The sequence below is a fragment of the Barbus barbus genome (assembly GCF_936440315.1).
Source record: "Barbus barbus genome assembly, chromosome: 20".
Lineage (NCBI taxonomy): Eukaryota > Metazoa > Chordata > Actinopteri > Cypriniformes > Cyprinidae > Barbus > Barbus barbus.
In genome coordinates, this window is record NC_136748.1 from 13,074,008 (window position 1) to 13,287,911 (window position 213,904).

Here is a 213,904-nt window from a genome sequence, read left to right on the forward strand (position 1 = left end):
TACAAATAAAAAAACATGATTATTCGCATCCAAAATAAAAGTTGTTGTTTATATAATATATGTGTGTGTAGTGTGTATATTTATTATGTACACACTTATATTATATAAACAAAAACTTTATTTTGGATGCAAATAATCGTGATTAATTGTTGCCCAGCACTAAAATAAATAAATAAATAAATAACCATGGGTCATACTATTAGATGAAATCATTTTATCTTTCGGTTTTTGACCTGGACATTTCTTAAAGGTTTTCATTTAAAAATTGCAGCAGTAATATCATCATCACTTTAATATACAGTCAAACTCAAACACGGTCTCCGCATAACCAGAGATGATGGACTGGATAGGGGATTGTGAAGGCTGGTTTAAGTGGGTTGTTGGAGAGCACGTATATTACCCCGGTCCCAATTTCGAGCAGCACCGCTCATATATTCCGGGAGGTAAATGAGCAAGGCTGTGTGGTTACAGAGATTGAAATACATTCATTAACTTTTCCCTTTTTGCTAATATAAGCCTTTTAACGCCACGCATCCCTGAAATTTACATTTAAATTAAATTGACTAGGGGCCAGATGAGGAGACACCCCAGACACGGCCCCTGGGGTGACTGTTATTTGCTGATCTCCTCTCCTCGTTGGTCAGTCTCCGCTGCATGTCCCCCTCCCCAACCCATCCCTCGCTTTTTTACGACATCGACTTATGCCTTTAGGACAGGCTTTCAAAAATTCCTGTCAAGAACTTGAGAAGCCTTAAGCTGAGAGATGTGTTCGCTGACAGCTCGTGAAAGAAAACTACATGTCTGGAAATGGAGCGGATGACACTGTGACACAGGGGCGCATATGTAGAGGTGAGTGGCTCGTTGGAGGGTTGTCGGGGGCAGGAGGGATCAACCCGAAAGGTCACATCTTCATTACTGTCACTCGCTCGCATGCGCACACCTACACAAGCTCTCCAGTCCTAATTCCACAGGACAGAACTGAAGGTTAACTTCAATGAGAATCGATAACCCATTTATGCTAATGTCAGCGTAATGTGCTTTTCCAGCGAGTATGACATAACCGAGGTTGCGCTCGAGTATTGGACGGCCTGCCTCACCAAACAGCTCTAGCAAACCTAACCTTCTCCAGATTCATTTTTCATCTTAGAATGTTTCAGTTTGGTGTCTTTCCACTACGGTTTCATTGTAATTGGATTTCAGACGAATTACAGCCAGCGAGACAAACATCCATCGCTGGACATAGTTCTGACCGCAAAAAAGTGAGCTTTAGGTTAATCAGAATTCATTTCACCATTGATTTGTCTGAGCAACAGAAGATAAAAGGGGGAAGGGCTTTAGATGGAGCCGGGGGCTGTCTTCCCACATCTTCACACTAACAATAAACCATTTTCATACTGTACACGCTTTGACACAGTGATAGTAATTTTAATCAAGCCACAAGGAAAATGCACAGCAACTACATAACCAGTGAAAATGCTCAGATAAATGCCTCACCATGCAATCCACTGGCATTTAACTTAAAAAATCCTTTTGAGTTTTATATTTCTGTTTCTTGAGAATTAAAGATTTGATAGAAAACCAGTGCCCAAATCACACTGAACGGAAAATATCAAATGGTATTTTCTGATTCATAAACTTATCTGGTTTTACTCAAACCTTGACTTTATTATGGCTATGGATTTTTTATTTATCTTTTTATTTCTTTTTAACAGTACAGAACACATGGATTTATTTCTTTTTTCATATTTTTATTTAATTTTATTAACCATAATAACACTGATCCTCACAGAGATCCCCATTTCCAGTTGACAAACTGATTCTGTGTATGACTGATCATATGGCTACATGGGCAGGCGGATCAATCAAGACATCCAGTTCATTAATATTCCACATCTCCAACGACCTGCTCACCTCTAACGCCTCCCAACCAGACAATACTGTGTGACCTGGGCGTCCTTTAAAATGATCAGCAGGGGACAGCTAAAAGGCTCCATAATCCAATAAATAGAATAAAGGCTCATTATTCAATTCTCAACAATTAAGTGTGTCTATTCTTTGTAATCAAGCGCTGAGTAAATGTTTCTCATATGAGGCCCACCTCTCACCTCCACCCAGAGCGCACTCATGCAAATGCACAATTAAAACAAGCCATTACCCTTCCAGAATGCAAAACTGTCATCCTATTATCATGACTAATTGAGGCTTTATAACATAGTGTTGAGGTCTGTTTAGACAGTGACTCTTGTCACTACAGAACAAAATAAAACTATTAGGCGTGCAACTGTGCAAAATGGCGACTGGTGTTATATAAGGAAGTACCGAGAGAAGATACATTTTGTTATTGGGACAAGAGCAATATATGATCCATAGATAAAAAGGCTTTGTGAATACATTGCAACATTACATTCACAGAATTACGGATGCTACTATGGTGAAGGCTTAACTGATATAACTTTTTTTTTTCTCTTTACAAGATTTGTTTACTGAAATACTGTTTACACAGAAGGTTCACACATCACTGAATTGTGCTGTGCTCACCATCACACTCCCTTCAGGCTCATTTTTGCAGACACACTGATATGAACAATATAATTAGCCAGTAGATGGCAGCAGCGTGCTGATGAAAGGTGTTGGGCTGGAAGCTTATGACTCCAGAATACCTGTTCATGCCAGCCGGTTACATCTTCACTTATTAGTGCTGCTTTGGACAACATTTTGGCATATAGCAGTGGAAACGGTGCCACAATCATAAAACAAAAACTGCATGACCTAATTTTTAAATAATTTTTTTAGCATTATTTCACAGACTATATTGGTAAAACAATCAGTGCCAGATATAAACGAGATGATTAACCATCCTTGAATGATTCAAGTACATTAAGATTAATTAAGATCTCTGATAGTTTTATGTCAAATTAGTGGCATCCACATTTAAGCATGTATATCAACTCATCAGCATGTATATCAATCTCAATGTTGTTCCAAACCAGTATGAATTTCCTTCTTCTGTTGAAGATATTTTGAAGAATGTTGGTAATCAAACAGTTCTGACTTCAATCTTCTGTTCAAAATACCAAATAATTTCAGGTCGCATTGACGTCCATAGAATTTTGTGTCCAAATTTTGGAAGTCAATGGGTGAAACTATTTGGCAACCAACATTTTTCAAAAACATTCTTTTCTTTTCCACAGAAGAAAGAAATGCATACAGGTTTGTAATGACATGAGGCTAAATAACTGATGACAGGATTTTAATTTTAAAGGTGGACTATATCTTTAAGAAACATCTAGTGCTTCATAACAGGGATCAGACACCCATCTAAACCTGTTGAGCTCAAGATGCTTAATCTGACATTTAAACATTTATTTCAGTATCAAATATTTACTTCAATTACTTCAGTTAGCCGCTGGGTAACTATGGGACAGAACGTGTGCTGGGTTGAGCCATTTGACCCAGAATGCTGGGTTGTTTGTGGGTCAGGTTAACTCTGTTGCTGGGTTAAACATTACCTAAACATTACCTAAACAAAATGTGCAGAAATGCATCAACATATTGGTCCCCACCTGTTAATTACACAACACTTAGTCTTGAAACATAACTTACATTTTTACAAGTTGTAACATTTATGTTGACTTAAATAAATAACGTTTAAGTGTATTTTATGGAAATCAGCCAAACCATCAGGGTTTTCCTGTGAACTGGGTCTGGTAAAGGTTGCTCAAACAAAATATTTATTGTGTTACTGATTTAGGTTTCTTTCTGCTTACTGGCACTTCTTGGTTGTCTACCTAAATTTCATCCAACCAACATGGCATAATTTAAAGCCCCCAATATATATATATACAGTATTGTGCAAAGGTTTTAGGCCACTAGTGTTTTAGCGAGCTAAAAAAAAAAGGTTTTAAGTCAGTTATTTCGATCTTATGCTGTAATGTGTCTGTAGGAAATATCAGTTTTCATTTCCAAACATTTTGCCATTAATTGTAATAATCCAGTGAGATTTTTGTTTGCACAAAGAGTCTGAAAACAGCCAGTGCTCCACACAGAGATCTGATCTGATCATCATCCAGTCTGTCTGGAAGAAACAGAACAAACTCAGACAGACTAAATCTAGAAGAACTGTGGCAACTTCTCCAAAATGCTTCAAGACACCTCCCTGCAAAGCTAACTGAAAAACTCTACTCAAGAGCACCGATATATATTTGCACTGTAGAGCCTTGATATATATATATATATATATATATATATATATATATATATATATATATATATATATATATATATATATATAGGCTATATATATATTTATATGTGTGTGTGTGTGTATACACTGAAATATATATATCTATACACATATATTTATATATACAGGTGCTGGTCATAAAATTAGAATATCATGAAAAAGTTGATTTATTTCAGTAATACCATTCAAAAAGTGAAACTTGTATATTAGATTAATTCATTACACACAGACTGATATATTTCAAATGTTTATTTCCTTTAATTTTGATGATTATAACTGACAACTAATGAAAGTCCCAAATTCAGTATCTCAGAAAATTAGAATATCAATTAAGATCAAAGCAAAAATAAATGATTTTTAGAAATGTTGGCCAACTGAAAAGTATGAACATGAAAAGTATGAGCATGTACAGCACCCAATATTTAGTTGGGGCTCCTTTGGCCTGGATTACTGCAGCAATGCGGCGTGGCATGGAGTCGATCAGTCTGTGGCACTGCTCAGGTGTTATGAGAGCCCATGTTGCTCTGATAGTGGCCTCCAGCTCTTCTGAATTGTTGGGTCTGGCGTATTGCATCTTCCTCTTCACAATACCCCATAGGTTTTCTATGAGGTTAAGGTCAGGCGAGTTTGCTGGCCAATCAAGAACAGGGATACCATGGTCCTTAAACCAGGTACTGGTAGCTTTGACAGTGTGTGCAGGTGCCAAGTCCTGTTGGAAAATGAAATCTGCATCTCCATAAAGTTGGTCAGCAGCAGGAAGCATGAAGTGCTCTAAAACTTCCTGGTAGACGGCTGCGTTGACCTTGGACTTCAGAAAACACAATGGACCAACACCAGCAGATGACATGGCACCCCAAACCACCAATGACTGTGGAAACTTTACACTGGACCTCAAGCAACGTGGGTTATGTGTCTCTCCTCTCTTCCTCCAGACTCTGGGACCTTGATTTCCAAAGGAAATGCAAAATTTACTTTCATCAGAGAACATAACTTTGGACCACTCAGCAGCAGTCCAGTCAAGACGCTTCAGATGCTGTCTCTTGTTCAAGAGTGGCTTGACACAAGGAATGCGACAGCTAAAACCCATGTCTTGCATACGTCTGTGCGTGGTGGTTCTTGAAGCACTGACTCCAGCTGCAGTCCACTCTTTGTGAATCTCCCCCACATTTTTGAATGGGTTTTGTTTCACAATCCTCTCCAGGGTGCGGTTATCCCTATTGCTTGTACACTTTTTTCTACCACATCTTGTCCTTCCCTTCGCCTCTCTATTAATGTGCTTGGACACAGAGCTCTGTGAACAGCCAGCCTCTTTAGCAATGACCTTTTGTGTCTTGCCCTCCTTGTGCAAGGTGTCAATGGTCGTCTTTTGGACAACTGTCAAGTCAGCAGTCTTCCCCATGATTGTGTAGCCTACAGAACTAGACTGAGAGACCATTTAAAGGCTTTTGCAGGTGTTTTGATTTAATTAGCTGATTAGAGTGTGGCACCAGGGGTCTTCAATACTGAACATTTTCACAACATTCAAATTTTCTGAGATACTGAATTTGGGACTTTCATTAGCTGTCAGTTATAATCATCAAAATTAAAGGAAATAAACATTTGAAATATATCAGTGTAAATAAGAGATTCATTGTGCAGTGTAAGGAGCTTCGTTGATTATAATGGAGTTTTTATCAGAATTTTTGATTATTGATTTGAAGGTGCTCCTAAATTTTTGACCATGCTCCTAAATTTTCACAAGCGCTCCTAAAAAGAAAAGTAAGCGTAGAGCCCTATATATATATATATATATATATATATATATATATATATATAATTTATTTATTTTTTCTTCATCTTCTTCCTACCTGGTTTTTGTGCTAAGTTAGGATAACCAGCTTCATGTTTAAAATAGGCAAACTTGTGCCACATATACCAGACTGACACACACATACACACACCCCTTATTTTTCACGCTTTACATGTTACCCTTGGGAGATATCATTAGGAAAAATGGTGTTAGCTTTCACTGTTATGCTGATGATACTCAGCTCTATATTTCTTCGCGACCCGATGAAACTTACCAATTTGTAAAACTAACAGAATGTATAGTTGATATCAAAAACTGGATGGCTAGCAATTTCTTACTGCTAAATTCTGAAAAAACAGAGGTATTAATTATCGGACCAAAAACTTTTGCATGTAATAACCTAGATCACTGTCTAATACTTGATGGCTGCTTTGTAAATTTTTCGTCATCAGTTAGGAACCTAGGCATATTTTTTGATAGCAATCTTTCCTTCGAAAAACATGTTTCTAGAATTTGTAAAACTGCATTTTTCCATCTTAAAAATATATCTATGCTAATATTAGTCTGTTTCTTTCTTATTCCGAGGTCACCGTAGCCACCCGGATCCAGTCCGTATCTAGATCAGATGGTGGATCAGCACCTAGAGATGACCTCTACAGCCAGGACAACTAGATGAGCCCCAGAGACTGATCCCCAGTGAAGACCTTGTCTCCTAGACGGCCATCGGGACAAGACCACAGGAACCAGATAAGTCCTTTGCACAATCTGACTCTGCTTTAGCCTAGATTTAAACTGCTGATTTTGTCTGGCCAGAGGAGAATGACACTATTTCTACAAACTATTTCCCCGTCTAAATACTGTAAAGCTGATATAAAGCCACCCAGCTTTATATCAAGCCGATGTAAAGCTGCTTTGACACAATTTGCATTGTTAAAAGCGCTATACAAATAATATTGACTTGACACACACACATACACATATATATATTTATGTATTTTTCGGCAAATACAGCAGTGTGCTGAATGGAGAAACTGAGAAGTTTATAAACAGATGGCATGGAAGAGAGCAGGTCCTACAACAAAGAAATTCTTCTTAAGGTATGCTCCAAATTTACCATTTACCATTGAGATCTGACTAACTGTGTGTCAATATGTGTCCCCTCTTTATCTCTCTTTGCTTTTTTCTGTCCCTCTTTTAGGATAAACTTGAGGTCCTGTGAGTTCTTAGAGGTTCTAAAGTGTTTTTATGCATTTGTTGATGTCAGTGTTTCAATAATAAATTCAAATAAATTCTCATATTTTTTACAATATGGTGTTATTCTTACTTGGGGGTATTGACGGGGGAACTGCACATGTGTTTGTGTGTGTGTGTGTGTGTGTGTGTGTGTGATATTTGTGAAAACAACATTGTTAAAAAAGACTGGAGAAAGTGTTTAATAAAACATTTTTTGTAGTTTTTAGAGAACCAATTAATTACATGAACAGTTCTTATCCATGTAGGCTATATAGCAATGTGTTGTTGTTATTAATTAAATAAATATTGGTTTGTATTTCACATACATTTCCATTTGGAATCCAGAGTCGGGTCAGTACCGGCTAATTGTATAATCTATGCTGGCGTGATTGTGGCCCGATGCGGCAGTGTAGGCTCAGTTTCGGCAGCCGGATTCGGGTCAGCGTACTTGGGCCGATTCTGGCGCGTCATTCACTCCCGTAATTCACAAGAGTCCGGCAACCGCATCTGGGCCGAGTTATTTCTTCCGGCTTGCCGGATTTGGGCCATTATCGGGCCGGATCATTTTGGCTAACTGGGAAACAAACCGGATGGGTCAAAAATAACCCAGGTGTTCAGTGGTGAAAGAACCCCTTGCAGTCCCAACATGAACAACCCAACTGTGTGTTTACAGTACCTCAAACAACCCAGAATTATGACCCAGCACAATTAACCCAACAATGTGTTTACAGAAATAACCCAGCACTTTTAAGAGTGTAGAAATACAAAGACTGTTCACTCCTATACTTATGAATGGGAGAAAGTGCAACGCGCAATATGGAGGAATAGTCCCACCTTCTAAATGAATGAGCCAAATTTCCCATAGAAACCTGACTAGACAAGCCAATGCACATGAGCAGTCTTAAGCACGTTATTATGACTCAGCATGTGCATTGGCTGGTCTAGCCTGAAAAATAAGCTTTTTAAACACTATTTGAGCATTAGAAACAACATTCATGGGGCAATTAATTTCAGATTTTTGTTGCTGATTTGACGTGTAATTTAATTGTAAATTCGAGCAGTTTTTGAGATTTCAGGTTTCCCCACATTCATTAAGATAGGTCTTGTATGAACTGCTCATAAGCGTTGCAAATATGGCCACCGAGTGAAGAGACTTTCCTCGAAATGGAGTTTGTTAAAATTATTTATTTTCATTTAAATTTTTTATGATTTAATTGTCAGCTTTTCATTAAACTCACAACCCCCTGCAGTTCCTTTATGAACCTTGTTTGAGAAACCTTGATGTAATATAATGTTTAATGCACGATCATGTTAGAAATTACAATGAATGGAATAAGTTTTCTTACTCTTTGCATTTTTTATATCATTATGGTACAAGATAATGCTATTTAAACCAATGTGATAAACGAGTTAAATCAAAAGTAATCTAAAAGTAATCCGAAAGAAATCTGATTATATTACCTAAAATGTGTAATGTAACAGATTACGTTAATGACTACAATTTTTGTCATGTAATCTGCAATCAGTAACGGATTACAATTTGTAAGTAATCTACCCAGCTCTGTTTCTATATATTTGTATTAGGGTTGTCGATTAAATTTTTTTATCTAATTAATTCCACAACGTGTCGATTAATTAATCTAATTAATTGCAAATTACATTTGGCTGTGAAAATACTCCCAAAAGATTATTTAATGCTATTTTTGTGTTAAATGAGAAAGTATTAAGTAGACATTATAAATAGTATCTTTAGAAATAAATATTTTATTTGATTCAACATAAACTTTATTTTTGTTAACAACTTTTTATTACATTTTCTTCCTGAAACAGCAGTACCAAACAAAAAAAAAACTGTGCAAATTCAGAACCCACCCCAACCCACAGTAAAATAATTTTCACATGAATTCCAGAAAAGATGATCAAACGCTGAATGACACAAATTTATAGTTTCCACACTAGATCCATGCAGACAAGAAATTGAGAGTTCCACCGAGACAATGTCCAACAAACACACAGTCCAGGTGCGTCCGTCCATTGTGTGAGGACGACTCCAACGGTTGACTAGCAATTTTTAAATATTTAAAGTCTTCCGCACCAATATTAGGACACCCTTGGTTTTAGTATCCAAAGAGTGAGATACCACTTTATAAAACTTATTATTACACCTGTGTATATCCTCCTCTTTCAAATGGGATTCTTGAACTAACACTATATCAATCTTTCTTCTTCGCAAAAAATCCTGAAAACCTGTATGTTTGTGAGGTCCATTTAGGCCATTAATATTACAACTCAGAATATTAAGGTCAGTCATAGGTATCAAACATAATTACTGCATAATAAGACAAAATACAAGTTTGAAAATAAAAACAGTTGAGTCTACCATTAAACCACCCCCCACCCTCCCCATTACCATTAAAAAAATATATACATTCCCATGAACTATGGCAGATCAAACCAAGAACAAACCTTGATCTGCCAGCAGCCCTTAATATGGTCCATGGCGTCAACAAAAACCTGCACATTACTGTAGCGCCGACATTTGGCCCCATAGTCACATATTGACTAGGTAGTATCTCTATTTAAAAAAAATATATATAATAAAATAAATACAAACCTGATTCCAAAAAAGTTGGGACACTGTACAAATTGTGAATAAAAACAGAATGCAATGATGTGGAAATTTCAAATTTCAATATTTTATTCAGAATACAACATAGATGACATATCAAATGTTTAAACTGAGAAAATGTATAATTTTAAGGGAAAAATAAGTTTATTTTAAATTTCATGGCATCAACACATCTCAAAAAAGTTGGAGACAAGGCCATGTTTACCACTGTGTGGCATCCCCTCTTCTTTTTATAACAGTCTGCAAACGTCTGGGGACTGAGGAGACAAGTTGCTCAAGTTTAGGAATAGGAATGTTGTCCCATTCTTGTCTAATACAGGCTTCTAGTTGCTCAACTGCCTTAGGTCTTCTTTGTCGCATCTTCCTCTTTATGATGCGCCAAATGTTTTCTATGGGTGAAAGATCTGGACTGCAGGCTGGCCATTTCAGTACCCAGATCCTCCTTCTACGCAGCCATGATGTTGTAATTGATGCAGTATGTGGTCTGGCATTGTCATGTTGGAAAATGCAAGGTCTTCCCTGAAAGAGACAATGTCTAGATGGGAGCATATGTTGCTCTAGAACTTGGATATACCTTTCAGCATTGATGGTGCCTTTTCAGATGTGTAAGCTGCCCATGCCACACGCACTCATGCAACCCCATACCATCAGAGATGCAGGCTTCTGAACTGAGTGCTGATAACAACTTGGGTTGTCCTTGTTCTCTTTAGTCCGGATGACATGGCGTCCCAATTTTCCAAAAAGAACTTCAAATTTTGATTCGTCTGACCACAGAACAGTTTTCCACTTTGCCACAGTCCATTTTAAATAAGCCTTGGCCCAGAGAAAATGCCTGCGCTTCTGGATCATGTTTAGATATGGCTTCTTTTTTGACCTATAGAGTTTTAGCCGGCAAGGGCAAATGGCACGGTGGATTGTGTTCACTGACAATGTTTTCTGGAAGTATTCCTGAGCCCATGTTGTGATTTCCATTACAGTAGCATTCCTGTATGTGATGCAGTGCCGTCTAAGGGCCCGAAGATCATGGGCATCCAGTATGGTTTTCCAGCCTTGACCCTTACGCACAGAGATTGTTCCAGATTCTCTGAATCTTTGGATGATATTATGCACTGTAGATGATGATAACTTCAAACTCTTTGCAATTTTTCTCTGAGAAACTCCTTTCTGATATTGCTCCACTATTTTTCGCCGCAGCATTTGGGGAATTGGTGATCCTCTTGCCATCTTGACTTCTGAGAGACACTGCCACTCTGAGAGGATCTTTTTATACCCAATCATGTTGCCAATTGACCTAATAAGTTGCAAATTGGTCCTCCAGCTGTTCCTTATATGTACATTTAACTTTTCCGGCCTATTGCTACCTGTCCCAACTTTTTTGGAATGTGTAACTCTCATGAAATCCAAAATGAGCCAATATTTGGCATGACATTTCAAAATGTCTCACTTTCAACATTTGATATGTTATCTATATTCTATTGTGAATAAAATATAAGTTTATGAGATTTGTAAATTATTGCATTCCTTTTTTATTCGTAATTTGTACAGTGTCCCAACTTTTTTGGAATCGGGTTTGTAAATATATAAATAAAAAAGGGAGAGAGAAGGAATACAACTACAAACATACTGCTTCTTCTGAGGAATATAGCATTTTAGGTTCACCTTGATTGAGAATGACCTTCAGCGTTGCAGGATACAGGAGAAAATTCTGGATGCCAGCGTCTCATCTCTTTCCTAATTGGCGCAAATGCACTTCTTTTTGCGGTGACCGGACAAAAATCTGGAAAGAAAGACAGCGTTGCTCCGTCTGAAGTTTTCACCGGGGCATGAAGTCTGGCGGCCCGCAGAATGAGCTCCATGTTCGTATTCTGCATCAGTTTAAAGATGGTTTAGCGCGATCTGAGGAGAGCCTTGTGTACACGCGATGAGCTCGCTCCACTTCAATCTCTTTGCCCGCCAGAGACGGGAGCCACGTCGGTAGTGATCTTTTCAAAAAGCCCATAGGTTTGTCATTTTCGGAACCTACAGGAAATCCAACCAGACGCAGATTACTGCGCCTATTGCGATCCTGTAAGTCCACAACCTGTTGCTGATTCATGATCTGCAACAACTTTCTTTTGTTCTCTCATCTCCCCTGTAAGAAGATCCAGTTTAGAGCATAGCGACTGAACAACTGACGTGAGAAGTGAACTCGTTCCGCATCGCCATCAACTCGGTTCTTAGAATGTCCTCAAAGTGTGTAACAGTGTTCGCCATCTTGTCCATCATATCGCTCGCAGTCGGTGGCTTGGATTTCTTTTTAATCGGAGAAGCTGACGGAGACAACTCCTGCTGTTTCCGATTGTATGCCATCAGTGAAAGTATTATTAATGAATAAAACTTCAAATAAAACGAGAAAAAAAGGGGCCAAACATACGGAGCTCTACTCAAGTGCGACTAGGTTCATGAGCACGTCACGTGACTCCCCCAAAAACTTTATTAAAACTTTCATTCAACATAAACCTTTAGGCTAACATAAACTATGGAACATAACAGAATATAATTGGTATTGGTAATCGGTAACAACGCTTGTGAGGTACAGGAACTGCTTGAGGAGTGAGAAAACATAAGTGAACAGGGTGACAGATCAGAGTAAGACCCATGTTGTGATCTGTGAGCTGTGAAAAGTACCTAACCTCACTAGTCTGATTGCTTGCTCTTATGTCCAGATGTACAGCTGCACCTCAATTTAAAGTGCAATATTCTTTTGCGGTCATGAGATATAGTTGGGTTACAAGTGCAGGTCTCATAACGCACGATGAGCCTCGGCCTGTGAAAACACCCCTCTGATCTTTATTATTGTATTACTGAGAAAGTGTGAGAGCAACCTGCTGTACTGAGGTAAGCACTGTAATTATGAACACTATAGCTCTGTGTGACTCCAATTATCCCTCAACATGTAATCTCTCTCCTTCCCTCCCTCTCACTCACTCACACAAGTTATGAGAGTCTCAGACTTATGTGAAGGATGAGCAAAGGGAGTGGGTGAAAGATAAGTAGATGAAGAAAATGTGCTGCTTGCCATGTAATTTGCCACAGTGTATTGCTAAAGAGTTCGGAGTGTTTTTAGCATGAAGATATGTGTTCTGGGGGGAGGGAGGGGGGGTTGTCAGGGTGTTACTAAGTTGTTCTAAGTTACTAAGTTGTTCTGGCTGCTGGGCATTGTTAAGGTGTTCTGAATGTTTTAGCATGTTGCTATGTGCTAGCTAGGGTGTTCTGGGCGGTTGCCAGTGTGTTACTAAGGTATTCTGAGTGTTCATTGCTATGTGGCTGCTAGGTGGTCTTGGTGGCTTCTGGGCATTGCTAAGCTATGTTGTTGCTAGGATTTTGTCAATTGTTTACAGGGCATCTCTATGGTGTTCTAAATTTTAGTGCTATTTGGGTAACATAGTGTTGTTAAAGGTGTTCTTAATGTTTTAGCATGTTGCTATGTAGTTGCCAGGGTGTTGCTAAGGAATTTACTCTGTGGTTGCCAGGGTGTTGCTATGGTGTTCACAGTGTTTTTCAAACATTGCTATCCAGTTGTTATGGTTTTGACAGTTGTTGCCAAGGCATTGCTAGTGTTCTGAGGTTTATGGCATTGCTATGCAGTTGCTAAGGTGTTATTGCCACAGTGTTGCTAAGGGGTTTTGAGAAAATATATGCAGGTGGTCGATAAGTGGTTGCTTACCAGCTCCAAAACACTGAGTCACAGCGGTCAAGCAGCTGCCAAGCATTTGAACTTTCCAGATTCTGTTCCAACATATTCTTCAAATTATCTAGTGTCCCTATAAATAAACATAAACAAAAGCAATCAATTTAAAAAATTTAGCAAATGCTTAGAATTGTTGTAAATGATTTAGCAAGTGTTCACGTCTTATCCATTTATGATTTGGTAGTAAAGTTCTCTAGATTAGCACACATGCTCTGTGTTTTCATATTTCAAAGATGGCAATATATTTCCATGAAGCACACACACACACACACACACACACACACAGAGACTCCATCTCCTTGGGGAGGATGTCCATCACATCTTCTTTGATCTTCAGTCTTCTGCAGGCTTACAGAACAGCAAAGGGACCCACAGTTGTTGCATTTGTAGCGAAGTGGCCAATTATGCTTCAAAGTAAAAAAGTCCCTGGCTCTTTTCCCTCTGCTCCGTGTTTTATCACATTCCCACTCTCTCATTCTCCTACTCAGGAACATGGAATGCAGACACACACCCGCTTGGCACGTTTTGGTCTTTTGATACCATCAAACATTAACAAGAAAGCTTGATAGCCCAGGTGTTTAAGTATTCTAGACAAGCCCAGTGAAGCTTCTTTCCTACTTCCTTTCGGGTTATTATTTCCTTCCTCTGTGCTTTTAACCAACCCTGCTCCGACACTCTGTGGCCAAGTTACATGGAATTTTTCCATACAAGTCAATATGCAGAAATCCAGGAAACATCCAAATGGAGACGGTACTCCAGAGGCCAAACTATATTTATCAGTTGATCAGAGGAGACAAATGAAAAAAGACAAGCTTTATTTTGCCCCCATTATTTGATGCTCGCAAATGGAGTGCTTCCCTCCCATTCTGTGCCTGTCACGGCGAAACAAAAAAGCTTTTTAGTTGGGAGGAATTATTTGATATAATGTGTGTTCTCCCAGTGAGACTCACAACTGATTTAACCTGGTTGCGAGTTGCCGTGGAGATGCGCGATGAGGGTGTGCGCAAGCGTGTGGTGTCGCTCTTGGTAGCTGATGGGAATAAACTGGAGAAATAAAGAACATTGAGTTTATAATGAATCTGTGCTGCACCTCCTCACAGCTTGTGCAAATGGAAGTAATGTCTCCAAACAGCCAAGGTGAAATTTGCCCTTGTTTGACATTGTTGCAATCATATAACATTACTGTAAAAGTGGGTGTATGTTTGTAGGGATGTGTAGGTTCATATTCTCAAACAAACCAAACTCAGACTGCTTAAACGGGAGAAAGTATATAGGTAACTTTGCATTCACACTGTCTCTGGTCTCAAAAGTGGATTCTATTTTAGTATTTTGGTACAGTATATTTTAGTTGTGAAGGCCTCATTTTTGTTTGCTTTAAAGGGCCTTTTGAAGCCTATAGTATACCAAAAACAAAAAATGAGCCTAGTGTGAAAGCAATTCAGGTATCACTTTCATTTCAGCATTTTTAGTTACCAAATCTAACCTCCACAGATTTCTTTGGATTTCATAATTTGTTACTAACCAAGGGTCCAAGATTATTTCAACCCGGTCACAATAGATTTGGAATTCATATACTTTGAATAGATAGGTATATGCATTTTTAATGTATGAATAATATTTGCATAGATAACATACAGTTTCAGTGTGCTTTATAATATATAACATTTATGATCATTATAATTGCAAAGAAAGAAAGAAAGAAAGAAACCATTTTGTTTCTCTTTCAAAAATGCCTTTCAAAACCTGCTACCCTCAAAATTCAGTAGCCTACGTTAAAAAAGACAAAGATAATATATTAATAATTACACAAAAATAAATACAGGAATAATGGCATAATGGTCTTTGCATGGATTGATTGCTACAAAAGAAGGAATCTAATAAAGACTAAAGTGAAATATTAATAAAAACATACCTTTGTCTGAACCATAAAAGAGGGAAATGTCAGCATAAATGTGTTGAAAAGAAAATTATGTATTTAAAAATAATAATAAAATATATTAATTTCAACACTGTAAAAAATTTACGTTTTGAAAAATTGTGGAAACTGACAAATAAATATTGGCTCAACAAATTGCTTCCCAATAATTGTCCCCAAACAAAAAAAAATGCATTGTAGTAATTTTAGCTGAAGCTCTGAAGTTAAAATTAAAAATATACATTCAGCGAACATATTAAATTGTGCTCAGCCAATCTATCGTGCAGAAGTGAAAAATCTGTGTTGGCCGAACAAGCTTTGCAGCAAAAACGCGTGTGCGCATGCGCCTGAGAGAAACCACTGCTGTAGTGAATTCATTCTTGTGCGAGAGAGTATAGCCGATGCTGAAGGGCGACAGAACATCATTTACAGACGGGGTTTTCAATCATTAATGTTATGGTGAGTATACTGAGTTTTGTATTAAGTCATGTTTCACGTACTACATTGTATTTTGCGGAATAACAGTGAATTCACGCCTTTACTGTTGGCGTTTATAACCTAGTTTAGCCCATACTGATCTCTCGGTAGGGATGTGCGATAAAGACTGTGATAATATTGTAATTTTTGTTTTAACGATGTGGGATTTGACATTATCATGTATATCGCAAAAAAACAAACAAAACACGCCCAATTTACAGAGTGCACGAATACATTATGTTACGTGATGAAGATTAGACTAGTGCGCGTGCGCGTTTACAGTGCGTTTTTTCACTGCATTATTCAGTCTTTAAAATGCATTTACACTGATCACATATGATATTGGGGCAGAAAATGTCATTTATGTAATTTCATAATCCGTATCACGCGAAGAGTGCCGTTTTCCCTCCAAAAAGCAGCATGATTACAATATGATTTTGATTTATACAACAGTTCAATAAACAAGAAGTTAATATTAAAAGGGACTTGCGTTTTAGACACAGTATTGCCTGTTTTTGCTCTATTTCGCCAACAAAAATCATTCCAAACGCAGCCACTGCACTGTTTTGAGTCTCTGAGCAACATGCTGTGTTTCGTTCCTGATCCTGAATGAATCAATCAACGTTTAAATGATTCGGTTCAATTGCAATGACTCACTTATTAACAATGACTTGCTGCTACCTACTGGCGGTTTTAATTACACATTTAAAGTATCTTTTCATTTTTAAAATTATTGTAAATATCAGTATTCAACGTTTTATGTTTAAAATATCAAAACATTGCATGTGTAACTGCTAGTTAAATGCATTAATGTTCTGCATTAAACAGTGTGTAAAAACAAAAACACACTTTTAGACAAAAATGGTTTTACAAAGCTAAAAATATCCATAAAAGGTAAAAATCTATTTAAACTTATTGGAAAAAATGTATTTCTTTCACTGCTGTGAACTGACCACACAGAATATGAAGAATATCAAAAAATGTATGAGTCAGCTGTCCACGGTAGTCTTTAATATACAACACAATAACACACTCAGCAAAATATTGTCTAATTATCATTATCGATAAAATCCCAGAAAAGATTTAGATAACATTGTCAATATCGCACACCACTATCTCTCAGTTACCTAAAGTTACTATTTATTGAACTAAATTATTTTTTATCTCACTTTATGATGAATATATGAAATATATGAAACACAAGGAATACGTTTCTGCTATAACTATTTGTTTGTTCCTATTAGTGTAACCCACCGTTGCTAGGCCTGAGCTCACGAGGGACCATTTGGTGTAGAAAAGGAACCACTACGAATTTCACTGTGAGTATTTAACAGTACTTTTTATTGGATATATGTTTATTCCATATTAGTGTCAAATACTATTAGCTCTTAGATGTAATTTGTGAGGAGTTGCATTATTGAGAGCTGCCATGAGACATGGCTCGGTGTAATATAGGCTGCTAATTCTAATGTAGACTTAGTATTGACATTGTTTTTTTAGTTTTTTGGGTTTGTTTTTTTTTACAGAGTACAGAGCCATTGGACAACTGAACACACAACTGTAATGAAAATGTGAATTCTTGAAATAGTAAACAGCAGCAGTTGCACTCCAAGGGCCCTGTCAAGTGTGCTGAATGTGTCCGTTGTCCTGGAAGAGGAGTTGGTGCTTGACAATTTAGGAGACTTTGTAAATGCATTTATTGTACTTTTTTGGATTATTGTATGCACTCATCCTGGAGTACAACAAGGATTTAAAAGGATAATTTACCCAAAAATGAAAATTCTGTCATTAATTACTTACCCTCATGTCGTTTCAAACCCGTAAGACCTTTGTTCATCTTCAGAAAACAAATTAAGATATTTTTGATGAAATCCGATGATTAAATTTTTGATGAAACGACGGTCTTATTGATGTGGAACGACATGAGGGTAATTAATGACAGAATTTTAACCTCAAAGTACCTCTTATGAGGTTTTTTTGGCAAACATTTGACATGTAAGATGCTGTTTCATGAGCTCAAAGTACCTCTTGTGAGAATGGTAGAGTTCATGTGAAATTACTCTAAACACTGGGTGAAGTAACCTCCCCATTACTTAAATTTGATGGTGTTTTTGACATTTTTAGTACGTGAATGTATTTGATGTTTAATGTTTAAATAGTTAAGATGCAGTTTCATGAGCTCAGAGTACCTTTTGTGAGAATGGTAATATTCAGTGACATTAACCTAAACACTGGTTGAAGTAACCTCAGATAAATTATTACTATTATTTATTAAATTATTATTGTTTTATGGTGTTTTCGACATTTTTTCATGTTTGTGAATGTATTATTGTATAAGGTGCAATTCATCAGCTTTGTGTATCTTATGAGAATTAAAATGCATGATTTTGTAAGGTATACTGTGTAGAAACTTTCAATGTATTTATAATTTTAAGGTATTTTCACAATATTGTTGTATATTTCATTAAAAGTATTCAAATGTGGCAGTTTAGTTTAGTGTCATCATTTAATAATGTTTCCTTTTCTTTTGGAACAACAGGGAATAAACAATTCAGTAAGGTTGCTTTAGCACTATTCATTTACCAATATACATTTTTAAATTAGGTAAAACAAAAAATGTATGCTACTACTATTTAAAATATTTAATTGTGTCACGAATCCGGTTTATGAACTTCTGTTCACTCACCACCAGAAGTTACACGCTCACCACATGGACTCTTGCACTACACTACTGTTGCACTTCCCCCCCGGACTACAGTTCCCATCATCCATTACACTGATGACACACACACACACACACTCACACAGAGCTGAAAGCACTGATTACACAGCTGATTCCTATCACATGCCTTACTTAAGCCATGGACTTCCTCATTCAGATCACCGAGTATTGTAAGCACATATCGCTACCCTAGCTGATAGCTACCTTACGGAGCCTATTGTAGTTTTCATAGTCTTGCCTGTTTTCATTCTAGCCTGTGTATCTTGGTTTAACCAATTGCCTTGCTGTTTCGGATTGTGTTTTCCCCTGCCTGGTGTTTTGTTCGCGTACCTGGATTATCTCTCTTTGCCTTGCCCTGTTGGATACTGTTCACCGATCGTAGACCCACGCTTGTCCTAGGAGCACACTTTGTCTTGTCTCATCTGTGTCTGTTTGCTGTGTTTGCAATGCTTGTTTCATGACCACGTCTTTTAATAAAGCTCTGCAGATGGATCCGCACGCCTCACGCTTCTCTCACTCTGTTACAAATTGGGCCAATAACTTGATTTGGTAGACTTCTTTTTTCCCAATTGGCTCAACATATTATTTCTCGTTGAGCCAATGTTAACAGACTGTTGCCACAATTTATAAAATTAAGTTAGGAGAACATTCAATTTGGCCAATTAAAAAATTTAGATGTAATCAGTCACTAGAAAATTTTGAGTTCGGAAGGTCTGAAATTTTTTACAGTGAATACCATTTCTGTAGAATTGAGGGTTTTTTTGTCTATAAAACATTAAAATCTATTGGTAATAAATAAAGACATGCAAACTGGCCACTTTTAAAGGCAAATACATTCAGATATGTTTTATTTTAAAGTAGAGACAAAGTTCTTCCTGTAAATTATATCAGCAGTATGTCATGAAGACATACATTGCAGACAAATGCCATTGTATCCTGAGAGTGACCCTACTGTTCTCAACTGTACAAATCACATTTACAAGTCTATTATTAGCCTACAGTATTAAGATATGGATTTTCTTTCTTTTTCCCTCATTCATCCATCCATCCACCCATTCATTCAACCGTTGAAATTCCCCAGGCTATTTTCCGCTGCATTGTTCCAGGTGTTCTCTCTTTTGGCGTCTATAGATGTAATGAGACTGGATCTGATTTGTTTCTTTTAAGCAACAATGTATCCACCTCTCCTCCCTAACCTATTATTCCCAACTGCATTCTCATGTCCTAATTTTCTTCCCCACAAACAGTCCCACCCATGCACACATTTAAAGACCCTTTCTTATCCGTCTGTGGACTCCACCCCTGTTTTGTTACGTTTGTCGCTCTCTGGTTTCTTTTTAACTTCTCTGCATCTCTATATTTCATCATCCTTACACCTTCCTTCCTCCCTCCCTCTCCCTCAATTTTCCTGTCCCTTTCCTTGTCCTTCACTTTATCTTCTCTCTTCTTTCATACCTGCTCTCTATTTCTCTCACTCTCGTCTCACATCAATCCCTCTTCACTAATCACCGTTGATGTGGAGTTAAATGTGGAAATGAGGTACATGCAACAGTAGGGGAAACTTACTCCATTTAAAGCTCGCCCAGCTGTCCCATCCATCACTCTCTCCGGCATCGCCTCTCATCTCTGCCCCGTCTGATTAATCATCACGGTCACATTACAGAGGCAGCGTTATGTGAAATGGGCCTGAGGAATTTTTAAAAGATTCAATTTAGAGTATCACTCCTCATCCGTTCCCAATAAATGCCAACGTGAGCATCATTATGGTGGCCTTGTTAATCAAGATATAGAGAGACGAAGGATGAATCGGAGAGGAGCTGCCCAATTTAATAGCGAAGATAATTTATGTCCAATCCTCCTGATAAGCTACCTGTACCCTGAAGGAGGGTGTTTTATTTGAATATATATATATATTTAGTCTCTTGCCAGGTAATTACAGCGTGCCGATATACAGCCATATCGCATGGCTACGAGTGTGATATTGCGTTTATACAACAGTTTGATGGCAGGAGTGTGTAAATACATAAGAAACAACAAATAAGTGTCTTTATGAACCCTCTTTTGTGCAGAAATACATCCACCACTGATTCAAATCTCAGTTTGACAGTTTAACAGCCCAAGCCTCCGTTAATAATTAGAAAACGTCACTTTAGAACTAGTAACGAAGGAACGTTGAGTTGCTTCATTGAAAACTTATTGCATTACTGTATTAAATGCTCATTGTATTATTATGTGTAGCAGAGTATTTTGAGAGAGCGACTGACTGAGCGAGTGTGATTACCGGCCTCTGATACAGCATTCATTCTTCAGCCCAATCATCATATCTCAACATATTCACTATTTACATTTTTTACATTTTTTTTTTTATTCATTTAGCTGACACTTTTATCCAAAGCGACTTACAATTGCTATATGCTATATATATATAACCCCTAGTTGCTCCAGAGGCGTGCGACCTCTGACATATATATATATATATATAGCATATATATGTCAGAGGTCGCACGCCTCTGGAGCAACTAGGGGTTAAGTGTCTTGCTCAGGGACACATTGGTGTCCCACAGTGGATTCGAACCCAGGTCTCTCACACCAAAGGCATGTGTCTTATCCACTGCGCCATCACCACCCCTAAACACTATAAAACATTATTCTTAATGTCCACTGAGGAAAGCGATATCTTTGTCGTACTATCCTTTCATCTGTTAAGGGTGATTTCGGATGACCGTACTGTTCAGTGCATTTATTGGCTGCGTCTTACATGGTGTTGTTGAAAGAAAAATAACTTCCTTGTTTACAGCCCTGTTTCAGTCTCTTTCAATATAAAAGTCTCTACTGCTGACTCACTCATAAAAATAGTCTCTGTTACAATGTAACTAAAATCACCAACACAAATACAATACAAATGTTTACCAATACAAAATGATATTATTAAATACTACTTAAATTTATACAAAACATTATTTATTGAATAATAATTTTAAATAAACAACAACAACAGCCATAATAAAAGTTGCTATAGCCAATTCAGTCAGAAGTACAAAGGCTAACCTGGTAATACCAAATTCTGGTACTTCACTTTGCTTCGTAGACAGAGTCGGGAAGGGCATAATTGACAAGCGTTTACTTTCTCGGGGGGGGGGGGCTTGTCTGAAGTTTAAAATCATTGGTGTACCCGTAAGCCAATCACATAATGTTTGGTTATGACGTATGTTATGCGCCGGCTTAGCCGCCTCGAACTTCCGTAAACACAGGTATGCGGCCAAAACAAAACCATCGAGCGAAATACCGGAGTGAAGGTGGCTGTGAACGACTTTCGCAGATTATGTAAAGTAAATCTGATAATAAATTAAACTTTTCCCAAAACCTGTTGGGAGTAGGGCCACACCATCACTTCCATTCAAAATGTGAACCAAACACTCTTCTTGTTCGGGCCTCAGTTGGCAAATGTCGGGAATATTCTCCACAACAGAGCAAATAGCATCCCATGTCTCCATGTCCGCTGTCGTTTTAGATTTACCTAACCTTAACTACAATCTTAAATTCGGCGCTTAGCGTCTACGTCACGGCTCTCAGCCCGCCCTCTTTTCGTTGGTTGGACGGCTGGTGCGGAGTCGGAGATAATCTGGGAGCTGGTTTGCTATATCAGACTGAGTACAGAAGCGAACTGAAATTGAGCGGAAGTACAAAGTCTGACGTAGTCAGGCTATACAAAGGCAGAGCTCTGAAAAAAACCTACAGCAATAAAGTTACATAAAATATAAAGTGGTGAAATTTTGCCCTCAGCCAAAACTATTTGCTCTGTAACAAATAATAGATTAAGACCAAAGACTGCCCGTTAGTTTTACCCGAAACAAATTATATCTCATGTTTAACCACTACAGAGACATCAGAGCCAGTGGTAAATTCCAGAAGACCTGGCTAAGGTGAGGCGCTCTTGGCGAGTTCATGAGAGCTGAAGTACCACTAACGCCCTGGAGCTCACATCTCCAAGAACGTTGTAGCAAATTTTCAAATAGATGTTATTTTTATAAACAAACTCCATATTTGAAGTTTAAACAAGTACATAAAACTCATAAACTACATTCTGTGACACAAAAACTGTATTACTTAAAATGACAGTGAATTTGGGCATCTGCCATAACACTCGCTGTGAAAATTCTGCAAGTGGAGGGATGCACTATATTAGTCAAAATATGCAGTACAAAACACTACACACTGTGCATAGTACCATCCCCCATATTCACTCAATCTCACTCAAATGTCCATTTCCAGTATGACGAAAGATTCGGAAGCAATGCCAGTGTTGATTTATAATATTTCCTTCTTGAGTCATGTATTTCATCAGACATATAACTCAAAACTGGATTAAAATGCATCAAAACCATATTTATTACATGACTCTCTGGAATAATTCTGCTTCATGTCTGGGTCCTGAATACCCTTTCTAGATTTAGTTCAAAAGTTCACCTGATAATCCAGTCTAAGTTTTGTAATTTTCATTTAAAACGTCCTCTGGTCAATATGGTGACTAATTCTTATTCTTTTCTTCTAAAACTGAAAATAAATTAAGTTGTAATAACACACTGTATACAAAAATATACTGCTTTATCATATAAAAAACACAATGTTCAATTTCTAGCACAGAAGGTGTTTTTTTTCAATTGGCAAGATGTTGTCAACGCACTGTACAAAACGAAGACAGGCCACCAAAAGCGGGATGTCTGGCGACACTAGTATTCCATTTGGAGATTTAGCTGGCTGAGACACTCCGTCTGTGCATGTGTTTGTGTGTGGTGTAATGGAGACAGAGGGAGAACGACAGCTTCATCATCTCCTCACAGTGTCTCTCTGTCCATATGTTCAGCAGCACTACCTCAGTTCACTACATCGGGAATGAGACGCTTGGAACAGCTGCTGAAATTGAGTGTGTGTGTGTTTGTGTCCTCATACATATGTCAACTCAGAAGAATTATTCATCAAAGTGAGAGCTCTTGCATGCTGAGTGTCAGCATTGGTTTGGTGATTGGATTTCGTCTCAACTTGGCAAAGAAGTTCCCCCCATGGAGGGGAGAGAGACACTTTCTTTGTCCTTTCTCTCTATCGGTTGGGGATGTGATGGATCATGGTGTTTGTGTCAGCTGAGTAAACAAGTGCATTTAACCTGCTTCATCAACATTGGACAAACCATGTCCAGCCCAGGCAACAACACAGACCACAAAGACAAAGAGATACTATAACAACACATTTTAAAAATCATGAAGCAAATGGTAATTGAATAGATAGGACAATTTTTGGCAGAAGCTATTAATTTATTTAAAAATGCATAAAAATGCATGTAAAATACATATATACAATTATATAGAATACACATCTTCTAGGATGAACATGTTTTTGATTTGTGAATTAATTTATTTGGATATTTTTTGGAGAGCATAAAGTCAGAAACGGTCTGATTTAACTGTGCTGATAATAATGACCTCATCAAAAGAAATAAATTCTTGATATTACATACACATACAAGTACATGTGTATATATATATATATATATATATATATATATATATTAGTGCTGTCAAACAATTAATCCCATCCAAAATAAAAGTTTTTGTTTATGCAATGTGTGTGTAATGTGTATATTTATTATGTATATATAAATACACATACAGAACATATTTTGAAAAAATGTACATGTATATATTTATATAATTTACATTATACTGTATATAAATATATTTCATATAGAAATATAATTTTTTTCTTAAATATACACATGCGTTGTGTGAGTGTATATACATAATAAATATACACAGTACACACACATATTATGTAAACAAAAACATTTATATTGGATGCAATAAATCGTTTGACAGCACTAATATATACATACACATATATAGTTACAGGCTGCCGGGGGAAGAAGCTTGAAGGAACACAAAGGAGGCAGATAGTCAAAACAGTATTTAATGAATCCACATGGGAGAACAGGAAAACACAACCTCTTAATGTGAGGTAGACAGGTCACAGGACAAAGAAAGTGAGGAAAGGCAGGGCTATAAGTGCTAAATCAAACGAGGGACTGAGTAAATTAACACGACACAGGTGAACAAAATGACATAATCTAGAAACTAAGTCACAGGGGAGCAGGCCAACTGAAAACACAATGAAAACTAGGAAACAAACCAAACATAACCCTAACATACATACATACAAACACACATATTAGATATGTCATGTGCTGTGACTCCCTAAAACTTAATATATATAAATTAATAATTCATGATATTTGTACAAATAAATAAATTTAATCATTCATTAAATAAAATAATAATAATTAACTTAAAATTTCAAATGATTGACTATAATTAAAGGTAAAAGGTTTAATGGTTTAATAAATAATTAAATCATTAAATTCAACATTTATTTGAAAACATTCATTGGTTCCTTTATCTAAAATGAGAAGCCAGCTGGATCAATCTGGAGTTAAGTGCCTTGCTCATGGACACAGCTCATATCTCGCTCCTTGCAGTGACCTTCTGATTACCAGCCTTAAGCCATAGCCACTGTGCCACATCACCAATATAATAAATCATCTGAAGCAGAATATTCACTATCAGTCTGTCACCCTTAAGCCTGCAAACGATCATTCCAAACGGAACACTGAAACAGGCAAAGTTCTGCACCGCACATTATCTGAAGAACATTTCACAAAGACATGCAGAAAGAGTCCTACAGAACTATCCCCAACTATAAATAAAGTGTATAAAAATGGGAAATCTGTGACCTTATTTATGTTCTGTTGGAGTGGATGTACTCTACTAGATCCATGCTAATCAAATGAAAGCATGTAATCTGGAAAAGGAGCGTACAGCTCTGTTAATTAGAGTTATAACCCCATTTTCTCTGTTCGTTTGCCCCAGCAGAAATGAACGGGCTCAAATCGAATGATTTTATCATGCAAAATGAAGCTTTTGTGCTTGTTGAACATCTTTGCCTAACATCACAGTTTAATTGGAAGGCATTGCGCCACATTACGCAGCACACAGTCTGCCACTGTGTACTGAGACTAGTTTAGAGTAGTTTAAAGGGGTCAAATTAGTTTTTTACAAATTATTTCATTTTTTCCCCTTGATGTTCTAACATTAGCCAAGGTTATCTTCACCATAAAATTGTAATTTAGTTTTGATATGACCATTTGTTAGCCTCTCTCTAAGCCTTCAGACTCATCTGGGTGGTTTGCCGTTTTGAATAAACACCATTTTTGCATGTGCTTTGCATCATATGTCATTGCTTCCTAGCAAAAGTGTGTTTAAGATCGATTAGTCACATTTTAGCTGTATCATTTTCAAATTTTCGTTTTGTAAAATGACAATAATAGTGAACAAAAAAGGTAACACTACAGTAAGATCCTATTATTAAGATATTTTTGATGAAATCTGAAAGCTTTCTGACCCTGCATAGACAGCAACACAACTGACACGTTCAAGGCCCAGTAAGGTAAGGACATTGTTTAAATACTATAGTCCATGTGATATCAGTGGTTCAATCTGAATTTTATGAAGCTACAAAAATACTTTTTGTGCACAGAGAAAACAAAAATAACAACTTTATTCATTCACGAGAGTACCACGACACATGCATATTTTTTTCATTGCTGTTTCATGTAAATTAATGCAGGTAACTAATATTAAGAAACAATTGTAAAGAAAATAGTAAAGCAAATTTAAAAATACTTTCTTTGTTGTGGGAAACAGTAAAAATCATGTACCGTAAGTAACAAGCTGTTTTTAAAATGGTCTTTTTGGACTTGAGAATTCTGGAAAGTACAATATCTTTCCAAGTACAAACTCTTCAGTTTTAAAAGATCAATAAAGCACACACAGAAACCACAGGGGGTCTGCCCTCATGCTGTAACAGGGTCCCCCAGTGGATACCGTGGGATCTTGGCACTGCAAAGTCAGCATCTCATCATAGCCTTCACCACAAGGGCAGACCGCTTTTCCTTTATCACTATTTCAAAAACCCTGTCACACAGGACCGCAGCCGCTGACATCTCTGCAACAGCAGCTCTCCATCCTGTCAGTCAGGGGCTATTATGGCTCCATGTTCGGCCGGAAAGATCTGGGCACTGACCCAAAAAACATCTTTATGAGTTGAGCCCAAAGAGTGAGTTTCAGCGTCCATAGTGGGCCAGCAGACTGTCAGAACACAAGCCTCATCAAAAATTCATCAGAATGAGGCCCTCTTGTCTCTGATCAGCAGGAGAAGAAGGGAGAAGAACAAGAAGCCCGTCCTTCCACGCATGATAGCAGAAATGAAACATGTCATCTCAAGCTCTTCAAGGGCATCTCCCATCATAACAATACTCGTGAATGGCCTTGTTTCACAATCTGCAAGGGAGGAATGTTCTGGACATCTTCTGTCTGCACGTCAGTGTTCAAGAAGCGATTTTAAAATGGCGATTTGCTAGAAAGCTAATCATAATTTAAAGTTAGGTTTAACTACATTCAAGAATTATACTGTATCACTACATATACTTACTATGTGGTTAGGGTTAGGATTGCATGTAATTATGCATAATTTATTGTTATTATAATAGTAAGGAAATGTAAGGACACCAGGTTACTGAATTTGTTTTATTAAGAAATTATTACTTTTCATATTCAGCATATTAAACTGATAGTAACTGACAGTAAATACATTTATAAAGTTACAAAAGATTTTATATTTCATATAAATACTGTTCTTTTGAATTTCTATACATCAAATAAAAAATAATTTAAAAAATCAATAGAAAAAGAATGCAAAACATTTCTACAAAAATATTAAGCAGCACAACTGTTAACATTGATAATAATGAGAAATGTTTCCTGAGCAGTAAATCAGCATATTAGAATCATGTGACACCGAAGACTGGAGTAATGATGCTAGAAATTCAACTTTGCCATCACAGGAATGAATTACATTTTAAAATATATTCAAATTGAAAACTGTTATTTTAAATTGTAATAATCCTTCACATTATTACAATTTTAGAAGAATAATGGTTATATAAATTAAACTAGCACATACACTGTAAAACATTTTGCTAGACATGCACACATCTAGTCAGCAATGTTCACTATTGTTTCTGTCCCCAGAAGTCACCAGCTTTCATTAAAAATTATTGACTTCAGGGTGTTTTTGTCACTGAAAAAGCTGCTTGTTAAAAAAAGTAGCTTGTTATTGTAAAAGCGACAGTATTTTGAGCTGAACTACTGTCACACTACTGAGGAATGTTGTTAAGTAGTGTCTCTACTTTTAGTTAGTTACTCCTCAACACTGCTTCACAGACAGGAAGCTCGCACAAATCCACATACACACTGAGCACCTCCTCAAAGCTCGTGTCAATCTTCAGAACCTTTTGGGGCGAACCTCTCTGTTCCTCTAAATTATTCAGATTGAAAGACTCCTTCAGCTTAGCTAAACTCTGCCTTGTGCCGAAAGAGAGTCTCCACACACACACACACACACACTGAACTTGTGCATGAACTCACAAGCATCATTATTGTCAGCACTGCCAATGACCCCTTTTACAGACACCGTCATCCTATATACAGCATCACTTTGAAACTCTAAGACCCACATGAATGTTTTATTACTTTCATAGCTCAGAAGACTTGATCGAGTTTTTCACTTAAAGGAGAAAAAATAAGGCTGTTAAACAATTTAACTATAAATTGTGCTGGTATTTTTATTTTTTGTAGTTAACATTCCTTAATTACATTCCTTTTTAAGGAAATAAAACAAGTAATTATAATTTTTGGTAGGAATATTATAAATATCAAAATAACAGTAGCTTATATTTGAATTGTATAAGTATAGCAGATAAAAAATTTGGGAAAAAATGAAATGTATAAATTGTTGTTTAAAATAAATCAGAATCAGAATCAGAATGAGCTTTATTGTCAGGTATGTTTACACATACGAGGAATTTGTTTTAGTGACAGTAGCTCCACAGTGCGACAGAATGACAGCAACAGGACAGGACACAGATAATAAAAAAAATAATAATAAAATAAAATAAATAATGTACAAATATACAAAAATGGACAATGTGCCAAATAGCACAAACACAATATACAAAATAGATAATTCAGTATGTACAGGTATGTTAGGTGCAAATTTGAAATGTAATAAGTATGTGTGTAAAATAAAAATAAAAATAAAAAAGTATGATAGTGTTGTGTGTTTCATGTTTATTGTTAAGAGTTCAAGTGTTCATGAGATGGAGTGCCTGAAGGAAGAAACTGTTCCTGTGTCTGGTCGTTCTGGTGCAGAGAGCTCTGTAGCGTCGACCAGACGGTAACAGTTCAAAGAGGGAGTGTGCTGATGTGAGGGGTCCAGAGTGATTTTACCAGCCCTTTTGCTCACTCTGGATAAGTACAGTTCTTGGAGAGTGGGGAGGGTTGTACCAATGATTCGCTCAGCAGTCCGGACTACCCTCTGTAGTCTTCTGAGCTCAGATTTGGTAACTGAGCTGAACCAGACAGTTATTGAAGTGCAGGGGATGGATTCAGTGATGGCAGAGTAGAACTGTTCCAGCAGCTCCTGTGGCAGGTTGAACTTCCTCAGCTGGCGAAGAAAGTACAACCTCTGCTGGGACTTTTTCACAATAGAGTCAATGTGAATGTCCCACTTTAGGTCCTGAGAGATGGTGGTGCCCAGGAATCTGAATGACTCCACTGAAGTCACAGTGCTGTTCGTGATGGTGAGTGGGGGGAGTGCAGGGGGGTTTCTCCTGAAGTCCATGATCATCTCCACAGTTTTGAGCGTGTTAAGCTCCAGGTTGTTAAGACTGCACCAGACAGCCAGCTCCTTAACCTCCTGTCTGTAAGCAGACTCATCACCGTCCTGAATGAGGCCAATCGGTGTGGTGTCGTCTGCAAATTTCAGGAGCTTGACAGAGGGGTCTTTAGATGTGCTGTTGTTCGTGTAGGGAGAAGAGCAGTGGGGAGAGAACGCAGCCCTGAGGAGCTCCAGTGCTGATGGTACGACTGCAGGATGTTTATTTTCCCAGCCTCAATAGCTGCTGCCTGTCTGTCAGGAAGCTGTTCATCAACTGACAGACGGAGGTGGGCACGGAGAGCTGGGTTAGTTTGGGCAGGAGGAGGTCTGGAATGATAGTGTTAAAGGCCGAGCTGAAGTCCACAAACAGGATCCTCACATAGGTCCCTGGTCTGTCCAGATATTGCAGTATGTAATGCAGTCCCATGTTGATTGCATCGTCCACAGACCTGTTTGCTCTGTAGGCAAACTGCAGGGGGTCCAGTTATATCCTTCAGACAAGCCAAAATCAGTTTTTCAAATGACTTCATGACCACAGATGTTAGAGCCATAGGTCTGTAGTCATTAAGTCCTGTTATCTTGGGTTTCTTTGGGATGGGGATGGTGGAGCGTTTGAAGCATGAGGGGACTTCACACAGCTCCAGTAATCTGTTGAAGATCTGTGTGAAGATGGGGGCCAGCTGGTCAGCACAGGATTTCAGACAGGCTGGTGTCACACCGTCTGGGCCTGGTGCCTTCCTTCTCTTGTTCTTTTTGTAGACCTGGCGCACGTCATCTTCTCTTATCTGCTGTTCAGGTGTGGGGGAGAGGGGGGTTGCGAGAGGTGGGAATGGTGTTTTTTCAAACCTACAATAGAACTCATTAAGATCGTCTGCCAGTTGTCGATTCTCCACAGTGCTGGGAGATGGTGTCTTGTAATCGGTGATGTCTTTCAGACCTTTCCACACTGAAACCGTGTCACTGGAAGAGAATTGAATCCTTAACTTATTGGAATCATTCCTCTTTGCCACTCTGATCTCCTTTTCCAGTGTGTATATGGCCTGTTTATACAAGACTCTGTCCCCATTCCTGTAAGCATCTTCTTTGGTCTGACGGAGCTGTCTGAGTTTTGCAGTGAACCACGGTTTGTCGTTGTTATAAGTTAGATGAGTCCTGGTAGGAATGCACATATCCTCACAGAAACTGATATAAGATGTTACAGTCTCTGTGAGCTCGTCCAGATCATCAGCAGCTTCAAAAACAGTCTAATCAGTAAGGTCGAGATGGGCTTGTAAAACCCGCTATGTCTCATTAGTCCATCTCTTTACAGTCCTTAATACAGGTTTAACAGATTTAAGTTTCTGCCTGTAGGTTGGAATAAGATGAACCAAACAGTGATCAGAGAGTCCTAAAGCTGCTCGTGGAACAGTGATATGCATCCTTTATTGTTGTGTAACAGTGGTCCATTATATTATTGTCTCTGGTGTGACATGTGATGTGCTGTCTGTATTTTGGCAGTTCACGTGAGAGATTTGTTTTATTAAAGTCCCTAAGAATGATTAAAACAGAGTCCAGGTGTTGTTGCTCACTTTCTGTGATCAGATCAGCGAGTTTCTGTAGAGCTGTGCTCACGTGCGCTTGCGGTGGAATGTAGACACTCACGAGAATGAACGAGCAGAACTCCCGCGGTGAATAGAACGGCTTCCAGTTAATGAAATGCTTTTTTAAACCTACTTTTCATCAAACAATCCTGAAGAAATGAATCATGGTTTACCAAAAAAAATACAGATTTCAACACTGGTAATAATAAGAAATGTTTCTTTAGCACCAAATCAGCATATTAAAATGATTTCTGAAGGATCATGTGACACACTGAAGACTGGAGTAATGATGCTAAAAATTCAGCTTTGCCATCACAGAAATAAATGACATTTGAAAATATATTGAAATAGAAAACAGTTATTTTAAATTAAAATAATATTTCCCAATATTACCGTTTTTATTGTATTTTTGATCTAATAAACACACTTACAATCAAACATTATCAAATTAACCCACCGAACACTTTTGAACAGAAGTGTATATTTACATGCAGAATATTTACAGAATATTTATAGTATTTACATGTATCCATTAGCTCACATATTATTTCATTGCTATCTAGACAGAGCTGTTGAGATACTAAAGAGTTTGCATTTTCCTGTGGGCATGTTTACTGGCTTATTCATTAACCTCTCTAACCTAGACCTGCACAAACACGCACACACAGCCAAGCCAGAATATCTATTGCTTATCAACCATTAATGAGTCGAGAAACCTGAGAAAAACACTTGATTTACTGTTCAAATCCTAGAAATCTTCATCAGGAGTCCAGAGTGACAGCACTGAGATGACACCTGCTGTGGTCCACAATAGCAGTACTCACTTGAATGGCTCTTAAAGGCACAGGGCACAGAATAGATACTCTCCAATGCTACAGCCGCTCATCCCAATAGCATTGTATACGCCTGTAGCTTGATGCCATCAAAACACTTAACATATTTTTGGCTGTAATATCCCTCAGTGGTTTCGAATTAGATTGATCGTGCTGTGACTTTTGGATCAATATTTAATGAAGCAAAAACAACTTGAACGCAGTTTATTTCTCTTCCATTCTTTTTCTGGAGAGGATACAAAAGGAGGAATGGGATGTTCTCGCAGGGGAGGAGAGTCAAAATGGTTTATACGCTGCGAAAGAATTCTTCAAAAAGAAATGGGAAATGAAATGATAATAAAACCCTCTCATTTAGCGCAGCTAACACCCCGCTGCCCATCGAGCCATTCACACACCTTCACACAGGATCTCTCGTTTTAACAGACTCATTATTCAGCTCTAACCAGGCAGCAGTTGCAGCAGCTGAACCAGAGAGGACCCTGGGAAATCAAGCTTTCAAGGGACTATTCCCTCTCCACAGCTCCATCATTCTCTGTCACATACAACTCATTCTCACTTTTCATCCAAGGACAAAGCTTTCGCACAGGTCTCAGATGCTTATTACAGTACACACACACAGGTGTGAATGGCTTCAGATGTGGCAGATAATTATTATACAAAATTAATATAACCTCGGGGAGAGGTAAAAAGAAAAAAACAAACTGGACTAAAATTAGGCAAAGCTGACAACACAAAAAGTTTATTGAGTGGAGCGGTGACAATATAGTGAAGAAGAAAAAGAAGTGTCATGGTGTAACATGTCAGATCTCAGCCACAAACGGCATTTCCACAGTCTGTCCTCTGACCATCTCATGCATATTTCACACAAGACGGGAAAGCTCTTACACAAACCACATGCTCCAATCAGACTGAAAGACTGCTACACAACCTCCAAGAGCCAGGGTGCAAGTTTTTAATCAGTCTGCCAGGAAACAAATCTCTGGAGAACACTGCCGGGTTTATGCTATCAGATCTTATAAAGAGTTTGAGGAAAAATCTCAACAAGCAAAACTATATATTCCACTTTGTTTTCTGTCTAATTATCAGTAAACAATCAGTACTAATTATAATGGACAAAGAAATTCTGATCATCACTGAAGTCCAGACATATTTCATTTTCTGCTAATTTTAATTTTAGTGCTTTCTGTACAATCTTTTGCCTCATATGACATTATATATGTTTTTATTTATAAAATTAGCATTTTCATATATTTTCACGTTTGTGTTATTTATTTCATGATGTGGTGCTAATTTATCTAAAATGTCTAATAGTTCTCATTTAAAGAAAAAATAAAAATAAAAACTTGGGGATTTTGTGCTTCAAATGGACACCAAGCTAGATTAAGTGCCAAGTGCCAATTTTGGTAACAGAGGAAAAAGAAAAATTATATATATATTCTTTATACTTTTATTTTTTATTTATTTATTTTTACTCATTTTTGCAGCCCTGTTAGTGTTATCAAACTAATATCTCTAGCATTTCCGTTGAAAATTTTTTTTTGGCTGATATAAATTTTTTTATGAGGCTTGTTTTTTGCAACCCTGTTACCAAAAATGTGTCTTTTTTTTTTTTTTTTTTTTTTTTTTTTATATACTTTAACAAATGTCATTTTACTTCACATATACTAAACACAAATTTCTATAATTTCTGAATTTTTATTTGAACTCTGATAACAGTCTAGTGAATGCAGGGCAAGAAGGTCAAGACCTCAAAGGTGGGACAGGCCAAAAGAACACCTTTTAACGTGTTTAAAAATATCAGTTTCTATCTATCTATCTATCTATCTATCTATCTATCTATCTATCTATCTATCTATCTATCTATCTATCTATCTATCTATCTATCTATCTATCTATCTATCTATCTATCTATCTATCTATATATCTATCTATCTATCTATCTATCTATCTATCTGCTAGCAGGGACACCACAGTATGAAAAGCATCAAATAATAATGTATAATAATTTTGTTTAAAGCCACTAACAGTAGATGTATTAGTGGGTCAGGTCTACTGAGGTTAAGTACTTTTCTCAAGGGCACAAGAGTGAAAGCGCAGAATAAACCCTTGCATGGATTTAACCTACACTCTTTCAAAAGATTATTAATCACTACAACACACCACCAGTCAAATCAGCCATTGTTTTTTGCTGCGCTTAGTGAGCCGACGTCATATATGCTCACCACACTAAATTCACTTCAACTAGTAAACACTGACCATCACTGACAAAAAATAAACAAGCAGAAGACCTGAATGCCTGTTCCAGTAGTATTTATGTATTGAGGAGTGTGGAATAATCCCCTCGGGATCCAATAAAGAACGTCTCACATCTCCTCCAGAGGTCTTCTCTTTCACCCATCATCCTTTCCAGCTTTGTTTACCTCTTTATCCAACTCATTCTTCTCCGCTGTCAAAAGCAGCACAGTTCCTCCATACACTTCTTCTTCCTCTGCTTTCACCACATATTTATTCAACTGTCAGAGAGTGAAACCTTAATTATAGCAGATGGCCTGCAGTCCCGGAGAGAGTAGCCACTCTTTCACACTCTCCTCTTCTCTCGTTCACCAACTGCTGGACAAGGTCATGGCCAGTGCTCAGCCTTTTATAGTATTGTAACTAGAGGAGAGCAGGGAGAATAATACAATTCTCTGGTTTTCACTAAAAGCTGAAACTGTGCCTCAAATATCTTTGACACATCATCTATTTTTGCATCAAATTAAATTGCTTAATGTTCAATAAATAAATACATTTAAAAACTATTTGAAATAAAACTATAAAGAATTAATTTTGATATGTAATGTAATAAATTAATAATAATAAAGTAATAAAATACTAATAAAGTAAAATGCGAATTTTTTTCCCTTCCTTTAACACTTTTTTTTCTATGAATTTTTCTGCGGACCCCCTATAGTGCCCACTTCACTTGAATACCCCTGAATTAAAGTGTCTCATGCTCAGAGGACTAAAGCAGCACTTCTAGGATGGTAAAATAGCTTATGAAGATGGAATATTGGTTGAACACTTGAATGAATGAAAAGAAAACATAGATCTATGCCTTGGCACATGCTGCCGCACACACACTAGCGTACACAGTCCATTTAATGACAGCACAAATGACAGACAATTACTTCTTTTCAATGCAGAATCCTCCAAAAAGCTTTTAAAGTAACGGATTCCATCTGCTGTCTGATGTGGTTCAGTGATTTCTCATTTACGAAGCTGACGAAGTCATTTGTCATTTCAAAGCATCCATATGATTCGCCGCCAGTTGGCTGAGAGAAAGCGTGAGGGGAAGTTTCACCATTTAAAAGCTGCTGGGGTCACTGACATCATTTCCAGAAACGTCAGAGAATCTCTAAACTGCTTCATATGTATAATGAAGGTCAGTTTAGGACTGGTTTAGAGAGAGTTTGTGTCAGAAAAAAGCATAGAAGCCTTTCATGTGTGGGCCTGTGAAACAAGTAGGCATTGCTGTACTGTTTTGAAGACTGAATTGTAATTACACAATACATGGCAATGATCACAAAGGTAGTAGTGAGTTTCTTCAACTTAGGGATATTTATGTTCCAGGGGTCGATATTTATTAAAACAGTTTTTTTGTTTGTTTTATAGGGATGCATGATATTATTGGAACAATATCAGAATCGGTCGATAAAGGCTCAAAATGTTAACATCGGCATCTGCCCTATATGAAAAATTATGCCGATATGCCTTGCCAAGCAGTGTGCTCATTCTTGAAGCGAACTTTTGCCTAAATGATGATTAGATTCTCTATTTTGGATCGGCACATTTGAGAATGCAAAAACAGAATGACGCGTCCAGTGTGCAATGATAAAAATTAAAGTAAAATACACAAATAACATTAACATTGTGTTTATGAATAAATAAAGCAGTAATTGATGTCATAAATCTAATTTTATACAGTATATAACATTTTATTCATTAATCTACTTGTTCAACCAGATTAAGAAAATTTCAATACAAGTTAGACATGAAACAAAAATTCAATTTTTTTTTACATTTTGCTTGAAGTTTGCTTTAGATTTAGTTTGCTAGTGATTTTTCCAATAGTTATTTTCAAAGCTTTCAATGTTCTCTCATTATAAAAATAACTTTGTTGTTTATTTTGTTCTAACAAGTAAGTTTTTGCTCAAAACTAACCAAACAAAAAATTGTTTATAATCTCTGCACAGGAGAGACTTGGTGCTGTTTCCAAACAAAAGGAAATATGTCGGAATCTGTACCGGGTATCGGACAAAATTAATTGAAAAATATTGGCATATTGGATATCGGCAACAATCCAATATCATGCATTCCTACTTTAATTTACACATTGTGCCTGTCACGTTGCACTCGGGGCAAGGAGCGAGGAGACACGGAGATATTCCACCACGGAGTTTTATTGAACTTCCAAACATATAACGTGGAGCTTGGGGAAAAACAAACACATATGACGTTCAATGCCGGACACAGGGGCAGGGAAACACAGGGCTTATAAACATGGAGAAATCAACAAGGAAGAACAGAAACAGGTGCGGGGCAATTACACACAGGGCTAGGGACTAATTAACTAATGAGCAGGGAACGAGGACAGGAACAGAAAGGCCAAATATGGACACGAGAGGCGGGGGAACACGAGACACAGACTGACAGTGCCAGTCTCAGATTTTTAACTTATCAAACTGGATTCACTATCTAACTATCTACACTATTTTTTTTTTTTAATAAATAAATGGTAACATCTAAATTAACTATTTTAATCAAGTAAAAATACTATTAAATATCATTGAATCAACCTAAATATATTAGTTTATATCAACAAAACTAATTTATATGAGATCAATCGGACGCTTTAATGTATGATTACAGGTTGCCTGTAATTTTTACTTTTTACAGTACATATTTAACTAAATCCATCCTGAAAGCTTGAAACACTAATAATCAACACAAAAAGTGCGATAAACATAAGCCCTTTCAATATTTGTGCAAAATTATTTTAATTATGACCTTTTTATTTTATGCCATTTACATATTTTCTACCAAACCAAAGTTTTGTTTTGTTTTATGTAGTTGTTTAGCAAGGAGGCAACAGTCAGTAAAGAGCGACAAGTAAAAAGTCAATTGAAAGAAGTAAATTGACGAATCAAACTTAATTTCTGTGGTAACTGACAGCATGTTACAGATGAGATGACAGAGCTTACCTTGTATTTAACCCCAGACGCTCCTTTAATCTGATTAGGTCAAGACCACACTACAAGACAGAGGGTCATTACCCTGCAAATGTTTAACATGTAAGTTTCTTGTTTCTTGATTGGGATTATGATTCTGAAATTCAGTTACCAGACATACTCACATTTAGCTACATGTCAACAGACAATATGGACAAAGAGTTTGCTACACTAACTAACTAAACAAATAAATAACGGCCCCAGTTTGACATTGTGGAAAGTAAAGCTTCTGACAGAAAATTTCTACATAAAAAACACTGACATATTACTATGATAAAAGTCAAGCCCACTTTTTAGTCTTAGTCCTTCAGGCCTAGAAAGGCTTACCTTAAGCACACATTGACATTCAGTAACTGAGTCGTGATTGATTTAGGAAGGAATTATACTGTACCCTCTTCCCTTCAAATCTCTGCTCTATAGTCCTGCATCTCGTGCGGAAAAGACAGATGGAGAGGGAGAGACGAGGAGCGGCTGTAAAAGTAAAGACGTTTAACGTGTGAAGAGATAAGAGCCATGCTGCAATTTCTCTGCGTGTCACGGCAGAGATGCAACCTCTTTATCACCCGAGCTATCAGATCAGCCCAGCTGCTAACAGCGCTAAAAGCCCAGGCATTAGTGGACCAGAAACACGCTGTTGCAGCCAACATGCAAACTAATGCCAACGAGAGAGAGATAGAGGGTGACGTGGGGGTCTTTGGCAGTTAATTGAGGCTGCAGGCAGACAGGATGCTAATCATTCTAGAAAACCTATTCTAGAGGAAATTCTTCAATTCCTGCTTCTACAAATTGTTGCCCTTCATTGGAGCACTTCATCTCCTGCCACCTTAAGAATTACAGCTGCTGTTTTGTAAATATCCAGTTCAGTTAAAGGGATAGTTTACCCAAAATTTAATCTTTGCCCATTTATTCACCGTCATGTCATTCCAAACCTGCTGTTCGTTCTTCTGTTAGACACAAAAATAGTTAATTGGCATAGTTAACTCTTATTGTTGGCATGTATTGATCTTACTGTGAACGATTCTTTTCATTTTTAATCAAAATATCATAATTGGATCTTTTGATTAAATGACTTCTCTTTGGTAACGTATAGGCCTACCAGATTTATCCAATCATTTATTTTGCGTAAACCAGTCCCTTTCCTCCAGTCGAATGCAAGCTCACATTCAGATCTGCCTCAGAAACAAGTTACCACGCTAAATACATATATTTTTCAACAAACTGCTTCATGTATATTACAATATGGAAGAAAAGATCTGTTGCCGTTTACCATAACTATAATGCCACAGAGGAATGATATCATTGGAATCATTTTCAGAGTGATTTTTTCCAGGTGATGAATGACAAAAAACCACAAAAAAAAAAAAAAAATTGTGGACTTGATTCGAAAAAGCTAAATGGCCGTAAAAAAAAGTAACGCGTGTTGTTCGTGGTCAAAAATGGAAATGAATGGGAAATACGCAAAAATGCGAAAATACAGAGATTTGTTTTGTGTGTACAATCTATAAATCATTCACGATGCAGAAAAAGAGTGCACAGCAATAAAGAGGTGACACTCTAAAATATCAAGAGTGCAAAATAGACACATTCCGCCCAGCCCCCTCAGACACAAATATATAAATCAGTGTGACTGTAACACAAAGCATGTTTCTGCAAATGCATGAAATAAAATCAATAATTCGGCCAAAAATGCCGTCAAAACACAGACACCAAGGAAGGGGTTACACACTAAAACATCAAGAGTACAAAACAGACACACACATTCAAACACACACTCACTCACACACACACAGACACAGACACACAAGTATACACACAAATGAACTGGTGTGGCTGTAACAATATGGCAAAATTGAGCTAGAAGACTCAAGTAAGAGGTTGAAATCAGATTGATTAATCTCTGATAAAGCATCCCTGTTCATTTTTTGATGTTATGTGTAACAAAATGCCTTTCTTTGTGTTTAGGTTTGACTGTTGTAAAATTAATGCAAAAACTAACCAAAATTCTTTCAAACCAAAATTTAAAAAAAAAAAAAAATTCTCTAAACCTTTACAAAAAGTGGTCTTTGAGAATGTCTAAATATATATCCATATCCACAACTTAATAAAAATAAGCCTTTATGCCTAAGAACCTCTAGAGTTTATAAGCTTTTTTATATAGAGCTATATAGGAATCTACATTTACATTTATTCATTTAGCTGACGCTTTTATCCAAAGTGACTTACAATTGCTATATATATCAGAGGTCGCACGCCTCTGGAGCAACTAGGGGTTAAGTGTCTTGCTCAGGGACACATTGGTGTCTCACAGTGGATTCGAACCCGGGTCTCTCACACCAAAGGCATGTGTCTTATCCACTGCGCCATCACCACCCCCTCTAGTGGCTAATCTAGTGGCTAAACCACAGAATTGCAGATGTTTTTCTTTTTTTACTCCGACCAGATGGACTTCAAAAATCGGATTTTAAAGGCATTGTCTCTATTTTAACATGAAATACTGCCATAATTGAAAAGCAATATCAAAATCTTAGAATTAAAAAAAATATATATTTTCAACGGGAAAATATTGATCATAATTATTGCATAAATATTAATTAGTACCATGAAATTATCTCAAAATACAAAATATAAAAAATGATGAAAAAAAGAATAATTACATTGATTTTACTGAAAATAAAAAAAAGTTACATTTTGGGTGTTCGGTCAGTTTTGACAGGGAACAATACAAGTGTGACCCCCAAATGAACAATACCAGAGGGTTTAGAGCTTGAGCATTTAAAGCAGCAGATAACATAACAGCAGCTTGCGCTTATAGTAAACGGATGCTAATATAGTTATAGTTACTTTAATAATAATTGTTCTTGGTGTAAACGGGCCTTTATGGAATTCAATTTCTCTCTGTTCCTCAAGCAAAATTATCACATGATTTCTATAATAATATGGGTCACTTTTATGAAACATTTAGGGAATTTTTGTACTTTTTGAAGTTTGAGAGCCCCGATTCATTATATGGAAAAGAGCAGCATTAACATTTTGCTAACTACCTTCTTTTGCTTCCACAGAAGAAAGAAAGACACTAACATGTTTGGACTAACATGAGGACAGGAAAACGCTGACAGGCTTGTAAATTATTCATGTCTAAGACATGTAATCTGCAAGACATGTTTACAGCAAGGCCCAATTTTATCTGTGCTGGAATCAGACCATAACACAGAGGAACCCAAGAGGCACCAGACAGATCCAGTCTTCTGATAGCAGTATTCTTCTGAGAGCCTCCAAGAACAACATGACATCCTGCTGGGAGACGGAGCTTATTTTCCTTTTTGTTATATTTTCGTAAGCGTATGCAGTTCATTGGTCAATTTAATAAATAATTGTAAATGGCAATTTCGTTCAAATACCGTTCAAAGTGCGCTTTGTTTAATTAATGAGAGCAGCGTGTGACCTGTGTGTTCAGGAACACCTCAGAGAAACGCACAGTCTGTTTAGGCCACCGCTGGGAACTGAACTCAGTTTCAGAGCTGTAATTTGGGCTATGACGCACACTCACACACACATACATCTAATTTGTTATTAATTGTTGACAGGACTGAAAATCTCATCTTTCCATGGTACTAAAATCACATATGGTGGCACATGTAAACCCACATTTGTTTTGTTAACACGGCGGTGACTTTTACTGTATTTAGCCTATATGGTGGTAACATTATCTACAGGTGCATCTCAGAAAATTATAATATGGTGAAAAAGTTCATTTTTTCTTGTAACTTGTTTCAAAAAGTGAAACTTTCATATATTTTAGATTCATTACATGCAAAATAAAGCACTTCAAAAAAAAATTTGTTTTAATTTTGATGATTAGAGCTTACAGCTCATGAAAGTCAAAAATCAGTATCTCAAAATATTAGAATATTTACATTTGAGTTTCAATTAATGACAATCCCTACAGTATAAATTCTGGGTATCTCTTGTTCTTTGAAACCACAATAATGGGGAAGACTGCTGACTTGTCAATGATCCAGAAGATGAACATTGACGCCCTCCACAAAGAGGGTAAGTCACAGAGGGTCATTACTGAAAGGTGTGGCTGTTTACAGAGTGCTGTATCAAAGCATATTAAATGCAAAGTTGACTGGAACGAAGAATTTGGGTAGGAAAAGGTGCACAAGCAACACCGATGACCGCAAGCTTGAGAATACTGTCAAGCAAAGCTGATTCAAACACTTGGGAGAGCTTCACAGGGAGTGGACTGAGTGCATCAAGTGCATCAAGAGTCACCACGCTCAGACGTCTTCAGGAAAAGGGCTACCAAGCCACTTCTGACACAGAAACAACGTCAGAAGGATCTTACCTGGACTAAGGAGAAAAAGAACTGGACTGTTGCTCAACGGTCCAAAGTCCTCTTTTCAGATAAAAGTACATTTTGCTTTTCATTTGGAAATCAAGGTCCCAGAGTCTGGAATAAGACTGGAGAGGCACAGAACCCAAGCTGCTTGAAGTCCAGTTTGAAGTTTCTGAAGTCAGTGATGATTTGTGGTGCCGTGACGTCTGCTGGTGTTGGTCCATTGTGTTTTATCAAGTCCGGTGTCAATGCAGCCGTCTACCAGATTTTGGAGCACTTTATGCTTCCAACTGCTGACAAGCTTTATGGAGATGCTGATTTCCTTTTCCAGCTGGACTTTAGAACCTGCCAACAGTGCCAAAACCACTTCCAAGTGCTTTGCTGACCATGATATTACTGTGCTTGATTGGCCAGCCAACATGCCTGACCTGAACCCCATATGGAATCTATGGTATATTTTCAAGAGAAAGATCAGAAACAGTCGATCCAACAATACAGACGAGCTGAAGGCTTAATAGTGCCTCAGCAGTGCCACAAGCTGATCGCTTCCATGCCATTCCTCACTGATGCTGGAGTTTGTGCTAAACGAGCCCTGACAAAGTATTGAGTGCATTAATGAACATTTTAAAGAACTTTTCTGTTTTGCAAATCCTTTTTTTTTATTAATCTTAGGAAATATTCTAATATTTTGAGATACTGATTTTTGATTTTCATGAGCTGTAAGCTCTAATCATCAAAATTAAAACAAAAAACTTTTGAAGTGTTTTACTTTACATGTAATGAATCTACAATATTTGAAATAAGTTACAAAAAAAAAAAAAAAAAAAAAAAAAAGAACTCTTTCACCATATTCTAATTTTCTGAGATGCACCTGTATACCTTAACCCTACACTGATATCATGTTTGTGACCCGGGATCACAAAACCAGCCATAAGTGGCCCAAATACATTTGTAGCAATAGCAACAATACATTGTATGGGTCAAAATGATAGATTTTTATTTTATGCAAAAAATCATTAGAATATTATGTCAAGATCATTAAGATATTTGGTAAATTTCTTACCGTAAATATATAAAAACTTCATTTTTGATTAGTAATATGCATTGCTACGAATTTCATTTGGAAACCTTCTCAATTATTTTTCTTTTGCACCCTCAGATTCCAGATTTTTAAATAGCCTTAATTCAGCTTTCAGATAATGAATAAATCTCAATTTAAAAAAACAAATCAACCCTTATGATGAAACGTTACGCTGCTGCAGGAGGAATGCTCAAAACACAGAATTGCATTCACAGTTAATGAAGAAAAACACAGGTGATAATCCACAATTGGAGCTGAGCAAACACACATAGAAACAAGGAGACCCAACAAACACAAACTGAACAGACTGGGGCTTATAAACACAGGATAATTACAAAACACAGGTGCAGGGAATTAATCAATGAAACTAAACAAGGACAGGAAGGTGACCAAATAAGGCAAAACAGGAACTGAAACACATGACTAAACTGGTCCAATCCTGACATATGACTGGTTTTGTTGTCCAGGGTCACATATTATAGTATATGCACTTCTAGGCCAGGGGTTTTCAAACAGTAAAAGTTCATTACCATTTTATTCTGCCTTCTAACATGAGTGGAAATTATTTTATTATACTGACAGATAAAATTTGTATTAATAGAAATGGAATATTTCCGTATTACACATATTTATAATATTACATGTTTTTAATGAGTTTTAGTAAAAAGCCACAAAAATGGCGACCACAGAAGGTTTGCTGTTATTTATTTATTACCTGAGTGTAGCGTGTAGCATTTGGGTCACGCAAAGACCACAGGGCTGGCAAGTGGATCTCTTAGCACAGCGAACACAGCGACGGGATCCAAAATAACTAGCTGGATGTCACACAGCTGTAGCCTGAAAAGTCGCGCAATGAAGAGCGGCTCTCGCATTGCATTTCGTGTAGACAACTGTCGCTTAATATGGGTCCGTTCACACGTCACAGATTTATGGACTGCGATAGTGACTCCTGTCAGTTATAAAGTTGGTGCGATTATAAAACACGGATGTGACTCTCGTTTACAGTATGAACGGTGTGTAAACACAACAGAGCTCTAAAACAGAACTGAAAAAGTATTCTGCTACTGTGAATATAGTCGAAATATAAAAATTGACATTTTTTTACGCCTAGGCCTATATAGCCTATCTTAAATTTTGTTAGCATTTTGGTGCCATTTTCTGAGGTGAAAAAGAGACTACTCAGTGGCTGATTGTCAATTGTCTTTAAAGAATAGCCAGCACACACAAAATTAAAATATAGACAGAAACCCAATTTGTCTAATCAAGTTTATTTGATCTGCTTACCAAAGAGACAATGCCCCCAAACATAAAACAATGAAAACTCCTTCATGATTAACTAAAATTTATACCATAATTATTCTTTCTCTTATTATCATCATCATCATCATCATCATCATCATCAATAATAATAATATTAGTATCATTATCTTCATATTAAGTGACATTTTCTTATCTGTTTTGTATTTTAAAATGTGATAACATGAAATGATCTCTTAAAAAACATGATGGACACATGGCTGTGGATAAGACACTAAGTGGAAAGGAGGGGAGGAGTGTAAATCTGCGTGGAAAGGCTGGTCCATAAGGCTCCAGAGTCAAAACTCGTCCCATAAAAGTGAGTCAATCGCCCTGATAGGCACCGTTTTCCAATCCGCACACACACACACACACACACACACACGCAAACACATGATAAATCTTACAATGAAAATAAAAACAACATAAGTCACATTCAAAAGCACAGTATGGCAGTGGAAATTAATAGCTTATGGGTGTGAAGAGGAGTGTCAGCTGGCGTAGCGATGGCATGAGAGAAACGAGTTGAGTGAGGCTAGAGTAAAGGATGCCATCATTGTGCACAAGGAGGTATAAGAGCATAGAAGGACGAGTTTGGAGTTGCAAAGTCACTTCTTCCAGTTGTGTTCTTAAATTAACATATTCAGTTCCCTTCATTACCCGGCGATTAATTAGAAAGTACCTACAGTACAGTGCCTTCCGTTTCTGTTGCCTTGAGTTCATCCTCTTTGTTTTTTTTCTTCCACAACCCTGATTGCCATTTCAGGGGGACTCAAAGTTCAAGCACCAGAGTTAGGAAGGTGTCCCAAAACCCTGTGAAGAACCCCTAGACAACACACACACAGACATACCTACACAAACACATTCATACACACTCACACACAAAGTGCATTCCCCATCTGGGTGGTCCAGGGTTTCCTCATTTCATAAACAAGAGTATTTGCGCTGTCTTTGTCTCAATCTACGGCTTTTTAAGAAGTTTGTCCGCTTCTGGGTACGTGGGATACTTCACTGTCTCAATCTTCTCTTTGACTTTATAGGAGGGGTAGAGGCCGGTGCGGCCTGTTTTTCGGTTGATTCCCTTGGAGTATCCATCCCAATGGTTGCCTGCAACACCAATCACATCTCCAGGCTCAAGCGGGATGTCGTCGCTATTGCGTGGTTGGTGCGGGTAGATAGCCATCTGGTTGTGGGCGTTCTGCCCACCGAAGTAGTAGATGTCATCGAGGGAATAGAAGAACGAGGAAGCGTCTGGGTGGAGAGTCTGCATGATCTCGTAGGCCACTCGACATACCTGGAAATGAAAACAAAGACACGTCCACAAGCTGCTTTCAAGCTGAAACTTCAGAGCAAAGTGGAGTTGAGAGGATATGCAGGTGCACCTGACAAAGATGAATGGACTTTACAATGGTTGAGCGCTACTCATGAAAAGCTGAAGTGAAGATTAAGGACTATTAGAACAAAGTAACCACAGACTGCTCATGAACATTCTAGAGCATACGGCACATAAAAATGTCAAGATTTCAGATTTCATTGCTTGGATCTGACTGGCTGGCCTTTCTGAGAGTTTTTAATCAGTCTGTCAAAATACAAAGTCTTGTTTTCAATGGATCAGGCTGCTATAATGATAGATTTAGAGGAGCCACTGGACAAAAAGTTGCCTTTCTAAAAGCTGGACACGCTACGATTGTTGATAAGTCTACAACAGGGGTAGCGAACCCTGCTCCTGGAGGGCTACCGTCCTGCAGAGTTCAGCTCCAAACCTAATAAAACACCAGAACGAGGTAATCAAAGTTTTCAGGGTTACTTGAAAATAACAGGCAGGATGGAGCAGGTTTTGAATTGAACGCTGCAGAAACGTAGTCCCTCCAGGAGCAAGGTTGGCTACCCCTGCTCTACAATATGACTTGAGTGAGATCTTGTTTAGAAGTTTTGGTACACTGTGACATCCACATATTTTATGTCAAAGTACGATATTGTAGCAAAAACTTTGGTCCCAATTGTCCTGTTGAAAAGAACTGCGACTTAGAAAATTGATCATAAAGGCAATTAGTCTTCTGCCAATGAATATGTCACACTAAACAATCAAATGTTGGTGATCTGTAATATACAAATATTATTTAATATAAATGATTTTGCCAGCCAAAATCGACAGCCAAAAACTGCACAGTGTGAAGTGGGCAATTTCTGGCAAGAATAAATGGGCCAGACTTTCAGCCGATAGTAAAAAGGTTGGATCTGCAAGACTACTGATTGCCAGACATCATGCCTGGCATGAAAACTTAAAATCACAAACCACAAAGTCTGTATTGTACCAGAGAGTACTTGTGAAGAATATTAGTCCATCCATAAAAAGCTAACGTTTAACAAAGTAGACTCTAGAAAAAAGACATGACCAAAAACCCTAAAGCAAATCCTCAAAACAATGTTTTAAAAATGTAACAAAAAGAATTTAAGGGTTGTCGAACAGTCAAGTCTTAACCCCATAGAAATGCTGTGGGAGGTTTGGGCACTTGCAAAATAAAAAAAAATAAAAAACCTCATGCCGGTGCAAAAAGGGACAAAAAGTTAGTGTAGGAGACAAACAGAACAAAAACTTCTACAAAAGTGGGTCAAACTGTACCTGTGAAGAGAAGGTGCACACTAAGTAGTTGGTCCTGGACAGGAAGTGGATATCCAGGATGACTCCTCTCAGAGAGTTTTCAGTGTAGCGGTTGTGCAGCCCAGCCGACCATGAAATAGAATTATCACTAATAAATTCATAATCAGGATACCTGTACACAAACAAAAAACAAAAATGGGTTAAAAGGTCCTCCATGCTGTCTAACTTAGGCATAATTTTAGGCAAGTTCATGATGTCAAGGCTTTTACAAACAGAGGGCAGCACTGAATGCATCATTTGCCAATAAAGGAATCCCAGGATGCACTACATGCTCAAATTTTCTTATAAGCTGGTGGAAGGAGAATGGAAAATGAACAAATTAATAAAAAATTGGTTTATTTAATTAAAATGTAACAATATCACCCAAAATGTGTGTGCTTTGTATTTATTTATTAGAGTATTGAGCTATTAGCATAGCACCATGCTAATGTCAGACTCTGAAATTAACTGACCGTTCACATCAAGTTCAAGTTCAAGTTGAGCTTTATTGTCATTCCGCTACATGTGGGGACATACAGTGGAACGAAATGTCGTGCCTCGCAGGACCACGGTGCTACATAAATACAGACGTACAACAATGAAGTAAAAAACACTTTAAACCTATAAAAAAACACTATGAACCTACACACCTATACACTATAAACCTATACACAACTAACCTACTTACAGATTTTAACCAATAGTATACTGTATATAAATATTTACCCTATACAAACTAAAAAAAATAGAAGATAAAAAATACAAACTATACGAATGCTTCACATAAATACTGTACATGTGCAAAGAGAAACATTTTGAGTCAAGCAGCTGGTTGGGGAACAATGCAGGATGATTTGTAGTGCATGAGCATGTAAACATACATATATTGCTGAGTCTTTTGTGGGATTGTGTACACGCAGCAGTGTGTGTAAAGTGTCTAGTGCACATAGAGGAGAGTGTGTTACTACAGGTGGTTTGTACAGGCCCACTCACCTGTGTGTAGCACACTTCGAATTGCACAAAAAAGTTCCATACAGTTTTTTTCTTTTGTGTGGTAAGGTTTGGGGTGGGGGGGGTGGTCCATGTTTCAGTTGGTAGGGGTTTGCATGGGGTTTCATAGGGGGTGGTTTGAGTTCAGGGCTCTCACAGCCTGGGGGAAAAAGCTGTTGAGCAGTCTGGCGGAGCGGGCTCTGATGCTCCGGTACCGTCTTCCTGATGGTAGGAGCTGGAAGGGACTGTGGGAGGGATGGGTGGAGTCCTTCAGGATGCTGTTGGTTTTGCTGGAGCATCGTGTAAGGAAGATGTCCAGGATGGAAGGGAGAGGGGCACAGATGATCTTTGCAGCTGTGTTCACTGTGCGCTGGAGGGTCTTGTGGTCAGCAGCACTGCAGTTCCCATACCAGACAGTGATGCAGCTGGTCAGCACTCTCTCAATAGTGCCCCTGTAGAATGTGGTGAGGATGGGTGGAGGGAGACTTGCTCTTTTCAGCCGGCGGAGAAAGTGTAGGCGCTGTTGTGCCTTTTTGGAGAGTGACATGGTGTTGGTGGTCCAGGTGAGATCCTCTGTGATGTGCACCCCCAGGAATTTAGTTTCTCCTGAAGTCTATCACAACCTCCTTTGTCTTCTCCACATTGAAGGACAGATTGTTAGTGCCACACCATTCAGCTAGCTGTGCCACTTCCTCTCTGTAGTGCGTTTCATCGTTGTTGCTGATGAGACCTACCACTGTTATGTCATCAGCAAACTTGATGATGTGGTTAGAGTTGAACTTGGCAGTGCAGTCGTGGGTCAGCAGCGTGAAGAGCAGCGGGCTGAGCACACAGCCTTGTGGGGCACCTGTGCTCAGTGTGGTAGTGCTCAAGGTGTTGTTGCCGACACGGACTGACTGAGGTCTTCCGGTTAGAAAGTCCAGGATCCAATTACAAAGGGAATTGTTAAGGCCCAGAAGGTTTAGTTTATTTATGAGCTGTTGTGGGATTATTGCGTTGAATGCCGAGCTGAAGTCAATGAACAGCATTCTAACATAGGAGTCTTTATTTTCTAGGTGGGTAAGAGCCAGGTGGAGGGTGGAGGAAATTGCATCATCCGTAGAGCGGTTTGGACGGTATGCAAACTGGAGCGGGTGGAGTGTTTTGGGGAGGCTGGTTTTGATGTTGTGCATGACTAACCTCTCAAAGCACTTCATCATGATTGGAGTCAGTGCTATGGGACGGTAGTCATTTAGACAGGACACAGGTGATTTCTTTGGTACTGGTATGATTGTTGTGGATTTGAGACGTGGGGATGACTGCCTGGCTCAGCGAGGTGTTGAAGATATCTGTAAGCACATCTGTCAGCTGTGCAGCACAGTCTCTCAGAACACGGCCAGGTATGTTGTCAGGACCCGCACCCTTGCGTGGGTTGATCCTAGATAGGGTCTTCCTTACGTCGGCTGGAGACAGACAGAGCGCCGTTGGGAGGTGTGGGCAGTTTTTGTGCAGGTGTGTCATTCTGCATTTCATAGATAAATAGAATAAAAGTGGTTGAGTGCATCGGGGAGGGATGTGTCATCATCCCAGGCCTGTGGCGGGGGCTTGTAGTCAGTGATGGTCTGAAAGGCTTGTCACAGGCTCTGTGTGTCTGTGAAGTGATTTTTGATTTTTTGAGCATATGACCATTTTGCATTTTTAATTTGGTATGTAAACCGCGACAATAACAATGGCCGTGAACTCCCGTGGCAGATAGAACTGTCGACAATTCACAAACATAAACTCCACCAGCGATGAACAGTGTTTTGATAATACCGCAGCATTGTTACACCAGTCTTTGTTGATATACACACATACCGCGGGTCTTACCAGATAGTGATGAATCTCTATCTGCTCGGTAGCTGGTTAGCACGTGCTGCTGAATGGCGGAGTCTGGGATGTTGTCGTTTAGCCATGTTTCGGTGAAAACAAACACACAACAATCCCTTGCCTCATGCTGTGTAGACCGACTGAGTTGAATCAAGTCCAGTTTGTTTTCCAGAGCGCTTCCATCCTCTCTCACACCGCTTGCGACGCTGCCTTGTGCGGGTAGCGTCAGTAGGCGAGGCCATGGTCTTGAGGTCCGGCTCCAGCAGTAAACAAAGGCCTCGTAGCTTCTCAGTAGCTGCCGACGAGAGTTGTTGTTTGTACGCGTTGCCGATATCCAAAAGGCTTTGGCGATCATATATGTGTTTTGGATTGATTTCCTTGCGAGTTAGCGGTAATTTTACACTATTTGAAGACGAACAGACAACATTAAAAGGCATAAAAGCACAGTCTTTGGGACCCGGAGCAGCCGCCATCTTGGATGAAGTCCAGAACAACACTTGTAAAAAATAACTACTGTATACAGATAACTATATTAGCATTCACACTAACACATGCGCGCACTGCAATTATGTCATCTGCCATTCTGAATGTTCAAGCTCTTTAAAGTCTGATTGGCTGATTGTCTGTTTTGTTGTTTATCAGCTAAAAAAAAAACATTCTGAAAGTGATTCCAATTATATTATTCCTCTGTCATTGTCACTGTTATAGCTGTGGTGTGGATTATTCTCAGAATTATAATAAATATGAAAACTTTTGTTACAGATATCATCCTTGGTGTGAACTAGAAAGTTGTTGCCTTGTTAAGCGTTTCATTTCAGTCACTTGATGATGTTCCATATTGGTTCAAACTTAGGGTATTTACGATTCTAAGATAGCGTCTTATTATTTTTGTCTAATATTTTCCAGTTAATTACCTACAGGTCCTTAAAAGAAGATGAATTCAACTCCTAAGCAACACAGCATGAGATATTAAGGCTTGTTTTCATAGACTGTATAAAGTGTACTCACTTAGACTTGGCCTCCTGCAGTAGAGAGGGGTCATCAGTGGCGAGGTAAACTCGTTTCTTGTCCACATGCATGCGCTGGGCCAGACTCTGGTAGTGGTCCTCAACATGCACCATGTACTCTTCTATGGGGTGGAATGCTGCCTCCGTCCCTACCTTATCTGTGCGGCGTACATGCACCCTGGAGAGAAGAGCAATACCTGGGTCAGCCTGATTGTGTGCGTCCAAGTGAGAAAGGGATTCAAGGTCGACAAATAACAGGAAAAAATACAGACCAGCAGAATAAAATTTCTTTCTATTTTTTTTTAAACAGATGTTTAAAGGTTTTGCGCTTTGGGCTGGCGATTTTCTGAAAATGCCAACCATTATGTGTCTATGTGTGAGTGTAAAGATGGGCGGCTGAATAAAGAGAAGGCAGAAAGTAAGAATGGTGTGTGTGTGAGAGAGATAGAGACAGAAAGATGTCTGTGAGTGGTTGCGCTCCCAGTAGAGAGCATAGTGGGTGTAAGTGGAGATTGATTGTTGGAGCAGTGGTGGTTTGTGTGAAAGGGTCTCCCTCCTCCTTTTCTCACCCTCCCTCCCCCTCTCTCTCACAAATAAATATATTCAAAACCTATCAGTGCCTGTGTTTCCTAAGCTTGAGGTTTACATCATACACTCTAAAAAATTATGGGTTATTTTTTTTTAACCCAAATGCTGGGTTCAGCCTGTTGGGTCATTTTATTGGGATGTTTTTTTTTTAAATATTTTTACCCAGGTGCTTTATTTAAAAAAATTTTAAACCCAAATGCTGGGTAGATTTTATATAACTAAGTTGCTGGGTAATTTTTTTTTTCTTCCCGACCGCTGGGCTAAGCCTGTCTCCAAAGAAACAACCCAGCTGCTGAGTTACAGTCAGAGCACGGGCTTTTTGAGTCCTTTACAGGAGACAGTGGTTCTCAGCGCTGCCAATTTGGTGCACTTCTTCAGCGAAATAAATGGTTTGTATACATTTTATTTAATTTTTAAAGTCTTTACTGTGCTGTCAATTGTATTATTTTATGCAATGCAACATAAGGATGAAATGTCAGTCAGCTGTGTCAGCAGTGGTAGTTTCGCATGATGGAAATGCTTTTGACGTTCACAGTTCCCCTGGCGAACAGCAGCCCATCATTGGCTCAGATTACGGTGACACACCAGGACACAAATTAGCACTATTTCGGTGAAAAGCGATTACAGAGAACGGTTAAATACGCTTAAATTAAATTAATCATCTTTTGATTATTGCTGTCGCCTCTAGTAATACTGTGTGTGATTTTTAATTTCCAGCCCATTTCAAGCCAGCAATATAATAATTTTTAAACAATAGTTGACTTAAATAAAACAACCCAGCATGCTGAGTAAAAACATTCAACCCAAGCAGCTGGGTCAAAATAACCCAGCGTGTGTTCTGTCCAATATTTATAGATTGCCAAATTACCCAAGTTGGGTTGTTTTTAACCCAGCATTTTTTAGAGTATAGCAGTAAACCCACACATTGACTTATTTCCATTAACTTCTATTGTATCAATACGGAACTTATGCCCATTTGTATCCCCTAAAACAAACAAACAAATAAATAATATAAAACTAAATTTAATATATAAATTAATTATTTAAAAATGTTAATAGATTTTTTTAAATTAAATAATATAGTAAGTAAGCATAGTATATTCTGTCTCAGAAAGCTCCACTAATAAAATACAGTGAAACATGTAGCAACTGAGTGGTTTTGATGGCCTCATGTGATGCTTTGATGTGTAATGTCCTCACCCTATAATGGGGTGCTTGAATCCCAGCTTGGCGGTGGCCTCTTGCATTTCGTTCAACAGCCAAGCCTGAGGGCGGATCAGGTACTTGACAAACTGAGACACCCACCACACAGATGGGTCTCCATGAAGCCTCTGAAGCCGGTCCGCAAGGTCTTCAGGGATGGCCAGGGGCAGATATGGGGGACGAGGGTGCAGGCTGTCCACGATGGGCAACTCGATAACCTGAACATCCCGATCGTTTGCTTCACCTACAGACAATGCACAAGACAATGAGCAGAAAAGATAAAGGAATGCACTGGAGAAATGAAATATTGCGGTATGGACTGTAAATTGGCCAAACATGCTTTTCCAATATGAGATTAATTTACAATTATCAAGTCAATAAAGCTTGATGGAGGAGCTTCTCCCACAGAATAGAGCGCGGGGGCTGAAAACACGAGAGCATGAGAGGAAAAAAAGACAGCCTTAGGCCAGAAACATAATACACGTAGGTATGAAAACCGATACAAATGCTTGGCGAATACATTAAAAGCAGGCGGCAATCTGTGCACACTTTACATTACATTAACGCCTTTGGCAGGCAGTTGTATCCAAAGTGACTTGCAGTGCTTTCAAGGTGTACATTTTGCCAGTGAATATACGCCATATTCTTCAAGCATGTTCTCGCATTAGTGTGGCGGCAACAAACCTCAAGGGGGTGAGATGATGGAGTTCCCTTCAAATATTTGTGCCATTACACTGGATGTGTTATTATGTGCGTAAATTCACATACAAGAGCATGTTTCGGGCCTTAGGGATGCACACTATACTGAAAGCCACAGTGGTGTTGGCCAATATGTGTGTTAGAGATGTGCAGATGAGCTCAAAAGTCACCCGAATCTGCTGCTTCAAATAAATTATCTGCCCGCCACCCACCCGCACCTATATTTTTCTCTCATTTAGATTCTAATTAGACTAATTCTTAGTTTTACATGATGATGATGCATGCATGGTTCATTTTTAACAGAAGATTCAGTGACGTGAGAGCTGATCTGCGCAACACTGTACACGTCTGCGGCACGTTACGGTTTTGACATGGCCACCGGAGCTGATCGTGACCACTCAGTCAGTGCTTGTGTTTATATTAGGTGCGCCGCCGCACATTTCTGAAGCGTCCCAGAATCTCGTGGTCTATCGAATACAGTTTCTTCGCTCGTGGTGTGATTTTGCACTGCGTGGCGGACGGAACAAAACGTCGCTCAACCCTCTTTGGGATGGCACAATAATGCATCGTTCACTTGCAGAACACAAGCTTCTAGAGGGCACATAGGTCTGAAGTACTGAATTTAGGTAAAGGGGTGCAGAGCCAGAGGTGGTTTTGTAGGCAAACATTAATGCTTTGAATTTTATGCTAGTTTTTAGGGTTAATTTTAGGGTTAGGTTTGGGTTAGGAGATAGAAAATATTGTGTGGCCAGTATAAAAGCAATAGAAGTCTATGGACAGTCACCACAATTCACAGAAACAAACGTGTGTGTGTGTGTGTTTTATTAAAATTAAATTGACATATATATGCACATTGCATTGGCGGAATGATGAATATATGCGCATTACGTTGGTGGTTGAAACACTCTAGATCCGGATTAAAAGGCACTAAATATTGAAAAATCCATATTGTTCAACCACAAGCATGAAGTAATGGAAAAAAACATTATCAGGGAAAAATGTCTTCAAAGAGACAGGTTTAAATTATGCCTTATGCAGCATTAAATGTTAAAAAGTATTTTTCACACAAAGAAGTGTTGGAGAAACTCCCTAGCCGTTCTTATATAACCTTGCTGTTAGGCTCTTTGCATGAGGATGAGGTTTTTCCAGCCCAGCACCCCTCATTGCACTGATAAACAAAATAACTCTCTCTCATCTTCATTAGAGCAGCAAGGGAATCTAAATTACATCTTGTCCTTGCATCCTGATGAATAAATTGAAGGGGGGGCTTCAGAGGAGGAGGCTTCTTTATTATTTTTAATTCATGCTATCTGTGCACGTTTACCGCTGAAGCGACACTGATTCATTTTAATGCTGCGCGTGTTTGGGTGTGCATGTTGCTGGGGGTATTTTCTCTAAACGCCAGTAGGATTATCCTGAAGGATTTGGTCTGCCCTTTGACCCCATGCGTGTCATAACTAGAGGCATTAACAGGGTTATGTTATGTACATTATTGAGAACCGTCTCTCGAAAGCTCCACTACAATTAGGCTGAATTCATTTGGGCACCGTCAGTATGTGTGTATATTATGAGAATCCAAGATGTTAATGCTAATGTGTGAAAACTGATGGCATGGCGTTAGCAATACCAAGGTCATGGGTTCAGTTCCCAGGGAATGTGAAAAGCAGTGAGCCCCGGCCCACTCCGAGCTCAGTCTTGAATATATTGTAAGTCGCTTAGGATAAAAGTGCCTGGCAAATGCATAAATGTAACATAATGAGTTGGAATAGCATGTTTAATAGAACTCGTTTGCTCAGTCTCCATCTCTGTCAATCTCGCTGGTCCATGGAGTGCAGAAACTCAGGCTTAAGGGCGAACTAAGAGAGATTGTGTCCTCTGGGAGGAAAGAGTGATGGGAAAGCGCTGCTTTGTTTTGAGGTCATTTCTTTCATGTTTTAAAGGCAGTCTCTCCTTCCCCTCCGCTTTGCTTTTAGAGCACAGCAGGTTCACTCCAGCTGTAGACAGATTCCTCTGAACACTGGGTTTAGCCTGTTAGACAGACTCTTACACTGGGCCAGTGCATATAAAAATGACCATTGGTGTGTTTCCCAAATGAACATTTTAAAAACGTTCATTATTAATAAATGTTTGTGAATCTGTTGTATGTATGAAAAACAATCAACTGACCATTTCTCAGATTGACATTATTAACAAAAAAATTATATGTACTTAGAAAAAAAAAGGAAAAATATTAAAGTTTATAAAATAAAAAGTGCATCCTTAATCTCAGCTCAAGAAAAAAACAGATGAAGTTTGAAAATTTAAAAATGGATATTCAGTTAACATTTAATAGTGCTATTAAATTCATGTTTTAAAGATGCATGAACATTAAAATATCTAGTATCAGCTACTACACTCACCTAAAGGATTATTAGGAACACCTGTTCAATTTCTCATTAATACAATTATCTAATCAACCAATCACATGGCAGTTGCTTCAATGCATTTAGGGGTGTGGTCCTGGTCAAGACAATCTCCTGAACTCCAAACTGAATGTCAGAATGGGAAAGAAAGGTGATTTAAGCAATTTTGAGCGTGGCATGGTTGTTGGTGCCAGACGGGCCGGTCTGAGTATTTCACAATCTGCTCAGTTACTGGGATTTTCACGCACAACCATTTCTAGGGTTTACAAAGAATGGTGTGAAAAGGGAAAAACATCCAGTATGCGGCAGTCCTGTGGGCGAAAATGCCTTGTTGATGCTAGAGGTCAGAGGAGAATGGGCCGACTGATTCAAGCTGATAGAAGAGAAACTTTGACTGAAATAACAACTCGTTACAACCGAGGTATGCAGCAAAGCATTTGTGAAGCCACAACACGCATAACCTTGAGGCGGATGGGCTACAACAGCAGAAGACCCCACCGGGTACCACTCATCTCCACTACAAATAGGAAAAAGAGGCTACAATTTGCACGAGCTCACCAAAATTGGACGGTTGAAGACTGAAAAAATGTTGCCTGGTCTGATGAGTCTCGATTTCTGTTGAGACATTCAGATGGTAGAGTCAGAATTTGGCGTAAACAGAATGAGAACATGGATCCATCATGCCTTGTTACCACTGTGCAGGCTGGCGGTGGTGGTGTAATGGTGTGGGGGATGTTTTCTTGGCACACTTTAGGCCCCTTAGTGCCAATTGGGCATCGTTTAAATACCACGGCCTACCTGAGCATTGTTTCTGACCATGTCCATCCCTTTATGACCACCATGTACCCATCCTCTGATGGCTACTTCCAGCAGGATAATGCACCATGTCACAAAGCTCGAATCATTTCAAATTGGTTTCTTGAACATGACAATGAGTTCACTGTACTAAAATGGCCCCCACAGTCACCAGATCTCAACCCAATAGAGCATCTTTGGGATGTGGTGGAACGGGAGCTTCATGCCCTGGATGTGCATCCCACAAATCTCCATCAACTGCAAGATGCTATCCTATCAATATGGGCCAACATTTCTAATGAATGCTTTCAGCACCTTGTTGAATCAATGCCACGTAGAATTAAGGCAGTTCTGAAGGCGAAAGGGGGTCAAACACAGTATTAGTATGGTGTTCCTAATAATCATTTAGGTGAGTGTATATCCAATGCAATTATATATACAGTATATTGTAGGATATCATAGACTGAATCAGACAATTTTTAAGATGCATGAGGACACTGAAACCTGAGAAGCTGAGATTCCAGAAAGAGAGGTTCCAAGAAACAGGATATCATAAATCTGTCCGGAGTCCTAGCTCCAACTAGCTGAAGCAACTCCTAACTTAGCAAAGCCTCTTTCATCAAACAGCTTACAACCTTGAGACAAACGAACACTTATTGATAATTCCAATTCAAGAAGGAGACTGTCAAATTTGTTGCAAATAATCAAGACTGAGGGTCAAAGAGATGGCCATCACGGGTTCCACGATTGTATTCACAAGCTTCCTTAGACTGACTTCTCCCCCACATAGAAGACAAACCAACATTCCTGTCTAAAGAACATTCCTTCGTTCTCCTTAGAACTATACAAAGACTTTATTTTCCATATGCACATAAAATCATCCTAAAAGGACATTTTTATGTTGTACCCACATATCATGTTTTAATCAAATAATATGTATGTCTTTTTAATCATTATTGAATAGCTCGAGCCTTAAAGATAAATATTGCATATTTAGTATGTATGAGCTCGAAAATCCATGATGTGAATGTTTCTTCCAATCAATTCTTTGTCAAAGGCATCATAGTCTTATTATGAAATCATGTTCAAAAAGGTATACTTGGCCAAAGCTTGTAAAATTCGGACCATGTGACTGATAACAGGCTGATTTATGAGGTGAAGAACACACCCTAGCTAAGCAAGGACAATACCTAATTGGTCAATACGTGCAGATGGGACGGTCCAGAAGCTGAGTTTAAAACCTCAGGACATCCCATTCTTTCTCTCTCTCTGTTACATCACTCTCTATCTCTCTGACTCTCGGACCCTTGTCCCTCTCACCGCGTGCGTGCCGCTCTTTGAGCATGCTCAGGCCTCATGTGCCATAATGAGAAGGAAAACAACTTAGTCTCATTACATCATTTTATTTTACTATTTTACGTTGGTTTTCTTTTCTTTCCGTGGAGTTTCGTGTGTTAATGTTAAAGCTTCGACTGCACTTCTTCAAACGTCCAGCAAGCCAACGCCCAAGAGACATCACTTCAAAGACTACTGAACTTCCAGCGAATCAGACACTTCGGGAAACCCCCCCTGTCTGCAACGAGGACACAACCCGTTACACAGGCAAAGCAAGCAACACACCTCCAGATTCTAACAGGTTCTAATTGGTGTATTTAATATAAATTTTAGCCTCATTGAGAAACTCAAAACGAGGGTTAAATAAGTGATTGATGGTTGTTCAGGTCTATTGCTGTAAACTTGGGATTTCACGTTTCATTCTCTTAAACTCATCCTTTCCTCACTCTCTCTCTTTCTGCAACGTGTGAATGTGTGAATGCTTGTGTTCATGTGTTAGATTAGTTTATGTCTTAGGTTTATATAAATAAAATCTGATTTATATTTTAAAAGAGAAGTATCTTGTGTTTTCTGCTCACAAGTTAATGCCTTAATCTGTCGATTTCGTTACTGTGCTATTAAATAGTGTTTTCACTATATTTTATATTTTAATATCCAGTGCAGAGTTTGTTATACGGCTCGTTCAGTGAATCGCCGTAACACTGATTCTGTTCGAATCCCTATAAAATCATAAATGATTCCCTTTGAGCTAAATTAAACTATTTGTTTAAATTACGTATTAATATTAATATTATAATGTAATTAACCCTACATTTTTTATTGGTGGAGGTTAATATTATATGTAATAACCTTACATATTGGTGGAGGATGCGGGCAGATTAATCTAAATTGTGAGCATAAACCAAGTATTTAATATTTTTCTATTGCCGCGGATGAGAGACGAGACTTGTGTGTGTGCGCGTGCGCGTGAGTGACGTCAGCTGCGCGCGCCCCGCTTGAATGAATGAGAGACGCGTCTGAGCAGAGACTAGTGTGTGTGTGCGTCAGCTGCGCGCGCCCCGCTTGAATGAATGAAGTCAGCAAAAGAGCTTCTCAGACTGCAGTAAGTGAACTTAAAGTTAACATCTGAGATCGTACAATAAGGTCGAAATTGAGCGTGTTCCTCTCTTTCTGTAATGCCTTTTATTTATAGTTGAAGTGATGTCCTGCGGGTTCCAGGTCAGTCAGTATTCTCCTGAATCTCAGTCTGTTAGCAGAACGAAGCTAAACTGCAGTGATTTAAACGGGAAATAAATCAGTGGATAAAGAATAGTTTTGAGCGTGTTCCTCAATCCTATTTATCAGAGCCATTATTATTCATAGTTTGATTAGCAGTGCGTGTTCCATTGTTAAATCATCTATGACTCCCTCAGTTAAACATTAGACAATAACGCTTGTCTGTTTGTGTAACGTTAACTGTTCACTAAGTGAAGTTAATCTCGCTCAACACTGCGTGTGTCCGGGAGATTTTAATGGGAGTTTTAAAAGCTTTATCAAGTAAAGTTTAACTTTGAACCAACAGCGAAGAAAACCTGTTGTGTTTATGCACGGCTTCTGATACAGTACTGTTTCCCCTGCAGCACCAAGCTGCTATTTTAATAAGTTTAACTCTGAACGAACTGAGAGTTTAAGCGCCACATCGCAGAACAACTAAAAGCGGTGTTGTTTATTTGTACAGTGTTGAAATGCGCTGACATTTCATGTAACATGCTTAACTGTACTGGCAAAGCAACGTTTGTTTTGGTTTCCACAGTTACGATCGTGACACGGAAGTCTTAACCTTCTTCCGGAGCAACTTTGTACTGCGCACGCGCAGCACATCGATGCTGATGTAAACAAACTCGATGCTGTTGCTAAGCTAACGAAACGGTTGTTTACCTGGTACAAGTCTATGCTAAAGATTAGCCTCAAAGGTTAGCAGTTAGCATTAACCTCCAGTGGTTTAATACAGTGTGTGTTTGGAAAGCTAAAGTGATTTAACCCTTTAAACACCTCTCAACTAATAGACTTGTTGGTCTTTCTATTTCTTATTTCTCTAAATTCTCACTTCTTACCACGTATTTGCATTTTACTAGAAAGGGAAATACTAGTTCACAATTATTAATTGTGCCAAATTCAAAAATTTAATTAAAACCTTAAATTTATTTTGAATCATTCAAATTTCCCTCAGATCATTTCATATGATCAATACTTCTATTATTCTCTTCTGGGCCTAATCATTTTAGATACAAATAAGTCTTGAACTTGGAAAGTTTAAGTAAACTTATTCTATCTAATTGATTTATTACCCATATTAATAGATTCTATTCAGACTTATACTCACTCATTACTTTATTGCGTTTTATTCCCTCGTTCTTCCTGTTGTGGCTATACACTTAGCCACTATTTTCTATTTTTATTTACTGATTTTCTCCTTTATTTAATTTCAATTTCACTTTGTCTCACCTGAGCCTTAATAGGAGACAGTGTTATCCCTCACTACGAGTTCAAATAAATTTAAGAGACAAATCTCTTGCACCCAAAATTTTATTTTTGTTGATTGGTTGTGGAGCAACTGACAACAACTCGTAGTCGGCATAACTGCTTGCTAGTGGACACCATCCACTCGATTTACTGTCTCTTTCTCTTCTCTCCTGTTCTCTCCTGCTTGCTTTCATCTTCACTTTTCACATTTGTGGGGACCTGTAAGAACCATCAATCAATTCTAAGTGAATGAGATACACAATCTTGTCAAAAGACTAATCATCTTTCCGAATTTGATTGTAATCGTTCTTCCTAACCTCCCTACATTAAAAACGCAATCAAAATTTTAACATCTCATACAACACTGAGATCAATTTTAATAGAGAAGTTTTGAGCAACCGTTGCCTTCGCAGCCTCCCTGGTGAGCGATCCAACTGTAAGGTGTACGTTGTCAATCCTGTCAGACTAAAAAGAGATATCAGAATTATTATTATATTCATCTGTCGAGAACAGAGATTTAATAATATTGTTTGCCTTCTTGATAACATTTAATTGAAATAAATTTTTAATAAATAATTTCTCATTTGAAAAAAAAAGGGAATTGTTTATTTTAATTGAATTTGCTTTTCACCTGTTTTCTCTCTTTCCCCTCTTCCTCATTAGAGTGACGAAGTCTTCACATCTTTAGTCTACCACCTAGACACTGCGACCAACACAGTCATCACCACCACACTACATTAGTGGTTCAAAATCACTGACACAACACGTAGTTGTCACCACACATAGGCTTTTACTCCACACAGATCTGTGTCAGTCTCTCTTCTCCCGAGCGTGCCAACATGCCGCAGACTGCAAACCCCTTTGCACAAGGGGAAGATGGGAACACTTGGCTGAGAGCCACGACAGACAGCCTCACCCCCAAGACCCTTGAACTGTTATTATTTCTAATAATAATCCTAATCCTGAGAAGATTCCTGACACAAGATTCAAGCCAGAACAACAACCACGAGGAGCTAGTCAAAATCTCCAGCTCTCTAAGCTATGCCTTCACAACCCAGCTGAAACTGAGTGACAAGCACGTCACCCACCTTCAAGAGGAGCTGACACATGCTCAACGCCGCATAGACAAGCTGGAAGTGAAAGTTCAAGATCATCTCAAAGCACCCAACGAAAGGGAGCAGGAATCAACGGAACAAGTTAAGGAGCTCCAAGCAGCCCTGACAGCAGCTCAGCTCGACCAACAACATGCAAAGGCTGCCCAGAAAGACCTGGTAAACAGACTCCAGTATGCTGAACAGCTCCTAGAGAAAGCCAAGCATGACATCAGCGACAAGAATGCTGAAATCAGTACCTTGAAAGACCACCTTGAAAGGTACATTTCTAAAATAGACAATCTGACCCAACAAATAGACGATACCAACAATCAGCTCTACATGGCCAGAAAAGAACTTAAACATGCTAATAAGCAGAAACAAGAGCCAAGGCGAGAGAAACAGCTCTCAGCCTCACCTCTGCTGAGCAGAGCAGAGTCCCACATCCAAGAACTGGTATACAGCGAAAGAAGCGAAGAGCCACAACCCAAAACCTCACCTGCCTTCGCCACAGAACTCTTTCCTGTCAACGAAAGTAAACCTCCCATCCAAGCAGACCTCGGAGCTGCACATGGGATGACCATCAAAGACCTCGACAAGCTGTCTAAAAACATCAGCAAGTTCGACCCGAACTCCACAGAGGGCCACACCATCCAGGCCCATCTTCAAGATATCGACTTCTATCTGGAAATGAGACCTCATGTGACTGACAGAGACAGGTTATACCTCCTTAGAGCCACATCCAGTTCTGAGGTACGAAACTTTCTAGATCGACAGCCCAGTCGAACGAAGTCAGACTACCAGCTACTTCGTGAAGTCCTGATTAAAGAGTTTACAGACTATGAATCTGAACATGGACTTTTGACTGCCTTAGAAACCAAACAAGGTCGACAAGAGGCTCCACAAGCTTACTACAACCGACTCCGACAAGCTTACTTCGGTGCACACAACGAACCTGACCTTGAAGAGGATGTGAACTTCAAAAGCCTCTTCCTAAGAAATCTGCACCCTGGAGTCAGCCACCATCTAGGCGTCATGGCCTGTCCAGGCTCCATGACCATCCAACAGTTGCGTGACCTAACACAGAAGGCCTACAACAAGCAGAAGATGGCCTCAAAGAAAGGTAACACAACCTCCACACTCTTGAACTCTGTCAACAAAGACTCAAGCTTTGCACTGGACGACACCCAGTTGCATCACGACACCAGAGTCCTCCATCAAGAGCACAGAGAACGTGACCCCCATGTCCACGACAGCTATCAGCCTAACCGCTGGAAAAATCCATGGGACCAGCCACGCTTCTCAAGAAACCACAACAACTGGAAACCTAACCAGACACCCAAAGGTAATCGCCTGACTCATCCAAGGGCGACTCGTGTGGGTAAGCGACAACGAAACCCACCTCAGCACCACTCAGACATGCACAGTGCTGAGTATGCACAAGAACAAGACAGCTTACCATCAGAAGACATGGAACAAGTCATGAAACAACTGAAAGAGTTCCTTCAAGATAAGCTGAACATGGATGACTACAAAATTGAGTCATGCTCGCTGTGACCAGCGACAGAACGGAAGGCCGGTGATCACATGGTACAACACCATATCAGAGATGACAAGCACCTGTTCAACAACCACCCAGAATGAACAAGTCTCTCACGGCCAACCAATGATGAAAACTGAGGTACCAGAGAACATCACCTCAGTCACCCATCACTCACTAGTAAACTGCTAAATGAACTAAAACTTCAAGAACCACATTCACGTCTGTGCAACAGCAACCACCAAAGCACAGAAGGTCAGAAAGTCTGCCACATCCAGAAGGCAGCACAAAAGGAATGCAACATAGGAGACGAAGTTTGCATCCCAGCTTCACACAGCCATGCCAAACTACCTCTGACTGTCTGCTTAAGAACTTCCTGCCTTGCTGGACTGACCCCCATTAGATCATGGACACGCCCTCATCCACGCCAAGGATGCAGAGAGCCAGTCTTCACTGACATACCAGAAAAGGGGGAAGGCAACACAGACTGAAACAGATCTGACCACACCTACACTACACCACTAACACACATAACATTACCTATACCCAGAGGTAACCACATCTACTGATAACACATTCCACAAACATATTCTTCTCACAAGTAGAATATACCAATTGGAGCATAACAAAGTTACATACACCACCATGAAGAAACATGCAGCTATCCTCACAATAGGTAGAACACCTGACACTAAGTTAAGGTACATTACTTCCTAGCTGCACATGACATCCTAGCTCAACATAAGTTGCAAACCACTCTAGGAAAACCCACAGCAGCTTTGTTTTGTTTTGTTCTTCTTTCACCTATACTTTTCCTTCCCCTCTTTCTTTAGTAGGTGAAACACCTAGACACCCTGCAAGGGTCAAAGGTCTGATATTAGGATTGACTCGTCACACCTAATATCCGCAAGCCACTCTAAACTGAATGGAAGCCAGAGAGCTCCATGCACGATAGGTCAATTCATTTTACCACAAATGATGCCACCAGAAACTAAAGGTGAACATTCATAAGTTAAGACAACTTAGAAGGAACAAACAAATTTAAATCACAAAACTTGATCGAAGAATCAAAGTATTAAACCGAATTAGAACAACAATTTCCAAATTGAATTGTTCAATTTACTAAACCATACTGACTAATTGAATATAACCGTCTGTACCTCAAATAACCTGAGGACCTGCACCAATACAGTAACTGTTATGGAGGTGTTGTCTTGTTGTTTGCTGTGTTCTTGTCTGCTTCTTCTGCCTTTGTGTTTCCAGCGCTCGACGACGTCTTCAACTAAACACCTCGCCGATCGAAAGGGGGAGATGTAGGATATCATAGACTGAATCAGACAATTTTTAAGATGCATGAGGACACTGAAACCTGAGAAGCTGAGATTCCAGAAAGAGAGGTTCCAAGAAACAGGATATCATAAATCTGTCCGGAGTCCTAGCTCCAACTAGCTGAAGCAACTCCTAACTTAGCAAAGCCTCTTTCATCAAACAGCTTACAACCTTGAGACAAACGAACACTTATTGATAATTCCAATTCAAGAAGGAGACTGTCAAATTTGTTGCAAATAATCAAGACTGAGGGTCAAAGAGATGGCCATCACGGGTTCCACGATTGTATTCACAAGCTTCCTTAGACTGACTTCTCCCCCACATAGAAGACAAACCAACATTCCTGTCTAAAGAACATTCCTTCGTTCTCCTTAGAACTATACAAAGACTTTATTTTCCATATGCACATAAAATCATCCTAAAAGGACATTTTTATGTTGTACCCACATATCATGTTTTAATCAAATAATATGTATGTCTTTTTAATCATTATTGAATAGCTCGAGCCTTAAAGATAAATATTGCATATTTAGTATGTATGAGCTCGAAAATCCATGATGTGAATGTTTCTTCCAATCAATTCTTTGTCAAAGGCATCATAGTCTTATTATGAAATCATGTTCAAAAAGGTATACTTGGCCAAAGCTTGTAAAATTCGGACCATGTGACTGATAACAGGCTGATTTATGAGGTGAAGAACACACCCTAGCTAAGCAAGGACAATACCTAATTGGTCAATACGTGCAGATGGGACGGTCCAGAAGCTGAGTTTAAAACCTCAGGACATCCCATTCTTTCTCTCTCTCTGTTACATCACTCTCTATCTCTCTGACTCTCGGACCCTTGTCCCTCTCACCGCGTGCGTGCCGCTCTTTGAGCATGCTCAGGCCTCATGTGCCATAATGAGAAGGAAAACAACTTAGTCTCATTACATCATTTTATTTTACTATTTTACGTTGGTTTTCTTTTCTTTCCGTGGAGTTTCGTGTGTTAATGTTAAAGCTTCGACTGCACTTCTTCAAACGTCCAGCAAGCCAACGCCCAAGAGACATCACTTCAAAGACTACTGAACTTCCAGCGAATCAGACACTTCGGGAAACCCCCCCTGTCTGCAACGAGGACACAACCCGTTACACAGGCAAAGCAAGCAACACACCTCCAGATTCTAACAGGTTCTAATTGGTGTATTTAATATAAATTTTAGCCTCATTGAGAAACTCAAAACGAGGGTTAAATAAGTGATTGATGGTTGTTCAGGTCTATTGCTGTAAACTTGGGATTTCACGTTTCATTCTCTTAAACTCATCCTTTCCTCACTCTCTCTCTTTCTGCAACGTGTGAATGTGTGAATGCTTGTGTTCATGTGTTAGATTAGTTTATGTCTTAGGTTTATATAAATAAAATCTGATTTATATTTTAAAAGAGAAGTATCTTGTGTTTTCTGCTCACAAGTTAATGCCTTAATCTGTCGATTTCGTTACTGTGCTATTAAATAGTGTTTTCACTATATTTTATATTTTAATATCCAGTGCAGAGTTTGTTATACGGCTCGTTCAGTGAATCGCCGTAACACTGATTCTGTTCGAATCCCTATAAAATCATAAATGATTCCCTTTGAGCTAAATTAAACTATTTGTTTAAATTACGTATTAATATTAATATTATAATGTAATTAACCCTACATTTTTTATTGGTGGAGGTTAATATTATATGTAATAACCTTACAATATATAAAAAAAAAAACTATAATATCGTCTCGGTTACGTACGTAACCCTCGTTGCCTGAAGGAGGGAACGGAGACGTAACGTCAGAGTAACTGACGTAATGGGATCTCGCCCGAGAGCCCAAACAAACAAAACAAAAAAGTTTTGTGTTAACAAAACAAGCCAATGACAGTTGGCGTGCTTGTTTCGCCACGCAAACACACATCAGTTTTTCGCTGAGGAGCTGAGACTGTGTGCCCCGGCTGTACAGCGGTGGCACAGCAACTATGGCGACTGGAAGTTATGTCTCCGTTCCCTCCTTCAGGGAACGAGGGTTACGTATGTAACCGAGACGTTCCCTTTCAGTCAGTCACGTTCGACGTAACGTCAGAGTGACTGACGCAATGGGATCCCTATGAAAAAGCCACTATTGCTGACCCCCTGCAGTGCTCTACAGAAGCTGACAAGTCCCCCCACACCAGTTGGGACGGAAGATACGACAGGGCTTAGGCAGACATGACAGCCACTGCTGTTCCGTACAGTGGGTATGGATAACACTGGGAAAACGTACTCCAAGTAGGGGAATGCTATGGAAGCCACATCCTGCGTAAAGGAGGTACCATGTGGAGATTACACATATGGATTGGCCAGGGGCAGTACTACATATGGAAGTCTCTGAAGTAGACTCAGCCAGCCTGGGGTGAGATAAATACACAGCAGAAGGTCTCTGCCAGGGAAAGACACAGGCTCACCGTGGAAGAATACACATCTGGGATCACCCGAAGGGGAATCACTACACACCTAGCCCAGCACAAGGGCTGACCTTGGGCAAACACACGAGTGCTGGACCTGGCGTCTGGCGCTCCGCCACGCCAGACTGCCGAGGGTGCGGGAAGAATTTTAACAGGGTTCGCCGCGGGGAACTGAACTGAGAAGCAATAAAAGCGCATGTATCCAGTCCGTAGAGGGGAATGGTGCAGCAAGCGTGATTGACACGAGCAAGTTCCAGTGTTACTGGCCATCAGTGTCTCGGGTTCGCCTGTCCCCGGAGGGGCTGCGACCGGCGGCGGGGTGATGACAGCAGCGGGCCGCTGGGGCAGAATGTGTCCGATGGCCTCCGTCCGCTTCTGTGCGACGGAGAACTGCTGGGCAAAGCTCTCCACCGCTTCGCCGAAGAGGGCTGTCTGTGAGATCGGGGAGTCCAGGAAGCAGTGCTTGTCGAACTCGCTCATATCTGCCAGGTCCAGCCATAGGTGGCGTTCCTGGACAACCAGAGTGGAAATCATCTGACAGAGGGACCGCGCTGTGACTTTTGTTGCCCGAAAGGCAAGGTCCGTCGCTGTGCACAGTTCCTGCATCAAACCTGGGTCAGAACTGCCCTCGTACAGCTGCTTCAATGCCTTGGCCTGATAGGTTTGCAGGAAGGTCATGGCATGCAGGGCAGAGGCGGCCTGTTCAGCAGCTCTGTAAGCCTCGGCCGTTGAAATGGACGAGAACCCACGAGCCCTGGACGGGAGGCATGGATTACCCTGCCAGGTGGCGGCATCCCACGGGCAAAGCTGCACCGCAATAGCGCGCTCAACTGGGGGGATTTCCACATACCCCTTAACCGCCCCGCCATCGAGGGCAGTGAGGACGGAAGAAGCACTAGCTCTGTTTTGGGCAGAAAAATGTGCCCTCCAAGAGCTAGTCACTTCCTCATGCACTTCCGGGAAGAATGGAACCTGAGGTGACTGCCGATGATCGGCCTGCGCCCCCAGGAACTAGTCGTCCAGCCTTGAGCATTCAGGAGAAGGAGGAGGCCTCCAGTTCAGCCCGACGCTCTCAGCGGCCCGGGAAAGCATAGCAGTCAGCCCTGGATCTGACTCGGCAACACCACTCTTCCTGATGGAGGCAGCGCAGCCGAATCGTCACCTCCAGAGCCTAGCTCATCCTCCGATGCAGCGATTGACATCCTGTCATCCGCTAGTGCTTCGGACGAGATGCTGAGCCCCGCCCTGTCCAAGGAACCAGCGAACTCGTCTGAAAACACCAGATTGTGCGATGTGCTGGAGGAATGAGAGGCCTGCGGAGACGCACTCGACGTGGAACCTCTCACCGTGATCCTCAGATCACACTGACCATGAGCCGAAGTAGCCCCCCGCTGCTGAAAGACGGAGGAACTAGAACGGGGCATGGCGAGGGGAATACCCCCTCGTTTGACGAGGAGGTATCTGGACCGCAACATCGCGATGGTCATTTTCCCGCAATGAGAACGCTGCTTCAACGTGCTGATAGCCCAATCACGAGACACAGTGTTCGTGACCGTCAGATGAAGCCAGGAAACGACCACATCCAGATACACACGAGCGGGAAGCCATCTTAAAAAGACGCCTGTCGCTCATGGAGCTCTTTTAGATATAGCTCTATTAGAAAAGGAAAAAGCGTTGAAGTGCTTAAGAGAGGTCGCAGCGCGCCCGCAGAATGAGAGCTGCAACACGCTCAGATGAAGCAGCAGCACTGGTCAGCAACATCCGCTGACACGCCGTCACACCAACACTCGTCAAAATGCTGTCTTGCAGACACTCTCGGAGATTCACAGAAGGCTCGGCTCCGAGGCAAAAAGCTGATGTGCGTTTGCATGCGCTCTCCTTTTATACCCGCGCTGCTGGGTTGTTTCGTTAACACTCGAAGGTGATTGGGCTCTCGGGCGAGATCCCATTACGTCAGTCACTATGACATTACGTCGAACTTGACTGACTGAAAGGGAACTGCTGATAACCAGTATACTGTGCATTCATAAATATAGTAGAGGCTTTGCAAAGAATCTGTTACTGAAGTATGAGAGAACGCAAACTTCTTCTGAATAAGTAATGAATGAAGAGATAATTCATAGCTAATTTACACATACTGTATTAAACCACAGTTCAAAAGTTTGGTGTCAGTAAGATTTTTTAAAATAAATTATTACTTTTATTTAGCAAGTTCACATTAAATTGATCAATAGTAACAGTATTTATATATTTTAAAAAATACAAAAAAAGCCTATTTTAAATAAATGCTGCTCTTTTGAACTTTCTATTCATCAAAGAATCCTAAAAAAACAAAAATTACAGTTTCCACAAAAATATAAAGCAATACAACTGTTTTCAATGTTAATAATAATATGAAATGTTTATTGAGCAACAAATCAGCATATTAGAATGATTTCTGAAGCATCACATGACACTGGAGTAATAACTGCTGAAAATTCAGCTTTGCCAACACAAGAATGAATTACATTTTAAAATATATTAAAAACAGAAATTGTAATACTATTTAAAAATAATCCCAAACTTTTGAAAGGAAGTGCAATTCTAAATGATAAAAACAGCCTGTTTAATTCTAAGGGTCAGAAAAAGGGGGATAGATTTGATAGTTTTGAGGGACATGTGTGTTACTGACCAGACCAGTGTCCAGTGGAGGCCCCCGTGCGGTCAGTGCAACTGTCGCTGACGGGTTTAAAAACAGTCTCCCATCCGCCGGTGGCGTAGCGCCAGTTCTGCGACTCCAGTATGAGGGTGCGTTGTGTGCCATAGGCAATCATGAAGCAGTAGACCACATGATGCAGCTGGCAGCCGTAACCACAACCTTTATTGATGTTACACACCAGCTTGCGAGCCTTGCTGCAGTCCTGAGGGTTCTGCAGATACAGATCAGTAGAGAGAGAGAGGACTGAAGAGCTTTCTACACATTCAGTGGACACTTTTGGACAAAGAAATCACATCTGAATTTCATTACATGAGTGGAAATACAGTTTGAGGCTGCTGTATATGGGATTTTTATAGTTCAGCAGGTTCCTTGATCTGCTCGATGTCAAAAACAGCACATGAATTTGCATTTGACAGCTCAAGTGTGACTTCTGTACCGTGCTGCTCATGGAGACATTTGTATTATAAATCTTTCTAGACCACCAGTAAGATAAAAACATGATAGAATACAAAAAAACAGAGAGAACCAGATTTGTCAAGGTTTTTGAAACTCTCCAATCATCTCACGCATGAAAATATTTTTAGTATGTGCTGGAGGAAATGATAAATTTGGCTCTGACACTAGAAGAATATAATGTCTGAATGATCTTGGCTGGATGAAAGAAGACGAAACAAACAGGATGGAAAATGGTCCCTCCATCTATCGCTGTTTCTCTTGTACTGAGACAATAGAGGCGAATGACTGGAGTAAAGAGAAAGAAAGGAGCAAGAAAGAGAGCACTGTAGATAAGAGATGGATGACAGCAGTGCAGTGAGACAGACAGAGGATTGTCATTTCTCATAAGGGACACATCTTCTTTGTGATCAACCTGTCTGTCTCTCACACACACAAAGTAAAATACACTCCATCACTTTAATCACACTCCAGCTCTCATTACTGCTCTAACCTGTCTCTCTGATGGAGAGCACTGACACAAAGCTATTAGTCAAAGTTAACATAGTACTAGTAGCACAAGTTTCCCCCTAGGCCAAATGAGTAGGTTATAATACAAAGCAGTGTTTCCCAATCTTTGTCTAACCCATCAGTAAGATCAAATACATCAACATCAAAAAATCAGAAATGCCTTTTAATACACTGGTTTTATGAATGAATGAATGAATGAATGATGCATTTATATAGCGCTTTATTGTGTATTGCTGTACACCCAAAGCGCTTTACAATCATGTGGGGGGGTCTCTCCTCAACCACCATAATTGAGATATAACACCATAATTGACACCATAATTATGTAGCATTATCATTAGGATTAATTAAATGGCAATAATGATTTTTCAACAATGATTCACATTTGATTACTTTTGAGACATTTAATGGGATATATATGAAAATATGAGTAAAGTATTAATGTAATTGGCCTCAACATTTTAATATGATAAAAAATTATAAATAGATTAAAAAAATCAATAAAATGATAAATAGATAAAAAAAATTCAGTGATGAAATCTAATATATATATATTTGAAAGTCTCTTAAGCTCACCAAGGATGCATTTATTTGATTAAAATTACAGTAAATAACAGTGATATTGTGAAATATGATTACAGTTTAATAGAATTAATATAGGATTATGTTTGAAATGTTTTCACATTCTAATGAAAAACACTGCTTGTATGATACATTTATTTTTTAGAAATTCTCAATTTAGAAAACAGAATAAGGGGCAACACAAACATTCTTCCATACTCTGTTTTGTGTTTCTATACTTATCCAGGACTGGAAATTACTCAAATCAAATTCCAAACTTTTCCATATTGTGTATGAATCCTGTCTCTTAACTTACAGACCCCAGACCCTGAAATGGTATATATGGATATATAACTGGAAAAAAAGGGAATTTTTTTATTTTAAATAAAAAGACAATTTAATTTAGATTATTTCATAACAATAGTTTATTACACACACACACACAAAAAATCATTTGCACAAGCCATTCAAATTCTAACTGCAGCTAAACCCATATTTCATGTTTTTTTGTGAATGAGGAGTGTCCATTCTGGCATTTATCTCATTTGGCTAGCTTCTACTGAATGACCTGAATGACAAATGAATTTCCACCTACTGTAGAGACTGGACATATGGCCTTGAGCTTTAAAGTAAATGATATTGAAAGCCGATTATTAACTAAGCCTATTAAATAAAAAGATAAGCCTATTTATTTTGTTCTCCTATTTTATAGCTGTATTTTATTACTTGCACTTGGTATTGCATACGTGCGACCCCTTTTTAGTTCATACCACTGCTTTATGAAACTTAAAGATAAATCTATCACAAATATGCAGTTACAAATATGTAGATTATAAGGTAAAAGCATCAGTTGTCTAAATCCACAATGTGCTGTTGACATTCCAAATGTAACTTCAGCATGTGACGGCGGTTGAAAGTCTTTCTGCAGGAGACGTTCAGGCTGCGGGTTAAACACACAGAATCAAGCTGAGCCCTGCTGATTACAGCCTGTGTGCTTGTGCGTGGCACTGCATTGTGTTGCAGCTGAATGTCAGTTTAGTCTCCAGTGTGGAGTCGGTGCAAAACAACCGCCCCATCCCATCTCAGAGAGACGGACAATATACTGCTGTCCCGCCAACTGCAATATAATCACCCCTCTCATTGATATATGGGGAGAGGGAAGGAGGAGGGTGAGTGAATGTGATCTTGTTCAGCCATAGACTGTATTCAAAACAGAAGCCATATTTAATTTGAGGAACAAACAAAACATGCAGTCGAAATTGAGGCTTGGAAGTAGTGCCAAATGCTTCAGACATGGAGGGGTACCCTAATATCCATAAAAGCCACGCAAAATAGGTCGTTCAATGAAAATCTCTCACATTTTTACATTTAATCCAGCCCAATCTTGAAAGTTTGGTTTTATTTTTGCATAGAAGTAGAGCTCATTGAATATGTCATAATGTTGGGTACTTCCGTCCCTTATAGCCGTTATTTGTTCATTTCAAATTAAAAATAGCATCAAGTGTTTGTGAAATAATCAGTGTTTTTTAAGCAAATCTTTTAAGTGAACAGATCATTTCCACATACTAACACACATTTTTTTGTTCACTGAAGTATTTTGTTTTAAAGAATTAGACTGCTATCCTGCCTTCAAAGTCATAAGCAAATCCCATTTGGAGCCTTAAAGTGGCACTTTTATTACATTAAATTAAACACTCTTTCAAGAGCCTCTTATTAGAGTTTTAGCACACAAGTTTCAACAACAACAACAAAAAATGTTTGTTTTAGTCTTCTGTGCATGTGTTTTTAATGAACTGGTTGAGTAAATGCTTCAGTGACTCATTCATAACAGAAAAACACTTCGCCAAATATAATAATTATATAAGGCACACTGAGTTCACAAATCCGAAATAATCTTTTTAGTTAATAATATGACCTAAAAGATTTGAGTAACGGGGTGCCATCTACTCTGCCTAAAGATAGGGGTCAAATGAATGAAAATGTCATCATAAAATCTTCCTAAAGAAAGAAAAAAGGGAAAAGGAAAAAACAAAACAAAAGCATGTGTACTGTATGTAGTATACCTGTAGGTACGTGATTCTGTTCTGTACTAGGTCAGACAGTTCTTTAGCTTCGTTCTCTCTCCAATCTCCAGCACCATCTGCCTGGCTCAGATGATACAGGTCTGTCATGATGGACCTAAAGATTACATAAAGACCACTGTAAAAAACAGCTCAAAACTCCAAACAACTGCATCACAATTGCTAATTAAACCAATTGATTATGGCTAATTACAGAGCATTTTGTAAAGAAATAATATTAAATGAGTTTTACAGTCACAAACTAAAGTCAGCCTGGCCTATGCACTGTTAATCATCCACAATACAATTAAAAGCGCTCCAGTAATGACTTCCTTTTTTAGCGTCTGTTCAGCAGTACATGGACGTCTTTTTTCTGAAGTGCAACCAAACGCGCTGATCTAAACATACACACCCATTAAACCCCAGTAATGGTATTACTGCCCCATGAGATTACATGCTGCTTAGAAAGTTTTAATGTGCTACGTTTTAATAAAACGTAGCACATGATTAGGACAAGTGAAAATGAACTTGCACAAAAGGGTGTAAAGTCTGCATGTGCATTATGGATATGTATTCCTCCTCTACGCTGAGATTCAAAAGTATTACACAGTTATTCATCTCTTCTGTTGTACAACAAAATGTTTTGAGGCCTTGCATATTTAAAATGCGGAGAAGAGGCCCCTGAAGTGAATTTCAGTTATTGGTATAATGCAGATTTGATGAGAGTTGTATAGGGACCAGCTAATCATTCAAATGTATCCTGGCAAAGTGTTTATATTATGATAACTCAATTTTTTTATTTCATTTTATGTTGATTTACTTTCATAATTAACAGCCATAATGGTTCAGACTGGGAAGTTATTTTAATTCATTCATTCAGTTGAGGTATTTATAATAAATGGACAGGATGCTGTGTTTTTATGTTTAGAAACAAAAATATGACCTTAAAAAGTCTCTAAAAATCAATTACACAGAGCAAATATAAATATATTTACATTTAGTCATTTAGCAGACTCTTTTATCCAAAGCGACTTACAAATGAGGACAATACAAGCAATCAAAACCAACAAAAGAGCAACAACATGCAAGTGCTAAGACAAGTCTCGGTTAGCCTAACGCAGTACACATAGCAAGGTTTTTTTTGTTGTTTTTTTGTATTAAGAAAACAAAATAAATAAGTTAATTTCTCATACTGGTGTGAGCAGTTTATTTAACTGGACACATTTACACTACACTAAGAATTTTTTTTTTTTTTTACAATTAATACTTTTTATTAAGAAATTGATACTTTCTTCAGCAAAGACAGTAAAAACTGACAGTAAATACCTTTATGTTATAAATTTGTATTTCAAATAAATAATGTTTTTTTGAAGTTAACCAAAAATGCAGATTTTTTTTTAATCACAGTATACACAAAGATATTAAGCATCACAACTGTTTTAAACAATAATAATAGCAAATCTGCATATTAGAATTATTTATGAAGGATCATGTGACACTGAAGACTAGAGTAATGACTGCTGAAAATTCAGCTTTGCCATTACAAGAATAATTTTTTTAAAAATATTTATACATAAATTAAAATAGAAAGATCTTAACACCTCAAACATTTGAAAGGAAGTGTAGCTTTATAATGCAGACTTGTCTATATGAGTGAAGTATTCTGATGTATACATAAACTGGATGTGTGTGTATATAACCTCTGCTGGTGTCCAAGGTCCTGCAGGAGTGTGTCCACATGTTTCTGTAGTGCTCCAGTGTCCACCAGTGCTAGTTTCTTCAACTCACTGCGAACAAAATACCACAGTTCCTTCACGCCGTTCTCCACCTTCCTCCTTAGCTCCTCCTGGTCCTTTCCTGGACCTGCACACACACACAAAAACAGACATTCATATTATTTCAATGCTAATGGTTACTACTGAGATGAAAGGCCAATATAAATCAGCCAGGTCCACTAAATGGCCTATATCTCTACAATTTGTGATTATTTCCATCAGCCTATAACCATTTCACCTGTCGTGAGACAGATAATGCACCTCAAAACCTAGTCTTTCGATATTTTTGAGTGAATTTTGAGTCAGTACAACTTCAAAAGTGACAGTAAAGACATTTATGTTACAAAAGGTTTCAAATAAATGGTGTTCTTTTGAAATTTCTATTCATCAAATGATACAATGTTCAGAGTTTCCACAAAAATATTAAGCAGCACAACTACTTTCAACCTTGATAATAAGGAATGCTTCTTGGGCACCAAATCAACATATTAGAATGATTTGCAGATGCAGAAAAGCTAGTTCATGCATTCATGACCTCTAGACTGGACTACTGTAATGCACTGCTAGGTGGTTGTCCTGCATCTTCAATAAACAAGCTACAGATAGTCAAAAATGCAGCGGCTAGAGTTCTTGCCAGGTCAAGATAATATGATCATATTACCCCAATTTTACAGTCTCTGCACTGGCTACCTATTCAGTTCCGTATCATTTACAAAATATTATTACTTGCCTATAAGGCCCTAAATGGTTTAGCTCCTGCGTACGTAACTCGTCTTCTACCACGCTACAATCCAACCCGCTCGCTAAGGTCGCAAAACTCTGGACTTCTGGTAGTACCTAGGATAGCAAAGTCCACTAAAGGAGGTAGAGCTTTTTCACATTTGGCTCCCAAACTCTGGAATAGCCTTCCTGATAACGTTCGGGGTTCAGAGACACTCTCTCTGTTTAAATCTAGATTAAAGACACATCTCTTTAGCCAAGCATTCACATAACGCATCTTATAATCTTGTACTGCAGTTATATCTGATCAAATGTACATTATTATTATTCTTTAGCTTGGGTTGAACAAATAATTTTTGCTTAGATGGAACAGCAGCTACGCTAATTATGTCTCTATTTGTTTCTCTGTTTCTGTCACTGGATTAACATCCCGTGGTAACTAGGAATTACAGCAGTTTCAGTCTGGATCCAACCCTTAAATGATCTGAGATGACCGAACACCTGAGAAAAGATAATGCCAACCCCTCAGAGGACTTCGGAGGATGCCAACACTCAGACAACATACAGAATTACCCAATTTTGCCATAAGTTAAATATATTAAGGTTTTGCAATATACAAATATATTGTGGAAACTTAATTTCCTGTAGAGCTGCTTTGCAACGATTTGTATCGATTTGTATCGGCTGCAGAAAATTCAACTTTGTCATCACATAAATAAATTACATTTTAAAATATGCTAAACTAGAGAACAGATTAAGTTGTAATAATATATTTCACAATATTACTAACGCAGCATTGCTGAGACTAATTTTAAAAATAAAATAACAAAATGTACAGGCCCCAAATTTGAAATGATGGTGTACAGTTTATTGTCATTTAATTTAAACAATTCTGAACATGTTTGCTCATTTATATAAAATCAAATATAATAACTCTGCATTATATACCATGCTGTCTAGATACCTCTACTGACATCACCCATTAATAAACTCATATCACCACAATTGAAAAAGGTGCAACAATTAGCATTTGGGGAATTATATACATGGATGTAAGATGCAGTGGCTATCACCTATATCACTAAATTACATATTGACGTGCTGTTGGCGGCCATATGAAAGAATGTATGTGTACTGTAGACTGTGTGACCTGTATATGTATGTGAATGCACAAAGATGTGTGTGGGATTAAAAAGCGGTGTCATTCAATCAGGGTATCAGTGGCTGCAAGACAATCCAGCACATGGTTGTGATCCTCTGTGTATAGTGTTCCACTTGTTCTTCCTCTCAAAAGATCATACACTGCAATACTATAAGGTCTGCTGACCCAGAAACCAGCCACAGAGAATGTGTGTGTGTTTGTGTGTGACAGGTACAAAGCATCATAAGTTAACCAGTATCCCTGGATCATCCACAAAATATATATTTATATATAATGATATATATATGTGTGTGTGTGTGTGTGTGTAGAAAGAAGGCAAATGTTGGCTAGAGGACAATTTACGGACTCCCTGTAGTGATATGACTGTCCTTGACTGTGAAGACTCTCATACACACACACACACACACACACACACACACTTTTCATCCATATTAAAAGGTTCCTATTAATTTGACACATTTCATCTTTCCTTCACTCAGCATTAACAGCAAGCCATTACAGCACATCTGAAAAAGAGCTGTCAGCCCTCACACACTGCCACACACTCACACACGTGTGTGTGTGTATGCATTTACTTAACTATAGTTTAGGATGTGAAGAAGTTAACTAAATCTGACAAAGTCTCCATTGGAGGTGTTTAGAGACATCCTTAAGGTACAATAACTAAAATTAGCGTTTCTAGTTATACTTTTAGAGTTATACTTTGGTTTGGCTTAGTAAATTTGCTTAATTTATTAAGAAATTCAATTAAAATTTTTGTTTTTTTGGTTTAGCCACTGAAAATTTTGGCAGGTACCTGTAAATTTTAAAATGTAAAATAAAAACTACAGAATTGTATAGTTCATTTAGATAATTGCGTATATTTACACACCATCAGCAGGGAGGCTGCGGTAAGAGTTGATTTTCTCCTTAGCTCTGATCAGTTGTTCTTCAAGGTTGCGTAATTTACCCACGGCTCCGGGACCACCATCGACCTGTCCATCAGGTAACCTGGAAGACAGAGAGAGAGAGGCATGTTAGCATGACCATTGCCTTGGGAATCGACATGTTCTTACGCTGTGCGTTAGCGCTTCTGAACATTCGAGCTCGTGTGAGTGTAAACGTGTGGCCTACTGGGTCAAGGTGAATTGTGGTTGGCTAATTTCCCAGGGGTCTTTGCTCCTTGCTTCCAGTGCCAATTTAATGCAATGATCAGTTGCGGCAGCCACTGCGGACAATTCATTTGGTGGCAGGGGCTATTCATCACACACAGACACACAAACAGTTGACCGAAGTCTGCCCAGCGTGGGCTCCTGACGTCCACCACACACACATTTTCATCTTATAAACTTCATTACCGACGAACATCCCAAGACCTGAACCTCCATCATTTCCTGACACTCCTTCAAAGAAATCTAGTTAATTTATGAGATGACTTCCTTTGGTAGACAACAGATCCTGCATATTCTCGCTCTTTCACACACAATATTAGTTTAGCTATCTACATACTAATTCTATTGCTTTTATATAAAGCTAATTATAATTTCAATACAGCAGGGTTCTCAGACACACATTACCTGAGGGCCACCAAGTGTTATTCTTCATTAGGTGCCAGATGAACAGGTACAACAAATACAAGTGGTTTTACAACCATGAATTTTAACTATATGCAGTTTTTGCTACATTTATACAGGTTATAGTGAATAGGATTGTTGTGTGACTCATGTCTCCCTCTTACTTGCATACTGCACTGCTTGTTTAGTGGACTAATGATGCCTTCGATTGCATTCCTAGGGAACTGCAATATTCTCCTAGCAGATCAGGAAGGTAATGGTCACAATAATAAACCGTAAACCTCACAAGCTGTGATGTGACTCTCAAAAGTAATACACATAATATTTAGAAATGTTTAAGAACTACATTTTACAGAAGATCTATTTTTTTTTTTTTACAAATATTGATCTCGCACACATATGCTATTCAAGACTTTTAATGGCCCTCAATTTTGAAAAGTGAAATTAAAACGTTTTGTATGAATACAAGGACATCCTGGTCCTATATTTCCTATATTTCAGCTGCAAAATGACAGGCAAAGCAAAAAATAGTTTGGAGTGGCAGTGCAAAAAAAAAAAAAAAAGTGTCCATCATCTGAGTGCAAGTTGCATGATAGCAACGCATTCAATGTAGACCACTCACTTTATTATAATAGAAGCAAAGTGGTTTGTTGCATTGACATGTTACATGCATACAGTGAAGAGGCTTCTTTGTGTTTTAGGCACAAAAAAAATTATAAAATAAAATAAACCTTTTTGTGTCTTAGGCCTATAATAAGCCATCTAAATCAAAATTAAATTATAAACCTTTGTGTTTAAGGCACATAAGCCATGCAAATAATAAACTAAAATAAATAACCCTACAAGAAATTAGCATTTGTATAATAATAATAATAATAATTTAACATGTTATATATATTTTTAAATTATTATGTCTCCAAATAACCCCTATGAGAGACACACAAACAAACAAACACACACACACACACACACACACACACGCACACACTGGGGGGGACAACATAGAGCTCAGTTATCCCCTTTCTCTCATGCACAGCTTTGTGTCCTTGCAGTGGGTCTGTAGTGGAAATCTGAGCCGTATTTGAAATGTGTTTGACGTGAATGGAAAGCATTGTGGAAAAACTGCCTCACCTAAAAGAGAGAGAGAGACAGCGATAGAGAGACAGAGAGGGAGGAAAAATGAGGACAGGGCAGCAGAAGTCTTATCTGAGGAAAGAGGGATGGAAATGTATTTGTGGGAAGGCGTGCTTAGGGTTTTGAAATGGTAAACAACGCATTCCCATTTCACCTGGACGCAAATGGTCATATGGATGTCTGTCAACAGAAGGAGCCGAATGAAAGACGGAAAGGGAAAAAGAAGGATGGGCGAAACTGAAAATGAGGAGGAATGCTGGAATTGGAGAAGAATTGCGTTGTCAAACATTTATGTCATTCTTGGCTGGTCAAGCACGAAATGAGAAGAGAGTGAGAAAGGAAATGAGAGAGAGGGGGTTTGTGTGAGAGAATCTGTGGGCAAATAAGTGTTGTGTGTTTGTGAGAAAGACGAAGGCCTTGAAGAGTTTAGTTCATGTGTAAGCGGTTTGTTAGGAGACAACTAAGACATACTGCGTTAAAGACAACTTTGTTAAATGAACCCAAATTGCTTTCTTATTATGCCAGAAACACGCTCTTCTCAAGTACACAAATGACGTTACTTTGGCGGTGACAAACCTCAGTTCTGACAGAGGGGAGATACAGGTACCTTCAAATGTCTGAGCTATTAGAGCAGATACAAAAAATGCAAAAACATGCCAAAAAAATTGTTAATCAGTATTTTTGTTTTACTTAAAAAACAAACATCCTTAAAACAAGACAAATTTAGCTGAGAATCACATTACAATATTATTAAGACTTGTATTGAAAGAATATATTTTAGTGTACGTTTATATCACTGATATTTTTATTAGATTCCTTCTAAAAAATAAAAAAACTACTAAAGTGAAACAAACTAAACAAATGAATTGATTCCCATGAAAAAAGATTGTATTATTAGGATGTTTTGATATTTTAACTGAAAAACACACGCAAATACTGATTAAGAAAATGTTTTAATACAGTAAGTGGATTATTGCAATATTTTCTAGGCTGCATTCCACTTCAAAGTTTTATACCCTTCCCACGCTAACTTCCCTCCATCTCAGGGTTTTGGATGTACGTCACTGTTTATATAGTGTGAGTGTCCACTATAGCGGACCCCGTGTACAAAGTGGAACGCACTTCCAAAACGACTGCAGGGATTCCCTCGAGAGAAAATGTTTAGGGAAGTTCACAGAATATATGTCTAAAGTGAATCGCAATGCAGTGGAATTTGTGTAGCTAGAAGTATTTATGTTCATGTATACTACTGTTTAAAAGTTTGGGGTCGGTAAGATTTTTAATGTTTTTGACATAAGTCTCAGCAAGGCTGCATTTATTTGATCAAAATACAGTAAAAACTGTAATAGTATGACGTATCATTACAATCTAAAATCACCTTTTTCTATTTTAATATTTTAAAATGCAATTTATTCCTGTGACGGCAAAGTTGAATTCTCAGCATTACATTACTGATTTCTTGTTTAAGAAACATTTCTTAAAATTATTATTGTTGAAAACAGTTGTGCTGCTTAATATTTTTGTAGAAACCATGATAATGTTTTTCCAAAAAAGTTCAAAAGAACTAATGATTTCTAACATTTTAAGTGTCTTTTTGATCAATTAAAGTATTTTTTGCTGAATAAACATTAATTTCTCTGTTCTTACTGCTTAAACCTTGACCCCTGTCTAAAATGACATTTGTGTTGATGTAATCAATACCCAGTCTACTTTCTACAATCTAATCAAATCTCACTCTAAATTATTTGCCACTAAATATGCAGTTTCACTTAAACATTGCAGATGGAATTTCATGTTGTCTTTTAGACTGCCACAGCAAACACAGTCCTGACACACAGTTTAAAAACACGAAACTCCCAAACTGTCCACAAACTGTGAGAACAGTAAGTTCTCTCGAAGCCAATTAACAATGGAAGCTACACTTTTCACTTGACCTCCCTTCTCTGTCTTTCTCTTTTTGTCCTCCTCACACATCACCTGTCCTCAGAAACCTGAGCTTCATCATGTGGCATTACATATCCAGCAATCATCAGCTAATCAGGCCACATCACTCACAGAGAAACATTTAGAAACACACCAGGGTTTGGGAACGGCTGTCAGAGAGGTGTGATGGAAATCCCACGAGGCCTCGTTTTCTGCTGACGCTGAACCCTTGCGAGATGTTGTAGCAGCCCACAGAGACACCTTGTACCGAAGTAGGACACACACACACTTACACAAATGCAGACAGGATGAAAATAAATGTGAAAACAGAAAGAGGAAGATGCATAAAACTGTCACACTTGGGGTGAAAGTACCAACAGCTTGCTGTGGGCTACGGTTTTGACCTTCTATGAGAACATTTCAAAGTGACAAGAGCAGCTAGTGAGCTAGCAAACACTCAGAGAGACAGTCAACCTCTTCAGTCATTAGTGATGAATTGGACAACATTTTGTGTGACACTTGGTGTGTAGGTGTGCGTGCGACACAAATATAGATGTGCTGAACAAGAACTGGATGATGTCACTACATGACAGCTGTTACACTATGACTGAATCACTGTCAAGTGTAATGTGATGTAGTTGTGAAAGCTCCGGGTTTGTATCCGGAAGGTTGCTGGTTTATACCCTGTATGGAGTGAGCTGAGAGCCATCGTCATGGTGCCACTTAACCCTAGGTGACTCCAGAGGGAATGTCCCTGTAATAAGTTCATGGTGGTGTTCCACGGCACCATTGTGTTAAAGTTGCTGAAACCCATTTGTGTGGTTCTACTTCTGTGGTGAAAGACAAATAAAGATAGATAGAAGAAGATCAAAAAACTTAAATTGGTTGGCCTGCTCTCAAATATCATTGTGAACATTACTAAAGATTGAAATGTGCTACTGTAAAGCTATTTACCTCAATCTGTAGTCTGGATGAGTCAGTTAGTTGCTGAAAGTCTAAGCCAGTCTGTAGATTCTGGGCAGTTGAAGTTGACATATTACACAGAAAATCGAGTAGTGTATGATGAGCACAGACTTGAATTTTTTTAGCTTCAAACTATGATTTCATCCATTAGGAGGATATCAAGCATGTTTGATATTTTGAGCTGATTTTAAAACACACTGGGTTCTCATTTGTCATGTCTCTACTTGCAAAGTTTGTTGTGTTTGGAACAAGTTGTAAGTGTGATAGTGTGTGATCCTCATTTGGTGATATTTGAATTCACCACACAATTCCCTGTCACATGCCCTTTGACTCAATGCTTAAAAGGACAGTTTAACCAAAAAAGAAAATTCTGTCATCATTTACCAAACCTGTATGACTTTATTTATTCTGTGGAAAATAAATGGAGATATTCTGATGAATGTTTTTTTCTCTATACAATGAAAGTCATTGGGATCAAAAAATAACATTGGACCCTATTGATTTTTATTGTATGGACATAGCACACACACACACTGCAACAAATATGTTGTTTTGTGTTCTATACAATAATTCATACAGGTTGGGAATGACATGAGCAATTAAGCAAGATGAAATCAAATTTTTATGAAATTTTCCTTAGTCCTTACATAAACTGAACTGAGAACAAAAACAGAGAAAACACTGTGCCATGTCTTACTTATCCACACATTACAATCCTTGTAATTTTAACTATATGACATTTTTCACAGAAATATTATATTATATATTTTCTTAAAACAATTGAGGGAAAAATTCATTAAAACAATGACTGTAGAATTTATAGGTACTAAATGTGTTTAACATTATTTAGTCTAGTTAAACTATGGATACTAGGCAAGAACTTGTTAAATTTTCATAAGGGCAAGTACAAAGTGGAATGAAGAGCTTTAAAGGCTGGACCTTCATGAATTATGGAGGAAGCTGGCAGTTTTCCTTGTGTAAAATCTCTTCTGTTCTAATGATCTTTGATTGCAGGAGGGGGAAAAAAACACTGCCATTGTTTGCCTTTAGAAATCTCAACAGTTGACTGTGCATTAATAATTAAAGGCCTGATGAAAGGAAAACAATATCTGTTAAGGTGTCCCAACTCCCTGTCAGAAAATTTGAATCCAGCCCTATATAAATGAGGTGTTAATTAGCATTAATGCATTAACATTGTTGTTACTATACTGTAAGTCAATTTGAAATCAATGCTATACTGTCAAATCTGCATTCCAATGGAATAAAATAGGCAATGTTATCGGTAATTGTACTTATTTGTACAATACAATAACAATGTCATCATAATTTAGGTACAATGTCCTGCTAAATCCCTAGTCTCTCTCTGTGTATGTGTGTGTGTGTGTGTGTGTGAGAGAGAGAGAGAGAGAGAGAGAGAGAGAGAGAGAGAGAGTGTGTGTGTGTGTGTGTGTGTGTGTGTGTGTATTTGTAATATCAATGGCTGCCTGTGTTTGTTTTTGCAAATCATGTGGTTCTTAAAAGTGCCCATTTGTTATACAAATGTGAGTAGGACCTGAAATAAGTGTGTTTTTACATTTACAAATGACTAATGGTGGTGTAGAATAGTTTGTTTTGGACATTTGTCAGTTTGAGTTGTGTGTGGGAAACCTATATCAGAGCTAATTACAGTTTGATGTTTTTTATTACTGCTGCACCAAAGAGAGAGGTCAAATAAAAGGCCAAGTCTAAACCCGAGAGTAATTAGTCACATTTAGAAGGGACTAATTGACTGTCACTGAATCCAGAGTTCACAGTCTCTATGGCGATATATTGAGAGGTAAGGATCTCCCGCTATTACTGGCTATTAGATCACATGGGCATGGCCTCTAAGCAGCATTTATTGGCTGGACAGCCAAGTATCAAAATCAAATCAAAATCTGAAATGAAATCTCTCAATTGTCTTTCCTAGACAGCAATGAGAATAAATGGAGAGCAAATTATGCAAAGATCCCCAAAATTCTGCAAACAAAAGTTAGAGATATGATTCATATGAACTCTAATATCAATAATATATCTGTGATATGCAATCCACATTCATTTTATACCTATATACATCAGACTCGTTTCTATTTTTATTTCTCCCAAGGAATTTTATGAGAAACATCTGAGACCTGAATTTGTAACTGGCAATTCCATTAAATCTCCTGAGGGATGAAAGAGCAATACAACTTTAACTCTGGCCACCATAAAAACACAGACGCAAGCTATAAAAGTATAGATTTGCTGCTGATAAAGAATAAAAATTTGATGCTATTAAACCTTAAATGCATACCTCAGGTCTTTAGTGACCCAAGATGTCATTTACTACCCTCTTCCTCCTTAATTTTTTATAGTTAGATATCAACTCTCTTAGTATTCCTCAACCTATTTAAACAATATGACAAGTAATAAAATGTAAAAGAATGTCTGTTTTCTGATTAATTTTTTGTAAAAAAGTGTATAGGGTCACTAATGACCCGAGGTGTGTAATAGTCTAAGTATATTTTTCCAGCGCAATAATAATTAAACGTGATGACTCGATAAATGCATTTCACCTTTATTCCTCGAGGTGGCACTGTTTGATAGACGATGACGTGACGTTTCACTCATTATTACGGCAAACATAAAACAAAAGAATATCATCTTCAAAAATTGAACTGGCTGGAATGGCTTTACTGCAGAGCAATTACTGTACGTAATGAAATATAAATGTTACAGTCATTTGATGGTGGATGTGGTGAATAAGCTGCCAGCGATCAAAATATTGATTTTGAAGTCACTGAAAATGATAGTTTTGAGAATATGGTTGAGATCGCGAATGACAGCGATGGTAAAATCATCTGCTCGAACTGAACCCTTCTAAGTTTCAAAAGGTAAAGAAATATGCTTGATTTGATTTTTTTAGCAACTGTTATTAAAATATCAGGATTGTTTTATGCTATTGCAGCAGATAGAGATCCATCTGTGTTGTATATGTAAGTCAGGGTCGCTAAAGACCTGAATATGTAATAATGATTGACAGAACATTTATGGAGTTAAGGGTTAATCCATCAGAAATATTTTTTATAATATAAAATGTTCTTAAAGGGATAGTTCACCCCAAAATGAAAAAATTGTCATCATTTACTCACTCCTGTTGTTCCAAACCTGAATTTCTTTCTTTCTTTTGTTGTTGTTGTTGTTTGATGTTTTGAAGAATTTTGGTAGCCATAGTATTTTTTTTGTGTGTGTGTGTGTGTGTGTGTGTGTGTGTGCTATGGAACTCAACGGCTGCCGGCAACTGTCTGGTTACCAAAATATCAAAATATCTTCTTCTGTGTTCAACACAACTACTTGAGGTGATGACAGAAATTTCATTTTGGGTGAACTATCCCTTTAAATGTAGATTCAGACAAAAACAGATGGCCTTGCACATGCTGGCACATGTCTTGGTTAGAAGAGTCTGTGTGTCATCATAAAAATGTAAATATCTGTTCTTATCATGAAAAACATCAGCTTTATCAGCCAAAGTCCATCTCCACCCTTATTCTTTCTTGCTTTTTTTACTTTCCCCTGGACACAAACACACACAAACACAACTATTAAGAGACAGAGAAAAGAGAAATCATAACGCAGCATATTGCTGTCACGCTGGAGACAGAGGAGAGCAGGATCCAGACGCCTGAACAAGACCTGACAAAGAAAGAGTGACAAACTTCAGCCAAACGTTTGCTCATGAATGCAAACAGGGGACAATGAGGTGACATTATTCTACTCACTCTTCAGAGCAACCTTATAATTTAAAATGATTTGTTTTGGCCAAATCGATTGCCGATTACACTGTAGGAATCAAAGTCACAAATTTCTGCATTTTTGGTAATGGTATAAGCTGTCTATGTACTTGTTATTTATATTTTCAATATGCATCTGCATAAGCTGGGCCAACCTGAAAAATATAGTGTGATTTGAGCAAAAAAAAGCTAAAGCTATTTATCATACCATTATTGCCAGATACTTTTGCAGACAGAAATAATGTTATCGAGACAACAATTTGGAGATTTTCCCATTCAAGTGGATAGTATTTATATGCCTGCCTGGTGGCCTTACCAAAATGGCTTCCAAATAAACCAGCTTGCCTTAAGGTATGGTCACATTAAGGTCAGTTGTGTTTTGTAAATAGTGTAGTGATTTATGAAGCACAGCTCTCACAGATTTCTGTGGCTCAACTCAGCTAACTTGAATGTCCAAATTGAACAAAATCCTATTTGCAGGCATATTTGGACTCAGAGTTAGTATATGTGAAAGGAAGACTGTTATCATTGCAGTGTGACGGCCCACTTCTACTCTGTACTGCACTACAACTCATCAGTAAAGCTGTCCCAGCACTCACTGCTGTGTGTAAGTGAGTGTGTGTGAGAGATATAATAAGTGTCTGTAAGTGCTGGAGTCATACACCTTCTCTTCCATCAGGCTTGTCCTTCTGGATCAATCACAGCACCATCTTTGGCCTGCCTTGTCACTCATCCCCATATCTGCTGAACAAGCCTCTATGTGTGCGTTATCCGCTTTTTCATTTATGCAGGAGTCAATATAAAAGCAAGATGAAGCATCAGTGGGCTCTAATGTGGAATCGCTGTGTGTGTGTGCGTGTATCAGCACCTGATAATTCCCTCAGGATGTGCTTAATGAAAGACTGACAGTGCTGATACTGTACTGCGTCGGAGTGATAGGAGGAAAACAAACCGTTTCAATTCATTAGGACTATACATGGTCATATATTACAAATAACACTTTCTCCATCCTGTCCTACTTTGAGTAGCGAGCACACACACATACACAGTCTTAAGAGTCAAGTATCTCTATGCAAACATTTCATCAGAATTCAAAATCAGGAGTTCACGACACCAGATTGTTCAGAGCTACTGTAAACACATCATTTCTTATAAAGAAAAGCTCTAAATAAGACTTTTGGGTGGTTACTAGGAATGTGAAACTTGACAAATCCATTCATGATTCACTGGTTTTGGAATACCATTGAGCCTATACTATAAGCAATAACAGACAAGCAATAGTGAAGTTGTTCCTGACTGTTTGTATTCGGCAAAACAGTACAACAGTGAATGTGATGCTGTTTTTATACAATTGTTCAATTAGCATGTAAATATTGAGGAATATACATTTTAGACACAGTATTGGTAGGTACTTTGTCTATTTTTGTTCCACCAACAAACAAACAAAAAAGTTTCAAACGAAACCACAGTAAGAATCTATCATCGTGCTGTAGTAATTTTAGAACTATTCATTTAATTTTAGTTTCTGGAAATCGAGTCGTATCGATTTCATATTCGTATGATTAATGGATATTAATCAAAACATCCAACTTATACCTTATTAACGATTCCTCATTAACGACTTGTCCAGCAAGCATTAAAACCAGTATGTTTTAACAATTCAGATGATTCCCGTGGCCACAGTAATACCGAATTGATTACGTAATTTTTTAGCATAGGTAATTTTAACATAGGTAAATTTTAGCATAGGTAACGCGATCTTTGCAAATAGTTTAAGACTTGAAAATCACATAGCACCAGACACAAGATTTCTTAATAAATCAAAGTTTATTTGCTACTCTAAAACACTACTAAGCTAAAATAACACAAAACAGAATACGTACACACACAAACACACATACACGCTGCAGGCAATGAATTGTTTTGATTTGACGAGAGTTTAAGGTTCTAACGCTCGTTTCCAAGAATGCTAGGAACTTTACTATCTTTACTCTTAAAGATGAATGTAACCAGTTTCCAGCAGAATTATGAATAATTATTTGATTACTTGCTCTGAGTTGAGGAAATCGGCCAGCCAGTCAATTGCAGATGCTGGGAGTGGAAGTCTTAACTCCTGCCAAGGAATGTGCTGTCTTGAAATTATTTTGTGTGTGTGTCCTGGTCTACTAGGCACTACAGTGCCGAGTGAATGATTCAATAACTCAGTGATTAGGTGCATCTGAAATCGCACACTGTATAAATACGCACTACATTTGATGAGAAACAAACTTAGCAACCAGTAAAAAAGTATGTCCTATGTAGTATAAATCCATGTAGTATGAATACAATCTAGACATACTACATTTGCCATGTTGACTTTATCATGTGACATCAGTTATGATGCCAGTTGCGTCACTTCACTGCCATTCACAACTACTTTCCTGTGGCGTCATTGGATAGTAAAGTGCCCATTGGATGCACACTTAAAATAGTAGGTCATCTGGCTACTTTTCACATACCGTTTCATGAGTATTACAAATTCGGACATCCTACTCATTTCACGTACAGTTTTTCACCTATACTACATAGTAGGAAAATAGGCATATTCAGAAACAGTTTCAGTATCTTTTTTAGGGCCCTATGAAATCCGTTTTATTTTTTTCTAAATTAATTTATTTCCGTTTTAATTTTTCTAGATTCAGTTTTTTTTTGTTTTTTTTTCATTTGAATTTTTCTGGAATCTGTTTTTTTTTCTCTTGACTCTTTTTTAACTCTTTCACCGCCAGCGCTTTTTAAAAAAGTTGCCAGCCACAGCTAGCATTTTTGATGATTTTCACCTAAATTTAACAGCCCTCAGAATATTTTCTGCTATGAATATATGAACATATTATATATCAAAATAAAGAACCAAGCCTCTGCTTTTAATTAAAAATTTTATTCTATCTTCATGTGTTCATGTTTTATCACCACTTGAATGCACATAGGTTTCATCAGAAATACAACATTTTGGACAAAAATTCAAAGTAGTGCATTTTCAAGCAAAATACATTCAACAGGGACGGATTATGACACAGAGGTGCTCTGGGCACGGACTGATTATACGCCCCCTCAGTTGAAATTGCGGTAATTTTTCTTAAGTTCACATAGCAATGGATTTTATCTACACTAAGTGAAAATAGCAGTATTTTTAGCGATATGTTAATTACACTAAGGGCAAATAGCTAAAGATTATATTTACACATTTTATGTTAAAATAGCAGGATTTCCGGCTATTTATACTACTTGTTGCAAAATAGTGGCAATTGTCTGCACTTCAGTATTGTATTACATTATAAAACAGTATGCAATAATAACATATTGAGTGTAAATTATCATTTTAATTCAGATTATTAAATGGATGCCACCTTATTGATACAATAAAGCCCTCCTTACACCTACCCTAACCCTACCCGATACTTTATTTTCAACTTTTTGGTTATTTCTTGAATTTTTATTAAAAATAAATGCCTTTACCATGTGATATGAGATTTGAAAAGGGAGAAAAAAAGTTTGGCAAAAGGCAGGTTCGAACCCTAGTCGATCGCGTCAAAAATACTACAGTATGCGCTTTACCATCTGTGCCACTGAAGCGGCTGGTTTATAGCAGCTTTTTATAATCTTGACAGTCCCAGTCACACTTGGTGGGCGGAATTATTGTAAATATGGCCAAAAGGTGGGCTATTTGCACTGAGTGTAAATAGACACTTTACATTATCATTGACAGAGTTAGAATTAAAACTCTCTCAAAAACTCCCATTAATCACTAAAGTTGCTTACATTGTGAAATTAATATCTTGCTTACATTGTACGCACTTCTGCACTTTCTTGTTTCTGATGAGAGAAATCGGCAGAGAGCAGAATTCATTCAGGGAGCACGCGCACTGAACAAAACAGCTGTTTCAGCGACGACTCATCTGGACGCCTCTTATTGGCCATTGTACTCATAAACTCAACAGAATCATGTGTGACTGGTTATAATGTGCAGTGCTGTAGAAAAACACGGCTGTCTTTGGCTCCGTGCCAGCCAGGGAAGTTGAGCGAACGCAGATTTTAATTTAGCAGCTGACGATGTGCCGCACTGAATGATCTAATCACACCAGTGTGATCGTTTATTAAATATAAAAAATATTCTTCAGCTATATACAGTATATACATTTTTTTGTCTTTTGGAAACTGCATTCAAAATCCACTTGCCTCAAAAATCTGAGGGGGCACAGTAGAAATCGCGTTCTGGGAGTAGCGGTATTTCAGCTGAGCCCCCCTCTGGTCCAGTGCCCTGGGCACGTGCCCAGTAGGCCCGTGCGTTAATCCGTCCCTGACATTCAAATGTCATATTCTTTCACCTGTAAATAATTATATGAATAACTGAAATTGCATTCAATAAACAGAACAGACAGACAGACACACACACACACACACACACACACACACACACACAATCACAAACATATAGGCTACATACATACATATACATACTGTACATACACACACACGCACACACACACACGTGTATATATATATATATATATATATATATCATCACGACACATTCAGATTGACGGGTTATCGGTCCATACACAACTAGAGATGTTTCTGTGTCTGTAAAGGCATCTCTCTCACTGACTAATTCGTCCCGATCAGATTCAAAATGGTCAAAACATGATCTACATATATGACCTACATTTTCTCTGATCCTACCATTTATGACGATCGTCTTGTATTCGGACCCGTAAGACCTCATTCAGGACATGTGCTAGGTCTTTCCTTACCGTAATATAGCTAGAACACGGATTGCCATAAAAACTTGTCAATGGCGGGGAAGCGTTGTCTCTTAATTGACGAGATATCTCCTCAATGGCGGGGAAAGAGTTAATGGCCAAATTAAATTTTATTAATCAAAAAGAATGTCTAATTAATTAAAATCATGAAACTTATACAATTGAACATTTTTGTGCAACAAAAATGACGTTTAGAGCCGAATTAAATGTTTTATTTTTTTTCTCACCTTCTGTTTTATTATTACCAAATTCTGTTTTAGCATGTTTAATTATTTGAATGCATACAAACAATTTTTATGTATTCTTACAGTAGCCTTATGAAATGTTTTTCCCCCTCAGAAATTCTGTGTTGTGTATTTAAATTTGACTGGTTATCAGATGAAGGCATAAAACATTGATTTAATTTATATTTTAATTAATGAAAATTAAACATTTAAAGTTTTGGCAAATAAAGGGGATTTACTATTAAAATAAAAATATTTTGTGATTATTTCTTAAAAAAATAAAGTTTGATTATTTTTCAACAGTAGTAGTAGTATTACTTACATTCTACTAAATAATAGTAATATAGCCTATTTCTCTCACAATGTCTTTAATAGGTTCTATGTGTATATGATATGATGCTAGTTTTACTCAAATGAAATGGTAAAATGCTCGTGAAGTGACTCTCAGATCAGTTTTGGAGATTTAAAAGTTTTGAATTCATATTTAGTTTTGATTCATATTTAAATCGACTTTTGCGGCTTAATATTTACAGATACTAGTCCATATCGTGATTTGATTTAAGTGTAATGACCTACACTGTAAAAAAAAAAAAACTTAAAATTTGAAGGCAACCAGCTTCAGCAGATTTTTGAGTTTTCTCAACTTCTTGCTTTAAGTTTATACAACAAAAAGTAGAGAAATTTCCTAAAAAATAAGTTGAGAAAACTAAAAAATCTGCTGAAGCTGGTTGCCTTAAAAGTTTATGTTGGCTCAACGTTTTTCTTTTTTTTTTTTACAGTGTACTTTTGATTAATTCATCCAAACTTTGACAAATTCCGTGACATTCCGCGCTAAACTGTAAATTCCGTTTTTATGACTGGATTCCGCGATCCTGTCCGTGTTTTCTGCATCGCGGAAAGCACAGGGCCCAACTTTTTTGTACCTAATGAAATGTTACTGAACTAACTGTTATTGAACGAACTCACTTATAAAGAGTCAACCTGTCGCCACCTACTGGCGTAGCAATATAACCTACTGATAAAAAACTGACTGGAAAAAAAAAACCTTCAGGAATACAAGATGTCAATTGAGCTTAATTTGATCATATTCCTTTTTATGAATATTCTATAAGTCTCTCTGTGATGTCGGTAAAGGCTAGCTGCTAGAGATTTTGTATCTAAACAACACTTTTTATGTTTCTCATTGTCCATACCGCAGTTGTTTTAATCATGTATAATTGTCTGGAGCATGAAATAAGTAGCTGAGAAATACTTCACTGAAACTGACTGCAAATGAAAAAAGCATTGCTTCAAAGCCTTCAAATGGCCTCTTTTCTGAAAACACTCTTTTTGAAAATCATACTACAGTATAAATCACAAGTCTGTGTTTATGTTCTGCCAAAAAGAATTTAATGAATCCGTTGTTCCTAGGCCTGTTTACATCCGTGCAGGAAGTAGGATGTGCTGTTTCCCTTTTTTGCTTATGTGAGGTTGATTTTCATACAATCTTTAGATTAAAAGTTTTTCTTATGGTGCTGATGTGTCCAAAACCTTTCAGTGACATTTACCAAGGTTTTGGTTACTTTGTAGTATTAGCAACTAACTAGTTCTGAAAGTCGTATCTGATTGTGGCACTATACAGTAGGTCTCTAAAAGCAGCATCTGACAATGGCATTACACAATGCGTTCAACAGTTCAACACCAGTGTTTACAGGTAAAGCAATTTCATTTTTAATGTCTTGCATGCATACATTATTCAGCTTTTTATTATTATTAGACAAAGTATTAGTTTCATACACAATACGTACATTCAGAGGGCAAATGACAAGTAACAACTTATTCATTTACTTATTAGAGTTTCAAACATAAAAGGGGAAAAAAAAAGTAAAAAAAAAAAAAAAAAAAGATTCTTGCATTTATTAAAGAAAAATCTGACAAAAAAATAACTACATAAACAACCAAATGCAACATTGTGAGGAATGTGCATGTGTGCTGTCAAATAGGAACATTAGTGGAAAAAGTCAACAGGGTCAATTTAATACTTTACAATAACACTGATTTCAGAGTTTACATAATGTATAAGCAGACAGGCTTAGTGAAATACATGGTGCACACAAGTTTGCATACTGCACACACAGCACATATACGCACACACATATACACACATTCAGATGAAAACAGCAGGCAGGTGAACTGTGAAGAAGCCTGTTTTGCATCTGTCGGTTATACAAGGTTTCCCGGAGGGTAATGAACTAGCAAAGCAGCTCAAATTTAGCCCAATGGCTGTCTGTCAAATGCCACAGTGCATGACAGGAAGTGACCAGTGCAAGCCTGACCATACAAGACCAGCTATTGGCTGACAAGGACCAATCGTAACACAGCAAGTGTAAATACAAGACCAATAGAATTACAACTGTAACTGTCCTTAAATGTATTGTTATATATGATTAATTTGCTACAAATTGGCGATTTAATGTCAGTACGCAACTACTCTGGGAGTATTTTACCATGCTGAAAATACTGGAAAGCTATTAGCAAGCACCTCATCCTATTTAAAGCATCGCAAATCTCAACTGCTTGATTGTTTATTTCATTGCAGAATGTAGATTATATTATCATCCATCTCTAATCTGCTAAACGTAAAAGCAATAAGATATTAGGATATTATTAACATTAACACCATAATTTTCTGTAAAGCTGCTTTGAAACAATGTATATCGTGAAGAGTGCTATGCAAATAAAAAAACGACTTGAATTAAAAAACCCAACAACGATAGACTAGTAGACCAATTAACTAGTGGACTAGTCAATAATATTGCCTCATTCTATCTAGAGTAAATTGTAGTGATAAAAGTGAGAACTAGCTTATGGTCAGTGTTGTTATTGTTTAACTAAAACCTATTCAAAATCATTTTCATTCATAAATAGAAATAAAGCTGAAATTAAATGAAAATATTAGATGAAATCTTAACTTTAAAAACATAACTGAAATTAGAAATGTTATTTTGGCAACTAACTAAATATGTTTAAAATAATACAATTATTAAGCTAAAATGGAAATAAAAAATAAAGCTAAAGATAAATAATTAAAATAGAAATTACGAAAAGCACATAACAAATAAGCAAAATAAGCTAAAAATCAAAATAAAAGTTAATTTAAAATATTAATGAATACTATAATAATAAATATTGCTAAATTAACAGTGCTTGTGGTTTGATACATTTTGGGATTACATGCCATAAATATACTATTTTCTGATTTTTGTGGAGGAAGATCAAAATCCAGCTAACATATCACATATTAGACTTCACAAACCTATTGGCCTGTGGGCTAACTATTCCAGTAGATATACCAAATTATACTGGCAATCCAAATAACTCACATTTGAAGACAAATGTGACCCAAAACAAAAATTAATAATCAAAAAAATTCACCAACCTTAGAGTCTCTGCCATTCGTCTCAGATCTTCATTCTGCTGTTTCAGCCTTTCCAGCTTGGCCAGGATCTTGGAGAGCTCTCTGCTGGACCGTTCCGGATTCTCGCTGTCCCTCACGAGGTGACCCCCGATATAGAAAAGCAGCGTGCCCCAGGCCAGCAGCACCAGCATAATCCAGCGCCACGAGCCCGTCCACGGACGCATGGCGCCTAGTGCTGCCCAGCGCACACTCTCCTTTCACAACACAGGAGTTTGAGACATACTCAGCTCAGCTGCAGCGCACCACCTCAGGGCTCCTCCAGAGCGGAAGGGGGATGTCGGGGGTCACTGGGTCTTGCTTTCGTGTGCACTTAGAGGCTTGGAGGTTATATCATGGCAGCGGCCCCTCGCAGAGAAGGGGCGGAGAGTTTTGAGATCCCTCGAGACTTCACTTATGAGACTTCACTTCAGAGAACCTATGGCTCTGATTAGTTCTTATTCCTCTAAGGCCTCTGCAAGGGATTCTGGTCCTGTAAAAACACAGAAGCGTATATGATCAGTCAGATGATAGGGCATGCTTGCGTTAACTGTGAGAGATAAAGGCATAAGTGAGGTCTGAGATTGTCTACCAGCTCTGCCTGTTCCTCCACAGAATACAAAACTGGATTGAGCTCAGCTGCTGACAACGCTCCAGTCATACAGTTGTTACTGAGGATTATAGTGAACTCAAGGAGTAAGCGGTGAAAGTTAGTTGTCAAGTCAGCGCAAAGTAAAAGAGCACATAGTAAATTCCTCAAAATTAATCAGTTACAAAAATGTGCAGGGAAGGGCAAGAAAGGAAATAACAAGAGCGATATGGAAGAAAAAAGAGATCACAGATCTAAAGAAAATAATACTATTTTTGTAACACATTGTTAATGTTTTTTTATTTTATAATTTATTATGCCATTTAAAGGGCAGTCGTGGCCTAGTGGATAGAGAGTTAGACTTGTAACCTGAAGGTCGTGGGTTCGAGTCTCAGGTCCGGCAGGGATTGTAGATGGAGGAGTGAATAACCAACACTCTCTCCACCCTCAATACCACGACTGAGGTGAGACCCTTGAGCAAGGCACCAAACCCCCAACTGCTCCCCAGGTGCCGCAGCAATGGCTGCCCACTGCTCCGGGTGTATGTTCACTACTGTATGTACACTTGGATGGGTTAAATGCAGAGCACAAATTCTGAGTATGGGTCAGCATACTTGGCCACACACCACTTCCCCTTATTTTAAGTGAAGTTATATGTATAAAGGCACATATATATAAAGGGAAATACCAATGACAAAGGGACCAATTGTACATCAATGTATCACTTCATAGGAAGTAGAGAAGAAAATTTCCCCTTTAGTAATTGCACACCACTATTGCAAATCAAAAAATAAAAATATAAACTTGTTACAATGGCATGGGTTACTTTGTAATTTTATGTACATAAATACAATATAATATATAATATATATATATATATATATATATATATATATATATATTATAATATATAATACAATTATATTCACACATATAGACACACACACACACACACACACACAGCACAACAGGCTTGTTGGCTTTTTTTTTATTATTTACCACATTAAATTTCGATTTTAAATGACTAAATGTAGAGGTTGGAGGTTTGACATCTTACATTTATTAATACAATCAAGTCATACAAAAAACTCTCCATTTGCATGACTCAAAATGTAGTCTGTGTTTGATGATGTCCCAGTTGAACAGGATTTGTCAAGCTTTAGTAAATAGTAGATGCTCTCAAATAATAGAGCATGGCATTAGCAAAACAATACCATAGGGTTTGCAAGAAAATGCAAACTGCAAAGCAAGAAAAAAATGTAAATGTGTACCTTGAATGCAAAGTAAGCCGCTTTGTATAAAAGCACCTTTCAAATGCATGAATGTGAACATCCAAAGAAATCTCCTGCAAAGAATGACATGTAATCTGGAAGTAATATCTACAGTATCACAGTTTTTCTGGACTCCTTTTCTTGACTGCCAAGATTAAAGAGTTTTCCTTTTTTTGTGCATGCAAACTGAAAAGTAATTCATGTGACAACAATGTTGCATGTTAGTGTTTGAAACGTTTGCATAATGCATTCACATCATTTTAAAAATAGCAGGCAATTTTTAAGTAGAAACTGCACTGTATGAGGAAACAGTGGTCTAGTATTCCATGCACTGGGGTATGTGCGTTTTCATGTGCATCCAGCGAAAACTTTATCTCATCGCATTCAATTCAGACTGCAAACTGGTCAAATATAATTACGACCCCCCCAACACACACACACACAGTGACTCTAGTTCAACTTGTGAATGCTTGTACATTCATTTATTGACTTAAATGAGCAATCAGTCAAATTGCACTTGTATCACAATCTCAAGTTAATACATGCTGCACACCCACGAGTGGCCACGGTCGTATCTTAAAAGTGAACCATTTACAAAGCTGAAATAATGTGCCACTCACTGTGCATGTAAAACGAGGCTGACGGATGGGGTCTATCTGACAGATTGGGGAACGTGGGCACTGCTTATCCTTCATTATGAATGAGGGTGGAATATAGAGAGTCATTATGGATTTCTGCACGGAGCATATACAATGCATTATAGATTGCGGTGGTGTGTCAGGCCGGTAATCAAAGGCTGCAGTGCGGGACTGAATCAATAGAGTGGCCTTCTGCAAGTGTCTCAGTACAGCAGACCGCCAGCTATTTATGCACATAACTACTGCAGTCAACGGGGTACTACTACACAGAAACACAGGATTTACCCACACTCCTGCTGGCATACACTGAAATCATCGCATAATCTAATGCATGAACTGCTGTCTTACTCATTAAAGCTTATCCTTGCTCTTTGGAAATTGACAGTACATACTCTAATGTTTACACGAAAAAGCTTACTACCCAATCTGCCAAGATCACTTATTTGAAAACTTCTCATTAACATATTATACATAAATTGTGTTAAAACATAAAAAAAAGAAATAAAAATAAAGAAATATTATTACAATTTAAAATACCCATTTTCTATTTTTAATATATTTTAAAATGTAACTTATTCCTGTGAAGGCAAAGCTAAATTTCAGCAACCATTACTCTAGTCTTCAGAGTCACATGATCCTTCAGAAATCATTCTAATATGCTGATTTTATGAGCATCAAAGTAACATTAAGTAACATTTCTTCTTATTATTGATGTTGAAAGTAGCTTAATATTTTATGAAACTTGGAACACATTCTTTTTCAGGATTCTTTGACGAATAGAAAGTTCAAAATAAATATTTTGTAACAATGTAAATGCATTTACTGTCACTTTAAAAAAATGCATCAATCCCTTTAAGTTTTACTGTAAATACAGTAGTGAAAAAACTAGCAGCTCCACAGTAAAACATAATAGGGTAAAAATCCGAGAGGGTGCTTGCTGCAGAGCCAAATGGGAGGAGCTGGAGCTCTAGCTCCCCCTCGCTGGAGGTAATGGGTGGAGATAGACACCTAACCACACCCTAACCCTACCCCTTACCCCATCACTAAACATAAACTCCACCCATTAATTCACACAGAGGTGGAGCTGGACCTCCAGAGAGGGGGAACTGGAGGTCATTTGGCTTTGCAGTGAGCAGTACTTGAAAAATCCTGCTCCTCAAAACTGTATATTAAACATCCAATATTTTTTCTAAATGGTTGTAATTGTGTTGCATCACACAGCATTGTTAGGACCTGGTTAGGAGTCAGAAATAGGGTAAAAAGGTAAAAAAAATACCTTAATTAATTCAAATAATTTTAAATGGGCTTCAAGCAAAAACTAAACTGCTACAAAAGTGTATAATATGGCCAATCTACATGAAGTCCGTTTATTTGATGTGTGTAAAACAGTGAGTGACACATCATTTCTCCAGGGCAGAAGTGTGTAATGCAGGACGACATATCTCTTTACTACAATAAATAAAGTGCCTCTTCAGCATGACATTCTACTTATTTAAACTTGTAATTAACTCAGTACACTGGGAGGGGTTGGGGGGCTGAGGTTCCCAGCTTCATACACAAACGTACATCACAGAGCGTCAGTGTAAGTACACACTCAACATCCTCATTACAGAAATGTCACCACTGACTGCTATTAGTCTTAGTTTTAAATGAGAAACGGGGAGCAAGTCATTAAAATACTGCAATAAAGCGAACCGGACGATTTGGTGCTGAAAGAGAAATAATCTGTAAACTGCACCGTCCCGCTTGGGTGCACCCCCCTTTACCCCGCTCCTACAGCTCATGAATAATTGAGATCTGCATAGTGACACAGCAGCGCACAGACAAGGACAGCAATAAATCCATAATTAATGCCTGCATTTATGAAAGCGTACAAGGCTGAACAACAGCCTGCTCAGGTTAGGGTGGATTTCAGCAGAGTTTCATGTATCTTTCTTCCTCTTCTCGTTCTCAACAGCAGATGAGAGAGGAACTCAACTAGACTAAAATGGTTAGTGGCAAGGTTATTGTTAACAAAAACTATTTTAAAAAACAAAAAAGTAAGAAAACAGTTTTTAAAAAAAGTTGCGATGTAACAGAAGTAGCGACACATGTTTTTTTCTATATCGTGACGTACATTTGAGTCAAATATTGTTTATGAAATTTAGAAAATATTGTTTTCTAGTAGTGCACGTTTGCATTTTTTTGTTAAAGTCACCATAAAATGAAAATAAAACAAGAAATTAATACTTCCAAGTTCCAACTATCATACATGGGTTTACTAATTTACTAAACAGGGCAAATTAATGTTAGAGCGCAATTCCAAAAAAAGCGCAGATGGGAGGGGAAATTCTGTGGGTGTTTTACTAACAATGCGCACATTAAAGAACACAGACACAGCCAGATCATTTCCATAATGACCAGCGCAATCTACCAAGTTCAGTGCAAATTCAGTGCATCGTTAGGATTTTCATACCTCAGCTTTTCAATGTGACACGAAAGAGTTCGATGTACTGTCCACAAACTTTAAATGTCTGCAAACCTTTCTTAAAGGTGCTAGAAATTACAGACTTTTAAAGGGATAGTTTATCTTCATGTCATTCCAAAGCTGTATCACCGATTTCTTCCATTGTGACGTCAATCATACATTTTTCAACATTTCTCCTTTTGTATTCCTTTTGTAGCATGAGAGTAAACAAATGATCACAGATTTTTCATATTTGGGCAAACTACTCCTTTAAAATGTGAAATAACAATCATTTAAAATACGTATCGATTCAATGTTGTAATGATAGACTATCAAAACACAGTAGTGTATTGATATTTCCTTTTCTTCTGTTGGCTACTTCCTACATCTTCAGTAGATTTTTTTGAAATTAGGTTTTATTGACATTTCTCAGTTAATGCAGCTGTAAATAGAGATGGCCCTTTTCTGCTGTTAAAGATTTATCCTCTTTTTCCTCTCTCACAGCAAGTATAATAGACTCTCTAATTTCCTTTCCCATACCGATGTGCAAACTGTCAGCTCCTTTCATTCCAGTAGTGGTGCATTGTGGGAGCTCCACATGTCTATGGACCACTCCCACTGGCTTCACACTGCATCATGCAGCCTGACTCCTGTACGGATCCAATGTCCAGTGGGAATCACTTATAACCTGTAAGCTCTCCATTCAGGAAGAAGATGAATGTTTTAATCATTGAGGAGGATGAGAAACACAAGCATGTCATGTTCAGGTGTGGTCTGGATGCACATGCCTCATGTTTTGTACAGTATCTAGAGTAGTACAAGCCACAGGGCTTAAATGTGAGCAGGTTAAGTAGGCCATCACATACAAATACAAAAATACAAAAGGTGATAAACTGCTCTCGTTCTTTTTGTGTTCATATTGGACTAAGGTTAGGAGTGAAATGTAAGATATGTGTCTTATATAGAGAGTTTAAAAGAGCCAAACCACAAAACCAGTCCTTGATCTTTCATATTAGATCCTAAGATTCGGCTCTAGAAATCTGACACTTCATAAATTTCAGTCACTCCAAGAATGATGCCATGGGATGGACCATTTTTCCCTGAACAAAAAACGTCTCTGAGGAGATTTGTGCTTCTGTTTAGAACAACCTACAACATTCATAAAATTAAAGAGTTTTATACCATGAACTACCCACAGACAAGATGTACATTTATCCAGTTTACAATTTGAATAATTATGACCAGAAATCTGGTAGGAGCACTTCATAACAATCTTCATAACCAGATGTTTCTACATCTCATCTGCTTTTAAAATACCAACCCTGGCTGTTACATTTTGCTCTCTCAAATTAGTTTCTGTAGACGTCTCATGGAGGCGTTGAATGAACTTGGCCAGGTCAAATGCCATGCTTACCCCAGGGTGAACTTTTACTGCAATGCTGCGTTTATCTTGTTTGCATAGTGAAATTCTAATCAATTACATGAAAATGTGGGCGTAAATTTCTGTGTGAGTAAACTTGCGTTGTAAACTCTTGAATCCTGTTCAGCCTTCTGCCTAAGCTTGCACAAAAATCTGCACAGAAGTCAGATTCCAAAATGTTTGGAAAAATAAAAAAGCTAGAAATTTATGTAATTATGAGTTAAAAGAACAAAAAACATTTCAAATGGAGTCTATCTGAATGGATACTGATATTCAGTATGGTTCACTACGAAATTTGTGCATGGAAATACTGAAATAAAATATATGAGATATTCACGAGACTTTTCATTTTTGGGTGAACTATTCCTTTAACATAACACGTATACCACAATACATGTCGACAAATGACAAATGCCAGCGGAATGAAAAATTAAATTGTATGCCCTCGTAATGTGAAAAATAGCCAAATAAATGAATGCATTTTGTAAAGATTGTTAAGGCTGTTACATGAGGTGTTGTAGTTCAGGTGGCCAAATGTAATGCTCTGCAAAACATTAGAGGGAAAATTAGTTCTTATGGTGTTGAAAGAACAGTTAACAACTTCCATTTGGCCTCAATTGTGGCACAAGTCCTTGTGTTGGAGTTCTCTACCCTCCAATCATCACCCCCTGGCCCTTTTATTCCCGGCCCAAGTCCAAACTCACACCAGGAGCAGGTGGCCAGGAGGACGGGGCACAGAACACCACTGAAAGGGCATGATGAGGCAAACCTGATGTGTATTGTGCTTCATTACTGATGATATAACTGCAGTTTTCTTTAGCGTTTGCAAGCTTTCCATTTTTCAGTGTCACATGATCCTTCAGAAATCACTGCTGCCCAAAATCTTTGTGGAACTATGATACGTGATACATGATTCTTTGATGAATAGAAAGGTTAAAACAAACAGCAATTATTTGAAATAGAACTATAATTTATTGCATCCTTGCTGAATAAATAAATAAATGAATAAAACATATCTCAGAGGCATGTCATAATGTGGTGAAATGGCTCTCAAACTATTGTGCATACCTACATCTTAAAAACTGCATATGGTGTTAGTCTGTGGCAGAAGTGTGAAAGTTCTGCAAGAAACTGCACTTAAGTGAGATGCTATGCAAGGGAGTACACAACACTCATTGTGTGTGTGAGAGAGTTTTAGCATGCTGAGACACAATCTAAAAGGTGTGGCTTGTGGCTATCACAGATCATCAGAGAAAAGGTCACACCTGCTCGGAAAGAACAGACACATTCTCAGAGGGACCTGTGCATGTGTGTATATAAAAACAATTATGCAAAAGAGTGAGCCTGTTTGAATGGGGGGTGGGAGGGCAATTAGGATGGAAAAGCTTTGGTTTGTCTCTTTCATCAGTTTTATATTCAATAAGTGTCACATTAGGCAGGCAACACCTGTTAAGGCAATCTGGTGTTCCCTCTCTAGGTGTATTAGCTTGTGTGTTTCTGTAGCTGTGTGAACCACACTGAATGCTTCAGCTTCTGTAGAATAATATAAAGTATTCTGATTAATTATTTGCCATAGATGTGCATGAGCACCTCTGTAATACAATAAGAATGATAAAATACACTAAATTAATCACACACACAAATATTTATAATATATCAATTCAAAATATAGCATAAAATCCAATAAATTACTAAACACACAGGCAATAATTAAAAAATGTGTGTGTGTGTGTGTGTGTGTCAGCTTGAGCAAGGCCTTCAAATACATGAAACCCCCAAATGGAAAATGAAAACAAGCTATAGCAACCCACCAGTTTCATTACATATCTTACTCAACTTTAAGGCAGGCAGATCTCAGACAGATATGATGTAAGACAGGCATAAATAAAACTACATTTTTACTTTTTCTTTAAAATAAAATAAAATAAGGTGCTCTCTAGGAGTTGGTCTCTAGACTGCCAAAAATGATTTTTCTAAGTGGTAAATAAAGATACTGGAGTATGTATTACAATAAAATATGGTAAAACTTTAGTTTAGGAACCAACTCTTACTATTAACTAGTTGCTTATTAGTGTGCATATTACTAGCATATTAGCTGTTTATTAGTACTTATAAAGCACATATTAATGCCTTATTCTGCATGATCATATTTTGGTTCCGTTAATCCAAACCCATATCTAAACTTAACAATTTTAGAGTGGAGGTGGCTGCCACTGATGGGGTAAGCTATCATTCATATCTGTAGAACAAACAGCGTGGGACGAGGTACGCAATACAATTTAATACTCGTGCATGGGATATGCTTGTGTTTTTACGCACTGCATATAGTTGAAGATTCTAAACTTTCCATTGACCATGAGCGCTTACTTCAGGCTTAGGGGTTCAAACAAACGTATTAATAATACTTGCCTCAGTAATGGACCATACCCACTTCTGATCTTGTACTGTATGACTACTCAGTCCTTTCTATTTAATTTTACAATGTGCATCTGTAGGATTCAACAGATCTCCAGCAAGAGAGCAGCCAGAAAGAGCGATGCTGAATCATCTCGGCACTTTAGAGTGCTGAGTCAAGAGCTATAATAGACTCTTGGTGAGCTGCAATTGCGATTGGGGATGTGTGCCTGAGGTTGGGTATAAATTTGATTTAACTTCTTATGAGAGTGGAAAGGTTGAGTGTACACGTGGGTGTGTGTTTTATGGTATATAGGTATAGTGGCTATCAAGAGCAAGCTAAGATAAATCTATATGCATCATGATAGCAGTAGATGAACATTGGATAGATGTTTAGTGAGAACATATTATTGCTCAGGCCATGAGGTAGCTATATTTGACAGAGCTATATTTTGTCTTAATGGAAAAGGCACTAGAAGTCGAGCAGCAATTCTGCAGTGCCTGGAAGGCTGTCAGATGTATTTAGTGTCAGGTTAGATGATTGAGGTTGCAGGATAAAGTAGGCCTTGATTCTGTTCTTTTTATGAGCCTGTACAATAGATGACCTTTGCTCCGGCACATGTGCTAGAAATGCATGCAAGTATATGACAGAAAGAGAAAGAGATTTGGAGGCCAAAGGAAAAATGAGCTTGTCATTCTGGCGTTGAGCTATTAGTGAATAAATGGCAATATGTGCTAGTCTATATAAAGAAATATGGTCGGACACCGAGCAAAAAGATGGATTTAAAGTAAAAGAAAAACCTGAGATATTTTCAGCTTTTTCATTAAGATCTGTTGCACTCTTGCGAAGTATTGCATAGATACCGTGCGAGCTGTGAATTTAATGCTGTAAACGCTATGAAATGTTACTGGGGTCACAGGTGTGAGAGGCGGAGAGATGTGGGAAGTGTTTAGAGACTTGTGGCTATGCAAAATGTGAGCATGATACCTGTGCCAAGTTTGACAGTCTCAAACTCTCCATTTAAGTCTTGATGAGTGAGAGAGCGGTAGGTGTTGTTGACATGGTGATTACATTCCTTCACTGTGAAACAATCACACAGGACTCTCAAAAGGAAGAAAAGAAAGCATAAAACAATCAAAAAGGGCAGTATTTAGAGGGACGGAAATAAACATTTCAAACCATGGAAAAAGATAATGGTCACTTTCCACAAATAGGGGTACAATATAAGGCAACTCTTAAAATTGTATGTTTTTTTTTCTTTTCAAGAGACGGGGGATGCTTAACCTTCAGAGATTGTTGACTGTCAGCATCAAAAATTGTGTTTGCTGTTTTTGCAACCTTTTCTAAATGTCTAAATACAGTTAATACATTAGTATATTAATTATAGTACATCTAGTAATTGATCAAAAGCCAGAGAGTGAGAGTTATAATGTTACAAAAGATTTTAAACTTTCTATTCATCAAAGAATCCTGATTTCGGTTTCTACAAAAACATTTTTGAAATCTAAAGTAATAGCAATTGCCATTACAGGAACACATTTCATTTTAATGTATATTAAAACAAAAATGGTTATTCAGAACTCCCAATATTACTGTTTTTACTATATTTTGATGAATAAATACAGCCTTGGTGATCATATGTGACTTATTTTCAAAATCATCCCCAATCTTTTGAAAAGATGTGTATAAATAATAATATATTAATATATAAATACATAAGGTAGTTATATATTATATAAACATCTAAACAAAATATATCATTGTGAAAAATTTCTCAAATCTATATAAAATTTAGAAAAGGGCAACAAGATTTTGCACCAATTGTTTGTTTGTAATTATAGATAAACACGAGTATGAACATTTGAACTAGCTACTTTTAAGGCTAGGCCAATTTTGTGTAACATAACAAATACAGTACATGATATTTGCGGCTGTGAGAGAGATGCTATAGCATTTTCTTTACTGTAGTCTGAGCAGAAGACGACTCGGTGAGTCTGGGGGTTGTTTAAAACCAGGCTCAGTGTCTCTTCTTGTACTGAGTATTGCTTGGTTAATGAGCAGCACTGATGATTCCACGAGTCGGTCTCGCTAGAAAGGGCTAATCGCTTTGCAGCAGTGGCGATTTCTTTAAGACTGCAAGGGAAGCTCAGCTTCCCCTATAATGTCAAAAAATTAATGGTCAAACATGTACTATTGTGTTAACATTTTATTGATTAAAAATGCGTTAGAACACGTTCATGTCGAAGACGAGTTCGTTCAGAATCAGCTACATATAGCAGGTGACTCGATTTCCTTCTCATATATTCCCGTAGCATCAGTGTATTTCCCTGTTGAAGCCCAGCGTCCATTGACTTCTATGGGGCTGCTTTGAACAGTTTTTTTCAGTGCTTCAAAACTAGACGGTCATTGGATAATTGCTGCGATTATGTCCCGCCCCCGGACGCTCAGCGTCTCTGGGGGTGAATGGAGGAGTGGGCGGGGCTGGACTCCGGGCTTCTGCGTGATGATTGGAGGGTCTGTCGAAAGACTGCATCTCCTTTTGATTGACAGCGATTGTGTCCTATAAGAAGTCGCTGATGGTGAAGCCACTCGAGCCAGTGTTGCCAATTTAGCGACTTTTCAGACCACCCTAGCGACCCTTTTCCCCAAAAGTGACTAGCGACAAATCTAGCGACTTCTTTGACAAACCTTAGCGAGTCTCTGTGATCGCTGGTACTGCCGCAACGGCGCGAGGTGAGCGCGCACGCACCTCTTTCTCTGTTCTGTGAGCGGCTGAGAGGAGCAGCGCGTTCAGTTCAAATATATATTATGTTGCTTCTCTAATTTTACATGCAAATATAGCCGAAATCACAGCACAGGAATTGTCTTGTCTTATCTTGTGAGTAATATTTGATTCCATCAGACGACGGCTCGATTATAAATTAGGATTTTTGTGCAGACTAACTTCTTGGAAGGGAGAGCTGGTTATGTATTCTTAAAGGGCTGCGTTTCAGTCACTATTTCATATTTATCCCGTTGACTGACAACATAAACAGTAAAATATATAAAGGAAAACAGTTTTATTGAGAATTTGGCTGCATTAAAATACAGTATGAGCACAGAGAGACAAACAAATGTAAAAGGCAATATGACGCGATGACGTAATGAATATGCTAATTAGCGCATGACGTCATCTGGCGACATTTAGCGACTTTTCAAACTGGCTTTAGCTACTTTCCATCGAAAGAAGCTGGCAACACTGATTCGAGCTCAGTCCCATAGTGGACTTTGCAAGTGTATTCAAAAGACAAACTGCTGCAACCTATTTCTTGATATTTGCTTGGCGAAATTGCTGGCCAATTTTCATTATACATTTCACACAATTATACACCACATTCCTTGTTTCAGTTTAACCTAATTCCCACATTTCCTCCGTCGAGTTTAATATGTTTTTTTAGATCGTTTGTTCATTCATTCATTCATACAGTAGGCCAGGCGGTGAACTAGCCAGCTAGCAAACTGCACACGATGGCAGAACTTATGTATAAATAAATGGACAATTTTTATGATGTAGGCCGAAAATGAGCTTCCCCTCTTTGAAAGACCAGCAGCCGCCACTGCTTTGCAGCTGCCTCCAAGGGATGAAAAAACATGAGGAAAGCCTATGAGTGCGTGAGTGGACGTGTTAGAACCCAGGCTGTCTTCACACTCACCACCTCTGGCTACACTGAATGCACTGATGTGAGAGCAATCACGCTAAAGTCTCACCCTGTTTTTTCATGGGTGGAGGATAAATCATTTCATCTGTGGAACATATGTCTCACCTGAGCTCTCTCTCGCCTGCTATTGTTCTGTCTTGGCTTTTCTCTATCTTGCTTGTCGGTGCCGATTCTCCGCTTCAATGGAAGGAGGCACGGCCGTCATGTTTGTCTAGACTGATCTGGCAGACTTCAACAGTTCGTAATAGCTCATCTAACCTCTCTTTCCGCCTTTGGCATCATCTGACTGCCAGTCTACCCTGTAATAAGTGTAGAGAAGAACAAGAAGGAATAGTTGAACCAAAAATAAAAATTGTGTCATCATTTCCTCACCACATATTTCGAATGACTTTCCGTATGACCACGTTTTGATGTTTTTATAGTGCTTTTTTGTCCTTTTTGGAGCTGGTCCCGTTTTGATTTCACTGAATGGAAGAGCAGCTCAGAGATTGTTAAAATTGTCCTTTGATGCTTCATGAAAGAAAGTCATACAGACTAAATTATGACAGCATGTGCCCTTTTAAAGACTAGTGGTCATCCAATATGGGTTTCTAAGGTTGATGCCAATATTTTAGAGAGCAGGGTGGTTGATGGCCAGTATAAAGCTGCACTCACACAATTTAATTTAAATGTGCACATTATCGTTACAATAAAGATTAAGAATCAATTTGAAACATTTAATAAATTTGTAAAAACTATCAAACTATTTGATTCCTTTCTATATTTTCTTTTAAATATATAATTTTAGTGTCATTTATTTGTTGTAAAGTATACTATACTAACATTTTATGAAATGTTATTAAAATGTAAAATTTTCAATTTATATGTATGTATGAATGTATGTATATAGTGGCCATTACTCCAGTCTTTAATGTTACTTGAATCTAATTCATTCTAATATGCTAATTATCAATTTTAAAACAGTTGTATTACTTAATATCTTTTACGACAACTGTTTTTTCAGGGTTCTTTGGTTAATAGAAAGTACAAAAGAACGTATTTAAAAAACGTCTTTTGAGCCTTTATAAAAGTATTTACTGTAACTTTTGATTAATTTAATGCATTCTTTCAAAATAAAAGTTTTACTTTTTTTCAATAAATAAATAAATAAAAGTTAACTAACCCCAAACTATTGAATTTATTAATTAAAAGATTACTTCACCAAAAAAAATTTTTTTTCATCATTTACTCAACCTTATGTTATTCTAAACCTGTACGAGTTTCTTTCTTTTGTTGAACACAAAATAAATAGTTTTGAAGATATAGCCATTACTTTCATATCATGGGAAAACATTTTTAATTTCATTTTCATTTTTGGCTGATCCGTCCCCAATATTGTTGTTAAAAGTTTCAACTAAGGGATCTCCAAACCTTTTTGTTTTGTTGCAGCTGGTTCCATACTAGGGGTCGACCCATTATCGGCCTGGCCGATTATTGGCACCGATATTAAGCATTTTTATGATAATCGGTATCGGTCATTTTCAAAACCGATGTGCCGATAAAATTATTTAATTTTGAAACGCGCTATTTGGCTCTGATGCAGCCTGTCTGAACTCACCACTCTGTGGCCTAGAGCAGTCTCCGCCCACCGCGCATCTGATTTGTTGAGAGTCAGGAGTCCGACCAATCAACGTGGAAGACTAAAGGCACTCTCACACCGAAAGCGCTTGCTAACTGGTGCTGCTTCATCACGCATCAGTTATCTCTCAAAGGCAGCAGCAGACGCAGTTGCTCAAGTTGCAATAAATTACAATCCACTACACTGAAGTTTTAAAAACCTCAATATTATCTATTTATGGTTTCCGAGATGGGGGAAACGCAGGGGGAATCGCGGAATCCAGTCATATAAATAGCATTTACTGTATAACACGGAGTCACGGAATTAGTCAAAGTTTGGATGAATTAATCAAAAGTAGGTCAGTACACTTAAATCGACTCACAATATGGACTGTAATCTGTAAACATTAAGCTGCAAAAAGACTATTTAAATATGAATTCTGCATGTTCGGCGTGTCTCTGTATATGTGAATGGCACAGATGCGCGGTTTTGACACACACACACACACACATACACACACACTGAAGTGCGCGACGCTCGCGGTGTTTTCCGCATCTGCCATGTCACTAAATGAGGACATAAATATATGAACATCATCCCCTGAACTGCTCTGAGAGTTACTTCATGAGCATTTGACTGTTTCGTTTGAGTAAAACGATCGTCATATCATAAATAGGCTACAGAAACTTAAGAGGTCCTCATGGCAACCCGTCAAAATAAAAGTTTGGTTTATTTACTAATACAACTACAATTATTACAACTTTTGTTTAAAAGAACAATCACACAATACGCTATTTCTTCCATGATTTAATTTTAATAGTAAACCCATTTGTTTGCCAAATTTGAGTTTAACTCTCATTTGATTAAAAGATAAATTAAATTAATGTTTTATGCCTTCAGTTGCACTGCCCTGTAAATGAAAACTAATGGAAATTACTGTCACATAGGCCAAGATTAAGATACTGTCACATAGGCCAAGATTATGATGACGGAAATTGGGACATTTCAATAGGCTATTGAACCAAGTGTGCCTATAACAGGCTATTAGTGTTATAGTTTCATTAAAATAGTTGCGGTCTTCTTCGCAACTTCTACAATGGAGCTATGCAGACAATTAAATTATTTACACTTATTATATACATTGCGCTTTTTAAAATTAATCAATTGATGTGCATTAGATGATAAATTGAATAGTCCCCTCTTGTATGTTGATTTAGTCAACCGAAAAATAATTAATGAAGAATTATGAGAGTTTATCCTATTACACATACATTTCTAACATGTAAATTATTGAAGCCAAATACTTAAATTTCCCCAAGCTGTTTAGCTGTAGTATTTAGTATTCATAGGCTTAATCATGAAGCATACAGTGGCCCCACTTTTAACTCTCTCTTTATATATTACCCTTATTGTAGATGGATGCATGGGGGAAGACAAGAGTAAGAAGTGCAACCAACACTAAGGAAGGCCATTTTTGTCAGAGCCCTTGTTATTCTTAATTTTGACATTCATTTTCATTTTTACACCAGACATATATATCGGTTCAATATATTGGTTATCGGTCTACTTGGTCTGTAATAATCGGTATAGGCATCGGCCCTGAAAAACACATATCAGTCGACCCCTATTCCATACCCTTGTAACTCATGGCTGCCACTTTCAAAGTTTAAGCCAACCATCTTAAAGTCACAATAGAGATAGAGCCATGGATCTCTGGCTGATCCTGGCACCTCATCCTCCTTCTTTACAACCACAATGGAGGCTCTCACTGCATCCAAAGACTCTTTTCTAAGCAGCACTGCCTCCTCTGACATCCTTAAACAATGGAGGGCAGTGATCTCTGACAGTGGCCCACAGGGCCATCGCCTGATTAAAAGGAAACAAAGGAGACGGGTGGCCTCCGTCCAAGAATCTAATCTTAGATCCACAATGAAAGCAGGCGATGTTTCGTTCAATACTTGCTTTCTCGAAAGCTGACAGTGCTAGCTGTGGATGGATGAAGATGGGGTGGACCAGTAGAAGTCCTGCAGAGTCTGGACCTGCTCCCAGCCCATGTTGCAGAGAAGCTGATTGCTCTTCATTACTCTATTAACATCCCAGAGAAATTTTGTTGTGTTAGAGCTTTTTTCCATTGTGTTATGCTAATTTCTATGTGTTGCGAGTTGTTTCCACTGTGTTGTGCTAATTTCATTGTGTTGCAGCTTGTTTCCATTGTGTTGTGCTAATTTTGTTGTGTTGTGGCTTGTTTCCGTTGTGTTGCGACTTATTTCCGTTGTGTTGTACTTATTTCATTGTGTTGCTGCTGAACCTTGATGCTCTCCATATGTGATAAGATCACTTCAGTCGGATATGCATATCAGTGATAAATGGGTCCACAGTATGTAGAGTCAATCAAGTAGGACGGATTTTTAATCATTATTTAATCTTATCAACCCATTACATTTTCTGCCACAGTGCTCTATTGAAATAATAAGACAGGAAATGGCGTGTACGATGACGAGTATTTTTAGTAAGCTCACAGAACACAGTAATGACAGACTCCATGAAAAGCCTCATCACCCTTGCCATATAGATAAGAGTGCTCTCGATAGAGACGCCATGAGCTGACTTTATTGGTATTGAGTAAAGGAAGCTCCTATAAGCACCGTCAAGCAAACAAGCCCCTCAGCCAACATTTCCTGAAGACCACTGACAGCTGTTGCTAAGCAACTTGAGCATCTGCAGCAGGGCCAATCCTGGTAAAATACACAGGCACTTCAATGGATCACTAAAATGTGCAAATAAAACCAACATCTGAAAAATAGCATCACTACAATAATTTTTCGCGCACATGTTGATTGATTTGAAATGACTAATTACGAATTTGTAATACGAATTTTGTCTAATTTGCAACTATATATATATAGCTGCTCAATTGGTACTAAGGGGCCGAAAGTTTGCCAAGAAAATATCCCCCACACCATTACACCACCACCACCAGCAGTCTGAACCATTGAGACAAGGCAGGATGGATCCATGCTTTCATGTTCTTTACGCCAAATTCTGACCCTACCATCTGAATGTCGCAGCAGAAATCGAGACTCATCAGACCAGGCAACGTTTTTCCAATCTTCTATTGTCCAATTTTGGTGAACCTGTGTGAATTGTAGCCTCCGTTTCTTGTTCTTAGCTGACAGGAGCGGCACCCGGTGTGGTCTTCTGCTGCTGTAGCCCATCTGCTTCAGGGTTCGATGTGTTGTGCGTTCAGAGATGGTATTCTGCATACCTTGGTTGTAACGAATGGTTATTTGAGTTACTGTTGCCTTTCTATCATCTCTAATCAGTCTGCCCATTCTCCTCTGACCTCTGACATCAACAAGGCATTTTCGTCCACACAACTGCCGCTCACTGGATATTTTCTCTTTTTCAGACCATTCTCTGTAAACCCTAGAGATGGTTGTGTGTGAAAATCCCAGTAGATCAGCAGTTTTTGAAATACTCAGACCAGCCCGTCTGGCACCAACCATTCCACGTTCAAAGTCACTTAAATCCCCTTTCTTCCCCATTCTGATGCTCGGTTTGAACTTCAGCAAGTCGTCTTCACCACATCTAGATGCCTAAATGCATTGAGTTGCTGCCATGTGATTGGCTGATTAGCAATTTGTGTTACCAAGCAATTGAACAGGTGTACCTAATAAAGTGACAGGTGAGTGTGTATATATATATATATATATATACATATATATTATACACACACACGCACAGTATACATGTATTCCATTGCGTCTATGTTCTCACCAGGAGAGTGAAACCAACATGTGTGCTTATGTCTGCTCATATACCTGAGTGTGCTTTCTTTTTATAAACTAGAGAAGTGAAACATATAGGACGTCTGAATGCCGTCTCATTGTGCTGTTTATATCTATCAGAAAATTTCAAAATGAGTAAAAGGTAGTGAAAGGTTGTCAGATGTCAACAGAATAGTAAATGACAGTCTTATCATGCACATACAACTCCTGCCTGTCATCAAAGTTTTGGAAATAAATGCTCACACATCTTCTTATCAGTAGTGATCTTTCTGATGATATAAAAAAGTAATGCTCAAAGAGACAAGCAGTGACCTGCAAGATCTTAAATTTCAAATGGGTTCCTTACAGGAGTGACTCATTTTACCCAACACCCTAGAAAAAGACAGTCCTGCAATTCTCTGGGATTTGCTTATTCACAGATAAAATGACACATTATATATTAAACGCTAATCATGATATGGTTGTCCAGATCACTACACCTGCCTCATAAACTACCGTTCAAAAGTTTGAGGTCAGTAAGATTAGGCAGCAACTGTTTTCAACCGTCATAATAATAAGACATATTTCTCGGCAACCAAATCAGCATATGATAGCAACTGAAAATTCAGCTTTGCTATCACAGGAATAAATTACATTATATACATTTAAAAAAAGAAGAAAAAAGGAGATATATCTTAAAACGCAACAATGGACAATTTCACAAGATTTGGGACTCTTTCTTCTATTATTACCTCAATAGGAATTCTATTCCTTAATGCAATGTATTGTAACTTAAATAGTGTGTGTTTATGTCACTGTATTGTCTATTAACAGGCTGGAGAAGGGGTGTTAGATTTAATGGATTTTATTTATTTTTTAGTTAATTTACTTTGTGCATATAAGAAAATTAATCCTGGAACTTGCTTATTTCAAGGTTATTCGATGACTGAATAAACCTTATTTGACAAAAAAGGCAATTTAAAAACATACATTTAAAAAGTCTTTAAAAAGAATACTTAATGTACATTAAAAAAACTAATTGATTACAACTTTATGCTTATAAAAAGGGTAATTTCTTTTGTATGCAGCATGGTATTGTCAATTATCACTTTGGCACGAAAGAGGAAGTTTAAAAAAAGGATATAAAAAATTCGGACTGTAAATACAATACTCTAAGAAGTCACCTTGTAACTGAGTTCATGTTTAAGGATGTAACAATTTGAAAAAATATTCAGTCAACAAAATTCGGTTTGAAAGCCCCGCTTTTATATTAAGCCTCGCAGGACAGTTTCTTTCACATAAAACAAAGGCATGTCAATACCTCGCCTCAGATGTCTTCTCATTAGCTCTCATGGCAGGAGTCTAATGTATTTAGCAGGTTCGGCCTTTTCTAGGAACTTTGCTTTGCTCTTAATGAAGAGCCATTAGAGCGTTAGAGAGAAACCCAGGTGTTTCTGAAGGAAAATGTTGGGCTTTGTGGGGTCTGTCATCATTTCTTACACTGAGAAAATGGAGAGACACATTTTGAGTGTCTATCTTTAGGAAGGGCCTAATAATGAAACTCTTGAGCTATGAGATGTGACACATTTGCCCCCCGACTGTGTCGTTTGATGGAGGGAAGACAGAAAAAGAGAGAAAGAGCAAGGGAGAGAAGAGGAGATTGTTCTGAGGGGGTTTAAGGGGAGTAAGGCTGAGAGGCTGCTGTCATGCTCTAGTTGGCCTTTTGAAAGATGGTTGAGACATGTTTAAGAGGGTGGAGGAGGGGGGTTTGTGCCGGGATTCTCCTTCGCTGAGCAGCAGCTCTGAGCCTGGACAGACACAGCAGCGGTAATAGGGCACGCAGGAGAATGCTTATTCACCCAGAGAGGAATATTAACAGTATCACAGCCTCATCTCAATGCTGCCAGACCTGTTGCGAGCGCTCAGAAGCATGCAAAATGAACGTGTGTGAAAACTGTAAAAATCATTCATCAGATGGATATTCAGACAGGCTATGCAAACATATGAGAGGCACATGTGCATCCATCCTACTAAAGTGCTGAATCTGAATGTACTGTAGACTAGAGCTGTAGCAATACAATCATATGCCGCAAATTTGGCCTAAAATCTCTACTAGCATTCTCAATATTTGACTTCATTTATCTATTAACAACATTCAATAGTGTATATAATGTTCAAAGCTTTGAGGTCAGTAAGATTTAAATTTTTTGAAAGGAATTAATACTTTTATTTAGCAAGGACGCATTAAATTTATCAAAGGTGACAGTCAAGACATTTATAATGCAATAAAAGATTGGATTCTTTAATTAAAGTTGAACAGTTTCCACAAATCAGCATAACCATTTTCCAAATTGATAATAATATCAAGACATTATATCAAGAAACATGTTTCTTGAGCATCAGCTCAAGAAGCAAACGAGTGATTTCTGATGGACTGAATTAATGGCTGCTGAAAATTTTGCTGTCACACAGGAATAAATGACATTTTTAAATATATTAAAACAGAATACAGTTATTTCAAATATCAATAACATTTCACAATATTATTGTTTATGCTGTATTTTTGATCAAGTAAATGCAGCCTTGGTGAGCATAAGAGACTTCTTTTAAAAATATTTTTTATAAAAATTAAGCAGACCATAAACTTTTGAACGGAAGCATACTTTTTGTTTCTGAGAGCAATGAAAAAAGCATCTCAAATGCTGAACTGTATTTAATAGCATTCTGTGATGGAAAGTAATTTAATGTTTTTTTTTTTTAAAATAAAATGACCTTTGTACAGCTCTTTTTATGGTTAATTATGTACATCAACATTTATGTAAATAATTAATTAAACTAAAAAGTTGTTATTTTTAAAATGTATATATATATAAAAAAAAAACTGGCATGTAATGGCTGAAAATTTTACCCGATTATTTTTCTCATGATATTACATCACCAGTCATCAATGGTTTACTTTACTGGCCTAGAGATGCCCTCATCCAGACTCTCAGCCATGTTAGCGAATATTATTATTAGGGCTGCAACTAATGATTATTTTAATAATCGATTAATCTGTCGATTATATTTTCGATTGATCGATGAATCGGATTAAAAAACCAAAAACAAGGCATTCATTTCCAACCCTTTATTCAAAAACAGAACTAAAATATTTAGAAAGTGCACAAACACGTTGCTCCTTGAACATCCCTGAGCTGTTATAATAATAATAAAATAAAATAAAAATGGACTAACACAAAAAACATACACATGTATGCTTTACATCTGCCAAATATATAGACTTTTTTTTTTAAATAAAGTGCCACCTGAGCTGCCAGAACAACAGGGGCGTGATCTAGAGCATTTTAAATGGGGGGGCCAGTCTGGGGCACTGCTTCAAAAGAGGGTGGCCGGGGGGAGGGGTTGGATACATGATGTTACTAGGCCTATATTATATAGGCTATTAATTGCACAGTGTGAGATTCATTGGTACTCACAGAACTTTGTGAGATCGCGATGAACAAAGAGTGACAGCTTTATTGGTTATGAGCGCTCTTTGCAAGCTTTCTAGGCAATCCATTTAAAATGTAGAACTTTGTTTTTTGCCCACACACATGTTGCAAAGTTTTGGGAATGACATCTGCATATTTATGCAGGATTCGCTCTCGAAGTATCAGCATATTGATAGTAATAGAAGGGACTAAATATGTGAAAATGTGCATTAAGAGAGCACCCCCACTTATTTCAGAAGCAGCCTTGGTGATTATTTCTGGAACCTGGTTGATATGCTTCTATAACTATATACAAAAACAACAAAATACAAATGTACTACATAAAATAATTTAATAAATGCATATTTACAATTTAAGCACTTAACTAAAATAAGTATTAATAAAATTAATAACTAGAGAAGGCTAACTATATTCAGCTTGCTTCCATTTAGTGAGAAAAGCCTACTCTTCACTTGAATTAGAAAAAAAAAGCTTTTCTGGTCTTCAGTGATGCGAGGATAACGTTTGAGCATACACACAATATCTGAGTAAGACCCGAGCCAATTCATAAAATAACAATGTATATTTAAAAGCACACGTCCAGTTTTGTGCGAGTGAAGGAAATCCGCTTGCGAGTGGAGAGATTCGTGCTCGCGCATTACATGATTGCGTAACATTATGCGCTCTCGACATCTATCATTTAGATCACGCTAAAATGTCTAAAATTAATCAAGAAGAGAAGTAAGCGGCCCTAGGCAGCTGACTACACATGCCAAGATCCGCCAGATGCAGTTAGAAATTTACTAAAAACAAGCCTATCGCAAGACACCTGGTAGAGGGGGCACCTGGCCACCACGTAGATACGCACCTGCAGAACAATAAATAATTTATAAAAAATAAAGAACAATACAAATCAGAAAATTTAACAGGATTTGTTTGAATGTCAGAACTTGTTCTCTACACTACACTGCAGACGCACACACTCGCAGATGCACACACACACTCACAGACGCACACACTGACACACACACACACACACACACACACACACACACACACACACACACACACACACACACACACACACTTACTTTGTTCAGACACTTTGCATTGCAGTTAACTCACTTTTTCTGTTTATTTAGTGTGAAATGCTCCCACACCTTGGATGACTTGGGTCGCACGGATTTCTCTGCCTCCGCCATGTATCTTTCCTCTACCTCCGCTCGTTTTTTATTTTAGCTCCGCCCTGTCTGTGAGGCGCCGAACTCTGCTAGCATCCGTGCGCGAGAGAGTGTGTTCACTCCGCTCCGCGCTGGTTTTTTTTTTTTTTTTTTTTTTTTTTTTAATAATCAAACGTCTCCGCGTCGCGCGACACAACGAATCGATTATCAAATTCGTTGCCAACTCTTTTAGTAATCGATTTTTATCGATTCGTTGTTGCAGCCCTAATTATTATGTTACATAATGCTTATCAAGCAGAAATTGTTCCACATTTAGAAATAGGACATATATAATAGTAATTGTAGGTTTCGAACAAAAAAAAGAAAAAGAAAAGACTTTAATATATCTGTCCACAGAACCCCTGCAGGAACTCCATGGTTCCTAAGGCTTAAAAACACTGGCTTTGGATCCTTAAATTTATATTTTACTTCTCGGAGGCACTGGACATCAGTGAAGTGAGCCGCATGAAATTTATCCAGTTGATTCACTCGCTCACATTGACGCACCGAGGGTCTCTCTTCTGTTCAGCCCAATTTCAATCATAATCCCATTATTATATTGCGATGATGCATTGTGATATATTGAATTGCGTATTGCAATGCAACACCTAGCCATAACACAATTGTTTATCACAGTTAAACAGCACATATGTAGACCGACACATACAACAGAGACAGCTTACCAAACTGTGTGTCCTATAAAAAGCTTATCTGGGACATGCGTGGATGATTCCCTCCCCCTTTAACATAAGAAAAAATATTCACGTCACTAAAAAAGGAGGAGAATATTTACTTTGTGTCAGAGTCAGCAGGAAAGCGCTCTCAGACAGGGGTAATTTGTCTTCTACTCAAGGGCATTCATGAAAAGGACTGGAAGGCGCGTGCAAGTGTCAACAGTAAAACTTTGGAGCTGAAGTATTGTATGTGAGAGAGATGCTGTTCTGAGAGCCAGAAGCATCCGTTGTTCCTATCACTGATGCTGATGTGGACTGCTCTGACCAGCAACACCCACTCTCCCCTGCTGCCGTGGCAACAGAGCTTAGGATGAATGGTGGCATCAGTTGTAATAGAAAAACATTAGGCAAGGCTCAAGTCCAAGAATGACATACATGTACACACATTAACTTTGAGAATAAAACATTTATAATGACGAAAATTAAAATCACACTTTTAATAAATAATTTTAAATTGTATGAGTTGCAACTTGAATTTAAAGAACTAAAGTTGATTTTGTAAAATTTTAAGGGCCAGTTTCAAAAGACGTTTTGTTTGAAATAAATAAATGCACATGTAGCCCTTAATGTAAATGTAAATAAGGTTGCAAAATTTAGGGTTTATTTAATACAAATTTTTAGAATCTGAAATCAGACGGAATTAATGTGCATTGACGAAAAGTAGTGCACAAAAACTTACTAAACTTACCTATTGTGAGAGATAAAGTTGAAATTGTGAAATATAAAGTCACAATCACATGAAATAAAGGCACAGTTACCATTGTATTTATGTGTTTATTTATTTTGAACTCTGAGGCAGAAACAGGCTGTCATTAAACACCTTGAATTGTTTTATGTTGGGTAGAAAATAACACCCGCTTATTCTGTGAATTGACTACTGCGGAAATGACTTTAACATGGCAACACTTAGGGAAGATAGAAATATGCCTAATTTAGATAACAATCCTGGTCTCATGCGAAGCAAAAACATTTCCCACAAGGGGGAAGTAAATGAATTCATATTTCATAGCCCAGCACTCTCAGTATAGAAGAAGGGAGAGTCGATCACAAATCTTGTGCTCTGAGTTTTAGAGCACACACAAGGCAACGCTAGTTATGTTTTATTAAATGCTCTCTTTCAGAGCTACCGCACCTATGAGATGCCAGTGCTTAATATTTTAGTGCCAGACATTGGAATTCTGACTGAGGAAGGGGAGATGTGTGGATCCTGTCTCCGCAAAGTCCAATCGGAATGATTTATGATCGGTTTGGTCATTGGCATCCCAGTCCCAGTTCTTATAGTCTTATAGTTTGGGATGGTGATGATTTATTTGCACAGGAAAAGTGGCAATTTCTGTCATACTATATAGGTCTGTTCACACCATGTCTGATGGAACAAAATAAGATATTTATCATGATTCACACCAAGTGCAATACTGGGTTTTACTTCTCCTCTTCCTTTCTGGGATTTTCTCTTAAATAATGTGTTTGGTTTTGAAAGTGAAGGCCCTCCTCCAAGTGCACACTTGGTGATGTAATGCTGCAGGGACTGTTCGGTAGGAGTCCGCTACAAAGCCAGCGTCAGTACAGATCAAATGGGACACTGATAATCAGCCTTCTAAAACCCAAAATGACAAATGGCACACCCTATGGCCTTGTGGATTTAACAGGCACTGTTGCTGCACTGGAAGACCAGTTATCTATCTATCTATCTATCTATCTATCTATCTATCTATCTATCTATCTATCTATCTATCTATCTATCTATCTATCTATCTATCTATCTATCTATCTATCTATCTATCTATCTATCTATCAGTAACGTGCGGTGAAATCTTGTCATGGGTAGGCTGTGACCTATCAATGTGGCATATATGTTCATATATTCATTCAGTTAATGTAGCAACCCAAGTTCATATCAGGCATCATCACATCGCTGCCTGCATACAGCAAAGTCAGTCATATGTGAGGCTAATGCACAATCAAATCTAATAATCAAATTAATGGACACATCTATCTTATGATGACTTATACAACAAACAAATGTTTTGTGCGGGACACAGTAAGAGAGGGAAGCGGCGCGGTGTCAGCGAACCGACAAGCAGCCTAGTCACTCCTTCAAAATGCGCAAACGCGCACAGACAGCCACGCACACGCTATTGGTCTGGTGACGGCGCACCAGGATTTGAATAGGCTACAGTCAGAAAACATTGTGTCAGCAGTACAGCTTTAAAGTACAAAAACAGCTTATTCGCTCCTACAAACTGCGCTAGGCGCACACACCGACACGCAATGAGCATCTGGCGACGGCGCACCAGGATTAAAAAAAGAGAACTAGAAAACAGTATTTTAACCCTTACGAAATGCACCATAATCGCACAGATAGACATACAGTACAAATGTGGCAGAGGTGATGGAAGAGAGAACATTTTGGTGTCAGCGCACAGCAGGCCTATAGCCCACCATCAGACAACACACACAAAGCCAATATACGGGTTTTAAAAAATTTTATAAATAAATGAATAGTTTACGTTTTAAAGGGGGTGCTTACTTTTATTGGTAGACGAAGTCCATACGTCTATCCCTCTGGACAAAGCTGTCAATTACTTTGTTGTAAAAGTCCTCTTTGTTGGGTGTATTACTCAATTTCATGAGTTGACAGCCAACGCTAGGCGCCGCTAGATGCTAGTATCGGGAAACGGGGATTGAGTGAGAGCGAGTGGATCACGTGACATGAAGCAAGCTCGGTCTCTGCCTCAATGGTGATAATTCAAGACAGCATGAGAACTGACTGCGCATGCGCAAATCTACGTAAACTACGTTCTATGGACCAAAGAGGCACTGCTAACCTCTGCCTCAATGGCCATGGCCTTGAATTTCCTGCATGAAACAATGGTTTTTAGGAGCAAACAATGGCAAAATGAGTATATTATGTGTATTCCTGAAAAACTTTGTTACAAAAAATAATATTTGGAATAAAACAAATGCAATTAATAATGTGGTTTGAGGTGAATTAATAAAGCTCTTGGAATTAATAAATGTAATGTCAACATTGGTGAGGCACTGCCTACCCTGCCTACCCTGACCGCACCTCCCTGCTATCTATCTATATATATACAGGTGCATCTCAATAAATTAGAACGTCGTAAAAAGGTTAATTTTTTCTTGTAAGTTATTTCAAAAAGTGAAACTTTCATATATTTTAGATTCATTACATGTAAAGTAAAACATTTAAAAGTTTTTTTGTTTTAATTTTGATGATTAGAGCTTACAGCTCATGAAAGTCAAAAATCAGTATCTCAAAATATTAGAATATTTACATTTGAGTTTCAATTAATGACCATCCCTACAGTATAAATTCAAGGTCTCTCTTGTTCTTTGAAACCACAATAATGGGGAACACTGCTGACTTGGCAATGATCCAGAAGATGAACATTGACGCCCTCCACAAAGAGTGTAAGTCACAGAGGGTCATTACTGAAAGGTGTGGCTGTTTACAGAGTGCTGTATCAAAGCATATTAAATGCAAAGTTGACTGGAAGGAATAATTTGGGTAGGTGCACAAGCAACACCGATGACCGCAAGCTTGAGAATACTGTCAAGAAAAGCTGATTCAAACACTTGGGAGAGCTTCACAAGGAGTGGACTGAAGCTGGAGTCAGTGCATCAAGAGTCACCACGCTCAGACGTCTTCAGGAAAAGGGCTACCAAGCCACTTCTGAACCAGAAACAACGTCAGAAGCGTCTTACCTGGGCTGTGGAGAAAAAGAACTGGACTGTTGTTCAGTGGTCCAAAGTCCTCTTTTCAGATGAAAGTAAATTTTGCATTTCATTTGGAAATCAAGGTCCCAGAGTCTGGAGGAATAGTGGAGAGGTACAGAATCCATGTTGCTTGAAGTCCAGTGTGAAGTTTCCACAATCAGTGATGATTTGGGCTGCCATGTCATCTGCTGGTGTTGGTCCACTGAGTTTTCTGAAGTCCACAGTCAACGCAGGCATCTACCAGGAAATTTTAGAGCACTTCATGCTTCCTTCTGCTGACAAGCTTTATGGAGATGCTGATTTCATTTTCCAGCAGGACTTGGCACCTGCCCACACTGCCAAACGTACCAAAAGCTGGTTCAGTGACTATGGTGTTACTGTGCTTGATTGTCCAGCAAACTCGACTGACCTGAACCCCATAGAGAATCTATGGGGTATTATCAAGAGGAAGATGAGAGACACCAGACCCAACAATGCAGATGTCCTGAAGGCCGCTATCAAAGCAACCTGGGCTTCCATACCACCTCAGCAATGTCACAAACTGATCACGTCCATGCCACGCCGAATTGAGGCAGTAATTAAAGCAAAAGGAGCCCCTACCAAGTATTGAGTACATATACAGTAAATGAACATACTTTCCAGAAGGCCAACGATTCACTAAAAATTTTTTTTTTTATTGAAGTATTCTAATTTGTTGAGATATTTGGTGGGTTTTTGTTAAATGTGAGCCTAAATCATCACAATTAAAAGAACCAAATACTTAAACTACTTCAGTCTGTGTGCATTGAATTTATTTAATACACGAGTTTCACAATTTGAGTTGAATTACTGAAATAAATTAACTTTTCCATGACGTTCTAAGTTATTGAGATGCACCTGTAAATATATATATATATATATATATATATATATGAAAGTCAAAAATCAGTATCTCAAAATAGAGACCAAAATAGAGACCTTAGACCAATTCTCACTATTAAAGGGTTAGTTCACCCAAAAATAAAAATTAGCTCATATTTTACTCACCCTCAAGGCATCCTAGGTGTATATGGAAAGGAAGTGACATGTGGCCAAGTATGGTGACCCATACTCGTAATTTGTGAATTTATCCATATTTAAAATGTTACAAACACTTTTTTCTCTAACTTCCACTAACTGTCGTACACGGAAGCCGTTCCGGGCGGATGACGTAGGACGGAGGCGTAGTGCATGTGCATGATTAGTGACGAACGCGGAAGCATGGAGGAGAGAGAGCAAAACAAAACGCAAGTCACAAATTAGAAGCACAAAACGAGGATATGTAAAGAAAAAAATGTCGGAGGAGTTCGATAGGCCAAGACTTTTTTCCTTTGCTAAAGTAAGGAAACTTTGCTTCCTTTGCTCCTGTTAACAAACTCGTGAGACTGGCATATCTCGTCGACGCATGCGCTGCACATACGTCCTACCTCATCCGTCCTACCTCATCCGCCCGGAATGGCTTGCACGTACAACAATTAGTAGAAGTGAGAGAAAAGTGTCCTGATGTTTTAAATATGCATATTTTCTTACAAAAACGCATCGATTCACTACAGGAGGCCTTTATTCATGCCCGGGTGCTGTGTGAGGCATGTTTTATTATGGATGGATGCGCTTTATTGCACTTCTTTTGGACTGTTGAAAAAAAACACCTGAACAGTGCAATTATAAAGCTTGGAAGAGCGAGGACAATTTTTAATATAACTCTGATTGGATTCGTCTGAAAGAAGAAAGTCATATACACCTAGGATGCCTTGACGGTGAGTAAAACATGGGCTAATTTTCATTTTTGGATGAACTAACCCTTTAACTAGTTGCTTTATTAGTTTAGTTTATTATTAGTTGGTTCAACCGAAATTTTACAAAGCTACGAGAATACATTTCTCGTAGTATTCTCGTAGCTTCGTAAAATTACGGTTGAACCACTGATGTCACATGGACTATTTTACCGATGTCCTTGCTATGTTTCTGGACCTGTGAACATTGCAGTTGCATTGCTGTCTATGGAGGGTCAGACAGCTCTCAGATTTGATCAAAAATATCTTAATTTGTGTTCCGAAGATGAACAAAGGTCTTATGGGTTTGAAACAACATCAAAGTGAGTAATTAATGACAAATTTTTCATTTTTGGGTGAACTAACCATTTAAAATATTGTTCAATTATGTAAACATTGCGTTAAAAAAGATCCAATGAAAACTTGGTAATAAACAGATTTTTTTTTGTCTCGTCCATTGCTATCACAATGCCAAAAATCAAACATGTTTGTGATTGTACTTTGTCCCAAAAGACTTGGTCCCAAAGTACTAGTACTTTTGTACTACTATGAATCCTTTCAGTCCAATAATATTTAGAATCATGCTGCATGTGCACAAAACAAAGTACATATCATCAAGCTCATTACAAACATTGACTTACTCAAGCTTTTGCTGTAAGTCAGCAGTCTTCGAGATTAAAGGTGGAATGAAAGGTGACGTGTCAGTTGGCATGTGATGGGCACCAGTGTAATGTTTCTATTCATGCTGGGCAGCAGCTGCGGGCTAGCAATGTCTTTACAAGCATGCAGGGAAGAGGCGGCAACAGCAAACCACAAACAGTCCTGCAGTGTATTCACACTGTAAATGTGTGTGGATCTGCATCAGGTATAAGTGCATACACACACAGATCTCACTGGAGGAGGTAGAAGCACAGATGGGCATTTCTGGATGGCTGCGTCTCCTGGAGGGGTCAAAAGCAGTGGGAGGTGTCGGCAGTCCTGTAATGCTGTTATACCAGCACCTCACAAAACACTCACATTTTCTCAAACATATGCTGTCACTGAAAAGTGTATGTGAAAATGACAAGAGATCTGCAGTCTTAGACAGCTAGTCAAGGCTGTACGTTGTGTGATTTTTGCTGTCCTTAATGACAGCTGCTTGTCAGATTGTATAATGCTATGATGTGACCCCAAAGAGACCCTCGGCAGACTGTGCGATATCAGCATTCTTTTATGTCACAATTCACAATGCACATTTATACTGGGTGACACATAAGGTGCGTTCATGCCATGTCAGAATTACCGTTACTATAAGATTCTGACTTGTAAAATGGGTTTGTGTCCTTGTAGAACTCATAAATCCAACTTATACCACCTGACCACTGAAACATCATGTGAAAAACCTTCAAAATGCCAGTGGCTTCAGCAGTTATTTTTAAATATTTCTGTTTATTAATTCACATAATTTTCTAGTGTTAATGTCTTAATCACACAAGAATAATCTTAAAATAAACGAAAAAAAATACAATACTGTTTGATTTAGCTGCAATTACAAATTTTCCTGCTAAATAAATTACGTTTATTATTAAGGCATTTGCATAAAAATTGTATACTTGTACTGTCATTTTAATATACTGGTCAGTCTGCATCACTATAGTCTGTGTCACATTCTCATAGGTCTGTCACAATTATTACATTTTGACTGGTGATCAGTTTTTTATACAAATAATCGTGATTAATGACTGTGATTAATTTTGGTAATAAAAATGTAACTGTCAGTTTTTTTCATGTCACAGTGCAAGCAGTGTAAATTCAAAAGGCCAAAAATACACTAAATACACAAATATGAAAACAAAGTGAAACCAAGCTTAACAATACACATAATAACCAACCTGAGCTGCATCAGAAGCTTCATCACAAAGGCAATTAATCTGTGAGGAAGTCACACAAAGCAAACAAAGACTTTCTGACAAAAGAATGCTTTTACGATCTGCGGATGTTGTCTAAGATAGCGACGTCTTGGCATTGTTCCTACAGTGTGCACCCGCCTCAAGATGAACTAAGTTCCTGAGTGTATTTCCATGTGTGTGTGTGTGTGACTCACATAAGAATTGGTGAGTCCAAAGAAAAAGGAAGTGGAGAGAGAAAGGAAAATGCAGGGTAGACTGAAATAGTCTGAAACAAAACTATGTTTGGTCTCATTTCTCCAAATGCTGCTCTCTTTCTCCCTCTCTTCCTCCCATAGACACAATCACAAGTGTTCACAGTTTGATTCATTTCTGTTAGTTCTCTTGAGTTTTGAGGCTTTTAGTCAGTGTCTATTAGTTTGAAGCCATCTACATGCTACTCCTATACTAGCATATAATTGACAAATTAACCTTTAGCAGATACATGTCTAAATGTTACAGTCTTTCTCTTCTCGGAAAAAAATTAGTGACTCATCCTGCACTACACAAAATTGTGTCCAATCAAATGCTCTATAAACCACCTGCAAATCATATGGTGTGTTTGAATCATATGGGAAAGATTGTATTTATTGAACGAACATGAACATGTAATTAAAAGTCAGGAAATCTTTTTTTTTTTAATTCAGATTCCACATTGGGGGTGTCAGTAAGAAAGTACAGGGAGACACCATTGATGTACAGAGAGATGCAATAGTCTGCATTGATGGTAAATTTATTGAAATTAATTAAATTATTATGGTCACATTTTCTAAGTCCAATTCTCACTATTAATAAACCATTAACTATGACTTTTGCCTCAATAAACTAATTTGCTGCTTATTAATAGTTAGTAAGGTAGTTGTTAAGTATAGGTACTGATTAGGGATGTAGAATGTGGTCATGCAGAATATGTGCTTTATAAGTGATAATAAACAGCCAATATGTTAGTAACAGGCATGCTAATAAGCAACTAGTTAATTGTAAGAATTGATCCCTATACTAAAGTGTTACCTAAAATTATGTGTTTCCCATTTAAAATAAAACAAGCTAATTATTATTATTATTAATGTTGTGGTTAAAAAAGCCAAGTAGTAAAACAGAAAAACAAACAAAAAAAAAAACTAACAGTTGTATATGTCTGTCCTAATTCATTTTCACACATTATTTTACAGTTGTATAGCTAAACCTTCGAGCATTTATTTTACATGAAATAAGACCTTGTGTACAATTCTTTCTGTGTTCAAGTAAGGTCTGTTTTGGGTTTGGTTTCATGTTCATGTTTTCATGTCTTTTATTTTGAAGTTTAGTCACAGTTCTTGTTTGTTTCATGCTTCCCTTGCCCTCATGTCGTCATGTTATTGTGTCATGTTCTGATTGGTTCTCTTGTTCATTGTGTCATGTTCTCATTGGTTGTCTTAATCATGTGTCTGGTTTCCCATTGGTTTGTTCATGTCATGTGACTCTCATTGTTTGCTATAAGTAGCCATGTCATTGCCTTTGTTCCTTGTCGTGTATTAATGTTATAACCTGCTGTCGGTGAGTCTAGTCTGTTCATGCCATGCCAAGTCTGTTTCAAGTCAAGTCTTCGTCTGTTTGGATTATGATTTTGGATTTCACCTTTGTACATAAACTGTACTTGGGTTCATCACTACGCTCGCCTCCAGTGGACTATCATTACAGTTCAATGATTCTCATTTTAAATATAGAGAAATGCTCTCAACTACTACACTACTGTGCTGTTGTTTGTGATTAGATTTGCATGGTAATTTGGAAAGTTCATATTTAAATGCCACAGCAATACCAGAATTACGAGTTGGAAACCGAAATATTTTCAGAGATAGAGGCGTCAGTAAAAAAATATGTGGGACACCATAGAAGCAGTGTCTGTACTGATGGTAAATTTGTTGAAATGAATGAAATTATTATTTGTTTCCCATTAACATTAAAACTAGCATATGAGTTGCATTTACAAAATATGACAGTATTACGATAAAATATGACGATTCAATTTACATCACCCTTAAACAAAGCATTGTTTATTTATAATTTCATATGATTTTTTTTTTTTTTTTTAAGTGGTCTTTTTTTTTTTTTTTTGTAGAACCAAGTGATTTGAATACGCCTGACATCGTAATTATGGCATCCTAACTTGTAAATACGAACTTCCCAGGAGGACTTGAATGCACCAATAGATCATTTTTGACATAATTAAAGCCTGCTACCAATTAAAAAAGAAAAAAAAGCCTCCTGTTGCAATAGGAAATAAATCAATACAGAAAATAAAATGCGATTTAATGGTGTTTTAAAATAGGAAAATCTTAAGACTTGCAAATTAATGTTTAATGGCTGTGAACCAAATGCTGAATAGAGCAAGTGTGCAAAATTTTAAACAGAGCATAAATTTCCTCTCAAACTAGAGTGCAATGTGTGAGAGGTGCTGTTCCATCCCCTAGAGCCCCGCAGGCAGTGCAGATCAGGAGTTAAAACATGGAGGTGGGGGCTTTTGCATAGTGGATGATAATATGGATAAGCAAGAAGCCAGTGAGATTGTCGGTTTTGAATATAAAAATTACAGGCAGGAGAACAGCATGGAGACCCAAGCTAAGCAAGAACACAAAACCACATACAACATGCATAGACACACATGTACTCTTACACATCACTTCTTTAATTCTGAGACTAACTTCATGCTAATAAAGCTTCTGATCGTGTAAATTTGGAGCATCAGAATATTTATGCATGGAAACACATAAACATGCACATGTTCAAATGTCTATTCTCCGGTTCCTGTATGCATAGCTAGTAGGGTATTTGAACATTATGTTACAGTAAGTGATGTTCGTATTTGAATTAGGGCTGTGCAGTCAGTTTTAATGATATGTTGATGAGTGTTTCGTCCAAAAAGCAGTGCTGTTAGTTGCCCCAAGGGCTAAAATGCAGGGTGACAGAAAACAGGAAGCTGTAGGGAAGGGTGTTAAAGAATAAACTCGGCTAAATGTGGTTTGTCCTCAGGCCATGTCTGCCAAATTGTTCCATATTCATCTTGTGTTAGGGCTGGCTGGTAAACTTCTTTTGGCATCTGTGTTGTCAAAGAACATGCACACTGTGGTTTGATGAAGATAATGCATGGTTAGTGTTAATACTGGTACATTAAGAATGAAAAAAAACTCATAAAAAAATGGAAAATCCCTCTCAAGGGCCTTTTAACTAATAGAGTTGACGTTCACACTGACTGCAGTTTGTTTCTGTTTGTTAGTAGGGTGTTATACAAGAGCAACTGCTTGGAATGATTCATAATTATATATAAATATAAATGGATTTTAAGAAATGATCTTTAAAGCATTTTATATTATACACTGCTGAGAAAATGTTCATGAACCTTCTGTCAAAAATCACACTTAGGATCAGATTTCTTGTTTGATTATGGATCATAATCAGTAAACCTATCTTAGGGGTGGCAGTAAAGTAACATAAGGAGCTGTGTGGTCAACATGAATGTTGCAGGATTAATCCCAGTTCTATCATTATCGCGCCCTTGAGCAAAGTGTTTAACCTCAGGTTACATCGGATTCTAGCATTGAATGACTAGATCGATAGTGTCCTGTTTGAAAAATGACAGCAACATTAGGCCTCTAAGCATATAAAACACAAGAAGGCAATTCAAATGCAGGAGAAACGAGAGAAGGCAGGAAAATCAAAACTACTCATTTGCTAAGAGAATGGCAACCAAAAACTACATATGTGACCCTGGACCACAAAACCAGTCATAAGGGTAAATTTAAAAAAAATTAGATTTATACATCATCTGAAAGCTGACTAAATAAGCTTTCCATTGATGTATGGTTTGTTAGGACAGGTCAATATTTGGCAAATCTGGAATCTGAGAGAGCAACAAATATCAAAACATTGAGGAAATCGCCTTTAAAGTTGTCCAAATGAAGTTCTTAGCAATGCATATTACTAATCAAAAATTAAGTTTTAATATATTTACAGTAGGAAATTTACAAAATATCTTCATGGAACATGATCTTTACTTAACGTCCTAATGATATTTGGCATAAAAGAAAAATCAATCATTTTGATCCATACAATGTATTTTTGGCTATTGCTACAAATATACCCGTGCTACTTAAGACTGGTTTTGTGGTCCAGGGTCACATATAGCCTCTTTTGCAAACTACAAACATGAGGCCACCATAACAACAAAATACACACACCAGTTATCTGATAGAAGCAACATCATTCATATAATGAGAACGAGATAATCTAGTTTTTGAATAAAGAGATCAATGGTCTGTTTATTAAATGGCATCACTGGCATGGACCCAAACATCTTTCAACCCCACAGACAAAACAATTAGCATAAAATGCTATTTTGTTCCTATTTGATGACAGAAGCAAATCCAGAAAACACTGGCCTGGTAAAACTTTGACAAAGCTGCCTCCTTAAAAAAAAAAAAAAAAAATCAATGGCCGCACAAAACAAAGCAGTAAAATCCTTACAGATATTCTTAAGTGAAAATCTATGGTTTGGAAACCCTCTTCCTACCTAACAGATTTTTCTGATAGTCTAAAATGTTAGCCTTAACAAGCAAAGGCGTAAAAGGTTCATCCAGGCATAAGGCAGTCGTCTCTCAGGATATCTTTAGCAAAACAAGACAGTGCTGGACTACTACATTAAAAAAGTGGTTAAATAAACAATCACGAGTCAGCAGTTCATTCAGACATGCTCACAAATCTCTGCCACAATGCCCAAGCCACTTCTGTAGTCATTAAGAAAGTATGTGAGTTTTCACTTGAATCAAAAGACTATTCTAACGACTCTCTAAATTGTTTTTCTTTAAACTTTTTTTTGTAATTAACTGCTTAATAAAAAGACACAGTCAAAAAAAAAACATTAATAATTAACTGATTAATTTGTACGGTGAGAAAATATTTCACCTTATAGACCTAAAATCAAGTCAACTTTTTTGGCACTTAAGTCCAACTAGAGTCTAGAGCCTTATACAAAGTATTGATTTCTAGTGATATATCAGGCTCCAGCAGAGTAACAGACCAGGAAACAATTGGTTGGAAACTCAAATGCTAGGCTGATATAAGAGAATGTCATTGCTGGGGCAATAAAAACCCCTCATAAACTAAGTGCATGACTGGCACATATTAAAATGCTCTTGTGGCACACGTTTACCAGACATTTTATTGAAGCATGAAAGGTATGATGAAGGCAAGATACAGTACAACATTTGACTACAAAATGTATTAATGTCAAAAATATGCAAACTACATGATTGCACATTATATATGCAACACAGTTATACAACCACATCAAACTGAATAACTGACCCAATCTACTTTTCAAACCCTTTAAAAAAACAACAAAGAAGCATGCCATTTTAAAAGGTGTCAAAAATTTCCAGCCCTTTAGATCAAGGCATCTTTCACATTGTTTTCCTGACTGCACGGGATAAACAAACCTGTCATATGCAATTTTATCATGCATCCACTAGTCAACATCACCCCGCAGAGGCTTTCAGAGAAAAGATGGCACGTGACATCTTTATATAGAGGGAGGAGAATGCAAAAATATGTTTGCATTTTCTAAGACCATAAAAGTAAGTTTAAATTGAGGAGGTTAAATATCAAAACAACACTCAGGAATTTAACATGTGCTCTAGTGTGTGTAGGAGTCCTCCCTAGGACACTCATAAACCCTGGTAAGACAATTAATCAGAGACAAAAAACAATAAGCTTTTATCTTGTCTTGAGCCGTACTCAAATTGGCACTGCAAAAAACGCCTAAGACAACACTGCAAACCAGGAGACTACAGCAGACGAAGCAGGGTAAACAATTAACTGATGTTTTATTTTGAACTAATATACTGTACAGTTCAAAGTTTTGGGGTCCATATGATTTTTTTTTTTTTTAAATCAATACTTTGACGAATAAGACATTTACAATGTTACAAAAGATTTCTACTTAAAACAAATGCTGTTCTTTTGAAGTTTCTGTTCATCAAAGAATCCTGAAAAAATGTATGGTTTCCACAAAAATATTAGGCAGCAAAACTGTTTTTTATATTAATAATAATAATAAATGTTACCTTAACACCAAATCACCATATTAAAGTGATTTGTAAATGATCATGTGACACTGAAGACTGGAAAAATGGCTGCTGAATATTCAGCTTTGCCATCACAGGAATATATTACTTTTTTAAATCGTTAGACACTTAAACATACATTCCATTTATATTCTATAAAATGCTACTACATTACAAATAGACATGAGTGACAGAGCACCCAAAAGCAGCATATCAGGCATATTGACGACTTATGTTTTGTCTGTTCATCAAGATAATAAAATGTGTTTCTTCAAGCGTGTGCCTATGCATCTAAGCAACGGCATTTCTTGTCAAATGTCAGTCTGTCGTGTCTTACAGGTCATCCGCTACAATGGCTGATAGATGAGCACAATTACCCACCGCTGCACAGAAAGCACCTGCATTTGATTGATGTTAATTTCACACCCTCAGCCAAAGAGCTGTATTCTAAAGTCTAACCTTGACTAAATCAAAAGAAACCAAAAAACCTTTGGTTCTGTATTGGAACTAAAGGGGGAAAAACATTATCCAAGGCACATATGTAATGGGCCACAACTCTTTGTCTGGAGGAAAAAAAGACAAACAAAAAACGGAGTGATGAATCGTGGAGGAGTTCGGAGACGCAAATAACTCTGACAGTCTGATCCATTGCCCAGGGCAAGAATGTGAAATGGAAAAGTTCTCATCAGGAATGGAGAGGCCTTCCTTTGAGGAAATAAATGGCACCCACACCTCCAGCTCGTGGAGAGGAGACAGAGAGATAATGAAACGGCAGGCGCATGTTTTTCGACTTTTATGAATTCTATTTGATCTTGCTTCTGTCGTCACTTGTTGGCAAAAACATAAACTAACTCACTTGTGCCGCTGGTGCCGAGGGTGGGCAGGACAGCAGAGGGAATATGACAAGGAATGCAAGCAAGCAACAGATGCAAAACAGAGTGGCCAATTACACCGTGCTGTAAAAATCGCTGGGTGTGCGGCACGAGAGAAGGAGATGAGGTGATTCATTCAGACAAATGATACCTCTCTCACAAGCTGCCTCCTGCTAGAACGGCATATATGTCACGCCAGGTTTCCAGCTAGTATGCGAGGTAAAAAGTTAGCGCATGAATGCAACACATGAACCACACAAAGGAAGCTGCTAATGAATAATGTTGAGTGATTTCAAATAAATGTTGTAGTGCCATGCGGTAGGCCACAGGCGTTCAGAAGCTTTTGCAGAGCGCACTGTGATCGCCTCCCAAGGGCATCTCAACTGCCCTGAAATTCTATTTCCCAATGCCGAAAAGCCTGTTTATGCACGACTGTTAATGCTCACAAAAGACGCTCTGATCACACCAATAAACCGTGCAAATCACTGAAGCACCGAAACATCCATTCGCACCAAACTCAAGCGTGCAGCAATGCAGAGTCTGTCAGTAGGCACGCTGATTAGCATGGATGTCAGTGGAGCACTAAATAGCAGAGGTGGACAGAGTACGAAAATATTTTACTCAAGTAACAGTACCATTACCTTAATTACATTTTACTTAAGTACAAGTAAAAGTACCAGTCTAAAAATCCATTTAAGTAAAAGTAAAAAGTAGCCCATTTAAAATTTACTCAGAGTAAAAATTACTTAGTTACTTTTTAACAGTGGGAGGGATGCAACAATGGGATAGGCCAAGGGTGTCAAACTCAGTTCCTGGAGGGCCACAGACCTACACAGTATAGATATAACCCTTGTTAAACACATCTGATCTAGCTATAGCTGGATCAGATGTGTTTAATTAGGGTTATATCTATACTAATCATTTAGGTCTAATCAAATAGGGTTATATCTATACTAATCTAATCATTTAGGCCTATTTGAAAACTACATGTTGGAGCAGGGTTGGAACTAAACTCTGCAGGGCTGCAGCTCTCCAGGAGTTGACACCACTGGGATAGGCCTATAAATCTGTTACCAGGCAAATTAAATCAGTATCAACAAAATTAATCTTTGCAATGCAGAGGAAACACAGAAGCTTCATCTAAAGTGGCATTTAGACATATTTACGAGAAATTTAAGTGAAAACGTTGGGGGGCTTAAATGAAAAAATGGCCAGATGATGTAACTGTCTGGAGATTGTACATAAGAAAAAGTCTCAAAGGCTAAAACTCTTGGGGAATTTTTTTTTTGGCAAACATAGTTTGCCATTTTTAATTATTTCTTAAAATTTGTATATTTAATTATTTATTCATTATATTATTAACTACACTGTTTGCCAAATACAAATCAGTGTGGGCTAACCACACAACAGTTTTACAAATACAATGTATCTGTTAAAATAATATAAAACACTTGGAAAACACTGTCTGCCAAATCAAAGTCAGTATGGGTTTTTAAAAAGAAAAAACAAATTGTGAGGACGTTGAAAGTATCAACAGAACAAGTACAAAGCTGAACTACTGGCATTACTGAGCCTGGCTCATTAATGTGTTTGTAATCTAGATGGATTAAGCTTCTTTCCGTTTTGTTGTCAGTACTCCTCTGGCCAGTTACAAAAATCTCTTGACTAGCCAGGAAAGTGAGTATGTCTAACAAATGCATGAAGGGCACATAACCAGCAATACAACTTCACATAATCATTTATCAGTGTACACATTAAATAAAGAGTCCTGCTGAACAATACAGTAAAATCAATGTCTACTAAATCTTATAACATATTCCGCTTGTGAAACCACAGCATGTTGTAGTTGGCAACTCTTGATCCCAATTAAGACAACCTGTGCCTTTTCAACACAAAAGGGCTTGCCACAACACTATGAGGATTAGCGAAAAATTAAGTCGACAAATCCACTGATCAGATTATCTCTCCGAACAGGATCTTCTCTGCCTTACACGCCTCTTGCTGGCAGAGGCTAATGCTACTCCATGGTGTCTAAACTGTAGTCGATAGCTTGGCTCAAAGATGCTGCTCTGCAAGCAGTCGATTTCAAAGTGAATGAAAGAAGAAGGACGGAAGAAGGAAATAGACATTGCAACAGAGAGATGAAAAGAGTGAAAGGGAGGTTAAAGAAAGGGCACTTTTATCAAACAATTCGTCACCTGCGCGGTAAGGGAAAATGGTGCTTTTACCGTTTACCAGGCTGTACTTTTTCTGCACTGCTCAAAAAGACTGAAGAAAAGGACAGAACCCAGAATGTGATATATCTCCGCACAGCACCCTGTCTTTCTGTCATCAGTGTCACATGAAAACCTCCTCTGGCTCTGTACCAAATTAGCATTCGACTCATCCTCTGCCCTGTGGCTGCACTACTGAAAACCACCGGCAGCAGATAAACACTGTGATCATAGCGTTTCTGAGTGTACAGATTTAAACTTCAAATGGCCAGCGGTTACTTGACCTTGCCCTGCAATACTTTTTAAGGAATAACTGATGTATGGAGACAAAACTGCAAGTAGCATGCTGACACGCAAACTGACACATGTGAAGTATAGTAGTATGAAAACGTTCAATCGGAAGATTGCGATGACCAGTGTTGGGGGTAACGCATTACAAGTAACGTGAGTTACGTAATAATATAACTTTTTCAAGTAACTAGTAAAGTAACACATTACTTTTTAATTTACAAGAAAATATCTGAGTTACTTTTTTCCCCATTTACTGACTGACAGTGCGCTGTGTGAACATGCTGTTACTGTAGTTCTAGACTAAATGTGAATGTGCATTAATTCATCCCACTCACAAAAAACAGATTTAGTATTCATTAAAATGAATTAAAACAGTGAAATGCAAACTCAGAATATGACGCAAACTGCAATAATTAAATATGTTAAACGACACAAATGTATCTAATCCCATTTTATAAACCAATGTCTTTGCTGCTGACCTTTGATGATCCAGTTCAACCATACTAATAAGCAAAAATGACTTTAGATAAACTAACAATTGTGCTTCATTTTATTAATGAAGAGTGTTGAACCTTCTTATTCTGAGTTCTACTTTACAGACGTGAATTTACTTTTCCTTCAGCCTGAGGTTTATTCATTACACTTTTTGGTATGAAAGGGCTTTTACATTTGCTATGATTAGAACTTCTTGTATTAAAAACAATCAAGCCCTGCTCATATTTAAAAAATAACGCAAAAGTAACGTAACACATTGCTTTCCATAAAAAGTAGCTAAGTAACGTAATTAGTTACTTTTTTAGGGAGTAATGCAATAATGTAATGCATTACTTTTAAAAGTAACTTTCCCCAACACTGGCGATGACAACCTGAGTTAGCTGTCTGGCTTAAACCCAGTTGTGGTTTGCTGCAGTTTTTGTTCTGTGTAGGCGGCAGAGCCCACCTGAGCCGAACCCCTGGGCCAACAGCTTTACTCAGTGGGTGAGGGGCAGCTGGGCTTCTAGCCAAAAGATATAGCTGAGATTTTCACACAAAACCAACAACGAGCAACAACTTAAGTGTTCAATTCAGATTATGCAAACAGTAATGGATGGAGGCAAATATTTTACTAGTGCTCCGAGTGCTAAGGTTCAAACAGGAAGGTCTGGCGGGGTCTCATCAAGCATTCCCTCTAATATTCCATAGTACACCTTGTTTTCACAACTGAGGAGTGGGGAAGCAATTTTTAGAAGGCAGAAATGACAGAACGGGGAAGAAAGAAAGAGGCAAACAGATAGCAAGAGAGAGGGGGCAGATTGGGACTTACAAAAGCACACTCAATATGTCTGTGTCCCGTGAGGTTTGGACTGAAGGGCAGGAGACAGAAAGGACAAGTGATTGTTGAGTGGTGATGGCATAAACCAAGTGATGGTATGGAAGCAGATGCTGCTACAACAAGCTAAGTAAAGTGCATTACCCACCATGCCACCTGCAACTGACAGGCTGTATCATGCACTCTGAGAGTCAATATGCTTGAAACGTTTGAAGATATCAATCAGCACAAAGTGAAATCCAATCATGAAATCCCCCTGAATCCTCTTAGTATGACAATCCCCCACCTCTACTTGGTGCATAAAGGGGATAAAAAGAAGCCGACGTAAAGTTCTGACCAGTGGCGTAACTTAGGCGGGCCCCCTGGGCTGAACGGTTATGAAGCACATACAAACACACAGCGCTCGTGTCTAGAAGGGAACCCATATAAGCGAATTTGTGCCTATGGACCCCAGTGCGACTGCACTGCCTGTACTGTCTGTAGTTAAGCCACTGATTCTGACAATCAACAATCATAGTGGTGTTTGAGCTTGACCTACTTCAACCTGATGACTCCTGAAGGCGTTCACTCAGTGGATGAGATGCCCTAACCCTCCAATTTGGGTTTGTTTAATAACATTCCAGACATATTGTCTGCCCTCTGATCCTACCTCTGTTGCTCTTTATTCAGATCTCCATCCATCGTTTTGAGCACTGCAGAGATGCATAATTGTCCCAGAGAAGCCGTTAGCATTCCACAAGGCATTAGAGATGCTATTGAGCATGCTCCAGTAGAGCTGAGACAGCAGTCTCACTCAGGTCAGTGCTGAGCAATGCAGACTACAGGACTAGATGCCTCAAAAATGCTTTCATCATCTTTACCTCCTGGGTATTCAGCCTAAAGCCTATTTGGACGAGACTAGTTTTCCCTGAGAAGGTCAGGTAAATTTGTGTTTCGCAAATGTACTTTCTGTACACATCTGTTTTTTTTTTCCTCCTCACACAGCCTAAGTAAAATTTGTCTTGCAAATTATCTAATGTTTTACTACAAACCTAAGAAAACTTATCCCACGTATACAGGGATGTCTGTGATTGTGGCATATCAACCACAACGACTCTCCTCACTTACTTTGAAGTAAAGCTAAATTTCTCACTCCACTATCAACTGCACCTTCATTATGGATTTTTTTTTTTGCCAACTTTTGAGTAAGAAAACAGTTGTTGGTTCAAGTAATTTTTTATTTATTTTTTATATCAGATGTAAAAAGAAAATTAAATCTTGATTACTTCAATGGGTTTTATGATGAATGCACCTTCTGTAACACCCACATCCAGACAACAGACACTCCCATCTGAGTAGGGATGTCAGTCCCCTTCAAATCAGTACTCTGCTTCTTACTATAACTCAAACATCATCGGGGTTTGGGAAAATGAATCCCATCAAAAACAGCTATTTACTGTACCTCATATATACTGTTCTGTTTTTCACACCTTGTCTCTATCTCCCTTGAGTTGATGTGTGTGCCAGTGGGTGTGTCGAATTAAACTGTTCAGGAAAGGTGTGTTTGCTGGCACAGATGACGAAGCAAGGTTAATGATGAAGTTTAGAAAGAACCAAACACATTATACTCTCTTGTAATTCGGACAGTCACAGAGCGAGGACCTGGTGGAAAAGTACCTGGCTACTATGCGAGACGGTTACGGTCTATTTCTGTTGCTAGTTTTTCCCCTTCTCCTGAAAGTAACTTTGGCCTTATTGTCTGCAGCAGAGGACACAATTATTGTGCAAATTGCGTGCCTCTGGGTTCTCAACTCTAAACAAGTGTCTCAGTTCAGTTTGTTGAGGACTATTTACCCTACGTTCTGAGAGAGTCTACCAACTGCCTTTGCAGATGTGCATTTGGCACAATCGCTCACGTTTATCTGTCTGCTACGGCAAGGGCATGGGGAACTCTGGGAGAAAAGCAGTGTCATGTGCAACAAATTTTCCCTGGTTTAAATGAAGCCCTGCGGTGGGTAATCATTGACTATGATGGCAGCAAATGCACGGCTTCCAGGCCAAATATTCCCATTTAATCATTCAGACCATATGTTTGTGCAAAAAAGTTTAATTTTTCTGCAGGGGTCAAACAAGGTCTGTGATTGGTGTAATCCTGACCCTTCCTCTCCTCATGTGTGGGCAATGGCGGAGCAGTTCCCCAGCAGCTGCCAGAGCGATGCTCCACATTGCAGTGTGGTATTTATAGCCGATGAAACAGCTCCCTGTCGTTGGCCACTGTCAAGTCTGATGGGTGCAAAAGCAGCCAGCCAAGAACCTACCAGCAAAACACACAAGCATGCACACACACATACAGATTTTACAATCTCCAAAGGGCTCTGAAGAATGACTCACGGTCTTCCTTGTCCTGGGAAAGAGAGAGTTAGTAAAGACAATGGCTGGGTCGTTCTTTCTTGCTGCCCGCTGCCGTAGAACTAGAATGGGGAAAGAGTGAGTGCAAATGTTCATCATGTGGAAAGCTACATGGTCTGCCATTAGGATCCCTGCCAGAGATTTCATCCATGTGATTATCCCACCCCACCACAGCTACTCGCTTCATCATCCATCTCATGCAAACACACACAAACACACACCTGCACTTGTACACGCTAGTCCCTGCCGCCCAAACCCACACCTCTCTGCCGTTCCAATCAAAACCTATTGGGGGAGACTTTCCATCTCCTGCTCAGAGAGGCAAACTACACTATCATTAAAACTGATCAGAACCTCTTTATCCCCGCCCACTGCCCACATTGCTATGGAAACTCAGCCAAGAGTAGTCACCTGATATTGGCAGAATAGAAGACATGAGCACGGGGAGCGGGGGAGGGGAATGAGATTCCCTTTGCTCCTGTTTGATCCATGATTTTGAGCTTTATTACAGCCCCCGTCCTGACCTTCACTTCAAAGTAGCAAAGCCCTGCACTCTATTACTCCTCCATTCAATCTCAATAAAATGAGCATAAACCAGAACGTCTTTTCCTGGATTAATAATTCTTCTTCATAATTCACCCCAGGAGACAATTATCTATCGAGGGCATTATTAGATTTCTCAGTTCATTACTCAAATATGACAAATGTGACAAGACAGACATGCCTACATAGGATTTCCGCTAGGCAAAGTGTGCTGTTACATGATCATGTGACTATGGCAACATGTGCAGTCACTGCATCAGTGTCATTAATTTAAATAACACAAAACGCATTGGATCACGTGGGAACGTGAAGCTACACATTATGGAAATCCCATAACCACATATTATGTTTTCAAATTAATGTTTCACAACCATAATAGTGTGAGCAGAGTGAGTCAGTGCATAACATGGACTCCAGGGGCCTATGACAAATTAATGTATATCATGGTTCATTTGTGAGAGGTGTGATTGACCGAACAGAACTGAGATTAAAAGCAAACTTTCAACAAAAGAGATGATTACACAACATCAAAAACTTACATCAATGTAAATGCTAATAAAATACTGGAGTAAAGATAAACTTCACTTATGGTTAACTTGAGCAAGATAAGGCCACATCACACCCTGACATATGAACTTTATAACCAATTTCCTTCGTCTAAATATGAAAACGTGAACAGATGTATTCACTGCTCTCTTTAAAAATGGTATCTATTCAGAGATCAGCATGAAATTTGATACTGCACTGAAAAAGGAAGCATTTACAGAAATTGCCACCTTCGCTGTTTGTACCTGATCTAACCCTTAATAATGGCTTAAGTTGGTGTAACTTAGTGCAGCTCTTTATATTAGGTTACATAATGCAGTTGATTCTGTCATATTAAATTAATTCAGATGTTACCACATGAAGCACATTTTAGATTACCTGACAAAACATGTTTAAAACTGTATTTGTGGATTTGTTTTAGAGCGATTCCCTGAAAAAGGCCTCTAGCTAAATGAACCGCCCCTTAGGGAAGTTACAGGCACTGCCATTGGCTAAGACAGCTCTAAGGACCCTGACAAGTAAACATAGTAGAGGAGTGTCGAATTCATTCTCTCAGTTTGTCTGACTACACTGTAAGACGTAAAGGAGTGACTTTTACCTGACCCATGAAAATGAATTTTGTTGGTCTAATCTAATATAGTCAGGCTGATTCAGTCAATAGGCCTGTTTGTTTGCCACTTTTCAGGTTACTTGACAAACATATTGTCCGGCGAACAACTGAAAAGTGCTAGTCTGAAATCTGGCATTTATAGTACAGTATAAGCTAATATACAGTATTTACATTGATGTGTGAAATAAAATGTTCAGATTGTTGTATTTTTTGCTGTTCTAAGGCCAAATGCAATGCAAATCAACTGACCCAGGACAGATTCAGTTTAATTTTTTGATGATGACCATCCGACTTTAGAGGAATAACATCTCATCATCTCAATCCAGAAACCTAAACTTGTGGCGGTATCAATTATCACGGCAGATTTAATTATATTATTAATTCCAAGTCAAGTGAGATAAGCTGCTTCAATGCAAAAAGCACTATTAAAGATGTATGAATATTGAGAGAATGCATATAAGTCCAAATAGATGTAATAACACACTTGACTACGAAAGCTCGTTATCGGTGTATGCTTGAAAGAGAAGGTACTGGGCATTATGGCCGAACATCTGTAGAAGACATTGATTTTACAAGGCTCTTAAGAGAGGCAAAAGTTTTCAGTGCATCGATTAAAACAGCAGACGACATGACGGGAGATAAAACCACAAAGTAGCCTTTAAAGAGTGAAGCCAAATTGTTATACGATGATAGTTAATGGTGCCCATCCTGAAGTGTGTCTAATGGGTGTGATAGGAGTGGATTAAGTAAGGAAAAGCACTGGCAGAGACAAATAATCCCAAATTTCCACATGCCTTCTAGGTAGGCAGCTCACTTTAGCTGATAAGAAATCAAACTGATCCCAGTTGAGAAACATAACCTTTGACAGTTAGAAGAAAAACAGTCATCATCATAATAATAACAGGCTTTATTGCCTTCATCATTTTTTATTTGTTTGCCTTTATTAGGATAGGACAGTATGTAGACAGGACGTGAAGTGGGAGAGAGAGGGGGACAGGATCGGGAAAGGTCTGCGAGCCCGGGACTCGAACTTGGGACACCCGAAGCACAACATCGCTATAAGTTGGCACACTGCCCACAAGGCTATTGGCGCCCATGCCTTCATCATTTTTAAAGGGATAGTTCACCACAAAATTAAAATGCTGTTCCGAACCAGAAAGACAAATTTTAAGGAATCTGCCAGATGCCAGACATCTAATTACAATGAATGGTGACTAAAAAGGGATGTAAAAGCACCATAAAAGTAGTCTACTTGATTTATACTTCACTATATTCCAAGTATTCTCAAGACATACAATTGCTTTTTAAGAGAAACAGATTTATGTTTGGATCAACTTGAAAAGATTCATTGACTCAAACAAATTGCTGATTTACAAATCATTTCTCATGGTGAGCTAAGGCGGGTGTCGAGATTTTCTGTAAATAACACAAATTATGCCAAAAAAAACCAACATCTGCCAACACTTTGAAAATAGCGTATGAGATATGCAGACTACTTTTATGACACATTTATAACAGTTCACAAGCTTGACATTTTCAATCCCAATTCATTGTCATTTGATGGAAACTACATTCTTCGAAATTTCTGCATTTGTGTTCCATAAAAAAAAAAAAATACAGTCATAAAAATTTTAAACAATAGCATGAAGTTAACTGAATTTTATTTTGGGTGAACTGCTTCTTTAAACATCATTTCGCCGTTTTCTTCTTCGCAAGGGTCTAAAAGTAAACACTCTGATTTCTGCAGCGGCTTCATGTTAACTTGCCTTTCTCCTTTCTAGTACCATACATAAACATGGACACGCTACTGCTGTTGATATTCCTGCTAAACGTCTGACTAACATTCCGGGCATTTACGCTGCACCACTTCAACAGTCCTGATACAAACCATTTATTAATAATATCGTCTGGTGCATTTGTTAACAGATTCGTTAGCGCTATATGGTGTGGATTCGCTTAAAGTAGGCTTCCTATATTTGGCACTGCTATTCTCATTCGCAATCGCCTTCATCTCTTTCTAGTCCATAAACACATTACACAGTGTGCCGTGATCGTGATAGCCACAGAATGACTGTCTGACCAGAGCATACTTCGCTATCACGGCACGAAAACACAATGCGCTCGAGCTGCAAAGCTGACCGTTATTTTTCCCGTTCAGCGGTCGAGGCAGCTAGCAACAGGCCGGGATGGAGCGAAATCGCCGGCGAGAAAAACGTCGTTTTCCTTAACACAATGCGGTCGTATGTAACGGCGGGCGACACACTTACCTTGATTTGGCACTGGCGTACTTGTATCTCCACAGCGCGTATGTTTTAACGAAAGGGATGCCTGGCGAGTCGTGGCGGAAACAGGAACTGGGGAGACTGACTGCTGCTGTCTGAATTCTCTCTGCTGGGCTCTTGAGGAGGCTGCTCGGCTGTCACTGGGCTGCACTGCGCATGCGTGTGTCAGATCACCACGATACAAGTGCTCCTCGGCACTGAATACAGTTTCTCGGATCTCATTACTCATGGTTTTGCCGGCATAATGCGACTGATTTTCTCCGTACAAATGTGACAAATAGTCGTTTCACTAATGAGACCGCAGACAAAGCAATTTAAAGCGACCGATCTTGTGAGATTGTATTAGCAAAGAATAATAAAAAGCCCACTATTATGCAAATATAACACACTCTCGGGGTAGTTCATATAAATACATATTACATTTCTAATAAACGTCCAGTCGAACATCAGGCTCGAAAATCTAATGTTCAGTGTTTCCATTCTAAACATTGTACTGGGCACCGAATTCCTGTTTGCAGAATATAACATCTTTATAGCCTACTGTTACACACATGCATGTTTGCATTTGTGTTTTGTTCTCAGTATTTTATTGTAACTCTTGTAACTCTTGTTTTGTGATCATTATAGCAATTGTACATTTACTTATGACGCAGAATACTATTGTTTTAACATAAAAAATAAAAGTTCAAATTTTAACTTTGCTCGATGGAAGCCCATTTCTACTACATAAGAAAAAACATTCATGCTTTGAAAATCATCATTACTGTATGACATAAAAAGTCTAAACTATAGGACACAAAGTCATACTTATGAGACAAAAGTAGCAGTTATGAAATGCAAAGTGAGATAAAGGTTGAAAGTGTGAGATAATAAGATAATTATGAGTTGAAATGTTGCTTAAAATCTCATAATTTTGACTTTTCGTAATAATAATTAGGACCTTTTGCCCCATACAAAAATTAATCATTTTATTATAGTAAAAGTGTAGTAACCATGGTTTTGTATAACCACAGTTTTACTACAAAAAACATGTTTATACTATGGTTAGTGAAGCAAAACCACGTTTATTTATTTATTGTTTGTTTGTAAGGGGTATTATATTATAATTTACTAAAGCATGATTTTCCATATTGGACTGTCATTAAAGGCATGTAGATGAAATCTGATGTTTAGGATTCTAGTTATTTGTCATCACACGCTCTGTTTTGTTCTCTTTCTGCCTCTCTTTCTCTCTCTCTCTCTCTCTCTCTCTCCCTCTTTCTCTTTATCTCTTTCACACACACACACACACACACACACACACACTAAATCGAGGGCAGTTTGACTGTAATCATTGTTACATCACTCCCATCCAGTGGGCTGACTGTGGAATCACACCACGAACCTCTGAACCAGTGCCAGTCAGGTGTGCCGTGAAAAATTATCCAAACTTCATATCTCTATTATAATTCGTTATTATTATTTTAAATCAGATATTTTAAAAATATTTAACCAATGATAAGCATTAAAAAGAGCTTGTCAGTAAAACTTCGTAACGCCATGGATCATTTCTCAGCCAAACCTGGAGGATACAGATCGCTTTTCCGCAATGAAAGGGTAAATAAATAATTGATGTTTGAATAGTACAGCGTTTTCTTTACTCAACACTATGTCTGTAAAGGCTAATGTTTTTGTGTGCTTGAAGAGTGGAGAAAGTAGGTTATTTGCCGTCTAGCCAATATTCTTTTGTACGTGCATAAGCGCTTAATTTGAGATTTTGACCAAGTGTATTAAACAACAAGAAACACTAAGCGCCCATATAGCTACAATAAACGTTATATAACCTGTAAAAGTTGATGAAAGCATAATGCGATGCACTTTCTGCCACGGATAACAGTTACAGCCTTCTAATGACAGACAAAACGCTCCATCTCTGGCATTCGCTGGCCAAAAACCTTGCTAACTCCATTTGAACTTGGATTTCATGTAATGTTAAGTGCATTAAGTGCACACTGATCAGTGAAGTCTGATACAATACCAACGTAGCCTAAATCCCTACATGCATCGAAGACAGAATTATGAGGTCACCTGCAGGACAATCGGCAGATTACACTTAACTTTATTCAAGTGCAATGAGATTATAATTAAAGCTCAAGTTGTTTAAAGTATGTTCATTAATGCACTCAATACTTTGTCAGGGCTCGTTTAGCACAAACTCCAGCATCAGTGAGGAATGGCATGGAAGCGATTAGCTTGTGGCTCTGCTGAGGCACTATTGAGCGTTCAGCTCGTCTGGATTGTTGGATCGACTGTTTCTCATTTCTCTCTTGAAAATATCCCATAGATTCCATATAGGGTTCAGGTCAGGCATGTTGTCTGGCCAATCAAGCACAGTAATATCATGGTCAGCAAAGCACTTGGAAGTGGTTTTGGCAGTGTGGGTAGGTTCTAAAGTCCTGCTGGAAAAAGAAATCAGCATCTCCATAAAGCTTGTCAGCAGATGGAAGCATAAAGTGCTCCTGGTAGACGGCTGCATTGACTCCGGACTTGATAAAACACAATGGACCAACACCAGCAGACGTCACGGCACCCCAAATCATCACTGACTTCAGAAACTTCACATTCCACACATTTAAAATTTTAATTAAAATAATAAGTAAACAATAAATAAATAATTATCTCCTGGCCAGAGGAGAACTGGCCCCACAACTGAGCCTGGTTTCTCCCAAGTTTTTTTTTTCTCCATTCTGTCACGAGGGAGTTTTGGGTCCTTGCCACTGTCGCCTCTGGCTTGCTCAGTTGGGGACACTTAATTTCTAGTGATTATCGTCAATTTGATTTAGCAGATACTATTTAAACTAAACTGATCTAGGCAATGACATCTCTGAACTCAATAATGAAATGCCTTTAACTGAAAATTGAGTGTTTAATCTTATTTTTATACATTACTGACACTCTATCCTCTAATTTGATACTGTTAAGAGCTTTTTATTGTTAAAAGCACTATATAAATAAAGGTGACTTGACTTTTCTGGAGTTTCAAGCAGCTTGGGTTCTGTGCCTCTCCACTCTTCCTCCGGACTCCAGACCTTGATTTCCAAATGAAATGCAAAATTTTTATTTATCTGAAAAGAGGACTTTGGACCACTGAGCAACAGTCCAGTTCTTTTTCTCCACAGCCCAGGTAAGATGCTTCTGACGTTTTCTCTGGTTCAGAAGTGGCTTGGTAGCCCTTTTCCTGAAGACGTCTGAGCGTGGTGACTCTTGATGCACTGACTCCAGCTTCAATCCACTCCTTGTGAAGCTCTCACAAGTGTTTGAATCAGTTTTGCTTGACAGTATTCTCAAGCTTGCGGTCATCCCTGTTGCTTGATGACCGTGCACCTTTTCCTACCCAAATTCTTCCTTCCAGTCAACTTTGCATTTAATATGCTTTGATACAGCACTCTGTAAACAGCCACACATTTCAGTAATAACCCTCTGTGACTTACCCTCTTTGTGGAGGGCGTCAATGTTCGTCTTCTGGATCATTGCCAAGTCAGCAGTGTTCCCCATTATTGTAAATTACTATAAATTACTGAATTTATACTGTAGAGATGGTCATGAGCTGTATGTCATCAAAAAAAAAAAAAAAAAAAAAAAAAAACTTTTGAAATGTTTTACTTTACATGTAATGAATCTAAAACATATGAAAGTTTCACTTTTTTAAATAAGTTAAAAGAAAAAAATGAACTTTTTCACTATATTAAATTTTTTTGAGATGCACCTGCTATCATGAGATTTTGTCCAAGTGTATTAAACAACAAGAAAAAGTAGGTACCCATATAGCAACAATAAACGTTATAACCTGTAAGTTGTTGAAAGCGTAATACGATGCCCATACACCTGTGACAGACAAAACAGATCTCCGTTATTCGCTGGTCAAAAACGTTAACTCCAGCTTGATTTTCATAAAATGTTAAGTGCAAGTGTTATGTGTCTGATAAATAACAACCACAATAACACCCCCCCCCCCCCCCCCCCCCCCCCCTTATCTTTTTTTTTTTTTAGCTATATTTCAGTGCAGTGGTGTGCCGTGGGATTTTTAATTCATCAAAACTGTGGGAAACACATTGTTAAAATATGTTCTTTTGTGGTCAACAAAATGATCAAACATGACGATTTAATTAGGGGGGCACGTCGTGTTGAAATGTGAAGCACGACGGTGAAACAGTGAAACATGCATCTAACTATGGGGTAAAAAGCTAAGTATAATAAAATCACCAAAAATAAGTCTTCATGTTAAGTGCACTCATTTATTTAGCCTATAAATAATAATAATAACTAGGGTGAGGTCAGCTAAAATGGGCCACAATTTTGTAAATTGACTTATAATACCATCAAATAAGCTATGCAGGAGATCTAATGATATTCTTATAAATTAGCATGGGTCTCTTAAATATATTTATATTTTTTAAATGTGAAAATGTATAAAAGTTTTAAAATTATGAGAGTTAGAGTATCAGCAGGTACCTTCTTGAGCCACGGCACAACATTCAGGTAAAATGGGCCAATATAAAAAAAAAAAGTAAAAAAAAAAGTAAAGTCGTGACGTATTGTCAAGTATGGTGACCCATACTCGAAATTGGTGCTCTGCGTTTAACCCATCCAAGTGCACACACACAGCAGTGAGTAGTGAACAAATGCACACACACACACACACACACACCGTGAACACACACCCGGAGCAGTGGGCAGCCATGCTGCGGCGCCCGGGGAGCAATTGGGGGTTCGGTGCCTTGCTCAAGGGCACCTCAGTCGTGGTATTGAGGGTGGAGAGAGCGCTGTACATTCACTCCCCCCACCTACAATCCCTGCCGGCCGGGGACTCGAACCCGCAACCTTTCAATTACGAGTCCGACTCGCTAACCATTAGGCCACGACAAGAGAACAACATAGGTAATTTCAGCTTAAATCATTTTATTTTTAACAGTAAATTTACACTATTGTCTTCAGTGCGCCATAGCAACACCATAAATGTATTTCATTACATAGAAAGTTGAATGAATATTTAATTAAACAATGCATTTAAAAATGAACTGAGCATGTTGTATAGATGTGTGTTTCTGTGCACTGGTGTCTTTTGTGTGCATGTATGTATGTATGTATGCTTGTTTATTTTAAGACTGTTAAGATTTTGTATGGATACATATCCAGGCCTATAAACCTATTTTCACCCTCAATATCTGTCTAAAAGTGTGTGTGTGTGTGTGTGTGTACCTGGTATTCATCACGTTATGGGGACCAAATGTCCCCACAAGTATAGCAATACCAGTAAATTTTGACCTTGTGGGGACATTTTTTTGGTCCTCATGAAGAAGCAAGCTTATAAATCACACAGGAGTGTAATGAAAATCTGAAATAGCAGAAAATTTCCTGTAAGGGGTAAGTTTAGGTTTAGGGTTTGTGTAGTGTGATAGAAAATATGGTTTGTACAGTATAAAAACCATTACACCTATGGAGAGTCCCCACAAAAAAATGGAAACCTGTGTGTGTGTATGCAGCATATTTTAGCTGAAAATTGTGGCCCATTTTATCTTAACCAGCCATTTCTACCTAAAATGACATTTTTTCACAAAAATCAAAGTTTCTTTTATAAATTAAACTGCCCTGCCCGCCTTAAAAACCTCAGACCAAAAAAAAATTATTGTTACATGTCAACAGTGTTGAAGCAACAATGCAATATCAGTTATTGTGATTTTCTGTAAAAATTTAAAGAGGCTTAAGACACTTAAAGTCTGTGTAAAGAGAATTCCGAGAATTGTTTCTAAACACATTACAAATGTTAGAAATGTATTGCTGAAACACATTACAAAGACTGAACTATGTAGTACTGAATTGTGGAGTTAAACCGTTAAACAGTGTTCAGGATGTTTTGGGCGGGGCTAAAAGGGTGGCTCGATGACGAAATGGAGCCACCGAGCGTGGCCCCGCCCTTAACACTATAATAAATAACTGTTGAGAGGTCAAGTTTTTAGTTTGTCTTTTTGAATGTCTGTGATGTTAGATATACAGATTCTAGGCAGTGACGGTTCTAGGGTGAATGGATACCCGGGTCTTAGCCCAGAGACATCAATATGAAGCAGAATACATACAATTTAAAAACATGGAGCGTTCACAATTCGTATCTAGAAAGTACCGCTTTCTCTTCTTTCAAAGCGCACCGGAGCTTGCGCTCTCGTGGTGTTTGCCGTTGCTAAGCAACCATGAACCGCGCTCGCCTTGACAACGAGAAGGTTTCAACTCACTGCAGCGCAAATAACGAGCTTGCACGCTCAAACATGTACAGCTGTATATCAGTAGCATCCATTAGCGGTATTTGACAGTTGAGAGAGACGGCCGCCGCTCTCCAGCGAGTGGGCGTGGTTTCAGCGCCGACAGCGGACACGCCCCCAGCGTTTGAGAGCAGAGAGTCCTGCTTATTTTTCAAAGATTTTAATAACTTATTTTAGATACTTCGCGGGTTTTTTATCATTCAAATTTGGCTGGGTAGTTAATAACACATTTTTCTGTTGTGTGACAAACTCAGAACACATATTTTAATATCACTTTACACGGACAGTTTGCTGTAGGTCTATTCCACATATAATATGCAATAAAACAATAATAGGCTACAATATGATTCGTTAACACGTAGGCTACCTAGGAGCTTGCTGTTCTTCAAAAATGAATCCGTGAGTACAGTCAAAGTCTCTTTATAGGTATTCTATAGTCTTTGGTACAGTTTACAAACCCGCGGGAACGGATAGAGAAATGATGAATTTGTGGGTACAGGTTATTAATCCGTGGGCTTTGTAAAAAAATAAACAAAGTCAACTATATTTGTGATATATTTGTGATATTATCTATATATCTATCCTCGGTCGCTCTCACCGTTCTCTTGGCATTTTCCTATTTTCTTCTCCTGTTTGTGTTGTCACGCGGCTCGGAAGCATCACTTTGCGCATGCGCTTTGAGTCTGGGCAGTTCCATAGCAACCGTAAAGAACAACATGGTGAGTTCCCATCCTATTTCTGCTTTTAATGCACATTATCATGTTGTGTTACTGAGTTAAAAATGCATTGTTCAAAATCAGGAAACAAGTTGTTTGGTTTATAATAAAACGAGGCTATCACGCTGGCTGGAAATAGAAGCTGCAGCAGTGTTCATCTCTTGTGTCAGGCAGTTTGCAGCAGATAAACATTTAGCCACCTCGCTAACTTAGCTGTTAAATATGAGCAAATTAGGTTTTAAATGTACAGAGGTTTTGGTTTATTACGTATTAAACAGGCTACAGGAGATGTCAACGTAATGTCAAGAGGAGAGCGAGCTTAGCAACTCTATTATTAGTTAACGGGTGATTTTACTGACATACAGTAGCATATTCGTAGAGATATAGAGAAAAATACATTTTATTATACATATTATACATACAAACATCATCTTACCTTTCTGAGAGTCATCACGAATGTATTATGTGTGTTTTCAGGCAAAAGCAACAACTATTAAAGAGGCCCTGGTGAAATGGGTAAAACATTTGTTGTTAATTTAGCTTGTAGATGAACTCTTCCAAGTTTTAACCCATTTCCTAGTAAATATGTAAGCTCTGTCTCTCTCTGTCAGTCAAATTATCTTAATTGATTTCATTTGGTTGTCTAAGGAGGAGAAAACAGGCGAAAAAGCGAGCGAGGCAACAGCAGTAAAGCTTTATAGTCAAATTCCTCCCATTGAAAAAATGGACGCATCTCTCTCTAATCTTGTCAACTGCGAGTGAGTCTAAATACACAGATCCAATTTTTAGTGCATTTTCGGTTACACTTTATTTTAAGGTGTCCTTGTCACAGTGTAATTAAACATTTAAGTACTGAGTAATATTAATTAACTACATGTACTTGCTATATGGTTAGGATTAGGGTTTGGTTTAGGGTTACTTGCATGTAATTATGCATAATTTAGTGTTGTTATAATAGTAAGGACATGTGTAATGTGTAACAAGGACACCTTAAAATAAAGTGTTACCGTATTTTCTTATAAACCAACATCAGTGTGTGCCAGATATAATAATTCTCTAATATATCTTCATTGTATGTTCTGTCCTGCCTAGGAGATTATCCTTGTCTACGAACTGTATTGAAAAAATTGCCAACTTGAATGGTCTAAGTAAGTACACCCCTTAAATGCATTTCTGTCAAGTGCATTTGTCATGATTGCTGAACAGTTTATTTACATTTTTCTCCTAGAGAACCTTAAGATATTGTCCTTGGGGCGGAATAGCATCAAAAACCTTAATGGACTTGTAAGTAAAGAAACAGAACAATAATGATAACGTTAAGAAGTGGAAATCCACGTTTGCCTCTTCCGTCCCCCACAGGAGGCTGTAGGTGATACTCTGGAGGAGCTGTGGATCTCTTATAACCTCATAGAAAAACTGAAGGGAATTCACGTCATGAAGAAACTCAAAGTCTTGTACATGTCTAACAACTTGGTCAAGGAGTGGGGTGAGCATGGAAGATGAGCGAGACCACTAGCAGCTTAGTCATGGTACGTCAAGGATGAGCATTTTATGAGGCTGTTTGTTCCTTTAGGGGAGTTTCAGAAGCTGGCAGATCTTCCAGCATTGGCTGACCTCGTCTTTGTGGGGAACCCATTAGAAGAAAAATATTCTGCAGATGGCAACTGGATAGAGGAAGCTACTAAGAGGCTTCCCAAGCTTAAAAAGATAGATGGTAGGTAGCATATTTTTCCCAATAATTGGACAATTAGTTAAACATGAAAAAACATTTGTATGTTGATGAGACCATGGTTGCAAAAATGACCTTTGCTGATTCCTCGTAATTTTCATTTTTAGGAAACCCCGTTATCAAACGAGAAGAAGAGGAAGGTGAAGGGGAGAGCTAATGCAATTTCTTTAAATATTCTGAAGTTGGTGCATTTTTATTGTTCAAACACCAGCATTTTAACTAATAGAAGTCTGTGCAATATTTGCATTTTTTAATTAGGTTTATTTATTTATGGAATGAAGCTATAACACTAAATCCATTTTCTTGAGCTTTGACACTATTTGAATAGATTTGAAAAGCACACATCTGATGTATTTTCTTAGAATTAGCACAAATGGAGGTATACAATCATAATGTAAGGGTCATGCAGAAGGACAGATTGGATGATACTCATAACTTACACTGTAAAAAAAAATTAAGAATGCCATTGTTACCTTAAAGAACTATTTCTGCTTAATCTAACCTGTGATTAAAATAACTATGAAGAATTAATATGTACACCACTATAATATTTAATAATTTAATCAGAATCAGAATGAGCTTTATTGGCCAGGTATGTTTACACACACAAGGAATTTGTTTTAGTGACAGAAGCTCCACAGTGCAACAGAACGACAGCAACAGGACAGGACACAGATAATAAAATAATAATATCCAAATAGGCAATGTACAAAGTAGCAAAAACACAATATATAATATAGACAACTATGTATGTACAGGTCAAGTATGTGCAAATTAGAAATGAGAAATAAAAATAAAATAAGTGAGTGTGGTGAATGGATACTGTATTATAGTTGTGTGTGCCACGTTCATTGTTGAGTGTTCATGGGATGGATTGCCTGAGGGAAGAAACTGTTCCTGTGTCTGGTCGTTCTGGTGCTCAGAGCTCTGTAGCATCGACCAGACGGCAGCAGTTCAAAGACGGAGTGTGCTGGATGTGAGGGGTCCAGGGGACCAGCCCTTTTGTTCACTCTGGATAAGTACAGCTCTTGGAGAGTGGGGAGGGTTGTACCAATGATTCGCTCAGCAGTCCGGACTACTCTCCGTAGTCTTCTGAGCTCAGATTTGATAGCTGAGCTGAACCAGACAGTTATTGAAGTGCAGAGGATGGATTCAATGATGGCGGAGTAGAATTGTTTCAGCAGCTCCTGTGGCAGGTTGAACTTCCTCAGGAAGCTTGACAGAGGGGTCTTTAGAGGTGCAGTCGTTGGTGTAGAGGGAGAAGAGCAGTGGGGAGAGTACGCTGCCCGGAGGAGCTCCAGTGCTGATGGTACGAGTGATGGATGGGAATTTACCAAGCTTTACTAAGACAGTAAAGACTACTGACAGACGGAGGTGGGGACGGAGAGCTGGGTTAGTTTATTCTGAAGGGTTTCTGTGATGATGGTGTTAAAAGTGGAGCTGAAGTCCACAAACAGGATCATCACATAAGTCCCTGGTCTGTCCAGGGTGAAATGCAGTCCCATGTTGACTGCATCATCCACAGACCTGTTTGCTCTGTAGGCAAACTGCAGGGGGTCCAGTGATGTCCCTCAGATAAGCCAAAACCAGTCTTTCAAATGATTTCATGGCTACAGACGTTAGGGCCACAGGTCCGAAGTCATTAAGACCAGTAATTTTGGGTTTATTTGGGACGGGGATGATGGTGGAGCGTTTGAAGCATGAGGGGAATTCGCACAGCTCCAGTGAACTGTTGAAGATCTGTGTGAAGATCAGCACAGATTTTTAGGCAGGCTGGTGACCCACCGTCTGGGCCTGGTGCTTTCCTTCTTTTGTTCTTCCTGAAGACCTGGCACACATCTTCTTTTGTAGGTGTGGGGGAGAGGAGGGTTGCTGGAGGTGTTAATGGTTGTGTGGAGAGGTGTTCAGGGCGGGTGTGGGGTGATTTTTCAAAACGACAATAACACTCGTTCAAGTCGTCTGCCAGGTGTTGATTCTCCAGAGCGCTGGGGGATGGTGTCTTGTAACTGGTGATATCCTTCATTCCTTTCCACACTGAAGCAGGATCACTGGAAGATATTTTTTTCCTTAGCTTGTCAGAATAATTCCTCTTTGCCACTCTGATCTCATTTTCCAGTGTGTATTTGGCCTGTTTGTACAAGACTTTATCCCCCTTTCTGTAAGCATCTTCTTTGGCCTGATGGAGCTGTCTGAGTTTTGCAGTGAACCATGGTTTGTCATTGTTGTAGATTAGACGAGTCCTGCTAGGAATGCACATATCCTCACAGAAACTGATATAAGATGTTACAGTCTCTGTGAGCTCATCCAGATCGATGGCAGTGGCTTCAAAAACACTCCAATCAGTGAAAGAGAAACAGGCTTGTAGATCCCGCTCTGTTTCATTAGTCCATCTTTTAACAGATCTTAATACAGGCTTTACAGATTTAAGTTTCTGCCTGTAGGTCGGAATAAGAGGAACCAAACAGTGATCATAGAGTCCTAAAGCTGCTCGTGGAACAGTGATATGCGTCCTTTATCGCTGTGTAACAGTGATCCAATATATTACTGTCTCTGGTGGGACATGTGATGTGCTGTCTGTATTTTGGCAGTTCGCGGGAGAGATTTGCTTTATTAAAGTCCCCGAGAATGATTGAAACAGAGTCCGGGTGTTGTTGCTCACTCTCTGTGATCAGATCAGCGAGTTTCTGTAAAGCTGTGCTCACGTGCGCTTGCGGTGGAATGTAGACACTCACGAGAATGAACGAGCAGAACTCCAGCACATCTTCTTTAACACGGTTACATCTGTACACCACCTCTTATTGATGTAAAAGCACGTCCTGCCGCCGCGCGATTTCCCCGTTGATTCCGCATCCCGATCTGCTCTGATCAGCTGGTAATTAGGCAGATGTAGTACACGGTCCGGTATGTCGCCATTTAGCCAGGTTTCCGTGAAACTCAGAGCAGCAGAGTTAGAAAAATCCTTGTTTGTCCGGGAGAGCAGAAGGAGTTTGTCCGTTTTGTTGGGTAGAGAGCTGAGATCCGCCAGATGGATGCTAGGCAACGCCGTTCGAAATCCTCGCTGACGAAGCTTCATGAGCGCAGCTTCCCCTGCCTGCGCCTCCTGTAGCGTTTGACCAGAGCTACGGCTCCGCCATCTACAATGTCCAGCAGAACGTCCGAAAAATCAAAATCCGGTAAAAGATTTTGTGGTGTGTTCTGCCGAATGTTCAGCAGGTCATCCCTGGTAAAACTGATCGTATTTGAAAAACAAAAAACAGGAAAAACAAACAAAAACAGTACAAACACTGGAGAGCAACGCACAATAGCTGCCATCAGCGGCGCCATCTTGTCCTAGATCAAGGACAATCATCTTGTCCTATCATTTAACATAACTTTCAGGTAAATTCAGTCAAAATAATATCTTCGACTTGAATAGCCACTAAATTTCCATGTTACCACATGAAGGACATATTGAAAGTTAACAACAAAACTTTTCAGGGAGATCAATAACATGTTATATTATAACCGTAAATACAACACAGTGAAGCAACTACAAAACTGGAATTTTGTGTGTGACAGGCTTATAACTGTTTCAATTGGTGGTGCTGTTTTAGTATGTCTCTATTAGGAGGCTACTTTAAAAATTCTCTCTATCTGAAGTTGATTAATAACGGCAAGGTTTACATTTTTTATTAAATTTTAATTAAACGCCTTTTGTAATTGGCATATTTTTTGTAATAAATTTGTTTGGACATTAGCAAAAATCCTAATCCATTTGCAGTTATTGTTACAGTTTCATCACTGAGTGTATTTTTTAACACATTACATTGTATGTGTGGTACTTAAAACAAGTTGCACAATGAGAGCAATTTAACACTAATAAAGTAACTTAAGTGTACTGTGGCCAAATAAAGGCACCATAACTAATACTGTAATTAAAAAGTTGTCTGAATTAGTTTTTTAAGCATGTTTTATTGTTTTAGATCCCTCTACATGTTTTTGTTTACTGTGTTTCAGAAGAAAAAATAAACTATTTTGTCCTCTGCTCAAGTTATGTTGTCATTCATTATTATTATTATTACCATTGCTTTGAATTTGTGGTAACACTTTACAATAAGTTCTAATTTGTTAACATTAGTTAATGCATTAAATAACATGGACTAAGAATGACCAATATTTGTACAGCATTTATTAGGCCCAACCTTTGTTAATGTTCAGAGTGCATTGGTTAATGATAACGGATACAACTTTTAATCTTTAAAATGTATTTGTAGATGTTGAAATTAAAATGGACTAAGATTAACAAACTGTCCATTGTTAGTTCATACTAAATGTTAGGAAATGTTATTGTAAAGTGTAAACGAAATGTGTCTTTAATTGGGGAGGTGAGCGACGAGTCGTAAACAGTAGAGGGCAGTAAAGTTCTTTACAAAGTGAAACTGCACAATCTTCCTTTCTTTAATACTGGATTTATTACTTATTCAGCTGACTTTACCCCCAGCAGTGAATGACCTATCATAATTATTATCGCGTTTTCATTTTTCAGCGCATTACTCAAACGGTACATACTGACAATATATGAGATTTGTGAATGTATTTCTTCATTTTAAATATATAACAACAACATCATGGAGAGAAATATACAACATAAATAAAATTAAATACAGAAAATAGATCAAAAATAAAATATGCTAAATAAATCAAGAATGAAATCAAGTCCAGGCGGTATGACGTTTCGAGGTGGGCTGTCTATAATTCCTATTGGTCAGGATTTACGTCAATCATGTAGCGCGCTAAAATAACAACTAATCAAAACGGCGCAAATGACACTCAACTGGGAAGTGTCTGTTCTCTGTTGCCTAACGACCATTGATAGTGTAAACATACTACATGTAAAATGTCGCGCGAAAAGAGTGTTAAAGTGAAAGAAGTTATTACTTCTCTCTGTAAGTTACTATCTGCGTTAAGCGTCGAGTCGATACCGACAGCTGAGACATTCAGGAGAGCCAAATTCAACAGAAAAGATGCGGTAAGATGATCAATGTATCTTACTACAGTCATGGTAACGTTACCACTTCTCCCTCCCTCTCCCCCTCTCTAATTTGATAGATAAGTCATCATGAGCTAGATTAACCCTGCTTGGTGTGCTCAAAATATGTTTTGCTTTCAGGCAGTGGACGTGTGGAGTTTGTTAAGTAGGCTTCTGCAGAGAGCTTTTGCTCTGGATTGTGCGTGCCCCAACTCTAAAGACCAAGACTTTGGTAAATTGATTATTGCACATAACTGCAGTCCATGTGTAATACATTATTGTTTGTACAACCCACAGTGTTGTGCTTGCAGATGTGCAGCTGCTGTTTGTGAGGAGTGCTCTGTGTTACTGTGGCTATGGAGCCCCTTGGGTGGTGGGGCCCCGGCCCCCCAGTCACATAGAAGAGGTGGGGAGCAGAGATCTGCTCTTGGCATTCGGCTGGGTGCTGTCATCAGGGAATCTACTGGACTTCCTGCTTGCTGAGAAGGTTCATCAATTAGACACTCTCTCATCTGCACCGATGGTGAGACCTTGAGTTTTGGTGATCCAAGCAGATTATTAATTTTATTGCTTGCATTCCTCTGTTGATGTCAAGTGTTATTCTATACAAGGCCAGCAGAGAGCAGGATAACTTTATTTTATGCACAGTTGTGCATATGGTCAGAACATTAACTTTTTACTACTTAATCTTATAAAAAAAACCTATCAGCAGCCTCTCACGAACATTACACAGGCTACAAAATGGTTAACTTGTTGTCCCATTTGCTCTTGGCTGACTAATCTAATTGACTTTCTAATAAAAAGCAATCATGAACAAAACACAATAAGTAAAATCCTATTTGCTTTTAGAATCGATTTTAACGCTGTTTCACTTTTTTTGAAATGTCTAATTGGTTAAATCCTTAAACTTTAATCTAATCGAGGCTTTCAAAGTGTCAGTTTCATCTGTTTCAGTAGTGGTGCTTGCTAAAACAAGCATCACTGTTACTAGGATTAATAATTATAATATACAGTAGATCAGCATGTAACTCATCCTACACTGTTTGTGCTACAGTCGTGAGTAATATCCCAAGTGCTTTGTGTTGAGGAGAAGTGTGCTATTATGATTTGAAGCATTCTAATTTAGAATTTGCGCCTGGTTGATGATAAAAGACTGAGGAAAAAAATGCCCATAGGCTTACTTTAAAGGACTGACCCAAGTCATATCTAGAAACCAGAATATCAGAGACTTAATGGTGGGCTCTTTTGTTTGGAGCAAGTACGCTATAAAACACCACCGCAATGACATAGCAGCACCCTGGCAATCATTGTGTGGGTGAGTTTGGCTAGCACTACACACTTTAATTCCTTGTTTCATTTCTCTTCTATTCATCTTATGTATTTTATGTATATATATTTTTGTCTTATGTGTGTGTGTGTGTGTGTGGGGAGGGGGGGGTTGTCCCGGTTGTCCCTCTCGGTAGAAATCGTGTTTCCCCCTCAGGGGGCCCCCCTTCCATCGTTGGCCCTTAGAATCGTTACGGTGCCCCTGACTCTAATAATACTAATATATTTATCATTAGCGTTAATAAAATCCTTACTGGTCCCATTATAACAAAAAGAAGCAAACTCTGAAGTAGGTTGTTTAATACAGAATCTGTTATTTAATACACACATTTATACATTTTAATAGGACACAGTATTGCATTGTTCATGTAACAAGGATGCATTAAATTGATCAAAAGTGACAAAGACATTTCAAATAAATCCTCATCTTTTGAAGTTCCTTTTCATCAGGGAAACCTGAAAAAATGCATCAATGATTCTTGAGCATCAATTCAGTATATTAGAATGATTTATGTAGGATTATTTGACACTGTTGAAAATTCAGCTGTGGCATTACAGGAATAAATCAGTCTACATATTAAAATAGAAAACAACACTTTAATTATAATAATATCTTACAAAGTAAAAAATGTTCTGTATCATTGATCCAATAAATGTAGCCTTGGTGAGCATAAGAAACTTCTTTCAAAAACAATAAAAAATCTTAATGACCCCAAACTTTTGAAAGGTAATTTAATATACTGCTATGATTACCATCCAAGCAATCTGAACAATTAACATATTTTTTAATTTTCCCTAAATAGGTAAATTAATCATGTGTTAAGCTGTTAATTACAAAAAAAGATCAAAACATTATTATTTGTTCAAGGCAACAGCCCTCAGTAGCAATTCCTGTTTTAGGGGTTTAACAAAGCAAACTCAAAATCTCCCCTGGAACCAGCTTGGAGTTCATGCCTCCCCTGGGGTTAAATCATAAAACTAGGGCTGGGTATTGTGACCAATTCTGCGATTCGATTCGATTCTTATTTTTATGGTTTCGATTCGATTCGATTCGATATCGATTAGCTATCAATATCGATTAGCTATCAATATTTAATTTAAAATGTTAGTTTTGCAGACATGGGATCCATATTTTGATATAAATGCTGGTAACTGAAACTCTCCTACTTAAGTTTATTACTGAAATACACATCTACATTAATAATAGGGTGCACACAGTTGTTTTTTTTTAGTGGAGCAATTCGAAAGATGGTGACACCTTCAGGACGAGAGGTGAATATTCATATCCTCTTACCTGAAGCACACTCATTAAGAATCGATTCGGGGATTTCCCGAATCGATATCGTTGCGTTAAACTGAAGATCGATTAAAATCGGAGAATCAATATTTTTTACCCAGCCCTACATAAAACCTTAATCTACTGAAGGATTTCTTTATCTTTACTTTTGTATTGTAGAATTTGTACTATTTCCCTCCAGATGTTGTTTCAGTATTAATAGAATGATGATTAATGGCTACTGTAATGATTTTTTCATGTCACATTTGTGAACATATAAGATTGCCCAGGGTCTAACACCAGGACAGCTTGACGTAGCGGCACATGGACCAGGAGTAGATACCACAGTGAAGAAGGACCAGGTACTACAAGCACTGCAGTGGCAATATGGGAAACTGAGGCTCCAGTGGAAGAGCTTATTCTCTGCCCAGGAAGAGAGGTCCAAATTCACCCATAGGGCAAGTCACTAAAAATATAATCTAAAATAATGATGAAAACAGCAGATTTAGATGTGAATGCAGAAATGTAGTAATATCCTGTGTTTTCTTTCTCTAGGTTATTTCTGATATCAGCCCCTCTGCTGTCTGTCAGCCTCATGCCACTGGTTCCCATCACAGCAACACGACGTCAACTGCTCTTGATAAGGTATCATGAAAATGCTTGAACTTTTTAATGAAATATTGGCATGAGATCATGTAGGTCTGCATTAAACACTGGGCAAGCATTATGAGTTCAGCCCCTGATCATTGTTATTACATGACAAGTGAGGCCTTTACTAATTTAGATTCTCTCCAGAGGTTTCTTGTCGCATTTGTATTCCTTTAGTGTATGGTAAGTGCTTCTATCCGTCATCAGAGCATATGGTGATCAGCGCTCGATAATAACTGCCGTAAGCTAGGTAACAAGCTCATTTCAATCGGCGAATGATTGCAAGCAGCTGTCAGTGTGTTTTTCATCCCCTGGCTTATTCTGGAGAAGATTGTAATGAAGCATCCACCTCTATGTACCTGCCGCCCCGTGCTTTGGTGTGACAGATTGACAAGGTGGGAAATCCTGCTTGTTTGAAGAGTGTGGATCTTGATCTTTAAAGTCAAAAGGCCCATGCTTTTCTGTTCCCTTCCCCTTTTCCTTGCTCTTTAGAGGCTTTGTAAGAGTATTTTATCTCTGGGAAAAAGTCTCCCTCCTGACATCTAACGTGGTATATAGAGAAAGTGGATGAAAGATAGTGAAAAAGAGATATTATGAGTGCTTTTTAGGTCCTGGTCCTGGATTCTTTTTTCCTATCAAAGAAATAATTTTGAACAGTCAGTAGTCAGCACATTCAAAATGTTTAATGCAAGAAGTAAAATAGAGTAAAAACCTACTTCTAGTCTAGTAAACCCAGTCATGGTATGTTTTTCAGTTATTTGCTACATAAACGGGAGGAATACAGCAAGGATGCATTAAATTGATCTAAAATGGCAATAGATGTATAACATTTATAAAAACAATAATATATTTCTAACATTTAAAATTCAAATAAATTTATATTTCAAAGAAGTGCTGTTCTTTTAAACTTTATATTCATCTAATAAAATAAAAATCGACATTAATAACAATACAGGTGCATCTCAAAAAATTTGAATATCGTGAAACTTTTTTTTTGTAACTTATTTCAAAAAGTGAAACTTTCATATACATTTTACATTCATAACATGTAAAGACATTTCAAAAGTTTTTTTGTTTTCATTTTGATGATTAGAGCTTACAGCTCATGAAAGTCAAAATCCAGTATCTCAATATATTAGAATATTTATATTTGAGTTTCATTAAACGACCATCTCTACAGTATTAATTCTGGGTATCTCTTGTTCTTTGAAACCACAATAATGGGGAAGACTGCTGACTTGTCACTGGTTCAGAAGACAATCATTGACGCCCTCCACAAAGAGGGTAAGTCACAGAGGGTCATTACTAAAATGGGTGGCTGTTCACAGAGTGCTGTATCAAAGCATATTAAATGCAAAGTTGACTGGAAGGAAGAATTTGGGTAGGAAAAGGTGCACAAGCAACAGGGATGACCGCAAGCTTGAGAATACTGTCAAGCAAAGCTGATTCAAACACTTGGGAGAGCTTCACAAGGAGTGGATTGAAGCTGGAGTCAGTGCATCAAGAGTCACCACGCTCAGACGTCTTCAGGAAAAGGGCTACCAAGCATCTTACCTGGGCTGTGGAGAAAAAGAACTGGACTGTTGCTCAGTGGTCCAAAGTCCTCTTTTCAGATAAATTTTAATTTTGCGTTTCATTTGGAAATCAATGTCTGGAGTCTGGAGGAAGACTGGAGAGGCACCCAAGCTGCTTGAAGTCCAGTGTGAAGTTTCTGAAGTCAGTGATGATTTGGGGTGCCGTGACGTCTGCTGGTGTTGGTCCATTGTGTTTTATCAAGTCTGGTGTCAATGCAGCCGTCTAGCAGGAGATTTTAGAGCACTTTATGCTTCCATCTGCTGACAAGCTTTATGGAGATGCTGATTTCCTTTTCCAGCATGACTTTAGCACCTGGCCACACTGCCAAAACCACTTCCAAGTGCTTTGGTGACCATGATATTACTGTGCTTGATTTGCCTGAACTCCATATGGAATCTATGGGATACTTTCAAGAGAAAGATGAGAAACAGTCGATCCAACAATCCAGACGAACTGAAGGCTCAATAGTGCCTCAGCAGAGCCACAAGCTGATCGCTTCCATGCCATTCCTCACTGATGCTGGAGTTTGTGCTAAAGGAGCCCTGACCAAGTATTGAGTGCATTAATGAACATACTTTAAACAGGGCTTGACATTAAGCATTCTCATGTTGTTGTCCTTCGGACAAGTAAATTTGTCATTTACTTTTCCAAGTATAAATGTTACTTGCCCGGAGATAATTTTTTTTTTTTTTTAATTGAGTTATAAATATAATTATTTATTGTAGTTATACAAAACACATTTAGTTTTTTTAGTTAGATTTTTCGTTTTAAATAAAATAATGAAAAAAATTATAAAGTGTGATAATACTGTTGTATTTTAAAATAAAATTTGTATTAATTACAAATACAATTATTTTATATTAAACTTACAAATAAAATGCTAATATTTACTTCTTTATATATTAATTTTCAAACTTAAATTTTTTTTTTTTAATTAGAGTTCAATTTAATCAGACAATTAGTATAATAAGACATTTGGGCTGTTACCAAACAAATGAAATCGGTATCAACAAAATTAATCTTTGCAATGTAGAGGAAACACAGAAACTAAATCTGAATTGGAATAGATATATTTACCCACTATTAATGCAGCTCTGAGGGACATGGGATGCTTTACTCTGCAGTTACAAATTAATAAATAATGTTTTGAGTCATAAAAAGTTGAATACTGATATTTGAAATAAAAAAAAATTTAAATACTGTAATTGTGAAATTAAAGCCACCAGTAGGTGGCATCAAGTCACTGTTAATAAGTGATTCATTGCGACTGAACCGAATCACTTAAATGGTTGATTCATTCAGGAACGAAACACTGTCATGTTGCTCAGAGACGCAGAACAGTGCTGTGGCTGTGTTTGGGGGAAATATGGTGTCTAAAACGTAAGTCTCTTAATGTTAACTTCTTGTTTATTGAACTGTTATAAAATCACATTTGTAATCATGATGGTTTTTGGAGCAAAAAAAAAACGGCGCTTGATCTTCGTGTGAAACTATATGAAATTATATAAATATACATTTTCTTCTCCCAAACTTCTATAAGTAATGTATGCGTGCACTCTAGGTGTGTTTTGATTCTTGCAGTACACTCGATAAAACAACAATTACGAAATTATCGCAAACTATATATATCGCAAATGATATATACCTTTTCAAGTTACTTGTCTGATTGGGCAAGTAAATTTCTCTTTCATTTGCCCAACCAAAACATGTACTTGTCCCGGACAAGTGTTAATGTTGAACCCTGCTTTAAAGAACTTGAACTTTTCTGCTTTGCAAATCCTTTTTTAGATTGATTTTAGGAAATATTGTAATATTTTGAGATACTGATTTTTGACTTTCATGAGCTGTAAGCTCTAATTATCAAAATTAAAACAAAAACACTTTTGAAATGCCTTACTTTACATGTAATGAATCTAAAATATATATAAAAGTTTCACTTTTTGTAGTTTTTCACGATATTCTAATTGTTTTAGATGCACCTGTAAATGTTTCTTGAGCACCAAATCACTGTACACTAGAGGGGGAGATGGCTGCTGAACATTTTGTATTTTAAAATATTAAACTAGAAAACAGGTATTTTAAAATTTAAGAATATTTCATGATATTCTTGGTTTTACCATATTTTTGTGCAAATAGATGCAGTCTTACCAACCCCAAACCTTAATAGTTAAATGCCAAGTTTATATTTATATGTGCATTAATAATATTTTTTAATTAAACTCATTTAACAAAAAGTGATTACACAGAAAAAATGTTGAATCAGCAGCATTTTAATTGATTAATGGGAATGTATGGTTATAAGAACTGGTTTGTGTAGTTGATTAAAGCTCATGCCATTTTATTCATGAACACATGGAGCAGGCACGAAATTTCATTTGGCAACTTAATGACTTATTCACTATATTATATTAATCACTATATTATATTAGATACATAACCAATGTCCAGCTCTTTTTGCAGGGCTCATTGCTCATTTTAGTTGCTAGTGAAGGGTTTGGGGCTGTGCACATTCTTATGGTGTCATCAGCCAATCTGTGTTGTCATGATATCTTTTTTTTTCTGTAACTTCACAGTAATTAGTCATATATGGCTCAGGTAATTGGCTCAAAACAACCTGGCAGCAGAGCCGAGCGCCCATGAGGGAAGATTGCAGATTTTAAATTGCATGCATTAGGGGTGTCCTGCTTCTTAACTAATAGCTTTCTCCAGGTATTCTCCAGCTTTCTCCAGACCTTGGTCTGTCAGACCTGACTATGTGAAGTATACAGTGTGGGATGTGTTCAGACACAGGCTAATAGATCTCTCCTCTCAAGCCATGTAAGTTACGGTGGGTAGCTCAGGGATCTCTCTCCCTCCCCATTGCCCTTCAGCCTGTGTGGGATGCTGAGAAGAGTTATCAGCCTAAGTCCCTGGAGCGCTTCTGTCTAACCGCAGAGATGTGAGGTATTAGCTGAGCTCCTACAGGGAAAAAATTGCCCATGAGCACAGATCAAAGCGGCTGCCAAGCGTGCACAAAACTGTACTTGCACTGCTGGGCCACTGGGGGTTTTATTGTCTTAAAAACAACAGAGCTTTTTCGTGTGTTATCAGGATTTTTTCTTGCTTTTTATTTCAGGAGCTGGAGCGGATACAAGCATTGAATGGAATTCTGGAGGCGTATCTGGATTGGAAACTCCACGAACCTTTATTCTGGTGCTGGATGGTACGTCTGCTATGTTCCATTGCAAGAATGAATTTGAGATTCAAACTCACGCTCCTTTAGCAAATATTCTGTTTGTTCACGCTGTCACATCGCTGTTCAGCCCCAGGTATTTATGCATGGCCTGTTCATCCAGACAGATGTGTGAGATTTTCAGCACGACCAAATTAGTTTACTCTGAAAAGTTACCAATGATGCTAAATCTAATATGTATATTACCCTACTGTTGTTTGAGAGCCAGACTGCCCGTCTGCCCGCAATAACCTTGCCCAGCTTTGAGTTGTCACTCACAGTGATGCACTGGTGCTCTAGGACTCTGAATCTGGCAGACAAGAGCCCTCACTCACACTGGCACCTCTCCAATGTGAAATTAAGTTGTAAAGAAGTCCCCGGCTAGCAGAAGTGGGTCCTGAGCACTTGGCAGGGGTTTCATTTTTCACTCGCAGTGTGCATTTTGAAGTAAAAAGGGATGTTTTAACTGCTATTCAGTTAGAGTGGTGAGCTCATGGGTGTCTTTGAGTTGGACAAATGGAGGAGGGCTTTTTGTTTTCCCACTTCCAGCACATCATACTATTGAAATGATTACTTTTTCTTATGGTTCTTTTATGTGGAGCCTCGATATAAGTCGATATAAGACGCACAATCAGAATAAAGCGGATTGTGAGGTTTCAAAGAATAACAATAAGCTCTATCAAATTGAGTTGTAGAAATACTTTAAACCCCCTTAATTCAATTTTTGGAGCCTTTTAGTGAGAAATTCAATGTAGACTTTTGAAATGCAGACAAAAGTTCCCCGGTCCAAAGAACAGGAAGAAGGGGAATGGAAATTAAATAGCATGCCCACTGCATCAATGGGAAATCTATAGTCCTTGATGAAAGCCAAACATTTTGTGGACGGAGTGCTATTTGGGCTGGATTGTTTTGTTACTGTCCACACAAGAGTGATGGAAGCGGCTCTTAAGCTTCAGCTATTGGTTGAGCCGCTGTTGATTAGCACAGGTTCTTAAAGAATAGATTTTCTTTGTGGGTGCCCGCACAAAGTCTGATTTTGAGTGAACTGGATCATCTACCCAAACACTTTTACAGAGTTATTCGTGACATTTTGTAGCAGAACTGTTTTAACAAGAAAACAGTCAGTGGTGCTTGCTGTTATTATTGCTCATATGTAGGGTTATTAGTTCATTCTAAACTCCTTAATGCCACACCGAAGAGGAAAACTTTAATGATAACTAAAACTATAAAGTATAATAAATACAGGATAGATATTATTCTTGGTGTGAAAGGGTTTTTACGCTAAGTACTAATCTTTTTAATCAAATTTGTCACTTGTTCAGACATGAGTGAAACCCTCAAATTGTGTTTTTCCAATTAGTTTGGTCTTGCTTATATGAACACAATGACATTCTGGAAAGAAATCTCTACCAATCAGGCCGAGGGAAACACTGTGAGCAAATTGTGCTTAAAAAACTCTTCAGTCACCGCCCGCTCCCATGAAGCACTGCAAATTACATAATATAGTCAGTGTCACTACAGTATCAAATTAAATGTTTGAATTCATACGCACATTTTGCAATAAACTTTAAAGAGTATACTTCTATATTTCCCTGTCATTTGTTATGTGATTTATAACATTCACAGATCTTCATGGCATTGTATTACATCTTTATTTGCACAGTATTGTTTCTTTTTCTTTTTTTGCTTTACATCAAAGTTTGTAATGCTGGAATGGTTCATGACGTATAATGTTTTAACTACGTCTTTTTAAAATCCCTATGGGCTTGGCACTGTTCTGCTTCAATTTAGTTTGTTTCAAAACAAAAAAACATACAGTGCAGGCCTTTCTGTTTTTTTTGTTTTTTAAGCTAAGCACCACTCATTTTCCTCAGAAAACTAAAAAGCAAGTTAAATTGTGATTGATTGCACATTAAAGAGAAACCTGACAAAAACAAGCTACACTGTATGCATGTTCAGATTGTAAATGAGAACTAGCAGCAAACAAAGTCTTCTTATAGCTCTTTAGTAAATGAATCCAAAGACTGTATAATTCTTTTAGCAGATCTAGCTGATTTGGCATGGTTTGAGCACAATACATCTCAGTTGTCTCAGAAAGGGTTCCTGACAGACCTGTTGCACTTATGCCTTTGTCTCTGTGCAGGACAGCGTGATCGACAGCTCCCTCGCCGATGCGTCTGAGGAGGAGCCCATCGATTGGCCACCAGGGGAGCGGGCTGTCACGGTGAGGTGTCCCCACGGCGACGAGACCAGGAGAGCAGTCAGACAACTTGACAAGATGTTGCTAAGGCTGCAGACAGAACTGAGAGCCAGAAGAATAGAGCAATCCACTCTCACACTCACCTCACAGGTAATGACCGTCCAGCAGGTGAGATCCACCCACATAAGTGCAGACGGGAAGGCTTCAACTTATAATAAGGTCAGGATCGTACTGCTTGAAGTTTATAAAGTTTTGAAATTCAACCTCTGTCAGTTTTGGTGCCTGAGATGTTGACAGTCGAAGTTTTAAGATTTCTATAAACTCGGTCCTACCACATTGATACGTTCATTACATCATCCTTTATTTCTTGCTACCTTCCAGTTTCGATTTTGAAGTACTTTTATTTTACACAGAATATTGGCAAAACAACAATACACATACATAAAAAGGAAAGTGACAAATAAAATATTAATTATTAATAAAAATAATAAATGATTATATGCTCATATTACTAATAATTGTGTAATTAATTATAACAATAATATATTTTTATTAATAATAATAGGTCTTAAATAAATTACCTAAATACCTTAATGACTGTAATTAAATTAAAGGGATCGTTTACCCAAAAATTTAAATTCTGTCATTATTTATTCACCCTCATGGCCTTCCAAACACATTAGACCTTCGTTCATCTTTGGAACAAAAAGTTATTTTTGTTTTTTGCATACAAAAATTATTCTTGTCTCTTCATAAAATTACGGTTGAACCACTGATGTCACATGGACTATTTTGACGATGTTCGTGGTACCTTTCTGGGGCTTGAACGTGGTAGTTCCCTTGCTGGCTATGGAGGGTCAGAAAGCTCTTGGATTTCATCAAAAATATCTTAATTTGTGTTCCAAAGATGAACGAAGGTCTTATGGGTTCAGAACGACATGAGGGTGAGTAATTAATGACATCATTTTCATTTTTGGGTGAACTATCCCTTTAATAGTAATCATCATTATTAGTATTCCTTTTCTTTGGGTTTCTATAAGCACCAATTCCCCATTTGTTCTGTGCATGTGGAACTTTCCTCATCATGTTTTATTACCTGTTCAAAGGTTCTTCCAGCAGATTCGAGAGGTGTTTTAATATCTCTATAATGAGGGAGGCTAGTGCTAAAAGAATTATAAAAACGAGGTCATCCCATCATTGCATTCCTTTATTGGCTGAATAAATTACACTTCATTGTATGAAAATTCAATGTGGTTGGTCCGGTGGATAATTAAGTGGTCTTTGTGATGTGGTAGATCTAACTTGTTACGATACATGACAGCCTGCCATAGTGTCTAAGATTGAAATTTCTTCACATCAATTCTAAACACATTCCTAGTGATGCATGAGATATACACTGACATATCTACTCCCATGTACTATCATCCGGGTTACCGCAATACCTTTCTTTTTGATATTAGTATCCATTTGATGTTTGATCAGTATTCCAGTCTGTTGAAATCACCAGTCTTAGCAAGCTCTCGTTCTCATTAGGGGGGACGTCAAGGGGATTCTCGGCTCTCTGAAAGTCAGAGAATGGAGGTGGAGAAGGTTTCAGGCTATTTAGAGGGTCTACGTCTTACTAATACCTCCGCAATCACATCAAGAGGCTTTTTGCCATGCCTGCAGGATCCACAGTCCACAAAGCCACCTCACAGGTACCACACCGGAGAACCTGGCCTGGCAGTGACAGCTGGGAAGCTCCAGGCATCGACGGCTCTGGATGAGCTGAGGGAGAGGGAGGCTGTACTGCAGTGGCAGCTGGAAGGATTGAGACAAAATATGAGAGTGGAAATGCAGAGACAGGCCAGCACAATGGAAGGGTTGGTTCTCATCCCACCACTTAAGAGATAAACACACATTTTGTGTAACTGTATGCACTGGGATTCTGACATAAAGCTGGACAGGCTGCATTTTGAGTCCCTGAATAAGGTGAACGCATTAGCTTTTTTCGCTTTTTCAGTGGAATTAAAACTCTAACGTGTGGACATTCTGAATTCGAGAATGTTTTGTTATCAGTTAATGTATTAATGTATTTAAAAAGACTGCCGCAATGTGAATGTATGCATGAAAAAAAAAGAAACTTCAAGGGCATTTCGTCTATACTTCAATACTTGCACTGAAAAATATTATTTTGACTACTGAAATGATTCAAGCCACACTCTGAAAAACAACTCCAATGACTCAGACTCAAGCAAATGGCTGACCTCTGTACTTCCGTGTACTTTGCGGTTTGCTAGAGAAAATGGAAGACCTTTGAAATCATTTTTTAATGCATGCTACTTCTAGAGAGCAGAACAGCCTGCAGTTTCCAACGTAGGTCATTCTTTCTGTTGCTTTCAGAAACCTGTAAATGTTAGCATTGAAGTTTGGGAAAAAAATCAAACCCCAGTAATGATTAGCAGCTCCCTGCAGAGATCTGAACCCAGTTTTACTGAGCGGTTCATAACATGAGAGGATTTTGCCTTTCAAGGCCAAGTCATTTGCTACCAGCCAATTGGTGTGGTCTCAATAACATTTGGAAAGCTGTAAACAAACTAGGTGTGCAAGATAACATGAGCTGTTGGGCAAACTAAAGAAGCTGGCACAGGCTGCTGTATTAGCTGATTAAGATAGTCATTTCCAACATCGATTTTCATTAGGATTATAAGAAGAAATCCTAATCTAGACGCTGTACAGAGCATGACGAGTTCTAAAAGGATTTTCTCTCCATTACCTTCGGCGTTCTTATCTAGGCCGGAATTGCTGTTTACAACTGAGGGAAAGCAAACACACAGACTTGGCGGTTCATTTCCCTGATGTTTTGATGTGTGCTCTAAATGAACTAAGACTCATGAAGCTGGAATTCAAGGTTAGAATTATGCTATTATCAAGAGGGTCAACTAGTGTCAAGCCATGGACTGGTGTGGGTGGGCTCCTCTACACCTGGAGCTCTCTGATGAATATTTCAATAATTAGATACTGCAGATGTGTGAAATGGGTCTAAGTGACGCATTTTCTCTTTGCCATCAATATTAATAGGTTGCAGTTTTCACACTTCATGTGTAAGGTGGTGCCTCATAGCAGAATTGTCGCAGAAGTGGCTCTGCAAATAGAGTTTCAAAGCTGAACCTTCTTTTTTTGCAAGCTGAACAAAATGAAGTTTTTTAAAATCAGTCTGCTTGGAAACAAGTGGAAATCTTCCAAATCCAGAGTTTGCCAGGTTAGTGACATCAAATGTTTGTTTTTTAGTATCATTGATGTACTATTATAGTTTGTTAATATTTTGAATTAGATTTGTTTATATATTCACTTTTTTAAGTTTTAAAAGTAGTTTTTGTTGTTAATGTCCATATAATTTTTTTATTTATTAGTTTCAGGTTATTTAGTTTTAGTTATTTTAGTAGTTCAAGTTTAACTAAATGAAAATTAGAAATGTTGTCATGGCAAGTTTTATTTTTTTTATATATTTATGTATTTTCTTTTTATTTCATTGTTTTATTTAAATACAGCATGTGTTTATGATTTTAGTTTCAGTTTTAGTTCATGATAATAATCCTGCTTGGTACCAAGTCTTCTAAACATCCACAAGCACAATTGTATATTTAAAATGTATGTTATCAATGTATTGATAGCATAAGCATTTTACATATGATCAACTTTAGGGATGCACAGATGTTTACAAATCCTTTTTGGTGAATAGAATATTGAATTAATGGTATAAATAATATATTTTTTAATGTAATTAAATTAGTTATATTCTCTGCGATATCAAGCATAAATTTTATCCAAAACTTTAAAAATGAATAAATTTTGTCATCATTTAATAAAAAATGCATCCATATTGTTTGTTTCAGTGTATATCCAAACATGCGAAAAATATGTGTGTAAACACCACGTTCAAATACCTACGAATCATAATACGATCAGGCTGTTGGAATTTGTAAATGATTTACCATTTGGATACAAATAAAGTCCCTTGCCTCATGTAAATAAATTTTATGATGATCTCTTGCAGTCTGTAATACAGCTACATCTCAAAAAAATTTAATATCGTGAAAAAGTTAATATTTTCTTGTAACTTGTTTCAAAAAGTGAAACTTTCATATATTTTAGATTCGTTACATTTAAAGTAAAACATTTCAAAAGTTTTTTTGTTTTAATTTTGATGATTAAAGCTTACAGCTCATGAAAGTCAAAAATCAGTATCTCAAAATATTATACGTTTCAATTAATGACCATCCCTACAGTATAAATTCTGGGTATCTCTTGTTCTTTGAAACCACAATAATGGGGAAGACTGCTGACTTGGTAATGATCCAGAAGATGAACATTGATGCCCTCCACAAAGAGGGTAAGTCACAGAGGGTCATTACTGAAAGGTGTGTCTGTTTACAGAGTGCTTTATCAAAGCATATTAAATGCAAAGTTGACTGGAAGGAAGAATTTGGGTAGGAAAAGGTGCACAAGCAACAGGGATGACCACAAGCTTGAGAATACTGTCAAGCAAAGCTGATTCAAACACTTGGGAGAGCTTCACAAGGAGTGGATTGAAGCTGGAGTCAGTGCATCAAGAGTCACCAGGCTCAGACGTCTTCAGGAAAAGGGCTACCAAGCCACGTCTGAACCAGAAACAACGTGAGAAGCGTCTTACCTGGGCTAAGGAGAAAAAGAACTGGACTGTTGCTCAATGGTCCAAAGTCCTCTTTTCAGATGAAAGTAAATTTTGCATTTCATTTGGAAATCAAGGTCCCAGAGTCTGGAGGAAGAGTGGAGAGGCAGAGAATCCATGTTGCTTGAAGTCCAGTGTGAAATTTCCACAGTCAGTGATGATTTGGGCTGCCATGTCATCTGCTGGTGTTGGTCCACTGTGTTTTCTGAAGTCCACAGTCAACGCAGCCATCTACCAGGATATTTTAGAGCACTTCATGCTTTCTTCTGCTGACAAGCTTTATGGCTGATTTCATTTTCCAGCAGGACTTGGCACCTGCCCACACTGCCAAACGTACCAAAAGCTGGTTCAGTGACCATGGTGTTACTGTGCTTGATTGGCCAGCAAACTCGCCTGACCTGAACCTATGTTTGCTTTCATTACACCTGAGCAGTGCCACAGGCTGATTGCCTCCATGCCACGCCACATTGATGCAGTAATTCATGCAAAAGGAGGCCCAACCAAGTATTGCGTGCATAGAAATGAACATACTTTTCAGAAGCCTGACATTTCGGTTTAAAATATCCTTTTTTTATTGATCTTATGTAATATTCAAATTTTCTGAGGCACAGAATTTTGGGTTTTCATTATCTGTAAGCCATAATCATCAAAATTTCAAGAAATAAAGGCTTGAAATATTTCACTCTATGTGTAATGAATCTATATAATATATGGGTTTCGCTTTCTGAAATGAGTGACACAAAATATTGACCTTCATGATATTCTAATTTTTTTAGATGTACCTGTAGTTTCTCCAATAATCACTTTATAATTTATGTCTGTTATCAAAGGAACTACTCAATGTGGCAACCCAGAAATCACAGTTGGCTGTCTGTGTGAGAGCTCATGTTGGCATTGCGCTAATGTGCTGCAGATGCAGGCTCAAAATCACTGCTGTCTGCTAGTCCTCTCAGTCAGAAGCCTGATTAGACCCGTCCCTGGAGCTTCAAAGTCATTCTTCCAGTACACATCCAAGCCAGTCCCAGCACTCTTTACTTATTACAAAACGGCAGCTTCCATCTGGGGATGAGCACGGTACCGTAGTGTCACAAATGAGAGCATGGCACAGACAGACAGTGTTTCCAGAGGCACAGCGCCTAATGGATGGCGACAGGGTCAGTGCGGCACCGCTGCACACTCCGCCACTGCTCATTTCGACAGGAGGCCATTAGAGAAGGCGTTGCCGTGATGCCTTCGAAAGGTACTCGGCTGGAAAGAGAGAACAAGAGACTTGAGCCATCCTTCACGGAGGTAGAGCAGACCGCTTTACCCTTGAGAACCCTGATATACGATGGGACCTTGCTAAGTACCCACAGTGCAGAACTACAGAGCATTTTGCAAGTATCGACTTGGAATGTATCTTTTTAATTGGCTAAATTGTGTCTCTTCTCTTTGCTGTGTGTTGCAAGCAGGGGGCAGAGGGTCGAGAGGGCAAGCAGAGTGTATGCGAGTGGAAAGATGCATCAGATTAATTAATGAAGCCAAGGTGTTTGGTACACAGGGATTATGCCTCGCTTTCATCATCTTTCAAAGGTGTAATAACACAAAAGCCATCTAACCGTCAGTGCCAGATATAGTGACAGCGAAAAAATTAAGAGTTTACCGCAGGCGGAGCGTTTGAACCCTTCATAAAACATTGAATATAGCAGCCTCCGCGGCTCAGGGACATAATGCAGATAAGAAAGTATGTCAGGATGGAAAAATGTTTTTGAGTTCATCAAATACAGACGCACGAAGCATGATTTATTGGGAGTTGGTGCTTTATTAGGAGGTTCTAGGTAGTATTTCACTGAAAATCTCTTCTGAACATATATCGCCATGTCCTGATATTGTAGTGCAAGGATTTTTTAAACTGGGGTTCAGGGGGCCACAAGAGGATGCTAGGGGTGTGTGCAAATAGAGAGAGAGAGAAAAAAAGACATTTACAAAAGTAACTTTCAAAGTTAATATTTGCACTTTATAATACCTTTATATAAAATATAAACTTTATAGCATTATAATATAATTTAGAGTTTTTTTATTCAAAAAAATGAAAATAATTGTACAGATTCACTAACGTTCAAAAGTTTGGGGTCAGTATTTTTTTAAAGAAAAATACATTTTATTTGCAAAGTATTTTTTTTGCAGTAAGAATGCATTAAATTGATTAAAAGCAACCGTAAAGACTTTTTGTGTTTGTGACTTATTGTTACCAATGTTTTTTAATTCGAATTAATAATATTCTTTGAACTTTATATTCATCAAAGTATCCTGAAAAAAAGTAGCACGGTTTCAACTAAAATATGCATCACAACTACAGTAGTCAACATTTGAAGTGGATCAAAAAAAATTCATCAAAGTTGTTCTACAGACAAGAACGGGTATTGTTTTTGATTGGCAGTTTAAGACATTAACTTGTAAGCACAAAATACAAGATTCTTCTCTTTTTGATATAAATAAGCCTTTATTGGATAAATCTAAGACATACAAGCTAATGTAACACACAGACATACGCACTCACACATTCACACACGTTGCAGGAAGAGAGAAAGTGAGTAAAGAATGAGTTTAAGAGAATGAAAACGTGAAATCCCAAGTTTATAGCAATATGTGCAATTGCATAGACCTGTACGACCATCAATCATTTAAGTAACCCTCGCATTGAGCTCCTCAATGAGGCTAAAATTTATATTAAATGCGCCAGTTCAGCTAGAATCTGGAGGTACTTGCGTTGCTTGTTTAGGGAGTTTTCTTGTTGTCAACTTGCAGAAAGGGGTTTCCCAAGGTTGCTGATTGGCTGGAGGTTCAGTGGTTGTTTGTAGTGAAGTCTTAGGCGTTGGCTGAAGATGCGGAGTTGTGGGCTGGTTGAAGTTCTGAGGCAGTCATAGACTCGAGGTGAACTCTGAGACACAGCGTTGCGGAAAAACTTAACTCAGAACACAAATCTCTCAAAGTAAAAGAAAAAATCCTTGCCCTGAAAGCCATTACAAAAGGTTTGGTTTGGAAGGTTAGATGGACAAAATTCACAAAATATGCTAATTTAATAGGGGTGTTTGAAACCACCAAAAAACTGCAACAGAAGACAATAATTTGTCAAAATGTGCTTTTCACAAATTTAGTCACTGAGAAATAGCTTTTGTGACAACTACTGTTCTCCCCTTTGTGTTTTTCTACTCTCATTATTTATTGAACAATCTTCCTTATTTAAAACTCTTTAATATTTGAATGCTTTGGGGAAAATGAATTGGTATCCAGCCGCCAACAAAATGTCACTACTGAAATCACAATACAATTAAATAATTATAATTCTAAATTCAAGATCACTCTAATCACTCTCAAGATCACTCTCAGCTCTGAAAGAGCTGAGATGGAAACTGTCCTCAGGCCAGCAAAATGGACCCACGTCCCATTTGAAAAAATTTTCGAGTAGTTATCCAAGAGGCTCTTTAGTCCATGTGCTCTAGTGGGGTTCATTAACAAAGCAGTTTTATAGAACATACTTATGTGATGTTGTGTCTGTAAGAGACAGAGTGAGTGCTAAAGCTGTGAGATCTCACCCGAGGGCACATCAATGGCACATATGAGAGAGCTGGTCTTTGGTAGTGCCATGGAGCAGATAGCACAGCTTCTGAGCACTAAATCAATAGCTATCACAATGGCTGGAGGATTTAGAGCCGCCCATTGATCCCTCCTGTAACTCCTCAGCAATCCTCAGACCAAAGCAACTGAGCGTGAAAGACTGATCATATTGAGCCCAGGACGTGGCCTGGAGGGATCTAAGATACAGACCAGAGCAGCAGACTGCTGAAGGTCAACAGAAAGGATCAGAATCCGGCTTGAGTAAAGCTAAAGCTCTTTATAAGCCAGTCAGTTTGCTCTGTAGCCATCTTGGTCAGGCCTCCTGGCAGCTATTTGCTAGTCATGCCAGTACTACTTGAATGGGGTAGGACTGAACTTTTAATATGTCAAATTACCAATAATTTGAATAAGTAAATGTAGCTGCTTTTTAAAGGTTGTTCTAGCTACCCCACCCCTGCCCACAATATTTTAATAACATGTGAAACCCTTAAAAAAATGACAAAATACTAAAAAGAAACTAAAACTAGTAAATTAAACTGCATTATACAATGATAAATGTTTGTAGTATGCTTTGCAGTGCATATTGGTAAGATTTTGTAGTAAGGTATAATATATATATATATATAAACATTTTTTTTTGATTAATGCTTTTTATATCTTTTGATACAACTTAAAATATATATATATATATATATTATTATTATTATTATTATTACTATTTATTAACCCTTGTGCTGTGCTGAAAATGCTTTACCAATTAGCACTTGTAGTATTTACTTTTGGAACGTATTGATCGTAGGCCTCATTGATCTGAGGTTAGGCATCCCAGATTTGAGTGGGAAAAAGCATTATTTGTGGATAATTATGCAAATGTTCACTCAAATTAACGGGCATAAGCTCAGATCAATGGGGCCTACTGTCAATCAGTTAAAAAAATAAATACAAAACTTGTACTAATTGAGAAAAAAAAACTAAGTTAAGTAGTAAGTAGTTATACCTTGTTTGAGAATTAAGTTTAGTCAGAGAGACTTATCTTATCACCAAACTGATGTGTCTGATGGTTTGTGATGACATAAATATCGTACTGATACAGATGTTAAGTATCTGTAAAAATAGTTTAAAAAAGTCATCTTTTTTAGCTTTCATGTAGGATTCGTGTCCACGCTCAACTGGTTTTTGTGTAACAAAAATCCTGAGACAAATGAAAATAGAATGCGTGAAAGACTTTTCTCTTTAAGATATTTGTAATGCCAGACTAAAAGCTTTATAAAACAATTGAGTGTATGCATTTCTCCTGAATATGTATACAGTAACCAGTGAGTGCACGAACCAGTATAAATACATAAGCTCATAAATTCAGAGTGATTATATCATATTAATCAATAATAAAAAAAAAAAAAAAAAATTAATTTATATACCATATCTGACTTTCACTTCAAAACACAATAAACTTTCTAACGACTTTTTAAATGTGTTGAACAACCGGTTTTGGGGGAAAACCATATAGGGTTGTGTTTCTAAGTTAGGATGCTTTAATTCAAAAAATGTGAACAATATCACTTAAGACTAGTTTGACAAACAAGGTTACGATCATAAAACAAGCCCGGAACCAATTTGAAGCATTCTAACAACAAGTACAACCGTTGCAGAAAATGTATTATAGCACCGCAATAAAACTCTGGATGTGTGATCGAGCAACTTATCAGACATTCAACATATTATCACAAGGCCCTGCTAGTTTATGATGAAACTTGAAAAATATAGGCGTGAGCTAACAGTCGTTAAAAATACTGGTCACATTCAATTAGATGAAGACATACGAAGGTAGCGAACACAACAAACTTGGGGTCGTGAAGCAAGCTGTCTAACACCACGAACGTTCTCCAGAACGGTGCTGATGACGGGTTCATAATTTCACGATGAAGACAGACTGAATATTCAGATAGCAGATGGGACTGACTGACTTTTTCTTAAGATTTGATTTCAAGAACACACAACCAAATCCTAATGCTATTTCACGAAATAACACGACAACAGGTGCTCCATTTCAGCATTTACATGTCAAGTCTGTTTTACCATAAGTATATCGTATTCTTTATATATATATATATACATATATATATATATATATATATATATACAGTGCCCTCCAAAAGTATTGGAACAGTGAGGCCAATTCCTTTATTTTTGCTGTAGACTGTAAACATTTGGGTTTGACATCAAAAGATGAATATGAGATGAGAGATTAACATTTCAGCTTTTATTTACAGGTATTTTCATCTGGATCTGATACACAACTTAGAAGATAGTACCTTTTGTTTGAACCCACCCATTTTTCATGTTACCAAAAGTATTGGAACAGATATAATTAACATAGATTAAAGTGAAAAAGACTTAATATTTAGTTGCAAATCCTTTGCTTTCAATAACTGCATCAAGCCTGTGACCCACTGACATCACCAAACTTTTGCATTCTTCTTTTGTGATGCTTTTCCAGGCTTTCAGCGCAGCCTCTTTCAGTTTTGGGGGGTTGCTCCCTTCAGTCTCTTCTTTAGCAGGTAAAATGCATACTCTACAGGGTTTAAGTGTGGAGATTGACTTGGCCAGTCTAAAACCTTCCACTTCTTGCCCCTGATGAACTCCTTTGTTGTTTTGGCACTATGTTTTGGGTCATTATCTTGCTGCATGATGAAGGATCTCCCAATCAGTTTGGTTGCATCTTTCTGTAAATTGGCAGACAAAATGTTTCTGTAGACTTCTGAGTTCATTTTGCTGCTGCCATCATGTGTTACATCTTTAATGAAGATTAATGAGACCGTCCCAGAAGAAGCCACGCAAGCCCAAGCCATGACATTACCTCCACTGTGTTTCACAGATGAGCTTGTATGTTTGGGATCATAAGCAGATAATTTCTTTCTCCTAACTTTAGCCTTTCCGTCACTTTGGTAAAGGTTAATCTTTGTCGCATCAGTCCTTAAAACTTTGTCCCAGAATTTTTGAGGCTCATCTCTGTACTTTTTGGCAAATTCCAGCCTGGCCTTCCTATTCTTCTTGCTAATGAGTGGTTTGCATCTTCTGGTGTAGCCTCTGTACTTGTGATCATGAAGCCTTCTGCGAACAGTAGATTGTGATACCTTCACTCCTGCCCTCAGGAGGTTGTTGCTGATGTCACTAACAGTTGTTTTAGGGTTTTTCCTGACAGCTCTCACAATGTTTCTATCAACTGCAGTTGTTTTCCTTGGTCTACCTGTTCGATGTCTGTTACTTAGTACACCAGTGACTTCTTTCTTCTTCAGGACATTCCAAATGGTTGAAATGGCAATGGCCAGTGTTTGTGCAATGGTTTGATTGAGTTGAGTTTTCATCTTCTCTCAGCTTCACAATTGCTTGTTTTTCACCCATAGACAGCTCTCTGGTTTTCATGTTGGTTACACCTCTTAACTATAAATGCAGCTTGAACAGGCAAAACCCAAATCTGAAACTGAGCGTAGACATTCAGTGCTAATTATTTTTTGAATAATCATTGTGATAGGACACACCTGGGCAACAAAATACACCTGTCGGTCACATGTTCCAATACTTTTGCTCACATGAAAAACGGGTGGGTTCAAACAAAAGGTGATATCTTCTAAGTTGTGTGTCAGATCCAGATGTAAATACCTGTAAATAAAAGCTGGCATGTAAATCTCTTGTCTGGTATTCATCTTTTGATGTCAAACTCAAATGTTTTCAGTCTACAGCAAAAATAACGGAATTGGCCTCACTGTTCCAATACTTTTGGAGGGGAGTGTATGTATATATATTTGTTTAGGCTAAATATGTTTTAACAATTCTTTTTGTTTTTGTTTTTACAAAGGTGTTCAATTGAACGCGTGTAACTAATACCTCATTCAAATGTTGCGGCCTTTCAGGTCAGCGAACTACAATACCCAGCATGCACCTCAGACTACAAACATGGCCATCGGGGATCCAAATCCCAAAATGATAATACGTGACAGAGCTCTAAATCGTCAGACTTCTGATTATACGCAAGCTCAGATACCCTATATAAAAAGACTCACATTTCCACACTTTTTGCGAAGTATACGCTTCTTCTGCGTTGTGATGTTACGAACCCTTTTTGCGATCTCAGTTAGTGATGCGAAGCCCGATTAATTTCCTGCGAATCGATTCTTTCGGACAGTTCGGATCAACGAAGCGGTTCAAAGAACTGATTCATCATCTCCTTAAGTCGTCTCGCGATGATGTCAGTGCACATCTCTTTTCTAACAACTCGGGGGTCATTTTATATCATATTCATATATCATATATTATATTCAAATAAATTTAACGGTAACACTTTATAATAACGTCCAGTTATAAGTAATTTATAAGTGATTAGCTAATGATTAACTAATCGTTTACAAAACATTCATAAGCAATTAATAAGTGATATGCTAACAATTTGTGTATGTTTTGTTAATTCATTTAAAAGTCATTTACAAGTAATTAGCTAATGATGAACTAATCATTTACAAAACATAACTATACATTCACAAATGATTAAGTAATATGCTAACGATTTATAAATCTGTCATAAGTTATCTTTAAATATAGCATCATGAAATAATCAAACAGATCCTTAATGGTTAATAGTTAATATATTATTAATCACTTATAGATCATTGAAATGTCAACATTGTACTATTATCTCAATAAACATTATAAATCATTTACAAAGCTTTCTGCATCCCCTAATCTAAAGTGTAAACTACTCATCAGTTGTAAATGTTTTACAAACTTTATGGTTTCCAGTCATGTGTGCGTAAATATATATATATATTCACAAACAACCTGTAACCTGGAAGGTTTGTAAAACATCTACAACTGATGAGTAGTTTACACTTTAGATTAGGGGATGCAGAAAGCTTTGTAAATGATTTATAATGTTTATTGAGATAATAGTACAATGTTGACATTTCAATGATTTATAAGTGATTAATAATATATTAACTATTAACCATTAAGGATGTGTTTAATTATTTCATGATGCTATATTTAAAGATAACTTATGACAGATTTATAAATCGTTAGCATATTACTTAATCATTTGTGAATGTATAGTTATGTTTTGTAAATGATTAGTTCATCATTAGCTAATTACTTGTAAATGACTTTTAAATGAATTAACAAAACATACACAAATTGTTAGCATATCACTTATTAATCGCTTATGAATGTTTTGTAAATGATTAGTTAATCATTAACTAATCACTTATAAATGACTTATAACTGGACGTTATTATAAAGTGTTACCAATTTAACCATATGAACACGTATCGTCTTTTGTTCATTTATCCTGATGATGTTTGTGGTCGCGGTTTCATTCACTTATGCTTCGCGTCGGATACGAGTCACGACCGACCAATATCGAGCAACCTACACATAAACGCGGATATGTTCTACATGTCTAAAGTATAAGCCTGTAGAAAGAATAAACCAGTCTTATAAACTCACTGATTTGTTTTAACAACTTTAAAATATAATCTGCACAAGCAATAAACCATACGCTCTTAAAATCAATAGTGCACAAAATGTGTGTAAAAGGACGGATAACATATTAACGTGATGTTTTGGTTTGTGTCTTACACAACTGCGCGTTACTTAGCGTTTTTATTAAGTTTTAATATAAAAGATAATTGTCTGTTAACAATTCAGATGCTTTATTATGATATCACACAAAGAACCACTGAAGGACGTACCGTTTGTTAACATGGAATTAATTGAAATAATAGCCTACCATGAGTATTACAGTATGCTGAATGTAATACAGTTAAACAGGAGCATTAAAACATTATAAACTTGTTAAACAACCGCTTCAATACATTCCTCTTATGAAAATGCTTTATAAACCATTTTATCAAATAATATAAACTCTTATCCGTTAAGCGCTGTCAAACAGAACGTTGTCTGCAAGTTCTCAACATGTAAATTACCAACAATTTCTCAAAGAGAAACTTATACCGTAATATATATCTGTAATTAGGGTTAACAGGGTTAAACTTTCAAAAGAAATACAGCAAAATAATTGTTTTTTGGTGCTTAAGACTAAACAAATGTTCCCTATCGATACTCCACTCGTACTGCGTCTTGCTAAAGACGCTATAGGGGAAAAAGCCTTTTTTCTCCTTTACTGAAGCCTTATTCAATCACGCAGTGAAACTGCACGATCATTGGTTTGTGCAGTGTGATAAAACGAACCAATGTGTCGGCAGCGGAGCTGCACGAGCCTATGGCGACGGAGCCCGCCAGATCCCGCCAGAATGGGCGGGGTTATCTGGCTATATAATCAGCCGTCTCGCCATAGGATCCTCAGATTTCTTCTCCTTCAGCGACGACATCTCGCCTTCGCTGATCCCAAGAAGCCGCCATCGCCGTTGACACGCCTCGCAGCTGAGCCAGAGACCTCCTGCCTGCTGAGACGACGCTCTTCGCGCTCCAGCCCCGCAGAAGCCCCGGTCTGTTCGCTGCCGCCATCCGGCGAATTCACGCACTCTAAAAGAGCAAATTTAGGCGTTGTTTCAAATGCCTGGCCGACTTTGCGGCTCGTGCAGGGCTCCCCTGCACTCCGATGACGGCCACAGCGAGTGCGTTTCCTGCTTGGGGAAATCCCATGCAGATGCAGCGCTCGCTGACACTGAATGCTCGCACTGCGAGCGTTTCAGTCTCGCCTCTCTGCGCTCGCGGATCGCTTTCTTTTCAGAGAGCGATCCCGCCCCTCGCGCCCTCCCGTTTTCTTCCTCCCAGGCACCTGTGAGGAAAAAGCGGCGGGGCAGAGGATTTCAGTGCTTGGCTGAGAGCGAGCTCACGCCGGCTCGAGTCCCGCGTGCCTCGTTTTCGCCACAGAGAGAGCATTCTCCCGTCCTTTTTTCCCAGCCCGACCAGCGTCCCTCCGCTGCCGCGAGCGATCTGGTCTCGTTCGGAAAAAGTGACGAAGAGCTGGCCGATGACAGCATGTCATTGGCAGCTTCTGATGCGGAGGAGCTGTCGGGCTCTGCTGTAGACTCCGCCCTCCCGCATTCTTCAGCGCCCAGCACCGCTGCAGCTGGGATGGACGCCGAGCTCTTCCGTGTCCTCTCCAGAGCGGTTGAAGAGCTGGGACTGGATTGGTCTCCACCAGAGGAGCCCTCTCGCAGCCGTCTTGATGAGTGGTTCCTGCCGGGGCGCCGTCAGGCCCCTCTACAGCGACCCTCGCCGTTCTTCCCTGAAGTTCACGACGAGCTGACGAAATCGTGGCGCGCCCCCTACTCCGCCCGCCTCCGCACTTCCTCTTCATCCGCCCTCACTACAATTGACGGCGCTGAAGAAAAGGGGTACGGGAAAATGCCTCAACTGGATGAGTCAGTGGCTGCCCATCTCTGCCCACCCACTGCCATCGGCTGGAAGGCTAAAGCCGCCCATCCGTCCAAGCCATGCAGGACCACTTCAGCACTCGCTGGACGCTCCTATGCTTCAGCTGGACAGGCGGCGTCGGCGCTTCACTCTATGGCGGTTCTACAGGTCTATCAGGCCAAACTCCTCGCTGCTATGGACGAGTCTGAACCTGATCCTGCAACTCTCAGGGAGCTGAGAAGTGCGACAGACCTGGCCCTGCGCGCCACCAAGACCACCGCCCAGGCGATTGGACGGTCCATGGCCAGCCTAGTGGTGCTCGAGCGCCACCTGTGGCTCACGCTGACGGAGATCAAGGACGCAGACAAGGTTTCCTTCCTTGATGCACCGATTTCGCCTAGCGGCCTCTTTGGACCTGCGGTGGAGGGTTTTGCTGAACGCTTCACGGAAGCACAGAAGGCGTCGCAAGCCATGCGACACTTCCTGCCCAAGCGATCAAGCTCTTCTGCTGCCGCTAGTCGCCCCAAGCCTGTGCCGACTAAGCAGCCTGCGAAGCCCCCGCCTCCTGCCTCCGCCTCTCAGCCTGCCAAGGCTCCGCAGACGCGAGGGCGTTCTCGATCGGCCAGACGCTACCCCCCATCCGCAGCGCCAGGGGCCCCGACCCAGGATTGTGTTGGACCCTGCGCCTCCAGCGTCTTCCTGATCTGCAGGCCAGGAAGAGGAGAGGACCAAGTCCCGCCGCGGCCGGACCGCCCGCCAAGCGGCCTCTCTTAAAAAACCTCTTGTCACTCCGCTCATCGCCGGGTGCAGAGCACATTGTGTCTGTTGCAAACACAGGGCCCGTACAAGCGTCCTTGCAACCGTCCGTTGTTATAATGGGCAAAATAAAACACAAACATTCTCAAAGAGAGAGCAAATTTCCTCTTCCTTCCATCACGAGCGTCCTGCCTCCGTGCAGTCGATCGCTCGAGTTTATCCAACCTCTTGCCACGCGGGCCGAGGCCTGGAGGGCCATCCCCGGAGTGTCAGAATGGGTTGTACGGATAATAGAACGAGGTTACTCACTCCAATTCGCTCGCAGACCCCCGCGCTTCAGCGGCGTGGTCTCCACTTCTGTAGACGGCAAGAACGCTCACGTTCTACGTTCAGAAGTGATGACGCTGCTGGAAAAGGGAGCCATAGAAATGGTTCCTCCAGCTCAGAGCGAATCAGGCTTTTACAGCCGTTACTTCCTCGTTCCCAAGAAGGACGGCGGCCTCCGGCCCATCCTCGATCTCAGACGCCTGAATCGCGCCCTCATGAGGAGGTCGTTCAGGATGATCACACTGAAGCAGATCCTCTCGCAAATTCGCTCAGAGGACTGGTTCTGTTCCCTGGACCTGAAAGACGCATACTTTCACGTCCAGATAGCCCCCCATCACAGACGATTCTTGAGATTCGCCTTCGAGGGAGTGGCTTATCAGTACATGGTCCTTCCCTTTGGACTGTCCCTGGCTCCACGCACTTTTACGAAGTGCATGGACGCGGCTCTTTCCCCTCTCAGGCAGATGGGAATCCGCATTCTCAATTACCTCGACGACTGGCTCATTCTGGCCCAGTCAGAGGTACAACTACTCTCACACAGAGCCCTCCTCCTCAGCCACTTAGAATGCCTGGGGCTCAGGGTCAATTTTGCCAAGAGCGCACTGTTTCCCAGCCGACGGGTGTCGTTTCTGGGAACAGTTTTGGACTCAGCTCAGATGAGAGCTGTGCTAGCGCCGGAACGCGCTCTGGCCATTCAAAAGCTTGCAGCCTCCTTCCAGAGCGGCACCGCTCGCCCCGTCAAAGCGTTTCAGAGGATGCTGGGCCTCATGGCCGCAGCATCGCCGGTGCTACAGTTGGGCCTGCTTCACATGCGGCCACTTCAGCGCTGGTTGAAACCACGGGTTCCGCCCCACGCATGGCGACACGGTCGCCTACATATCAGGGTGAGCCAGGCCTGTGTAACAGCCCTAGCCCCCTGGAAGGACCCACAATGGTTCAGAAAGGGTGTGACCATAGGGATGGTCTGCAGCAGGAAAGTTGTCACGACAGACGCCTCCAACATGGGTTGGGGGGCGCTGTGCGAAGGCAAACCGACCTTTGGCCTTTGGTCGAAGGCGGAGCAGAACCTCCACATCAACTGCTTAGAGATGCTAGCAGTGTGTCGAGCCTGCCAGTTTTTCCTGCCAGAGCTAAGGGGACGACATGTGCTGATCCGCTCAGACAACATGTCAGTGGTGTCCTACGTAAATCACCAGGGAGGTCTCTCCTCGAAGCGCCTCTTCCTTATGGTAGAGCGACTTCTGGAGTGGGCTCAGCTCAACTTGCGCTCGCTGAGAGCAGCACATTTGCCGGGCAGATTGAACCAAGGAGCGGATATGTTATCACGGAGCAACGTCCCCTCAGAAGAGTGGATGCTCCACCCGCAGACGGTTCGAATGATCTGGAGAATCTTTGGCAAGGCCGAGGTAGACCTTTTCGCCTCCAAAGACAACTCTCACTGCCCAGCCTATTATTCGAAGGTCAAGGACGCGTTGGCCCACGACTGGCCCAACCTCCTCCTCTATGCATTCCCTCCGATCGCTCTGATTCCTCAGGTCATCAGGCGAATCAGGGAACAACGACACAAGGTCTTGTTGGTGGCCCCCCTGTGGGAGAACCAGCCTTGGATGTCAGAGCTGACCCAGCTGCTAACCGCAGCCCCCTGGCCCGTGCCCCTGAGACGAGACCTCCTCTCTCAGGCGAACGGTTTATTGTGGCACCCTCGTCCCGAACTGTGGGCGCTTCACCTCTGGCTGCTCAACGGGAGCCTACCAGCCTCCCAGAGCGAGTGCTAAATACCATTTCTGAGGCTAGAGCCCCGTCTACGAGACGCCTCTATGCCCTTAAATGGGCGGTTTTCTCCGAATGGTGTCTAAACCGCGGTGAGGACCCCCCTACATCTGAGTTGGCGGTGATTCTGTCCTTCCTGCAGGAACTGCTGGATAAAGGACGCTCTCCCTCCACACTCAGGGTGTTCGTATCGGCTATAGCGGCCTTCCACGCCCCTATCGCGGGCCAATCAGTGGGCAGGGACAATGTTATCGTCCGCTTTCTAAGGGGTGCCAAGAGGCTGAATCCGCCTCGGCCCCTTACTGTCCCTACGTGGGACTTACCCACTGTGCTGAGGGCCCTGAGGGGCCCTCCTTTTGAGCCGCTCCAGTCTACGAACCTTCGGTCGCTGTCGCTGAAGACTGCTTTGCTACTAGCACTAGCGTCAGTCAAGCGAGTAGGAGACCTGCAGGCGCTCTCTGTGAGCCCTGCCTGCCTGGAATTTGGGCCAAACGACTCCAAGGTCGTCCTAAAACCAAGGCATGGATACGTACCTAAGGTACTTTCCACTCCGTTCAGAGCTCAGGTCATCACACTCTCCGCGCTTCCTCCCTCTGAGGAGGACCGGGAGTTCATTCTGTTATGCCCTGTTAGAGCCCTACGGATCTACTTTGAGCGTTCCGCCTCCTTCAGGCGCACGGAACAGCTCTTTGTTAGCTTCGGTAACCGCGCCAAGGGGCTTCCGGTCACGAAGCAGAGACTCTCTAAGTGGATAGTGGATGCCGTTACGCTGGCTTACTCTTCCTTGGGCCTTCAATGCCCCATTGGAGTACGAGCCCATTCGACTAGAGGCATTGCCTCGTCGTGGGCCTGGTCTAGCGGTGTGTCCATTACAGACATTTGTGTGGCGGCCGGCTGGGCCTCGCCGTCCACATTTGCAAAGTTTTATAAGTTGGATGTACCGACCTTACAGGCCAAGGTCCTATCTGCTTAGATGAGTATGACTTATGTTGTGGGAACATCCCTAACGGAGATCTCTTGACTGCATGGGCACTCAAGCTCTCTGATGGGTTCCTTACATATCTCAGCCCTGAAAGTGCTGAGTATGCGAGGAATACATGGAATGACCCGGGCCGAGCGTGACCTCTATGAGCTCAGCTCGCTTTAGCCCGAGTATACTATTATACTTCCCTCTGAGCATGTAATGCTTATGGAGGTATTTTACACAGTCGTTCCTCTACCATAGCACGGCGTGATTGAATTGTGTTCCCATAGCGTCTTTAGCAAGACACAGTACGAGTGGAGTATCGATAGGGAACGTACTCGGTTACTATCGTAACCTCGGTTCCCTGAGATACGGAACGAGTACTGCGTACTTTGCCGTGCCAGGTAGCTGCACGACTCAGTCGTCGCTTCAGTCGAAGTAAACCTGAGGATCCTATGGCGAGACGGCTGATTATATAGCCAGATAACCCCGCCCATTCTGGCGGGATCTGGCGGGCTCCGTCGCCATAGGCTCGTGCAGCTCCGCTGCCGACACATTGGTTCGTTTTATCACACTGCACAAACCAATGATCGTGCAGTTTCACTGCGTGATTGAATAAGGCTTCAGTAAAGGAGAAAAAAGGCTTTTTCCCCTATAGCGTCTTTAGCAAGACGCAGTACTCGTTCCGTATCTCAGGGAACCGAGGTTACGATAGTAACCGAGTACGATATTTCTTTTAGGACATCTTTCTGGTCTGTCTACGATGTGGGATCACAAGACACGACAGCCAAGCATGAAAAGCGGGTGTTTGTGTCTTTCTGTTACCTGTACAACTATTCACTTCAGACTTTTCTAGCTATTACACTTAAAGCTACGCATTTCACAGTGCATTCATAGATACGCATTTCTTTCGCGTATGTCTCTAAACAATAGTTAGGTAAATTAATTACAGTTTATACGTCATTTTAAGTGAACGGTGGAATGATTCATGTCTTTTTTATTTTGTCCACACCAGTGCTTTGATAACAACGTTTTAGACATCTGTCTTTTAAGTCTGACCCAGAAAACAGTCTCAATATTTTGTTCTTCTTTTTATGAAAACGTGTGGTAAGCAGTTTTTGTTCTCATCTGCAGTATACCGACATGTTTTAACATCATAAATTCCAATAGTTCTTAGCAAATGCGACTGTTTATTACTGAGATACGTCACATCTGAGCTGCATTCTAGTTTATATTTAACATTTTTCATCTACCTACATGTTTAACGACACTACTGTTCTAGGTCTCCTCACACCGTTGTGAGATATACCGCAAAGTTTTTCATAGCATTACACTTTGAAACCAGAACCATTTTTAAGTTTGCATGACTTTGTGCGCTCTTTCTGTTTGAATTTGTTTACCGCAGTTTCACCATCCTTATCTTATTTTCCCCCACCTAATTGTAATTGTTAGGCCTTACGCTTGCTAGTTTTTGCTGTTCATATAAGTCAATATTTCTGCGAATTTGGTTGATTTAATAAAACATTTGAGACATTTACATTGCATTATTGTATCAGAGATAAGATACAAGATAGTTTCTTATTAAATATTATTAAGTTGATAAACAAAAAAAACTTATGATCTGTACCACGTAAATTGTTACATTTAAATCTTTTAAATAAAGACATTTTTATGAAGTCAGAGAACAGAATAACAAGTTAGGCGAGTCAACCTTTTATTTCAACAATATATTGTTGAGTATACATACAATCATACATTGAAGTAGTGACGAAAATGATCAAATTGTTGTTACAAACAGTAGTAACAACATTAAACCGGTGGTCGAGCCAGAAAAGAAAATCTCTGCAGACAAACATGTTTTTCTCAAATATAAAATCAATCAGCGATGCAACAATTTTAAAATAAAATTTTCTGTAACAAAATGCTTTTTTATTTAAAAAAAAAAAAAGGCCCCTCAGGCGGGTGACAAAAGTAATGCAATCTATGCTTCAGCTGGCTAAATTGGGACCTGGATGACACTGGGAAGATTTATGGCTTAAGACTCAATCTATACAGTATATGTGAGAAAAAATCTATTTTGACTTTGTTTGTATCAGGAGAGAAGTGCCCAAGGGAGAAATGTGATTATAGAGACAATCTCTTCGGTGCATGCAGAACGTAGGAAAGAGCCAACTATGTTTCCACTGAAGTGAGTGTCAACACGGCCAAAAGCGTGCAAATAAACCATTTGGAGCAAGTTTTGCTTAGGGATATTTTCCTTAAGCCAAACTTGAGGAAACGTTGTTTTCAACATCAGTAAGCATGTTAATTTGCCCTTGCGTAAAACCAGTCATGATTCTTGTATAGAATGGCTGATGTAACGGCAAAATATTTTTATGTACAACACGTACATGTTTTTGCCTTCTAGCAGCTTCATGTGTGATATGTCTGTATGCTGTATTATGTCAGCTTTCCCTGGTTTGTTTTGGCTTTTCATCATAATATCCGGCTGCAGCCCTTTGCCACGTTCCCTTCAGCCTTGCTGACAGCCTGTTCTCTGATATACACAGCAATAAATAGCATCAACTTGCACCCCCAGCCCCACCGACAGTCTGTCATCTGCTGAACTTCCTCTATCTCTTCAGCAAACACCTACCCTAAGCCGACATAAATACAAGTGTGGTCAATAAAGACTCGTTTCACAGCATCAGTCCTGTATGGCGTATATGTGTGTGAGAAGAAGAGAGAGCCTCCTTGCGTTCACTTTTGCTTTATTTGCTCCTTTATCACTGTGACGAGTCGGCTGCCTCCCCCCTGTCCATCATCACCACCCCGTCCCATATTCGCCGCCCTTCACCAGGCTCCCGACAGGAGTGGGTGTGTGAGAGAGGAGGGGCGCTGAAACAGCCAGGGCTGGCGGCGTGTGATGAGGCGCACCTGACGTGAATAGAGCCTCATCACCGCCGCCGTTAAATGCCGAACGCGCCTCTCCTCGTGAGACCGGTCTCTTCCCCGTGCATGCACGCTGGTGTCCTCGTGGGTCCAGGAAAGGGAGCGTAGAGGGAACTACCTGCCGCCGTCAGAGACGCGAGCGGCCGGACCCGCAGTCCGGCCGACACTGCACCCGCGATACGGCCGTCGGGCAAGGACGCCGGGCCGTGGAATCCCGTCGAGCACCCGGGGATGAAGGAGTTGGACGAAGCCGCCACAGAAGCCGCCGTCACCCGCGCCCCGGGACCTCCAGACGGGAGCGCGTGCGGCCGCCGGACTCCGCCCCTTACCTGGACCCTTCCCTCCTGAACACTGCCCTCCTACACAGCCCCGCAGCACGACGAGGACACCAGATCCCCGTTTATTTTGGACACTTTTCCCCCTTTGGACACTTTATTTTGATTATATTGTTTAATAAAAACCTCTCCGAGGCTTGACGCCACGCCCACTGTGTCTGTCGTTGGCTCCTCCCGCCACAGTGGTGGAGAATGCGGGCAGGCGGAGCCTAGACAGCGCAGTTGGGCAACATCTGATGACGTCATCCCCTCTCGCTCGCAAAAAGCCGTGGAACCCGCACGGGGACAGAGGAACGACGGGGACAGCCTCCCAGCCACCAAAGGGGTAAGTGACGTTCTTTCTATTGGTCATTTACCCTGTGGCTGGTTGAGGCTGACAACTAATACCCGGTTTCTCTGTCCCGGTTCCGGCGCGATGCGAGAGGGAGCGTTGCCCGGAGAGGAATCCCTGCCCCGCCCACTCCGACCGCTGGAGCCTGGTTGAGGAAGGTAGCACTCCTGCGTGGGCGGCGACCCTAGGACGGGGATGTCGCTTGGGGGGGGGAATGTGACGAGTCGGCTGCCTCCCCCCTGTCCATCATCACCACCCCGTCCCATATTCGCCGCCCTTCACCAGGCTCCCGACAGGAGTGGGTGTGTGAGAGAGGAGGGGCGCTGAAACAGCCAGGGCTGGCGGCGTGTGATGAGGCGCACCTGACGTGAATAGAGCCTCATCACCGCCGCCGTTAAATGCCGAACGCGCCTCTCCTCGTGAGACCGGTCTCTTCCCCGTGCATGCACGCTGGTGTCCTCGTGGGTCCAGGAAAGGGAGCGTAGAGGGAACTACCTGCCGCCGTCAGAGACGCGAGCGGCCGGACCCGCAGTCCGGCCGACACTGCACCCGCGATACGGCCGTCGGGCAAGGACGCCGGGCCGTGGAATCCCGTCGAGCACCCGGGGATGAAGGAGTTGGACGAAGCCGCCACAGAAGCCGCCGTCACCCGCGCCCCGGGACCTCCAGACGGGAGCGCGTGCGGCCGCCGGACTCCGCCCCTTACCTGGACCCTTCCCTCCTGAACACTGCCCTCCTACACAGCCCCGCAGCACGACGAGGACACCAGATCCCCGTTTATTTTGGACACTTTTCCCCCTTTGGACACTTTATTTTGATTATATTGTTTAATAAAAACCTCTCCGAGGCTTGACGCCACGCCCACTGTGTCTGTCGTTGGCTCCTCCCGCCACAATCACCTTCGCTCCCATCCCCCTGCAGCTTGCACACACTATACTACCTAGAGCTGATATCTAAAGACCCTTAATATGTTCTGTTAATGCTCTTGTCTAGGATGACCATAAAACAATTCAGACAAATGAAACTTTTTAATGAAGAACTAAAAGCTTTTTTCAATTATCAGGCTCTGCTATGACTTTTTTATTTCTCCTCTTCAGTTTTTCCTGTTAGTTTAATATAATGACTTAATTTGCTAATTAAAAGTGCACTACAGAACATGAAACTCTATCTAGTCTGCGGTTGAAACTTAAAATTTAAAGTTTCACTGGCTTTGCCATGTTCTCATTGGTTGTTTCATGTCATGTGGTCCTCTTTGTTTGTTATAAATAGCCATGTCGTTGCCTTTGTTCCTTGTCATGTATTAATGTTGTAACCTGCTGTTGGAGAGTCTAGTCCGTTCATGCCATGCCAAGTCTGTCTCTGGTCAAGTCTCTTTCAAGTCTGTTCAAGTTAAGTCTTCGTTCGTATGTTTGGATTTCACGTTTATAAGTAAACTGCACTTGGGTTCTCATAACAATGTGATGCTGCATTTTTGGCCATAATCAGGTTTTAAAGTCCACATGAAATGAAGATAAGCTATTTTTTAAATGCATGTTATTAACTTTATTGTGAGCCATTTACATGTGCATTTTATTTTTTTTGTAATTCTTAATTTCATAACTCAATCCTTAGATGAAATGACAGACTTCTCTCTGGTGATGTCTGCCAAATTTCTCTATTTATTGAGTCCATTTAAAGGGATATTTCACCCAAAAAACGAAAACTTCTGTCATTAATTACTCGCCTTATATTACTGATGCTTTTACCTATAATTTTATCTAGATAGGTGGTTTAAAATCTAAGTGGTTTAAAAACTGTCAAGCCACAATAGCAACCTGCTGTAAACACCTTATCTCATATTTCTAGATGAATAAAATTTTCACTCATAGTATTAAAGCAAAGAAAAAACAAGAATTCACGACTGAATTGATCTCAGCGCTGAGCTTATATTAGCAGAGAGGAAATCTCAATGGAGCAGGTCATGAAGGTCTTGGAAGCCACATGTGAGGGGCCACATATTCTTATAACATCTGTGGCCTCACTCTTTACCATTTTCTAAGATGTTGATTCAAAAGTTTATAGACGCACAAGCTTATATTAACCGCATTCTAAGAGGCCTTGCCTAAAGGTCCAAAGAGAACCATAAATCTGATCTGCAGGATGATCAGGGGCGTTAACTGATTCAAATACAGCAGTTTGGCTTTCCTCTGCAAAAAGAGAGAGAGAGAGAAACATTTTGTGCAAACAGACAATTCCCTTTCAAAAACTTAGAAAAGGAGAAGATTAATGATCAAGTGCAGCAGAGTGTTTCAAAAAACCATTACCACCTGCTTCTGTCATCATTCTTCAATGCGAGTGCAAATTCAGTCACTCCTAATTAAGGCTGTTAAATTAACATGTTAATTTAGTACAATTAAAAATATGCATTTATCATGGCCCCTTGACCCCTAATAATGAACCTTCCTTACATCAGAAATTCTTCAGAAAAAGCTTATACATGGCTTGTATTTAATGAGCTTTTCTCAGCATATATTGACATATGTTTTTGTTGTTGTTGTTTTGCAATTAATTTAATTTAATTAATCTGCTTGTTAATTGCATGAATACACAATCACATAATTGCTTAAATGTGACCCTGGACTACAAAACCAGTCTTAAGTCGCTGAGGTATATTTGTAGCAGTAGCCAAAAATACATTGTATGGGTCAAAATGATTGATTTTTCTTTTGTCAAAAATCAGTAGGATATTAAGTAAAGATCATGTAACATGAATTTTTTTTGTAAATTTCCTACTGTAAATATATGAAAACTAAATTTTTGATTAGTAATATGCATTGCTTCATTTGGACAACTTTAAAGGCGACTTTCTCAATATTCAGATTTTTTTGCACCCTCAGATTCCAGACTTACAAATAGTTGTGTAATATCATAACAAACCATAAATCAATAGAAAGCTTATTTATTCAGCTTTTAGATGATGTATAAATCTCAATTTTGAGAAATTGACACTTATGACGCGGTCCAGGGTCACAAATATATTAATATGATTGACACCTCTCTACAGGTATTCTAATTTATAATAATGTTTTTCAGTCTTCACATGATTACACTTTTTTTTTTTCTGCACTTAAAGTCCATAATTTCATGAATTATCATGCACGCCCAGATGGAATCTGTCTTGAATTTGCAGGGGAATCTGGGGAATTCTATGTAGTAAAATGCAGTACTTCACTTACAGCATATGAATTAGCCAAATTAAATATTTAATATACAACATACAGTGCTTTGTGAATGACACTTTTATTCAAATTCTGCAGAAATATGATTCTGTTCGGGCCTGTAATCTTCCTTTTTAAAATTTCTGTCATAAATATAAATAATTCATATCCAAGTCAAATGCAAGTGTTAACCTGGTAGCTAAAAATATTCCATGTTCTTCTTACAATATAGCGTATCTGCATCTATAACCCTTATTTTATTTTAGAAAAAAAGATCTGAATTTGCCCTCCACCATGCATTTGCTGCAGAAACAAATACAACTCCAAAGCCTGCCAATCTGCCAAAAAGAGGACATGTCGAGACCCTGGGGGAAAGAGGAGTATTTTTACTTAGAATTGGGGTAAATATTTACAGTTTAATAGGCTATCTAGACTTCTCTCGCATCAGACTATCTCTTTCATAAATGCTGGCATCCTGCATATTTATCAGAGCGGGAATCTGCCATGCAACTCATTGGGAATACTGCTGATATTCAGCACTTTTCTGCCTCTTCAACAGAATGGAGTTTCCAGCTATATTTGTTTGCTTTCTTTTAAATACTTATGATGAATGCTCAATGGAATTTCCCCCCTGAAAAAGTCCAAGTAACGGTGGTTGGACACTAATCACTTCTGTCAAATGGTAGGTGGCCTTTTCTACAGGCCATCTATTGTATTTACATAATGCAGTTCTTGGGATTTATTAAATGAGCTCACAAACAGTGTATTTAAACCTTTCATTTCTATCCTGTCAAATCACTGAAAAAAATAGGAGCCTAAAACTTTGGTATACTATTATAACCAGCTGTGAAAATCACCCCATACAGTATAATCCTGTGGAAATATTCTAGGTTACTGAAAAAGTGTGTTATGCCAGGTTAGTTCATTCAAAAACATCGGGCACATGGATTTCTTAAACATATATATTAGTGCAGAACGCTAAATGTGCTAAATAAAAACGTGCTAAACAGATAAACCAAGTGGACTGGACCAATCTGACTGGTTTTCAGTTAATTATACTTGCAGAACAGTTTAAATGTGCCATTGTTTGGGGAAGTCGTGGCCTAATGGTTAGAGAGTCGGACTCGTAATCGAAAGGTTGCGGGTTCGAGCCCCCGGCCGGCAGGAATTGTAGGTGGGGGGAGGGAATGTCCAGCGCTCTCTCCACCCTCAATACCACGACTGAGGTGCCCTTGAGCAAGGCACCGAACCCCCAACTGCTCCCCGGGCGCTGCAGCATGGCTGCCCACTGCTCCGGGTGTGTGTTCACGGTGTGTGTGTGTGTGTGTGTGCATTTGTTCACTACTCACTGCTGTGTGTGTGCACTTGGATGGGTTAAACGCAGAGCACCAATTTCGAGTATGGGTCACCATACTTGACAATACGTCACGACTTTAACTTTAACTTTGTTTTTCCTTCAGCAGTGATTCCAGCTGAAAATCACAAGGGAAAGGTATTGCTGTGCCAGCTGTGATTTCCCCCCCCCCCCATGCATTTACTTATGAACATGCGCAAAGTGTCAGATGATGTCTGTTAATGAAGCATTGTGAAATCAAAGAGCTTGATTCATGCGATTACGCTGGGGGAAATCTCTGAAGAAAAACAACACCTTACCCATGAAAAATGACACCTGTTGCTGTGCCTGATTGAAATAAGGAATGCAAATTGAAACTTCATGCAAGATGTGAGTAATTAGCATAACTAAATGCCCAGAAATTGCTGGCAGAAGCCTGATTTAGACCAGAGAAATTAGTTTCTCTTTATATCTTCAAAAAACCTTTGCAAATGCTAACATGTCTGGATTTTTCTCAAAACATGTTTTGCCTAAACCTGCGTTCAGCCCTTTTTAACCGATACCATGTTCTGCTGAAAAAATGGGTATTCTAGATATAAAAAATGTAATGGTGCTCGCAGGTGTTTTTAAAAAAGTTATATAATGAGTGCAATATGATATGACTCCAGTCATATCAGTAGCCTAAAGGAGATCGCACAAGGGACAAGAAGTGCAGTACATGCCACATCTTTAAAATTCAAACCTCACATCTGGAACCTAGCTATGACTCTGGAGGTTGTTCAAAATCCTGCGTTGCCTCACATTGTTTTCCACTAAATTACTTTATATTGGTCCCAAATCATTGTTAATGTACATAATTACTTGGAAGATCGTGTGTTCTGTGGTTTGTCTAAATGCTTCATATAGAACACTATGATAATATAGACATCAATATAAGATCAAACTTTGCTCTTCTTTTAGTGAACTTTTGCCTGTTTTGCGATTAAATACACTGTTTTAGACATATCCGGTGTGCGATACCTTTGAGAAAAAGTAGGAAAGGATTGGATTGATTGTATCTTGAAAAGTAGGCAAAACATACTAAAAACGTAAATGTATCCATACAAGTTTGCTCAAACTGGATATTAGGCTATTGGTGAACATTATAAAATAGCTTGACTACTTTTTTCTTTCCCACTTCAAATAATATTTAAATGGGTATCATGAGGTTTCCTGGCCAGTGGTGTGTGGTTTGGGGTGACAGAAATGTTAAGCACACACTTAAGATGCAGAGTCATGTTGCGAGAGCTTTCGGAGTTCAGGTGTGAAGTGCATTCTGGGAAAAGTAGGGCTTTCTGACTGACGGGTCCCTGGTGATCCCAGCTCTGTCGCAGCGTAGGTGAAATTGCCGCGAGTGTGACGGAAAGATCAAGGGTGATGGTGAGGGGGATTAAAAACAAATGATTTTCTCTATTCCTCTCTGTTTTAATGTGTTTCAGCCACGGCACTGCCACACTAAACCAATGGAATGATTCACCAAAGCAATGTCAATGTAATTTCACCTCCACGACCGCAATTGAAATGAGGAACTTTGAGTCTTGTTTGAAAGAAGTTCCCATTCTGAATTTAACTACATAGATACAGAACGGATTGCCACGCATCATAAAGCGTTTCTGGCCATATGAACAATGAGTGTGGTTAATTAGAAAGCTGCCAGGTGCAATTTAGCAGATGCCTTTAAAAAGCTACATTAACGGAGCACAAACTTTGAACTCAATAACAGTCTGACAAAATTCCCACATGTGATCAATGCTATGATGTGCAATCAATTTTGGGAAATGAACTGGAATTGAATATGAATGTAGAGCTCTGGAGTCCCAAAAAGTGGATTAGGTAACAATTATCTGGAATGACAGTTCACTAGTTTCCAGCCCATTACAGAAGATAGGATGCACGTATTGAGGGCGCGTCAGTCAATCAATTACAACATTGATGTGTTGAAACAACAGATAATTTAATCACATTAATTGCATGATAAGATGATTGATTAATCTTATGTGGCTATTGAATGCTTGATTTATTCATACCATTTCAGCAATCAAATATTTCTGAATAATGATGCTCATCTGGGTAATATATAACTAACCGTCATCATTATTTATCCCCCTGATTAAGATAATTTAGCACATTATAATAGGGTATTATATTAGGGTACGTTTACACGACAACAATGTACTAGAAACAGAAAAGTTTTTTTCTTTGTGTTTTTGAAAAGTTTCACTCAATACGCTGTTATTGTGTAAATGGATGTCCAAATTGCATACAACAGTTTTTAGTTGAAAACTGTTGTTGTAAGGCCCCCTTTATATGCAAATGATGAGTTAATTTAATGTCTATATCATTTTGCAGAATTTGAATTGAGCTGAGCTCACTGCTATCTTTGAATCAAAAATCTACTCAGTTTTATTTTTATTAGTTTTTATGATTGTTCTGTACAGCACTTTTTTCAGTGTAAGCTAAATTTAAATGTGCTCTATAAATAAAATGTACTCACTAGCAAACAGGATGCAGAATTGCTATTTGAATTTGAATGAAAAGAATTAGAATTTAAAATGAGTTGAAAGTAATGTTTGTCAGCAAAAACTTTGAATGTTGACTTTCCAAAGCTTTGTTTGAAAGAATTGAAAAAAGTTTAAAAAGCCTGAATTTAAATTGCATTTCAGTAAATTCATTCCAAGTTGTAATTCCATAATGTTCAAATTCCGATTGAACTTTGTGTGGTTCATCGCCAATTCAATTCAAATTCATATTCAATGAACTGAAAAGTAGTCCGTTCTTTAATAAGAATTTTGGACAAGCCTGGGAAACAAAATTTAACCTGTATGAATGGCTTTGGACATGATTAAATTAGTTAATTTTTATAAAAAAATTTAGTAACTAAATTATCATAAAATACATTGAGGCCTATTTAAAATGCTACCAAATTTGCTTTAAGAACAGCCAAAAGATTGAAAAGGACACTCTAACTATAAAGTCTCCAAAACTCTGATAGACATCAGAGAATGGTGACATTGGACAGCGCTGTCGAGATCTAAGAACATCTCTGTCAGCCCAAAGGTGACTTTTTTTTAGGTCTCTTGAATGTGGCCTGGCACCAAATCCAAAGTTCGCCTAGCCTCAGGCAGCCCCTGAACGGTGCGGTGGGACATGTGCTGAATACATCATGACGGTCCTAATGACTGTGGAGAAGGCTCCATTACCTGGAAGTCTGTGGGAGGCTGATAATTACCAGACACACTGGCTCCCATCATTAGCCTTACTGCTTTAATTCTTCATGCATCTGTTCTCTCCCATATTAGCATTCTCTCAGGCTAGCCACTAGCCCTGACCATATGCATTTACCCTCTAAGGCAATGTCCGAACCATTGGCGGCTCTCATTTGGAGTATTAGATGATGCTTCATGCTGCTAATATGGGAATAGTTTTAAATGACTCGGTTAGAGGAAGAGCTAGTGTCTCTCTGCTTCTTTTACCAAACAAAAGCCTGGATAGTGGACTAATTGATGTTTGTTTTTCCATCTTTGGAACTGTGACAGAAGGACAAATGATCTTATTATTATGTAAATTGCCCTGCTATCTCATCCCAGTAAAAGCAATGGCCTGAGCTCAGAGCAAAGAGAGTGCCTGCAGTCATTGCCTGATCAAGCTGCTCCAACTCGGCCAAGTCACGCATGCAGAGGAACCCTCGCCGAGAGCTCGCCGCGGGAGTCCGCCTGGCTCAGCAAACATGGTATGTACGCACACACAGGCACTCAGTTAGTCTCACAATCCCTCTAATTCATAAGCAACAGAGTGGAGTGAGTCAAAAAGCGTATGGGAAATAAACAGGGGCATCTACGGCATATGTACCGTGACGGAAATGAACGAGCTACTTTGACACTCCAATTAGGCGCGGAAGGGTGCACGGGTGAGTCTGACTAGATGAGTAACAGGGGAAGTGTGACCGTAATCAATTCCCTTATTGAAGATAATGTGAATAATTCTCTGCTTGGAAAGCACCCAGAGCTCTCAAAGGATCCAAATTTAGAAGCCTATATACCCAAGATGAAAACAAACGCACAACTGGAGAAGCTACACTAAAAAACTAATTATGGGCAGATATCAAAGGCTAGTAACTTGCATCGTCTCGGCTGCCGCTCTGCTGTTCTTAAAAGGTTCCCTCTGAAGCTTCTTTTGTCATGCTGTGTTGTCAACAAGTGGGCTGTGATACCAGAAAAAAGTTCTCATTCAGTGGTGGGTTGCACATGTCCAATTAGAGCTAGTGTTGACCGGCTCCCTGTTTGATTGCAGCACTCAAGAAATTGGTCCCTATTTCATAGGCCAAATACAGCAGTAAGTAAATAACAAAGGAACTGAGGAACATTTGGCTGCAGTAGTTCTCTTTTTAAAAAACACAAGCCAGTTTTCATTGGAAAAACATGGCTTTGGCCACATGATATACGTTGCTTCTTGCATGTTTCACAACACTTTCAAAGTGAAATATCCAGTAAGTGGTAATAAATGTGTATTTGGTTTTATCAGAATGCAGATGAATGTGAATTTGGCAACACTTTATTATGTTGATTGCTGTATAGATTGTATCAATCCATAAATTAAATGTCCATTGAGTAGCATTAAAAGGTTAATGCTCTGTCGCATTTGAAAATAAAGTACAACCTGCACTAAATCCTACCCTAAACCTATAGTGTTGACAAAATCAAACGTGAGACAAAAACACATTTGCTGAAGCAACCATACCATATTAGCTTGCTTCTTCAAGCCTTTAAGCTTTTTAACAGAGGCTCATGTTTCATGGGATAATAGCTGAGCACTCCGCATCGCAAGTGCAATGCTACCATGTAAGCTACCAAGCATGTTTACTAAACCAGAAAAGCCATATATAGAACTAATTATATGATGCAAATGTCAAAATGAATTAGATTACAAATCATGCATTATGTTAAAAGTGTTTTGAGGTCATATCATAGTATTGTGCAATGAAATGTGTGGAATAAAGTCTTTATTATTTGATAATCTGCCCTTGTTATCATATAGTTTTGGTATATTACTGCTACTAGTAATAGCAACTAGCAATGAATTGTATGCATTTATGTTATTGGACTTTTGCAAAAATGTAGCAGAGGCACATTTTTCCAATAAGCTTAAGTTGCATATTTAGGTTATAATATTTAAATAATAATAGGTTATATAATAAAATTAAATAAGTTCCCAGTCAAAATCCCTACACACTGTTATCTCACAATGCAGCATGAACTAACATTTGTTTTTTACAGTATTGTAGTTACCATGACAGAAAGTAACCTAGTATTGTGAGCAGTGTGAATCCTTTAATGTTAACACATGTATATCTTGTGTGTGTGCGCTGTGAAATAGGCCAAAGAGAAGTAGTCTTAACCCACTTTAAGATCAAAATACTGTAATTAAAGAGGCTAACTAGTACACAGCGCTCCAGGACACTTCAGACTGCCTCATTACAGCTAGATTCCTTACAAATTATTATTATGCTTTGACGGGGTTTAGAAAAAGCCTTGGAAATTTCACTGAATACATAATATATTATTTATTACTTGGCACACAAAACATACTGCACATATATTTTGCAATATTCTGACTTTATGTATTTATTTATTTACCTTCTGTGAAACACAAAAGTGCAAAACTGCTATATTTACTACACACACTATATTCAAGTCTTCTAAAGCAAAAGCTTTGTGTGAGGAGCAGATCAGACTAACTCCCTTGTGCACGCTCAATAGAGAAGTTGCAATGTCTGTTTCATGAATGAATTGTCCTTTTGAGTTGAATCTCTCAATGAATCGTTTGATCCAGTTCATTAAACCAGTCTGAGTAATATTGGCTCTCAAGTTGACTTCTTGATCTTGCTGCAATGGCTACAAGCCCACTAGAGGAGAAGATTATCAATGAATAATGACTTAAATGAGTCTTTTTCTTAACCAGATCTATTGTATAACTTCTGAAGATTTGGAATAAAGCACACAAGTTGTATGGATTATGTTTGTAATACTTTCATGGTGCTTTAGCCATTACCATTCACTCTAATCACATGAAAAGTGTGACCAACTCCATCTCCTCTTATGTTCTACAGAACAAAGAAATTCATACAAGTTTGGAACGACATGAGCGTGAATCCATGATGACAGAATTTTAATTTTTGGTTAAACTTTCCCTTTAAAAAGGGACTTTTGCAGCAGACCAAGTTTCTGCTATTGCATGCAGTTACTCAGGAGATGATGGGCCTGGAAGCCATAATTACTTATTTATACGCAAATGTAAACCACCAAGGAGTTTGTCAGTCATTACTGTGGTTTTCATCATTGTGTCTGAGGGTAATCTCATATTACTACTGCAATTCCTCAGAAGGGCACAATCTTTCTATGAGTTTAATTGGTAATTAAAAACTACCATCTGAAGCGAATTGCTCCATTACCAAGAATTCATGTTGTTTCAAATAAAAGGGCCGAGTCTTCGGAAAAGAAATAAGGATTGATAATTTTAGCTTTTAAATGTTTCTTAAACCCAATTTAATGTTCTATTGTGTCCACACATCACCCTGATGAAGAAGATTCGTGAGATTTATTCAAATTTATATAAAAACATAGGTTAAAAGAAGAATTTATTGGTCAATTTCCACATCAAAACTATAACATTAGTTATGCATCCCAAAACCAGCACGTTGAAAGTTTTGCAATCACACAAATCTTACAACAATATGAAGGGAAGAAAAAGAACACCACCTCTTTTCATCTTCTTGGGAAATAAATCAAGAGTAGCGTTCTGGCAGGCCACGTTAGTCAAGCTTGCATCAGCTGACTCTCAGCTGATCCCCATCTACCTATATGAGTGCGACACCTATCTAAGCATCCATATATAAGGTCCCTCAGTATTATCAGCAGTTTTCGCATTGCTCAATAGCTAATTACCCTCCTCCATCCCCAACTCCTCCTCTGTCAGTCAGGATCCAGCTTCTGATTCTTCTTTGAATCAGACTAATTCAAAAATGTGTACATACAATTACTGAACTTTAACGATATCTGCAATACTTTTGTTGGTTCTGTTCTGTTTACCTTAGGGGGTTATCGCAGCTCTCCCTGCTCTCATCCATGCTAGGCTGCATGGATGCGCAGGGAGTTCTTGCCCAGAACAGAACCATACCGCCAATCCAAACTGTATGCTAATTGTCAATTATCTTTGACGATAGTGGTCCTGACAGAACATACGTCTGGATGAAGTTATGGTTTTGCATCTTCTAGAGCTCTCAGCAAACTTTCATGAGAATACTGGGCCTTGCCTCCATTAATGAAGGGCTAACTTTGCATATATTCCTCTGTTATAAAATGAAACATCGCATGAATATTCAGTTGCTCTATTTTGCGGCGTACTTTAAGATCTGTGGGGAGAGATGTTTGGTTTGGTGACCTTACAGTAAACACTGTGCTAAATCCTAGTATGAGCATGCAGATATACAGTACAGTAGAAGCTGTCATCACTAAGGCATATTTGTAAACTTTGAAAGCTCTAAAATGAAAAATTTCATCTTTTAATGTGACTTTTTAAGGTTTAATAATTTAATATCATTTTTGTTTAGTTTTTTGCTAAATTTTCCTGTATTTTGCTCAGCATACTTTATTCCTTTTTAACAAGATGTTGATTAAAAGCATCCCTGCGGCATGATGTTGCCACCATCATATGTCTCTGATAAATATCACAAAATTTATGTAAACTAAATTCAACAAAACATCAATGTAGTATGTATATTTCAATAAAACCAGGTTTTGAATCCTCTTGCAAAGCACTGCATATATCAGAGGCATTTGAAGGGTTCATTTAGAACACACTAATGAGGAGTCGCAAATGCAAATATATATTTCACTATTGCATACAAGTTGTTCCTTTAGTGTAATTACATGATATGTTTGTGCTCAGGGGTTGGACAGAGCTATCAGACTCCAGTAAATGAGGCTCATTTGATACCCGTTGGCATCTCCTCTGCATCCATATTAAATGTAATGTATGTAGTCAGGCGAACAGCGTGTGCTCTGTGTGGCAGGACGGGAATACGAAAATCAATAGAGCTCATCTAGAGGAGCTATAAAAGGTCAGTGTTAAAGAGCACGGATGAAAGTGGGTTAATAGCATGAGCAGTGCTAGTGAGGCTCTGGGTGTGGCTAACATAAAGGGGAGGAGCCAGTGGAGTGATAAATTATGACGGTTGAGGAGGTATGAGACTCAAAGCTATTACTAGTACTTTTCTGCAGTATGTACTGTGCACTATGTACAGTATGCAGATGTATGCAAGGTATATTTGGATGACTTACATTTGCTAAAATATGAATATTATAATTTATTAAAACATTGCATATTGTAACCCACAATGCAATATGCTCCGCATGAACTTCCATTTCCAATGGGATGACAAGTTAAGAAGCCATTACAAACATGAAGTAGCACAACTGTTTTTAACATTCAGAAAAATAAATGTTTATTGAGCAGCAAATCAGAGTATTAGAATGATTTCTGAAGGATCATGTGACACTGGAGACTGCTACATAGCATTTTTTAATCAAATACATAAAGCCTTTTCCACCATGGAATAACATTTTTATTTTTTCTAAATGTAATTGTGACCTATTATCTCACAATTAGGAGATGATAAGAAAAACTGAGAAAAAAATCCAGAATTGAATTCTGACTTTCTTCAATTCTGAGTTTACATCTCACTACAGGAAAAAGGTAACTTTCTATCAGACAATTCTGACACCTTTTTTTCGGAATTGTGAGTTTGTCACATTCAGACTGGTTTTTTCTAAAGAAAATCTGATGTAAACTCAGAACTGCAAGAAAGAAAGTCAAACACTGAAATAAGATGTTAGAATTACCTTTTTTATATTTTTTATTTATTTATTTTATGCTGTGGCAGAAACAAGCTTCCATAAGAGACAAACATAACATTTGTTTTTTAAATGGTACTATATTTTCACAAAATTAAATGCAAATTGTAGCATATCAGTGTAGCATACTTTGGATTTACATATAGTACATATTGTGTTTCATTGTTTTCACATGTATATTTTTAAACAAGTATACAGTGTAAACTGTTCAGTATTCAGTAAGTAGTAAGCTAGTATTCCATTCTGAGCTCATGATGGATCATTAAAGACTTCTTGCGTAGCAACAGTCTTACTTTATTTTATACCGAAATAATCCCTTGAGAACTGTAATTAATCCAATATGGTAATTAAATGTACATATTTCTCAATATATCAACACACTGAAAAATAAGCCATGTATTGGTAACATCACTAATGAACATCAATTAAAGTAGGGCTGAATAAATTGAATGCAAGTTGCAGCCAAAGCCATCTGCAACAGCCTTCACACTGTATACCAGAATGCCAAGAAAAACCCCAAGGGATCTGTTCAGTGGCAATGACTTACATTAACATGATCCATTTCTGTGCTTTCCTGTGCTTAGGGGTCCTACAGTGCAATCCTGACCACCAGCAGGCGCAATCATATCTGCATAATGCATCGGTCCAATATATATATATATATATATATATATATATATATATATATATATATATATATATATATTTTTTTTTTTTATTTTTTTTTTTTTTGAGCCTTCAAGAACCATGGCTTCTCAAAGCAATCTGAGGAAGCTTCTGGGTCATTCTGAGCAGTATTTTTAAAGTTCCTCAGCATACAGTTCAAGCCCTCTAATTTCAGCATAATATTTGCTCGTCATTTTTCTTATTCTATAAAATATCAAACTCAGAAAATGTTAAAAATACACTCTAAAAAATGCTGGGTTAAACCCAGCACTGGGTAAAATATGGACAAACCCAGCGATTGGGTTGTTTTCAACCAACAGTTGGGTTAAATGTGGGTCAAAACAACACAATCGCTGGGTTTGTCCATATTTTACCCAGTGCTGGGTTTAACCCAGCCTTTTTTAGAGTGTAGGAATCATAAGTTACAGTATCTTTCAGTGAAGTGTACAGACCTCCAGAGGGGCATGGGAAAAATCAACTTCAGGGCAGGTGGTCCCCCTCGATATTGCATGACGGGGCACATAGTCAGGACCAAAAGGGCGTTTTACCATAGCCGATTAAAGGGTCAGTGGTTCAAGTCTAAAAAAATAGTAATTTCATACTTATCAACAAATTTACAGTCAACTGCAAAGTTAAACACTGTGTCTATTGTGTTTGCCATGTTTTCTCAATGACACGCTCCCAACTTGGAAACTTGGGGCTCAAAGAAATATCACAAAAGATTACCGAGTCTTGATTATGACATTGTGGTGGTGTTCATGTGCTTTTAAGGGGCACCTATTATGCAAAATTCACTTCTATATGTTGTTTGAACATAAATGTGTGTTGTGTGATCACACCCACCATATAATGACAAAAATCCACCTGCTCCTTTTTTAAATCCCCATAAATCATAAGCAGTGCCTCAGAACAAGCTGTTTGCAGAATCTGTACAATGTGATCATTGTCACATTTTACAGGCCCCGCCCACGACTGTAGACGGACACTGCCGTATTAGCAGACTCCACCCTGAGTGAGCCGCACAAAATCCACCATGTTTATCTTCACACTAGAGCAATGTCTTCTTATTAGAGCTACAGAAATATTCATTCAAGAGCAGAGAGGGATTTTCTGTTTTTATTTTATTGTTTGGGTCATATTATCAGCGTAGACAGCAGTATAGATACTGTATATTACATGTAATATAAACATGCCATTTCTTTCCCAGCTGTTTACCTTCACAGACATAACCAACTGTTTTTGTAACTTATGTGTGTTTTTAAAATAACATTGTGTGTATTTGACAGCTTAAGTGCAATAAGACATGAAAGAAACATAGTTTAAGACTCACATGCCATGTGAAAGCCACTCTCTGTGCGCATGCTTCGGATGTGTAGCCTACTCATTATTGGATTTGATTAATCAATGGATTTGATTAATTCTATGACAGTTTTGTGGCATTACTTGTCTTGTCGGATTCTAAAACTGTCTATCCTGTTTGATACAATTACAGAAAGACTTCAAAAAACAGCCTGCATTAATGAAAAGCTGACACACTCATGTAAGCTGTTGAGCAATGGCTAACTTTAGCTTAGCTTCCATCCTGTCAGACATCCTTTAATTTCCTTCCTACTGTGTAAATAATCAAGTTATAATTAACAACGTTTTATGTACCTGAACCAATATTTCTAAATGTCTCCCATTATATTTTATAGAAATACTTCCTTACATTACAACACATTCATTTTTAAAACGTACAGAGCTAAAAACCAACCTGGTCTCATAAAAATATGTACCTCTGTGCACTTTCTGTGCGACACCGTTTTACGTACCTTACTGCACGTTTCGCCGCAGTTTCAAAGAGAAATGTCCACTGAGTGGCGCTAAAACACAGGTTAAATATGTGAACCCTGGCACGTTTTTATTATGTTGATATAGGTACGTGTTGCTGTTTTTATTATGTTGAAATAGGTACGTGTTGCTGTTTTTATTATGTTGATATAGGTACGTAATGCGGCGGTTCAGAATTCAAATTTTTGGGGAAGTCGTGGCCTAATGGTTAGAGAGTCGGACTTGTAATCCAAAGGTTGCGGGTTCGAGTCTCGGGCCGGCAGGGATTGTAGGTGGGGGGAGTGAATTTCCAGCGCTCTCGCCACCCTCAATACCACGAACCCCCAACTGATCCCCGGCCGCCGCAGCATAAATGGCTGCCCACTGCTCCTGGTGTGTGTTCACGGTGTGTGTGTGTTCACTGCTGTGTGTGTGCACGTTGGATGGGTTAAATGCAGAGCACGAATTCCAAGTATGGGTCACCATACTTGGCAGTATGTCACTTCACTTTGAAATATCCGGGGTCTGTCCCTAAAAGTTTATGCTCTATCGTGTTGGAAATATGCCCTACACCAAACCCAACCCTAAACCTACCCGATAGTGTTAGCAAATGCGTATTTGTTCATGCAACCGTGCCATTTCAACTACCTTTTATGCAGATTTGAACTGTTTTGTCAAACCGTAGTTACACGGGATTCGAACCGGAGCTCCTCACCTTCTAAGTACGGCTCCGTACTCTGTGAGCTACCGAACAAACTTTCCGTCTATGAAAACCCATACATACGAGGCTGGATATGTGCCATACTAACATTCAAAAGCATCGGTTTTCAAATCTCCCAGCATATTAATATTGTTTTGAAGTCGTAACATGATATTCTTAAAGTAATTGTGCGAAAAATAAGTTTTATTAATCAAAACTCTGTAAATTTGTGTGAAAAGGAGTAAAAGGTGTCGGAGTTTTACTGCCTCTAGTGTTTGTTTCTTTAGGAAACTGAAACTGCAGTAATATGTAGTTATTGGTACGTATTTCGTGTCTCGCTAAAAAGTGCACCCAGGTACGTAAATGCCAAGAGACTAGGTTGGTTAAAACGGTTCTGCGTAAGATGAATGGCCCTGCTATCACTGACTGCAACCCACAAGTCGATCACTGAAGCAAGAAAGCAGGATGGAGAGAACCGCTCTTTGCATTTAAACCATGGCAGCTCCAAGCGCTGATTAAAAATTGCTCAAACCGTGCATAATGAGTGTCTGGAGAAGACAAAAAGCAGCTAAAACAGCACAAGCGACAGGGAGAGAGAGCAGCAGAAAGAACAAGACAAAACGGCAACATGTGGCACTTCACAAGAACCCTAACCATCAGTCATGTTTCATGATGTCACAGAACAGAGTACATAATATGTATAATTATAATCAGGTCTGACAGGCCCACACACAAGCGAGTTTCAGGGGAGTTTTATTTAGCAGCCTCCGGTTCTTCTGCTGCTCTCTGATCTATCATTATTCATCTCCCAGGATTTACTGAACTAATATAAATCTCGTCAGCTTTTATGAGTATGTTCACAATATCCCAACAAAGTGCTTACTTAAACTGCGTGGTTTATCTCAAATTAGCTGTGGTGAGCAGACTGAATCGACTGAGAGTGTATTTGAATTAGAGCAATTTGAAGACTGCATAATTCATTTATAATTGATTGCAGATTGATGGGAACTCCACAATACAGATGAAATTTAAACAGCTCTTCTGTTTGGAGTGGATGGGCTATAGTTATAAGTATCTGCTCATATGTTAGACTGCATGCAAAAGTGGTCCAAATCCGCTGGGCTAAATTTTTGCTCATATGACTCAAAGATTTGTTTTTCATAACAGTGTGAACAGCGGACCATGGAATCTAATCTTTTTGATTCTGCTTTGGGCCACTTCCATATGTGGTCCTAAATCAAATACAGGTCTAAAGCAATATCAGAATTCATATGACTTTTACTTCAGTGGCCTCCATGTTCACTTTCTTATGCAAGTCACTTCAGGAGTGTGACCAGTTCACATTCGAATCTGATATTAGCCACATTAAAAAAAAAATTAAAGGGAAGTGGTGTGTGGCCAAGTATGGTGACCCATACTCTGAATTTGTGCTCTGCATTTATCCCATCCAAGGGTACACACAGTAGTGAACACACACCCGGAGCAGTGGACAGCCTGGGAGCAGTTGGGGGTTCGGTGCCTTGCTCAAGGGTCTCACCTCAGACGTGGTATCGAGGGTGGAGAGAGTGTTGGTTATTCACTCCCCCACCTACAATCCCTGCCAGACCTGAGACTCGAACCCACAACCTTCAGGTTACAAGTCCAACTCTCTATCCATTAGGCCAAGACTGCTCCTTATGTGATCTGAGCAGTGAATCAAAAGTGTGTAGTGTGAATGTAGCATAAATTAACTTTATATTTTAAGGTAAATGGACTAAGGTAATGTCTTCGGTGCCAAGGTGTCATCAATGAGTGGAAAAGAGAACTTAATTTGCCCTTGTTACATTAGACATTATTGCTTGAATGAATGAATGTGTCTAACAAAACTTCTCATTGTATGTGGCTTCTACACTGCCAATCACAGCACAATGACTACCCCACTTATCTGTACAGGTCAGACACATATTTAAGGCATAATTTATTAGAATATGACACGGTTATACTGCCTGTGTCTGATAGTTAAGCATTCGCCTCTATTGCGTTAAATGTTCTGCACTGTAGTTTCTTTTTGTTTATTTACTGCAGAGGAGAAATGACAGCAAGGCCAACTTTGAATGATCGAGGGTGATTAATCATCCAAATGAAGCATTTACTAAAATGACCCAAAATTGCTCATAGGAGAATATAATGTCCTGCAATATAATGAACAATCACACTTTTTTTTTTTTTTTTTATCAGCTCAGATCTCAGTTTCAGATTAATTTAATTTGTTTACTATTCGCTATTTTTAAACTATAAAAAAAAAATAAGTTGCAAAGATTTTTGGAGTATGTTTTACAAGAAAATATAGTGAATTCAAGTTAGCTGGGACATTTCCCAGTCATCACAATGGCAAAAAGTGTCCCAGTTTACCTAAATTTACCTTAAGTTTTCTACTTCAAACTTTCATGTTTAATTTAGTGTCTTGCCATTTCTTTGTGACTGTTTGTGTTTTCTCTGAAGAACTTGGACCCTTTTGAAATCATGTCATTTCTGCTTTATGTGCACTTACAAGTGTTGAACAGAATCAAGTGTCTCAACAGCTGACTGAGTCTGGGCAAAAAAAAAAAAAAAAAGGAATTTTTGCATTTGGCAGATACTTATCTTAAACAGTTTGCATTTTATCATTTAATGTAACCCCTAATGATCCCATGGCATTAGCAATGTAGTGGCATGCTCTGCTATTTGAGCTACAGAAAAAATAGGTCTGCTAAAAGCATGGATGTAGTATGATTAATATAATTTTGTTAAACAATTTTGAGCTAATTCTATTTGGAAAAATATTTAATCTCATATCTGAAATCACTTGCAAATACTTCATTCAAATAGTTCTGTAATTAAAAAGACCACATTAGTTGAGTGCAGCTAAGACATGCAATTCCTAGTCCACTTTAGAGCGAAATATGTGTTTACTAATATTTTAAGGCATATTTAGCATGTTTTAAAAAAAATATCAACCCATTACATTATATAGTGAATTTTCAGTGTGGACCAGGTCATCAAGGCAGTACGAGGAGCATAACATTTACTGAGAAAAAGAAAACATAGTGAGGGTATATGGGAGGTAAAGGCTAGTCTAGAGTGTGTGTGTGTGTGTGTGTGTGTGTGTGTGTGTGTGCGCGTGTGCGCATGTGTGTGTGTGTGTGTGTGTCAACGTGTCATACACACTGCCCCTCAGGATATATGACTGCTGCAGAGTCATGGGATGAGAAATATACTCTAGCACAAAAGGCTGCAAATGCTCACCTGGGACACACAATAAATAACCTCTAACAGATATGGACAACATGCCAGAGAATTTACTGTGTTTATAGTCTCACTTGTCGAGACTGGACTCTCGGCAGACGACATTAACAAGATTTTGGTAACAGTTAGGGTCTAGACCTCTGCACGTCCCTTGGGGGAGAGAGTTTAGTGTCCCGTTTATTTAACAGCTTAGAGTCTGACTTCTCTCTGCACCACTCAACCGCAGACTAGGATATATACTGTGTGTATGTTTGTGTAGATTTGCTCTCATGCTGTCTCATTTTACAAGCCTGTGGGGTGTGTAGATACTGTCTTGCTCTGTCGGTAGAATTTAGATGACAAGTCTATCGGTTGCAAGCTGTGAAACAATGTCACCACGGCAACTTGCGCAGTGCGTGCAAGGACCTTCATGCTGTTCTTTTGAAATTACACAGATGTTTTCCCTGTCAAAAAAGATTATGATTCATCGCATGAAAGCTGATTAACTAACCAGTGCTTCCCAGGCTATTTAAATCTCCCCTACTTCCCAATGGAGGACTGGAGCATTAATAGAGAATTAAAGTTATTGAAAATCAGTGCGTACAGCTGAGTGTAGAACCGGCACTGATAAGGGACATTAGCATCTGGCTATGTTTACACTGACAGTCATTCATTAAACCCACACTAGACCGTTTTAAATACATAGGGAATTATATATACAAAGAAAAACAATGATTAGGGAGCCATAGTTGGCTCCTAAAATAAACCATTTATGGGCCACATGACAAATTACAGAATTGTTCAATAAAGATGGCTGGTTAGAAGTGGTTTAGTTAATATAATGATGTGCTCTATATCGATGTTATTGTGTTTTGTAAGAATATTTCTGCCTGTTTAAAAAAAAAAGTATTGCGTGATTGTCACTCATCTGTTTTAAACCTAAACAATGTTTCTTTATGGCAGTCAATATTACCAGTACAATTATAAATCAGTATGCTAAACAATGAAAAATATTTTCTGTGAAATATTAGATAAAAAAAAAAAAAACATTTATTACAACAAAGCTTTGTGAATGTAGCTAACTTTAATTTCAGTAACAATTTCTAGTTCCTATTAGCAAATGACACGCGGTCCTAAACTGCCTTCGGAATCGGAGCACGCATTCCAATGTAGGAAGGCATCAAAGCACTTCCGAATCTAAAGTTAGCTTCACCTCCTGCCTCCTGAGATACCTTCATCTGATCAATTTTTGAAGGCAACATAGATGTATCCTTCGTTGTCTTTGATATCCCACAATCCCGTGCGTTCCATTCTGTGATAGTTGAGCTGAAAAAAATCGAGGTTTGGTGGTCAGTTTGTGTGTAAATATATATTTGTGACTAACTTTTTGCACTTTTGATGTTATTTCTTGTGATAAATCAGTATTATAGTAATTAAATATTTGTTAAGTTATCACCAAAACTCGTTTAATTTTGTTATAGATCATTAGACCCTTACATTGCCTCAGAAGCCTTTCCGAAATCATCAGGTGCCTTTGTGCAAAAATGCTGCCAGCAAAATCATTTGCCTGATAAAGCAGAAAGTCAGCTGCCTAGGTTTTCAGATGCAGCCATTGACTGAGAGATTCTGATTCAAATAGCTCGAGTGTGAATCGGTTTCACAAATCTTTTTGCCAGTCTCATTAATAAGGATCAGTTCATATGTACGCAAATCGGAAATCATGCCACACAGCATGATCGTATCTAACAAAACTGCATGGATGTAACCAAAGTTATCCTGACTACATTTTAAATTTTAAAATGTTTTTATGGTGCATTTGTTGTCGCATTTGTTACTAATTTAGTAGACCTCTGGAGCTGTGACAGAGAGTATATGTCTTGGATGAAGTGGATATTCAGAATGTTGGTAGGCACAAAGCAATGAAGGATTGTTGAAGATTTATGAAAGTAGGGTGCGGATTGACGTCTGTGTGTGATGTTTTTGGTCTAAATCCCAAATTTAAATGTACGTGACCTCCTACATTTCCTTGCGCAACTGTTTACCGGGAAACTCCTTTGGTGTTTCCCAGCTGCTCTCCCCTGATAAATCCTTCTGCATGGTTTGCCTCCATAACTGGCTGTCCATTTGTAGATGAGCTGGGCTTCCTTCTTTCATTGGTGATGGTGGGTGACAGGATGATTGAATAACAAATGTTCATTCATCAGGCACCTATCACTGTGGGCATAACAATCTTATTTTATAGGCTACGTTGCTAAAAACTACACCCATGGCTCCGAATCTCTTAAAGTCCTTTATATTGGTAAAATGTTAAAGCACAGTCACAGTCATTTACTTCACTGTATATTCCTTCATTGCTTTACTTTATATGTTTCTCAGAGATATAACGAGGAGAACAAGCCGTTCTGATTCAGGAGAAGAACTGGGACAGGTGTCTGGGCCCTGTCCCAAATGGCGCATTTGACATGGACATGGTTTACACATGTGAAGTCTACAAAATGGTAGGGTGTTCTATTCATGGTAGGGTGTATTCAGTCAATGCAGATGAGAATTTAATGGTGGAGTTAAAAAAGAGAGTAGGCCTATATACTTCGAAAAACAAGGTTATCGCTGAAATATGCTAGGGAGACCTCAACTAGCCTGTGCCAGATAAAGTTCTGATAGAGTTTGTGTACTAAGAGGATGTGGTTTTGTTTTGTTTTCCAAACCATTGGGGTTGACAAGAAATCAGCATTGAGGTGATAAGTGAGGTTGAGGGAGTGTTTTGTTTGAATGAGGTTGTGTTGTACCAGGACAAAAGCCATTTCACTTGACCATAGCCAAAGTAAGCTAATTAAGTCTGATGACGCAAGGGAATTGGATCAAAATGTTAAATCAGGTTTCTTCTCTTCAGAATCTTTGACTGAAAATATGTTAATTGGTTCAGCAAATGAATGCCAAGGGTTATCCTTGCTTGTACTGCCAGTTTAGTTTGGGGTGATTTTATCTCAAGCTCTTTACTGACACTAAACAAGTACACTTACTTTTTAAATGATTATTGTAATGGGTAAAAAATGGCACCACTCTGGGCATAACAATTAACAATTAAAATTAAATCGACCAAAACGTTAACAATTATAATAAAATCATATGAAAGATTATTTGTAAAAAAAATAATAATAATAATTTTCACAATAAATATTGAAACTATTTCAGTGTTTGTTTACATTTTCATAGTTTTAAATGTAATTAACATTTTATTATGGATTTTCATATTTTAAAGTCTAGGTCAGGCACAAGGGTAAACCAATAAAATCTATAAAAGGCACATGATTACTTGGTAAAAAGTTTCAAAGACAGATTTAACATGACCTTTAGATATCAAAAATAATTCTAGTAGTTAGACAAGGGCCTTTAAGCCAATAGTGGTGCGTATGTGTGAATGCCCTCTTAAAATAAGAGCTCATCTCCATCCATAATGAAATTTGAATAGAAATATGGTAGTCTGATTCACAGCTCATTTAATAGTATAGGAAGGCTGCCATGCATCACATTCAGCCCCAGTGTCCCCCAGCACAGCTGCTAATCATGTGACCACAGTGTGGCAAGTGATGGCAGCACACACAGTCTATTTGTTTGTTTGCTGTGAATTCCAATTTCCTGGTTGAAATCACACCCAGGTTGCCCTTTAGTACCACAGCAGCTAATCGATCACATGAATTGCAGACAAGAGCCCACCCTTAGAACACATTTCACTTACGCTGACGCACACACATGCTCACACTTGATATGCTTGAATAGGTTTGATTGTTGTTTCCATTACCCTTCAAATTGCACAAATTGAAAGTGAAAATTTTCAAATATGCTCAATGGAAACACACATTTTTGCCATATATCGCAAAAAAGCTCTTACGCTAGCATGAAGTGGTTTTTCAGTTCAATTCGAAAAAGGAATATTTCACAAAACTGCAATGGAGAGTTTTTTTCACATTTACAGGTCACTTGGCGTACGTAAAGGTCATGTGATCATTCTTTAATATCCTTAAAAAAAATGTAATCAACATCGATAAAATATTGCAAATGTTTTTCGCAAATCTGTAATGGAAACGCAGCTACTGACACAGACAGTAGTAGGTATGTTAGGCTGCTGTCACTTTAAGACCTAATGCACAGATCCAATATGCTGACACATTCGATTTTCGCTCAACTGTTTACGTTCACATAAGATATAACCAACTGTGTTTGTGTGAATACTCACCAAGACGGACATTTTGACTCATAAGTGTGTGGTTCAAGTGCAATAAGCCACCAAAAGGAATTAAACAATGTGAACATACCAAATTGAGAAGGCCTTTGCTGCTTATTGTGCAATAATGATTTTAAATCACTTGATTTTAAACCGCAAGGCTAAAAAACAAATGCAAATGATAAACTTGTGATGGTGCAGCACTACAACATAACATGAATTTAACTGCGATAGAGACAACAATCCAAAATCTTTACCATCTGGCATATTCCTACTGGTTTATCATATTGCCCACCCCTGGAATATAGCACAGAACTTTTATTGACTATATATTTCACAGAATAGTACATAAAATTGTTGTGGATATGATGAATTCAGTCTGGGGTGTAGAAACCAGTATAACTACTAGGGGACATCTCCCACTGGATTTTTGGGAGTTGATTCATGGTATATTTTAAGAATTTATTTTTACTTGCATGCATTGCAAGGGGGAAAAAATGGTTGAATTAAAAGACAAAGCTGAAGCCTCTCCTGAGATGGTCTTTTTGAGTGTTCATATACAAGCCAAAATTCTTGTAAACCGCCCTGAAAATAACCAAGTGTTACCCAGAGGCTGACAGGAACTATAAGCGAGTAGTACATATTTGATGCAGGCAGCACCCACATCATTTTAGCTACACTCTCCGTTCACACACTGTTGGATTTGACAGAAACAGCAGAGACCGCTGATGCTGCATGG

The 213,904-nt window shown here is 38.6% G+C and overlaps 3 protein-coding genes across 6 annotated transcripts; 2 read left to right on the top strand and 1 right to left on the bottom strand.

Moving 5' to 3' along the window:
* Window positions 1–43,910: 43,910 nt before the first annotated feature.
* LOC306886633 (alpha-(1,6)-fucosyltransferase) lies at window positions 43,911–142,132 on the bottom strand. Of its 3 annotated transcripts, none has more exons than XM_079443912.1 (10): window positions 141,979–142,132; window positions 94,123–94,630; window positions 77,195–77,313; window positions 74,367–74,529; window positions 72,670–72,784; window positions 69,056–69,293; window positions 52,233–52,479; window positions 50,446–50,622; window positions 46,582–46,732; window positions 43,911–45,252 (listed from the first exon to the last, which is right to left on the bottom strand). In XM_079443912.1, the coding sequence occupies exons 2-10, from the start codon at window positions 94,323–94,325 to the stop codon at window positions 44,920–44,922; spliced, it is 1,746 nt and encodes a 581-aa protein (XP_079300038.1). In that variant the 5' UTR covers window positions 94,326–94,630; window positions 141,979–142,132; the 3' UTR covers window positions 43,911–44,919. The 3 variants fall into 3 exon arrangements, with proteins under 3 accessions (XP_079300038.1, XP_079300039.1, XP_079300040.1); XM_079443913.1 differs by lacking the exon at window positions 141,979–142,132 and adding an exon at window positions 124,785–124,983; XM_079443914.1 differs by lacking the exons at window positions 94,123–94,630; window positions 141,979–142,132 and adding an exon at window positions 81,088–81,188.
* Window positions 142,133–148,971: 6,839 nt separating this feature from the next.
* LOC306886027 (dynein axonemal light chain 1-like) lies at window positions 148,972–154,757 on the top strand (the record flags this gene model as incomplete). 2 transcript variants are annotated; one of them, XM_079442881.1, is made up of 8 exons in its annotated part: window positions 148,972–149,005; window positions 149,480–149,518; window positions 149,651–149,760; window positions 150,095–150,150; window positions 150,231–150,286; window positions 150,362–150,488; window positions 150,576–150,716; window positions 150,839–154,757. In XM_079442881.1, the coding sequence occupies 8 exons, from the start codon at window positions 149,003–149,005 to the stop codon at window positions 150,886–150,888; spliced, it is 582 nt and encodes a 193-aa protein (XP_079299007.1). In that variant the 3' UTR covers window positions 150,889–154,757. The 2 variants fall into 2 exon arrangements, with proteins under 2 accessions (XP_079299007.1, XP_079299006.1); XM_079442880.1 differs by lacking the exon at window positions 148,972–149,005 and having other exon boundaries at window positions 149,459–149,518; window positions 150,839–151,509.
* A 760-nt stretch (window positions 154,758–155,517) lies between these two features.
* Window positions 155,518–169,836, top strand: LOC306886209 (tubulin epsilon and delta complex protein 1-like). Its single transcript, XM_079443148.1, has 8 exons — window positions 155,518–155,739; window positions 155,881–155,971; window positions 156,051–156,262; window positions 158,623–158,799; window positions 158,897–158,986; window positions 163,680–163,766; window positions 165,919–166,125; window positions 167,509–169,836. The coding sequence occupies exons 1-8, from the start codon at window positions 155,608–155,610 to the stop codon at window positions 167,866–167,868; spliced, it is 1,356 nt and encodes a 451-aa protein (XP_079299274.1). The 5' UTR covers window positions 155,518–155,607; the 3' UTR covers window positions 167,869–169,836.
* Window positions 169,837–213,904: the final 44,068 nt, after the last annotated feature.

Bases quoted from the DNA above. Each gene is read 5' to 3' on its own strand.
- LOC306886209 (XM_079443148.1), top strand. From the start codon at position 155,608: ATGTCGCGCGAAAAGAGTGTTAAAGTGAAAGAAGTTATTACTTCTCTC. The intron at 155,972-156,050 runs GTAAATTGATTA...TTGTGCTTGCAG, and splicing joins CTCTAAAGACCAAGACTTTG to ATGTGCAGCTGCTGTTTGTG. The intron at 158,800-158,896 runs GCAAGTCACTAA...TTCTTTCTCTAG, and splicing joins GGTCCAAATTCACCCATAGG to GTTATTTCTGATATCAGCCC.
- LOC306886633 (XM_079443912.1), bottom strand. From the start codon at position 94,325: ATGCGTCCGTGGACGGGCTCGTGGCGCTGGATTATGCTGGTGCTGCTG. The intron at 77,314-94,122 runs GTTGGTGAATTT...TCTGTCTTCCAG, and splicing joins CGAATGGCAGAGACTCTAAG to GTTACCTGATGGACAGGTCG. The intron at 50,623-52,232 runs GTGAGGACATTA...TCTTCTCTCCAG, and splicing joins TTCAAGCACCCCATTATAGG to GGTGCATGTACGCCGCACAG.